Source organism: Tachyglossus aculeatus, chromosome 1 (assembly GCF_015852505.1).
Source record: "Tachyglossus aculeatus isolate mTacAcu1 chromosome 1, mTacAcu1.pri, whole genome shotgun sequence".
Classification (NCBI taxonomy): Eukaryota; Metazoa; Chordata; class Mammalia; order Monotremata; family Tachyglossidae; genus Tachyglossus; species Tachyglossus aculeatus.
In genome coordinates, this window is record NC_052066.1 from 148680340 (window position 1) to 148968697 (window position 288358).

The following is a 288358-nucleotide window of genomic DNA, read 5'->3' on the forward strand; positions in this document are numbered from 1 at the left end:
TGAGCCTCTTTCCAAGTTCCATATTTTTGTATGGTATTTGTTAAGCGCTTATTCTGTGCCAGGCACTGTTCCAAATGCTGGGATAAATACAAGCTAATCAGTTTAGACACAGTCCATGTCCCATGTGGGGCTTACAGTCTTCATCGCCATTTTGCAGATGAGGTAACAGGTACAGCAAAGTCAAGTGACTTGCTCAAGGTCACATAGCAGGTAAGTGGTGGAGCTGGGATTAGAACCCAGGTCCTTCTGATTCCCAGGCCTGTGTTGTAACCACTTAAAAAATTAATAATAATGATGGTATTTGTTAAGTACTTACTATGTGCCAGGCACTGTTCAAAGCGCTGGTGTAGATACAAGGTAATCAGGTTGGACAGTCCCTGTCCCACATGGGGCTCACAGTCTTAATCCCCATTTTACAGAAGAGGAAACTGAGGCTCAGAGAAGTGCAGTAATTTGCTCAAGGTCACACAGTGGACAAGTGGCAGAGTCAAGATTAGACCCAGGAGCTTCTGGCTCCCAGGCTCGTGCTCCATCCACCAATGCTGCTTCTCTGGGATCACTTCCTTCCTGATCGCCCACCCAGGGCCAGCTTTGGACAGCAAGCCAGGTAAGCCATTGCTTCAGGGCGGCATGAAACGGGGCAGTATGTGACTACCGACGCACAGGAGGGTCACTATTTGGGGGCACCCTAAGTGAGGGCTTACGAAGATGGCTGCCACACATGTGCAGAATCTTCACCCGTCCTCTAACACTGCACATGTGTGGCAGCCATATTTGTTTCCCTTTTTAGTCATCCTTCCCTCTGGCTGTCCCTGAAATTAAAATGTCACTGGCACAGCATTTGCTTTTAAAAAAAAATTTATTTAGGCACCACAAAGTTCAGGTTTGGACTATGCAGTGGGGTGGAGTTGTGGGGGCGGGAGAGGTACCGTGGCCCGAGAGGGGAACAAAGAGTTTTGGAGTTTGTGTAAACCCCTCCCCTGATCACCCCCTTCCTGCTGCAGATATTTTCGTGTGTTGTTGGCTTTCCTTGGTGAGCCCAGTCCTGGCCCCGGACACGGAGGGGGCGTGGGGAACGTGGTGTGGTGGGACAGGAGGGAGGACTGGAGAAGGGCCCGCAGGCTCCCCGGACCCTCGGTGAGTGGGCACAGAGGTGCAGTCAGGGGGCCCAGTTGGGTGGTCCCCTGCGGGGTGTTCTGGGACCAAAACATCAGGAGCCCCCTCCCTGCAGGGGGGGAGGGAAGAGAGGAGAGAGCTAACCCAGCACCCTCATGCCTCCCAGGGCCCAGCAGTATGCCTGGTGTTGCCCAGACCAGCTGGCAAGGGAGGGCCCAGAAAATGCTCCCTGCCTTGCTGCACGGACAGGGCATTTCAACACATAAGGTGGCATATACCATTGCAGTTTGTTGGGGGGACTTTTGGGGGGGTGAGGGAGCACCTGGGCTCTTGTCTCTCACTGCACATCACCCCAAAGCGGCCACTCCACCCTCCTCCCGCCAGCATGCTCCTCCTGCCTCCCCACGTTACGCTGCATCTTCATGGCTCTGTCCTAGGAAGATTCCCGCCCCGGGCAACCCTGTGACACTTCAGCCTTACTGCCAGAGCTGAATCTCTCCATCCCAGGCACATGTGGCAAGGACCGAGGGGAGAGCCGGGTGGAAAGTGGCCCCAACGCAGGCTTGGCGGTGGCCGGGCAGCGTGCCGAGGAGCTTGGAGCTGTGATAGTGGTAGACGAACACGGTGCCGTCGGAGCTTCCCGTCACGAGCAACGTGCCATCGGGAGAACATTCGCAGCCTACTGCATAGCCATCCACCTGGAACATCGGCAAAGAAATGGGGAGAGAGTGGAGGGGAGGGAGGGAAGGTCAACTACCACACTAGAACTGTGCATGAAATGGAGGCTTCCCAAAACACCCTTAAAAGCAGCTTTATAATAATAATTGTGGTATTTACTAAGCACTTAGCATGTGCCAGGCACTGTACTAAGCACTGGGGTGGATACAAGCAAATTGGGTTGGGTACAGTCCCTGTCCCAAGGGGGGCTCACAGTCTCAACCCCCATTTTACAGATGAGGTAATTGAGGCACAGAGGAGTGACTTGACCAAGGTCACGTAGCAGATGGAATCCACTGTTTTCTCTCCTTTTCCCAGGGTAATCTCAAACCAAGAAGCTTCCTATCAACTGGGGGATGAAACGGAAGGGTCTGGAGGGGTAACGAAGCCTGTGGTGCTGTGGACACAAACACCCCCACTATTCAAGTAGGTAGTAGTGCGAGCAGTAGTAATGATTTTTATGGAGTCCTCACAGGCTGAAATACACTGTTTTTTTTTTTCATGGTATTTAACAATAACTGTGCTAATTGCTAATCATGTACTGTGTGTCGGGCACTATTCTAAGTGCTGGGGTAGATAAAAGCTAGTTAGGTTGGACATGGTCCATGTCCCACATGGGCTCACGGTCTTAATCCCTACTTTACAGATGAGGCCAAGAGAAGTTAAGTGATTTGCCCAAGGTCAGCCAGCAGACGAGTGATGGAGCCGGATTAGAATCCAGACCCTCTGATTCCCAGGCCTGTGCTCTTTCCACTAGACCATGCTACTTCTCTGGCCTCTCTTCTAAGGGCTTGGGAAAGTACAACAAAAATCTGGGACTGAGACACATTCCCTGTGCACAAGGAGCTTATGGTCTAGTGGAGAAGATAGACTGTAAGGTGCTTACAGATAGGGTAATCAAAAGAAATAAATGACTACCTAAGTTATGAGGGAAGATGTAGTTAAGTTGGTAAATGAGAGAGGTGGCTGATGGATTTATATAATCTGTGATTTAGGAGTTAATCAGGGAAGGTTTGATGGATGGTTCTGAAGATGGAGAGAGCTGTGGTCTTTTGGACTCCGAGTCCGAGGGTGAAGGAGTTCAAGGTCAGTAGTAATAACAACAATTATAATAATGGGTAGTAATAACAATAATTATAATAATGGTATTTAATATGTGCCAAGCTCTGTACTAAGCACTGGTGTAGATTCAAAATAATCAGGTTAGACCCAGTCCCCATCCTGTATAGGTCTCACAGTCTAAGAACAGTGTGAACAGTTATTTTATCTCCACTTTACAGATGAGGAAACTGAGGGGCAGAGAAAGTAAGTGACTGGCCTAAGGTCACCCAGCAGGCAAGTGACAGAGCGGGGATTAGAAGCCAGGTCCTTTGGCCCCCAGACCTGTATTCTTTCTATTAGGCCACACTTCTCACGTGAGTGAGTCAGGAGTGAAGTATGGCTAGAAGATTGGTTTGGGAGGTGTGAATAATAATAATAATAATAATGGCATTTATTAAGTGCTTACTATGTGCAAAGCACTGGGGAGGTTACAAGGTGATCAGGTTGTCCCAAGGGGGGCTCACAGTCTTAATCCCCATTTTACAGATGAGGGAACTGAGGCCCAGAGAAGTTAAGTGACTTGTCCAAGGTCACACAGCTGACAATTGGCGGAGCTGGGATTTGAACCCATGATCTCTGACTCCAAAGCCCGGGCTCTTTCCACTGAGCCACGCTGTGAAGACAGCAGGTTGGCGGACAGGAATAAGGGGCTGCATCTTCATGGCTTTGTCCTACCAGATATACCCCCGGACAATGCCACGACAGTCCGACCTTAGCCAAAGCTGAATCTCTCGGTTCCAGGCCCACGTTGCAAGATTGAGGGGTTGGAGAAGAGGGCAGATAGGCTAAGTGAGAGCCGGATGGTGGAGAGCCTTGAAGCCACTACAGAGGAGTTTTCGTTTGAGGCAAGGGGAGCCAGTGGAGGGTTTTGAGGAGACAAGAAAAGTGAGTCGAGCATGAGCCAAGTAGCAGCATGGAGCACAGATTGGAGGGAGAAGAGGCCAGTGAGGAGGCCAGTGCTGGAGTCTAGTCATGGAAAAACCACAGCCTATACCAAAGTGGGTGCAGCATAGGTGGTGGGTGAGATAGGGGCAGATCCAGGGGATGTCGTGGAGCAAGAATTGGTTTATATTAATATCTGTCTCCCTCTTTAGACTGTTAGCTTGTTGTGGGCATGGAGTGTGTCCTTTTATTGTCTTACTGTACTCTCCCAGTACAGTGCTTTTCATATCATATCACTCTCCCCCTTTTAGACTGTGAACCCACTGTTGGGTAGGGACTGTCTCTATATGTTGCCAATTTGTGCTTCCCAAGCACTTAGTACAGTGCTCTGCACATAGTAAGCGCTCAATAAATACGATTGATGATGATGATGATGATCATAAGTGCTCAATAAATATGATAGAGAAGGAGCATGGCTTCGTAGATAGAGCACAGGCCTGGGAGCCGGAAGGACTTGGGTTCTAATGCTGGCTCTGCCACTTGTCTGCTGTGTGACCTTGAGCAAGTCTCTTAGCTTCTCTATGCCTCAGTTACCTCATCTGTAAAATGGGGATTAAGTGTGTGAGCTCCATGCAGGACAGGGACTGTGTCCAACCTGATTACCTTGCTTCTACCCCAGAGCTTAGAACAGGGCTTCGCCCACAGTAAGCGATTAACAAGTACCATAATTATTATTGTTCTGATTGAATGAGTGAACTGGCAGGATTTGGCAGTAGACTGTTTGTAGGTAGTGAAGAGCTGTGGAGGACACTAAGGTTGGATGCTTCTGGGATGGGAGGATGGTGGCTTTGCCTACTAAGGTCCATCAATGGTGTTTGAGCATTTGCTCTGTGAAGAGCACTGTGCCTAGCATTTGGGAGAGTCCAATAAAATTAGCAGACGTGATCCCTGCCCTCAAGTAGCTTGCAGTCTAGTGGGGGAAACAGAAGCAACAGAGTTTAAGGATATGTACTGAAGTACTGAAGGGGAGGAAATAGACTGGAGAGATTCATTCATTCTTATTTATTGAGCGCTTACTGTGTGCAGAGCACTGTACTAAGCGCTTGGGAAGTACAAGTTGGCAACATATAGAGACGGTCCCTACCCAACAGCGGGCTCACAGTCTAGAAGGGGGAGACAGACAACAAGACAAAGCATATTAACAAAATAAAATAAATAGAATAAATATGTACAAATAAAACAGAGTAATAAATACATACAAACATATACATATATACAGGTGCTGTGGGGAGGGGAAGGAGGTAAGGCGGTGGGGATGGGGAGGGGGAGGAGAGGGAGAGGAAGAAGGGGGCTCAGTCTGGGAAGGCCTCCTGGAGGAGGTGAGCTCTCAGTAGGGCCTTGAAGGGAGGAAGAGAGCTAGCTTGGCGGATCTGGGGAGGGAGGGCATTCCAGGCCAGGGGGATGACGTGGGCCGGGGGTTGAAGGTGGGACAGACGAGAACGAGGCACGGTGAGGAGATTAGTGGCAGAGGAGCGGAGGGTGTGGGCTGGGCTGGAGAAGGAGAGAAGGGAGGTGAGGTAGGAGAGGGCAAGGTGATGGAGTGCCTTGAAGCCGTGGGTGAAGAGTTTTTGCCTGATGCATAGGTTGATTGGTAGCCACTGGAGATTTTTGAGGAGGGGAGTAACATGCCCAGAGCGTTTCTGGACAAAGACGATCCAGGCAGCGGCGTGAAGTATGGATTAAAGTGGGGAGAGACAGAAGGATGGGAGATTGGAGAGGAGAGAGTAGTCAGGGTACGCCTCCTGGAGAAGAGGAGATCTTACCAGGGTTTTGATGATGGGGAGAGTAGTGGTGTGCACGATAAGAAGGGGAAGGAAGTTCCAGGCAGGAGAGAGAATGTGAGCTAGAGGCAATGACCAGAGTGATGAGAATGAGGCACAGTGAGTAGGTTGGCTTGAGAGGATCAAAGTGTGTGAGGAGCGAGAATAAATAGAGTGGAGAGAGCTGACTAGGTGTCTTAAACCCGGTGGTCAGGAGTTTCTGCTTGATGAGAGAAATGATCCATGAGGAGTTTGAGGAATTGGGAGATGTGCACAGAACAATGTTTTTTAGAAAAATAATCAGGGTAGCAGAATGAAATATGGACTGGCGAGAGGAGAAGATGAAGCCTATAGTCAAGTCAGGATATGACAGGTTTTTGGCTCAGCACAATGGGAGTTTGAATGCATCAACCGTGTTTACTGAGTGCTTGCTATCTGCAGAGCATTGCACTGCTTGGGAGAGTAATCCATCAATTGTATCTATTGAGCACTTATTATGTGCAGAGCACTGTACAAAGAGCTTGGGAGAGGACAATGCAGCAGAATTAGCAGATACATTCTCTGCCCAAACCGAACTTACAGTCTAAAGGGGGAGATAGACATTAAGGTGAATAAATAATTTATAATATATAATTTAAAGATATGTACATAAGTGCTGTGGGGTTGGGGCAAATGTGAGCCTTCAGTCTAGGGGGAAGAGAAAGGATAATATCAAGGTTGCAGCCTCGGTGAGATGGGGAAGTCGTTGTCAACAGTGATGGGAAAGTGAAAGGGAGGAGACTGTTGGGGAGGGAAGATGAGAAGATCAGCTTGGGCTATGTTGAGCTTGAGGGGTTGTCAGGATATCCCTATAGAGGTGACCTAAAGGTGATGTGAAATTGCAGAAAAGGAAAATGGTTACAGCTAGAGAAATACATTTGAGGGCTTATCTGCAAAGAGCTAGTAATTGGAGCTCTGGGGGAGGAAGTGCTCCCCAAGGAAGTGGGTGAAGAATAAGTTCCCAAAGGGAGTATAAATCGAAGGGAGAGGGAGTAGAGGAAATGAGGGCTTAACTGGGGAAGGATTTAATAAGGCTTCAAAGGTGGGGAAAGTGGTGGTAAGAGGTCAGGGCTGGAGAAGTAGAGGGGGTAGCTGAAGCCATGTGAGTAGATGAGCTCCCTTACAGAGTCATGAGGACAGCATGAAGAGTATGAGACCCAGAGCAGAGCCTGCAATTAGGGGCTGTGAGGAGGAAGAGGAGATAGTGAATCAGACTGAGAAGGAGAAGTGAGAGAGGTAGGAGGAAAATCAGGTTAACAACGGGGCCTTGCCTGCAAACTGAGGACTGACAGGGTTTCAGAGAGGAGGAAGTGAGCTGCAGTGTCAAAAGTGGCCAAAGCCCTTATAGAATTAGGACAGAGTGAAGCCCTTTGGATGCAGCCCTTTGGGAAGCAGCGTGGCTCAGTAGAAAGAGCACGGGCTTTGGAGTCAGAGGTCAGGGGTTCAAATCCCACCTCTGCCACTTGTCAGCTGTGTGACCTTGGGCAAGTCACTTAACTTCTCTGGGCCTCAGTTCCCTCAGCTGTAAAATGGGGATGAAGACTGTGAGCCCTACATGGGACAACCTGATTACCTTGTATCTACCCCAGCGCTTTGAACAGTGCTTGGCACATAGTATGCGCTTAACAGATGCCAACATTATTATTATTATTATTATTATTTAGCTAGAAGGAGGTCACTGGTAACCTTTAGCGCAGTTCAGCAGAACAAAGGGGTTCAATGCCTGATTAAAGCAGGTCAAAAAGAGTTGGGGGAAAGGTGCTTGGGTGTTCAGTCCATATCAAGAGATTGGAAAGGAATGAGAGCACAGAGATGGGGTGATAGCTGGAGGAAGCCCTGGGATTGAAAACAGGCTTTTCTAGTATGGAGGAGACTTGAGCGTGCAAGAAGGCATTGTGCCCTAGCAGGCCTAGGAGTCAGATGGACCTGGGTTCTAATTCTGGCTCTGCCACTTGTCTGCTGTGTGACTCTGAGTAAGCCATTTCACTTCTCTTGCCTCAGTTTCCTCATCTGTAAAATGGGGGCTCAATACCTGTCCTCTCTCCTGCTTAGATTGTGAATGAGCCCCATGTGGGACAGGGTCTGACTTGATTATCTGGTATCAACCCCAGCACTTAGTACAGTGCTTGACACAGAGTGAGCATTTAAATATACTATTATGATGATGATAATGATGAGAGGGAGGGGAGGAGAGTGAAAGAAGGGCAAAAGTGAAATCCATCTGAAACCTTTTCTCCAGATGGCGCATGAGGAAAACAATACCTTGTGGCCTTCGTAGCGTTTCTTTTTGTTGATGCGGTACGGTCTCTGAGTAGAAAACAGTGCCATGTAATTCCCGTTCGTCTGAGCGATAAAGAATGCCTCCTTTGGGTGCAGAGTGAGACTCGGGCAGGTAAACCTCTCCTAAAGCATAATTTAGGGTAAAAGAAAGGGGAATTACATTGTTTTGTCAGGCCATGCTAAAGGAGCTCTGGCATGTGTGAACATTTCATTATTCCAGTGATAACTTCATACACCAATATAAACCATTGAATGAGCAACATCTTGGATAGAAAAGCCCAAGCAGGGGGTCTAGATTTCTACAGGTAGGGGAAGGGCCAGGGGGTGACTTTTTCCAGGGGGCCTACTGCCAAAATAGGCTTCTCTTCTCCCTTTCCACTCCTCAGTGTGGCCTAGTAGAAAGAACACAGGCCTGGGAGTACAGCGTTAAGTCTTAAGCGTTAAGTACCGTGTTCTGCACCCAGTAAGCCCTCAATAAATACCACTGAGGGACTGATGGGGAGTTGAGAGGAACTGGGTTCTAGTCCCAGCTCTGCTGCCTGCTTGCTGTTTGACCTTGAGCAAGTCCTTAACTTCTCTGGGCCTCAGTTTTCTCATCTGTAAAATGGGAATGAAATACCTGCCCTCCCTCCCCCTTAAACTCTGAAACCTATGTAGAACAGGGACTGTATCTGACTTATCTTGTTTCTACCTAGCACTTAGTACAGTGTTTGGTGTATAATAAGTCCTTAACAATCGTTAATATTAGTATTGCAGTCATCAGGTCTCCTCTCAACTTTCTTCTCTCTGGACTGAATAGTCTTTCTATTCTAAAGAACCCAAACCTTTTCCATTTCTCCACAGAAGATCTACTCTTTAAAGATACTTTCCAATTAAGCTCAAGTAATAGCAGTAGTATTTGCGTTTATCAAGTACCCACTTGGTGCAAGTGCACTGTACTAAGTGCTTGGGAAGTACAAAACAAATAAGTATCGCAGTCCCTGCCCACAAAGAGCTAACACTTTAACAAGAAGGAGCATTAGTAGAGGTTATAAGTCTTACACATTGTGCCTTAAAGGGGGAATCTGAGGGAAAATTCTCAAACTTTACTTTTTTATGGCATTTGTTAAGCCGTTACTATGGGTGGCACATACACTGTATGTCGGGCACTGTACTGACCACTGGAATAAAGTTAATGAGGTCAGATGCCATCCCTGTCCACAGTCTTAACCCCCATTTTACAGATGAGGTAACTGAGGCACAGGGAAGCAAAGTGACTTGCCCAAAGTCAAAGAACAGACAAGTGGCAGAACTGGGATTAGAACTCAGGTCCTTCTGCCTCCCAGAGGTGGGCTCTATCCACTAGCCCATGCTGCTTCTCTTCTTTACATCTTAAAAGGGGGCGATCTAAGACAGTACACCTGCGTGTAGCTAACTGGGTCTTTGCATTTCTACCAGGCTGCTCCTACCTCTAAACCTTGGGATCCCAGCACAGGAAAGCATCATGGTTCAGGGTAGGCTCTTCTTTGGGTTCCATCTGAAAAACCCTAGGCACATGGCCTGCTTTAGTTTAGCTCCATTTTTTTTGTTAAAAAAAAGGCTGACTGGATTTTTTTGTGTTGTAAAAATTATAACAATTTAGAGCAGGTTAAACTAAGCTCCTTGTGGCGGAGATCATTTCTACCAACTCCACTGTATTGTGCTTGCCTAAGCGCTTAGTATACTGCTCTGCCTACAAGTGCTAAATAAATACCGCTGATTGATGGACTGATTGGACTAGCCTTTACAGGGCAAGTGGTCGGCATATGGAATTAGTTACCATTAGCTTGGAATTATCAACACAGGTTTAAAGTAGGCTTTAGATACATTACAGGTGAGTGGTTCTTAATGGGACACTAGAGAAAAAGTTAGGGATGCACCCATCCAACTCCCCTAACTTTTGTCTCTACATTCAATCAATCAATCAATCAATCATATTTATTGAGCACTTACTGTGTGCAGAGCACTGTACTAAGCACTTGGGAAGTACAAGTTGGCAACATATAGAGACAGTCCCTACCCAACAGTGGGCTCACAGTCTAAAAGGGGGAGACAGAGAACAAAACCAAACATACTAACAAAATAAAATAAATAGAATAGATATGTACAAGTAAAATAAATAAATAAATTATTCCTTACTACAAGCCATCACTCAGTTCCTGCAAGCATGACGGGGTCACGGCTGGAGAACAAGCCCTGGGCTGGATGGCCAGGGGTCTGACTCAGGAATGGCATTGCATAATTTGGGGTAACAGTCCCAAGTACCAACTCCATGTCGATACCCAGTGAGTTTTTTGGGCCAGGCAGCCAGCCACCGTGAGCCGTCCCTACCCCAGAAAGTGATCAAAATGTCCAGTCCACCTCTTGCCCCTGATGGGAGGAAAAGCAGAAGGATGGCACCGTCACTGCCACCACATTTCTAGTCCATGGCAGGGACCGTGGCTTGATCCAAGTGGATCCTCTCACTCCTGGCCTGGTAGCCCCAGCAGGAGCGGGCTGCCCACTGACCCCCTGCCCGAGCTGCCCAGTTGGCCTGGGGGATCCCCCGGGGATGGGGCAGGGAGGGTAGCCACTCAGTTGGAGCTGGGGAGGTGATCCTCACAGGGTCACATCCTCACAGCGCTGCTTTTGCCTCATCTCGTTGCTCTCCTGCTGCAGCCCAGCCCTCAAGCTTTGCTCCTGTAATGGCAACCTACTTTCTGTGCCTTGCTCACATCCTCTCTACTCCCTGGCATTCCTTTTCTCTTCACCACCAACAGACCACCACTCTCCCTCTCTTCAAAGCCCTACTAAAATCACATCTCTAGGAAGCCTTCCCCGACCAACCTCTCATCTCCCCACCCTATACACTGCATCACCTATGCCCTTTGAGTCCTCAGCCCCCTAAAATACTCACCCCACAGTGCCTATGTGCATAGTATCTTTAATTTCTGTTTCTTCCCTCTACCTGTACTTTATTTTAGGGTCTGTCTCCTGTCCTAGTTGTGAGTTTGTCGAGGGTGGCAATCATACTGACTCTATTGTGCTCTCCCAAGGGCTTCATACAGTGTTCTGCACAGTGTAAGTGCTCAACAAATTCGACTGATTGACATCCTGGGTCCAACCAATCAGTGGTATTTACTGAACACTTACTGTGTGCAAAGCACTGTAAGAAGCACTTGGGAGAGTACAATACGACAGAGTTGGTAGAAATGTTCCCTGCCCACAAGGAGCTTGTAGTCTAGATGGGGAGACAGATATTAAAATACATTCTGAATATGGACATAAGTGCCTTGGAGGAGGGGGGCTGAGGGTGGGGTGAATTTCAATTAAAGGGGTCAGTTCCAAAGATAAAGACGATGCAAAAAAGCTCATCCCCTTTTATGGCTTGAACTACCACCTCTATGCCTATAATGATGATAATAATAATAACTGTGGCATTTAACTGCTATGTGCCAGGCACTGTACTAAGCACTGGGGTGGATATAAGCAAATCGGGTTGGAAACGGTCTCTGTCTCAATTTTACAAATGAGGTAACTAAGGCACAGACAAATGAAGTGACTTTCCCAAGGCTACACAGCAGACAAGTGGAAGAGCCAGGGTTAGAGCCCAGGTTCTTCTGACTCCAGAGCCCATGCTCTAACCACTGGACCATGCTGCTTCTCTGACTCCTAAATCTATCTCACTAATCCCGAGCTCCCTCCCTCTTTTCAATCTCCCATCTCTTTATAGCTATCCTGCCGGCACCTCAAACTCAATGTGTCCAAAACTGAACTCATCAAATCCTCTCCTCCTACCTTTCCCATCATTGCTGCCAGTACCACCTTCCTCCCTGTCTCTCAAGCCCAAACCTTTGGCATGATCCTTGAGTCCTCTCTAGGTTGATCAGTGGTATTTTATTGAGTTCTTACCATGTGTTGTTGATTGACTGGGTAATCCAGGACCCACCAAGTGCCTGCTTTGTGACCATGCATGGGTATGTCACTTCTCTGTGCCTCCGTTTCCTCCATCTGTCAAATGGGGATAAAATTCCTGCTCTCCCTCTTAGACACTGAGCCTCAGATGTGACAGGGGTTGGGTGTGAACTGATTATTTGGTATCTCCCCCTGTGTTTATAAGAGTGCTTGGGCCACAGCAAGCAGCTGAGTAGCAGCATGACCTACTGGAAAAAGCATGGGCCTCAGGGTCAGAGCACCTATTCCAATTCCAGCTGGATTCCAATTCCAGCTCTGCAACTTGCCTGCTGTGTGACCTTGGGTAAGTCACTTAACTCTCTGAACCTCAGCTTCCTCATCTGTAAAACAGGGAGTCAATCTCACCTTTTAAGACTAGAGCACCACATAATAAGAATAATAATAACTGTGGTATTTGTTAAGCACTTACTATTTGCCAGGCACTTTATTACGTGCTGGGATAGATACAAGATAATTGGGTTGGGGACAGTCCCTGTCTCACATAGGGCTCACAGTTTTAATCCCCATTCTCCAGATAAGGTAACTGAGGCGCAGGGAAGTTAAGGGGCTTGTCCAAGGTCACACAGCTGACAAGTGGAGGAGCCAGGATTAGAACCCACAGGGACTGCATTCAACCTCTGCATTCAATGTTTGTTCTCAGTCTCCTTTGCAGGCTCCTCTTCTGCCTTCTACCCTCAAAGTTCAATTCTGGGTCCCCGTCTAATCTTCTGTCGTCACCCACTCACTTGGAGAACTCATTTGCTCCCATGGCTTCCACTACCACCTCTATGCAGCTAACATCCAAATCTACACCTCCAGCCCTGATCTCTCTCCCTCTCTCCAGTCTCGCATTTCCTCCTGCCTTCAAGACATCTCTACCTGGATGTTCTGCCGTCACCTCAAGCTTAACATGTCCAAAACAGAGCTCCTTATCTTCCCACCCAAACCCTGTCCTCCCCCTGACTTTCCCATCACCGTAGACGGCACCATTGTCATTCCTGTCTCACAAACCCGGAACCTTGGCATTATCCTTGACTCCTCTCTCTCATTCAGTCCACATATTCAATCTGTCACTAAATCCTGCCCATCCCACCTTCCCAACATAGCTAAAATCCGCCCTCTCCTCTCCATCCAAACTGCTACCACATTAATGCAATCAACTCATCCTATCTCACTTGGATTACTGCATCAGCATCCTTGCTGACCTCCCAGCCTCCTGTCTCTCCCCACTCCAGTCAATACTTGGCTTTGCTGCCTGGATCATTTTTCTACGGAAACATTCATGACTTGTCACCCACCTCCACAAAAAAATCTAGTGGTTGCCCATCCACCTTTACAGCAAACAAAAACTCCTCAGCATTGGCTTTAAAGGACTCCACTACCTTGTTCCCCTTCCAACCCATCTTGCCTATCTCACTGCCAACCCCTAGCCCATGTCCTGCATCTGGCCTGGAACTTCCTCCCTCCTCTAATCCAAGAGTCAACACATATTCCAACTGGAGATGGAAGAGCGGTCATCTTACGTGATAAATCTGATTGGAGATTTTGGCCGTGCTGCGGAAATCCCACGCAATGATGGTGCGGTCAGCTGAGTCCCGGCTCACCGAGTCCGTGCTGCTCAGAAACTCATTCCCATCCCGGAGGAAGAGGATGTCCAGGGTTTGCTGGGCAGCTGCTTTGTAGACTCTGACCACCTACCAGACGAGAGGACTCGGTGTGAACAATAAGTGCCTTAAACGCGAGCAGGCTGGTTAGACAGGACAGGCCTCCTGACACTGAAGAGAGTCTGCTTCTGGATGGGAGCCACCACCCCTGTCCAAATGAAATTCCACCAATTGCATTCCCGGTGTTTAGGGGATTTTAAAGGGGGCTAGCATGGCGCTCTTTAAAAAGGAGGTGCAGGTGTATTTTAAATTGCACAAACAACACTAATGTACCGTCTACCATTTTTCACTTAAAAATCAAAAAGCAGTACGAAAGCACACTTTTTTCCCTACTGCCCTGATAATAAAGCGTACATTTCTGTAATTTGGAGCATAAATTACACAAAATTTATAGGCTGAGAAGGAAAGCAAATACCCACCAGGCAAGCCTGGGAGCGAATGTGGAGATGATCATCAACCACCACAGACAATATTTTTAGTAAAATATTTGGTTATCCTACACATTCAGGGAAAGGGAAGTGCCGGTAATCTAAGAGCCAGCTAGGGCTGTCTAACGGGGGACTTTGCACTGTCATTCAGAGTGCCTGAATTGAATCCCTCGGGAAGCCCTAAAACAATCTGCAAGAAGCCAAATTTCACTGAACCCTGGCCAGATTTTCAGTGTTCCAGGTAAACTGTTTGCTGATTAGAGGGGAAGCACCCTCTATATCCACCACAATGCTTAGTACAGTGCCTGGCACACAGTAAGTGCTTAACAAATACTGCAATTATTATTATTACTATTATTATTAACCCAAACATTATACACTCCTCCTTACTCCACCGCTTATCTGCTGTGTGACCATGGGCAAGTCACTTGACTGTTTCTGTCTCAGTTCCTTCATTTGCAAAATGGGGATTCAATGCCTGGTCTCCTTTCTACTGAGACTGGAACCCCATGTGGGACCTGATGACCTTGTATCTCCCCCAGCGCTTGGCACATAGTAAGCAATTAACAAATACCACAATTACTACAAACTCAATCGGGCCAGACTGCCTCTGTATGGGACCACTCCACAGTGCTGCCTGACCTGTGCTAGACAGCAAGGCTTTCACTGTAATGGATGCCTACTGGCTGTGCCTCTCTTCCTTACAGAACAGAACCAGGACAGTTCCAAAAGTAAAGCATGGGGACAACGTCCTCAGTCAATCAATGATATTTACTGAGCAATCACTGTGTGCAGAGCACTGTACTAAGCACTTGGGAGAGTCCAATAAAACAGAGCTGGTAGACACGTTCCCCACCCACACCGAGTTTACAATCTACAGGACGGCCTTGAACGGGACTATAAAATTCACTCAAGCTTAAAACAAATCCACTCAACCTCTCTGTTTCTCTCCCAAGCACTTAGTGCGGTGCTTCGCACACAGTAAGATTAAGATTAAGACTGTAAGCCCCCCATGTGGCTTACCTGATTACCTTATTTTTACCCCAGCACTTACAACAGTGCTTGGCACATAGCGCTCAACAAATTCCACCATTATTATTATTATTATTATGTGCTCAATAAATACGATTGAATAAATGAATGAATGCTGTTTCCTGACTGAACAGGCCATATGCCAGACCACAATCCTCTCGAAACCACACAGCTGGACTGACTAGAGGCCTACCACTAAAGACATCCCCTTCACTCCTGGTCTCGGAAAACCCCACCTTCTCACTGGGGGCTCCCCGGTTCCTCCCCGACAAACCTCCTCCCTCCCCTCCGCTGCCTTCACTCCCCCACGAGCCTTTACTAAAGCTAGGTGTGGGCAGGGTTTGGGGTTACTTACCTTCATGAATTTGTAGGAAGGTTCCAGCACAGTGACAAAGAAGGCTCAAAGGGTAAAAAACCCAGCCTGTGAGGGGAGGATTAGTGATAATAATAATCATAATAATTGTGTCATTTGATTAGTGCTTGCTATCTGTCAGGCACTGTACTAAGCAATGGAATGGATACAAGCAAATTGGGTTGGAGGCGGTCTCTGCCCGCCATGGGGCTCACACTTTCAATCCCCATTTTACAGATGAGGGAACTGAGGCCCAGAGAAGTGAAGTGACTTGCTCAAGGTCACACAGCAGACAAGTGGCAGAGCCGGGATTAGAATCTATAACCTTCTGACTCCCAGGGCTGTGCTCAATCCACTGTGAACCCCATTCCACCAGGTGAAGCCTGGACTCTGATGAGACCTGGCCTGGATAGGAGTGGTATTATGCAAGAACTAAGCATGGCGCAGTGAAAAGAGCACGGGCCAGCGAGTCAGAGGACCTGGGTTCTAATCCCAGCTCTGCCGCTTGTCTGCTCTGTAAACACGGGCAAGTCATTTCCCTTCTTGCAACCTCAGTTTCCTCATCCCAGTGCTTAGAACAGTGCTTGGCACGTAGAAAGTGCTTAAATACCATTATCATTATTATTATTATAATCGGGATTAAATCCTATTCCTTCCCACCTACACTGTGAGTCCCATGCTGGACAGGGTCTGTGTCCAGCCTGATAACCTCGCATCTAGCCCAGTGCTTAGAACAGTGCTTGACACATAGCAAGTGCTCAACAGACACCATAGCAAAAACTAATAATAACACAAGACCTTCCTGACTGGAGCTGGCTGGGGTGGGTTCCTGGGCAAGGATGCTATATTATATATTACATATATGTTTTTGTTATAATTTTTTCTCCCAAGCACTCAGTACAGTGCAGTAAGCGCTCAATAAATATGGCAACTGAATGAAAGGATGTGGAACTGCAGGCATCTTTAAGAGCAAAGGAGGTGACCATCTCTCTGTGGAGCACAGGGTGATGGAGCAGAAATGGAAATCCCTTCATGTCATATTCTTCTATGACCCTCCAATGATACCAGGGAGGCGAACACAAGACCTCCTTCGGGGTGCTGAAACTGCCACTGATTAGGATCAAAAGATCCATGGGAATAAAAAAAGCAATTCCTCGTTTCACAGTAGATCCATGGGAGACAAATAAACTCCAAACCAGGCAGAGGGCCAAAGGGTTCATTTGCTTTGTTCTCTCGAGATAAAAACGTCTGACAGAGGCATCTGACAACAAGCTATTACATAACCCGTTCCATTTGTTAATTTAATTTGGCTATTAAAAACCTTCCTGACAATAAGAGCCCTGGCCATGCTCTGGTGCTTATGGCAAACGTTTCTGGAGGGTCCCGATGGAGAGCGGATGAGACTGAGCATCAGAGGCGGAGGAAACAGAAATTCGGAACCCAGGGAGCAGGCAGGGTGGGGGTGAGTGGGCCTGGCTTGGCTAATCAGGTGGGAATGATGATGATGATGATGGTATTTGTTAAGTGCTTGCTACGTGCGAAGCACTGTTCTAAGCACTGGGGAGATACAAGGTGAGCAGGTTGTCCCAAATGGGGCTCACAGTCTTCATCCCCATTTGACAGGTGAGGTAACTGAGGCCCAGAGAAGTTAAGTGACCTGCCCAAAGTCTCACAGCTGACAAGTGGCGGAGCCGGATTTTGAACCCACGACCTCTGACTCCTAAGCCCGGGCTCTTTCCACTGAGCCATGCTGCTTCAATGGCCATGAGCTTCTGTATAGAAAACCCAACCCAAGCTGGGTCAGGACCATGACCTTGGGTCAGTTCTCTGAAGCTCGTGCCCCTTTCCTTGCACATAGTAAGCGCTTAATAAATGCCATTATTAATATTATTATTATTATTCTCCCTGTCCTCCTTCCACCATGGCCCAGGCTGAAGCCATTCCAGGGGACCCTCCTTTGCCCGGTCACTGCTACCAGAAGCGAAACTTCACAACCACCAGAAAGGACCAGTGGACAGATGTCACGGTCCCTCCACTCTGCACTAAGAGCTGGAACCTAGGGTCTTAAGGTAATAGATAACTAAAATAATAACTGTGGTATTTGTTAAGTGCCAGGCACTGTACTAAGCACTGGGGTGGATAAGAGCAAATTGGGTTGAAGACAGTCCCTGTCCCACTTATTTTCAGATGAGGTAACAGGCACAGAGAAGCAGAGTGACTTGCCCAAGGCCACACAGCAGTCAAGTGGCAGAGCTGGAATTAGAATCCTTGACCTTCTGACGCTCAGGCCCGTGCTCTATCCACTATGCTATGCTGCTCATCATGTCCCCCGGAAACTCCCCACCCCAATCACCCCATGCCAGACTTTTTTCCCCATCACCAGCCCATGCCACCCTTCCCCAGCATCATAACCCAACAGTTCACTCCCATTCAACATCCCCCCTCCATCCTCTATTGCTCCCACAACCCCAGCCAACCGTACCCTGTGGGACTGCCGCTCCATCACAGGCAATCTCCCCTTCATCCTTGATCTGCTCCCGACCCTGTCACCGCTCCTCCTCGCCCTCACTGAAACATCTCATTCTTTCCCTGGCCCTTTCTCCCACTCCCCATACACTCTGGGAAAGAGAGAGGAGTTGGGTTACTTCCTTGCCTCCTGCCCCGCGATGTCGCACCAGCCCACCCCCTCCACCTTTCTCTCGCTCTACCTTTGAAGTGTGTGTCATCTTCTGTCACCATCTACTCCAATTAATAGACGCCATCAGATACCATCCCACAGGCCTCGCCTGCCATTTTTTGATCTTTCTTGATGCCTTTCTCACCTTCTCTTCCCGGTCCCTGCACTGATCCTTGGGGACTTCGGGAACCATGTGGATCACACTCCTGCCCACCCAACTGCCCACATCCTCTCTCTCTTCAACTCTGCTGATATTCCTCTCCATTCCCTCTCACCCGCTCACCAACTTGGACACACGCTGGATCTCATCATCTGTCATCATTGGTACAAATATCTAACCTCATCAACTCTGAAATCTCGTTCTCCGACCACCACCTGCTTTCTCTCCCTCAAAACCCCACCCTTCTTCTCTACATAACTGTCCTTTCCCCACAGAGAGCCCACGCATCTCATGACCCTCTCCGATTACCCCAGCTCATCCTACCCCTTTGAACTCTCTACCCAACCGTCCTTCTTGGTGCCCAAACCCACACCAATAACTCCACCCTGGCTCACTGTGGGTGGGGTTGTGTCCGTTTAGTGTTATATGGTGCTCTCCGAAGCGCTTAATACAGCGCTCTGCACATAGTAAGTGCTCAATAAATACAGCTTCAACTATCATCTCTACGCTGATGACACCCAGATCTACATCTCTGCCCCTGCTCTCTCTCCCTCCCTCCAGGCTCGCATCTCCTCCTGCCTTCAGGACATCTCCATCTGGATGTCTGCCCACCACCTAAAACTCAACATGTTCAAGACTGAACTCCTTGTCTTCCCTCCCAAACCCTGCCCTCTCCCTGACTTTCCCATCTCTGTTGACGGCACTACCATCCTTCCCGTCTCACAAGCCCGCAAACTTGGTGTCATCCTCGACTCCGCTCTCTCATTCACCCCTCACATCCAAGCCGTCACCAAAACCTGCCGGTCTCAGCTCCGCAACATTGCCAAGATCCACCCTTTCCTCTCCATCCAAACCGCTACCCTGCTCGTTCAAGTTCTCATCCTATCCCATCTGGACTACTGCATCAGCCTTCTCTCTGATCTCCCATCCTCGTTTCTCTCCCCACTTCAATCCATACTTCATGCTGCTGCCTGGATTGTCTTTGTCCAGAAACACTCTGGGCATGTTACTCCCCTCGTCAAAAATCTCCAGTGGCTACCAATCAATCTGCGCATCAGGCAGAAACTCCTCACCCTGGGCTTCAAGGCTCTCCATCACCTCGCCCCCTCCTACCTCACCTCCCTTCTCTCCTTCTCCAGCCCAGCCCGCAACCTCTGCTCCTCTGCCGCTAATCTCCTCACCGTACCTCGTTCTCGCCTGTCCCGCCATCGACTCCCGGCCCACGTCATCCCCCGGGCCTGGAATGCCCTCCCTCTGCCCATCCGCCAAGCTAGCTCTCTTCCTCCCTTCAAGGCCCTACTGAGCGCTCACCTCCTCCAGGAGGCCTTCCCAGACTAAGCCCCTTCCTTCCTCTCCCCTTCGTCCCCCTCTCCATCCCCCCCCATCTTACCTCCTTCCCTTCCCCACAGCACCTGTATATATGTATATATGTTTGTACATATTTATTACTCTATTTATTTATTTATTTTACTTGTACATATCTATTCTATTTATTTTGTTAGTATGTTTGGTTTTGTTCTCTGTCTCCCCCTTTTAGACTGTGAGCCCGCTGTTGGGTAGGGACCGTCTCTATATGTTGCCAACTTGTACTTCCCAAGCGCTTAGTACAGTGCTCTGCACACAGTAAGCGCTCAATAAATACGATTGATGATGATGATGATGACTTACTGACTGACTGACTCCGTCGACCGGGTATTACCAATCAGTGGTCCTGGACCTCTTCCGTATTTGCTTCCTCAGCTCATGTATTCATGCTACAGAGTAATGCTGAAGGGAATCCAGACACCAGGCCAACCTTGTCCAGCTCACCGGCTACACCTCTGCCCTCTCCTATGCCCAGCAACGTTACTTACTGACTCCTATGCCCACCACCCACATGACCCCTGACTTTTAACTCCCTCTTCAAGCCCCCAGCATCACCTCTCCCATCCCATCACTGAAGACTTGACCAACTACTTTGACAAAATTAAAAACCATCAGGCAAGAATTCCCAACAATCTGCCGCTCCCCCCTCCTACTTCCTCTTGCCCCTTTCCCCGCCTCGGCAATTCACTCTCTCATCCTTTCTGGCCACCTCTCAAGAGGAGATGGCCCACCAGCTGTGGAGATTTACCCCTTCTGTCTGGGCCTCTGACCCACATCCCATCACTCCTTAAAAAAACACTTGTGCCCCACCTTATTTCTTCCTTGAACACCATTTTCAAATGTTCATTCTCCAACAGATCCTTCCTCTCTGTTTTCCAACATGCTTATATGCCTCCTACGTGAAAAAAAACTCTCTCCACCTGACGGCACCATTCAGCTTACACACCATCACCCTCCTACTATGTCTGTCCAAACTCCTTGGATGGGTTGTTGATGCCTGTTGCTTTCACTGAATAATAATAATAATAATGATGACAATAATAATTAGAACGACATTTGTTAAGCAATTACTATGCCAGGCATTAACCAGGAAATACATGTGCCCAATCACTTGCTCTTCTGCTCTCTCCCCAGCTCTCTCAGTCTCTCTGCTGGAGTGTCTCTTTAGGTCTATCTCCCAGAGTGTCTCTCTCTCCCAGAGTGTGTGTCTGCTTGTATGTCTGTCTCTTTCTCCCTCTCTAATTTGCTCTCTCATCTCCCAACCTTTTCTTTCTTCCTTTCTCCCCACCCCACCCCCCAACCCCACCCCTACTCTTTTCTGTTCAACTTGTATGATGGGCTGTTTGCACACCAACTGTTCAAAGATTTCCTTTTGTTTGGCTCTTCTGCATGAAAAGGCTGCAGACCCTCGAGTGCATGACATAATGAAGGATTCCCGGGTGGCAATTAGGAGACAGCCAGCTTTCCTCAAGTAAAGACATTTGGGAGAGGTCGTGATTCCCGGAGGCATTTTTGAAAAGAATGGGCAGCTCTGCAAATAGCAAACCTAACAAAAATGACAAAGGAAGGTCTTTATGGGCGGCCACTACTGTGGAACTGGAGTGTCAATCACACACAGGTCATTTCACCCACAGCTGGGCACATGGATAATACTGCCACTGTCTTCGATCGGAAAGGTGCTCTTTGTTCCCCATGGCATTTTGCATTTCACCCTCACGACATTCCACTGCACTCTAAATAGGCAGGGGTCATTCTTCCCATTTTATAGATGAAGAAACTGAGGCCCTGAAAGGTAGAGTGATTTACCCAGACTGAGCCCCCTTTTTCCTCTCCTCCTCCCCATCATTCATTCATTCATTCAATCGCATTTATTGAGCGCTTACTGTGTGCAGAGCACTGTACTAAGCGCTTGGGAAGTACAAGTTGGCAACATATAGAGATGGTCCCTACCCAACAGCGGGCTCACAGTCTAGAAGGGGGAGACAGACAACAAGACAAAACATATTAACAAAATAAAATAAATAGAATAGTAAATATGTACAAGTAAAATAGAGTAATCCACCCTACCTCCTTCCCCTCCCCACAGCACCTGTATATATGTTTGTACAGATTTATTACTCTATTTTACTTGTACATATTTACTGTTCTATTTATTTTGTTAATGATGTGCATCTAGCTTTATTTCTATTTATTCTGATGACTTGACACCTCTCGACATGTTTTGTTTTGTTGTCTGTCTCCCCCTTCTAGACTGTGAGCCTGTTGTTGGGTAGGGACCGTCTCTATATGTTGCAAACTTATACTTCCCAAGCGCTTATTATAGTGCTCTGCACACAGTAAGCGCTCAATAAATACGATTGAATGAATTTACCTGAGGCCCTCAGCAGGGCAACGGGCCCAGTTGGGACAAAACACCCGTTTCCTAGTACTCAGTCCCTGGTCTTTCCATTACACCTGAGCAATACAACCTTTCCATCCTGAAAGCCTCTTCTCCCACAGTCTTTCCTCCCTTCTCCCCCTCCATCTCTATTCCCTTGCATATACTGAAAACTGCATCATTTTACGAGGGGAAGCAGTGTGGCCTAATGGATAGAGCACAGGCCCGGGAGTCAGAAGGACCGAGCCTCTAATCCCAGCTCCGTCTCATCTGCTGTGACCTTGGATAAGTCACTTAACTTGTCTGTGCTTCAGTTACCTCATCTGTAAAATTGGGATTAAAACTGTGAGTCCCATCTGAGATATGGGCTGTGTCCAACCTGATTATGTTGTATCTACCCCAGTGTTTAGAACAGTGCCTGGCCCACAGTAAGCGGTTAACAAATGCCATAAAAAGTACTGTACTACTGGATTGTAAAGTAATAAAAAAAATGTTCTACTCGATAAAGCTGCGTTCAAAACACTGGAAAGAATTCAAATGGCTCAGAGCATCTCCCAGCAGATAGCATCTATGCACGCCCACACATATGCAAGTTTGTAGGGTTTTGTTCATCCCTTTCCAAATATGCCAGATGGGTACCATCACCCAAGCAGGACAAGGAGCTAGAATAGGGCTCTGGAAAGCTTCGGGTCAGCTTGTGCTGCACAAAATTCCAGAGAAGGTCCACTTTTCAGATAAGAAAACCCCACTTGGTCCGTTTTCCCTGAAGACTGACAAACTGAGGGAAATGGACCCATCTGGGTCCTTTAAAGAGAATGGCTAAGAAATAAATAACATTATAACACCAAGCTTATGAGCTTATAAATCTGTCCCCCCTAAACACTCCCAATCTACATTTAAAGGCACAGTCTTCCCTTTTGACCTCCACAGGAACCCCAAAATGAAATTACTTATGTTTCCTTAAAGGATGGATGGTGTGACTGGTCAGACCGTGGCCAGGATAGCAAGTTTAGCACCTTCCAACCGGTGGGCCACGGCCAGGCTAGCACGCTTCGCTCTCTAATGCCAGAGGGGCTAGTGATGAGTGATAGAGGAAGCAGTGGGCTAAACGAACATCCCCTTCCCCCCATCCCCATCCCCAGGGTGCCAGTGACTCCAGAGGGCCAGGCCAACAATAACTACGATTAAATGGATAAATAAATGAGTAAATCCCAATGGGTCTGGTCATGAGATCCTTCCCCTCTCACCAAATATGGCCAAAGAAGGGAAGATGATGGGGAAGTAGCAGGGTATATCTGGGGAGGCTTCTCCGCAGATTCCTTGATAGTCAGTTGGAGCTCTGTCACACTGACATGGCGAGTTGCCTCTACCCAGAGTCGGGGATGCCCATTCTGCCAGATGCTTTGTGGTGTGCAGTGACTGGTCGGACCTCCTCGCTGGAACGAGGAGAAGGGAGTTTTCCCACAAAGGAACCGGACCCCAGGGTGCTTTGAAATACAGCCCCGGCCAAAAGGGTGATTTGAAAGGTGGCCAATGTAAAAGCAACCCCAGGGTGATAGGAAAGGTAGCCCTGGAGAAGAAGAAGGAATAGGGTGTCTCCTCCCCAGTTCCACCTGCGGTTAGAAGTTGGGGACCATGTCTGTTAATGTACTTGCTGGTTATTAATATAGGAATAGCTTTGCTTTGGGGTGGATTGCCTCGGGGGATCCTACGTCTTGTAAAGCTCAATAAACTTACTTCTAAATGGGAGTCCATTTCCATTTCTCCCCTCCAGAGGAACTCATGAGTTTCCCTGCAGCTGGTTCTGCCCTGTGACAGATGGGCAATTTTCACTACTTTAACAGAAGACAGTGCCAGGGACATCAAGTTCCCACAGAATTTATGCTGTCTTTCCCAAGAGAAGCAGCTTGGCCTAGTGGAAAAAGCACAGGCCTGGGAGTCGGAAGGACCTGGGTTCTAATCCCTCCTCTTCCACCTGTCTGTTGTTCAACCTCAAGCAAATCACTTCACTTCTCAGTTACTTAAACTGTAAAATGGGGATTAAGACTGTGAACAGGGATTGGGTCCAACTTGATTAGCTTGTATCTACCTCAGCGCTTAATACATAACATGGCACATAGTAAGCATTTAACGAATACCATAAAAAGTCACCCTGTGGGTAAGTAACTGCAGGGCAGCACCCAGAAGTTTTGAGGTCTGTTAGGGTGGGTGTGCTTTGCTGAGTTTCCTAAGCCTTATGGATAAGGCAAAGGGACAAAGGGCGGATTTTAGGGATGTTGTGAAGGTACAGCCAACAGGATTTGGTGACACTGAATATATGGATTGAATGAGAGAGATGAGTCGAGGATAATGCCAAGGTTATGGGTTTGTGAGACAGCGAGAATGGTGATGCTAACTACAGTAATAGGAAAGTCAGTGGGAGGATAGGATTTGGGTGGAAAGATGAGGAGTTCTGTTTTGGAAACGATAATAATGCAACAGAGGTGGTAGACATATTCCCTGCCTACATCAAGTTTACAGTCTAGAGAACATCTGAAACTTTGCATTACTTTATGAAGGCTCAGCTTGCTCCTATAGAAACCGGAGGAACATGCAACATCTCTCTGGATGCTTGCTGCCTTTCTTCAACCTTCCACAGTACCAAGAATGAATACACCAAAACTGTTCCCACAGCACACTTCTAAACTAGGTACCGCCCATTATAAAGGATGCCTGCTTAACTGTTTCCAAGGAAACAAAGACACTGGATTTTTGCAAGATAAATTCACTAGCTCTTTCTAATGGAGCTTAAAGATGGAGCATTTTAATAAACCAGATGCTGTAAAAGTGACCCTTCAGTACATGGTATTTAACAATAAACACTTTTTTGAACCAACCTCCAGAAACAAAACTATAATTTCTCAAGCTCTGCAAAAGAGCAACAGGGCCCCTGTTTCATTCCTGGCATTACCTGACCAAGTGTCATTATGGGTATTGAAATGCTGGTGCCAAATAAAATTAAACCTCTGGTACTTTGCCCCATCCTAAAAGTGTTTCTAGTTTCCAAGAGCCCACACATAAAAACCAACATCTACAATCCTTGGGCATGGGTGAGGAATTCTGACAGTAAACTCCCTGCAGGGAGAAACGGTGTCTACTGTGGTATTGCACTCCCCCAAGTGTTAAATCCAGTGTTCTGGACACGGTAAGCACTCATCAGTCAGTCGTATTTCAGCACTTACTGTGTGCAGAGCACTGTACTAAGTCCTTGGGAGAGGACAATAAGGAAGAGGGAAGCAGCATGGCATAGTAGGGAAGCAGCATGGCGTAATGGATAGAGCAGGGGCCCAGGAGTCAGAAGGTCATGGGTTTTAATCCCGGCTCTGCCACCTGTCTGCTGTGTGACCTTGGGCAAGTCACTTAAACATCTCTGGGCTTCAGTTCCCTCATCTGTAAAATGGGGATTAAGACTGTGAGCCCCATTTCAGGACAACCTGATTACCTTGTATCTATCCCAGTGCTTAGAACAGTGCTTGGCACATAGTAAGCACTTAACAACTACCATAATTATTATCATTACTATGATTATTATACAATGATATAACAGATTCACTCCTTGCCAACAGTGAGTTTACCGTCTAGACAGGGAGACAGACATTAATATAAAGAAATAAATTACAGATACGTACATAAGTGCTGCGGGGCTGACTGATTGATTCTGTGTCCAGAAAATGGGAGAGAAAGAAGCATGGCTAGACAGGTCTCTGGGTAGCCTACTTGACTATTGATCTGACTATTGATCTGACTGCAGAATACAGGCTTAAATTGTGCCACAAAGCATTTAAGCCTAACAGAAGGACAGATTTCTGGATTGAGACCTTGTTAAAGTAGAGGGACAGTTTCCTGGGGAGGCTAGGAAATCTCTTTCCCCAGAGATCTTGTCATATGGGCAGACATCTGCCTTGAATGGAGGGTGGGTGAGGTGTGGGCAAGCATCACAAAAGGAAGCAATGCATAAACAAGATGTCTCTTTAATATGCAAAGCTCGGCCTTGGGAGGAATTCATGGGAGAGGCATCCACAGACTGGGAGAGTTATCCCTGAGGAAGCTGCTATTTTGCAAAGCTTTGAGAAAAGCTTCAGGTTGAGAATAAAGAAAGAGAAGCCCTCTAAATTTCCAGTTTCCTCCCGATCCCTCCACCCCCACCAAATCATATTATCATTATTATTATTATTATTATTATCATAATCATCATCATCATCAAATGTTGTCATAATCATCATCATCATCAAATGTTGTCCAGTTGTTTCTGATTCACAGCGACTCTATGGATACATTTTCTCCAGAACGTTCTATCTTCTGACATAATTCATAACCTTGCTAATGGTTCTTCCGTTACCGTTGTTATGGATTCTATCCATCTAGCTGCTGGTCTGCCTGTTCTACGTTTTCCCTGGACTGTTCCTAGCATTAGTGTCTTCTCCAGAGAATTAGTCATCCTGATGACATGTCCAAAATATGCTAATCTAAGTCGTCATTTGACCACCAAATGTAGTAACAGAAAATAAACTAGGCAAGAAAGTCTCAATCCACTGGGAATCTCATTGTTTCTTCCCCTATTTAAGCCGCATTCATAAGTTTATACTTCAATCAATCAATGGTATTTATTGAGCATTTACTATGTGCAGAACACTCTACTACGCATTTGGGAGAGTACAATACAACAGAGTTGTGTAGGTACATTCCCTGCCCACAACAAGCATACAGTCTAGAGGAGGAGGCAGACATTAATCTGAATAAGTGATTCATAATATATAATTTAAAGATACGTACATAAGTACGTATGTCCTCAAACCCTGTCCTCTCCAGAATTTTCCTGTCTCTGTAGATGGCACAACCATCCTTCCCATCTCACAAGCCCACAATCTTGGTGTCATCCTTGACTCAGCTCTACCCTTCACCCAACATATCCAAGACGTCACCAAATCCTGCCAGTCTCACCTTCACGACATTGCCAAGATCCACCCCTTTCCTTTCCATCCAAACTGCTACCACATTAGTACACTCATCCTGTCCCGACTGGATTACTGCATCAGCCTCCTTTCTGACCTCCCAACCTCCTGCCTCTCCCCACTTTAGTCCATACTTCACTCCACTGCCCAGATTATCTTTCTACAGAAACACTGTGAGCATGGCACCCCCCTCTTCAAAAATCTCCAGTGATTGCCTATCAACCTCCATATCAAACAAAAACTTCTCACTATTGGCTTCAGGGCTCTCCCTCACCTTCCCCCTTCTTTCCTCACCTCCCTTCTCTCCTTCTACATCCCAGCCGGCACACTCTGCTCCTCTGGTGCTAACCTTCTCACTGTGCCTCAATCTTACCTGTCTCGCCACCCTCCCCTGACCCACGTCCTACCTCTGGCCTGGCACCTCTTCCCTCCTCAAAACCGCCAATCACTCTTCCCCTCTTCAAGCCCTACTGAAGGCACACCTCCTCCAAGAAGCCTTCCCAGACCAAGCCCCCTTTCCCTCAGCTCCCCCTCTCTTCTGCGTCACCTCCACTCATTCCCTCTGCTCTTCCCTCCTCCCCGCCCCACAGCATTTATGTATATATGTATATGTCTATAATTCTATTTATTTATATTGATGCCTATTTACTTGTTTTGATGTCTGTCTCCCCCATTCTAGAGTGTAAGCCTGTTTGGGGCACGGACTGTCTCTCTTTATTGCTGTATTGTACTTTCCATGCACCTACTACAGTGCTCTGAAAGCGCTCGATAACTATGAATGAATAAATGAAGTGCTGTGGGTTTGGGTGTGGGGTGAATGACAAATGTCCGATGGTCCAAGCCTACAGATGATCAGAAGGGAGAGTGAAATTGGGGAAGACGTAATCCTTCAAGGTAATTGGAAAAAGTCTTGGCCTCTGGAATGCCCGCACATAAAAAGTGTACACCCACCATCAACTATGGATGCAGGACAGTGAAGCACTCCCCTTATCACTGCAGGTGGGAGTGGCTGACGCTGAGAAATCCCCCTTTGACGGAAGCCTTCATGGACTGTATTAAGGATGACCCCTGGGAGTGGCTCCCCTAGCTTTGGACATGGTCTACAAATGGTCATTTAGGCAAAAATACCTTCGGGCAACACATTATACCCACTGGAGAAGCAATGAAGCTTAGTGGATAGAGCATTGACAGTGGTTTGCACATAGTAAGCGCTTAATAAATGCCATCATTATTATTACTATTGGCCTGGGAGTCAGAAGGATCTGGGTTCTGATTCTGGCTCTGCCACTTGTCTGCTGGGGGGCACATAGTAAGCGCTTAAATACCATTATTATTATGATGATGGTCATGAGAAGCAGCATGGTGTAATGAATACAGCCCGGACCTGGGAGTCAGAAGGACCTGGGTTCTAATCCTGGCTCCGCCACATGTCTGCTGTGTGATCTTGGGCAAGTCACTTCACTTCTCTGTGCCTCAGTTACCTCATCTGGAAAATGGGGATGAAGACTGTGAGCCCTACACAGGACAGGGACGGTGCCCAACCCGATTCGCTTGTACCCACCCCAGTGCTTAGTACAGTGCCTGGCACATAGTAAGCGCTTAGTAAATACCATCATTATTATTATTGTCTGCTGAGTGACCTTGGACAAGTCACTTCACATCTCTGTGCCTCAGTTACCTCATCTGTAAAATGGGGATTAAGATAGTGAGCCCTGTGTGGGACAGGAACTGTGTCCAACCCATTTATCTTATATCTACCTCAGCACTTAGTACAGCGCCTGGCATATAGTATGTGCTTAACAAATACCATAAAGAATGCATCATTCTGAGAAATGGCTACTGCAGTGGCATTTCTCCAGGTTCTTGAAAGAGAAAGTAAAGGAAACCAATGACCCTCACAACGAGACCATCACTTTCTCAAGTGCGATAACACGGGTCTGACCAACTGGAGCCCTGCTTCTCTTTGAATATACAAGTTTCTCAGTTAGACACCGGATCGCCGGGTATTTTTTCAAAGCATCAGATAGGTGACCAGGCCACCAGATCTGGAATGTTGGCTTTAGGCTTTAAGATGATGAGGGAGATAGGGCTGAGGGTCTAGGAAATATTATTGAGGAACTTGAAATCAGAAAAAATTACAACATGAGAAAAATTTTCCCCTTCTTCCCAATCTTCCACTACTTGAGAGATCAACAAATAAATCAGATACATTTAAAGTACTGATGCAAACCACTCAAAGCAGCACAAAGCTTGTAGAGCATACATACAAGGGGATGGCTGGGTAAATTTTAATGAGATGAAAAACAACTGAAATCTCATCAAGGCAGCTGTACAGGATCGCTCTCTCCCTCTCCTCTCCCCCTCACCCCGCAACCCAGAGCACAACAGTAGAGCTATCCAGCAGTAGAGAGGAGAGAGGGCAAGTCCCCCAGGAGAGAGGAAAGCAGCAAAAATCTGCTGTGTTTCCCAAACAAAAAAGTGCAAAGAAAACTGACAGATTGGGTCAAATTCTCCAACAATTCACCAGGCTGTTCTGGAGATCGGCTGCTGTTTTGCAACTCGGAACAGGCTTGATTTGCTTCCCAATTTTTCCAATTACATGATAGGAAGAACAACTTTGCATCCCTGAAGATTTAGACCTAGAGAGCATGAAGTGACAGACCTCAATGGGGTGCCAATCACAGATATGAAGGCTCAGGAGATGAACAAGAGAATTTAAAGATCTGAAATCTGGAAAAAGCCCAGTGCTGAATCACTCCTAGAGAAGGTGAGTGATACGTGTCCAACTGGCCAAGGGACAGTGGGACTTGTGGCTTCGTAATGCCATTGCCCCTCTCCTCCCCCAGGGCCCACTGGATGGCTCCAAGAGGGAAGGAGAGGGCAACATTCATTCATTCATTCAATCATATTTATTGAGTGCTTACTGTGTGCAGGGCACTGTACTAAGCGCTTAACAGAAGCCAGCCCTCAGGCTCTGGGGTAATCAATGCTGCCTTCCAGGCAAGCAGGGGTGGTCCGTGGGAGTGCTGGGAATGACTCTCCCTTCACCCTGGATGGAGCGTGTCTGATCTACCCTTCCTGGGCCCCACACAAGGGTCCCAAATTAGGTGCTGTCTTTCATCAGGAGAAATTTGTTCCCATAGGAAGCATGGCAGGTGAAAATATCAGCAGGCTCAAGAGGGGTTTTGAGAAATTCACCGATTATTGGTTCATGCTGGGTCACTGGAGGGAAAAGAGAAGCAGCATGGCCTACTGGAAAGAGCACAGGCCTAAGAGTCAGACGATTTGGGTTTTAATGCTGCCACATGTCTGCTGTGAGGTCTTGGGCAAGTCATTTCACTTCTCCATGCCTCAGTTCCCTCAAGCAGAGTGGCATAGTGGAAAGAGCCCGGGCTTGGGAGTCAGAGGTCATGGGTTCTAATCAGCTGTGTGACTTTGGACAAGTCACTTGACTTCTCTGTACCTCAGTTACCTCATCTGTAAAATGGGGAATAAGACTGTGAGCCCCATGTGGGACAACCTGATTACCTTGTATCTACTCCAGCGCTTAGAACAGTGCTCGGCACATAGTAAACGCTTAACAAATGCCATCAGTATTACTAGTTTTATGGGGATTAATACTGTGAGCCCACGGGGGACAGAGACTGCAACCAACCTGACTGTATTTACCCCATTGCTTAGTACAGTGCCTGGCATATAGTAAGCGCTTGACAAATACCATTAAAAAAAGCATAAGGGAGAGTAGAGACATGGAGGTGTTGGTTAGGTGGCCCATCCCTGACCACTAAGGTCACTGTCCAGGAGAGCAGTCAGCACACCCAGCTTCTCCAAGGGCTCTGGTGGTACAGATGGAGACGGAATGAGGTCTTAATGGGTCACTAATGGGTCACTGGGATGACCCAGAAATGGCAGTGCTGATGGTGGTCTAATGCTCGGAAATACTCGGTGGGATGATCTAAAAACCCACCGAGGGGCTGATGAAATAGCAGGCCCTAATTACCTTATTATCTCTATCGGGCACCCTGATAGAGATGACCGACAACTACTCCAATCACACATGCAAGATTGCTTTTCCGCATAACAGAAGGAAGCGGGTCCATTTTACCTTGCAATTCCTCATGTCCCACGCTTTAACTTCTGGACTGAAGCCTCCGCACAGGAAAATGTTGGGTTCATTGGGATGGAATTTCAGGGTGCCGACTTGGAATTCATTTTTGCTGCTGAATAACTGAGTGCCTGTGTCAGAGAGGACAACCAGGGAGAGTGAGCAGGATGTACTACCAACCCCAGTGAATTTTAAACCACGGAGAAAGAAATTTTCTCGGAAAAAAAATCCACTTTCCCATTGCAGAAAGTGCCCTGGTGGAGAGGGGGATGGGAGGTGGCCCAGAGGTGGCGGAGGAGGAGGAGGATGAAGGCTCAGCCAGATAATAATAATAATAATAATGGCATTTGTTAAGCGCTTACTCTGTGCACAGCACTGTTCTAAGCACTGAGGGGGAGTAAAAGGTGATCAAGTTGTCCCATGTGGGGCTCACAGTCTTAATCCCCATTTTACAGAGGAGGCTCAGAGAAGTTAAGTGTCTTACCCAAGGTCACACAGCAGACATGGGGTGGAGTCGGGATTCGAACCCATGACCTCTGACTCCAAAGCCCGTGCTCATTCCACTGAGCCACGCTGCTTCTCTATGGAGCAGAGGAGATGGCACTGATCCATCAATCATATTTATTGGGTGCTTACTATGTGCTAAGCACTCAACTAAGTGCTTGAAAGAGTACAATGTAAAAGAGTTGATTGCAACAAGCATACAGTCTAGAGGGGGAGACAGATGTTAATATAAATAAACGCATTATGGGTACATTATGGGTGGGGCCGAGGGGGGTGGTGAATAAAGGGAACAAATCAAGGTGACACAGAAGGGAGTGGGAGAAAAGGATAAGAGGGCAATTGATCAATGGTATTTATTGAGCACTTACTGTATGAAGAGCACTGTACTGAGTGCTTGGGAGAGTATAATGCAACAGAGTTGGTAGGAACACTCCCTGCCCACAACCAGCTTTTTTTTATGGTATTTGCTAAGCACTTACTATGTGCCAGGCTCTGCAGTAGGTGCTCGGGTAGATACAAGGTAATCTGATGGGACACAGCCCATGCCCTACATGGGGCTCTCAGTCTTAATTCCCATTTTACAGATGAGGGAACTGAGGCACAGAGAAGTGAAGTGACTTACCCAAGGTCACTCAGAAGATAAGTCCTCTCCTCCTCCCCATCACCCCCCCCGCCCTACCTCCTTCCCCTCCCCACAGCACTTGTATATATTTGTACAGATTTACTACTTGCACATATTTACTATTCTATCTATTTTGTTAATAATGTGCATATAGCTATAATTCTATTTGTTCTGACAATTTTGACACCTGTCTACATGTTTTGTTTTGTTGTCTGTCTCCCCTTTCTAGACTGTGAGCCCACTGTTGGGTAGGGACCCTCTCTATATGGTAACAAATACCAAAAAAAAAAAAAAAGCATAAGGGAGAGTAGAGACATGGAAGTGTTGGTTAGGTGGCCCATCCCTGACCACTAAGATCACTGTCCAGGACAGCATTCAGCACCCAGCTTCTCCAATTGTTGGGTAAGGACCGTCTCTAGATGTTGCCAACTTGTACTTCCCAAGCGCTTAGTACAGTGCTCTGAATTCATTCATTCATTCAATCGTATTTATTGAGTGCTTACTGTACGCAGAGCACTGTACTAAGCGCTTGGGAAGTGCAAGTCGGCAACATATAGAGACGGTCCCTACCCAACAACGGGCTCACAGTCTAGAAGGGGGAGACGGACAACAAAACAAAACATGTGGACAGGTGTCAAGTCACCAGAATAAATAGAAATAAAGCTAGATGCACATCATTAACAAAATAAATAGAACAGTAAATATGTACAAGTAAAATAGAGTAATAAATCTGTACAAACATATATACACTTACTGCACACAGTAAGCGCTCAATAAATACAACTGAATGAATGAATGAAGTGGCACAGCCAGGTTTAGAACACAGGTCCTTCAGACTCCCAGCCCTGCGCTCTATCCATTAGGTCAGGCTGCTTCAGTTTACACTGCTCTTACCACTACTGGCCTGACCCAGCCTCCCCACACGCCTTCCTTCTTTCTTCCTCACCGGAGGCAGTGAGGGGGGAAGGGGGAAGAGTCTATAGATCCACCAGTGGTATTTACTAAGTACTTACTGTGTGCAGAGCACTGTACTGAGTGTTTGGAAGAGTCCAATATAATAGGGTTGGTAGACCTGATCCCTGCCCACGAGGACCTTAGAAGTCTAGCTTACAGCTCCACAGTATCATCATCATCATCAATCGTATTTATTGAGCGCTTACTGTGTGCAGAGCACTGTACTAAGTGCTTGGGAAGTACAAATTGGCAACATATAGAGACAGTCCCTACCCAACAGTGGGCTCACAGTCTAAAAGTATCTATACGCAACCTACTGTTCAGCCTCTGGAAAGCCTCTCCTCCTCTCCTCCAATTCCTAGACCCACTTCTACATCTTCCTGACTGATGATGATGGTATCTGTTAAGCACTTACTATGTGCCAGCCACTGTATTAAGCTGCGGGGTGGCTTCAAGCCAATCGGGTTGGACACAGTCCCTGTCCCACACGGGCTCACAGTCTTCATCCCCATTTCATGGATAACTGGGGCCCAGAGAAGTGAAGTATCTTGCCCAAGGTCACACAGCAGACAAGTGATGGAGCCTGGATTAGAACACAGGTCCTTCTGACTCCCAGCCCTGCGCTCTATTCACCAGCAGCATGGATCTCAACAGTCAGTCAATCAATCAATCGTATTTATTGAGCACTTACTGTGTGCAAAGCACTGTACTAAGCGCTTGGGAAGTACAAGTTGGCAACATATAGAGACAGTCCCTACCCAACAGTGGGCTCACAGTCTAAAAGGGGGAGACCGAGAACAAAACCAAACATACTAACAAAATAAAATAGAATAGATATGTACAAGTAAAATAAATAGAGTAATAAATATGTACAAACATATATACATATACACAGGTGCTGTGGGGAAGGGAAGGAGGTAAGATGGGGGGGATGGAGAGGGGGATCCAACCAAACCCATTATCATCCTCATCTTCATATTCATCACCACCAACTGAATGGCTGATGTGAACAGGGCACTTGGCTCGACAGTTGGAGGGCACGAGACATGGTCTTGCCATCAAGGAACTTTAAGTCTAGTGGATGAGACCAGAGCATCAGTTGACAAATGCAGAAGAGTAAAACAAATACAAACAGCAAGTGCGAGGTAAGACGAGGGCTTCTAGTACAGACCCACACTATAAAATCTCTAATTGTACATACAGGAAATATAATACGATGTTACTATAATTGTGACATCCATTTATTGAACTATTACTTTGATGCTTTAATTTGTATTATTATTTCTAAGATGCTCTCAGTTTAATGAGCCAAAGCCCCAATGAGGAAATGGAAAGAAAATTCTTCCCTAATAATAAAAATAGTAATTATGGTACTTGATAAGTGCTTACTATGTGCCAAGCACTGTTCTAAGTGCTGCGGTAGATTCATTCATTCATATTTATTGAGCACTTACTGCGTGCACAGCACTGTACTAAGCACTTGGGAAGTACAAGTTGGCGACATATAGAGATGGTCCCTACCCAACAATGGGCTCACAGTCTAGAAGGGGGAGAGATACAAGCTTATCAGGTTGTACACAGTCCCTGTCCCACATGGGGCTCACATTCTTAATCCCCATTTTACAGATGAGGTAGCTGAGGCCCAGAGAAGGGAAGTGACTTGCCCAAGGTCACACAGCAGACAAGTATCAGAGCTGGGATTAGAACCCAAATCCTTCTGACTCTCAGGCCCATGGCTATCCACTAAGCCGTGCTGCTTCTCATACAGAGAAAATATAAGGTCCTGCCTCACCCGCTATCCAATCAATCAATCAATCAAGCAATCGTATTTATCGAGCGCTTACTGTGTGCAGAGCACTGTACTAAGCGCTTGGGAAGTACAAGTTGGCAACATATAGAGACAGTCCCCACCCAACAGTGGGCTCACAGTCTAGAACGGGGAGACAGAGAACAAAACCAAACATATTAACAAAATAAAATAAATAGAATAGGTATGTACAAGTAAAATAAATAAATAAATAAGTAATAAATATGTACAAACATATATACATATATATGTATACATATACATAGGAGGGAGAGCAAGTATCGAATCCCCATTTTACAGTTGAGGAAACAGACTCAGAGATGCTAAATGACTTGCTCAAGGTCACACAGCAAGCACTTGACAGAGCCAGGATTAGAACTCCAGGCGAAACCTGAAGAGAAATATGGATTTCACTTTACTTGAGTGGGCTTGTCCTCACTACCAAAACTCTCAACCATGAAGTAAGATCTTCTAGACTGTGAGCCCACTGCTGGTTAGGGACCGTCTCTATATGTTGCCAACTTGTACTTCCCAAGTGCTTAGTAGAGTGCTCTGCACACAGTAAGCGCTCAATAAATGCGATTGAATGAATGAATGAATTTGCACCCAATGGAAGTATGCCACCCCCCACATCCTTCAAAGCATTATTAAAATCACATCACTTCCTAGAGGACTTCCCTGACTTCCTTTGCTCCCTCCCTTTCTTTGTTGCCTATGCACTTGGACTTGTACCCTTTAAGCCATTATTCACTCCACCCTCAGCCCCACAGCACTTATCCCGCCTCTAGACTATAAGCTCACTGTAGGAAGGGAATGTGTTTGTTTCTTGTTATAGTGTACTCTTCCAAGCCCTTAGTACACACAGTAAGCAATCAATAAACACAACCGACTGAATGATTGATCAGTATGAAAGACAAGCATCCAGGTGTTGACAGCTGCCATCTTGTGTCAAGAGAAGCCGCGTAGCTGAGTGGAAAGAACACGGGCTTCGGAGCCAGAGGTCATGGGTTCTAATCCCAGCTCCACCACTTGTCAGCTGTGTGACTTTGGGCAAGTCGCTTCACTTCTCTGTGCCTCAGTTACCTCATCTGTAAAATGGGGATTAAGACTGTGAGCCCCACATGGGACAACCTGATCACCTTGTATCCCCCCCAAGTGCTTAGAACAGTGCTTCGCACATAGTAAGTGCTTAACAAATGGCATCATTATTATCTTTGAGGAATCCAGATACCGCCATTCCTGAATCAGCTGAAAGTGACTGTGCCCAGGTGCAGCCAACATGCCCATAGGCCAATGAAATGCCTCCATTTGGTTGGAATACTTCCTTAATCAATCAATCAATCGTATTTATTGAGCACTTACTGTGTGCAGAGCACTGTACTAAGCGCTTGGGAAGTACAAGTTGGCAACATATAGAGACAGTCCGTACCTAACGGTGGGCTCACAGTCTAAAAGCAGTGGGCTCACAGTCTAAAAGCCTTAATGGCTATAGCATCTAGTATAGGCCTCTTGGGCCTCTCCCTCCTTTGCTGAAGGTTGTGCTTCCATTACACCTGAGAAAAGCGGACATTCACTTAAAGATGGAGTAAAAGGAGGCCCAGCTGGTGAGAAATGTTTCCTTAAGTAAACACAGTGAATTACCAGAGAAAAGGGCACGGACTGCAAATGGGTTTTATCTAATGGCAATGTAAAGGAAATAAATGTACCTAGCTGGCATCATGCTATGGCACTAAAGCAGTTTACTACAGCCATAACATTTCCATCCCACTCTCCCTAAGGCCCCCTAACTAACGATGAATCACCTGTTGTTGGGTAGGGACTGTCTCTATATGTTGCCGACTTGTATTTCCCAAGCGCTTAATACAGTGCTCTGCACACAATAAGTGCTCGATAAATACAAATGAATGAATGAATTACAAGCAATTCTGCCCTGCGAGATGTTTTGGAGTGAATCCTAGCTACTCCCCACCCCTCCCACCAGTCATTCCCCTCAGCGGGTTGACTGCCAGGCGAGGCAATCAATCAATCAATCAATCGTATTTATTGAGCGCTTACTGTGTGCAGAGCACTGTACTAAGCTCTTGGGAAGTACAAGCTGGCAACATATAGAGACAGTCCCTACCCAACAGTGGGCTCACAGTCTAGAAGGGGGAGACAGAGAACAAAACCAAATGTACTAACAAAATAAAATAAATAGGATAGGCAATGATATGTCCAATGAGCCACTCTGCTCTGAACACCCTTTGGCCCCACAAAGCAGGAGGCCTTCCACCTCCCCGAGGGGAAAAGTCTGCCACCCGGCGAGCTCAACCATCTGGGCACAGGGCACAGGAACTTAAGTGGGCTTAAACAAAAAAATAGATTCTCATGGTGGGCAGGGAATGTGTCTGCTTATTGTATTGTACTCTCCCAAGTGCATAGTACAGTGCTCTGCACAAAGTAAGCGCTTAATAAATACGACAATGAACGACTGAGTCTGAAACCCTAGAAACCTCAGGCTGGATCTCACCAATCATCTTCAGCAATAGATTATGCTGATGTTTCATACTTCCACACCACTTAAAAATACTGGTTGTGCCCGACACTTAATTTTCTTTAATGGGAGGAATTGCATGCCACTTATTCAAGAACATTCAGGGGCCTACTGCTACATAATTCTTCACTGACTTCTAGCATTCAAAATACAAAAGTGAAATGGAGGGAGGCAAAGAAGCGGATAGGGAGGGAGGAAGAGAGAGAGGAAGCAAAAGAGGAAGGGAAGGAGTGAAGAAAGAAGTGATAAAGAAGAGAAGGAGATGAAGAGGGAAAGAAAAAAGGAAGAAAATTAAGAAAACTTGGAGCTTAGACTGAAGAAAAACACCCGCATGGAAAATCAGAAAAAATCTGTTGTACACTTCAAAAGTAAACAATTAAATGACTGGGAATTGGGGTGAATAAATTCCCTACCCAATAATAAAAATTTGCAGAATCTTCTGCCTACCCTTGCCCTCCAGAGAACTGGACAAGCATCTTTTCAGTGCATGAATCTGTTAAAGCTTCTCTCTGCATGGGCTTCTGACCTTTCTTCCTAGCTCTCTGGCTCTGCAATTTAGCATAATAAAAATCAATCATTTTTCTATGGAATTTGTTAAGCGCTTATGGGTCAGGCACTGTACTAAGTGCTGGAGTAGGCACAAGTTAATGAGGTTGGACACAGTCCATATCCCACATGGGGCTCACAATCCTAATCCTCATTTTACAGATGATGTAAATGAGGCCCAGAGAAGTTAAGTGACTCGACCAAAGTCACACAACAGACAAGTGGCAGAGCCAGGAATTCCAGGTCCTTCTAACTCCCAGGCCCACGCTCTATCCATTAGGCCGCATGGCTAGGCCTGTACTAAGCGCTTGGAAGAGTCCAGTATAACAGAGTTGGTAGACACATGCCCTGCTCATGTGTGCTCGACCCGCTAGGCCGCAATGCTACTCAGTGTGGCTTCCCCTCTTCATCTCTCATCTCCCCATCCTATATCTCCCCACACCTGCCACTTCGGCATTGTCACCTCTTCCAATCACTTGCCCTCTTGTCATTTACATACTTATTTTTCTACTCTATCTCACCCTCCTACCTGTAATTGATTATAGTGGCTGTCTCCCCCACTTGACTGTAAGCTCCTGGAGAGCTCCCATCGACCTCTCCGGTGGCAAGGCCAACTGGAGCAGCTCCCGCTCCCCTCCCTTCTCCCAGCTACATCCTCTTGTCATTCCAGTAGAGGAAATGTTTTACTTTCACACCAGCAAAACCACAGCACTTCCCAGATGAAAAGGAAGAAAAACTTCCCTGGCTAGTTCCTGCCACCCCCTGGCAAAGCTGAGAGAAGCAGTGTGGCCTACTGGGAAGATCCCAAGCCTGTGAGTCAGAAGGGCCTGGGTTCTAATCCCGGCTCTGCCACTTGTCTGCTGTGTGACCTTGGGCAAGTTGCTTCACTTCCCTGTGCCTCAGTTACCTTATCTGTAAAGTGGGGATTAAGATTGTGAGCCCCAAGAGGGACATGGACTGTGTCCAATCTGATTATCTTGTATAATAATAATAATAATAATAATAATAATAATAATGGCATCTGTTAAGTGCTTTCTATGTGCAAAGCACTGTTCTAAGTGCTGGGGAGGATACAAGGTGACCAGGTTGTCCCACGTGGGGCTCACAGTCTTAATCCCCATTTTACAGATGAGGCAACTGAGGCACAGAGAAGTTAAGACTAAGAAGTTAAGACTTCTAGACTGTGAGCCCACTGTTGGGTAGGGACCATCTCTATATGTTGCCAACTTGTACTTCCCAAGTGCTTAGTACAGTGCTCTGCACACAGTAAGCGCTCAATACGATTGACTGATTGATTGATTAAGTGACTTACCCAAAGTCATACAGCTGACAAATGGCAGAGGTGGGATTAGAACCCATGACCTCTGACTCCCAAGCCCGTACTCTTTCCATTGAGCAGTGCCTGGAACATAGTAAGGGCTTAACAGATTCCATCAAAAGAAAAAAAAAAGAGCTAGGCAGCAATACCAGTCCAGGGGGAACTGCTTTTTTTGTCCTTTCGCCAAGCTGCTCCAGACTCTCCTCTTACAGAAGTTCATTCCCAATAGAGCCAGGCCCATTCTGCCCTTCCATTTCGGTTCTCCCAGGCTTTCCCGGAGCCTGACAGAGAGAAGGTGTCACCAATGACACTGGAGCCAGACAGTGTCTTACTGACAATGACAATGTTTTACTGTCTTAAAAGGACAGAAGTGGTGAGCCACTGCCATGTCTGCACCATGTCATGAGACTGCTGTCAACAGGCCCAGGACGGGCCAGAGAAAGTCGGGCAAAACTTCACAGCTTAGTCAACAGAACCTTCTCCCTGGACTAGCTTTCACCTCAAACATCCCGGGGAGCTTTCACAACTTCTCTTTTGCTGATGAAAATTAAGAGTGGAAATGGCTTTTTTCTGGGGAAATAGCAGCACGTTATAATTCAATCGTATTTATCAAGAGTTTACCACGTGCAAAGCATTGTTAAGCACTTGGAAGAGTACAACAGGACTACACAAATAAATGAATAAATAAATTACAGCTATGTACCCAAGTGCTGTGGGGCTGGGAGGGAAGATGAACGGAATCAATCAATCAATCAATTGTATTTATTGAGCGCTTACTGTGTGCAGAGCACTGTACTAAGCGCTTGGGAAGTACAAGTTGGCAACATATAGAGACAGTCCCTACCCAACAGTGGGCTCACAGTCTAAAAGGAATGATGCACTGGGGTACATACAAGTTAATTAGATCAGACACAGTCCCTGTCCCACTTGGGGCTCACAGTCGAAAGGGGAGGGAGAACAGAGATTGAATCCCCATTTTACAATTGAGGAAACTGAGGCCCAGAGAAGTGAAGTGATTTGCCCAAAGTCACAGAGCAGGCAAACAGCAGAACTGGAATTGAATCCAGGTCATCTGACTCCCCAGCTCATGCTCTTTCCACTGGGGGTGGGAGGAGAAGGGTGTGTGTGTGTGTGTGTGTGTGTGTGTGTGTGTGTGTGTGTGTGTGTGTGTGTGTGTGTGTGTGTGTGTGTGTGTGTGTGTGTGTGTGTGTGTGTGTGTGTGTGTGTGAGTGAGTGAGAGAGAGAGAGAGAGAGAGAGAGAGAGAGAGAGAGAGAGAGAGAGAGAGACAGGATGACTTCTGCCTGCCTCTCTTACAGTCTTCCCGTTGGCTGTTTGCCCACTTTGTGACTTTGGGCAAGTCACTTCACTTCTCTGGGCCTCAGTTTCCTCAACTGTAAAATGGCGATTCAATCCCTGTTCTCCCTCCCCTTTCAATCAATCAATCAATCAATCGTATTTATTGAGCGCTTACTATGTGCAGAGCACTGTACTAAGCGCTTGGGAAGTACAAATTGGCATCACATAGAGACAGTCCCTACCCGATAGTGGGCTCACAGTCCAAAAGGGGGAGACAGAGAACAGAACCAAACATACCAACAAAATAAAATAAGTAGGATAGAAATGTACAAGTAAAATAAATAAATAAATAAATAAATAAACAGAGTAATAAATATGTACAACCATATATACATATATACAGGTGCTGTGGGGAGGGGAAGGCGGTAAGGCGGGGGGATGGAGAGGGGGACGCGGGGGAGAGGAAAGAAGGGGCTCAATCTGGGAAGGCCTCCTGGAGGAGGTGAGCTCTCAGCAGGGCCTTGAAGGGAGGAAGAGAGCTAGCTTGGCGGATGGGCAGAGGGAGGGCATTCCAGGCCCGGGGGATGACGTGGGCCGGGGGTCGATGGCGGGACAGGCGAGAGCGAGGTACAGTGAGGAGATTAGTGGTGGAGGAGCGGAGGGTGCGGGCTGGGCAGTAGAAGGAGAGAAGGGAGGTGAGGTAGGAGGGGGCGAGGTGATGGAGAGCCTTGAAGCCCAGGGTGAGGAGTTTCTGCCTGATGCGCAGATTGATCGGTAGCCATTGGAGGTTTTTGAGGAGGGGAGTGATATGTCCAGAGCGTTTCTGGACAAAGATAATCCGGGCAGCAGCATGAAGTATGGATTGAAGTGGAGAGAGACACGAGGATGGGAGATCAGAGAGAAGGCTAGTGCAGTAGTCCAGACGGGATAGGATGAGAGCTTGAATTAGCAGGGTAGCGGTTTGGATGGAGAGGAAAGAGCGGATCTTGGCAATGTTGCGGAGCTGAGACCGGCAGGTTTTGGTGACGGCTTGGATGTGAGGGGTGAATGAGAGAGCGGAGTCGAGGATGACACCAAGGTTGCGGGCTTGTGAGACGGGAAGGATGGTAGTGCCGTCAACAGAGATGGGAAAGTCAGGGAGAGGACAAGGTTTGGGAGGGAAGACAAGGAGCTCAGTCTTCGACATGTTGAGCTTTAGGTGGCGGGCGGACATCCAGATGGAGATGTCCTGAAGGCAGGAGGAGATGCGAGCCTGGAGGGAGGGGGAGAGAGCAGGGGCAGAGATGTAGATCTGGGTGTCATCAGCGTAGAGGTGATAGTTGAAGCCGTGGGAGCGAATGAGGTCACCAAGGGAGTGAGTGTAGATTGAGAACAGAAGGGGACCAAGCACTGAACCTTGGGGAACTCCCACAGTAAGAGGATGGGAGGGGGAGGAGGAGCCTGCAAAAGAGACTGAGAAAGAACGACCGGAGAGATAAGAGGAGAACCAGGAGAGGACGGAGTCTGTGAAGCCAAGGTCAGATAACGTGTTGAGGAGAAGGGGGTGGTCCACAGTGTCAAAGGCAGCTGAGAGGTCGAGGAGGATTAGGACAGAGTATGAGCCGTTGGATTTGGCAAGCAGGAGGTCATTGGTGACCTTTGAGAGCGCAGTTTCCGTGGAATGAAGGGGACGGAAGCCAGACTGGAGGGGGTCGAGGAGAGAGTTGTTGTTGAGGAATTCTAGGCAGCGCGTGTAGACAACTCGTTCAAGGAGTTTGGAAAGGAATGGTAGGAGGGATATGGGACGATAACTAGAAGGTGAGGTGGGGTCAAGAGAGGGTTTTTTTAGGATGGGAGAGACATGGGCATGTTTGAAGGGAGAGGGGAAGGAACCAGTGGAGAGTGAGCGGTTGAAGATGGAAGTTAAGGAGGGGAGAAGGGATGGAGCGAGAGATTTCATAAGATGAGAGGGAATGGGGTCAGAAGCACAGGTGGCCGGAGTAGCACTTGAGAGGAGGGAGGAGAGTTCCTCTGAGGATACCACTGGGAAGGATGGGAGAGTAGCAGAGAATGTTGAGAGCCGGGGGGTTGGAGAAAGGGGGGAAGAGACTTTGGGGAGGTCGGACCTGATGGATTTAATTTTGTTAATGAAGTAGGAGGCCAGATCGTTGGGGGTGAGGGAAGGAGGAGGGGGAGGAACCGGGGGCCTGAGAAGGGAGTTGAATGTACGGAAGAGCTGGCGGGGGTGATGGGCATGGGTGTCAATAAGGGAGGAGAAATAGTTTTGTCTGGCAGAAGAGAGGGCTGAGTTAAGGCAGGAAAGGATAAACTTGAAGTGAACGAGGTTGGCATGGTGTTTAGACTTTCGCCAGCAGCGTTCGGCAGCTCGAGCATAAGAGCGAAGGAGGCGGACAGTGGCAGTGATCCAGGGCTGTGGGTTAGTGGTGCGAGAGTGGTGCGAGAGAGTCCCCTTTCGACTATGAGCCCCAAGAGGGACAGGGATTGTGTCCGATCTGATTAACTTGTACCTACCCCAGTGCTTAGAACAGTGTTTGGCATACAGTAAGTGCTGAACAAATATCACAATTATTATAAACACATATACACACACACACACTGAGATGACTATTTCAGCATGGAGCAGTAGCACCAGAAATGGCATGGCCAATAGCAACCCCCTGACCACTGGCTGGCCGGACTCTTCCCCCAAGTCTGCTGCTTCAGGGGGCCGGGCTAGGATTCCCACTGAGATCACACTGAACACAGCCTGCAGGGTAAAGTAGAAGTGGAAAGCCAGGGAGCAGCCCTTTCAAAGTGGCAGCCAGGCCAGGGGTGTGGGACAGCAGCAGGCGAAGAAGCAATGGTCGCTGGGCTCCTGCTCTTCCTCCCTCTCAGGCCTGCCAATGGCCAAAATCAGAACTCCGTGGACTCCACCGGCCTGTTTTTCAGAGGGTGGGCAGGAGCCTGGAGGGGGAAGTCAAGTGGCAGGGCTGTCCTGCCTAATATGGGACAACTGGTCACCTTTGTTCTCCTCACCCTGGGCTTCAAGGCTGTCCATCACCTCGCCCCCTCCTACTTCACCTCCCTTCTCTCCTTCTCCAGCCCAGCCCGCACCCTCCGCTCCTCTGCCGCTAATCTCCTCACCGTGCCTCATTCTCGCCTGTCCCGCCGTCGACCCCCAGCCCACGTCATCCCCCTGGCCTGGAATGCCCTCCCTCTGCCCATCCACCAAGCTAGCTCTCTTCCTCCCTTCAAAGCCCTACTGAGAGCTCACCTCCTCCAGGAGGCCTTCCCAGACTGAGCCCCTTCCTTCCTCTCCCCCTCCTCCCCCTCCCCATCCCCCCTGCTTTACCTCCTTCCCCTCCCCACAGTACCTGTATATATGTATATATGTTTGTATGTATTTATTACTCTATTTATTTATTTTATTTGTACATATTTATTCTATTGATTTTGTTAATATGTTTTGTTTTGTTCTGTGTCTCCCTCTTCTAGACGGTGAGCCCACTGTTGGGTAGGGACCGTCTCTATATGTTGCCAACCTGTACTTCCCAAGCGCTTAGTACAGTGCTCTGCACACAGTAAGCGCTCAATAAATACGACTGAATGAATGAATGAATGAAATGGTGACTTTGAATAACTATATCTGTTTGGCAAACAAAGCTACATGGGTGGTAGGAAACTCTGATGGGCTCAATCAATTATATTTATTGAGCTCTTACTGTGTGCAGAAAACTGTACTACGCACTTGGGAGAGTACAATATAACAGACACATTCCCTGCCCACAGCGAGCTTACAGTCTAGAGGGGGAGACACGTATTAATAAGAATAAATTACAGATATGTACATAAGTGCTGTGGGGCTGGGAGAGGGGAAGAGCAAAGGGAACAAGTCAGGGTGATGCAGAAGGGAAGTGGGGGGATGAAGAAAGGTGAGGCTTAGTTTGGGAAGGCCTCTTGGAGGAGATGTGCCTTCAATAAGGCTTGAAGGGGGGAGAGTAATTGTCGGATTTGAGGAGGGAGCGCATTCCAGACCAGAGGCATGATGAGGGCTAGAGGCTGGTGGTGAGATAGGCAAAGTCTAGACACAGTGAGAGCTGTAGGATCCTAGTAATGATTAATTAGAGTCTGTCTCCCCCTTCTAGACTGTGAGCCCGTTGTTGGGTAGGGACCGTCTCCATATGTGGCCGACTTGTACTTCCCAAGCGCTTAGTACAGTGCTCTGCACACAGTAAGCGCTCAATAAATACTATTGAATGAATGAATGAATAATTGCAGTATTTGTTAGACACTTACTATGAACTGGTATCACAGTTCATCAGGTTGGACACAGTTCCTTATCCCACACAGGATTCCAAGCCTCCATTTTGAAACCTCCCTGACTTAATGTGACAAAACACTTGGCCGTCTCATACCAATGCAATGGTAATGCAGTGGCCTGGTAGGGTGGCGGTGGCTTGGTATGTGTGTGTGTGTGTGGGGGGGAGAGGATGATTCTGTGGCCCCCTGTTACTGCCTCTCATGGAAATGTGTTTGAGGTCCCTTGGTACTGTTTTGTTTCAAAGCATTGGAAGAGCATGGCTAACTGGCTGCATCTTTAGAAGCAATGTGGCTTAGTGAAAAGAGCTCAGGCTTGGGAGTCGGAGGTCACAGGTTCTAATCCTGGCTCCACCACTTGTCAGCTGTGTGACTCCGGGCAAGTCACTTAACTTCTCTGTACCTCAGTTACCTCATCTGTACAATGGAGAATAAGACTGTGAGCCCCACGTGGGGCAACCTGATAACCCTGTATCTACTCCAGCGTTTAGAACAGTGCTTGGCACATAGTAAGTGCTTAACAAATACCATCATCATCATTACTATCTTAAGAAATCCACCACATCCAGTTACAAGTTTACAAGCACAGGCAATACTAGCTAGAACTAAAAAGGGCCTATATTTAGCATCGTTAGCAGCCCCCCAGTAATCAGAAATGCCAGGAGGATTGACTCATCAGGCAAGCATAAAGAAGCTTGGAATTAGTGAAGAATCCACTGTAAATGCCCATGCCAAATACACCGGAGAAGGTCTGTTAGCAAAGGATACATGCACAGAGAAGAGGAAAATAATTACACCAGGAAATAATTATGTTGAAGTGTTGGTTTCTAGTCATTCCGAACACCAAGTGGCTAGTCGGAGCCTAATAATTAATGATGAAATGTTGGACGAGACTGCTGGAGCCACACGTCTTTGTGACTTGTGCAAGTTTGCTTTTGTTTTTTTTTACCACATTGATCTAGAACACCCAAATAAATGTAACTGGTGCCCAACTCCCATCGATGACACCGGCACTGGGTAAATAACTTCCTAAAGAGCTGCAGTGAACACTCTGGCTCTATTAGGTGCTGATAGGCTGTCGGGGCACCCTAATTGGCTGAAAATGAAATCAAACACTGAGGGGAACTAAACCAAAGACGGAGATCGGTCTCAGTCGAGAAAGAGGGTAAATCAACTGAGGTTCAAGGACCTGTGGGGAATACTAAAACTCCCTGCAAAGCTATAGAATGCCGAGGATGCAGGAGACCCGGAGATGAAAATTTGGGGCACAGTAATTATCATGCAAAATGAACATTTTCAAAGATGAGTCATGTACCTAGGCATGGCATAATAATATGCTTGCGGCGGGCGGGGAGAAGAATGATGGAGTCATCACCAATTTTTCCTGAAATAGAGGTGCTCTGAAAACGTGTCTTCAAAAGGCCACGCTCAAAATGGGTTGAACCAGCACAGCAGAATGGAGGAAAGGCATGGTAATGGTATTCTTTTTTTTTTTTAAGGGTTTATTATGTGCTAGGCACTGTACTAAGCGCTGGGGTGGATACAAGCAAACAGTAATAGAGCATGGGCCTGGGAGTCAGAAGGACCTGGGTTCTAATCCCAGCTCCACCACTTATAATAATAATAATAATGATGATATTTGTTAAGCACTTACTATGTTCAAAGCACTGTTCTAAGCGCTGGGGGATACAAGGTGATGAGACTGTCCCACGTGGGGCTCACGGTCTTAATCCCCATTTTACAGACGAGGTAACTGAGGCACAGAGAAGTAAAGTGACTTGCCCAATGTCACACAACTGACAAGTGGCGGAGCTGGAATTCAAACCCATGACCTCTGACTCCCAAGCCCGGGCTCTTTCCACTGAACCACGCTGCTTCTCCACTTACCAGCTGTGTGACCTTGGGCAGGTCACTTCACTTCTCCGGGCCTCAGTTACCTCGTCTGTAAAATGGGGATTAAGACTGTGAGCCCTGTGTGGGATGGGGACTGTGTCCAACCCAATTATCTTGTATCTACCCCAGCACTTAGAACAGTGCCTGGCACACAGTAAGTGCTTAACAAATATGATAATTATTATTATTACAATCCCTGACCCATGTGGGGCTCACAGTCTCAATCACCATTTTACAGATGAGGTGAATGAGGCCCAGAGGAGTGAAGTGACTTGTCTAAGGTCACACAGCAGACAAGTGGTGGAGCCAGGATTAGAACTCTTGTCCTTCTGACTCTCAGGCCTGTACTCTATCCACTATGCCACGCTGCTTCATTGCCTTTGCACTTGGAGTTGTACCCTTTAAGCACTTGATATTCACCCCTCCCACAGCTCTACAGCACTTATATGCATATTCATTATTTTATCTATATTGACATCTGTCTTGCTCTCTAGACCGTAAGCTCGTTGTGGGCAGGGAACGTGTCTACAGCTCTGTCGTACTGTTCTCTCCAAAGCACTTACTACAGTGCTCTGCACACAGTAAGCACCTAAATACTACTGACTGATGGATTGATCACAGAGCACTGTAGTAAGCCTTTGCATAGGTGACACAGAGCATAGGGCAGACCGGGGAAAATAGGGCTTAGTCAGGGAAGGCCTCTTGAAGGAGACGTGATTTTTAGGGGGGTTTGAAGGTGGGGAGATCAGTGAACTGCTGGACACAAAGGGCGAGTTCCAGACCTGAGGAAGGATGGGGAAAAAGGGGTCAGCAGCGGGACAGAAGAGACCAAGGTGCAGCGAGTAGGTTGGGTCATAGGAGAGCGAGGGAAGTAAGGTAAGAGGGACAGAGCTAATTGAGTGCCTTAAAGCTGATGGTATGGAGTTTTGGTTTGAGGCAGAGATGGTTGGGCAACCCTGAAGGTTCTTGAAAAGTGGAGAAACATGGAACGAATGCTTTTGTGGAAAAATGATCCGGGCGGCAAAATGAAGTATGGACTGGAGAAGGGAGAGGCTGGGAAACGGGGAGGTCAGCGAGGAGGCTGGTGCAGTAGTCCATCAATCAACCAGTGGTATTTATTGAGTGTTTACTGTATGCAGAGCAATCAGTGGCAGAGCACTGTCCTACGCCCTTGGGAGAGTACGCTACAACGGAGTCGGTAGACATGTTCCCTGTCCACCAGGAGTTTACAGTCTAGAGGGGGAGACGGACATTAAAATCAGTTACGGGTACAGTTCAAAGTGCATAAGTGACCCAGAAGGGAGAGGGAGGGGGGAGAGAAGATGAAGGCTTAACTGGGTAGCACCTCTTGGTTGAGGATGTGATTTTAAAAAGGCTTTGGAAGTAGGAAGAGTGGTGGTCTGTGTGGATGTACTAATAATCGGATTAATAATTGTGGTATCTGTTAAATGCTTCCCCACAGCACCTGTATATATGTATATATGTTTGTACATATTTATTACTCTATTTATTTGTTTATTTTACTTGTACATATCTATTCTATTTATTTTATTTTGTTAGTATGTTTGGTTTTGTTCTCTGTCTCCCCGTTTTAGACTGTGAGCCCACTGTTGGGTAGGGACTGTCTCTATATGTTGCCAACTTGTACTTCCCAAGCGCTTAGTACAGTGCTCTGCACACAGTAAGTGCTCAATAAATACGATTGATTGATTGATTAATTGACTGTACTGAGCACTTAAAGAGACCAATATAATACAGTTGGTAGACATGCTCCCTGCCCACAAGGAGTCAAGGCAGAGTATGAAAAGTGCTCAGACTAGAATGGTGGCAGTTGGACGGAGAGGAAAGAGTGGGGATTCTAGTGATGTTGTGAAGACAGAACCAACAGGATTTGAAGACAAACTTAATATGCAGATTGAAGGAGAGATGAGTAAAGGATAATGCCAAGGTTACAGGCTTGCAAGACAGAGAGGGTGGTGGTGTTGTCTACATTAGGGGGCAAATTGGGAATAATCCAGACTTGGGGGTTCATTAGGCTACTAACAGCATTCCCTCTGTCAGTCACTCGAAAAGTTGCCGTAAAGTGTCAACATATCCCTCAGAACTGATATATTACAAGACTTAACTCTGTTCATTCTCCTCCTAGGACCTATTACTTTTTTACATTTATTTTGGCCAGATTCCCAGAATATCCAAATACAGCTCTTGACTTCTTATCCAATGCCTCCATAGGACTTGAACAGCTACAAAGTCAGCTTGGAGAAATGTCTTTGCAATTTAGACCATTAAAATAGAACTGATTTGAAGAGGCTCCCTTTTAAACTGGAATTATTCTATATAGCCTTTCAAAAATATAAAGTTATGGAAATGCTGAGCTGATTCCAACAAAACTGCATGGGAATAAAGCTAAATATATTTTAGTATAACTTAAGTGTCAGAAATTTATTAAAAATCCCTCTCTTTATCAGGCCCTGAAGTAACATGGAGTGAAGAGACTGGGCTGTGACTAAACGCTTCAAATTTGTCCTTTTGACTGTTTCAAAAATCGGGTCATGGGCCTGATCTTATGTCAGTCCTGAGAGTGCAACTGGTAGTCATCTTGAAAGGAAGAAAGAAGGAAAAAATTGGAGCTCTAAATGTAGCCCAAAAAGACATCAAAGTGGAAACCTTGGTCAAATTCAACATTTCCATGAATCATAAGACTGTTCGGTGTTAGAACATTTGTTCATCCATATGGGAAATCTGTCATTAAAGTGGTTTGGGCTGAGATTTGGAATTAATTAGTGGTCATTGACTCTCTGTAGTTTAACCATTCAAGGGATTATCTGTGGCTGACTTTGAAAACTCATGTCACTCTAGCTTCTGTCATAAGGTCTCCCCGCCTCTATCGCCACACACACTGACTTCTGAGGCCTGGACCCACTACCAGCAGTTTGCTGCTGATTTTTAAAACTCATGCAGCTTCTGCCATTTATTCATTCATATAGTCTCTCTCTGTCTCCCTCTCTCACTCCCCACAGGTCAACTTCACTTGTAGCCACCCCAGCGCTTAGTACAGTGCCTGGCACATAGTAAGCACTTAACAAATACTATTATTATTATCATTATTATTATTATTCACCAGCCTGGACCCCCTCCCTCCCAGCAGTTTGTTCCAAAAGATCCCAGGTCCACCTTCCTCTGCTGCCCAGCTGGGCCCCTAGTTCCCACCTCCGGACCCCAGGCCCCAAATCACACTGGATTACCCAGGATACCCATCCTCTCGACTACTGCCCACACTCAAGAGTCAGTATCAGTGGGGATTCAAAACTACGGGTAATCGTGATGCTTTTAATCATACCCGTTTCAACGTCGGTTAAGTACAGCATGGAATCGAAGCCTCCACTGAGGATCTTCCTTCCGCAGAAGGTCCACTGACCGGCTCGGACAGCCCCACTGTGGCAGGTGTAGGTTTGCAAACAGTGGCCTGTGTCTATGGCATCCCAAACCTGCAAGGCAAGACCAGAGAGGACATTTTAAAGATATGCAGAGCTAAGAATCAGTTATCCAACATATTAAAAAACAGAAACAGAATCGACTAGCTCAAAAATAAAAAAAGAGGCACGGTGGCACGTGTGCTTTGGCCATAATGCATTTGGCATCTTACCCACCAACCTCGCGCCCACTCTTTCCTCTGGCCTAGAATGCCCTTCCACTTCATATTCAACAGACAATCACTCTCCCCACCTTCAAAGCCTTATTTAAAGCACATCACTTCTAAGCGGCCTTCCCCCAAAAGGCCCTTATTTCCATTTGTCCCTTCTGAGTTGTCCCTGCACTTGGCTTTGCAGTCTTTATTCACCTCAGCCCCACAGCACTTTTATCATATCCATAATTTATGTACTTGTATTAATACCTGTTTCCCCTTTTAAGCTGTAAGCTCAATGTGGGAAGGGAACATGTCTACCAACTGTTATACTGTACTTTCCCAAGGGCTTAGTACAGTGCTCTGCACATGTAAGCACTCAGTAAATCTGGTTGATCGACTGACTGATTTGACCCAAAATTGCCCAGTTCAGCCCACCACTCTAGTTCAGGAAGAGACATTTTTGGATTCTGGACAGGGCAACCTTTCTAAGGAACAAGCAGGTTTTCACGTGGAGTGAGGGGACTAAATCAGATGACCCCTGGGAGCTCTTTACAGCTCTATGATTCTAGGAAGGGAAGACACAGAAAGGAGGTCAGCAGTAACAGCAACACTCCTGGATTCAGTACAAGCTGTCAGGTCACCATTTTGAGGACATTACTGACCAAGAGGTGAGCTGGAGTGGACAATTTTTGGTCTTGGTCAGCTCAGATCCTAGTTCAAGGGGAAAAGATCCCAAACTCGTGTGGTCAAGACCTTTTTTCCTCAGGTGAAATTGTGTGACATCTACCCAAGATTTGCTCCCAGCACTTGACCGGTTTATCACGTGAAACTTCCCAGAGTGTAACAGTCCAGACTGACCCGGAGACAGCGGGCACAGAGTCGAGCACCAAGCCCTAGCCAGGGGTGGCCCAGGACTCGGCCCTCTCCCACTGGAGAGGGGTCCCCGGCTTCGCTTCCAGCTCAGAGGGGCCAAGGCGAACTGGGAAAAATGGCCCTGGCAGCTAACGTGAGTAATCCAAAAGGCAAGATGGAGGGGGAATTGCTCCTTCCTCTCTCTTCATCTCAATGACAAGGAAATTGATGTGGCATGACGTCGATTCTGAGTGAAGGGTAGCATATGCTGGGTGAAGGGAGTCCCTAGGGATGATACTGGATGAGAATATTTGGGAATCGGTTGTGCCGGGGTTGAGCTGAGGACCTGCCCTGGAAGAAGCAGAAACTGGCGCAGCCGCAGGAGGTGTGCTGTGTGTGAGTGTGTGAGGGGCTGGGGAGGAGAGGGGAGAGAAGGAAGGATGAGGAAAAAGAAGAAAATTCCTAGGTCCCAGTGGTTGGCTCTGAAAGCCACCATTCCCACTGATGAGAACTAAGAGCTCTACCCTAGAGCGGGGGTCAGCAACCCACAGCTCTCGAGCCACATCTGGCTCTTCTTGATGCCCTAGATCCCGATGCCACGGTCGAGAGGTTAACTGGGCAAAACTGGTTACTGTAACGATCATATGTGAGTTTCTCTTTACATTCTTGCACCATCTTTCAAGGTATCCTAAATTGTTTTTTCTTGCCCACATCTGTCCCATCGTTGTGCTTTAATAGGATCAGAGCAAATTCTCTAAACAATCAATTTCCCGAAGAAGAAAGAAGACTTGAAGTTCTTCAAGTATTTGGAACGGTATTGCAGCACAGTGGATAGAAGGTGACCAGCTGTTCTTCAAGCACTCTACGACGGAACAAAAAGAAACAGCTTCAAAAGCCGGTGGGACAGATTCAGGTCAGATACAAGGAAAAGGTTTCCGATGGTTACAAAGTCCTAGAATCAGTAATCAAGAGAACTGGGTGATCTTTATCTCTGGAGAATCTTAAAACAGGACAGTCTCCTCCTGCTGGATCAGCTTAGGGGATGGGGAAGTCAATCAATCAATCCTATTTATTGACCTCTTACTGTGTGCTGAGCACCATACTAAGCACTTGAGAGAGTACGATATAACAGAGTTGATAGATACATGCCCTGCCCACATCAAGCAGTCAGTAAATCATATTAATTGAGTGCTTACTGGGTGCAGAGCACTGTACTAAACACTTGGGAGAGTACAATATAACAATATAACAGATACATTCCCTGCCCACAGTGAGCTTACAGACTGGGGGCTGGGGGGCGGGGGAGAGGAGACAGACGTTAATATACATAAATAAAATGACAGATATGTACATAAGCATTCATTCATTCATTCAATCATATTCATTGTGCACTTACTGTGTGCAGAGCACTGTATTAAGCACTTGGGAAGTACAAGTTGGCAACATATAGGGATAGTCCCTACCTAACAACAGGCTCACAGTCTAGAAGGGGGAGACAGACAACAAAACAAAACATGTGGACAGGTGTCAAGTCATCAGAACAAACAGAATTAAAGCTAAATGCACATCATTAACAAAATTAATAGAATAGTAAATATGTACAAGTAAAATAGAGTAATAAATCTGTACAAACATATACAGATGCTGTGGGGAGGGGAAGGAGGAGAGGAAAAAGGGGGCTCAGTCTGGGAAGGCCTCTGGGAGGAGGTGAGCCCTCAGTAGGGCTTTGAAGGGAGGAAGAGAGCCAGCTTGGAGGATGTGGGGAGGGAGGGCATTCCAGGCCAGGGGGATGATGTGGGCCAGGGGTCGACAGCGGGACAGGCGAGAACAAGGTACAGTGAGGAGGTTAGCGGTGGCAGAGGAGTGGAGGGTGCGGGCTGGGCTGGAGAAGAAGAGAAGGGAGGTGAGGTGGGGGTGGTGATGGAGAGTATTGTGGGGATGGGAGAGGGGATGAATAAAGGGGGCAAGTCAGGGTGACACAGAAAGGAGTGGAAGAAAAGGAAAAGAGAGCTTAGCCAAGGAAGGCCTCTTGGAGGAGATGTGCCTTCAGTAAGGCTTTGAAGATGGGGAGAATAACTGTCTGTCAGATTTGAGGAGGGAAGGCATTCCAGACCAGAGGCAAACATGAGCGATGGGGTCGGCAGTGAGATAGACGAGACTGAGGAACAGTCAGAAGGTAAGCATTAACCCCTAACCCCCATATTCTGGGTAAATCCAGAAATTCGCCTCAAAGAGTGAAGGCATTGCCAAAGTTGCCATGGCAAGCTGGGGAAAAGAAGGGTGATCTGTTTGCAGGATCGCCTTACCGTAGGTAGGCGCTAACAAAAAACGGACTGAAGACAGTGCCTTAGATAGATTTAAGCTAGCCAATATGGGGCTGAGGGCAAGAAGGGTGGAGTTACGTGCAGCAGGCAATGAAGCCGATTTCAGGAGGCTCACCTCGGAGCTAAATTGCCATCTTTGATCACAATACAGATAGAAAATATTCTTTCCCTGGTTTAGCAAGGGAGCTTCAGATGACTGCTCTTCTGGACTCCAATTTAACTAGACTCATTCATTCATTACTGTGGGCAGAGCACTGTACTAAGCGCTTGGGAGAGTACAATATAACAATAAAGAAACACATCCCGATCCTGCCATGCTCCCAGGAACTATCACTCTGCCACCGATAAGAGAAGCAACATCAGACGCCGGTTGGAGCGAAGGGGAGGAAAATAGGCGTTAGATCGTTGTTCCAGCCCTGGATAGCCAGACATTCCCAAATGAAACTTTCCAGGCTCCCTCATGTTCATCTTTATTGTTATATATTGTTATATTGTACTCTCCCAAGTGCTTAGTACAATGGCTTGTGCACAGTAAGCACTCAGTAAATAAGATTGTCAATCTTTTTTTAATGAATCTTTTTTTAAGTTAGATTTCTCAACTGCCCAAAATGTCCAGTGCTCTCTTTCATAAATGTAACTTCACCTTTGAAGGATCAATCAATCAATGACATTTACTAAGCGCTTACTATGTGCACAGCCAGCACTGTTCTAAGCGCTTGGGAGAGTACAATACAACAGGATAAGCAGACAGAGTCCCTGCCCGATGCCTCCCCAATGATATTAATGCGCCAGACTGGGCCAGGAAGAAGGGAATTATTATTTCTCTAGGGATTGATACTACCAATATTTATCAAGTCCTTGCAATGAGCAGAGCAGTGAGCACTAGGCACAGACCTTGGGCCCACAAGGGACTCCCCAATCCACACTGGGCACGATGGACTCGCAGGAAAAAAGAATATCATGTAAACCCAGTGAAAACAAGCCAAAACTCCATATAAAAATATCAACAGTAAAGAATTGTCCTGGAGACCCAATTACCCAACCTGGAAAATCATTTGCCAAACAATTAAGCCTCAAACAAATCCATATGGCCGGCATGCTGTCCCCTGGCTCATCCTGTGTTTCAATCAGTCACACTTATTGAGGGCTTATTGTGTGCAGGGTAGTATACTAAGAGCTTGGGAGGGTACAAAATAATAGAGTTGGTAGACACATTCCCTGCCCACAAGCAGCTCAACAGTTTAGAGGGGGAGACAGACTTTAACATAAACAGATAAATTCCGGATACATACATAAGAGCAGTGGGGTTGAGTGTGAAATGATTTAAGGGAGCAAATCCAAATGCAAGGGTGAGCAAGGGTTTCCCAGTGCCATCTACTCTTTCTCTGGGTTAATCCCATCCTGGCCTGCCCTGGGAGAGAGAATAATAATAATGGTATTTGTTAAGTGCTTACTACACACCAAGCAGTGGGGTAGATACAAATTAATGAGGATGGACACTGTCCCTGTCCCACATGGAGCTCACATTCTTATCCCTATTTTACAGAGGAGATAACTGAGGACCAGAGAAGTGAAGTGACTTGGCAAGGTCACCTGGCCGACATGAGGTGGAGCAGTATCGGAACCCAGGTCCTTCTCGCACCCATTTTCATTCATTCATTCAATTGTATTTATTGAGTGCTTACTGTGTGCAGAGCACTGTACTAAGCACTCAATCGTATTTATTGAGCGCTTACTGTGTGCAGAGCACTGTACTAAGCACTTGGAAAGTACAAGTTGGCAACATATAGAGACGGTCCCTACCCAACAGTGGGCTCACAGTCTAGAAGGGGGAGACAGAGAACAAAACAAAACATATTAACAAAATAAAATACAATAAACATGCACAAATAAAATAAATAAATAATGCCCATGCCCATGCTCTTTCCACCAAACCATGCCACCTTGGTGAGGAGGAGTCCCATCTTGTTCTGCTGGAGTACAGCTGGGAAAATTGGAAGCAGCAACAGCCTCCCACTTTAAAAACACTTAAAACAGTGGAAGGCTGAAATGCAGGCTGACCAGAGTGGGGAGGAGCCAGCAAATTACCCCCTTGAGCCAAAATGAACATAGCTCATATTGTTCTTACTGCTCTCCTTTTATGTGATTTGGTCCTTCAATCAATCCATCAATCAATCGTATTAATTGAGCACTTACCCCTGCCTTGCCTTCCACTGCCAACCACTCCACCTTCCCTTCCCACCTTTCCCTCCTCCCCAAGAGTCAGGAGCAGTGTTTGAATTATCACCCTTGAGCCTGTCCCCTTCCTGCTTTATACAATCCTCTGCACACAACAGGCATTCAATAAACACCACTGGAGGAAGCAAATGAATAATATTGATAGTATTTGTTAAGCACTTACGAGGTGCCAAGCACTATTCCAAGCACTGGGGGAGAGACAAGGTATTCAGGTTGTCCCACATGGGGCTCACAGTCTTAATCCCCATTTTACTGATGAGGTAACTGAGGAACAGAGAAGTGAAGTGACTTGACAAGTGGCTGAGCCGGGATTAGAACCCAGGACCTCTGAATCCCAAGCCCGTGCTCTTTCCACTGAGCCACGCTGCTTCATTATGCACCTCTTATCCGTGAATTTATCCACACTCCTGAAATTCATTCATTCAATCAATCATATTTATTGAGTGCTTACTGTGTGCAGAGCACTGTACTGAGCGCTTGGGAGAGTACAATACAACAATAAACAGCCACATTCCCTGCCTATGTTCTGCCGGCTCAACTTTCTATGGGAATGAGTCTCACTTGCTTAATTTACTCTATTAGTATCCACTTTGGGAAATCCAGAGGGCAGCTACCTCTTAGTTTTCCTTTGGGGCCACGAAAGGCCTCTGGCTTTGGGTTACTGGGGAAAGAAGAAAGTGGAGGACCCACCTCCTTACCCCCTACATGATTTAATGGGAACCTCGGGGAAATAACATGGAAGGAAGTCGATTCCCCCCCCAACAAGTGACACCAGGAAGTGCCTGGAGCCAAAAATGGGGTGGATAACTAGGAATGCAACTGCCATGGTGAGCACTTTAATGGGATATTCCACTCAATCAGCTTGACCATGGGCAAGTCGCGACTTCTCTGTGCCTCAGTTATCACATCGGTAAAACAGGGATTAAGACCGTGAGCCCCATGTGGGACATGAATTAGACTCTAGACTCCAGACTGGAAGCTCACTGCGGGCAGGGAACATAGCTGTTATACTCTGTTATACTGTACTCTCCCAAGCGCTTAGTACTGTGCTCTGCACATGGTAAGTGCTCAATAAATACCATTGGTTGATGGGCTGTGTCCAACCTGATTAGCTTGTACCTACCCCAGAACTTAATACAGTGCGTGGCACAAAATAGTAACTTAACAGATCCATACCATTAGAAAGAACAAAACACAAGCAGCTAGAATGTCTTCTCCTTGGAAAGTAGGCTGGAGTACTTAGTTCAAATTATTCTGACTTATTCGCAATGCAAATTCCTGAAAGATCTAGACATCAGTGGATACAAACTGGAAGCAGCATGGCATAGTGGAAAGAGCTTGGGCCTAGGATTCAGAGGACCTGGGTTCTAATCCCAGCTCCACCAGTTATTTGCTGTGTGAACTTGGACAAGTCACTTCACTTTTCTGTGCCTCAGTTCCTTCATCTGCAAAATGGGGATTGAGCACCTGTTCTCCCTCCTACTTAGACTGTGAGTCCCAAGTGGGAGCTGGTGATCTTCATCTTCTTAGTACAGTGCTTGGCACGTAGTAAGCACTTTACCAAATACTATTATTATTGTTCTTATCATCATTACTGCTTGGAGATTGATTTCATGAGTTTTCGCAGGATAGATCCAGAGGATAAAAGGCCTGCAAATTATTCAACAGACCAGCCTCTCAGTGCTTAGAACAGTGCTTTGCCCATAGTAAGCACTTAATAAATGCCATTATTATTATTCTTATTATTCTTCTTCTTATTATTATTATTATTACTGAAGACTTCCACTGAAACTTATTACATTAAACTTATTACATTAAAAGTGACTTCCAGCCTGGCAGCCTTATTCCCTTCAAGGCCCTACTGAGAGCTCACCTCCTCCAGGAGGCCTTCCCAGACTGAGCCCCTTCCTTCCTCTCCCCCTCATTCCCCTCTCCATCCCCATCTTACCTCCTTCCCTTCCCCACAGCACCTGTATATATGTATATATGTTTGTACATATTTATTACTCTATTTATTTATTTATTTTACTTGTACATATCTATTCTATTTATTTTATTTTGTTAGTATGTTTGGTTTTGTTCTCTGTCTCCCTTTTTTAGATTGTGAGCCCACTGTTGGGTAGGGACTGTCTCTATATGTTGCCAACTTGTACTTCCCAAGCGCTTAGTACAGTGCTCTGCACACAGTAAGCGCTCAATAAATATGATTGATTGATTGATTGAAACAGGGTGGGGCTGGGGGGAGGGACGGGGACGGCTTTTGTCTCATCCCCAGCTGTTCTATTACAATTCACATGAATAAAACCAGAAATTTGTCTTTTCTTTCCATTTCTGATAGAAACTAAGACCTTAAAACCCTAAGCAAGATTAACTTTGTTCCAATGCTCCATCCAGTCCACTACTTAGTCTCCAGTGATTGCTGACTGATGCTTGGTAGGGAAGCAGCTTCTCTGTGCCTCAGTTACCTCACCTGTAAAATAGCATTAAGACTGTGCGCCCCACATGGGACAGGGGCTTGGTCTAATTTGATGATCTTGTATCTACCCCAGTGCTTAATACAGTGCCCAGCACAAAGTAATTGCTTAACAAACACCATTAACAAAACAACAATTGTGCAACAGCTGCCCTCCTGGACATTGGTCCGAATGTTAAAGGGACCATCCATCATTTCTAATATTTTTCTCTCTGCCCTTAACTTTTCCTCCTGGAGCTCATTAAGGTTACCTAATCTACTCATCTTTCCAATTCCCACTTGAACCTGCGCATAATAATAATAAATAATGATGGCTTTTATTAAGCGCTTACTATGTGCAAAGCACTATTCTAAGCGCTGGGGAGGTTACAAGGTGATCAGTTTGTCCCACGGGGGGCTCACAGTCTTAATCCCCATTTTCCAGATGAGGTAACTGAGGCCCAGAGAAGTGACTTGCCAAAAGTCACACAGCTGACAATTGGCAGAGGCGGCATTTGAACCCACGACCTCTGACTCCAAAGCCCGGGCTCTTTCCACTGAGCCGCACTGCTCCCCATCTTTCAGTGGGACTGGATTTCCTCTGCTTACCATCTGCTGGGTGAAGAACCGTTTCCTTACATTTAATTTGAATCACCCCTCTTCAAATCCAATAGATGCCCAATACCCAGGACCCTCAGAGATGGAGACCTATAGGACTTTTGGCCTCTCAAGGATTGAACTGAAGACTTGGGGGAGTACGACACAAATCAAAGACCTAGCCCCTGCCCTCCAAGAGCTTACAACCTAATATGTTCACCACTGAAGCCAAACACTGCTTTTGGGTGTTCGTCGTTTCCGTTAACTTGGTTGGACATGTGGAGGCAGTGAGGGATTGTAAAAATCAGGTTACTTCCTTAATCCAGACTCTCTCCTATTGATGATACAGTCTTTTGCCCTATGTGCTCCCATATCTCCTTCTGGCATAGTAACAACAAAAATAACAAACAACAATAATAATAATATTTGCTAAGTGCTTATTATGTGTTGAGCCCTGTATTAAGTGCTGGGATAGATAGTAGATAACCTAATCAGATGCAGCCGTTGTCCAACATGGGGGTCACAGTCTAAGTAGGAAGGGGGATAGGTGTTGAATTTTCATATTTCCAATGAAGAAACTGAAACCCAGAGAATTTAAGTGATTTGCCCAAGGTCACACAGTGGGCAAGTGGCACAACTAAGATTAAAACCAAGTTCCTCTGAATCCCAGGCCTGTGATCTATTCATTCATTCAATCGTATTTATTAAGAGCTTACTGTGTGCAGAGCACTGTACTAAACGCTGGGGAACTACAAGTTGGCAATATATATAGAGACAGTCCCTACCCAACAGCGGGCTCACAGTCTAGAAGGCGGAGACAGACAACAAAACATATTGACAAAGTAAAACAAATAGAATAAATATGTACAAGTAAAATAGAGTAATAAATCTGTACAAACATATATACATTATAATACTAATGGTATTTGTTAAGCGCTTACTATGTGCAAAGCACTGTTCTAAGCGCTAGGGAGGTTACAAGGTGATGAGGTTGTCCCACGGGGGGCTCACAGTTTTAATCCCCATTTTCCAGATGAGGTAACTGAGGCCCAGAGAAGTGAAGTGACTTGCTCAAAGTCACACAGCTGACAGTTGGCGGAGCCGGGATTTAAACCCATGACCTCTGACTCCAAAGCCCGGGCTCTTTCCACTGAGCCACGCCGCTTCTCCTGCTTCTGGATTAAATAAATACAGGTGCTGTGGGGAGAGGAAGGAGGGAGCCCCAAAGCCCCGCGGCCTCCCACGCCCAGGGGGAGGGACGGACCACACCTCTACAAATTAAATAAAAGAACATATTACATTATCAATACACTGGTTTAAACCAGCAAAGCAGTTTTAGTCATCAAATTTCAGAACTGTTAGGATTTTTTTCATGGTACTTGTTAAGCGCTTACTATGTGCCAGACATTGTTCTAAGGGCTAGGGCAGATAGAAGACAATTAGGTTGGACACAATCCATGTCAGTCAGTCAGTCGTATTTATTGAGCACTTATTATGTGCCAAACATTGTACTAAGCGCTTGTTCAATAATAAAACAATCTAACAGACATTCCCTGACAATAATGAGTTTACAGTCTAGAGGGGGAGGCAGACATCAATATAAACGAATAAATTACAGATACGTGCATAAGTGCTCGGGCTGTCAGGGAGGTGAATAAAGACAGCAAGTCAGGGTGACACAGACATGGGGCGCACAGTCTTAATCTCCATTTTACAGATGAGGCAACTGAGGCACCGAAGTTAAGTGACTTGCCCAAGGTCGCACAAGTGGAGGAGCTGGGAATAGAATTATTAGATAATTAGGAGTCCAATGTAAATCAATGTTTTGCTTTTTGAAAAGTAAAGTTCAGGAAAGCGAGGACATTTCTTGTTGACAGTTCTGGGGCTGCTGCCCATGGCTTTTGAGAAACCATCCAAAGCCTCGGATAATGCCCAGAGAGGTTAATCTGTTTTTTAATTAAGAACACGCCACAAAAAGTGAGGTAGAACCATCATAGAAACAAACGTGGTTGGGCTGCCTCAGAGCTGGTACACAGCCAGAGAAAAGGGCTCGGCTTCAAAAGCAGCATTTGATGGCTTTTCTGTGGGTGAGCCAGTGCCTGGCTGTTATTTTAAACATCTGTTCATGAGTGAATTTCCATTTTTGTCAGCAAAATGGGAAGAGAAAGTGGATGGGATGAAACTTTCTTTTTTTTTTTAAAAAAGTGAGCATTTTTTCCTCTATACATCATAAAAAAACCATGCATTATAATAAACATAATAATTTGGGCATTAGCAAGTCAAATAACTAAAAATGGAAACTAGCTGCGCCTGTTTTTCCAAATGAGATAATTTCATTAGATGATTTCCTCTCTTTAATTTATTAGTGTTTTCCCAAATTCAACTGAGCACGTCACATCCCAATTCTCTGGCTTCCACTATCAATATTAATTGCAAACATGACTTTGGTTTATACTTGTGCGATGCACAGAATTTTCTGCAGCATTTCCAAGTTCCAAAAGAGTATCGGGTTGGGAGGGATTAGGCATGTTTCTTCGCGAGAAAGAAGCCAAACTGCTTGGTTTACACAGATACTCGATATTTAGACTGTGAGCTCCGTGTGAGACAGGGACTGTGTCCAACCTGATAAACTTCTATCAACCCCCAGTGTTTAGAACAGTGCTTCACATATAGTAAGAGCTTAATAAATGCCATAAAATTAAAAAAAGAAGTGTAACAAGGATGAATTTTGCATCCACTTTTGCTGAGTGGCGATCCTGGCCCAGCTACTAACATCAGCCTAGGCACAAGGTCTCAGAGAAATCAGGCTGAGCATAAAAGGAAAGAGGCTGCAAATTTAGCGGAAATCAATCAGTCAACGGTTTTTATTGTGTGCTTACTGTGTGCAGAGCATTGTACAAAGTGTGTGGGAGAGTACAATGCAACAGAATAAGAAATGTAACAGACCACCTCTCCTTTTCTCTTCAGGTCAGTCGGTTGTATTTATTGAGCTTCTACTGTAAGCAGAGCACTGTACTAAGCACTGGAGAGATTACAATATAGAGAAGCAGCATGACCTAGTGGCTAGAGCACAGGCCCAGGAGTCAGAAAGTGATGGGTTCTAATCCCAGCTCTGCCACTTGTCTGCTGTGTGACCCTGGGCAAGTCACTTCACCTCTCTGGGCTTCAGTTCCCTCATCTGTAAAACAGGGATCAAGACTGCGAGCCCCACGTGGGATCAGGGACTGTGTCCAACTTGATTTGCTTGTATCCACCCCAGCGCTTAATACTGTGCCTGGCACATAGTAAGCGCTTAAAAGTACCATTATTATTATCATTCCCCACCGATGAGCTTGCAGTCTAGAGGGGGAATAAATAATAGTAAGTACAATTGACTGGCTTCAGGTAAGGGAGACTGTGGGAATTGGTGGTGGAAAAATCACATGAATGTGTTTGGCTAAAGTGGGTGGAAACAACCAAGACGTTGAGGGCTTGGGAAAATGACTGCGTGTTTTTGACTCCAACTCCAAAATGTGCCTCAATAATAATAATAATAATAATAATAATAATAATAATAATAATAATGATAGCATTTATTAAGCGCTTACTATGTGCAAAGCACTGTTCTAAGCGCTGGGGAGGTTACAAGGTGATCAGGTTGTCCCACTGGGGGCTCACAGTCTTAATCCCCATTTTATAGATGAGGGAACTGAGGCGCAGAGAAGTTAAGTGACTTGCCCGAAGTCACACAGCTGACAGTTGGCGGAGCTGGGATTTGAACCCATGACCTCTGACTCCAAAGCCCGGGCTCTTTCCAGTGAGCCACTCTGCTTCTCCTATAATATTATAATAATGGCATTTATTAAGTGCTTACTATGTGCAAAGCACTGTTCTAAGCGCTGGGGAGGTTACAAGGTGATCAGGTTGCCCCACGGCGGGGGGGGGTGGGGGGGCTCACAGTCTTCATCCCCATTTTACAGATGGGGTAACTGAGGCACAGAGAAGTGAGGTGACTTGCCCAAAGTCACACAGCTAATTGGCGGAGGCAGGATTTGAACCCATGACCTCTGACTCCAAAGCCCAGGCTCCTTCCCACTGAGCCACGCTGCTTAAAATCCATTCTGGTTTACTGTTCCTGCAGAACAGGCTGGTAGCTCTGTTGGGTCCCCACTGTTGCCTCGGTCAGTGGAATCTTGGATCTGCCCCAGGAGGGCGTATCTGATGGTCATCCAGACTCTGTCTGACAGGACATCAGTGATTAGGACTGAGATCAACCCAGTCGGTGGGTTCTTATTAGCCAAGAAATAGAGGAAAGCTGCTAGTATTCATTCATTCATTCATTCAATCGTATTTATTGAGCGCTTACTGTGTGCAGGGCACTGTACGAAGCGCTTGGGAAGTACAAGTTGGCAACATATAGAGACGGTCCCTACCCAACAGCGGGCTCACAGTCTAGAAGGGGGAGACAGAGAAAAAAACATATTAACAAAATAAAATAAGCAGAATAAAAATGTACAAGTAAAATAGAGTAATAAATCCGTACAAACATATATACAGGTGCTGTGGGGAAGGGAAGGAGGTAAGGCGGGGGGGATGGAGAGGGGGAGGAGGGGGAGAATGTATGAATCTGTTTCCATCAATCAATGGTATTTATTGAGCGCTTACTGTGTACAGAATACTGTGCTAAGCACTTGGGAGAGTACAGTATAACAAAGTCAACAGACATGTTCCTTGCACACGGTTATCTGCACACAGTAAGCACTCAATAAATACGATTGATGATGATGATGATGAGCTTACAGTCTAGAGGACGGTTTAACTGCTTTATAAATGGCCAGCAGTCTCAATAGGAATTCAGACAAGGTGGGCACAAGTAGTTGGCTGAATCAGTCAGCGGCATTTATTGAGCGGCTGCAGTGTGCAGAGCACTGCTGTGCAGACCGCTGTACTGGACCTACTGTGTGCACACACCACTTTTTTTGGTTTGTTGTTCTTTGTTTGTACTTCCCTAGCGCTTAGTACAGTGCTCTGCACACAGTAAGCGCTCAATAAATACGATTGAATGATTAATTGATTGATTGGTACTTGTTAACTGCTTGTTAGAAGCAGAATGGCACGGTGGATAGAACATGGTCCTGGGAGTCAGAAGATCAAGGGTTCTAATCCTGACTCCACCACTTGTCTGCTGTGTGACCTTGGGTAAGCCACTTCACTTCTCTGGGCCTCAGCTACCTCATCTGTTAATGGGGATTGAGACTGTGAGCCCCACATGGGACAGGGACTGTGTCCAACTTGATTTGCTTGTATCCACCCCAGTGTTTAGTATGGTGCCTGGCACCTAGTTAGTACGTAACAATAATAATAATAATAATAATGGCATTTATTAAGCGCTTACTATGTGCAAAGCACTGTTCTAAGTGCTGGGGAGGTTACAAGGTGATCAGGTTGTCCCAAGGGGGGCTCACAGTCTTAATCCCCATTTTACAGATGAGGTAACTGAGGCACAGAGAATCAATCAATCGTATTTATTGAGTGCTTACTGTGTGCAGAGCACTGTACTAAGCACTTGGGAAGTACAAGTTGAAGCACTTGGGAAGTACAAGTTGAAGTGAAGTGACTTGCCCAAAGGCACACAGCTGACAATTGGTGGAGCCCGGATTTGAAGCCATGACCTCTGACTCCAAAGCCCGGGCTCTTTCCATTGAGCCATGCTGCTTAACAAATACCATCATTATTCTTATGTGTCAATGACATTCTAAGCACTGGAAAAGATACAAGTTAATCAGGTTGGGCATAGGCCCTGTCCCACATGGGGCTCACAGTCTAAGTTCATTCATTCATTCATTCAATCATATTTATTGAGTGCTTGCTGTGTGCAGAGCACTGTACTAAGCGCTTAGGAAGTACAAGTTGGCAACATATAGAGACGGTCCCTACCCAACAGCGGGCTCACAGTCTAGAAGGGGGAGACAGACAACAAAACCTGAGGATTTAATCTTCATTTTACAAAAGTTAAGTGACTTGCCCAAGGTCACGCAGCTTACAAGTGGCAGAGGCAGAATTAGGTTCCAGGTCCTCTGACTTCCAAGCCTGTACTGCTTCCATTAGGCCACACTGCTTCTCAGTGACACATACTGAATGGCCAAGACGCAAAGGGTCCAGGGGTCCCACACTGGCTACTGGCCCCAACCTGAAGAGCTCTGCCCATTGGGCTGGGAGAAGGAGGGCCCTATGAAATTCAGGGCACAGGGCCACTGCCTCAAATCGGGCTACTGGCTGGGAGAGCAAGGATGACTGAACGGTCATGCCTTGAGGAGGAGGAGGAGATGAGGAGGAGGAGGAGAAGAGGGAGAGGAAGAGAAGAGAGGGACGGGGAGGAGAGGAGGATGGGGGAGAGCTAAAGAGGGGAAAGGGGAGGAGGAGAAGAAGAGGAGGAGGAGGAGGAGGAGAGGGGGAGCATGAGGAGAAGAGGAGGACCAGGGGAGAAGAAGGAAGAGGAGAGGAGGAGGAAAAGGAGAAGGGGAGAGAAGGAGGAGAAGGAAGGAGGAAAAGGAGAATGAGAAGGAAGAAGAGGCTCTGCAGAAAGGCCTGGAGAGCAAGGCCCAGATCTGAAACAGGGTCAAGAGCCAGGAGTCCCCTGGGGTTGACACAGACTGAAGGGTAAAGGACCCATCCCGCCATCTGGCTGGCACAAAGGGGCCCCTTTCCCATAAGGCAGTGAGGGCCTTTCCTTGAATCAGGCATCACCAGGAACTCTTGCCAAAGAAGACAGCTGGCTCCTTGGAGGTTTGGAGGCCCTGGATCAAGTCAGGCCATTTCCAATAATAGATTTATTTCTCCCTTGGAAATGTCTCAAGTTGGAATGATATTTGGGGGCCCAAATGTCTTGTGTCTCGCTCTCAAGATGGACACTGGGTGACTGGAGGTAATAACTGTGATATTTGTTAAGCGCTGACAATGTGGCCAATACTGGACTAAGAGGTACAAGATCATCAGGTTAGATGCAGTCCCAGACCCACTTGGGGCTTACAGTCTAAGTGGGAGGGAGAATAAGTATTTAATCCCCAACCTCCCAGCCCCCCACCTTTTTGGCTGTGAGCCCCGTGGGGGCTAGGGACTGAGTCTGGTTCATTCCTTATTCATTCATTCAATCGGATTTATTGAGCACTTGCTGTGTGCAGAGCACTGTACTAAGCGCTTGGGAAGTACAAGTCGGCAACATATAGAGATGGTCCCTACCCAACAACGGGCTCACAGTCTAGAAGGGGGACACAGACAACAAAACAAAACATGTAGACAGATGGGGGAAAGGAGGGAGAGGGAAAGGGAGACTGCCTAGTACAGTGCTTTGCCCCTGGGAAGTGCTCAACCAATTCCCCTGGATGACGACAACAAGAGAGATACAACTGGGATAAGGAGAGAGACACAAAATAGATAGGGGAATAACACTATGGATGAACGGGGAGAATAGGCAGACTGAGATAGGTGTTAAAGATGGCCAACTGCCCATAGATGCTAAGGGGGACAACGGGTCGGCATGATTTGGAGTGGTGGAATTCAACTGGGGAACGCTTCCTGGAGGAGGTGCGAATCCCAGGAAAGAACGATAACCCTAATGAGGCTGAGCAAAAAGACAGCGCTCATCAGCTGCACATCCATTTTGGTTCAAGGATGACACAACTGATGGTGAGCTGGACTTAGGTGTGCCACCAAACAGGTTGCTCCAAGCCCCACAAGGCTGTCTGCTGGTCTGGTGTGCTTGGCCTTTGGACTACTTGGCACGGTGTTGGGGCTTTACCGCGGTCTCCCGGTCCTCTCAAGCTGCTGTTGCCGGCTGGAAATCAGCGGCGACAGGGAGGGGTGGAGGAGGGAGCGATGCGGGCTGAGGCGATCAACTGGGAGAGAAGGGGCAGGGTAAGGGGCTGCAATATGGGTGGTAGGAGAGATGGAGGGCTCCAGAGGGGTGTGGGGCTACAGACAGAATAGGAAAGGAAATGCCAGGCCCCATCTGTCTGTCTGTCTGCCACCATCTGCCTGCCTGTTTCCCTCCCTCCCTCCCCCATTAGTTTGTAAACTTTTAGACTGTGAGCCCTTTTAGATTGTGAGCCCACTATTGGGTAGGGACTGTCTCTATATGTTGCCAACTTGCACTTCCCAAGCGCTTAGTACAGTGCTCTGCACACAGGAAGTGCTCAATAAATATGATTGATTGATTGTAAACTTGCTGGACAACTCCCGCAGCACAGGGCACTTGCTGGATAATCCTGCAATGTCAGGATGAGACATGGCATCGTGGATAGAGCATGAGCCTGGCAGTCAGAGGTCCTGGGTTCCAAATCCTGCTCTGCCACTTGTCTGCTGTATGACCTTGGGCAAGTCACCTCACTTCTCTGGGCCTCAGTCACCTCTTCTGTAAAATGGGGATTGAGACTGTGAGCCCCAGTGTGGGACAGGGACTGTGTCCAACCTGATTTGCTGTATCCACCCCAGTGCTTAGTACAGTGCCTGGCACATGGTAAGTGTTTAAATACCACAATTATTATTGTTATTATTATTATTATTATTATTATTATGGGGTCACCAAGGCGTCTCCCCTGCAGTCGGGACCCTCTTTGGCCATCAACTCAGAAGATAAAGGAATTGAGAGCCTCCCGAACCCAAAAAATTGCCTGGGTGATACCCATTTTAAGACGATTCATTCAGAAAAACACCAGTATTGGCGTAACTGCCATTAACGTGGACTAGTGGAAAGAGCATGGGCCCTGGGAGTCAGAGAACTTGGGTTCTAGTCTCATTCTGTCACTTGCCTGCTGGATGACCTTGGGCAAGTCATTTACCTTCTCTGTGCCTCAGTTTCCTCATCTGTAAAATAGGGATTAAATCCTACCCCCTCCTATCTAGACTTTGAGCCCCATGTGGGACAAGAACTGTATCCTGTGTCTACCCCAGGCTTAGAACATGCTTGGAAGAGAGCAAGCACTTAACTGATATTATTATTATTACAATGATGCATTTAAAAACAACAGAGGGGCGGGTTTGAATCCAAAGAAAGCTTTGCTTTGAACTCCAGTGGCACTTCAAACAGCTTCAATACTGTTCAGATTCTGCTGAATTTAATTTCTTCAATCTTTATCTCCGAGGATTAGAAGAAAGACTTGAAAGCAAAACTTCCTTCTTTTCCAAATAAAGCATGGTGTCTGACAGCTTCAATTAGTTAAAATGTTAATGATGCAAGGTTTCCCTTTTAACCCAAAATAAAAGAGGTCCAGAAAATAAATGAAGAGATTCTTCCATTTCACGCAAAAAAATTCAGAGATTATTGAAAGTATGGTTATTCTGTCCATATAATATGGTTGGAATTGTTTTGAAATACAAATAAGCCACACCTCCATCTGTGCCCAAAGCCAAAGTTTTTATGAGTGTAAAACTTGGGTCTCCTATACTGAGACCCAAAAAGAACAGCCAGCATTGTACTTCCACCTTTAAAGAGTCTATATGTTACTAGTTAACTGGTGCTTTTTTGAAAGACTAAGAAAAATCCTGTGCAACTTCGATTTAAAAGTCCTGGGCAAAGACACAGGAAAAATAAAATGATATGAAATTAGCTTTGCCTTGACTTTAAGTATGTCACCTTTCTAGCCTTAATCGATAGTTGATTTTGAGGAATGGGTTCGTGCCATCACCTAAATAAAAGCTCTGGAAACTGTGAAGGATGGGGAAACAATTCATCGAGGAGAGAAACACTGTATAATCAATCAATCAATCAATCGTATTTATTGAGCGCTTACTGTGTGCACAGCACTGTACTAAGCGCTTGGGAAGCACAAGTTGGCAACACATAGAGACAGTCCCTACCCAACACCACAGGAACCTTCTGGCTTGAAATTAAATATAATAATAATAATAATGATGGCATTCGTTAAGCGCTTACTATGTGCAAAGCACTGTTCTAAGCGCTGGGGGGATACAAGGTGATCAGGTTGTCCCACGTGGGGCTCACAGTCTTAATCCCCATTTTACAGATGAGGTAAATGAGGCTCAGAAAAGTTAAGTGACTTGCCCAGGGTCACACAGCAGACACGTGGTGGAGCCGGGATTCAAACCCCTGACCTCTAACTCCAAAGCCCGTGCTCTTTCCACTGAGCCACGCTGCTTCAATGAACTTGCTTCCTTGAAAACGAAATCTGCCTCAAAAGATTAACTATTGAGAAAATATCATTCATCTACTCTTATGATTTCCCCCCCAAGCCAATGATTAACTTATGCCTTTATTTTTGAATTCCATTCAATGCCATCTAGGCTCTATTCAAGATTTGTTTGTTTTAAAACCCCCAGACAGTATCCTTTCCAGGCCCTTCTAGGGGCAAATTCACTCCAGGATGCAAAAGATAAAAACTTCTCATTGCATTTACTTTGGTCCGCGTTCACAATCCAGTCTTAATTAGCATTCCTTAGTATGCTTTAACTGTGGATGGCCATCTGCTTTATGAAATGCAAATTCATCATGAACTCAGTAGTTGAAAAACAAATTTGTGCATAACCAGGGAAACGTCAGATTCCAAAATCAACTGGAAAACCATTCAAAACCCCAAATGAGACGGAAGAAGCTGTGTAGCCTAATGGAAAGAGCATAGGCCTGGGAGTCAGAAGGACCTGGGTTCTAATCCTGCCTCTGCCAATTTCATTCATTTGTTCAATCATATTTACTAAGCGCTTACTGTTTGCAGAGCACTGTACTAAGCGCTTGGGAGAGAATAATACAACAATAATCAGACATATTCCCTGCCCACAATGAGCTTACAGTCTGGAGTTGGGGAGATGCAGACATCAACTTGCCCTGCTGGGGTGACCTTGGGCAAATCACTTCACTTCCCTGTGTCTCAGTCACCTCATCTGTAAAATGGGGATTAAGACTGTGAGCCTCTTGTGGGACATGGACTATGTCCAACCTGATTGACTTTTGTCTACCCTAGAGCTTAGAACATTTCCTGGCACATAGTAAGAGCTTAACAAATGCCTTTTTTTAAAAAAAAAAAAAGTCCATGCGTTTTACACCTACTAAAATACACTTTTCTTTTCTATTTTGATATTAAAAATACCTTCTAAATATTGTAAAGGCAAACTTTCTCTTCAGGGAAAACGATACCCTAGATGGCCAACAGCTCAATGCACAGTGAATTTATACAATATCTTCCAAAGGCAATACTGAAACAAAGAATTCAGAACAGAGAAAATGATTTTGCTGCCTTAACTCTATTTGTACAGCATCTGCAAATTAAGCTTCATTAGAGTATATTGAAAATTAGACATCAGTAGCAAAATGAATGTACCCTAACAATCATAAATATTTATGTAATATTCAGTCAGAGTAATGGCCCTTTCCTCTACAAACAAACCTACTTTGCTCATTCTCATTTATTCCAGTTTGGTGCTGGTAGATGTGTGTGAATGCCACGACCTTGTGCTTTCCGCTCCATCCATTAATTTTCCTTGTTTGATAAGGACTGGATTTCATCAATAGAGGGGGAGAGTGTGAAGAAGGCGGCATAATACATCATCTCCCTAAGGGCCTTGTTAGATCCATACAGCACAAAACTGCTAATCTGGTGAAGCGCTGAACAGCTTGGTAGACATATGTATTTGTTCTAGCTTCTTTCTTTTTCTCACACTCCCCCCCGCCCTCGGCCCATTCCACTCTGAGGGACTCTGCTGACATGTTGAAATCGGGTACTGTCTTTTTACCGTAAGCCGTTGTTATTTCGCCTAGGGAGAGGTGCCAGGGCTTTAAATCCTGGCACTTCTCCCACTGTCAGCGCCTCAAGCAGGGACTTTTTTGTGAGGTGGGGGAGACGGGAGGGTTTGAAGCTCCAAAGGAACTGGATGGCGGAAGTCAATCCAGCCTCTCAAACTCAGCATTACTAAAACAGAACTATCCGCCTCACCCCAATCCTCCCCTTGACTCTCCCCCCAGCTCAGCCACAAATCCACATCTCCAGCACTGATAAGTTTGTTATGGGCAGGGAATGTGCCTGATAATTCTGTTGTAGTATACTCTCCCAAGTGCTTAGCACAGTGCTCTGCACATGCATGGCCTAGTGGCTAGAGGACGTGCCAGGGGGTCAGATGGACTTGGGTTCTAATCCCAGCTCCTCCACTTGCCTGCTGTGGGACCTTGGGCAAGTCGCTTAACGTCTCTGTGCTTCAGTTACCTCAACTGTAAAATGGGGATTAAGACTGTAGGCCCCAATGTGGGACACAGACTGGTCCAACCTGATTAAAACAGTGCTGGAACATAAGTACTTGATAAATACCATAAAAAAGTCATTGATTGATATTTCTCCTTCTCTGCAGTCTCATATTTCCTCATTCATTCATTCAATTGTATTTATTGAGTGCTTATGGAGTGCAAAGCACTGCACTAAGCATTTGGGGGAGTAGAAAATAACAGTAAGCAGACCCATTCCCTGACAATGAGCTTATTTCCTCCTGCTTTCTGGACATCTCTACCTGGATGTTCAGCAGACACTTCAAATTTTAACATGTCCAAAACAGAACTCCTCCTCTTCCCCCCGAAACCCTGTCCTCCCGCTGATACTCCCATCACTGTAGACAGCATCCCCATCCTCCCTGCCTCACAAGCCCGTAATCTTGGCGTTATTGACTCATCTCTCTTATTCAACCCACATATTCAATCTTTCACTAAATCCTGTCAGTTCAACCTTCACATCGGCTAAAATCTGCCCTTCTTTCACCATCCAAACTGCTACCATGCTAATCCAAGCACGTATCTTATCCCACCTTGATTACTGTATCAGCCTCCTTGCTGACCTCTCCACTCCAGCCCAGATGACTTTTTCTACACAATCGCACAGTTTGTGTTTCCCAACTTAGGAGCTCCCAGCGCTTGCCCGAACACAGCTGCATCAAACAAGAACTCCTTACCATCAGCTTTAAAGCACTCAGTCACCTACCTTGCCCCGTCCTACCTCACCTCACCTCCCTGATCCCTGAGAAGCAGCATGGCTCAGTGGAAAGAGCATGGGTTCAGAGGTCATGGGTTTAAATCCCAGCTCTGCCAATTGTCTGCTGTGTGACTTTGGGCAAGTCACTTAACTTCTCTGTGCCTCAGTTACCTCATCTGTAAAATGGGAATTGACTGTGAGCCCCATGTGGGACAACCTGATCACCTTGTATCCTCCTCAGCGTTTAGAACAGTGCTTTGCACATAGTAAGTGCTTAACAAATGCCATCATTATTATTATCATTATCATTATTATTACTACCCAGCCTGCTCTCTTTGCTCCTCTAATGCCAACCAACTCACTGTACTTCGACATCATTCTATCTCACTGCAGACCCCTTGCCTACATCCTGCCTCTGGCCTGGAATTCCCTTCTGCTTCATAGAAAAGAGACCCTCACTCTCCCAATCTCCAAAGCCTTATTAAACTCACATCTCCTTCAAGAAGCCTTGCCCAACTAAGCTCCCTTCTTTGTTGCCCTTGAACTTGGATTTACACCTCCCATTCACCCCACCCTCAGCCCCACAGCACTTGTGTCTGTATCTGCAATTCATTTACTTATGTTAATGTCTGTCTTCCCCTCTAGACCGTAAGCTCCTTAATAATAATAATAATAATAATAATGGTATTTGTTAAGTGCTTACTATGTGCCAGGTATTGTACTAAGCACTGGGGTGGCTCAAGCAAATCGGGTTGGACTCAGTCCCTGTCCCACATGGGGCTTATAGTCTCCATCTTCATTTTATAGATGAGGGAACTGAGGCCCAGGGAAGAGAAGTGACCTTTCCCAAAGTCACACAGCAGACAAATGGCAGAGCTAAGATTAGAACTCGTGACTTTTGGACTCTCAGGCCTGTGCTCTATCCACTACACCATGCTGCTTTTCCTTCCCCCACCTCCCAGGAGAGCGGGGAATTCCCTGTACCTATCATTGAAATCCTTAGATAGAGGGATGAAAAGGTGCTTCTGCTTTCTACTCTAGACTGAAAGCTCACTGTGGGCAGGGAACAAGAATAGCAGCTCTGTTGGATGTACTCTCTCCAGATGGGAGAGGACCAAACTCTGGTTTGGTCCCCCACTACCTCCCACCAGGTGGATCCGAAAATCCACTACGGGCCCCTGGCCGTGGGATCCAGATGTAGTTTGCCTGCACAGCTCAGCACCGAGGCCCCGGGTAGCTGGGGGAGCTGCAGCTACGTCCGGGGGGGGGGGGGGGGGGGGGCCCGAATCTACACGCTGCCCGCTCGCTTCTGGAGGCCCGTTCATTCTTCGCCCTGAGGGCCCTGGCTGTCCCCCCGAAATTGCCAATACCCAGATAAGCGAATCAGCTCAAGGGGATGGGAGCTAAGTATTTTCCCGGACGGGAGCTTAGTCGACGATTCATTGATAAACGGACTCTTCCATTCTGCTCCGGAACGGAGTTATCCGGGGCAAAACTGCTGTTCTGCTGATCCACCGAGGCGCTATTAAGATGCCATTAAAACCCCATTAAAATGTAGGCTGGCAAGGAAAGATTACTTCATTGCAAATTATATCACCGTAAAGTAAACAAAGGAAACAGAAACCCCAAAGCCATTAGATCAGCACGGACTTGGGACTGTTTTGCAAAGCCAAGGGGAACGTGAGCCAAGCCCTGCGAACTTCTTGGCTCCATCAGATGCCCCCTACTCACACAGGCAGCAGGACAAATGCACATCCTTAAGGTGCTAGCTGTAACTCAATAAAAGACACAGTGATATTGGGATCGGGGCTGCTTGTCACTCGTACCTCTCCCAGGAGGTGAACGGCCATGTAGCCACTTTCCTTCTTTGCTGCTCTATCTGAACTCATGTCTCCAAGTCATTTTTCCTATCTGCATCACCACCCTGCGTTCAAGAACCCTGCGGCCGATTTACACTGATTAACCTATTTTGCACCCTACTTGTCGATAACACATATTGATGCCTATTGATTGTATACATATTGTCTGTTTACTTGTTTTGATGTCTGCCACCCCCCTTCTAGACTGTAAGCCAAGTGAGGGCAGGGATTGTCTCTCTTTATTACTGAATTGTACTTTCCAAGTGCTCTATACGTTGCCAACTTGTACTTCCCAAGCACTTAGTACAGTGCTCTGCACACAGTAAGTGCTCAGTAAATATGATTGAATGAATAAATGAATGAATGCTAGCAGAACCAGCTTTGGTATCCCCAAAGATCAACAGATGGAATGTAGATTCTTGGTGTAGGAGCAGGAAGACCAATCTGAGGCAGGGCTGGCCAGTTAAATACCATTCCCCCGGCCCACTCAGAATGCCTCACTCTCCCCCTGTCCTCCTGTCAGACAGAAGGGTTGATTTTAGCTCATCTGTTATCAGGCACCGAGCAAGGTCACTAAGATCCTTGAGAGCAGGGATTGTGTCTACCAACACCATTGTGTTGTACTCTCCCAAGCAATTAGTACAGTGTTCTGTACACAGTAAGTACTCAGTCACTAATGAGAATACGACAGTGATTAGGTTGCCTTCAGAGGAGTGAGGCAAGTTGAGTTGGGTAGAGTTGGAAAGAAGTGAGGATAAGTAACAACAATAATAATAATAGTATTCATTCATTCATTCAATCGTATTTATTGAGCGCTTACTGTGTGCAGAGCACTCTACGAAGCGCTTGGGAAGTACAAGTTGGCAACATATAGAGACGGTCTCTACCCAACAGTGGGATCACAGTCTAGAAGTAATAGTAATAGTAATAATAATTGTACTTGGACTAATAATAGTAATAATAATTGTACTTGTTCAACGCTTACTATGTGCCAAGCACTATTCTTAGCACACAGGGAGATACAGGTTAATGAGGTTGGACACAGTCCCTGTCCCATAAGAGGCTCACAGTCTAATTAGGAGGGAATAGGCTTGAATCCCCATTTTACAGATTAGGTAACAGAGGGCCAGAAAAGTTAAGTGACTTTTCCGAGGTCACACAGCAGACATGTGGAAGCGCTGAGATCAGAACCCAGGTACTCTGACGCCCAGGCCCATGCTCTTTCCATTAGGCCTCACTGTCACTGCTTCTCCATTGATTAATAAGGACTGGTGGGAAAACCCCTCTCCCGGGCCAACTGGCATCAGAATCCGGTGGCACTTCCAGATACTGGGATATTGGGCCTTTGATGGGAGACTGTGCCCTATCCTTCAGTAGCCCACAACCCGACTGGCCTCGAGCAATGAGAAACAGAAGCTCCTCTTCTCCCCGCCACCCCTCACCAGGAAGGACGTGATCCTTCTGTCACTACATTTATTACCTGAGTGCTTCCTGTAGAAGAAGGAAACCATTGATGGGTTGGGAGGGCTCAGGTGCTCGCTGTTTTTGCAAAATTCACCTGGTATATTCGCCTTTCTCAACAATCCCGTCCAATGGTAAAAAGCTTCCAATAAAATAACACAAAGGGATTGGCTTTTGACAATCAAAACTGCTTTTAGAGCCTCACACTTTCTTTGTGGGAATGGGTAAAAAGGAACACAACTTATTGAGCAACTACTGAGTGAAAAGCACTGTACTCAGTGCTTGGGAAAGAACAACCAAGGTACAAGACCCATGCCATGTCCATAAGGAGCTTACATTCTGACAGAGCTCCACCACCAAATGTGTGGGGTGGACTCTGGGAATACCTAAAGCAGCCACCCTCTTCACAAAGGGCAATGAAAAATTTACACCTTTCTGTTTTCCCATTTCAGCCCCTCTACAGTGTGTTCCCAATAAAAGCCAGGGATGTCCAAGACTGTCCACTGTCATCCTCGACTCTGCTCTCTTGTTCACCCCTCACATCCAATCCGTCACCAAAACCTGCCGGTCTCACCTCCGCAACATTGCCAAGATCCGCCCTTTCCTCTCCATCCAAACCACTACTCTGCTCGTTCAATCTCTCATCCTATCCCGACTGGATTACTGCGTCAGCCTTCTCTCTGATCTCCCATCCTCCTGTCTCTCCCCACTTCAATCCATACTTCACGCCGCTGCCCGGATCGTCTTTGTGCAGAAACGCTCTGAGCATGTTACTCCCCTCCTCAAAAATCTCCAGTGGCTACCAATCGACCTAAGCATCAGGCAAAAACTCCTCACCCTCGGCTTCAAGGCTGTCCATCAACTTGCCCCCTCCTACCTCACCTCCCTTCTCTCCTTCTACATCCCACCCCGCACCCTCCGCTCCTCTGCCGCTAAGCTCCTCACCATACCTCGTTCTCGCCTGTCCCATCGACCCCCGGCCCACGTCATCCCCCGGGCCTGGAATGCCCTCCCTCTGTCAATCCTCCAATCTAGCTCTCTTCCTCCCTTCAAAGCCCTACTGAGAGCTCACCTCCTCCAGGAGGCCTTCCCAGACTGAGCCCCCTCCTTCCTCTCCCCCTTCCCAACCCGCCGCCTTACCTCCTTCCCCTCCCCACAGCACCTGTACATATGTTTGTACGTATTTATTACTCTATTTATTTATTTTATTTGTACATATTTATTCTATTTATTTTATTTTGTTGATATGGTTTGTTTTGTTGTCTGTCTCCCCTTTTTAGACTGTGAGCCCGCTGTTGGGTAAACCGTCTCTATATGTTGCCAACTTGTACTTCCTAAGTGCTTAGTACAGTGCTCTGCACACAGTAAGCACTCAATAAATACGACTGAATGAATGAATGAATGAATGAATGTCACAGAACATTGGAACATTTTCGCCCTTGCGGGGAAAGCCACAAGAAAGGGGAGCAGTGTGGTCTAGTGGATAGAGCCCGGGTCTAGGAGTCAAAGGACCAGGGTTCTAATCCTGGATCTGCCACTTGTCTGCTGTGTGACCTTGGGCAAGTCACTTCACTGGGCTTCAGTTCCAGCACCTGTAAAATAGGCCTTCCCAGACTGAGCCCCCTCCCCATTCCCCCTGCCGTACCTCCTTCCCCTCCCCACAGCACCTGTATATATGTTTGTACGTATTTATTACTCTATTTTCCTCATATATATTTACTATTCTATTTATTTTATTTTGTTAATATGTTTTGTTTTGTTGTCTGTCTCCCCCTTCCAGACTGTGAGCCTGCTGTTGGGTAGGGACCATCTCTGTTGCCAACTTGCACTTCCCAAGCACTTAGTACGGTGCTCTGCACACAGTAAGCGCTCAATAAATACGACTGAATGAATGAATAATAATTATGGTAGTTGTTAAGCACTTACTGTGTGCCAAGCATTGTTCTAGTGCTGGGGTAGATACAAGTCAATCAGGTTGGACACAGTCCCTGTCCCACATGGGGCTCACAGTCTTAATCCCCATGTTACAGATGAGGTAACTGAGGCACACAGAAGTTAAGTGACTTGCTCAAGGTCACACAACAGAAATGTGGCAGAGCCGGGATAAGAACCCAGGTCCTTCGGACTCCCAGGCCCGTGCTCATTCATTTATTCAATCGTATTTATTGAGCGCTTACTGTGTGCAGGGCACTGTACTAAGCGCTTGGGAAGTACAAGTTGGTTCTACTCACTAAGACATGCTGCTTCTCAATGAGACCCTTGTGGGACAGAAACTGTGTCCAACATGATTAACTTGAATCTACCCCAGTGCTTAGCACAGTGTTTGGTGCACAGTAACTGCTTAAATACCAAAAAAAAGGGTAATGCATCGTTATCTTTAAATTAGCCAAAGAAATATTGACCAATGAAAATCATCTCTTTCCCCCAAATGCTGTAATCCCACCCACGCTTCAGACTCAGGACTCATTCAAGCTCTGAAGGAACTTTTTCTAATTCATCAACTCAAACAGGCGCTTTAATAAATAACCCCGCAACTGCTTTACCAAAGCCGGTATGATTTTTCATTTGTTTTAGGGAAAACTAAATTGAAAACCAATTGCATTATACTTTACTGGCGAGATTGAAGTACTTTACCTGTCATGCTGGAGTTACATTATCCTCTAAAAAGCTCTGGAAAAATAATTAGACCTGAGTGTTCTAAAATAGCCCATTTTACCTTAAAACCTTTCTAATAAATGAAGCTTCAGTTTCTGAAACCACTTCATGTCGGTATTTGCACAAGCCAGATGTTATTTAATAAAGAACTCTGAAATAGACTGTGTGAAATGGGGTGGGGAGGTCAAGTTAGATAATGTTCGTGGTTGAGCTAAGAAGACTCGGATCTTCTTAGCGAGAAAGAATACAGCCCTCTTGGGCTCATGAGAAGCAGTGTGGCCTAGTGGATAGAGCAAGGTCCTGGGAGTCAGAAGGACCTGGGTTCTAATCCTGCCTCTGCCACTTATCCGCTGTGTGACTTTGAGCAGGTCAGTTTACGTCTCTCAGTTCCCTCATCTGCAAAATGGGGATTCAATAATGTTATCCCTTCTACATAGTACTAATAATAATAATGATGGCATTTGCATTTCCTCAAAAATCTCCAGTGGCTACCAATCAATCTGCGCATCAGGCAGAAACTCCTCACCCTGGGCTTCAAGGCTCTCCATCCCCTCGCCCCCTCCTACCTCACCTCCCTTCTCTCCTTCTCCAGCCCAGCCCGCACCCTCCGCTCCTCCGCCGCTAATCTCCTCACCGTACCTCGTTCTTGCCTGTCCCGCCATCGACCCCCGGCCCACGTCATCCCCCGGGCCTGGAATGCCCTCCCTCTGCCAATCCACCAAGCTAGCTCTCTTCCTCCCTTCAAGGCCCTGCTGAGAGCTCACCTCCTCCAGGAGGCCTTCCCAGACTGAGCCCCTTCCTTGCTTTCCCCCTCATCCCCCTCTCCATCCCCCCATTTTACCTCCTTCCCTTCCCCACAGCACCTGTATATATGTATATATGTTTGTACATATTTATTACTCTATTTATTTATTTATTTTACTTGTACATATCTATCCTATTTATTTTATTTTGTTAGTATGTTTGGTTTTGTTCTCTGTCTCCCCCTTTTAGACTGTGAGCCCACTGTTGGGTAGGGACTGTCTCTATATGTTGCCAATTTGTACTTCCCAAGCGCTTAGTACAGTGCTCTGCACATAGTAAGCGCTCAATAAATACGATTGATGATGATTTGTTAAGCGCTTAATATGTGCGAAGCACTTTTCTAAGCGCTGGGGCGGATACAAAGTGATCAGTTTGTCCCACGTGGGGCTCACAGTCTTAATCCCCATTTTACAGATGAGGGAACTGAGGCTCAGAGAAGTGAAGTGACTTGCCCAAGGTCACACAGCAGACATGTGGCAGAGCTGGGATTAGAACCCATGACCTCTGGTTCCCAAGCCCAGGCTCTTTCTTCTGAGCCACGCTGCTTCTCTAATAGACCTCTCTAAATATTGTACTTAATATTAAGTCTAATAGACTTAATGACTGATTGACTGATTAATAAGCTATTTCCCACCATGCACAGGACATAGAGAAGCAGTAAAAAAGCATCATCATAATCAATCGTATTTATTGAGCGCTTACTATGTGCAGAGCACTGTACTAAGCGCTTGGGAAGTACAAATTGGCAACATATAGAGACAGTCCCTACCCAACAGTGGGCTCACAGTCTAAAAGGGGGAGACAGAGAACAAAACCAAACATACTAACAAAATAAAATAAATAGAATATATATGTACAAATAAATAAACAAATAGAGTAAAAAATATGTACAAACATATATACATATATACAGGTGCTGTGGGGAAGAGAAGGAGGTAAGATGGGGGGATGGAGAGGGGGATGAGGGGGAGAGGAAGGAAGGGGCTCAGTCTGGGAAGGCCTCCTGGAGGAGGTGAGCTCTCAGCGGGGCCTTGAAGGGAGGAAGAGAGCTAGCTTGGCGGATGGGCAGAGGGAGGGCATTCCAGGCCCGGGGGATGACGTGGGCCGGGGGTCGATGGCGGGACAGGCGAGAGCGAGGTACGGTGAGGAGATCAGCAGTGGAGGAGCGGAGGGTGCGGGCTGGGCTGGAGAAGGAGAGAAGGGAGGTGAGGTAGGAGGGGGCGAGGTGATGGACAGCCTTGAAGCCCAGGGTGAGGAGTTTCTGCCTGATGCGCAGAGTGATTGGTAGCCACTGGAGATTTTTGAGGAGGGGAGTGATATGCCCAGAGCGTTTCTGGACAAAGATAATCCGGGTAGCAGCATGAAGAATGGAGCAGCATGATCTCTACCTCCAAGGAACTTAGTCTAATACAGGGACAGTAGGCATTTATTGATTCAATCATATTTATTGAGCACTTACTGAGCACTTACTTGAGAATTAGCTGCTTCATGAGAAGCAGTGTGGCTCAGTGGAAAGAGCACGGGCTTTGGAGTCAGAGGTCATGGGTTCAAGTCCCGACTCTGCCACATGTCTGCTGTGTGACCTTGGGCAAGTCACTTAACTTCTCTGAGTCTCAGTTACCTCATCTGTGAAATGGGGATTAAGACTGTGAGCCCCACGTGGGACAACTTGATCACCTTGTATCCCCCCCAGCGCTTAGAACAGTGCTTTGCACATAGTAAGCACACAATAAATGCCATCATTATTATTACTATTATCATTAGACTTCTCTAATATTTTCTACATAGACTGTGAGCCCCACTTGGGACCTGATTATCTTGTACTTATCCCAGTACTTAGTATTGTGTTTGGCACATAGTAAGTGCTTAACAAATAACACAATAATTATTGGCTTGTGTTGATCATATACAGCTAGTCTCCCTCGTCTGCATATCCATCGATGAAGTGCTTCGTGCAAGTGCTTAGTACAGTGCTTTGCACACAGGAAATGCTCAATAAATATGATTGAATCAATGAATGCCTACTGTCCCTGTATTAGACTAAGTTCCTTGGAGGTAGAGATCATGCTTTTTTTACTGCTTTTCTATGTCCTGTGCATTGTAGGAAATAGCTTACTAATCAGTCAATCAAAGCTATTTATTGGGCACTTACTGTGTGCAGAGCACTTTACTGAGCATTTGGGAGAGTATAATACACTTGGCAGACACAATCCCTGCCCTTAAAGGGAAAACAGATTAGTGGGGTCTAGGGAGATGCACATGACAATGAGTTACAAATAAGGGAATGGTTACTATGTGCAGAGCACTGTATTAAGTGCTTGGGAGAGTACAATACAACAGAATTAGCAGACACATTCCCTGCCCACAATGAGCTAACAGTCTACAGGACAAGCTTACAATCACTGGTATTTACTGAGCGCTTACTATGTGCAGAGCACCCTCTCAGGATCACACCTGGAGAGTTTCTAATAGTCTACAGCGTGAGAAGAAGCGTGGCTCAGTGGAAAGAGCACGGGCTTTGGAGTCAGAGGTCATGGGTTCAAATCCCGGCTCCGCCAACTGTCAGCTGTGTGACTTTGGGTAAGTCACTTAACTTCTCTGTGCCTGTTACCTCATCTGTAAAATGGGGATTAAAACTGTGAGCTTCCCGTGGGACAACGTGATCACCTTGTAACCTTCCCAGTGCTTAGAACAGTGCTTTGCACATAGTAAGCGCTTAATAAATACCATTTTATATATATATATATATATATATATATATATATATATACCAGTCTCGGCTACAGGAGGGAGAGTCAAGCAGAGGCAGCGTGGATCAGTGGAAAGAGCCTGGGCTTCCAAGTCAGAGGTCGTGGGTTCTAATCCCGACTCCACCACTTGTCAGCTGTGTGACCTTGGGCAAGTCACTTAACTTCTTTGTGCCTCAGTTACCTCCTCTGGAAAATGGGGATTAAGACTGCGAGCCCCCTGTGGGACAACCTGATTACCCCAGCGCTTAGAACAGTACTTGGCACATAGTAAGTGCTTAACAAATACCAACATTATTATTATTATTCCATTCCTAGCTTGCCATTGGCTAGCAAGTGGAAGGCAATCTGCTACAAGTCAAAATTCACCTGTCCTGCGCAGCAGCGGCATAGGAGAGAATCGACGGCAGAGACTCAGGTTTACTGCGTGGAAGGAGGCAATGGTAAACCATTTCCGTATTTTTGCCAAGAAAACTCTATGAATATACTACCAGAACGATTGCAGATGGAGGTGGGGCATTCTGGGAGAGGTGTCATGGAGTCGCTATGGATCGGAGACGACTCGACAGCATACAACAAGACAATGCGCAGAGCACTGTACTAAGTGCTTTGGAGAGAACAATGTAACAATAAACAGACACATTCCCTGCCCACAATGAGCTTACAGTCTAGAAGGGGAAACACACCTAAAAATAATGATATAAATGAATAATTTACACTATATACTTTATAGATATGTACATAAGTGTTGTGGGGCTGAGGGTGGGGTGAATATCAAATGCCCAAAGGTCACAGATCCAAGTACACAGAGGACACAGAAGGCAAATACTAAGCATTTGGGAGAGTACAATATAAAAGAGTTGGTAGAGATGTTCCCGGCCCACAGCGAGCTTACAGACTAACGGGGGAGACAGACATTAATATAAATAAATCAATCACAGAGATGGGGGCTGAGGGTGGGGTGAATAAAGCATAGAAATCCAAGTGCAAAGGTGATGCAGAAGGGAGAGGGAGTAGGGGAAATGATGGATTCGTTGATGAAGGCCTCTCGAAGAAGAGATTATTTTAATAAAGGTTTGAAGATGGGGAGAATGATTGTCTGTCAGATATGAAGAGTGAGGGAGTTCCAGGCCAGGGGCAGGATGTGGATGAGGGGTGGGTGGTGAGCTCACCTCCTCCAGGAGGCCTTCCCAGACTGAGCCCCTTCCTTCCTCTCCCCCTCGTCCCCCTCTCCATCCCCCTCATCTTACCTCCTTCCCTTCCCCACGGCACCTGTATATATGCATATATGTTTGTACATATTTATTACTCTATTTATTTATTTATTTTACTTGTACATATCTATTCTATTTATTTTATTTTGTTAGTATGTTTGGTTTTGTTCTCTGTCTCCCCCTTTTAGACTGTGAGCCCACTGTTGGGTAGGGACTGTCTCTATATGTTGCCAACTTGTACTTCCCAAGCACGTAGTACAGTGCTCTGCACACAGTAAGCACTCAATAAATACAATTGATTGATTGATTGATTGATTGAGATAGATGAGCTTGATGTACAGTGAGTAGGTTGGTGCTACAGGAGAAAAGTAAATGGGCTTGACTATAGTAGAAAATCAGGAAGGTAAGATAGGAGGGGGCAAGATGATTGAGTACTTTAGAGCCGATGGTAAGGAGATTCTGCTTGGTGCGGAGGTGGATGGGCAACCACTGGAAGTTCTTGGGGAGTGGGGAAACATGGACTGAATGGTTTTGTAGACAAATGATCCAGGCAGTAGAGTGAAGTATGGACTGGGGTGAGGAGAGACAGGAGACCGGGAGGGCAGCGAGGAGGCAGATGCAGTAGACAAGGCGGGATAGGATAAGTGCTTGGATAAATGGTAGCAGTTTGGATGGAGAGGAAAGGGTGGATTTTAGTAATGCTGTGAAGGTACAATCAACAGGATTTGGTGACAGACTATGTGAGTTGAATGAGAGAGATGGGGCTGTGAGAGAGGATAGCGATGCTGACTAAAGTGACAGGGAAATCAGAGGGAGGACAGGGTTTGGGCGGGTAGATGAGAAATTCTGTTTCGGACGTATTGATTCTGATGAGTTGGCAGCACATACAAGTAGAGATATCCTGAAGGTAGGAGGAAATGGGAGACTATAGAGAAGGAGAGAGGTCAGGACTGGAGATGTAGAATTGGAAATCACCCACAGAGAGATGGTAGTTAAAGTCATGTAGAGAATGAGTTCTCCAAGGGAGTGATGGAGAAAAGAAGGGGATCCAGAACTGAAGGGAATTAAACAACTGAGACAACTAGAGAGGCCAATGGCTTTGGGAGTCAATAACCCAACCGTGACTTACCAGCCACAAGACCCCCTGAAGGAGAAGCTGAACTCCCGTCCACATTCTGGACCATCCTGGGCTTGGTTCGCCCAGGCCAGGGACCCAAAGGTGCCCAGGGGTGGAGGGAAGACCAATCCAGCCCAAGCTGCAGCTCTCAGTAATGTGTGACTTTTCTAAACAGGCAGCATGACCGGCACCTGTGAGAAGATGTCCAGCAATAAATAATAATAGTAATTGTGGTACTTGTTAGGCACTTACTACGTGCCAAGCACTGTTCTAAGAACTGTGGTAGATACAAGTTAATCAGGTTGGACACAGTCCCTGTCCCACATGGGGCTCACACTCCTATCCCCATTTTACAGATGAGCTGAGGTACGGAGAACTTAAGCAACTTGCCCGAGGTCACACAGCAGACATGTGGCATAGCCGGAATTAGAACCCAGGTCCTTCTGACTCCAGGCCCATGCTCTATCCACTAAGCCAGGAAACAGGACTTCCTCAATCGCTGTCACTCCCCCTCCAAGATGGAGAGTCACTATGGATCAGTGTTAAATTTCCGCTGCACTGCTGTGCGGATTCGTCCTGGATTTCAATTCAATCCATCAATCAATGATATTTATTGGGTGCCTACTGCATGTAGAGCACTGTGCAAAGTGGTTGGTAGGCACGCTCCCTGCCCACAGTGTTACAGCCTAGCAGGGAAGAAAGACATTAATATAAATAAATAAATTAAGGTTATGTACATAAGCGCTGTGGGGCTGAGGGAGGGGTGAATAAAGGATGCAAATCCAAGTACAAGGATGATGCAGAAGGGAGTGGGAGGAGAGTAGGGCTTAGTTAGGGAAAGCCTCTTGGAGATTTGTCTTCAGTAAGGCTTTGAAGGTGGAGACAGTGATCTTCTTGGATGTGGAGAGGGAGGGTGTTCCAGGCCAGAAGCAGGATGTGGGCAAGGGGTCAATGGTGAGATAGACGAGATTAAGGTTCAGTGAAAGGGTTGGCATTAGAGGAGCGAAGTGTGCAGGTTGGGTTTAGTAAGAAATCAGGGAGGTAAGGTAGGAGGGGGAAGGTGATTGCTTTAAATCCAATCAATCAATCAGTGGTATTTATTGAGCACTTACTATATACACAGCACCATACTAAGCACTTGGGAGAGTACACTACAAAAGAATTAGCAGGCATGGTCCCTGCCCATAAGGAGCTTACAATCTAGAGACGAGTTTACAGCTGGCGGTGAGGAGTTTCTCTTTGACGCGGAGGTGGATGGGCAACCCTGGAGGTGTTGGAGGAGTGAGGAAACATGGCCTGAATGTTTTTATATAAAAACAATCTGAGCAACAGAGTGAAGTACGGACTGAAGCGGGGAGAAACAGAAGGCAGGGAGGTCAGCAAGGAAGCTGCTGCTAGGTGGGATCAAATAAGTGCTTGGATTGACACGGTAGCGTGCTCACCTCTTGCTTCCCTTCTGAACTGAACGCGTGAGAGTCGAAAGTGACCTGCTCTTGCTCAAAAGGAAGAAATGTCCTTGATTGAGATTTTAGAGGGGAGATCAGAACCCAGCCCTGGCCGGAGAGAAATTTGGTTCCCGGCCCAGTGACGCATGTTGTTAAACAGGTGAAACCTTGAAGGTGGGTTGAGAGGGAATCAAAGACCAAAGGAAAAGCATCAAAGATGCTGAAAAAAAAAAGACAGCTATTCATCTCGCTACACTGGAATCAACCTCTCCAGCAGCGGCTAATGAGACCCAGAATCGCAGGCTTGTCGCCATTTCTCGGACAGATCTTCACCGATGACCTTGGCTCCATGGCCCAGCTTTCCGAGCTGTCTACCTCATCCTGACATACCTTGTTAAAATAAAGTCCACAGCCAGTGCTGGCAGCTTCTTATTCATGACGCCCCTTAAGTAACTAAGAAAAAAACACCACAATCCAGCCCTCAAGCTTCGCTCCTCTAATACCGATCTTCCACGGCGCCTCAAGGTCTCTTTCTTTTTTATGGTATTTAAGCGCTCACTATGTGCCAAACAACTGTACCAATAAACACTAGGGTAGCTACAAGATAATTGATTTGGACATAGTCCCTATCCCATATAGGGCTCCCAGTCATAATCCCCATTTTACAGATGAGGTAACAGGCACAGAGAAGTGAAGTGACTTGCCCAAAATCACACAGCAGACAAGTGGAGGAGCAGGAATTAGAACTCAGGTCCTCTGACGCACAGGTCTGTGCTCTTTCCACCAGGGCACCAGTGACCCCTAGTTCACGACCCTTCCTCCTGCCTGGAACTTCTTCCGCGCTGATACCAGTTAGACCACATTAGGCTCCCCATCTTCAGAACCCTTCTAAAATCACGTTTCATCCAGGAGGCCTTCCCTGACCGAACTCTCACCTCCTCACCCTATTCTACTACTACCATTTCGACACGTTCTATGAAGCACTTGGGTGCTCCATCTCCTTTCCTCCCGCCACCTCACTTATGGTTGAAAATGCTTTAAAACATTTTGTTTCCCCCAACTAATCTATTTTAATGTCTGTCTCCCCTGCTGAACTGTAAAGTCTTTGAGGGCCGGGATCATTCCTACTAACTGTGTTGTGCCCTCCCCAAACACTTAGTACATAAAGTTCCCTACGTAGAGTATGCACTCGATAAGTACAACTGATTGATTCCTTGATGGGCCCTGCATGGAGACTGCTTTTAGAGGAAGGGGATTTCTAGATCGATCAGTGGGATTTATTGGGTGTTTACTGTGTACAGAGCACTGTACTAAGCACTTGGGATAGTAATAATAATAATGATGATGGCATTTATTAAGCACTTACTGTGTGCAAAGCACTGTTCTAAGCACTGGGGAGGTTACAAGGTGATCAGGTTGTCCCCGGGGGGGGGCTCACAGTTTTAATCCCCATTTTACAGATGAGGTAACTGAGGCACAGAGAAGTTAAGTGACTTGCCCAAAGTCACACAGCTCACAATTGGCACAGCCAGGATTTGAACCCCTGACCTCTGACTCCAAAGCCTGGGCTCTTTCCACTGAGCCATGCTGTGTCCCTACAATACAGCAGAGTTGGTAGATGTGTTCCCTGCCCACCATGAGCTTACAGTCTAGAGAGAGAGGGAGATAGCCATTAGAAAATGAATATTCTGGAAAATGAGGGATTTGCCTTATTATACAGCATCACTGGGTTAGGATTGGAAGGCAGCCTCAAAGCTTTTTTTTTTTTAAAGTACTTGTTAAGCACTTTGTGCCAGGCACTGTACTAAGCACTGGGGTAGATACAACCTAATCAGGTTAGACACACTCCCTGTCCCTGTCCCACTGAGTTTACAGTTTCAATCCCCATTTTACAGCTGAGATAACTGAGGCACAAAAAGGCTAAGTGTTTTGCCCAAGGTCACCTGCAGACAAGGGATGGAGCCGGGATTAGAACCCAGGCCCTCTGACTCCCAGGCCTGAGTTCTTTCTACTAGGCAACACTGTTTTCCTTTAAATGTGCCCAGAATTCTTCTGATCTTAAGTTTCCTGATTATGTAAATCAATGATATTTTATTGAGCACTTACTGTGTGAAAATCATTGGACCGAATGCTAGGGAAAGTACAATACAACAGATCTGCACACAGTAAGCGCTCAATAAATACGACAGAATGAAATTGGATGACATGCTCCCTGCTCACAAGGAGTTTACAGTCTAGAGTGGGAGTCAGATGTAAAAATAGATCACAGATATGTATATAAGTGCTGTGGGGCTGAGGGTGAGAAGAATGTGAAGTGCTTAAAGAGTTCAGCACCAACTAAGGGCTTAGGTGACACAGAAGGGAGAAGGAACTTTGGAAATGAGGGCTTAGTGAGGAAAGGCCTCTAAGAGGAGATGTGATTTTAATGAGGCCTTGAAAATAGGGAGAGTGGTGGTCTGTCATATAAGGAGGGAGAGGGAGTTCCCCTAGAACTGTGCTTGGCACAAAATAAGCAATTAACGACTATTATTATTATTATTATTATTATTATAAAGAGTTCATATTTGGTGCAATGAGCACTAATCAATCTCTTGGAGGAGATGTGCCTTCAATAAGACTTTGAAATGTCTTATTGAATCAACTCCTTCCCTTCCCCCCAGCACCTGTATATATATGTTTGTACATATTTATTTATTTATTTTACTTGTACATATCTATTCTATTTATTTTATTTTGTTAGTATGTTTGGTTTTGTTCTCTGTCTCCCCCTTTTAGACTGTGAGCCCACTGTTGGGTAGGGACTGTCTCCATATGTTGTCAACTTGTACTTCCCAAGCACTTAGTACAGTGCTCTGCCACAGTAAGCGCTCAATAAATACGATTGATTGATTAATTGAAATGGGGAGAGCAATTGTGTGTCTCAATAAATACGATTGATTGATTGATTGATTGATTGATTGATTGAAATGGGGAGAGCAATTGTGTGTTGGATATGAAGAGGGAGGGCATTCCAGGCCAGAAGCAGGATTTGGCTGAGTTGTCGGTGGGGAGATAGACAAGAGAGAAATACAGTGAGAAGGTTGGCATTAGAGAAGCAAAGTATACGTGCTGGGTTGTAGTACGAGAGTAGCAAGGTGAGGCATGAGGGGGCCAGGTGATGGAGTGCTTTGAAGCCCCACTTCCCAGGGATGCTGTGAGGAGAATGACAGAGTGGTATCCTATTGGGTGGACAATTTCCCGCCACATGAGCTTAGAGGGGGAGACAGAAAGTCATATAAATGCTTTATATTAGGTAACTTACAGATATGTACATAAGTGCTGTGTGGAAAATATCATATGCCCAGTGGTCACAGATCCAAGTGCCTAGACAACACAGAAATACCAGTGATTGATTAATTATCATGGAATTGTAAAATCTATCAAACAGTACTAATCAAGACAGGGCATGCACGCGTCGGCAATGATATAAACACAAGGCTACAGAAAATAGGTTACAAAGAAACCCTCAATTATTTTGGAGATAGTGTACCATGGTGGGGAGAATAGGAAACTGAAAACACCTTCAAATAGAGGAACAAAATCTTGGTGTCACCTTGGGCATTAGATTTGCACTCCTAATACAGAATCGTGAGAGAAACAAGGGCTCATTTCGGTTCCGGTCTAAAAATAGAGCTCAGCCCCCCCCCCCACACACACCGCACCTCCACCTTCCAAATTCCCCATTCTTGGACCCAGAATTCCCAGGAGGCCATTGGTTTTCCTTTTTTCCTTCCACAGCAATGGCTCTCGACCTTCCCCTCCTGGAGTTCAGCAAAAACGGCCTCCCACTGAAGAGTAAGGCTTTGCTACCGAAGCACATGCTCCAAGGGGAAAGATCGTGGTTCACTCGGCTGAGGCGAAAGCCCACCTTAAATACTACTTTCCTTATAAAAAATATTTCAGCTTTATAAAAAGGGGGCTGTGGGACTGGGGAAGGTGTCATCTCTTAGGAGGCCATTCATTCATTCATTCAATCGCATTTATTGAGCGTTTACTGTGTGCAGAGCAGAGTACTAAGCGCTTGGGAAGTATAAGTCGGCAATATATACAGTCCCTACCCAACAACGGGCTCACAGTCTAGAAGATCGGTTAGGTCTAGAGGATAGGTTGGGGTGCAGTGAAAAATGTGGTTTGCTGATACCTGGGCCAGGGAGAAGGACGGTCATGGGTGGAAGGAGTGTGTGGAAAAATGACATGGCTTTTTAAAGCTCAAATAGTGGGGCTCAGTGCCCCCCGGAAGCCATGATTTGTGTTACCATGACAGGGTTCAGTTGAGAGGTATGTCATAAAACTGTGCTTTGTCAGACTGTCTTTCCAGCGGAGAATCAATCCATCAATGGTATTTTTTGAGCAGTTACTCTGTACAGAGCACTATAGTAAGCGCTTGGGAGAGAACGGTACAACAGAATTAGCAGACACAGAAGCCAGTAAGCGTCAGCTTGAGTCAGAAGCTGATTTTCTGAAAATATCAGAAATGACTGATGGTTGGATGAACTTCAGTTCACCATATTGTTTTAGACCCACATGTTCTTACTCTCTGGGTTCTATTTCGGCCTTAGAAATTAATGGAACTAAAAAACCATCTGTTTGGTTAAAGAACCAAAAAAACTTTCAATTCTCATTTAATTTGAAAACATGTTAAACCATGAAATCGCAACCATTTAACTATTTGAAATATATGTTCAGAACACCATAAACCCTCTAGTATCTTTCCAACACAATTTTTTTGGTAAATTTCTAAGAGTCTCACAGTAAACTTTAATTTATATCTCTACCTTTGCAAGCTATTGAACTGGGAACATATTAATTCCGAGCATTGACTTATAAAGGAAAACAAAGCAAACATCTATTAAATGAAAATACATACCCAATGAGGAGCAGTCTAAGGCATATTAACAGTGACTCTATGCTTTAGTGCTTTCTGCAAATACAATTTTTTGTTTAGTAATGTCAAGAGAGACACTTTGAAGATATTGACTCAAGGCACAGAATATCCCTTAGCTCACATATTTGGCTTTTCGATTTCCCCTGGTGTTCTTTTCCTACGCATATTTGCATTCCACCAAAATGAAATTATTTTCATGATTTCACATCTTCCTCCTATTCAACCAGCAGGATCTGATGAACAACAGACTGTAAGCTCATCCTCTAGACTGTAAGTTCATTGTGGGCAGGGAGTGTATCTGTTATATTGTTACACTGTACTCTCCTAAGTCCTTCATATTCATTCATTCATTCATTCAATCGTATTTATTGAGCGCTTACTGTTTGCAGAGCACTGTACTAAGTGATTGGGAAGTACAAGTTGGCAACATATAGAGACGGTCCCTACCCAACAGCGGGTTCACAGTCTAGAAGGGGGAGACAGACAACAAAACAAAACATATTAACAAAATAAAATAAATAGAATAAATATGTACAAGTAAAATTAGTAATAAATACATACAAACATATATACATATATACAGGTGCTGCGGGGAGGGGAAGGAGGTAAGGTGGGGGGGTGGGGGGGGAGAGGAAGGAGGGGGCTCAGTCTGGTCATATGGTGCTGTGCACACGGTAAGTGTGCAATAAATGCGATTGAACGATAAAGAGTACACAAATCTGTGTCAACGGACATCACTTTCCTCATGCTGTCGTTTACACAAGAAAGGAAAACATTTTTATTCTGCCCTACCCAACCCAGTATTCTATCCCAGAAAGTGGCAACCGAATTCTCAGGGGAATAGGGTGAAGCTGTCCTTTTAGAAATACCCTTTTACAGTTATGGATAGACCCGCTAATATCCCTAACGCTTCCCCTATTGACTCATAGTGGCTTCCTAGCTCATAGATTTCTCTTAAAGCCCCTCAATCAATCAATCAATCATATTTGTTGAGCGCATACTGTGTGCACAGCACTGTGCTAAGCACTTGGGAAAGTACAATATAACCGAGTTGGTAGACATGTTCCCTGCCCGCAATGAGCTTACAGTTAACCGAATGATATTTTTGGCCTGGATCGTTTCCTGTGATAACACATTCCATAACCACCCCCGGTCCTTTTGTTTGTTTAGACTCAAGCAACTACAAGGTCAGGGGGAATTCACTGCTATGTTGTTGCAGGATTTGCAAACAGCAATTTGCTAACTTGGGTAGCACATGTACTAAAATTGGAACGATACAGAGAAGGGTAGCACGGTACCTGCGCAAGTATGACACACAAATTCGTGAAGCAGTCCACATCAATCTATGGAAAGCCAGTGTGGCCTAGTGGAAAGACCACGGGCCTGAGAGTCAGAGGACCTGGGTTCTAATCCTGGCTCCGCTACTTGTCTGCTGTGTGACCTGGACAACTCAACTTCTCTGGGCCTTAGTTACTCATCTGTAAAACGGGGATTAGGACTTTTAGACTGTGAGCCCACTGTTGGGTAGGGACTGTCTCTATATGTTCCCAACTTGTACTTCCCAAGCGCTTAGTACAGTGCTCTGCACAAAGTAAGTGCTCAATAAATACGATTGATTGATTGATTGACTGTGAGCCCCATGTGGGCCACAGATGGTCTCCAACCTTGTATCTTACCCAGCGCTTAGTATAGTGCCTGGCACATAGTAAGCGCTTAACAATTATCATTGTTTTAAAAAAAGTAATCATAGTAGTAATAAGTCTCTGCTAGTGGCCTAAGGAAAGAGCACGTATGCCACTGGGAGTCAGGGCACCTGGGTTCTAGTCTCCCTCTGTCACTTGCTTGCTGTGTGCCCTTGGATAAATCACCCAATTCCCCAGAAGCCTGGAGTTGCCACCCTCTTCCCATTCATTCATTCATTCATTCAATCAATCAATCGTATTTATTAAGCACTTACTGTGTGCAGAGCACTGTACTAAGTGCTTGGGAAAGTAAAATACAACAATAAACAGACACATTCCCTGTCCACAATGAGCTTACAGTCTAGCGGGGGGAGACGGACATAAATACAAATACATACATTACAGATATATACATAAGTGCTTTGGGACTGGGAAGGGGGAAGAACAAAGGGAGCAAGTCAAGGCAGCGCAGAAGGGAGTGGGAGAAGAGGAAGGGGGGTGCCTAGTCTGGGAAGACCTTCAAATAAGGGTTACAAGAGAGGGAGAGTAATTGTCTGGCAGATTTGAGGAGGGAGGGTGTTCCAGGCCACAGGCAGGACGTGGGCCAGGGGTCGGCCGCGAGATAGGCAAAAGCGAGGCACAGCGAGAAGGTTAACACTAGAGGAGTGAAGTGTGCAGCCTGGGATGTAGAAGGAGAGTAGTGAGGTGAGGTAGGAGGGGACAAGGTGGTGGGGTGCTTTAAAGTCAACGGTGAGGAGTTTTTGTTTGATGTGGAGGTGGATGGGCTACCACTGGAGTTTTTTGAGGAGCGGGGCGACATCAATCAATCAATCAATCGTATTTATTGAGCGCTTACTGTGTGCAGAGCACTGTACTAAGTGCTTGAGAAGTACAAGTTGGCAACATATAGAGACGGTCCCTACCCAACAGTGGGCTCACAGTCTAAAACAGGGAGACGGAGAACATGTTCTGAATGCTTTTGTAGAAAAATGATCCAGATAGAGTGAAGTATGGACTGAAATGGGAAGAGACAGGAGGCTGGGAGGTCTGGGATAGGATGAGTGATTGTATTAACATGGTAGCAGTTTTGGATGGAGAAGAAAGGGTGGACTTTAGTGAATGCCAGCATTCTTTTATTTTACTTTTATTTTATAAATGGTATTTATTTATTATGTGCCAGGCACTATGTGAAGCACGGGGTAGATACAAGCTAATCAGGTTGGACACAGTCTGAGTCCCACAAGGGACTCACAGTCTTAATCTCCATTTTACAGATGAGGTAACTGAGGCACAGAGAAGTTAAGTGACTTGCCCCAGGTCACACAGCACACAAGTGGCAGAGGCAGGATTCTCTGATTCTCAGGCTTGTATTCTTTTCCCTAGGCCATGCTGCTTCTCATTCAGAGTGAAATTCACAGTGAATCAATCAGGCTACTTATTAAGGGCTCACTCTGTGCAGAGCAGTTAATCAGCCAGTCAACAGTATTTATTGAGCGCTGTGTGCAGAGCACTGTACTAAGCGCTTGGAGAAAGTAACAGGCCTTCTCCGCCCACAACGTCCTTACAGTCTAGAGCTAAGTGCTCCCAGGAGCACCATAATTAGCTCTTGGGAGAGTTCGACAAAAAGCTCTTTGTGGGCAGGGAACGTGTCTACCAACTGTGTTACACTGTACTCTCCCGAGCGCTTAGTACCATGCTCTGTATGCAGTAAGCTTCTGTAACAGAAGCAGCATGGCTCAGTGGAAAGAGCCCGGGCTTTGGAGTCAGAGGTCATGGGTTTAAACCCCGGCTCCGCCAACTGTCAGCTGTGTGACTTTGGGCAAGTTACTTAACTTCTCTGTGCCTCAGTTCTCTCATCTGGAAAATGGGGATGAAAACTGTGAGCCCCTCGTGAGACAACCTGATCTCCTTGTAACCTCCCGAGTGCTTAGAACAGTGCTTTCCACATAGTAAGCATTTAATAAATGCCATTATTATTATTATTATTCTTATTACTCAACAGATACTATTGATTGAACTGGTCGATACAATTCTTGCCCTCAAGGAGCTTAAAATCTAGTAGAGCTTCCAGTCCTCTTGAGAACCAGAGATTGGAAAGCTATGGTCCTTGAGGTTCCAGACGTCACCATCATCAATCATCAATCGTATTTATTGAGCGCTTACTGTGTGCAGAGCACTGTACCTCCCCACCCATTCTCTCTACTCGTAAATCCCTATCCTCCACTCTCACCAATTCCCTAAACTCTCCGCCTGCAGCTCTGCACACACTCAGTTTTCTCCCCTCCAATACCGCTCCATCCCTCCTGCTGGCCCCTCCCCAGTCCCCCATCCCATGACACCAACAAGATGCAGCCTGTGGGGCTCCCGCTCCATCATGGGCAAAAACTTCCCTTCGCTCTCAACTTCTGGGAAGCAGCATGATCTAGTGGAAAGAGCATGGATATGGGAGTCAGAGGATCAATCAATCAATCGTATTTATTGAGCGCTTACTGTGTGCAGAGCACTGTACTAAGCGCTTGGGAAGTACAAGTTGGCAACATATAGAGACAGTCCCTACCCAACAGTGGGCTCACAGTCTAGAAGGGGGAGACAGAGAACAAAACCAAACATACTAACAAAATAAAATAAATGGAATAGATATGTACAAGTAAAATAAATAAATAAATAAATAGAGTAATAAATATGTACAAACATATATACATATATACAGGTGCTGTGGGGAAGGGAAGGAGGTAAGATGGGGGGATGGAGAGGGGGATGAGGGGGAGAGGAAGGAAGGGGCTCAGTCTGGGAAGGCCTCCTGGAGGAGGTGAGCTCTCAGTAGGGCCTTGAAGGAAGGAAGAGGCCTTGAAGGGAGGAAGACTATGAGGTCCATGTGTGGGACAGGGACTGTGTCCAAGCTGACTCCAGTGCTTTGTACAGTGCTCGGCACACAGTAACTGCTTAATAAAAGCCATAATTATTATTTTTCCTGAAAATAATAATAATGATGATATTTCTTAAGAGCTTACTATGTGCCAGGCACTATACTAAGCGCCAGGGTGGAGACAAACAAATAGGGTTGGATGCAGCCCCTGTCCCATGTGGGGCTCACAGTCTCAATCCCCATTTTCCAGATGAGGTAACTGAGGCCCAAAGAAGTGAAGTGACTTGCCCAAGGTCACACAGCAGACGAATGACAGAGCCAGGATTAGAACCTATGACCCTTTGACTCCCAGGGCCACGCTGTATCCACTAGGCCATGCCACTTCTCTAAACCAGCCACTGTTCCTCCTCACCTTTACCAATATCTGGCTATTCGAGACCCACACTGTCTCTTCTGCTGCTGTCTCTCAAGGGAGGCCTCACCTTCTCCCACTCCCCCCTGACTCACTGGAACCAGGAGAGATGGGCCAGATTACAAAAGGACACCAACATATCCTCTGCCTGCTGAGCAAAAGTGGGGCCACCTAAAGAAAAACAGAGAGACTCTTCAAAGCACCTGGGTTCTACTCCCAGCTATGTCCCTTGCTTGCTGTGTGATCTTGGGCAAGTCACTTCACTTCTCTGTGCCTGAGGTTCCTCATCTGCAAAATGGGGATTCGACACCTGTTCTCCCTCCTAATCCAACAAGCAATTGTACTTAACGAGTGCTTACCGTGTGCAGAGCACTGTAGTAAGCACTTTTTTTAATGGCATTTATTAAGCGCTTACTATGTGCAAAGCACTGTTCTAAGTGCTGGGGTAGTTACAAGGTGATCAAGTTGTCCCTCATGGGGCTCACAGTCTTCATCCCCATTTTACAGATGAGGGAACTGAGGCCCAGAGAAGTTAAGTGACTTGCCCAAAGTCACACAGCTGACAAGTGGTTGAGCTGAGATTTGAACCCATGACCTCTGACTCCAAAGCCCGGGCTCTTTCCACTGCACCACACTGCTTCCCAAAGCACTTGGAAGAGTACAATTTAACAGAGGTGGTAGACACGTTCCTTGCCCACAGTGAGCTTACAGTCTAGAGGGGGAGAAGTAGCGTGGCTCAGTGGAAAGAGCCCGGGCTTTGGAATCAGGCGTCATGGGTTCAAATCCCAGCTCTGCCAATTGTCAGCTGTGTGACTTTGGGCAAGTCACTTAACTTCTCCGTGCCTCAGTTCCCTCGTCTGTAAAATGGGGATTAAGACTGTGAGCCGCCCATGGGACAACCTGATCTCCCTGTAACCTCCCCAGTGCTTAGAACAGTGCTTGGCACATAGTAAGCACTTAATAAATGCCATTTTTATTATTACATTAATATAATTTCATAAACTACAGATATGTACATAATTGCAGTAGGGTTGAGGGAAGGGTGAATAAAGGGTGCAAATCCAAGTGCAAAGGCGATGCAGAAGGGAGTGGGAGAAGAGAAAATGAGGGCAGGCCTTTTGGAGGAGATGTGCTTTCAATAAGGCTTTGAAGGTGGGGAGAGTGATCGTCTGTCACATACAGAGAGGGAGGGTAATGCAGGCCAGAAGTAGGACGTGGAAGAGAGTTTGGTGGCGAGACAGAAAAGATAGAGGCACAGTAATAATAATAATAATAATGGCATTCATTCATTCATTCAATCGTATTTATTGAACGCTTACTGTGTGCAGAGCACTGTACTAAGCTCTTGGGAAGTACAAGTTGGCAACATACAGAGACGGTCCCTACCCAACAACAGGCTCACAGTCTAGAAGGGGGAGACAGACAACAAAACAAAACATGTAGACAGGTGTCAAGTCATCAGAACAAATAGCATTAAAGCTAAATGCACATCATTAACAAAATAAATAGAATAGAATAGTAAATATGTACAAGTAAAATAAATAGAGTGATAAATCTGTACACACTTACTATGTGCAGAGCACTGTTCTAAGTGCTGGGGTAGATATATGGTCATCAGGGTGTCCCACGTGGGGTTCACAGTCTCAATCCCCACTTTACAGATGAGGGAACTGAGGCCCAGAGAAGGGAAGTGGCTCGCCCCAGGTCACACAGCTGACAAGTGGCAGAGATGGGATTAGAACTCATGACCTCTGACTCCCAAGCCCGGGCTCTTGCCACGGAGCCCGGGTTGGCATTAGAGGAACAGAGTGTGAGGGCTGAGTTGTAGAAGGAAATCAGGGAGGTAATGTAAGAGGTTGCAAGGTATTTTAAAGATAATGGCAAGGCTTAGACTGTGAGCCCCAAATAGGACCAGATGATCTTCGCCTAGTACAGTGCTTGGCACATAGTAAACACTCAACAAAAACTACAATTATTATTACTACTGAGAAGCAGCATGGCTCCGTGGAAAGAACCTGGGCTTTGGAGTCAGAGGTCATGGGTTCAAATCCCGGCTCCACCAACTGTTAGCTGTGTGACTTTGGGCAAGTCACTTCACTTCTCTGGGCCTCAGTCACTTCACCTGTAAAATGGGGATTAAAACTGTGAGCCCCCCAGGGGACAACCTGATCACCTTGTAACCTCCCCAGTGCTTAGAACAGTGCTTTGCATGTAGTAAGCGCTTAACAAATACCATCATTATTATTAATAAATCAATAGAAATCAGTGCTGACAGCTGAAAAGCAATGTCCTCTCCATCAGTACCCCATCCGTGCCATCCCTCACCTCCTGCCAACTGCCTCAACCCCCCCCCACTACAATTACTCCTGCCCCCTGGCTCCCACTTTGAATTTTTGGAATGAACGTGATGCCTTTCTCATCTTCATATTCTCTTTCTCCCCTCAGGGATTTCAACAACCATGTGGCCGTTTCTAATGACCTCCAGTGCCTGCTTCCTCTCACTTAATTCCACCAGCCTCCTGCCCCACCCCACCTCACCCGGTCACCCAGTCTGACCAATTCTGGTCCTCACCATTGCAGTCATGGAACATGTTTAAACATTAAACATCCTTAACGTTTAGTTTGAGAACAGGCTTTAGACACAAGATGTGATTGTTTCTAATCACATCAACTTTGACTGTGAGCACTGTGTGGGACAGAAACTGAGTCTGATTTGATTATCTTGCATCTACCCCAGTACTCAGCACAGTGCTTGGCACCTAGTCTATCTCACCGCTTCCCAAGTACAGTGTACACTGCAGTGTACAGTACACTGTACTGTACAGTACAGTACACTGTACTTCCCAAGTACAGTGCTCTGCACACAGTAAGTGCTCAATAAATACGATTGATTGATTGATTGATCCACCCTCTGGCCTGGAACTCCCTCCCTCTCTTTTTTTTTAATAGTATTTGTTAAGCGCTTACTCTGTTCCAGGCACTGAACTAAGCATTGGGGTGGATACAAGGAAATTGGGTTGGACCCAGGCCCTGTCCCACATGGGGCTCACAGTCTCAATCCCCATTTTCCAGATGAGGTAACTGAGGTGAAGAGAGTAATAAAAATAATAATAATAATAATAATAATAATAATAGTAATGGCATTTGTTAAGCACTTACTTTGTGCAAAGCACCGTTCTAATCAGGTTGATCAGGTTGTCCCCTGGGGGGCTCACAGTCTTAATCCCCATTTTCCAGATGAGGTAACTGAGGCACAGAGAAGTTAAGTGACTTGCCCAAAGTCACACAGCTGACAACTGGCGGAGCAGGGATTTGAACCCATGACCTCTGACTCCCAAGCCCAGGCTCTTTCCATTGAGCCACGCTGCTTCTTTGAGAAGTGGAGTGACTTGCCCGAAGTCACACAGCAGACAAGTGGCAGAGCTGGGATTAGAACCCAGGACCTTCTGACTCTCAGGCCCGTGCCCTATCCACCATGCCATGCTGCTGAAAGCCTTGTTAAAACTGTATCTCCTCCATGAAGCCCTCCCTGATTAAGCCCTATTTTCCCCTATTTTCTCTCTCTTCCATGTCACTTATAGATTTGGATCGGTAACCTCTATCTGGATCAGCACCTCATATCTGTCATTTATTTAATTTCTATTTCTTTTCTTATACTTATGCCCATCTCCCATTTTAGACTGCAAGCTCCCTAAGAACTGGGAATGTCTGTACCAATCCTGTTGCACTGTACTCTCCCAAGAGCTTAATACAGTGCCCCGCACATAGAAAGTGCTCGATAAATCCTACTGATTGATCGTTTGACGGGTCAGTCATTACCTGACTTCTGCCCTGGTGCTCTGTGGAGGGTCGATGAGGCTACTGAGTCAGGGAGGAAGGTTTGCTGCCGTTGCCTCGAAACAGGCCCAAACCGACAGGGACAAAATGCAGCAAACAAACTTGGGCCCAAGTTTCTGCTCTGAGCAGGAAAAGGGCCTGGGAAAGCTGGATTCTGGACTGAGGGAGCACTGGGAAGTGGACAGGGCGAGAGGGTGCTGTGGGGCCTGGGTGGTCCCTGCTGGTCTGGGGGCTGGGCACGGCAGGATTTGGCCATTGGCAATTGGGGGGGCAGCTCTGATGTCTCCCGGTCTTCAGGTTGGGGGAGTCTGTCAGTTACTTCAGTCAGTTAAGTCGTCCCCAGTAAGATGTTTAATAGCAAGGAAAAGCTAAGAATGTTTAGATGGTAGGTCCTTAACTAAATTGCACTGTGATAATAATAATGACAGTTTTTGTTAAGCGCTTACTTTGTGCCGAGAACTGTCTAAGTGCTGGGTTAGATATAAGGTTATCAGATTGCCCCACGTGGGGCTCATAGTCTTAATCCCCATTTTATAGACAAGGAAACTGAGGCACAGAGAAGAAAATAAATTCTATTTATTTTGTTAATGATGTGCATATAGCTATAATTCTATTTGTTCTGACAATTTTGACACCTGTCTACATGTTTTGTTTTGCTGTCTCCCCCTTCTAGACTGTGAGCCAGTTGTTGGTTAGGGACCGTCTCTATATGTTGCCAACTTGTACTTCCCAAGCGCTTAGTACAGTGCTCTGCACACAGTAAGCACTCAATAAATATGATTGAATGAATGAATGAACTAAAGAGACCATTTGGCTGTAAAGTTCTTGAGGCTTGGGAATCATATCTTTTAACTTCCACTGTACACTCCCAAACTATGAGGACAGCACAGTGTACACAGTAGGAACTCAATAAACAGTCCTCTAGATGTTAAGATTTTTGTGGGCAGGGAATGTGCCTATTATATTGTATTTTCCCAAGTGCTTAATACAGTACCCTACACACAGTAAGCGCTCAATACGATTGAATGAATGAATAAATGACTAAGTACTTGGCTGTCTAAGGTGGGTGTCTGGGATAGCTGCTACCACCCTGTCCCTCAAAGCATCTTTTGGAGGTCTCTGATGAAGGCAGATTATTGGCCAGTGAATCCTTGCCAGGATGGCCTTACTTAAGATCTTAATATCTTAAGATCGTACGCTTACAGAAGCAACGTGGCTTGGTGGAAAGAGCACAGGTTTGGGAGTAGAGGTCATGGGTTCTAATCCGGCTCCACCACCTGTCAGCTGTGTGAGCTCGGGCAAGTCAATTCACTTCTCTGTGCCTCAGTTACCTCATCTGTAAAATGGGGATTGAGACTGTGAGCCCACATAGGACAACCTGATTACTTTGTACCTACCCCAACAATCAATCAATCAATTGTATTTATTGAGCGCTTATTGTGTGTAGAGAACTGTACTAAGCGCTTGGGAAGTACAAGTTGGCAACATATAGAGACAACACAGAATAGTGCTTGGCACATAGTAAGCGCTTAACAAATACCACCATTATTATTATTATTATTATTATTATTATTATTATTATTATGTTTTCATATATTCAAGATGGCAAGGACTGCAGGTCATTCACTAGTGCTTTCTGCCAGGATCAGAGACCCACTGACAGTGTCATCTCCCAACCTGAATACTGTGGCACATCAAATCAATTTATTTAGTAATAATGGTATTTGTTAAGTGCTTACTATGTACTGGACACTGTACTAAGCACTGGAGAGGACACAAGCAAATCGAGTCGGACACAGTCCCTGTCCCACGTGGGGCTCACAGTCTCAATCCCCATTTTACAGATGAGGTAACAGGCACAGAGAAGTGAAGTGACTTGCCCACGGTCACCCAGCAGACAAGTGACAGAGCCAGAATTAGAACCCATGACCTTCTGATTCCTGGGCCTGTGCTCCATCCATTACACCGTGCTATTTCAACTGAATAATCCAAATAGACCGGGTGACCTGCTCCAAAGTGAATCGTCTTCCACCCCCAAAACACACTCACACATACACACACACACACTCCCACTCTCTCACAGCATAAATGATAGATATGAGTGACATTTTAAGTGAATGTTCTCTTCCTGGCCAAACTGGGACAACAACCAGCCAATCGATTCTAAAAACCGGGGTAGCTATTTCTTTTTAAAATGACCTAAAAAAATTCACTTCTCTAGGACGATTCAAACAGTCAGTCCCTCTTGGCGGCCGCGTAGCACTGCTGATTACCTCCCTTTCACCCTTGCAGGACACCGGGAGACGTTTATTATCCAGCTTCCTGAAATCTGAAGCAAATCAATCAACCCCCCGCTTCCTATTTTGATAGCAGCCCCATGGGTGATGTTTGAAAAGGTCAGTTAATCATGTTAAGGAGGAGAAGGAGGAGTCCCAAAGAGCTTTCCAGCTTCCCAAAGGGCAAGCAAATGCTGAGGAATGTGTGCTGTGACCCCTCCTCCCTACCCCCCCCCCCAAAAAAAAACCCTAAAATTATCTTAGATTGTCTTCAAATAGTTACTCTTCGGAAGATTGGGTCAGTAGATGTGATTCCTAAAATCCAAATGGAGCCTCCTGTTTTCTTTTCCAGGACAGTAGTAGCTTCAATGACAAAGCAGGGATTTGGATGTATCTCAATTATTTAGGAAAGCAGGGAAGACAGTGCTCTTTCATGTCCACATGCAGGCAGTTCAAACTGAATTACATTAAATTAAAAAGTAGTCTGATTTTACACACTGGAAAACGTTTGGAAATGCACCACAGAATATGTTTCCAGATTATTATGCTTCCAGCTTTTAAGAAAACCCTGTTCTTTTTTATATCATTGTCATTATAATTGGTAATAATAATAATAATTTTGATTCTTTGTAGCTTTGAAGTGAGAAACCCAAAAGGATGCTAATTATGTAGCTGTCTCTTCAAAAGTAGCTTTATTTGTGTGGTGGCACAGGAGAGGGTGATACAAATCTGCCCAGCTGACAACTTCATCATCTAGTAGACCACAAGAACTGTTACCTAGGCAAGACTTCCTGTTCCCATTGTTCTGACAAATTGTACCAAGAATTTAATGAAAAACGGAGAAATGGAATGAAAAAGCAGTTGGAAAAAAAACCCTCTCTAAAAAGGGGGTGAAGGTACAAACGATTTTACATCAGGACACAATTACTTCCCATGAAAAAGAAATGCGGTATGTGCTTCATGAAATGTTATTTGTTATTGTCTTTTTTGTAAATCCATCATCTCTGGGGAGGAAATTTAAATGAACAACCACAAACATAGAGCAATACTGCCCTGTCCTGTTTCTAAATTGAGGTCGGAGGCCTAAAACGAGGACTTTTCTCTGCTTAAATTAGGTGGGGCAGACGTCAGTGGAAAAGGGAACCAACTGGCCGGACGAGAGGTTAGCCAGATTCCTCCTCTCCACTCTGCTTGTTCATTCCCACCACCTGCCTAAAGCGGTAGGAAACCCACGTGGCCTAGTGGAAAGACCCTGGGCCTGGGAGCCTGAGATCCTGGGTTCTAATCCTGGCTCCATCTTTGGCCTGCTGTATGACCTTGGGTAAGTCACTTCACTTCTCTGGGCCTCCGTTTCCTTATTCGTAAACTGGGAATTCAATTCCTGGTCTCCCACCTACTTAGACTGGGAACCCAATACAGCACGGGGACTGCGTCCAACTTAATTATCTTGTATCTACTCCAGGGCCTGGTACAGTGACTGCCGCAGAGTGAGCGCTTTACAAATACAATTATGCTTATTTATTATTTTATTCAGGAAGCAGAGGAAGGGCCAGCAAAAGAGATAGAGAAGGATCAGCCAGTGAGATAAGAACAGGACGAGGAGAGGACAGTGTCAGTAAAACCGACATTAGATAGTGTTTCTGGGAGAAGGGAATGTCGAAGACAGCCGAAAGGTCAAGGAAGATTGAGATAGGGTAGATTCTGTGAGATATTACAGGAGAAGGTCAAGGGTGACCTTGGAGAGAGAGATTTCAGTGATGTGAAGAAGATGGAACTGGACTGAAGGAGGACAAAAAGGGTGCTCTCTGTGGCCAGGGAACACGTCTACTAACTCTTTTATATTGTACTCTCCCAAGTTTAGTACAGTACTCTGTACACAGTAAGTGCTCAATAAATACCACTGATTAAGTTGGAGAGGAAGTGAAGGCGGCATCGAGGATTATGGCCAGGAGCAGGAGCATTAATGCCGCCAGTCTAATAATTCCCCTCACCTGAGTCTCCGGGGACCAAACAGCTGAGGGCCAAGGAGTGAAAAATTCCTCTATCTGTCTTTGTGTTAGGAAAAACCACTCCAGGCCTAGTAGGATGTTCTGCTGCATGTCTGGAAGACCTGGACCAAAAGTCATATTTGGTTTCTTGAGAAATTTCATCAGCAGCGCCTGAAAGCTGCACTCACCATCAAATGGCAAAACAGGATAACAGCAAAAGCCCCACAGAGTACATGGAGGAACCATGTACTGGTTGTCCTCCTGGACATCCAACCTCTAGACTGTATACTTGTTATGGGCAGGGAACATGTCTGCTTATTCTGTTGAACTGTACTCTCCCAAGTGCTTAGAACAGTGCTCTGCACAGACTAAGTGCTCAATAAATACCACTGATTAATCCAACCTAATGGCTAGGGCTGGACCAGCTCAGCTCCCAACCTTTCCTTCTAGTGACTCGCCCTGGGCTGTTCACCCATGAATTGGTCCAGGACCCCTCTTGCCACTGCTGCTATTTCAACCTCCGCAATTCCCTGGGGGTGACAAAATTGACACGTTTACCACCCCTGGGTGAAGAAGTGTTTCCAGTTGTGTGATTTAACGCTACCATCCTCAAACTTGGTGGGTGTCCCCTCGAAGGAGTACCCGCAATGAGGCAAGCGCTTAGTACAGTGCTCTGCACACAGTAAGCGCTCAATAAATATGATTGATGATGATGATGATGAGGCTCCCTAAACCTCTTTCGGTTCTCGAGCCGGGAAGCAATGCTCAACATGGCCCAGCTTCAGTGGGTGGGGCATGGGAGGAGAATGGGGATCAGTGGTGTACTCGAGCTGCTGCTGAAAGGTGAACTCAGACGGGGTATATGCAAGGCAGAGCCGAAGAACATCCCACAGACAGAATGAAGCACAGATTACAACAACATGGTCTTGTGGAGGGAGCAGAAGGCAGATTAGCCTGGCATATAGCGATCAGAAGAAAGGTTGCTCTTGTTGAGCAGAGACTTCGAGAAATTTGGGACAATAAGAAGCAGATCAGAAAACAGCTACACACAAGGGGAAAATGCCTCAGAACCACAAAGGACGACTGTCTCAATGTCTCAAGGGAAAAGTGCCTCAGAGCTACAAGGGGCAAATGTCTCAGTGCCACAAGGGGCAAAAGCCTCAGAGCCACAAGGGGCAAATGCTTGAATGACACAAAGAATAATCTTCAATGACACAAAGAATAATCTTCACTTAATGACAGTATAAAAATGGATTTTCTGCCCCTCCAGGGTATTTTCAACATTATCTGCATACATGAACAAGATTTACCAAGTTTGCTTATCTTGCCGTGTGTGTGTGTTTCCCAGCACAAGGTTAGCTCACATTAAACTCATGACCTGAAAATTTCATAGACTGTGAGCCCCTCGAGGGATAGAGTGCATGTTTCATTCCCACGAGGGATAGGGTCCATGTTTGATTACTAACCTGGCTTCATAAATATTACTACTACATCCACTTGGGCACCTAAAGCTGAAAAATAGGACACCCCAGAAGAGAAGTATCTAGTCCCCTCTCCATTCCACAAGAATACCGCAGATCCAAAGGCACTGTTCTATTTGGGTCATTGGAGTAATTTAATTATTGGCAGATAATTACAAAACACAAAAAGCTTTAAATGACTGATATGCAGGAAGTGTCAATATTTCATTATGGTGTCACCGACACAGAGTAAGACTTCAAGCCGGGAAGTGGGAGCAAGCGGGAGTAAAAATAGCGGTCAGCCTTAAGGGAGAAATGGCCGAAGAAATGGCCCTCGTGGTCAGGGAAGGGTGGCCAGAAGATGGTGGGAGATGGGAGGCTTTGGGACGAGTTGGGGTGAGGAGAGAGGCAGGGGAATGAAAGATCTGGCAGGGGGCAGGGACGAGGAGCGCCTTTGAAGGTACGAGGAACCCATGGGGAAGGTACAGGAAAGAAGCAGGAGATAGAGGCTCACTAGAGTCGGTCCAACTGAGGAGGTGTTCCAAGAAGGGATGACAGGGTCTGGGTAGCACAGAGGCTGGGAGGAATTAAGGGGAGCACCAGAACTTCGCTTGGCCTTTGGGGACAGGGGCCTGGCTTCGGGCCCTGAAGCCCCCTCCTCTCTCTCTCTCTGCCTCTCTCTCTCTGTTTCTCTGTCTCTGCTTCCCTGTTTGTCTCTGTTTCTCTTTCTGTCTCTGCCTGTTTGTCTCTCTCTCTATGTCTCTGTCTGTTTCTCTGCCCTCTCTCTCTCTCTCTCTCTCTCTCTCTCTCTCCATTTCTCTATTTCTTCCTCTCTTTCTCTGTCTGTTTCTCTGCCCCCTCTCTGTTTCTCCCTCTCTCTCTCCATTTCTCTATTTCTTCCTCTCTCTCTGTCTCTCTCTTTCTCTGTCTCCATTTCTATTTATTTTATTTTGTTAATATGTTTGGTTTTGTTCTCTGTCTCCTCCTTCTAGACTGTAAGCCCACTGTTGGGTAGGGACCGTCTCTATATGTTGCCAACTTGTACTTCCCAAGCACTTAGTACAGTGCTCTGCACACAGTAAGCGCTCAATAAATACGATTGATTGATTGGGAAACTTACACACCTATTGGGGGCCCGGATCTGCTCTCGAGACTCCCTGAAACAGCTTGGCTGGAACTGCTGGAGCTTGAGAAGGAAAAGGTGGTGGAAGGGGCTCTGGCTTTCTTTCGCCCACTCAGCCGCTCGCTCTGGCTGGTCGTATGACCCTGCCCGTCCCGCTCCTACCTGGCATTGGCCCAACAGGCTGTTTGAGGAAGAAAATACCAAGGAGCAACTTCATTTGACGTCATGGACCGAACACCCTGGACTCTTTAGGAAAGCAAGATTTTCACTGACTCTAATGTGAATTTAGCCTGAGTGCAGAAAGATCCTCTACACTTACAAAAAAAAACAAACAAAAAAACAAAAAAGGAACCACCTCAGGAGAGGGGAACCATCATCTTTTATATGGCTTGCACTTCAACTTAGTCATAATGTGAACTTCTTTAATATAAAACAAATGGAGGCAGAATTGTCATCAATTGCTTAAAATTACAATCAATTTCATTATTATCAAGAACAACAATAATAACAATGATAATGCTTGTTATGGGCTTACTATATTCCAAGCACTGGACGAAGTGCTGGAGCAAATACCCAGTAATCAGGTCAGACTCAGTCCCTGTCCCATATGTGCCTCTCAGCCTAAGCAGGAGGGAGAACAGGAATTGACTCCTCATTTTACACATGAGGAAACTATGGCACAGAGAACTAAAGTGACTTGCCCAAAGTCACACAGCAGACAAGTAGGATTAGAACCCAGGTCCTTAGACTCCCAGGGCCGTGCTCATTTCACTAGGCCACTCTGCTTCTCAATTAATTATTAATCCATAATACGTAATAGAAAAGACTGTATTCCCAATTACAATTGCCGGAATTTCAGCTACTTTAACAGTAACTAAATTGTTAATGTATTAAATTATATACGTAATGTCACCATGGAATAATCTTTTTTTTCCATTTTAACAAGAAAAGATACTAGATCTTAATGAATATATTTTGAAGCCAAGTACTACTTTCTAATCAAAATTGTGCCAGATTTCCCCATGCAAGTCAACACTATTTGCTAGTACGCCTTTCAACCTCTTTTAAAACAACTACTTTTAAGTAAATTCTTGAAGAATGCAGTGATCATCTAAAGTGACCATCCTCTTTACCGAGGTGAACACATGCCTTTCTTCATTTTATTTAATTTTGTTTTAGTCTATTCCCACCATCCCAGAGCATAACAACGTCAGTGATGTCATTATTAGAACTCAGAAGTCCTTGCTCATACCATTACTGAATAAATGATAATAATTACTATTATTATGAATAATATTGGTATTTGTTATGTCCCTACTATGTGTCAGGAACTGTACTAAGCTTTGGGGTGGATACAGGCAAATCAGTTTAGGCATAGTCCCTGTTCCTCGTGGGGCTCACAATCTCAACCCCCATTTTACAATTGAGGTAACTGAGGTACACAGAAGTAAAGTGATTTGCCCAAGGTCACATGACAGACAAGTGGCCGAGCCGGGATTAGAACCCATGACTTCTGACTCTCAGGCCCGTGCTCTAACCATTATGCCACACTCCCTCATCTAATAATAATAATAATAATAATAATAATGGCATTTATTAAGCGCGTACTACATGCAAAGCACTGTTCTAAGCACTGGGAAGGTTACAAGGTGATCAGGTTGTCCCACGGGGGGCTCACAGTCTTAATCCCCATTTGACAGATGAGGTAACTGAGGCACAGAGAAGTTAAGCGACTTGCCCAAAGTCACACAGCTGACAAGTGGCGGAGCCGGGATTTGAACCCATGACCTCTGACTCCAAAACCCGTGCTCTTTTCCACTGCCTCCAGCTATAATTCTCACAGCATGAACCCATACATCTGGGTCCGCAAGTCTACTGTCTTTAACCCACTGCCCCCATTTTTTCCCCTCACATCCTCCCTTCTCTCCTACCACCCTCAGTTCTGCCAAACCATGTCCCTCTCTTCCTTCCGAGCTTTTTTAATGAGCCTCCAAGGGGCCTTCGACGACTCATACATACCTACACCTTCCCGGTAAGCTTCCCCTTCAACCTCCTTAGCACTCCAGGAGTGATTTGCCTACTGAATTTGGTTGTTTATTTAGCTGCCCACTTTGATTTTTATCCCTCCCGTCTTTGCTCTTACCCGCCTACCCACTGCGGGCAATTTTTGTCGCTCTGGGTACTTATCAAACAGTCACTTTTACGGAGTGATTACTTTGTACAGAGCTCTGTACTAAGCGCTTGGAAGGGCACAATGTAACAGAGTTAGTAGACAGGTTCCCTGTGCACATCACTATATAAGCCAAGCACTGTACTAAGCGCTAGGGTAGATACAAGATAATCAGGTCCCATATGGGGCTCACAGCCTAAGTGGGAAGGGGAACAGGGACTGAACCCCCATTTTGCAGTTGAGGGAACTGAGGCAGAGAAGGTAAATGACTTGCCCAAGGTTCCTCAGCAGACAATGACCGAGCTGGGGTTAGAACCCAGGTCCCCCGACTCCCAGCCCTGTGTTATTTCCACCAGGCCACGCTGCTTTATGTCCCCCAGCAGATCAAAAGCACCTTGAGTAATAATAATAATAATGTTGGTATTTGTTAAGTGCTTACTATGTACCAAGCACTGTTCTAAGCACTGGGGTAGATACAAGGTGATCAGGTTGTCCCATGTGGGGCTCACAGTCTTAATCCCCATTTTACAGATGGGTAACTGAGGCACAGAGAAGTTAAGCGACTTGCCCAAAGTCACACAGCTGACAATTGGCAGAGCCGGGGTTTGAACCCATGACCTCTGACTCGTGTTCTTTCCACTGAGCCACGCTGCTTCTCAGGAACTGCCTCTTTCGTACCTATACTGTATGTTTCCAACTGCCTGCCGGAGTGCTCTGCACATAGTAGATGTTCAATAAATGCAGCTCAGGATTGTCTGCCTGGCCTCCATCCAGCCCCACCCGCTTCACAGTTCAAAGCCACGTTTTAAGTGAGTCAGATTTCTTCCCAGGGATGTGGCCCTCTTAACTACGCTTTTGACCTTGAGTACGCAGAGCCTGAAAATGAAATCAAAACTTAAACATCTTATTGGGGGAATTTGAAAATCTTCTAGCCTCCTGCCTGTTCACTTGAAAACACCTGAAAACTTACAAGCGGTTAAAACTGAGCCTTAGCATGGGCTTTATATTGGGGTGAACAGCAAGCAAAGAGTGAGGAAAAAAAGGCAAAATCTTTCCAGGTGTTGCCCAGGTTTGAGACAGGGGAAGCAGTGTGGCCAAGGGGCAGAGCACCAGTCTAGAAGCCGGAGGACCCGACTTTAAGTCCCAGTTGGGCTGTTAACCTGCCGTGTGACCGTGGGCGAGTCACTTAACTTCCCTGTACTTCTGCTTCCCAATCTGTAAAACGGGGATACCACCTCTCATCTCTCCCTACCCCACAGGGTTGTTGTGAGGGTTGAAATGAACTAATTAATGTGCGAGTGCTTAGGTAGTAAAAGAACTATAGAATACCAAGGTCTTTCCCTCGAGACTGTAAGCCCATTGTGGGCAGGGAATGTGTCTGTTTATTGTTGTATTGTACTCTCCCAAGTGATTAGTACAGTGCTCTGCATACAGTAAGCGCTCAATAAGTACAACTGAAAGAATGAATGAAAGATGAACCCTTTGAGAGGACCCCGGAGCTGCGCCAAGCCCCCTGGATATGTGGTATTTGTTAAGTGCTTAATAGGTGCCAAGCACTGTACTGAGCATAGGGTAGATACAGGATAACTGGGCCCCAAAAAGGGCTCACAGTCTAAATAGGAGGGAGAACAGGTAATGAATTCCCATTCTGCAGATGAGAGAACCGAGTCCCAGAGAAGTTGGGACATGCCCAGGATCACACAGCATGCAGAGTTTGGATTAGAACCCAGGTCCTCTGACTCGCAGGCCCTCCACTGACTGAAATTACTGAATCATTCTTTTGTGGCTTGGAAAAGTCAAGTCCTTTCAGACAATTACTTCCCCATTGGGAAAGTACATTTGCTTCAGGGTCCAACATGGTTTGGTTCTTCATCTCATATCTTCAAGTTCAAATTCAAGAGTTAACTGCCCTAAGGTCCCTTCAAAATCTGCTCCACATTCTGATCAATGTGACACAAGAAATGTTTCCTCGGTTTAATTTCGTTCCATTATTCACGCCCTGCCCACCCCTGGATCGCCCTAAGCAATTTCTATTTCTCGGTACTAATACGGTTATCATGTCTCTTTTACTTCTTGTTTTTATCAAACTACATTAATTTAGTCCTTCTGATATTCTCAATTGTGGTTCTTAATCGCCTTGGTCACACATGGCATTGTGAAACTAACAGTAGTAATAAAATTCTGGTTAATGATAAGTACTATTAGTCTGTTCGCATTTTAAAATGCAGTGCATGGAAAATAGCATTTGCTCAAGGAAAACATTTTTAATAAGACTCCAATAGCAAACAGTCAGGCAGGTAACACAAAGCCCCGAGGCTGAAAGACAGTCAGCTTATATGTGCTACATTTCCATTATAATTTCCTGTCCTGTCGGAACAGTCGTAATTCAGGCCCTTCAGTATATATACAATAGCATGTGGGCTTCGAAAAGGTTTATCCGGCCACTACAAGTATTTCTGTCACTTTGACATTTGACTGACTCCTTTCAGCTTATGTGGGAAATATTCCTACTTCAAGATTCTTGCTCAGGACCAAGTATCTAAACAAGTCTCTAAGAAGTATCTGAGAAGCAGCATGGCCTAGTGGATAGAGTATGGGCCTGAGAGTCAGAAGGACCTGGGTTCTAATTCTGGCTTGGCTATTTGTTTGCTGTGGGATCTGGGGCATGTCGCTTCACTTCTCTGTACCTCAGTAATCCTATCTGTCAAAACAGGGATAAAGACTGCGAGACCCTTGTGGGACATGGATTGGGTCCAACATGATTAGCTTAGATCTAACCTAGTGCTTAGTACCTGGAATATAGTCAGAGCTTAACCAATACCATAAAAAGATTTTATAAAAAAGAAAAGTCAAAGAAAACGTTCTGGGAACCGATGGACTTGGCAAACACCTCCCAAACATTCAACAGGGCCATCTTAAACCTAAAGTAACTATATTCAAACTCTTGTTTTTATTCCCAAACCACTTCCCAATTAACAGTAGTGTTGTAATTAATCAATGGTATTTATTGAGCACTTACTCTGCGCAGATCACTGTACTACACATGAGAGAATTCAAAAGCACATCTCCTTCAAGAGGCCTTCCCTAACTAAGCCCTCATTTCCTCTTCTCCCACTCCCTTCTGTGTCACCCTTGCACTGGGATTTTCACCCCTTATTCACCCCCACCCTCAGCTCCCAGACTCTTATGTATATATCCATAATTTTTTATTGATATCAATGTCTGTCTCCCCCTCCAGATTGTGGTGGGCAGGGAATGTGTCTACCAACTCTTAAGTAGTGTACTCCCCCAAGCACTTTGGACAGTGCTCTGCACACAGTAAGCGCTCAAAAAACACAATTGATTAGTGATTCGATACAATAGAGTTGGTAAACACAATCCCTGTCCTTCAAGGAGCATAACATGGTCATTTTACTTATCTCCTCTTGAATGAATTTCCACCCTGTTGCTTGGAAAGAAAGGGTAGTTACTCTTACTAACCAAGCAATCAATAGTATTAATCGCATATTACCGGGTAGGGACGTTGGCCACTCCCATCACAAGCAGGGGTATACCTCAGTCTAATCACAAAGACTTGAGAAGCAAGAGCCTATGTGAAGGATTTCTTTTTTTAATGGTATCTGTTAAGCGCTTACTATGTGCCAGGCACGGTTGTAAGCGATGGGGTAGATACAAAGTAATCTGGTGGGACATGGTCTCTGTCCTACATGAGGTTCACAGCCTTAAACCCCATTTTACAGATGAGTTAACTGAGGCACAGAGAAGTGAAGTGATTTACCCAAGGTCACACAGCTGGCAAGTGGCAGAGCTGGGATTAGAACCCAAGTTCTTCTGACTCCTAGACTACTAGGCTCAGGGTGACTGGCAAGCTGGGGTTCAGAGTCCAATGAGCAAGTAGGCAGGGAGGATCACACTTGCTTCCACATTGACTTAAATGCCATGAATAGGGTTTTATCTGAGTAGACTTGCTCCCCACCAACGGGGCTGGATGACCTATGGCTTAGTCCGATTAATTCAAAACATTTTCCTTCACTTTTTTTCCCCCTTTGGATTGCTTTTCATCAGGACAACATGCTCAATGGAAATCCTCCAATGAGGAGGGATTATTATCATTATTACTGCATTCATTAAGCGCTTACTATGTGTCAAGCACCATTCGAAATGCTGGGGGAGATACAAGTTTATCAGGACACAATACCTGTCCCACTGGAGCTCACAGTCTAAGCAGGAGTAATACTGATCTACCCATATTCTCCCATCAGCACAATGGGGAAGGAGGTTATAAGAAGCAGCGTGGCCTAGGCGAAAGAGCCCGGGCTTGGGAGTCAGAGGACCTGGATTCTGATCCCGGCTCTGCCACTTGCCTGCTGCTTGTCCTTGGGCAAGCCATTGAACTTCTTTGTGCCTCAATTATCTCATCTGTAAAATGGAGATTAAGACCATGAGCCTCACGTGGGACAGAGACTGTGTCCTGCTCAATTATCTTATATCTACACCAGCACTTAGTACAATACCTGGCACACAGTAAGCACTTAAATACCCAAAAAACCCAAAAAACAATTATCTAGCATCATAAGTACTGTGCCTGGCATATAGTAAGCACTTCAATATCAAAAAAACCCAAAACAACCCCCCAAAATCCCCTGCTTATTGTGACGATTAATTTAGCAAGAATTCATTGGGAAAAGGGAGAAGGAGGCTGGGAAGGAGACTGGAAAAAATGCTGGCGTCCTTTCTTTACGTAGAGCCTCCTAAATGGGCTTGCCCTGGCTCATAAACAGGGTGGGTAGAGGCAGGGAGGAGGAGGAGGAGAGGGTGACCAACATGTCTTGATAAGTTGCTCACAGAGGACAGAGTTACAAATAGAGCAGGTTCCCTTTGCTATACAAGTCTTCTAACAACTGGTCATGACTCCACGAGCTTTGTTTACCTTCATAAAAACATAAGCCTCAGTATGCTGAGTGAGTTCCCATGGTTCAGCTAACCCAGTCTCCTGTCTTTGAGGTACCATCAAATCCATCAATCCATAGGATTCATTGAGCACTGTAGAGCACTCTACTAAGTGCTTAGGAGTGTGCAATGCTATAGAGATAGTAGCCACAATCCCTGAACACAGGAGGTAACAGTCTAGAGGGCAGGCAGACATTTTAATAAATTACAGATATGTACATAGTCTAGTCCCTTAGAGAACTTATTCACTCCCATGGCTTCGGCTTCCATCTCTATGCAGATGGTTCTCAAATCGATCTTTCCAGCCCCGATCTCTTTCCTCCTCTGTGATCTTGCATTTCTTCCCGACTTTAGGACATCTCTTCTTGGATGTCCCACCAACATCTAAACGTGTCCAAAGTAAGCATGTCCAAAACAGAACTCATCTTCCCACACAAACCCTATCCTTGCCCTGACTTTCCCATCACTGTAGACGGCCCATCCTCCCTGTCTCACAATGGCATTATCCTCGATTCATTTCTCTCATTCAACCCACATATTCAATCTGTCGCCAAATCCTGTCAGTTCTACCTTCTACATCGCAAAAATCCAAGCCCTTTCCTCTTCGGACAAACTGCTACCACATAGATCCAAGCACTTATCCTATCCATCTACCAATTCTGTTATATTGTACTCTCTCAGGCTCTTAGTACAGTGCTCTGTTCAGAGTGAGCACTCAATAACTACCATTGATGGATTGACTCATTACAAAATCCATGTGGGGCTGAGGGTGGGGTGAATAAGAAGTGTTGAAAGGGCACAGATCAAAGTGGAGAAGGAAGAGTGAGGAAGTCGAGGACTTGGGCGCGAGGTCAGCGATGAGACTGACAAGACAGATGAGTGTGGCCTAGTGCAAGATTGGTTATCAGTGAGAAGGTTGGCATATATATTTTGTAAGGATGGACAGTATAATTTTAGGAGGACTTGGGAGGCAGCAGCAAGTCTTATCAATAGATCGATTAAGCAATTGTATTCAATTGAGATCTCCCCAAATGGCCCAAAGTAATATCACTAGGGGGTAAATTGTACTGGCAACCCTACAAGCAATAATTAATTACTACTTCACTTTGAATTACTGAGACAGGCTTGTACGCATTCAGTAATGGTTTATTCATTAGCAAAAGTCTTTTCTGGAAGTTTTAAAAGTGTGAATATTCTCTTATTAATAAAGAGGACCCTCAAGGAAATTTATTATGCTAATTCCAAACCCTTTATTCTTCACAAAAGGAAAAAAAAAACCTCACATCATGCCATCTTAGTTACTTCAGTATGTGGTCCATTACTGCCTTTAATCAGAGATATTGCAGAGTCACATTGAGGGAATTGTCCAAATTACCCGGAGAGTGACCTTCCATAAAAAATAGCTACAGAAACAGTTTCATTTAAACCTACGGGCTACCTAGACTGATACTGCCCGTTCTTTAACCAAGTAAGAGAAACCCTTGATTTAAGAGAATTTGAGTCAAGATGACCGGCCCTTACAGCTTAAAACACATTGATAAAGACTTCACCACACTGGCCTCTCTTAGGAGATTAGCTCTGGGAGCGTAGACATTGGGAAGAAGTGCCAAAGTTGCGATGTGGGGAGTGGAAATGGGGACAAGAAGCGGGGAAAGAACAGTGAAAGAAGGAGAGGGGGGAGGGTGTGGTAATTACAAGTCAGGAAAAGCAACAGAATTTAAAGATAGGTACCCGAGAAGCAGCTTAACTGAGCGGTAAGAACACAGGCCTGGGAATCGGAGGGCCTGGGTTCCAATCCCAGCTCCAACACATGCCTCCTACGTGACCTGGGGCAAGCCTGGAATGAGGTGTGGGTGTGTGTATGTGTGTGTTTTGAGAGGTGGGGTGGAGGTGCAGGAAGGAAGAGAGGAGAATTCTAACCAATGCCAAAGAAGTTCCCGGGAAAAACTTCATGCAGGCCGGGGATGTCTATGTTCTTCTGTACACATCTAAAATTATATATTATAAATTATTTATTTCTGTTAATATCTGTCTCTCCCCCTAGACTGTAAACTTGTAAATTGCCCTTGTGGGCAGGGAATGAGTCTACCAACTCTGCTGGATTGTATTCTCCCAAGTGCTTACTACAGTGCTCTGCACACGGTACATGTTCAATAAATGCCAATTAATTGCCTGGAGTGACTGCCCCAATCAATAGGAAGTTGCCTCCCTTTGAAAGCCCATCCCGCCTCCCCAACTTCTCTGAAACCCTCTCCAGGTTCATCCCATTTCAGGAGGGGGATGGGGGTTGGGTGGTGCGAGGGAGGAGGGTGGCACAGAGCCAGTAAAAGAAAGCAATCAGACAGCCAATCAGCCCTGTCCCAGGATCTCAAACAACTCTCCAGGAAATAAAGAAAAAATATTCAGTTACAAAACTGGTGGCAAATCTCCTTTTTCTCTAATAGAAAATGAGGCCACTTTGATATGCAGAATTATGAAACATTTGAGTTCATGATTTTTTGTTTCCAAATCAGGGCTATTTTTGCTTTTTCTTTCTCTCCCGCTCGCTCTCTCTCTCTCTCTCTCTTCATTACTTTGATCTATGCAGATGAAGAAATACAGAGTTTCTATTTTAGTTTCTTCCCAACTAAGCACTGGGAAGAGTACACTATAACAGAGTAGGTAGACATGTTACCTGCCCACGACGAGCTTACAGTCTAGAGGGATGTCCTAACATTCTACACTTTCTCCCTCAACATCCCTAATTTTCCCTCAGGTGACCTATTAGGGGACACAACTACTACTTTACCCAAACGCTGTGATGTTACCAGACTGGGGGAGTGAATTCCCTATATTTACCATGCCCACTGTTCACAGAAGCATTTCGCTTTCTTTTAAATCAACCACCTTCAAACGTCAGAGGTAGGGCACCTGATCCCTGCATCAAGGGAACTGGTGAACAACTCTGGGAAGCAGTGTGGCCTGCTGGAGAGAACACTGGCCTGGGACTCAGAAGGTCATGGGTTCTAATCCCAACTTCACCACTTGTCTGCCGTGTGACCTTGGCAAGTCACTTAGCTTCTCTGTGCCTCAGTTACCTCATCTGTAAAATGAGGATTAAAGCAGCGAGCTCCATGTGGGACATGGGTTGTGTCCAACCTGATTAGCTTGTACCTACCCCAACATTTAGAATGGTGTTAGACACATAGAAAGCGTTTAACAAATACCAACACCTTCTGACTTCACTTTCACACAATGGTAAGCCTGAATCATGCCCCAACTCAGCCCATGACTTTCCAGCCTGAAGAGTCCTAATCTTTTCAGTAGCTCTCAAACCCAAGCCAACCCATCCCCTGAGCTGCTTGGTGGTCTTCTGCACTTTCTCCCACTAGATCCATCCACTCAACTTAAATCACTGCACTGCTTTTTGTTCATTTTCCCCATCATTAATGTTTTGGACTATTTTTCAACATTCTTCAGGTTGGTCGGCCTCTGGTGCCATAGGAAAGATTTTTCATCACACTTCCTTTGGTGACAAATCCAGAGTGGTCACTAATAATTGACTGTTCGATGCTATAAATAATTAAAAAATCCCTTCTGAAAGAGGCACACCAAGCACTTTGGAAAGAAGAGAAACTAGGATCCAGTATTACACAAGTAATCTCCTGCCAGAGCATCTGAAAAGTAGAGCAAAGCTTTTGATAGGTTTCTGTTTCCTTGGCAACCACTCAATAGCCTGTGGAATGGAAGGGAAGGGAAGAAGGGAAGGAGAGACTGAGGAAGAGAATCAGAGAAGGGAAATGGAAGAGAGAGATAGAGACAGGTAAGAGGGCTGGGTGGGGAGGAAGGAAAGTCACACATGGTAAAAGTAACAAAGGCAGAAATAGATGATAAGGGAACGGTAGGAAAGGAGAACATAAGGGAAGGAGGAAGAAAGGATGGGAGGAGGAAAAAAAAGATTTATTTATAAGGACAACACCTGCTTTCAGCAGAGGTGTCCATTAATATTCAAGGATGATTATTTTGCTATTTTTTACATAGAATTCCAAAACAGTTGAATCATTTGTCCTTAAGGCACATTAGCATTAATTACCCAAATCTGCTAAAGTCATTTCTAAAAGGTTATGATCATAAAATGTCTCAGTGCAAAAAACTTCTACACAGATTACTGGCTTGCACAGACAAGACTGAAAAGTTGAGTCGTGCATCTCAATTAGAAAAGGGAGAGAGTTGGCTAGGGAAACTTTTGGGATCTCACTGCCCTTCACTGTTGGACAGATCCTAGCCAGAGACTTCCCACACCAGCTAGTGAAAACTATTAATAATAATAATAATAATAATAATAATAATAATAATAATAATAATAATAATAATATTTCTGAAGTGCTTACTGTGTGCCCAGTACTCTACTGAGAACTGAGGTAAATAATAATAATAATAACTATAGTATTTGTTAAGCGCTTACTATGTGCCAAGCACTGTTCTAAGCGCTGGGGTAGATACAGGGTAATCAGGTTGTCCCAGGTTGTCTTAATCTCCATTTTACAGACGAGGTAACTGAGGCATAGAGAAGTTAAGTAACTTGCCCAAGGTCACACAACAGACAAGTGGCAGAGCTGGTAATAGAACCCATGTCCTCTAACTCCCAAGCCCTTGTTCTTTCCACTAAGCCACGCTGCTAAATCCAGGTCCCACATTTATTCATTCAATTGTATTTACTGAGTGCTTACTATGTGCAAAGCACTGTACTAAGCATTTGGGAGAGTACAATACAACAATAAACAAACACATGGGGGCTCACTGTCTTAATCTTCATTTTACAGATTATCTAACAGGCACAAAGAAGTGAAGCGATTTGCCCAAGGTCATACCCCAGACAAGTGGCAGGGCTGAAATTGGAACTCAAGTCCTTCTGACTCCCAGGCTCATCTTCTTTCCACTAGGCTTAACCAGGCAGCAATCAATCACTGGCATTTACTGCACGCTTACTGTGTGCAGGGCACTGTATTAAGCACTTTGGAAAGTACAATACGCTAATACGATCCCCAACTGCAAAAAGCGCAATCAACATTTCCTTTGTTGTGATCATGCATCAGAGAAGTACAATTAAGTACAACCCTTCAGGGCGTTTGAAGACTTTACAAAAGCATTTTATTCTATGAGTAATCTCAGGTTCCTAGTAAGTCCTGAACAAGTCTGGTGACCACGAAAACTTATCAAGCTTCAAAGATAACCCCATGATGAAAGAGCTGATAAGTCAGAATTCCAGGGACCTAGTCTGATCATTGCTCCCTCATCCCTGGAGCAAATTAGGGCTGTTTGTTAGATCTAGATTTGGTACAACTTATTCTATGCGGTTATGCTTGAGATTGCAACGAGGAATCCGGAAGCTAGTGTCAAAATAGAACACCAGTCCTCCGGGAAATTCTCCAACTCAGCAGGCTTAGAGCATCATTGAATGTCCTCGGATGACTTGTAAAGAAGATCCTATAGGCCCATGACAGAGTCACAGATGCACACTTAAAAACACAGGCAGCTGATTATGAGCCACATTTCAAAATCTGATAAAGACTAGCCTATTAAGCAAGGCATTCCATGATAACATTGATTGATCGATTGACTGACTGACTCCTCTTCCATACAAGCAACCAAGGACCTTCATCGGTGATTCCGATTTCTGTCACCGAGTTCGACTCCTTAGGCAGTCCTTCATCAAGTGACAAAGTTACACGAAGTAAAAGAAAACAAAATTGAGAAGAGCCAGGGGTCTTTTTGGCAAATGACTGAAGAAGACGACAACTGGCAATAGATTTCAGACCACGCTGTAGATGAATAACTCTACAGAATAACTCTAAGAGAAGCAGCGTGGTTCAGTGGAAAGAGCATGGGCTTGAGAGTCAGAGGTCATGGGTTCTAATCCTGGCTGTGCCACGTATCAGCTGTGTGACTTTGCGCAAGTCACTTAATTTCTCTGCTCAGTTACCTCATCTGGAAAGTGGAGATTAAGACTGTGAGCCCCATCTGTTTACCTTGTACTTACCCAGCGCTTAGAACTGTGTAAGTGCTTAATACCAAAATTATTATTATTATTGTTACAGAAGTTTGAGTGTTCAGTACAGTTCTGAGCATAGCCCAGTGGATAGAGCCCTGGTCTGGGAATCAGAAGGTCACGGGGTCTTATCCCAGCTCCACCACTTGTCTGCTGTGTTGATGGTGGGCAAGTCACTTAACATCTCTGTGCCTCAGTTCCCTCATCTGTAAAATGAGGATTAAGACTATAAACTCTATGTGGGGCAGGGACTGTGTCCAACCCAATTACCTTGTATTTACCACAGCACATAGAACAGTGCCTGCCACATAGTAAGTGCTTAACAAGTACCATAATTATTATTACCTGATCTTAATACAAATGCTACCTCCAAGTCACGGCGCGATACCCTTAGCCTCGAAAGGCAATTCAGAAACTCCCACAATAAGGTCCCGGAATATGGACGGCCCATCCACATTAAAGGCAGGCTTCGCCTGGCAAAACATGGGTGGAGAATAGATGGCTGCTTTTCAGCAAGCTGAAGTCTGGTTAAGTGGGAAAGGGGAAGAGCAGGGCGAAAGAGGGAGGATTGAAGAAATGGCTTAAAGAAGAGCAGGGTGAAGGAGGGAGGATTGAAGAAACGGCTTAAAGATTCAGTGAACCTGAACCTAGGAGAGGCCCAGCAATTAGAAAGTGGGTGTAAAGCTGATAAAAGGCGCAGTGACCCTCCAGCCAGAATTTTCAAGAACACAATATGAAGATGCAGAATTAAAAACTGCACCAGGCCCTTGAAGGTAGTCCGGGCCTGGGAGTCAGAAGGTCATGGGTTCTAATTCCGACTCTACCGCTTGTCTGTGGTGTGAGCTTGGGCAAGTCACTTCACTTATCTGTGCTTTAATTACCTCATCTGTAAAACAGGGATTGAGACTGTGAGCACCACGTGGGACAGGGCCTGTGTCCACCCCAATTTTCTCGTATTCACCCCAGCATTCAGTACAGTTCCTGACACATGGAAAGCGCTCAACAAATACCATTATTATTATTACTATTATTATTATTATTAAATGCACTATTATTATCATTATGATGGTATTTGTTAAGCACTTACTCTGTGTCAAACACTGTTCTAGAGCACTGGGGCAGATACACGTTCATGAGGTTGGATATAGTCCCTACCCAACATGGGGCTCACAGTCTAAGTGAGCAATAATGCAACAAGGGACAATCTCACTTGTACACGAAGTGAAAGTGGTTGTAGGTTCCATATACCCACACTCACAACTGTTAAGAAAATATCACCAAAGCCGTTCGATCTTCAAACATCAAGCGATAGCAATAGAACGTTCTGGGCCTGGGTCCTGAAGATCAACACATGGGATATTTTTAGGATGCGAAAAGAAAGGAAATTCCAAGACAAAGTTCCTCCCCAGTCAATCCCCATCTCCAGATTTTTGGGGTTTGTTTGTTATTTTGTGTCTTTTTTTTATGGTAGTTGTTAAGCGCTTACTATGTGTCAAGCATTGTTCTAAGTGCTGGGGGAGATACAAATTAATCAGGTTGGACACAGTCCCTGTCCCACTTGGGGCTCACAGTGCAAGTTCCTTCAAACTGGAAAACTGGGAATCCTTCAGCAAAATTACTGTATGTGATGGATGGTGCAGCTGAGGAAGGAGATACTCTGAATTATCATCCTCATAATTATGCTCCTTATTAAACACTTACAATGGGCTAAGCACTGCACTAAGCCCTGGGATAGATAAAAGATAATCAGGACAGGGTATGGTCCCTATCTCACAAGGGGAAGTGGCAGAAAGAGAAGGTATTTTTACAGATGAGGAAATCGGACAGAAGAGAGAAGTGGCTTGCCCAAGGTCACAAGGCAGACAAATGGCGGGACCGGGATTGGCACCCAGGTCCTCTGACTCCTACTGGACCTAGAAATTGTCTTGGATTCATTCGTTCACCAACAAACCAACATATTAATTAACAACGTATTTTTCGAAATGATATCCTTTACACCTTTCTGTTTCACAATGTGGTGTTTATATGAAACGATAAACATCCTTTCAATTAGATTGTTTTGTTTACTAATAACAACGCATTCACAGAATTATTATGAAGCCTCACAATGAATATGCCACATTCTCCAGTGAAGATGAATTTCCAATAAAATCATTGTACCCATCCACATTCCATCGCTTGAGGAGAGTGTATAAAGATATGACAGTCTACTCTGTGCCTGGGAGATTTATATACAAATACATACAGCCATATACTATATCACAGAAATATGTTTGCCCTATAAACAAATAAAACAGATTTAGAATATTTATATATATACAAATCTATGTAAAGAGGTGCATAACTGATACATAAAATATGCTTCTCCTTTGAATAGTCAAGGGATTTTTGCTCCCTCTTTGCCAAAAAAATTATTTTTACCTTCCTAATAATTCTTCTTCAGGCTGCCTCTACACCTAGTGCTAGACTTCCAGACTGTGAGCCCACTCTTGGGTAGGGATTGTCTCTATTTGTTGCCAAATTGTACTTTCCAAGTGCTTAGTGCAGTGCTCTGCACACAGTAAGTGCTCAATAACTACGATTGAATGAATGAATGAACCTCAGACAATCCTTAAAGAACAAATCAAGACTTCATCTTGGTCTAAAAAGTTAAGCCAGCTTCTCTTTAATAACCAGGCAAAAAAGTAATTCCTCTGAAAGAAGATTTTTAAGGAAGAATGATGTGTCAATTTCCACTGCCAAGATAAACTACTTCTCACATACTCTCTTCCAACCAGGAAATCTGAGCTGGAAGCAGGCTTATCAAAGATTTTGGTTTCCTTGACAACAGCACTGCCTGATTCAAGCAGGGAAATAATTAAAAAGTAAATCTTCATTGTTTACCAAGTCTGTAAATGTCTAAGCACTAACAGAACTACAAGGTTACACTAGGCATCGGCAACTCTAAGAGAACGGAGCGGAACTCAGAGAAACTGCAAAATGAGAAATCAGGGGTCATGCTCCCAAAGGGCAGCTCTGAGGTGCCGTGAACAAACTCCTCAATAAAGTACCTGGTCTACATTTTTGTAAAAAGTACTTATGAAATTTCAACCTGAATCGGCCACTTGGAAAACCAGAATCTGATCGACATACTATACACAGTAAGTAATACAGAAAATCTTGTTCTGGTCTTTTACTGAACAGTAAAACCTGGGAAGCAGTGTGGCCCAGTGGGTAGAGCACCAGCCTGGGAGCCAGAAGGACCTGAATTCTAAACCCGGCTCTGCCCCTTGTCTGCTGTGTGACCTTGGGCAAGTCACTTCATTTCTCTCTCCATCAGTTAAATCATTCGGAAAGTGGAGATTAAGACTGCGAGCCCTGAGTAGGACATGACGGTGTCCAACCTGATGAGTCTGTACCTACCCCAGCGCTTAGTACAGTGCCTGGCACATAGTAAGTGCTTAACAAATACCATAAAAAAAACTTATAGATGACAAAAACTGCAACCCAATTGCAGTTGCACCCGGATCTTTTAAAAATTGTGCCAGCTAACGCTGAAAGTTACCTCTTCCACACCTACCAACTGAGGGTGTATTTCAGTCATAAATGGCTCATATTTTTAATCCCCACGTGGGATGGGGACTGTGTCCAAGCTGATTAACTTGTATCAACCCCAGTGCTTAGCACATTACTTGGCACATAGGAAGCGCTTAACAAGTACTATAATTATTATTATTATTATTGAGGCTGGATTGGCAGGAAAGAGATTTGGATGACTGTGCAACAGGGCCGGGGCCTTCTTCAGATGAAGAGTACAACCAAGGAGAGGGATGATCAGAGCACTCTTATACGGCAGTTGCCTTGTCAAGGCATAAGGATTACAGATGAATTAAATTTCCTGCAGTCGCCAAGCCCGAAGAAGAATCCGGGTGTAGGGAGACCGTTCTTCAGAAGAGACTTAGGGAGAGCTTTTACTCCATATTTAGGGAGTTTGTATATTAAAATGATTCTTTAATTATCAGTATGGTATTTGTTAAGCACTTAACTATCAATCAATTAATCAACCTTATTTGATGAACACACTGTTTGCAGTGTACTGTTCTAAGTGCACGGGAGAGTACAATTTAACAGAGTTGATAGACATGTTCCTTGCCCTTTAGTTTACTTGCCCACTGATTAGTTTACTTGCCATTAGTTTAGTCTAGAGGACAAGCTTACTGTCTAGAAGGTGAGCTTAATTTAGAGGATGAGCTAATTCAAGACTGTAAGCTCGTTGTGGGCAGGGAATGTATCCATCAGTTCTTGCATTGTACTCTTCCAAGCTCTTCTTACAGTGCTGTGCACACAGGAAGTGCTCAATAAATAACTGATTATGTACCAGGCACTGTACTAAGCGCTGGGGTAGATACAAGCCAATTAGGTTGGACACATATCCTGCCCCGAAAGAAGTTCACAGTCTTAATCGCCATTTTACAGATAAGGTAACTGGGGCTCAGAGACGTCAAGTGATTTGCCCAAGACCACATGGCAGACAGGTGGCTAGAACAGTGCTTGGCACATAGTAAGCGCTTAATACCATAAAAAGTGGCAGTACCAGGATTAATAATAATAATAATAATGATGCATCAGCCTCCTCTCTGATCTCCTATCCTCCTGTCTCTCCCCACTTCAGTCTATACGTCACTCTGCTACCCAGATTATCTCTGTACAAAAACGCTCTGGGCATGTCACTCCCCTCCTCAAAAATCTCCATTCATTCAATGGTATTTATTGAGTGCTTACTGTGTGCAAAGCACTGTACTAAGCGCTTGGGAAGTACAAGTTGGCAACATATAGAGACGGTCCCTACCCAACCGTGGGTTCACAGTCTAGATGGGGGAGACAGAAAACAAAACAAAACAATCATTTTCATTATTACTAAGTGCTGGACTAGTACAAGGTAACTGGGTTGGAAACAGTCCCTGTCCTACAGTGAGCTCACAGTCTTAACCCCCATTTACAGATGAGGAAAGTGAGGCCCAGAGAAGTGAAGTGGCTTGTCCAAGTCACACAGCAGTCAAGAGGTGGAGCCTGGATTAGAACTCAGGTCCTTCTGACTCTAGCCACTAAGTCACGCTGCTTCCCACCTGCTTCTTCCAACCTGAATAGCTTATACTATTATACTTATATGTAATATAGAAATATATATTATACATATATTATACCTATACTAAGAGAAGCAGCATGGCTTAGCGGAAAGGGCCCGGGCTTTGGAGTCAGAGGTCATGGGTTCAAATCCCAGCTCCGCCTATTGTCAACCGTGTGACTTTGGGCAAGTCACAACTTCTCTGTGCCTCAGTTACGGCATCTGTAAAATGGAGCCCCCCGTGGGACAACCTGATTACCTTGTAACCTCCCCAGAGCTTAAAACAGTGCTTTGCACATAGTAACTGCTTAAGAAATGCCATCGTTATTATTAGTACGGCACTCGGCAAATCTGAAGCACGTAAAGAATACCATCATCATAAGAAGCACGAATGCATATCTTTATTTATCTGTACCACCGTTTCTATATTTATTCAACAGACCAACGCTCTCCCCATTATCTTCAAAGCCCTTCTGAAATCACAGTTCATCCAAGTTGTTACTCAGACTATTCTCATCTGTCCTATTTCCTTCCCAAACGAGAAGCAGCATGGCCCAGTGGGCAGAGCCCAGGTCTGGGAGGAAGAAGGTCATGGGTTCTAATCCCGCTTCCACCACTTGCCTGCCGTGTGACCTTGAGCAAGTCACTTCACTTCTCTGGGCCTCAGTCACCTCATCTAGAAAATGGGGGTGAAGACTGTGAGCCCCACGTGGGACAGGGGCTGTGACCTGATAACCTTGCATCTACCCCGGGGCTTATCACAGTACCTGGCACATAGTAAGCGCTTAATCAATCAATCAATCGTATTTATTGAGCGCTTACTGTGTGCAGAGCACTGTACTAAGCGCTTGGGAAGTACAAGTTGGCAACATATAGAGATGGTCCCTACCCAACAGTGGGCTCACAGTCTAGAAGGGGGAGACAGAGAACAAAACCAAACATATAGTGGTTGCCTGTCAACCTATGAATCAAGCAAAAACTCCTCACTCTCGGCTTCAAAGCTGTCCATCACCTCGCCCCCTCCTACCTCACCTCCCTTTTCTCCTTCTCCTTCTCCTGCCCAGCCCGCACCCTCCACTCCTCTGCCACTAACCTCCTCACTGTACCTCGTTCTCGCCTGTCCCGAGGTCGACCCCCGTCCCACGTCCTACCCCTGGCCCAGAATGCCCTCCCTCCACACATCTGCCAAGCTAGCTCTCTTCCTCCCTTCAAAGCCCTACTGAGAGCTCACCTCCTCCAGGAGGCCTTCCCAGACTGAGCCCCTTTTTTCCTCTCCTCCTCCCCATCCCCCCTCTGCCCTACCTCCTTCCCCTCCCCACAGCACCTGTATATATCTGTACAGATTTATTACTCTATTTTACTTGTACATATTTACTATTCTATTTATTTTGTTAATGATGTGCATATAGCTATAATTCTATTTGCTCTGACGATTTTGACACCTGTCTACATGTTTTGTTTTGTTGTGTGTCTCCCCCTTCTAGACTGTGAGTCCATTGATGGGTAGGGACCATCTCTATATGTTGCCGACTTGTACTTCCCAAGCGCTTAGTACAGTGCTCTGCACACAGTAAGCGCTCAATAAATATGATTGAATAAATGAATGGGACCAATCTCCTCCCCTCTATTCAGGAACCCTTTATTATTAAGTGCCGTCGAGTCGTTTCTGATTCATAGCGACTCCATGGATATACCAGAACGTCATATCCTCTACCATAATCTGCAACCTTTCTAATGGTTCTTCCATTATCAGGATCCCTTACCTCGCAATAAAGTTGTCTTATTACCTCACAATAAACTTTGCTGTCTCTGGACAGAAGTGATTAGAAAAACAGGTTTACCACTCAAAGAGCCCAGAGAATGTATTTTATCTACCTTAGTAGAGGGGAGGCCTCTCAGGGTTGCACCTGAAGAGTTTCCAGTATTCTACCAGTCTCGACTACAGGAGGGAGAGTCAAGCAGAGGCATACCCATTCCATTCCTGGCTTGGGCAGTGGCTAGCAATCTGCTACAAGTCAAAACTCCCCTGTGCTGGGCAGCAGCAGTGTGGGAGTCGAGGACAGAGACTCATTTACGGCACGGAAGGAGGCAATGGTAAACCACTTCCATATTTTTATGAAGAAAACTCTATGGATACATTGACAGAATGATTGCAGATGAAAGTGGGGCATTCTGAGAGAGATGTGTCCATGGCATCGTTATGGATCAGACACGACTCGAAAGCTTAAGACAACAAGACAGTGCAGGGGAAGGGGCCAGGGGTACTGTTGAGGAGTCTGTCTCTCTAATCCCACCTGTAATTAGCCAGCCCAAAGGAAGAATTGAGAGCAGACATTCAACCAACCAAATCCAAGATATAATCGAACACCGGCAGAGGCAGAGTACTGGGTTAATTTGGGTTGGTGTCTAAATAACATTTGCTGAACTCTGTGTGTTAACCTTCGCAAACTATAAACTGACAAAATAACAAAGCAAAGAACCACTTATTTTTGCCTTTCTGTATTTCAAAAAAGTACTATAAAGAAGTGTTTACAATAAACTGCAATTCTTTTCAACAATGTCAGTATTATGAATTGTTTAGCCAAGTTTATCTTAACTTTAATATCCCTAGTCCCTACAAATTATAGTGACCTGGAAAATCTCTAGCAATCACTTTTTATACATCAGGATTGGAGGCCCTGATTGCTCTTACAGGACTAATTACAGTGATTACAGATGTGTTTTAATGGGAACCAGGACACAGAGTCTTTAACCAGCTGGTTTTCAAGAAGTCTTGGGTTTTTTCTAATCCTGACCTCATTTAGCGCAATTAAGTTATGAAATCAATGCTGGGGCTTCCTGGGACCAGATTAGTAGTAATTCTATTCTCCATCTACACCCAGTCTCTTGGAGGGCTTATTTCCTCCCAAGGCTTCAACTACCACCTCTAGGGAGGATGATTCCCAAACTTACCTATCCAGCCCTGATCGCTCTCCTTCTCCGCAGTCTCACATTTCCTCCTGCCTTCACGACATCTCTACTCGGATGTCCTACGGGCACCTCGAGCTTAACACGTCCAAAACTGAACTCTTTACCTTCCCACCCAAACCCTGTCCTCCCCTTGACTTTCCCAATACTGTAGGCAGCACCACCGTCCCCGGTCTCACAAGCACATAATCATGGCATTTTCCGTGACTCATCTCTCACTCATCCCACAAATTCACACTGACACCAAATCCCGTCAGTTTTACCTTCATGATATTGCTGAAATCCTCCCTTTCCGCTCCAAACTGCTACCACGTGGATCCAAGCACTTATCCTATCCTACCTTGATCTCTGTATCAGCCTCCTTGCTGACCTCCCTACCTCCTATGTCTTCCCACTCCAGTGCAAACCCACTTCACTCTCCTGCCTGGATCATATTTTTCTGAAAAGAAATTCAGTCTTTATTTCCCCACACATCAAGAACCCTTAGTGGTAACAGTGCAAATTTGATTCTTGGGCTGGGGGCCGGCAGAACCTACGTGAAGGAGATGTTATGGGAGTGGGTATCCCAGACCATGAGAAACAGGGATTCCCAGAACAAAAATCCTTTCAGACTCTCCAGTGGATGAGTCTCCTGAGGGAATAATGCAGTAGTTCAAGGAGGTCTAAGATGCCGTTACTTGGATTCCAGTTCTAAACGCTGGGGTAGACACAGATTAATCAGGTCGGACACAGCCTCTGTTCCACACAAGGCTCGCAGTCTAAGTAGAAGGGAGAACAGGCATTGAATTCCCATTTTGTAGCTGAGGAAACTGAGAAACAGAAACGGCTTGCCCAGAATCACAGAGCGGGCAATTGTCAGAGCCGGGATTACAACCCAGGTCCTCTGACTCCTAGGTTCATGTTATTTCTACTAGGTCACTAGATCCACTGTTTCTCTTCCAAGGTCCCCTAAGGAGAAATATCCTCTTACTTAAACAATCAATAGCATTTATCGAGTGCTTACTGTGTGCTGAGCATTATACTAAGCTCTTGGGAAAGCACAATCGAGTGGAGTTGGTAGATGCAAGCCCTGCCCACAAGGTGATTAAAGTCTACATCATTTATTTCATGATGAATCAGCCAATTGTTTTGGATCCATCTTCTGATACCAATGGGACTTACTGAGTTTTGAAAAAATCCAGGTATCCTTGAAGGAGAAATCTCTCACGGTAGACAGAGTAAACTCTGAGCAGGCTGCAGCCCCGACTCCTTACAGACCAGCCTCTAGCCTCTCCACCATCACTTCTGGGACCACAAGATTCAAAGCTGTTCCAAATCTGCCAAACCAAATGTTTCAGTGGACCAAAACTTTGTCACAAAAATGGGCGAATGGGCAAAGAAGTCAAAAAAGTCAAGGCCAGAAAACCAGCATCTCTTGGGGAAGGATAATTGTAGTAATCCACAAAGTAAATCAAGATTTTCAACAGAACTTAATGGAGCTGGGTCGCTTAATAGTAAATGAAATTGCAAGGCGAACAAGCTTTTCCATTCAAATGCAACCCTGAAGGCTGAGAGAGTTGGGGGGAGGGGGTGCGGATGGAGACTAGAACACAATTCCTAGCCATTTTTTTTCCCCAAAAGGAAGGAAAATAAAAAAAAGCAACTTAGCCTCTCTTCTCAAACCAGAGGTTACCAATGGGTTTGAATTCATCTTCCTGTACATTACAAAACAACATTTTCAAGAGAAAGCCCCGCCTCCCGCCCCATTTTGTCCTCTTCCACTCCGAGCTGAGTCAACACTTCGGTCGGTGGGTAGTTCAAAATCACCACTTGTCAAGACTTTAACATCGGTACGTAAGAGATTGGGAAGGCTGCCACACTGCGCTATGACTTGTCCTGGAACCAATTCTGCAGTCGTGTCTGAGGAATTATGGCACGCATTTATTTAGTGATGGGTCGTTTGGGTCACAGAATTTTTAAAAGGGAAAACTCTAGGCGAGCTCTGGAAGTTCCTTCTCTCATTCAAGAATTCTAGAGGTGGAAACTGTTCTCTTTCTGGAAGGGATATTTAAACTCTCAATCGAATTCCTAGATCAGGCTGATCAAAATCACCTCAAACCCCACCAAAAAATGGACATTTTTATTCACTCCTGATCCACAGGTCATGGCCAGTATTTTAGAATCCACGTGTTTCCCCTGAGCTTTTTGGACAGAATGAGAGACATCCTTCGGCAATGCACATCTGCTTAGGCATAATGTAATTTGGCAGATAATAATAATAATGGTATTTGTTAAGCGCTATGTGCAAAGCACTGTTCTAAGCGCTGGGGGGATACAAGGTGATCAGGTTGTCCCATATGGGGCTCACAGTCTTAATCCCCATTTTCCAGATGAGGGAACTGAGGCCCAGAGAAGTTAAGTAACTTGCCCAAAGTCACACAGCTGACATTGGTGACTCCAAAGCCCGGGCCCTTTCCACTGAGCCATGCTGCAGATGACAAAGGTGTGCACTTGCATATAATAATGATGGTATTTGTTAAGTGCTTACTATGCGCCAAGCACTGTTCTAAGCGCTGGGGCAGATGCAAAGTAATCAGGTTGCCCCACATGGGGCTCGCCATCTCAATCCCCATTTTACAGTTGAGGTAACTGAGACACAGAAAAGTCAAGTGACGCGCCTAAGGTCACACAGCAGACATGTGGAGGAGCCAGGATTAGAACCCATGACTTGACTCCAAGGCCTGTGCTCTATACACTCTGCCCTGCTGCTTCTCATTAATCGCCCCACAGCTGAGTAAAGCGCTTAGCACATCGTTGGAGCTTTATGAAAGCTGCCGGTCCTTGCTTTTTTCTTAGGGCAAATAATGCAATTTATGGTTTCTACATGCCCCGAGCATCTTCTCCACCGTCTCTCCCTTCCTGGCTCGGCCAGACCTCTGCCCTCCAGCTCCGCTAGGCTGTTGGCAGGGGAAGGGAAAGGAGATGAGCTGCCAGTCGATGCCAGTGTGGTTGAGGGTGGCTGGCTGGGAAGGAACCCACACCTACTGACTAAAGCAGAGTAGGGTGACCAATCACCTGTCTTGACTGTGTGACCTTAGGTAAGTCACTGAGGCCTTCCCAGACTGAGCCCCCTCCTTCCTCTCCCCCTCCGCCTTACCTCCTTCCCTTCCCCACAGCACCTGTATGTTTGTTCGTATTTATTACTCTATTTATTTATTTATTCTACTTGTACATACCTATTCCATTTATTTTATTAATATGTTTTGTTTTCTGTCTCTCCCTTCTAGGCTGTGAGCCCACTGTTGGGTAGGGACCGTCTCTATATGTTGCCAACTTGGACTTCCCAAGTGCTTAGTACAGTGCTCTGCACACAGTAAGCGCTCAATAAATACGATTGATTGATAGAGAAGCAGCGTGCCTCAGTGGAAAGAGCCAGGGCTTTGGAGTCAGAGGTCATGGGTTCAAATCCCGGCTCCGCCACTTGTCTGCTGTGTGACCATGGGCAAGTCACTTGGCTTCTCTAGGCTTCAGTTCCCTCATCTGTAAAATGGGGATGAAGACTGTGAGCCCCACGTGGGACAACTTGATCACCTTGTATCCCCCCCAGCGCTTAGAACAGGGCTTTGCACATAGTAAGTGCTTAACAAATGCCATCATTGGGCCTCAGTTTTTTACAACTGTAAAATGAGGATTCAGTACCTGCTCTCCCTCCCACTTAAAGTGTGAGCCCTATGTGGGACAGGGACTGTGTCCAACCTAATTAAATGGTGTCTACACCACGGTTTAAAACGGTGCTGGACACACAGCATGCACTTAAATACCATATTGTTATTACCCCACAGCACTTAGGTATAGATAGGTAATTTGATTTACTTTATTTTTAATTATTTTTAATGTGACTCTGCCCTCTGGTGGCTGGAAAAACGAATGTTCGCGTCCTTGCGTTTGGTTTTCATCATGGGGTATTTATTGAGCACTTAATTATAATAATAAGAAGAAAGGTATTTGCTAAACCCTTCCTATGTGCCAAGCATGTTCTAAGCGCTGGGGTAGATACAAGGTAATCGGGTTGTCCCACGAGGGGCTCACCAGTCTTAATCCCCACTTTGCGGATGAGGTCACTGAGGCCCAGAGAAGTTAAGTGACTTGCCCAAAGTCACACAGCTGACAAGTGGCAGAGGCGGGATTAGAACCCACGAACTCTGAGTCCCAAGCCCGTGGTCTTTCCACTAAGCCACGCTGCTTACCGTGTGCAGAGCCCTGTCCTAAGCGCTTGGGAAAGTCCGATAGGACAATAAAACAGTCACATTCCCTGCCCACAACAAGCTTACAGCCCAGAGGAATATACGGGCTATTCGGTCAGGGCCGTGGTTTTACTGTAGGAAAATTTCAGCTGAGGCTGGGTCCTTTTAAAGTCTTGGGAAAGTGAACATTCCTTCAAGACCTACGTGGGCTATTCCTGCTGGAAAGTGAGAGCTTGGCTTCTTTTCTCAATAGATGAGAAAGATGAGATTCTATTTATTTTATTGTGTTAGTATGTTTGGTTTTGTTCTCTGTCTCCCCCTTTTAGACTGTGAGCCCACTGCGGGGTAGGGACTGTCTCTATATGTTGCCAACTTGTACTTCCCAAGCGCTTAGTACAGTGCTCTGCACACAGTAAGCACTCAATAAATACGATTGATTGATTGATGAATCAGGACAGTCTAGTGGTTAGAGCACAGGCGTGGGAGTCAGAAGGACTTGGGTTCTATTTCTGACTCCACCATTTGTCTGCTGCACTACCCTGGGCAGGTCACTTCACTTCTCAGTGTCTCAGTTACCTCACCCGTAAAACAGGGATTAAGACTCTGAGCCCAATGTGGGACAGGGACTGCCCACCCTAATTAGCTTGTACTACCCAAGCGCTTAGTACAGTGCCTGGCGCAGCATGCGCTCCTAAAAAACACCACTTGAGAAGAAAAAAAATTAAAAATGGATGCCTATTCAGCCATGCCCAGAGATGTACTCATTAACTCTCAATCAGCCAACCAATCAATGGTAGTGCTTTGCACAGATTGCGTGCTCAATAAATGATTATTTACTGCGTACCTACCATGTGCAGAGCACTGTACTAGGTGGTTGGGAGAGTAAGAAGCAGTGTGGCTTAGTGGAAAGAGCCCGGGCTTGGGAGTCAGAGGTCGTGGGTTCTTTCTCAAAACTGTGGGTGTGATGTGAACCCTCATTTTGAGGGTTCTGTTTTCCCGTAGACTTAAGTGCAGTTGGTTTGTTTCCTGTTCCCGGCATGGTGAACCGAACTTAATGGGCAATTGAAAGGTACACTGTAGATATTCCCCTGCCGTCCCTGCTCCCCTCAAGCCTTTCCCTCCGTTATTCTGACTCCTGAGCACCCCAGTTTCTTCCCCAGCCCTTCTCACCTCACTTTATTACTGGGGGGTCCTAGCCCTAAACTCTGTCGGGCCCACCTGGCTTGCTCCTCTGTCTGCTCCAATCTCTGCAGCTGTGCCCTCCGGTCCTTGCCTGGCCCCCACCTGCTCCCCGTATACCTAGCTGCACCAGTCACCCAGTGCAAGTGGCAACATCCTCTCCCCTCGCTCTGACCTCCCCTCCCGCATCTCCTGTTTCTAGGCCCGTTCCCTACTGCTCCAGACTGGCAGGGACTGGGAATAGAGAAGCACTCATTCATTCAATCATTTATTGAGTGCTTACTGTGTGCACAGCACTGTACTAAGCGCTTTGAAAGTACAATTCAGCAACAGAGACAAGCTAGCGTGGCCTACTGGATGGACCATGGACTTGGAAGTCGGAGAACCTGGGTTCTAATTCCAGCTCCGTCACTTGTCTGCTGCGCAACCTTGGGCAAGTCACTTATCTTTTCTGTGCCTCAGTTACCTCATCTTTAAAATGGGCATTAAGACTGTGGGCCTTATGTGGGACAGGGACTGGGTCCAACACGGTTATTTTGCTTTTACCCTAGTACTTAGTTCAGGGCTTTTGACATATATTAAGCACTTCCCAAATACCTTAAAAAATCCCTGAGGTGAGTTTATCTGCGTGTGTTGAGTAAAGCACAATGTCATGTTTTTTGTTTTTGTTTTAAAGGGAGTGGAGGGAGACAGGAGGAAAACTGCACGGAGCAGGAACTGAACGAGAGGGATGGAGGAGAAGGAAGTTTGTTTGTTTTTCAATTTAAACCAATCAATGTTTGAGTGCTGTGTGCAAAGTCTTTGGGAAAATACAATGTGATAGAGTTGGCAGACATGATCTCTGGCCACAAGGAGTTTACATTGTAGATGGGGAGAAAGACATTGAAATTACTGATTAGGGAATTGGCAGAGTATAAGGATATGTACATGAGAAGCAGTGTGCTCACTGGAACGATCACTGGCCTGTGAGAGGACCTGGGTCCTAATCCTGGCTCTGCCACTTGTCTGCTGAATGACCTTGGACAAGTCACTTAACTTCTCTGTGCCTCCAGTTACCTCATCTGTAAAATGGAGATTGACTGAGCCCTATGCGGGACAGGTACTGTGGCCAACCTGATCATCTTGAAAATACCCTATTGCTCAGTACAGTGCCTGGCAAATAGTAAGCGCTTAACAAATGCCATTTGAAAAATTGTGGTGTGCGGCAGGGGATGGGTGAATACAAGCGCTTCTGGGGTAAAGATTCAAGTGCATGAGTGATGCAGAGGGGAGGGCATTGAGGGCTTATGGAAGGCCTCTTGAAGATGAGATTTTTAGGGGTGCTTTTAAGGTGGGTAGAGTGGTGGGCCGACAGATATAAAGGGAGAGGTGAGTTTCAGACCAGAGGGAGGAAGTGGGCAAGGTGTTGGTGACAAGATGAGATCGAGGTACAGGGAATATGTTGGTGTTAGAGTAATGTGGAGATTGGGTTGTAGTAGATCAGCTAGATAAGGTAGGAGGGAGAGAGCTGATGGAGGACGATCACTTCCAGATCGGAGGAGGTAATTCCCTTCAGGAGTTCTCAACTTTTTGTTTGTGTAGTGGTTACGGATAGTAGAGTCAGTTTCATACCTTCCAGACTCCATTTTGGAAAATCAGAAGGTGTCATGGGTAGACCTAAATTGTGCTGTGCCAGATGAACACCCGAAGGGATTAAACAACGGCAGTAAAATATGTTGCTACCCGAGACCTGGGTTCTACAACAGGGCGTTTAAATTGGCATGTCAGCAGCCTTTTAAGTAACATTGAAGACCTGGTCTGAAAGGTAATCAATCCTGTTTCCCCGGACAGGTGCCCATTAGAGCTGTAGCCCCGGTGGGTGGATGGTGGATCTCTTGGAGCCTTAGGCAGTTGTGAGCCTCCTCCTTCCTCTCCCCCTCCTCCCCCTCCCCCAGCCTTACCTCCTTCCCCTCCCCACAGCACCTGCATATATGTTTGTATGTATTTATTACTCTATTTATACATATTTATTCTATTTATTTTATTTTTATATGTTAATATGTTTTGTTGTCTGTCTCCCCCTTCTAGACTGTGAGCCCGCTGTTGGATAGGGACCATCTCTATATGTTGCCAACTTGTACTTCCCAAGCGCTTAGTACAGTGCTCTGCACACAGTAAGCACTCAATAAATACAACTGAATGAATGAATGAATAATCCCAGCTCCACCACTTGTCAACTGTGTGACTTTGGGCAAGTCACTTCACTTTCATTCATTCATTCATTCAATCGTATTTATTGAGCGCTTACTGTGTGCAGAGCACTGTACTAAGCACTTGGGAAGTACAAGTTGGCAACATATAGAGATGGTCCCTACCCAACAACAGGCTCACAGTCTAGAAGGGGGAGACAGACAGCAAAACAAAACATGTAGACAGGTGTCAAAATTGTAGGAACAAATAGAATTATAGCTATACGCACATCATTAACAAAATAAATAGAATTTATTTTCTTCTCTATGCCTCAGTTCCCTTGTCTATAAAATGGGGATTAAGACTGTGAGCCCCACGTGGGACAATCTGATAACCTTATACCTAACCCAGCACTTAGAACAGTTCTCGGCACAAAGTAAGCGCTTAACAAAAACCGTCATTATTATTATCACAATGCAATAGAGTTGGTAGATATGATCCCTGACCACAAGGAGTTTACAGTCTAGACTCTCAATCATATCAGATGGGGAGAGCACCTGGTACATGTTGAAAACTTCATTTTGGTATGCTGAGAGAAGTATTGCCCCCTCCAGACTGTAAGCTCGTGGGCAGGGAATCTGTCAGTTTGCTATATTGTAATCAATCAATCAATCGTATTTATTGAGCGCTTACTGTGTGCAGAGCACTGTACAAGTTGGCAACATTGTACTCTCTCAAGTGCTTAGTACAGGGCTCTGCACACAATAAGAGCTCAATAAATATGACAATGACAGAATGAATGACTAGCCCTCAGACTGCAAGCCACTGTGTCCAATCAGAATATCTTGTTTCCACCCCAAGGCTTATCACAGTGCCAACGCAGTACGTCTTTAATTACCTTCAACCTTCAAACATCGCTAAAGTCTGCCCTTTCCTCTCCCTCCAAACTAATATCACATTAATCCAACCCCACCTATCCTATCCCACCTAGATAACTGCATCAACCTCCTTGCTGACCTCCCTGCCTCCTGTCTCTCCCCACTCCAGTCCATACATCACTCTGCTTCCCAGATCATTTATTCTACAAAAACATCCAGTTCGCGTTTCCCCATTCCTCAAGACCCTCCAGTATTGCCCAGTTACCTCTGCATCAAACAGAAACTCCGCACCATGGGCTTTAAAGCAGGCAATCACCTTGCCCCGTCCTACCTCACGTCGCTGCTCTCCTACTACAGCCCAGCCCCACACACTTCACACTCCTCTAACGCTAACCTACTCGCTGTACCTCAATCTCATCCATTTTACTGCTGATCTCTTGCCCACATCCTGCCTCTGGCCTGGAATGCTCTCTCCCTTCACTCTCCCTCCACTTTCAAAGCCTTATTAAGAGCACATCTCCTCCAAGAGGCTTTCCCCGACTAAATCCTCTTCTCCTCTTCTCCCGCTCCCTTTCGCGTCACCCTCGCACTTAAATTTGTTCCCTTTATTCACCGCTCCCTCAGCCCCACAGAACGTATATACACAGCTTTAATGTATTGATGTCTGTCTCCCCCTCTAGACTGTAGGCTCATTAGGGGCAGGGAACACATCCACCAACTCTGCTATATTGTATTCTCAATCAATCAATCAATCAATCGTATTTATTGAGCGCTTGCTGTGTGCAGAGCACTGTACTAAGCGCTTGGGAAGTACAAGTTGGCAACATATAGAGACAGTCCCTACCCAACAGTGGGCTCACAGTCTAAAAGGAATAGCCTGTCTCCCAAATGCTTAGTACAGGGCTTTGCACCCAGTAAGTGCTCACTAAGTACAACTGGTTGGTTGATACTAAATACTACCATTCTTATTTTGGGATAACATGAGTAATATTTGTGGTCTTAACATTGGTAATATTTAATTAGCACATATTCTGTGCTAAGTGCTGGGATGGACAAAGGATAATCAGATCAGAAATCAGATTGGACAAAGTTATTAATCAATCGTGAGTTTTCAGCATCTACGAGAGCTGACTGAGAAGCATCATGACCTTGTGGATAAAGCACAGGCCTGCAAGTCAGAAGGTCACGGGTTCTAATCCTGGCTCCGCCACTTGTCTGCTGTGTGACCTTGGGCAAATCCCTTCACTTCTCTGTGCCTCAGTTACCTCATCTGTAAAATGGGGATTGAGACCGTGAGCCCCACGTGGGACAGTGGGCTGTGTCCAACCCGACTTGCTTGTATCCACCCCAGCGCTTAGTACAGTGCCTGGCATATAGTAAGTACTTAAATACCACAATTATTATTATTATTATTATTATTATTACAGAGCCTAGCACATAGTAAGCACTTACTAAATTCCATTTTTATTATTATCATTATGCTGTTACGCCACAGAGGTTTTCCTCGGCAGTTTCATGATTAGTACAAGTACTCTGCACACGGAAAGCACTTCAATACTATAACTACTATTACTCCTACTTTTCAGAATCAGGTCAGCCCTGAACCAGATACGTTCATTCATTCATTCAATTGTATTTATTGAGCGCTTACTGTGTGCAGAGCACTGTACTAAGTGCTTGGGAAGTACAAGTTGGCAACATATAGAGATGGTCCCCACCCAACAACGGACTCACATTCTGGAAGGGGGAGACAGACAACAAAACAAAACATGTAGACAGGTGTCAAAATTGTCAGAACAAACAGAATTAAGGCTATATGCACATCATTAACAAAATAAATAGAATAGTAAATATGTACAAGTAAAATAAATAGAATAATAAATCTGTACAAATATATATACACAAGTGCTGTCGGGAGGGAAAGGAGGTAGGGCAGGGGGGATGGGAAGAAGGAGAGGAAAAAGGGGGCTCAGACTGGGAAGGCCTCCTAGAGGAGGTGAGCCCTCAGTAGGGCTTTGGAGGAAGAGAGCTAGCTTGGCAGATCAATCAATCAAGCAATCCTATTTATTGAGCGCTTACTGTGTGCAAAGCACTGTACTAAGCACTTGGAAAATCCAAGTTGGCAACATCTAGAGACAGTCCCTACCCAACAGTGGGCTCACAGTCTAAAAGGGGGAGACAGAGAACAAAACCAAACATACTAACAAAATAAAATAAATAGAATAGATATGTACCAGTAAAATAAATAAATAAATAGAGTAATAAATATGTACAAACATATATACATATATACAGGTGCTGTGAGGAACGGAAGGAGGTAAGATGGGGGGGATGGAGAGGGGGATGAGGGGGAGAGGAGGGCAGATGTGTGGAGGGAGGGCATTTCAGGCCAGGGGAAGGATGTGGGCCAGGAGTCGATGGCGGGACAGGAGAGTTTTCAGATCCCAGTAATAATATTAATAATCATGATAATTATGGTATTTGCTAAGCACTTACTATGTGCCAGGGACTCTTCTAAGCGCTGGGGTAGATACAAGATAATTGGGTTGCACGCAGTTCCCATCTCACTAGGTCTCACAGTCTTAATTACCATTTTACAGATGAGGGAACTGAGGTACAGAAAAGTCAAGTGACTTGCCCAAGGTCACACAGCAGAGAAGTGGCAGAGCCAGGATTAGAACTTATGACCTTCTGACTCTCAGGCCCGTGCTCTATCCAGTAAACCATGTTGCTTCTCCCAATGAGATCTTTTAATGAATTTCTGCTGCCCAACCACATTAATGCTGAAGAATGTTAAGAGCACAGGCCTGGGAGTAGGCGGATCTGGGTTCTGATTCCGACTCCACCACTTACCTGCTTCATGACCTGATCCCTTGACTCTTCTGTGCCTCAGTTCCCTCATCTGCAAAATGGGGATTCAGTACCTGTTCTCCCTCCTACTTAGACGGTGAGCCCTGTGTGAGCCCCTTCGTTAACACGTGAGTTTGAAAACTCAGACGGGCCAAACTAATTTGGACTTACAAACTCCAATTTTCCAAACCTCTTGAGTGCGGGTTATTTTCCAGAGACACGCTGTGCAGAGTGCCTTGCCCTGTACTTTCCTGTTGTTCTGGCTCCAGAGGAAAACTTGAACTGCTTTTCAATGACTAGGAGACTCTTAAAGAGAGAGACAAAGTCCAAAATCGGCCCTTCCAAAATCACATCGAAGGGCTAACTAATCAGTCAGTCATATTTGCTGAGCACTTACTGTGTGCAGAGCACTGTGCTCAGTGGTTGGGAGAGTACGATATAACAATAATCAGACACATTCCCTGCATCTTAAAGGCTGTTGCGAGCTTAAAGGCTGTTGCTAGGTGGCCCGGGATTTGGGGAAGGGTCCAGGCCAGGGGACGGTGGTACTCCCAGCCTCCAAATGGGGGAGGGATGCAGCAGGTTAATTCCTAAAATGGTTGTCCACCCCCCAAATAAATCAGACACCCCTCCTACTTAGACTGTAGTACCTACTCCAGGGCCTAGTACGGCTTGTTATGAGCAGGGAATGTGTCTGCTGATTCTGTGAGCACTGCACACAGTCAGTGCTCAATAAATGATTGATTGATATAGGTGCTTAAATATAATGATGATGATGATGGTAATGATGATAATGATAATGATGATGATGATAAAAATCATTCATTAATTCAATCGTATTTATTGAGCGCTTGCTGTGTGCAGAACACTGTACTAAGCACTTGGGAAGTACAAGTTGGCAACCTATAGAGATGGTCCCTACCCAACAATGGGCTCACAGTCTAGAAGGGGGAGGCAGACAACAAAACAAAGCACGTGGTCAGGTGTCAAGTCATCAGAATAAATAGAAGTAAAGCTAGATGCACATCATTGACAAACTAAATAGAATAGTAAATATGTACAAGTAAAATAAAGAGTAAAAAAAATCTGTAAAAACATATATACAGGTGCTGTGGGGAGGGGAAGGAGGTAGGGCAGGGGGGAGGGGGAGAGGAAAAAGGGGGCTCAGTCTGGGAAGGCCTCCTGGAGGAGGTGAGCTCTCAGTAGGTCTTTGAAGGGAGGAAGAGAGCTAGCTTGGCGGATGTGCGGAGGGAGGGCATTAATAACCACCACTGGTCTAAAAAGGCCAATCTGGATTCAAGATCCAGAGGCCCAGCCATTCCCACAGGGGGGCCATGGGGGAAAGAAGGGCCAGAGTGTAGGGCCTGGGGCCACTGGCTCAACTGGCCACACCCGAAGCTGGGCTCAGCCCATTGGCCCTAACCCTTCCAGGACCTATAAGGTTACTGAACCAAGGCTACTTTCCCAAAGAGATCAGCAAGGCAATTTCCACCTTACAATCCCTACCTACCTATACCCACCCACCCACCCACCCCCCCCCCACACACACACACTCTCTCTCTCTCTCTCTCTCTCTCTCTCTTCCACCCACTGGACGGAAATCACTCCCTGATAAGACAAGATTCACGCCCCTGAACTTAACATAATGCAGCAATCACCAATTAACACTTCTGCATTTACCCACAACCTCAGCACTTCTGCATATGTTTGTATGTATTTATTACTCTATTTATTTTACTTGTACATGTTCTATTTATTTTATTAATATGTTTTGTTTTGTTCTCTGTCTTCCCCTTCTAGACTGTGAGCCCACTGTTGGGTAGGGACCGTCCCTATATATTGCCAACTTGTACTTCCCAAGCGCTTAGTCCAGTGCTCTGCACACAGTAAGTGCTCAATAAATACGATTGAATGAATATGTGTCTGTCCGATTAAGCATTCCATTTCCTCAACTATTCCATCCTAACACCACCACCAGGGCAGAGAAGGAAGATGTAGGTGGTGTTAGGATGGAATGATCCTCCTTCTCTGCCCTGCTTCCACTATTTGTGAAGAATCCTTTCCTGTGTACCCCACTGGACTTTAAGCTCCTTCAGGGCAGGAACATTGGGCTATGCTAATGTTGTGTATTCTCTCAAGTACATAGCAGAGTGCTCTTGGAGCCAGTGGAGGCTCAGTAAATACCCCTAATTGATGACTGATTCTCCTCAGTAGGAAGGGAAGTATTCTGCCTTTAGAAAATCTCGCACAAAATCCAATCATATTATTTATTGACTACTCCAAATCCAGAAGGCAAAGTTCTCTCGCCATGCAACTCTGGAAGCTTTCTCTCAGACATTTACCTTGGGAGGGACAATTTCCTGCCTGCTTTGAAGAAGCAATGAAACTGCCCATTCGACCAAGCGGAATCTCGCTCCAGAGCTAAAAGACTTTTTATAAGAATGAAGCCTTTTGAGAAAACCAAAAAACATCTTGAGGAGTGTGGAATTACAGCCTAATACTCTAAGGTCTGGCTTCACACCAGTTAAATGTATTTCCAAAAATGACAGGGGAGGAAAAGCCACAGGCCCACAGTTTTGAACCACACGACCTGCTAAAACCAATCATACAAATATTTCAGAAGGTTTCTGGAATTGGAGACCATCTTTCTTAGCTTGCATGTCACCCCTCTCTGCTCTGCCTCTGGCAACAGGCCCTACATTAAGCTTTCCTCACTATTAAAAATCTATTTCGACCTTTCAGGTTGGGCAAGTCGAAAACTTTCCTTTAAACGAGAAAGAAACATGCTTGGCCACAGTAAATTGATGGCTATGCTCTCTAAGAAAAACCTTCCATCCACTCTATTATCTACTGGGCAAAGGAGTGGAACCGTTTTTCTCATTTCTAACTAACTGCAGGAAGTGGTGCAGCCTAATAGATAAAGCATGGGCCTCAGAGCTAGAGGACCTGGGTTCTAAAACCGGCTCCACCGCTAGCCTGCTTTGCTTAACCTTGGGCAAGGCACTTAACTTCTCTGTGACTCAGTTTCTCAACAGCAAAATGGGGATCATATATATATATATATATATATATAAAATGATATTTGTTAAGCGCTATATGCCAAGCACTGTTCTAAGCGCTGGGGTAAATACAAGGTAATCAGCTTGTCCCACATGAGGCTCACAGTCTTAATCCCCATTTGACAGATGAGGTAACTGAGGCACAGAGAAGTTAAGCGACTTGCCCAAAGTCACATAGTTGAAAATTGGCGGAGCCGGGATTAGAATCCATGACCTCTGACTCCCAAGCCCGGGCTCTTTCCACTGAGCCACACTGCTTCTCAATACCTGTTCTCTCTCCTACTTATGCTGTGAGCCCCATGTTGGGACAGTAACTGTATCCAGCTTAATTAGCTTATATCTACCCCAGCGCTTAAAACAGTGCTTGACGCATGGAAAATGCTTAACGAATGCCATAAAACCCCCAAAACTGAAGCATGTGGCAACCATCTCACCACCTCCCTAGGCAAACAGCTCGTCATGGGCAGGGAATGTGTCTGTTATACTGTACCCTCCCGAGTGCTTAGTACAGTGCTCTGCACATAGTAAGCGCTCAATAAATACGACTGAACAACTGAACTAAAAATTACCATCGGTCATGCCTTTACTGGCTCAGTTCCATAATCCATCTGGCTCAGGGATTGGTCTCCAACAGGGGCATCGGGACACTTGGAGGATAATGATAATCGTGGCAGCGGTTAAGCACTTCCTCTATGCCAAGCACTGTACGCGGGCTGGGGAAGACACAGCATAGCCAGTTCGGACACAGTAGCCACCCTACGAGGCTCACAGTCTAAGACCGTAACAGCTCAATAATTACCACTGATTGACTGAGGAGAATAAGGAGTCATGGGTTCATCGTGGGCAGGGAACGTGTCTACCAATTCTGTTTATATTGTGCTCTTCCAAGTGCTTACTACAATGCTCTGCATGCAGTAAGTCCGAAATAAATACCACTGCTTTATTGGCTGCCCTCCCAGTCACCCTCTGGTACGGTGGGCGATAGTCCCGCCGATGTTGCTGCTGGGCCCTGATTGGAACCCAGGTCCTTCTGACTCTCAGGCCCGTGCTCTCCCCACTAAGCCGTGCTGCTTCTCTAGTCGCAAGAGGTCATTCTAAAAAAATGGCATTTGTTCACCCTCTGCCAGAGCTCGTTTCTAAGAAAAGCAGTTCTGCAGTCGAGGGGATCTGGTTTTACGGGACACTACTACTAGCTGACAGTCCTTCCACCTCTGTATTTATTACGTCCTGTAAGTCTTGGAAGTTTAAGCCTTGGAAGTCTTCCCATAATTCTAGACTTCAAAACAGGACTTTCAATCACCTTTTTTTTACATGATTAGAACCAAGGCTCTGACTTTTACAAAGGGTGATCACAGAAAATCACATTCCTAGCAGAGCCTCTGAAATTGCCAACGGCAAGGTAAAGAGGGCATCATCATCAATAGTATTTATTGAGCGCTTACTGTGTGCAGAGCACTGTAAGAGCACTGTAAGGGCAGGAGGCGGGGGCGAAAGAGTGCAGAGGCTGGGGGGAGGGGGGTCTTCCCGAGGCCGATTCCTAGTCGGGGAAACGCGGCCCAGTAGCTCTCCACCTGCGGCCACCCTTACCTTGAAAGTCGAATCCATGGAAACCGAGAGAAGGAGGTGACTGTGCTGCAGAACCGGACACCACTGGATGCCGTTGACCGGACTTCGATGCTCGGACATCAAAAACAGCCGCCGCTTTGGGATCTCTGTGCGTCCGGACTTGGCCCCTAAATAAGGCCGGATGAACTCCGACACTCTGGTGAATTCTCGTGCGCCTTCCCTGGCGCCCGGCCCAGCAAGGGCTTGTTCTGGTCCCTCAGATTCTCTCCCCACGTGACTCTCGGCTTTGGGAGAGCACCCTTGTCTTAGTCTCTTGGGAATATATGGCTTAAGGCCTTCCGGAGCCAAAGCGGGGTCTTCCCAGGTTCTTTTTAGAAAGGGGCTGCCATTCGTAGCTGCCAGGGCTGGCTTGGGGAAAGCAGTGGCGGGGCGAGGGGCTGGTGGAGCCCAGCCACCACAGTATCCCCTTCCGCCACTGTGGGCTTGCCCCCAGGCGGGGCTAGGCCACGAGAAGGCCTCGGATGGCTGAAGAGGGCAGGGCACGGCCTCGACTGACTCTCGGGGCCACAGGGGGCCGGGCCCCCAGCCGCTTCTCCCCGCCCACGGCCTCGCTTCGCCCTCCGCCCCAGGGTCGGCGCTTGAAACGGCGTGATTAACGCTCCTGCCGGGCCGGGCTTGGCTCTGCAGACTCACAGTCGATCGGCAAGGGGAAGAGGGGAAACCGAGGCTTCCCTTTTTTGCGGCGTCTGCTGCCCGTCCAGAAGTCCACGCTGCTTCAGCTTCCTCCTCAGAGTCTGAGTCATCGTAGCCAACCAACGACGACATCACAGATCTCTCAGGTGGTACACTTTCATTCCCTGAAATTAAAAGTGGCCTCGTGTCAGATCATACAAGGCAGTAGGCAGAATGCCCGACTTACCACGATTAATAAGGATGATGGCATTTGTGTCAGGCACTATTCTAAGCACTGGGTATTAATTATGGTACTTGCTAAGTACTTACTATGTGTCAAGCAGTGTTCTACATGCTGGGGGAGATAAACACTAATCAGGGTGGACACAGTCCCTGCCCCACTTGGGGCTCACGGTCTTAATCCCCATTTTACAGATGAGGGAACTGAGGCAAAGAGAAGTGAATTGACTTGCCCGAAGTCACACAGCAGACAAGTGGTGGAGTCGGATTTAGAACCCAGGTCCATCTGACCCAAGCCCAGGGAGCACCCCCGCCCGCTCAGGTATAGACAACCCCTTGGGGGGTTCATTTAACCTTGATATAGTGGAGGTGAGGGGCTTAGGGGAAGAGAACTTCCACAATCCATCACGGTCTCCAACACAAGATGCTTCCTCCGAGTGGCTCCCAATTTGTCCCCGAATATCAATCATATTTATTGAGCACGTGCTGTGTGCAGAGCACTGTACTAAGGTATTGGGACAGTACAGTCTGACAGAATCGGTAGAAATGTTCCCTGCCCACAGCGAGCTTGCAATCTAGAGGGAAAGGAAGTGGCCCATATGGGGTTCGAACCCATAACCTCGGCATTATTAGCACCACAGTCGAAACAACCTATAACATTAATAATAATAATAATAATAATAATAATAATAATGGCATTTATTAAGCACTTACTATGTGCAAAGCACTGTTCTAAGCGCTGGGGAGGTTACAAGGTGATCAGGTTGGCCCACGGGGGGCTCACAGTCTTAATCCCCATTTTACAGATGAGGTAACTGAGGCCCAGAGAAGTGAAGTGACTTGCCCAAAGTCACACAGCTGACAATTGGCAGAGCCGGTATTTGAACCCATGACCTCTGACTCCAAAGCCCGGGCTCTTTTCCACTGAGCCACGCTGCTTCTCTAACCACCTAACCTATCTAACCATCTAACCTATCTAACCAGCCTGTGCTCAATCCATCCCCAGATATACAGTTCACTTCATCCCTTATTTAGAGCACAAGCTCATCATGGGCAGGACATATGTCTTGAGGTTCTGTAGGGCTCGCCTATGCCTACGGGACATTGCACCCTGTGAGCACTCAATTAATGATTACCCCTCCTCTTCCCAAAAAGAGAACCTCAAAATGGAATCAAGAGCCCATCCCTGAGCCCTCACAACTTTGCTTTCCCACTGACCGCCCCCGCCCCCCCACCCCCCAAACTGTTCTCCATCCAGGAGAGCCACGACCCCCAGTGACCAGCTGGCCCTCTCCCTAGTCCGATATAGGACCCAGAACGCCACCAACAAGCTGGCCTCCAACCATTATTATTAGTAATAATAATAATGGCATTTATTAAGCACTTACTATGTGAAAAGCACTGTTCTAAGTGTGCTTGCCAGGGAATGGCCCTAAGCTATCCTAGGGCAGCTCTGGAATTCCCGAGGTGCTTTCATGCTGGCTTTCCTCAACTTGGGAGATTCCAGGCACTTGCCCCCACCTGTCATGGGATCAGTTGTGCCCCACTGTCTCAGCGGTCTCCTCAGTAAGGTCAAACCCCCTGCTCACCATGAGGTCTATCTGCCCAAGATGGTGAAAGTTATACTACCTTGTTTACACCCTCCTTAGCACTCACGCATATACGTGTGCTCACTAATTTATTTCGACCCCTCTAAAACCCAGCTCTTAAAACCGTTTTTAAGGGTTAACTGGAATAGGATTAGGCTGAGGAAACTTAGAAGCCTGGGATAAGCGGGGCCTGGCTTGTCATGCTGTAGAGTCGCCTCCAACCCATAGCGACGCCATGGACGCATCTCTCCCAGAACGCCCCGCTTCCATCTGCAATCGTTCTCTGCACGAAAGAGAGCGCTTTAATTGCTGAGACCACAAATTAAATGTATGGCATGTGTAAAACGGAAAAGTTTATAAAAAGTAAAACAAATGCATGAAATTACCAAGTAATCACAGGGAGCCTCGTGACCCACTTGGAGCGACTCCAGCCGCTAACCTACAAGGACTGGGCAGGAGGTCACCTTCCTAGGAGTGCTGTGGCAAGGAGGCTGCCCTGGATACCTTTAAGGATCTCCTTTATCTCCCAGAATTGAGGGCCCACAGACACATAACAGAGTCTAGCACCCTGGCTCGCCCTTTAACTGCTGAGTGGCCCTGGGGAAGGCAGGAGGAGGAAAACTTTAGCTCTCTGAGAGAGGAAGTGGGAGCATTTCAGTCCCTGGCACTGGTCCACCCCCCTCAACCCTTCTCGCTCCGAGCCACAGCGGATGACTGTTAGGCCCACTGGAGATTGTGGTAGAGATGAGCCTCCTCGCCCTAAGGTACAGCAGGATGCCCAGTCTAACTACTCCCTGTTTGAAAAGTCGCTCCTCTCGGCTCACGTGTTCCCACGTGATCCCAAGGCTTTGACGGCGGGAAGTCCAGTTAAATTTAGGATCCTTCTCCCGATCCTAAAGCCTTTTACTGAGTGATGAGCCCCTCATCTCAGGGAATAGTCTATCATAAGACCATACAGCACCGAGTCTACTCCTCCACCACCGAGTGGAGGACGGTAGACTGTGAGCCCGCTCTTCTAGACTGCGAGCCCATTGTTGGGTAGGGACCATCTCTATATGCTGCCAACTTGTACTTCCCAAGCGCTTAGTACAGTGCTTTGCACACAGTGAGCGCTTAATAAATACAATTGAATGAATGAATGACGGTAGTCCACCCTCGGCCGACAAGTTGACCGAGGAGATAGAACGGCTAGGTCTCTGGGCGACTGCACAACTTGCTTAGATGAGACCCCCTCCTTTCTTTTAGTTCCTTTTTTATGGTATTTGCTAAGCACTTACTAGTTGCCGGGCGCTGTACTAAGCGCTGGGATAGATACAAGTTAGTCAGGTTAGACCTGATCCATGTCCCCCATGGGGCTCACAGTCTTAATCCCCACTTTAGAGATGAGGTAACTGAGGAACAAAGTGAAGGGATTTGCCCATACTCACGCAGCAGACAAGTGATTAGAACCCAGGTCCTTGTGTCTTCCAGGCCCGTGCTCTACCCACTAAGCCATGCTGTTTCCTCGATCTCTGTCAGAGCCTACTTATCCATGTCATTCAAGTTCCAAGACGTGATTGAGACTCGCACTGTGACCAGCCCGACTTAGAACAGGGAGCTGAGAAGTTCTGTGTAATCAGCTTGCCCCGTGTGCCACAGCCTCTCTTAAGTAGTAGCTATAAAGTAACTTAATTGAAGCACCTGTCTGATTGTCTAACTCTATTGACTATCAGCTGCAACTAATGATCACCTATCCATTGTGCCACCTGGGGTCTCTGGTACATTCTTTTATTTTTGACGCTGAGCCCAAAATGAACTCACTCTTCCCCTTCGAGGTCGGTCGTGACAGACCCCTGCCATGACTCTTCCTCAACAGCTGAAACACGGAGGAAATGTCTAAAATGCCACCATTTAGGCCCATCTTCAGAGAAGTGATGAGAATAATAATAATAATGGTGGTATTTGTTATGCACTTACTACGTGCCATCATCATCATCATCAATCGTATTTATTGAGCGCTTACTGTGTGCAGAGCACTGTACTAAGCTCTTGGGAAGTACAAGTTGGCAACATATAGAGACAGTCCCTACCCAACAGTGGGCTCACAGTCTAAAAGGGCACTGTCCTAAGTGCTGGGGTGGATACAAGCAAATTATTATTATTGTAGTATTTGTTTGTATGTGCCAAGCACCGTTCTAAGCACTGGGGTAGATACAAGGTCATCAGGTTGTCCCACGTGGGGCTCACAGTCTTAATCCTCATTTTACAGATGAGGTCACTGAGGCGCAGAAAAGTGAAGCGACTTGCCCAAGGTCACACAGCAGACAAGTGGCGGAAGTGGGATTAGAACCCATGTTCCCTGACTCCCAAGCCCGTGCTCTTTCCGCTAAGTCACGCTGCTGGACACGGTCCCTGTCCCCTGAGGGGCTCACAGTTTCAATACCCATTTTAAAGATTAGGTAACTAAGGCACAGAGAAATAATAATAATAATGACATTTCTTAAGCGCTTACTATGGGTCAAGCACTGTTCTAAGCGCTAGGGTAGATACAAGGTAATCAGGATGTCCCACTAGGGGCTCACGGTCTTCATCCCCATTTTACAGATGAGGTAACTGAGGCCCAGAGAAGTTAAGTAACTTGCCCAAAGTCACACAGCTGACAAGTGGCAGAGGCAGGATTAGAACCCACGACCCTGACTCCCAAGCCCGTGCTCTTTCCACTAAGCCGCGCTTCTTGCCCAAGGTCACACAGCAGACAAGCGGCAGAGCTGGGATTAGAACCTAGGACCTTCTGATTCCCGGGCCCATGCTCTTATAAATAATAATGGCATTTGTTAAGCGCTTACTATGTGCAGAGCACTGTTCTAAGCGCTGGGGGGATACATGGTGATCAGGTTGTCCCACGTGGGGCTCACAGTCTTAATCCCCATTTTACAGATGAGGTCACTGAGGCTCAGAGAAGTGAAGTGACTTGCCCAAGGTCACACAGCAGACATGTGGCAGAGTCAGGATTCGAACCCATGACCTCTGACTCCAAAGCCTGGGCTCTTTCCACCAAGCCATGCTGCTTCTCACCACCTCACCTCACCATGCCGCAAACTGCCCACAGAAATGCCTGCGGAATCTTACTGTTCTCCACCATTGGCAAGACCCTGGTGGCTCAGTGGAAAGAGCCCGGGCTTTGGAGTCAGAGGTCATGGGTTCAAATCCCAGCTCCGCCAACTGTCAGCTGTGCGACTTTGGGCAAGTCACTTAACTTCTCTGGGCCTCAGTTACCTCATCTGTAAAATGGGGATTAAAACTGTGAGCCCCCCCCCACCCCAAGATAACCTGATCACCTTGTAACCTCCCCAGCGCTTAGAACAGTGCTTTGCACATAGTAAGCACTTAACAAATACCATTATTATGAAGGAGGGACGCCAGGGGAATTTAAGTCCCGACGCTTCAGGACCGAGAAGCCGCACGGTGGAACGGCCAGTGGTTTGCGCAGCGCCACTCGCACCGTGTCCTCCTCTCTCAGTCACACCCCCGTAGCGGCCCACAGTGACAACAGGGAGTCAGTCGGTCGTATTTATTGAGTGTTTTCTGTGTTCTGTACGAAGCACTTGGGAAAATATAATATAACAGACGCATTCCCTGCCCATAGTGAGCTAACAGTCTGGACAGGGGGGACAGACATTAATATAAATTACAGATACATACATAAGTTCTGTGGGGCTGGGAGGGGGAGATGAATAAAGAAATTAATATAAATTACAGATATGTACATAAATTCTGTGGGGCTGGGGAGATGAATAAAGGGAGCAAATCAGGGCGACGCAGGAGTGGGAGATGAGGAAAAGAGGGCTTAATCAGAGAAGGCCTCTTGGGGGAGAGGGGCCTTCAGTAAGGCTTTGAAGGCGGGGAGAGTCATTGTCTGTCGGACATAAGGAGGCAGGGCGTTCAAGCCAGAGGCAGGAGGGGTTGGTGGCGAGATAAGTGAGATGGAGGTGCAGTGAGAACCTTGGAGGCAGGGTGATGCAGCATCCTGCAAAGGTCACAGGTGGTCTTCACCTCCTCCTTGGCTGACTACAGAACCCAGTCCACCCACTCTCCAGAGCGGCCTTCCTTTCACAGGAAAACCAGCAGGACTTAGCCAGTCTTGAATCGCACACTGGCCAAAGAGCAACGTAGCTTCAGACCACAGGAGGGCCCCGCCAACAAGATCTTCCAGCCCAGCAGATGTAATAATAATACTACTAATAATAATAATAATAGCATTTATTAAGCACTTACTACGTGCAAAGCACTGTTCTAAGCGCTGGATACACAGGCTATCCACAATATCAATCAATTGTATTTACTGAATGCTTACAGCATGCAAAGTACTGTACTATATGTATATATGTTTGTACATATTTATTACTCTATCTATTTATTTATTTATTTATTTTACTTGTACATATCTATTCTATTTATTTTATTTTGTTAGTATGTTTGGTTTTGTTCTCTGTCTCCCCCTTTTAGACTGTGAGCCCACTGTTGGGTAGGGACTGTCTCTAGATGTTGCCAATTTGTACTTCCCAAGCGCTTAGTACAGTGCTCTGCACATAGTAAGCGCTCAATAAATACGATTGATGATGATGATACTAAGCGATCGGGAGATTTGTAGGATCCACCCAGTGTTCATAAACTTAAGACTGTGAGCCCCGCATGGGACAACCTGATCACTTTGTAACCTCCCCAGCACTTAGAACAGTGCTTTGCACTTCATAAGGGCTTAATAAATGCCATTATTATTATTATTATTATTATTATTATAAACCTTACAAAATCATCAACACTCTCAGATGACCAAGCGGCACGGCGCAGTAGATACAGCACAGGCCCGGGAGTCAGAAGGACATGGGTTCTAATCCCAGCTCCGCCGCCTGTCTGTTGTGTGACGTTGGGCAAGTCGCTTCGCTTCTCTGCGCCTCAGTTCCCTCATCTGTAAAATAGGGATTGAGACCGTGAGCCCCATGTGGGACAGGGACCGTGTCCAACCTGGTTTGCTTGTAACCACCCCAGCGCTTACTACAGTGCCTGGCACATAGAAAGTGCGTAACAAATGCCATTATTATTATAAGAATCTGATCATTTCAAATCAAAAGCTTATCAAAATTTACTCCATGATACACTGTCAGAGCAGAAAGTAAAAACAGCACCAAGCACTGCAAGCAACATTCATTCAACTGTTATTTATTGAGCGCTTACTGTGTGCAGAGCACTGTACTAATCGCTTGGGATAGTACAATATAACAACAAACAGACACATTCCCTGACCACGAAGATGATAGCACAACAAAGGAAAACCAATGTGGTGGATCCCACATTGCCCTTTTCAGTCTCACTTACGAACCCACAGACGAATGTCACTGTTCGTGATATACAATCCTATACCCCAAAGAAGTCTGTCCCTCGTCCTCCCTCCCTCCTCTGTGGTTCAAAGACACCATTCATGCCTCTAGGAAAATTCCAGGCTGGGGACTTTCTCGGGAGCGCCGAGGATGAGTCAAAACTAGACTCGATATAATGACAAACAGAAACATTGGCTTTAAAGCTCTCCATCACCTCGCCCCTTCCTACATCACCTCGCTAGTCTCCTATTACAACCCAGTCCACGCAATTTTCTCCTCTAATGCTGACCTTCTCGCTGTGCCTCGATGGCGCCTGTCTCGCCTACCCCTAGCTCACATCCTGGCTCTGGCCTGGAAAGCCCTCCCTCCTCAAATCCTCCAGACAATTACTCTCCCCTCTTCAAAGCCTTACTGAAGGCCCATCTCCTCCAAGAGGCCTTCCTTGACTAAGCCCTCTTTTCTTCTTCTCCCACTCCCTTCTGCGTCTCCCTGACTTTCTCCCTTTATTCATCCCCGACCCCAGCCCCACAGCACTTATGTACATATCTGTAATTTATTTATATTAATGTCTGTCTCAATCAATCTTATTTATTGAGCGCTTACTGTGTGCAGAGCACTGTACTAAGCGCTTGGGAAGTACAAGTTGGCAACATATAGAGACAGTCCCTACCCAACAGTGGGCTCACAGTCTAAAATGGGGGGGACAGAGAACAAGACCAAACATACTAACAAAATAAAATAGAATAGATATGTACAAGTAAAATAGAGTAATAAATATGTACAAACATATATACATATATACAGGTGCTGTGGGGAAGGGAGGGAGGTAAGACGGGGGGATGGAGAGGGAGATGAGGGGGAGAGGAAGAAGGGGGCTCAGTCTGGGAAGGCCTTCTGAAGGAGGTGAGCTCTCAGAAAGAAGAAAAGAAAGAGGGAGGGAAAGGGAGACAGCCAATGGAATAATAATAATTATGGTATTTGTCCAACTTGTACTTCCGAAGCACTTAGTACAGTGCTCTGCACACAGTAAGTGCTCAATAAATACGATTGAATGAATGAATGTTAAGTGCTTTACTCTGTGCCAAGCAGTGATCTAAGCACTAGCATAGACATCTTGTATGAAGACTGTGAGCCCCCCATGGGACAACCTAATCACCTTGTATCCTCCCCCAGCGCTTAGAACAGTGCTTTGCACATAGTAAGTGCTTAACAAATCCCGTTATTATTATTATTATTACCTGAGTCTGAGTTCCCTCATCTGTAAAATGGGGATGAAGACTATGAGCCCCCCCGTGGGACAACCTGATCACCTTGTATCCTCCCCCAGCGCTTAGAACAGTGTGTGGCACATAGTAAGCACTTAACAAATACCACCATTATCATTATTATCTGTGCCTCAATGACCTCATCTGTAAAATGGGGATGAAGACTGTGAGCCCCCCGTGGGACAAACTGATGACCTTGTATCCCCCCCGGCACTTAGAAGAGTGCTTTGCACATAGTAAGCGCTTAACAAATACCATCATCATTATTATGATCTGTGCCTCAACAAATCCCATCATTATTATCTGTGCCTCAGTGACCTCATCTGTAAAATGGGGATGAAGACTGAGAGCCCCCAGTGGGACAACCTGATCACCTTGTATTCTCCCCCAGCACTTAGAACAGTGTATGGCACATAGTAAGCGCTTAACAAATCCTATCATTATTATTATGATCTGTGCCTCAGTGACCTCACCTGTAAAATGGGGATGAAGACTGTGAGACACCCCCGTGGGGCAAACCTGATCACCTTGTATCCTCTCCCAGTGCTTAGAACAGTGCTTTGCACATAGTAAGCGCTTAACAAATACGATCATCATTATGATCTATGCCCCAGTGACTTCATCTGTAAAATGGGGATGAAGACTGTGAGCCCCCCGTGAGACAAACCTGATGACCTTGTATCCTCCCCAGCGCTTAGAAGAGTGCTTTGCACATAGTAAGCACTTATTCATTCAATCGTATTTATTGAGCGCTTACTGCATGCAGAGCACTGTACTAAGCGCTTGGGAAGTATAAGTTGGCAACATATAGAGATGGTTCCTACCCAACGGCAGGCTCACAGTCTAGAAGGGGGAGACAGACAACAAAACAAAACATATTAACAAAATAAAATAAATAGAATAAATATGTACAAGTAAAATAAATACAGTAATAATATGAACAAACATATATACAAATATACAGGTGCTGTGGGGAGGGGAAGGAGGTAAGGCGGGGGGGATGGGGAGGGGGAGAGGAAGGAGGGGGCTCAGTCTGGGAAGGCCTCCTGGAGGAGGTGAGCTCTCAGTAGGGCTTTGAAGAGAGGAAGAGATGGTATTAACAAATCCCATCATTATTATTATGATCTGTGCCTCAGTGACCTCATCTGTAAAATGGGGATGAAGACTGTGAGCCCCCCATGGGACAAACCTAATCACCTTGTATCCTCCCCCAGCGCTTAGAACAGTGCATAGCACATAGTAAGCGCCTAACAAAAACCATCATCATTATTATTATGATCTGTGCCTCAGTGAACTCATCTGTAAAATGGGGATGAAGACTGTAAGCCCCCTGTGGGACAACCTGATCACCTTGGATCCTCCCCCAGCACTTAGAACAGTGTGTGGCACATAGTAAGCCCTTAACAAATACCATCATCATTATTATGATCTGTGCCTCAACAAATCCCATCATTATTATCTGTGCCTCAGTGACCTCATCTGTAAAATGGGGATGAAGACTGTGAGCCCCCAGTAGGACAACCTGATCACCTTGGATCCTCCCCCAGCACTTAGAACAGTGCGTGGCACATAGTAAGCCCTTAGCAAATCCCATCATTATTATTATGACTTGTGCCTCTGTTCCCTCATCTGTAAAATGGGGATGAAGACTGTGAGCCCCCCGTGGGACAACCTGATCACCTTGTATCCCCCCCCTCAGTGCTTAGAAAAGTGTGTGGCACATAGTAAGCGCTTAACAAATGCCATCATTATTATCTGTGCCTCAGTGACCTCATCTGTAAAATGGGGATGAAGATTGAGCCCCCCGTGGGACAACCTGATCGCCTTGGATCCTCCCCTCGGCGCTTAGAACAGTGCGTGGCACATAGTAAGCGCCTAACAAAAACCATCATTATTATTATGACTTGTGCCTCAGTTCCCTCATCTGTAAAACGGGAATGAAGACTGTGAGCCCCCCGTGGGACAACCTGATGGCCTTGGATCCTCCCCCGGCGCTTAGAACAGTGCGTGGCACATAGTAAGCGCCTAACAAAAACCATCATTATTATTATGACTTGTGCCTCAGTTCCCTCATCTGCAAAATGGGAATGAAGACTGTGAGCCCCCCGTGGGACAACCTGATGGCCTTGGATCCTCCCTCGGCGCTTAGAACAGTGCGTGGCACCTAGTAAGCGCCTAACAAAAACCATCATTATGATCCATGCCTCAGTTCCCTCATCTGTCAAATGGGGATGAAGACTGTGAGCCCCCCGTGGGACAACCTGATGGCCTTGGATCCTCCCCCGGCGCTTAGAACAGTGTGTGGCACCTAGTAAGCGCCTAACAAAAACCATCATTATTCTCTGTGCCTCAGTGACCTCATCTGTAAAGTGGGGATGAAGACTGTGAGCCCCCGTGGGACAACCTGATGGCCTTGGATCCTCCCCCGGCGCTTAGAACAGTGCGTGGCACATAGTAAGCGCTTAACAAATCCCATCATTATGATCCATGCCTCAGTGACCTCATCTGTCAAATGGGGATGAAGACTGTGAGCCCCCCCTGTGGGACAACCTGATGACCTTGGATCCTCCCCCGGCGCCCAGTACAGTGCGTGGCACTTAGTAAGCGCTTAACAAATACCTTCATTATTATTATGACTTGTGCCTCAGTTCCCTCATCTGTAAAATGGGGATGAAGACTGTGAGCCCCCCGTGGGACAAACCTGATGGCCTTGAATCCTCCCCCCGGCGCTTAGAACAGTGCGTGGCACATAGTAAGCACTTAACAAATACCATCATCATTATTATGATCTGTGCCTCAACAAATCCCATCATTACTATCTGTGCCTCAGTGACCTCATCTGTAAAACGGGGATGAAGACTGTGTGCCCCCGGTGGGACAACCTGATCAGCTTGGATCCTCCCCCGGCGCTTAGAACAGTGCGTGGCACATAGTAAGCGCCTAACAAAAACCATCATTATTATTATGACTTGTGCCTCAGTTCCCTCATCTGTAAAACGGGAATGAAGACTGTGAGCCCCCGTGGGACAAACTGATGGCCTTGGATCCTCCCCCGGCACTTAGAACACTGCGTGGCACCTAGTAAGCGCTTAACAAATCCCGTCATTATGATCCATGCCTCAGTTCCCTCATCTGTCAAATGGGGATGAAGACTGTGAGCCCCCCGTGGGACAACCTGATGGCCTTGGATCCTCCCCCGGCGCTCAGAACAGTGCGTGGCACATAGTAAGCGCTTAACAAATGTCATTATTACTATTACGATTGTGATTCGTAATAGGAGAAGCAGCGTGGCTCATTGGAAAGAGCCCGGGCTTTGGAGCCAGAGGTCATGGGCTGGAATCCCGGCTCCGCCACCTGTCTGCTGTGTGACCTTGGGCAAGTCACTTCACTTCTCTGAGCCTCAGTTCCCTCATCTGTCAAATGGGGATTAAGACTGTGAGCTCCACGTGGGACAACTTGATCACCTTGTATCCCCCCCCCCCCACCAGGCTTAGAACAGTGCGTGGCACATAGTAAGCGCTTAACAAATGTCATCATTACTATTACGATTGTGATTCTAATCGGTACTGAGCCCAGGAGCTGAGAGCTCACCTCCTCCAGGAGGCCTTCCCAGACTGAGCCCCTTCCTTCCTCTCCCCCCTCGTCCCCCTCTCCATCCCCCCATCTTACCTCCTTCCCTTCCCCACAGCACCTGTATATATGGTTGTACATATTTATTACTCTATTTATTTATTTTACTTGTACATTTCCATCCTATTTATTTTATTTTGTTGGTATGTTTGATTCTGTTCTCTGTCTCCCCCTTTTAGACTGTGAGCCCACTGTTGGGTAGGGACTGTCTCTATGTGTTGCCAATTTGTACTTCCCAAGCGCTTAGTACAGTGCTCTGCACATAGTAAGCGCTCAATAAATACGATTGATTGATTGATTGGGAAGGAAGGAGGGGAGGGCAAAAAGGAGGGAAATTTTCCCCGCGCAGGGGCCGCCTCTCCCTCTCTCCCTCTCTCCGTCCCTCCCTCCCTCCCCCCGAACGGACGGCGCCAGGCCCTCGGCTCTCACCCTCCGCACCCGAAGGGCCGCGAGCCTCCGCGGTCGCGCGTGCTCCCGGCCCGCGCGTGCTCCCGGTCGGCGGCCCGCCCCCTTTTCCCTCTTCCGTCCCGGTCCCCGGCCAATGGGCGCCCCGCGCGCCCGCCCGACACGCCGGAACTGCGTCCGCGCCGCCCCTATTTAGGCCGCCCTCCGCTCACCCCCCCGCACTCGGACGGCTGAGGACCCGACGGGAGCCGGCGGCGGTGAGGACAGGACGGGGGGAGGGAGAGAGGGAGCATCCCATCCCCATCCCAATCCCATCCATAAGCTTGGCACCTAGTAAGCGCTTAGCAAATACCATTATCATCCCCTATCCCCTCCCCATCATCCCATCTCCTCCATAAGCTTGGCACATAGTAAGCGCTTAACAAATGCCATCATCATCGTCCCATCCCCTCCATACGCTTGGCACCTAGTAAGCGCTTAGCAAATGCCATCATCATCCCCTCCCCTTCCCATCCCCTCCATAAGCTTGGCACATAGTAAGCACTTAACAAATGCCATCATCATCCCCTCCCCATCATCCCATCCCCTCCATAAGTTTGGCACATAGTAAGCGCTTAGCGAATGGCATCGTCATCCCCTCCCCTTCCCATCCCCTCCATAAGCTTGGCACATAGTAAGCGCTTAACAAATGCCATCGTCATCCCCTCCCCATCATCCCATCCCATCCATAAGCTTGGCACATAGTAAGAACTTAACAAATGCCATCATTCATTCATTCATTCAGTCATATTTATTGGGCACTTACATCATCATCATCCCCCATCCCCTCACCATCATCCCTTCCCATCCTATCCATAAGCTTGGCACATAGTAAGCGCTTAACAAATGCCATCATCATCCCCTATCCCCTCCCCATCATCCCATCCCCTTCCCATCCCCTCCATAAGCTTGGCGCATAGTAAGCGCTTAACAAATGCCATCATCATCCCCTCCCCATCATCCCATCCCCTTCCCATCCCCTCCATAAGCTTGGCACATAGTAAGCGCTTAACAAATGCCATCATCATCCCCTCCCCATCATCCCATCCCCTCTATAAGCTTGGCACCTAGTAAGCGCTTAACAAATGCCATCATCATCCCCTCCCCATCATCCCATCCCCTCCATAAGCTTGGCACATAGTAAGCGCTTGACAAATACCATTATTATCATCATCCCTTATCCCCATCCCCTTCCCATCCCATCTATAAGCTTGGCACATAGTAAGCGCTTAACAAATGCCATCATTCATTCATTCATTCAGTCGTATTTATTGGGCACTTACAACATCATCGTCATCATCATCCCCCATCCCCTCACCATCATCCCTCACCACCCATCCTCAGTCATCCTCGCTTCTCTTTCTCTTTTCCCTCTCCTGGCTGGGTCATCCCGTCCTTGCCTATTCCTCTTCCTGCCCCCTCTTCCTTCTCCTCCTCCTGCCCTCCTTGCCCTCCCCTCCTGCCCCCTTCTCCTCCTCCTGCCCCCTTCTTCCTCCTCCTGTCCCCCCTTCCTTGTCCTCCTCCTGCCCCCTTCCTCCTCCTCCTGTCCCCCCTTCCTTGTCCTCCTCCTGCCCCCCTCGTCCCCCTCCTCCATTTCCTGCTGCTCAGTCCTTGCCCTTGGTTTTGTTCCCTTTATTCACCGTTCTCTCAGCCCCATAGCACTTAAATATATATCCGGTATTTAATGCTTACCTCCCCCTCCACACTCTAAACTCATGATCGGGAAATGTGTCTCAAGTCTGTTGGGTTGTACTCTTTGAAGAACTTAGTACAGTGCTCCGCACACGGGAAGTGTTCAATAAATACAATTGATTGAAGAGGGGCCCTCATCAGATGTACTTGGCGAGGTTTCTGCTCTACTGCCAATCGCCCCGTGGTGCAGTGTGCTGTCCTAAGTGCTTGACTGGTACAGGAGGAGACAGGCAATGTTTTTAAACAGTCAGTCATATTTATTAAGCACTTACTGTGTGGGCAGAGCACTGTACTAAGCGCTTTGAGTACAATATAACAATAGTCACATTCCCTGCCTACAGTGAGCTTACAGACAAGAGGGAGGACAGTCTAAAGAGAGGACCATTGGACATGCTGTTGGGTAAATGTATATACGTAATGCATTGTGTCTGCCAATACTGTTATACTCTCTGTAGGGCTTAGTACAATGTTATGTACAGAGTAAGTGCCCAGTAAATACCATTGATTGGTAACTCCTAAGGATGGATATAAACAAGCATGAAAGTTCTAGAACTGGTTGGGTTTAAATGAGGTGAGATGCCGGGAGTTCATTGTGGGGCAAGTTTGTTGGAGGTAGAGTTTCGGGAGGGCTTAAAGGGGAGAGTTGTAGTGTCACATTTGAGGGGGAGAGTTTCAAGTTGGGGTAGGGGAAACAACTTGAGTACCCTGGAGCAGAGTGAAGTACAGTTAGCTGGGGTGCTTAGGAGAACAAAGAGCAACACGGGGAGTAGCAGGTGAAGAGAGCAGATATGGAAAGTGGGGTGAGTAGATGGAGAGCACCAATGCGGGAGACTTTGATTTTTGAGAAGGGAGCTGATGTGTTTCTAATGGCATTTTTTATTTTTTGTAATAGTGGTATTTGTTGAGCACTTCCTATATGCCAAACCCTGTTCTAACTGCTGGGGAGGATACAAGATAATCAGCTTGGTTACAGTCCTTGTCCCATGTAGGGATTACGGTCTGCGCCTCAGTTTCTTCTACTGTAAAACAGGAATTCAATACCTGTTCTCCCTCCAACTTAGACTGTGAGCCCCACGTGGGACAGGAACAGGGACTGTGTCCAACCTAATTAACTTGTATGTATCTATCGCAGGACTTAGAATGGTGTCCAACACGTAGTAAGTGCTGAACGAATACCACTGAAAAAAGATACTGGATCTCTGTTCTACAGCTGAGGAAAGTGAGGCCCAGAGCAGTTAAGCGACGACAGGCAGGCCGCAGTGCCGGAATTAGAACCCAGGTCTTCCGACTCCCAAACCTGTGCTGTTCCTGCTAGACCATGTTGCTTTCTTAGGATTTTAAGTTAGACTGAATCTGTCAACAATATCTGAGCCCCTACTGTGGCCTGAACGCTGTACAGAGTGCTTGGGACAGAAGTAAAAGACGTGATCCCTGCCCTCAAGGAGCATACAGGCACGTGGAAGAGGCAGACACAAACTAATTTATAGGTAAAAGAGAAAGAAATGGGTAGGAACATAAACAGGTGTTTGGAAAAACTCCTCGAAGGTAGGGACCATGTCAACTGACTCTATTGTGCTCACCCAAGCGCTTAGTTTAGCTCTCTACACAGAGTAACCACTCATTAGAGTGTGTAATTTCCTATGCACACAAGTGCATAAATGCATAATCGGCACAAGTGCTGGGTTGGATGGGAGAAAAATTCATCGGGAAAGGGCCTGTGGAGGAGACTCGTGGTTTCAGAAGGGCTCTGCAGATGGGGAGAGCTGTGTTCTGGCAAAGGTGATGAAGGAGGAAGCGTGTGAGTGGGTGGTTGGGGTGGAGGAGTTGAGAACAAGGCACAGTGAGAGAGAAACAGAAACAAGGGTTTACGAGAAACAGAAAGTGCAAGCTGGAGTAGAAGGGGAGAGAGGAGATAGATGCGTAGCAGGAAGAGAACTGATGGAGTCCCATAAAGCCAGAGGTCGGGAGTTTCTGCTTGAGCAACGGGCCACTGTCGACAATTTTTATTTGAATGGAGAGATGTATGCAGGATGCCTTTACAGAAAGTCGAACTGAGTGAAAGAGTGAAATATGGCGCAGGGAAGAACTGGAGGCAGGACAATCAGGGAGGAGGCTCAATATTAAAGCTGCCGAAGGATTAAGTGCACGAAGCATGGTAATGGCTGTTTGGGTGGAGAACAGTGACGATGGGGAGATACTTGAAGGCCAAGAGCCCAGGATGCTGCTGTGACAGTAATCCAGCCAAAGGATGGTGATTCCTCAGAGTAGACCCTTTCTGGGTGCAGTATTGGAGCATTTCACTTACAATTGAAAAAGAGCAGCAACCCCGGTATTATTCAGTAAAAAAGTATTCCGCTCAGGCTAGCCACCCGTGAACAAGAAGCAGCCTTCCCCATCCCTTGGCCCCAAAGAAAATGCAGTACAAGCTACAGGCCCAATTAGCTTCCTGCCCACCGTTCAGACTCTTCATGCCAGAGAGGCTGCCAGGGTTGAACAGCTGTCGTCTCCCACCACAGGGCATAATAATAATAATAATAATAATAATAATAATGGCATTTATTAAGCGCTTACTATGTGCAAAGCACTGTTCTAAGCGCTGGGGGGGATACAAGGTGATCAGTTTGTCCCACGGGGGGCTCACAGTTTTTAATCCCCATTTTACAGATGAGGTAACTTAGGCACAGTGAAGTGACTTGCCCAAAGTCACACAGTTGACAATTGGTGGAGCTGGGATTTGAACCCACAACCTCTGACTCCAAAGCCCGGGCTCTTTCCACTGAGCCACGCTGCTTCCTGAGTTAGTCAGGGCATACCCGAAGGGCTTAGCTGTTTTATAAACACGGTAGGATCTGTGAAGCAGTGTGGCTTAGTGGATAGAGCATGGGCCTGGAAATCAGAAGGACCTGGATTCTAATTCTGGCTCGGCCACTTGTCTGCTGGGGGACCTTGGGCAAGTCCCTTCCCTTCTCTGTGCCTGTTACCTCATCCATAAAATGGGGATACGAATGTGGTCCCATGTGGGACAGGGACGGCGTCCAACTTGATTACCTTGTCTCCACTCCAACACTTAGAACAGTGCTTGGCACAAAGTAAGCGCTTATTACCAAGTACCATTATTATCATCACTATGACTGCACATAGCTCACCTCTTATAAAGGTCAACCACAACCCTCAGAGGTTAAAAAGATCTCTTAAGTACGTCTTTACTCCGGAAAAGGTATACAAAATCAGAATATTCAGGACAGAAAGGAAACCCAGAAAAGAAAAGCCGAACAGAGTACGTTGTCCATTTCTGAGGCCCAAGGCAACTCCATTTCCCACTATCCATCCTGGTCCCTTTGGCCAGTTACACCTGGCTAATCTGAGAGTTCAGTTGATTTAAGATATCTGGCTCAGCTAACTTCTTCTCCCTTACCTTGACTGCCTTGGGAAGCCATTGCAGGGGAATTCTGCCAAAAGAAGTCCAGAAGGGCCAAGTCATTTAGAAAGTTCCCCAGTTAAGAAGTTAATGACCTCAGAGTACAAGATCAAGAAAGCTAAACACAGGAGTTTAGCCGGCATAAGATGACGTGTTTTTATAAGTGGCTAATTATTTCAAGTTTAGGAGGTTATGTCCCTGTTTATTAAAAGCAGGAAAGGGCGGGGGGCTGGGAAGTTGGGGAGGTTAGCGTGTGTGGTCCCTGTTCTGGGAACATTGCAGCTGGTGTGCAGAGGGGTGAGGGATGTGGCCCATCCAGACTTCTCTTACCACTGCTCCCCTGGTCCATCTCCCCCCTGCCGCCTCAATCAGAAAGCAGGAAGGAAAAGAATGATCTTTTGGAGGGGAGACACCCCCAGTTTAACCATTGGTGTTCTATCTGTATATAACATCTGTGGTTTGCTGAACTGAGTACTTTTTATTATGGTATTTAAGCACTTACTGTGTGTCAGGCACTAGACTTAAGTACCGAGGTAAGAATCGAGGTATTTGTTAAGCGCTTACTATGTGCCAAGCACTGGGGTAAATGCTGGGGTAGATGCAAGATAATCAGGTCCCATGTGGGGCTCACAGTCTAAGTAGGAGGGAGAACAGGTACTACATCCCCATTTTGCAGATGAGGTAACTGAGATGCAGAGAAGTTCATTCATTCAGTGGTATTTATTGAGCACTTACTGTGTGCAGAGCACTGTACTGAGCGCTTGGGAAGTACAAATCGGCAACATATAGAGACGGTTCCTACCCAACAACGGGATCACAGTCTAGAAGACGGGCTCACAGTCTGGATTTGCCCAAGTTCATACGGCAGACGTGGCAAAACCGGGATTAGAACCTGGGTCCTTCCGTCTGCCGAGTCCATGCCCTATCCACTAGGCCATGCTGTTTCGTGTTATGAGTAGCAGAAAGCACATCAGCACAGAATGCATTTGGCTGGGGAAAAAAATAAAAGACAAAAGGGGTGGAAGCAGTTAACCTCTGGGAAGAGGTTGCTAAACCACTCATCTCTTTCCCACTCCCAAACATCGCCTCGCGGGTAATATTGTATATGCGTGCTTTTTGCCCCCTGTGGGAATTCCGGTCAGTTTTGATAAGCAGGGTGGAAGTCTGCATTGCAGCGAATGAATAACTCACGATGACTTTTCATCCTTCCAACAGTCCCTCCGCCTCCATCCACGGTTCCAGCCACTGGGAAGGTTGTCAGAAGAGCCGTTGCGCTTCTGCTAGCCGAGGCTAGGATCTGCCCTCCGGGAAAATGGCCCAGGTTCAGAACGGTGGACTCTCATCGCCCCAGGAACTGTTTGAAGGCATCACGGCGCAAGGGGAAGTGGTCAGATCGCTGAAGGGAGGAAAAGCCCCCAAGGTATTTCAGTCTTCGAACTTTAGACCTGTCGTTCAGCTTAACACCTCACAATACATGGATCGCTAAGATGCTTTATCCCGATCAGCAATTAAAGTAGAATTGAACCTGGAGATAAAGTAGGGGTACATTGCTCACCTTTCGATTTTTCTGTCAAGTGTTCATCAACTCCTTCAGGTGTCTGCAGTCTGATATTGCCCTGGAAAAGATGATGTACCAGTGATGTATTGCACCCTCCCAAGTGCTTAGTACAGCGCTCTGCACCACATAAGTGCTCAATAAATACTGTTGAGAAGCAGAGTAGACTATTGGAAAGAACAGGGGCCTGGGAGTCAGAGGACCTGGGTTCTAATCCTGGCTCTGCCACTTACCTGCTGTGTGATTTTGGGCAAGTCACTTCACTTCTCTGGGCCACAGTTCCCCTCATCTGTCAAGCGGGGCTTCGATACCTGTTCTTCTTCCCACTTAAACTGTGAGCCCCATACGGAAAATATTTCCCTTTTAGACTGTGAGCCCACTATTGGGTAGGGACTGTCTCTATATGTTGCCAACTTGTACTTCCCAAGCGCTTAGTACAGTGCTCTGCACACAGTAAGCGCTCAATAAATACGATTGATGATGATACGGGACCTGATTTATCTCTTATCTACCCCAGCGCTTAGTACAATGCTTTACACATAATAAGCGCTTAACAAATTCTTTTATTACTATGATGATGATGATCGATTTAATCAGCCAGTCATTTATCCCATGTTTGAGGGACATGACTTTGTACTGAATTTAACTGAGCAAACTTCCCAGAACTTTTTTTTCTTCATTTTATGAGGTTCCCTTCTGCTCGTCAGTGTCCCCTCACTATCAAAGTGTCTTCACATCTGCAGATCCATCCAGGCCACCGCAACTCCAAATAATCGCCTTCCCCTGCTTTCTTCAAAGACCAAGGTCTCCTCTTTGGCTTCCTCCCCCAGAAAGCAGTTCAGTCTCTGCTCTACCCCCAGTGAAGTGTTGTGGCCTGAAGCCCAATCCGGTTGTGTGGCTAGGGAGGAAATCATTCCCTAAAAGACTTAGGAAAAACTGAGGAATTTGCTCCAGGAGGAATTTTATGCTCAGTATTCTTCATCCCTTTTTTCAGGTTAAAAATGCAAATAGGTGTTTTCAGATCTACCAATATAAATTCCAGTTCAGCCTAGGGAATTACGGCGCTCAGTCATAAAAGCTCGTTAGGAGTTTCGTCAGGAGGCAGGAGTTTTAGAAATCTTTGCACATCTTTAGCTTGCTGCTTTACGACTGAAATTGTGCTGCTCCTACCATAAACATCTTTCCAGGATTTAAGGTAGCCATGTTCAACTGGCAGAGTTCGTTAGGAGTTTTTCCGTCATCCTGGGACAAATCAGTCGGACCCCGAAAGTTATAAAGAACGAGGCAGAAACCGAGTAATGAGCATCCCACACTATGTAAAACCCAGGGATAAGTCCCCCTCCATCTGTTTACTGATTTACTCCAGTATACTACTACAGTGCTGACCCCAATGGTACATGCAGTGCCGAAGGTAAGATGACTCCCTCCTTGCTCTCCCTGCCGCCTGCCTCGCATACTCCTTTGGAGGGATGTACTTATCTAGTAAAGGGTTTTGGTTCTTTCTTTCTCTTTTAATTTTCACCTTAGAAGCCGCCACCACCTCCCCATAGCTTTAGCAAAGGTGAGGAAGCCCAGCTCTGAGTCAGCCAGTAGGAGGGAACTAGGAGGGTGGGGCGGGGGTGGTGTGTACTAAGTGCCTGTATAGACTGTGAGCCCACTGTTGGGTAGGGACTGTCTCTATATGTTGCCAACTTGTACTTCCCAAGCGCTTAGTACAGTGCTCTGCACACAGTAAGCACTCAATAAATATGATTGATTGATTGCCAGGCACTGAACTAAGCGCTGGGGTAGATACAAGCTAATCGAGTTGGACACAGTCCCTGTCCCACATAGGGCTCAGTCTTAATCCGCATTTTACAGGTGACGTAACTGAGTCACAAAGAAGTTAAGTGACTTGCCCATGGTCATACAGTAGACAAGCTGCAGAACTGGAATTAGAACCCAGGTCCTTCTGACTCCCATACTTGCGCTCTAGTGACTAGATGACACTGCTTCTCTCTGTAGTGTCCAGCAAAGACTCATCAGCCTAACTCCAACACCTCGTTTAGTTAATGTTCTGGTTTTGTCCTTCGGATTACATTAATAGAGATTAAACAGGTGTCTGGTGACATTTCACCTAGAATGTGGAGCTCGAGGGATTTTTATGTGGTTTTTCCAGAGGTTCTGGAGCAGACCCTGACTTATAACATACTAGTCTGGCACAGCGTATCCCATGGTACAGCCATTTGAAATGCAGCCACATTTTCTAGAAGCCTACCCCTGCCAATGTAATCCTTGCATTCCCATCAATTCTGTTGTATTGTGCCCTCCCAAGCGCTAAGTACAGAGCTCTGCACAAAGTAAGCATTCTATAGATACCATTGATTGACTCCCAAGCACTTCTCTTATCCTGCCTTGATTACTGCATCAGCCTCCTTGCTGACCTCCCTGCCTCCTGCCTCTCCCAACTTCAGTCCATACTTTATTCTGCTGCCCAGGTCATTTCTCTGCAAACCATTCAGATCGTGTTTCCCCAGTCCTCAAGATCCTCCATTGTTTGCCCATCCACCTCCACATCAAACAGAAACTCCTTACCACTGGGTTTGAAGCCCTCAATCACCTTTTTATAATAATAATAATTCATTCATTCAATCGTATTTATTGAGCACTTACTGTGTGCAGAGCACTGTACTAAGCACTTGGGAAGTACAAGTTGGCAACATATAGAGACGGTCCCTACCCAACAGCGGGCTCACAGTCTAGAAGGGGGTGGCAGACAACAAAACAAAACATATTAACAAAATAAAATAAATAGAATAAATATGTACAAGTAAAATAGAGTAATAAATATGTAAAAACATATATACAGGTGCTGTGGGGAGGGGAAGGAGGTAAGGCAGGGGGGATGGGGAGGGAGTGGAGGGGGAGAGGAAGGAGGGGGCTCAATCTGGGAAGGCCTCCTGGAGGAGGTAAGCTCTCAGTAGGGCTTTAAAGGGAGGAAGAGAGCTAGCTTGGCAACAATGTTGGTTTTGTTAAGGGCTTACTATGTGCCAAGCACTGTTCTAAGCACTGAGGTAGATACAAGGTAATCAGGTTGCCCCATGTGGGGCTCATAGTCTTCATCCCCACTTTACAGATGTGGTAGCTGAGGCACAGGGAAGTTAAGTGACTTGCCCAAGATAACACAGCTGACAAGAGGTGGAGCCATGATTAGAACCCAGGACCTCTGACTCCCAAGCCTGGGCTCTTTCCACTAACCCAGACTTTCCCCCCACTATCTTACCTCTCTGATCTGCTACTACAACCCAGCTCACACACTCTACTCCCCTAATTCCAGCCTACTCAAAGTACCTCGATCTCGTCTGTCTCGCCACCGACCCCTTGCCCATGTTATGCTTCTGGCCTGGAACTCTCTCCCCCGTCATATCCAACAGACCATCACTCTTCCTCACCTTCAAAGCCTTATTAAAAATCATATCTCCAAGAGGCTTTCCCCGACATCCCCTTCTGTGTTGCCCTTGCACTTGAATTTGTACCCTTTATTCACCCCTACTCCCCACCTCCAGCTCTTACATATATAACTGTAATTTATTTTATATCATCTCCCCTTCTAGACCACGAGCCCCTTGTGGGCAGGAAACTTGTCTACCAATTCGGCTATATTGTAGCCTTCCAAGCGCTTAGTACAGTGCTCTTCACACAGTAAGCACTTGATAAATGCATTTAATTGACTTTAAAGGGCGCCTCCAAAGATCGAATTGCCCGTGACTTTACTAATTCATTGCAAATCCTCACATCAGAGGCTGAGGCCAAGAGGCACCCAAGAACACATTCATATGAAAACCCTTTCCTTTCTGCTTCGCTTCCTTCATTCAGGATGAAATTGACTCCGCCGTCAAACTGTTACTGGCGTTAAAAACCAAATACAAAGCAGCCACTGGCCAGGAGTACAAGGCCGACTCCCCTCCTGCGAATTCTACCCCTGCGAGCGTGGACAGCTCTCAGGCCGCAGAAGGTGAAGAGGATTTTGTGGACCCGTGGACTGTGCAGACGAGCAACGCGAAAGGTGTCGACTATGACAAACTGATAGGTACGCCCCTCTCCCCTTCCCCAAATGACCAGCTTGCAGATGCCCTGCTGCCCCAAAAGCTCGGTGGCCTTATATTTTTGACAGAAGTTAGTGTCCCGGCTCACTTTGGCTGAGAGCAAGTCAGGATGTGTTGGGTGCTTAGAGGAATGGGGCCTAGTGGAAAGAGCAAGGCCTGGGAGTTGGGGAACCTGGGTTCTAATCCCAGCTCCGCCACATACCTGCTGTGTGACCTCAGGCAAGTCATTTCACTTCGCTGGGCCTCTGTTTACTCAACTGTAAAATGGGGATTTGGTACCCATTTTCCCTCCTGATTAAGCGGTGTGGCTTAGTGGAAAGATCAAGGGCTTGGGGATCAGAGGCTGTGGGTTCTAATCCCGACTCCGCTGTCAACTATGTGAATTCGGGCACGTCACTTAACTTCTCTGTGCCTGTTACCTCATCTGTAGGGCTGCCGTCTCCTACGTTCCACCGAAACTGCCCCCTCAAAGGTCACCAATGACCTCCTGCTTGCCAAATTCAACAGCTCCTACTCTATCCTAATCCTCCTCGACCTCTCAGCTGCCTTCGACTCTGTGGCCCACCCCCTTCTCCTCAACACGCTATCCAACCTTGGCTTCACAGACTCCGTCCTCTCCTGGTTCTCCTCTTATCTCTCCGGCCGTTCATTCTCAGTCTCCTTTGCGGGCTCCCCCTCCCATCCCCGTACTGTAGGGGTTCCTCAAGGGTCAGTTCTTGGTCCCCTTCTGTTCTCTATCTACACTCACTCCCTCGGTGAACTCATTCGCTCCCACGGCTTCAACTATCATCCCTACGCTGATGACACCCAAATCTACATCTCTGCCCCTGCTGTCTCTCCCTCCCTCCAGGCTCGTGTCTCCTGCCTTCAAGACATCTCCATCTGGATGTCTGCCCGCCATCTAAAACTCAATATGTCCAAGACTTATCCTTATCTTCCCTCCCAAACCCTGCCTTCTCCCTGACTTTCCCATCACTGTAGATGGCACTACCATCCTTCCCGTCTCATAAGCCCGCAACCTTGTTCTCATCCTCGACTCTGCTCTCTCTTTCACCCCTCACATCCAATCCGTCACCAAAACCTGCCTGTCTCACCTCCGCAACATCGCCACGATCCGCCCTTTCCTCTCCATCCAAATCACTACCCTGCTGGTTCAATCTCTCATCTTATCCCGACTGGATTACTGCATCAGCCTCCTCTCAGATCTCCCATCCTCCTGTCTCTCCCCACTTCAATCTATACTTCACGCTGCTGCCTGGATCATCTTTGTGCAGAAACGCTCTGGGCATGTTACTCAAAAATCTCCAGTGGCTACCAGTCAACCTACGCATCAGGCAAAAACTCCTCGCTCTCGGCTTCAAGGCTCTCCATCACCTCGCCCCCTCCTACCTCACCTCCCTTCTTTCCTTCTACAGCCCAGCCCGCATCCTCCGCTGCTCTGCCGCTAACCTCCTCACTGTGCCTCGTTCTCGCCTGTCCCGCCGTCGACCCCTGGCCTAAGTCCTCCCCCTGGCCTGGAATGCCCTCCCTCTGCCCATCCGCCAACCTAGCTCTCTTCCTCCCTTCAAAGCCCTACTGAGAGCTCACCTCCTCCAGGAGGCCTTCCCAGACTGAGCCCCCTCCTTCCTCTCCCCCTCCCCTGCCCCCCTGGCCCTACCTCCTTCCCCACAGCACCTGTATATATGTTTGTACAGATTTATTACTCTATTTTACTTGTACATATTTACTATTCTATTTTATTTTGTTGATATGTTTTGTTGTCTGTCTCTCCCTTCTAGACTGTGAGCCCGTTGTTGGGTAGGGACTGTCTCTATATGTTGCCAACTTGTACTTCCCAAGTGCTTAGTACAGTGCTGTGCACACAGTAAGTGCTCAATAAATATGATTGAATGAATGAATCTGTAAAATGGGACTTAAGACTGTGAGCCCCAAGTGGGACAACTTGATTACCTTGTATCTCCCCCAGCACTTACAACAGTGCTTGCCACATAGTAAGTGCTTAACAAATACTTATTATTATTGTTATTATTATTAAATGCCATTATTATTAGTAATAGCTTAAGGAAAACCAGAGAGGTCCACCTTCCTTCCCAGAAAACACAGTGTTTCCCATCCCTTGTGATTTCTCTGGGTTCATTCAGGGTGTTTCCTGTCAAGATAAACTCTTTCCTGTAAAGATAAGCTGTTTCCCATCAAGATAAACTCAGAGTGTACAGTGGAAACCTATTGTTTCAGAATGGGTTGGGACCTAGCCCTTCTGGCTTGAAAGGGGCTTTCCAGAAAAGTGGAATTCATGTTGACTGACCTCGGGAGCAGCTAAGAGGCCTGGGTCAGGGGCTGAATCCATCTCTCCAGCAGCAGCAGCTCCAATGGCTACATATTACACCAGCGGGAACGAGCGATGCTCAGAAGCTGCTTTCTGGAAAGATAGTTAGAGGGTGGGAAGATGGATTGTAATGGTCCCAAAGAACAAAGTTCACCAACCATGCCCAGAGTTTAGCCAAACCTGCCGACCCTGGGGGCCGCAGAGGTCTCCTCTGAAGTCCAAAGGCTGAAAGGCAGTGGGGCCGGGAGAGTGGTCACTGGAGCGGTGACTTGCAGTAGCCCTCTCTTCAGATGAATGGGCTACTCTTCCTTCCTCCCTCCCACTGACCTCTGGTCAAGTTCCTGGCTTTTATTCCCCAGCCTCCTGGCGAGGCTCGGGGGTAGAATGAGCTATGGAGGGGGACCTGAGAACGGCACAGTGGGAAGTGTCAGGTGGCCGATAGAGCTTCAAAGTCTGGGTTCTCTGGGAGGGGTGCTTTGACTTCCACTCTTTTCCTTCCTCCTCTCTCTCCACACCCGTCCTTCATCATCATCATTATCATCATCATCAATCGTATTTATTGAGCGCTTACTATGTGCAGAGCACTGTACTAAGTGCTTGGGAAGTACAAATTGGCAACATATAGAGACAGTCCCTACCCAACAGGGCGCTCACAGTCTAAAAGGGGGAGACAGAGAACAAAACCAAACGTACTAACAAAATAAAATAAATAGGATAGATATGTACAAGTAAAATAAATAGAGTAATAAATATGTGCAAACATATATACATATGAATACATATATTCATTCGGTTATATTCAGCGCTTACTGTGTGCAGAGTACTGTACTAAGCACTTGGGTGAGTACAAGACAATCAATCAATCGTATTTCAATCATAAATCAATCGTATTTACACAACTGTGCAAACTCAGACTCCGCAAGCTCAGAGTAACATTGCGAGGGGACCAACCTTAGCATGAGTTTGTTTCCTTCAGAAAAGCAGTTATGGCACCGTGGAGAATCTGAAAACAGAGTTTCAGAACTGTGTGACTTCGGTGACTGTCTCGTGCATATAGAGAAGCAGCGTGGCCTAGTGGTAAGAGCCCAGGCTTGGGAGTCAGAGGACCTGGGTTCTAATTCCACCTCTGCCCCTGGCCTGCTCTGGGACCGTGGCCAAGTCACTTCCCTTCTGGGCTTCAGTTTTCCCATCTGGAAAATGAGATTCATAGTCTCTCTGTCTCTCTCTCTCTCCGTCTGTCTGTGTCTCTGTCTGTGAGCCCCATGAGGGGCAGAGACTATATTTTACCTGATAATCTGGGAACTACCCTAGTGTTAGTACAGTGCTTGGCACATAAGAAGCTCTGAACAAATACCATTATCATCAGGAACTCCAAACTGCTTTTGACCATAGGGTCTCCCTTTTCTGTTTCTCTCCAGCAGCTGTTGCCTGTAATCTGTCTCACTTCCACTCCTCAGCCAGGCAGTCCAAGCCCTGGTGTAGTCTGCCTCCCTGCCCTCTGGCCCTGGAACCAAAGATGGCCATTTGGCCTGTGGCTTCAGAGATTCACCAGCTTCTCTGACCACCTGTGCCTTGGGCCAGCAGAGGCACCCCAGACCCTGGGGGTGGCAAACTGGGGAAGAAGAGCCCAGAGCCCAGGAGCAGCTGCAAGATGAGGCTTCCCGGCAGGACTCTTACATATTGTCCCTTTCACCTGGCCTAAGCCCTTGTCTGAAAGACGCATGGAGGTGTGCAGGGGGACAGGGAAGGCAGGCAGCCCCAGGGGATGGCCCTTCAGGGAGAGGACTTGTGCTATCACATGAGGTCCTGGGGCTGCCTAACAGTTTTCCCAGCATCCATTGCCCCAGAGAGGAAGGTCATGATCTTATGCTGTCCCTCTAAATATTCCTTTTTCTTCCAGTTCGGTTTGGAAGCAGTAAAATTGACAAGGAGCTGATAGACCGACTAGAGAGAGTCACCGGGCATAAACCACACCACTTCCTACGCCGAGGCATCTTTTTCTCTCACAGGTGAGTTTACCTTCATCAGTTTTGGTTTCCCTTCTCTTTCTGCCCCACAAAGCACAGACGTACAGCAGCAGGACTGTTCTGTCTGAGCCACGGGCCCTGAATGTTCATCAACAGAGCCTAATCCTGAAAATTATGCACGTGAACACGTTTCCGCACGACTCTCCTTTGACAATTTATACATTTTTTGTCATTAATTATGTATGTATATTAACATGTATTACCCCCCACTAGACTGTAAGTACACTGTGGGCAGGAAACGTGTCTACCAACTGTAGTATCGTGCTCTCCCAAGCACTAAGTACAATGCTCTGCCCACATTAAGTGCTCAGCAAAGGCCATCCATTGATTGACAATGACTTCTTCCAGAGAGCCGAGCGAGTTGAGTGGACAGCTGAATTAGGGTTAATATGTATTGATCACTTTCTAGCCTCCCAGGCTACCAGAGATCACTGAAGATTTCATTCCTCTAAAGTCAGTTTGAAAGTTTGTTGCCGTAAGTCACCAATGGAGATCTGTGATCTGTTCAGTCATGGGACTGCTTGACTTAGCCACCTTAGGTGGTGATGGTGTTACGTCTTCTAAAAAGCATTTTAAAAAGGAATTGGAGGTGCGGGATCCCATCCCTTTTGGTTTTTATTGAGCACTTACTGGGTCCAGAGCACTGTACTAAGAGCTTGGGGAAAGTATAATGCAACAAAGTTGGTAGAAATGTTCCCTGCCCACCACGAGCTTACGGTCTAGAGATTTATCTCTTGATTTCTGTTTTTTGACTGTTGTAAGCTTCTTGTGGACAGGGATTGTGTCCACCAACTCTGTCGAATGATATTGTACTCTCCCAAGCGCTTAATTCAATGCTCTGCTACAGTAAGCATTCTGTAAATTGACGGATGAATGGGCTGCAGGGTCAGATTCCCCGGAGGCCGTGTTCCAGTTTCTGTGGCATTTTGGGGATTTTTTTCCCCCACCCGGCCGCTGCAGGCATTCATCCTGGAGTGAAGGCCCTCCTCCCAAAACTTCACACTTCAGTCACATCTTGAAATACCATTGTTTCAGCACTCACAACCCCTGGCTTAGGTCGAGCAGCCACTTGCCTCTTTAAGAGAGTCACCCTGTGACTGTGAGTAAGGACTCTCCTTTTGAGCTCCTGGGGGATCGCTCTATTGCCGTATCGCCTCCCTTCTCCCCTGGCCCGGAACCAAAGCTATGGATGGGGTTTGAACCTCTTCAAGGTGATGCAAGTCAGTCGTTGCCCATGTGTTTGCCAAGTGTTTTCAGTCCCCAGTTCTTCTCTTCCCCTGGCCTCTCCGTGCCTCCCCGCACTGGAGGCTGAGTTTAAGGCTTGTCACTTCTCTAAGCTTCCTTTTGAAAACTGAAACTGTTAATGCACACAAAGGCAGTTTGGTCAACAGGAAGTAAGCAGGACAAACACTAGCCAGTGGGAGTAGGCTCTAGCAGGCAGCTGAAATGCCACGATGCTCTTGAGTATCCAAATATGGATACACACTCCCCCTGGCTTTTCTTTCTCTCTCCCTCTCCCTCTCCCTCTCCCTCTCCCTCCCTTTCCCCCCCACTTCTCCTCCCCTTTCCCCTACCTCCATCTGGCTTGGGCTATTGACATTCTTTTGTTCGAAAACTTGCCTTCCTAAAGAATGACATGTTTTAACAACAATGAAGATGAACGATTTTATTCAGGGGCTGCGGTTCATTTTGTGAAGACGCCAGTTAGACGTTGGATCTGTGCATTGCAGCACTGTACTTGAAAGATTTTAATTTCAAAATGGAAGTACGTTAAACTATTTCTTTGATGATACCTTCCAGTGAAAAAGATCCTCTTTCTCTGTTCCTTTCTTCGTTAGAGACATGAACCAAGTTCTCGACGCCTATGAAAATAAGAAACCGTTTTATCTCTACACGGGTAGGGGGCCCTCTTCTGAAGCGATGCATTTAGGCCATCTCATCCCGTTCATTTTTACAAAGTAAGTGGTACTAGCTTCACGTTAACATCCTTCACTATTTTGCTGACTGCTGAAAGGTTTGGTTATTTCAGGATGCATTGTTCTGTGTTACACTTGTTCGGGACCCACTCAGACCCATTGTGACCTCAGTCCTGCCATTTTATGGAAGGTCCAGAATTAAATCGAATAAAATGTGATGCCTGCATCTTAATTCATGGTTCAAAGCCAAAAAGGCAGAGGTATACCATTATGCCTTCCACAGGGTTCACGTTTGATGTGGTTAAAGGAAAAAAGACCTATCCAAAAAATCTTAACTAGAGGGCCCCCGGGGCAGACGGAGAGAAAAGAAGGGATTTTTGGAAAGCCGGTTATTTGAGCCAAGATGGGACAGTAGCTTGGCCTGGGGGCCAGGAAGAGGGTTTGATGTCCATCCAAAGCCCAGCTGCCTCGGCTGACCAACCCACCAAGAGCCCGGAAGGTTAAAACAGGTCGGTCCCACAAAGTCCTGGCTTCTTGATGTTGGGGAACCTGGCTGTAAACTGGGCAGAGCAGTTCCTCTTTGGAAGCATAGTGGCCAGACAGGTTATCCATTCAGTGCTCATTACCACATAAGCTCCTCAAGTGCAGGGATTCTATCGAACATAAGTGCTCAGTATATACCACTGAGGGATTAATACTGCACATGTCCAATAATAATAATTGGGGTATTTCTTAAGTACTTACTATGGGCGAGGCACTGTACTAAGCACTGAGGTAGATACAAGATAATTAGGGTGGACACAATCCGGGTCTCTCGTGGTACACACACAAGGCTCACAGTCTTAATCCCCATTTTACAGATGAGGGAACCAAGGCACCGAGAAGTGAAGCGACTTGCCCGAGGCCCCAAACAGTACTCGATAAATAGTTTTACTTCTCAGTTGACTTGAGATGGTCCCTCAAGAATGACCCCATGCAGATAAACACCCCGCAGAGGCATATCCCAAGGAGCTGTGCAAAGCCTTGTGAAACTGTTTCACCTAATGCCCCTGCACCAGGGCAGCCCAAAATCTATATCAATAAAACAGAGCTAAAGGCTGGCATTAATACGCTGATCGACGAGGCAGTGACAAAGTAGAAAACAGAGTGGCGGCGGCCAGCACATCCCTTGGGAGACTGTCAAATCGTAGGGCCACAGGGTGGTAGTAGGCTATAGATATAAAACTGCTTCACCCAATCCCCCTGCCCCAGGGGAGCCCTACATCTGACCAAAAACCTATATTTTGTTAAGTGCTTTCTATGTGCCAAGCACAGTTCTAAGTGCTGGGGTAGATACAAGTTAAGTAGTTGGACACAGTCCCTGTCCCTCATGGGGCTCACACTCTTAGTCCCCATTTTGCAGGTGAGGGAACTGAAGCCCAGAGAAGTGAAGTGACTTGCCCAAGCTCATACAGCAAACAGGTGGCGGAGCCAGGATTAGAACTCACATCCTTCTGGCTCCTAGGCCCGTGCCCTATCCACTAAGCCACGCTGCTTCTATTAGAAACACAGAGCTAAAGGCTATCATTAGGCAGCACACCGACAGGTGAGACAACGAAGGACAAAGTAGAAAATGGAATGAAGGAGACCCTGAGAGGCTGTCAAACAGTAGGGCCACAGGGTGCTATTAGGTGCTAGACGAGACTCAAGACGTTCACACCGACGTGCAGCCCCACTTTCCCTATTGCTAGGAGACCTGGACCCTGCTCACCCCTTCCCAGACACCCCACCACATCTTTCTGAGCAGTTCCGTCACCGTCACGTAAGAGCCATAACCCAGGTCATAGGGTGAGGCAGGATCGGAATGAAATTCCTGAGTGAAGCCAAGTCTCCCAGCACCGAAGCTCTGCTCCCCGCTACACAGCTGCAGTGTGTGGGACAAGTGAGGAGAATGGATACCCAAATAGCTGCTGGATGGTGAACGGAAATTGAGAAACTGAAAGCAAGGCGGGCAGAGGAAACATTTTAAGGATATGGTAAAAGAAAGCCTCGGGCAGTGCTATGTCCCAGCTGAAAGGTAGTAGTAGGGGGGGGGCCACAGATTGAGCGGCCTGGCACACTACAATCCAGAAAGGAGCAGCTTTTTTTTTGAGTAGTTGCTTCATAAGGATCATGAGACAAGCTAACTACCTAGCTTTCTACTCTGTGCTCTGAATCCCGGTCCTAATTCATTCATTCATTCAGTCGTATTGAGCGCTTACTCTGTGCAGAGCACTGTACTAAGCGCTTGGGAAGTCCAAGTTGACAACATATAGAGACGGTCCCTACCCAACAACGGGCTCACAGTCTAGAAGGGGGAGACAGACAACAAAAGAAAACACGTGGACAGGTGTCAAGTCGTCTGAACAAATAGAATTAAAGCTAAATGCACATCGTTAACAAAATAGAATAGTAAATATGTACAAGTAAAATAGATTAATAAATCTGCACAAACATATATACAGGTGCTGTGGGGAGGGGAAGGAGGTAAGACTGTGAGCCCCCCATGGGACAACCTGATCACCTTGTAACCTCCACAGCGCTTAGAACAGTGCTTTGCACATAGTAAGCGCTTAATAAATGCCATCATTATTATTATTATTATTATTAGGGCCGGGGCCGGGGGCGGGGGGGGATGGGGAGGAGGAGAGGAAAAAGGGGGCTCAGTCTGGGAAGGCCTCTTGGAGGAGGTGAGCTCAGTAACTATTCCATACATAGTGTTCAAAGACGACACTGTTGGAAGCAGCATGGCATAGTGGATAGAGCACGGTCCTGGCAGTCAGAAGGTCATGAGTTGTAATCTCAGCTCTGCTACTTGTCTGCTGTATGACCTTGGGCAAGTCACTTCACTTCTCTGGGCCTCAGTTCCCTCATCTGTAAAACGAGGATTGAGACTGTGAGCCCCACATGGGACAGGGACTGTGTCCAACCCGATCTGCTTGTATCCACCACAGCGCTTAGTACGGTGCCTGACACATAGTGAGTGCTTAAAGAATGCCATAAAAACAAAAACAGCAGCAGACATTGCCAATACAAACATGACAGCATCACAAATGAGTCTGGGTGTGTGCACAGTGCAGTGAGACTATGAGTATCACACTCATCTTTTCTTACACACACAAACACACACGCTTATGCACCCCCAAAAATGAATTTCACTGTCAATAGTGTCTTCTTTGAGCATTAAGTATGGAATATTTAGTGATTAGGACTAGGATTCAGAGCAGACAGTAGTACCCAAGGTAGTTAGTCCATTGATTCACTTTCTAATAAACACTTTGTGCCTTCAAATTAGGATCAATATAAGCCTGCCAATTTTATTTTAGATTGTTAGGTGGGGAATACCAAGAACTGAAAAGCAGAGTGGTCTAGTGGATAGAGCATGGACTTGAGAGTCCGAAGGACCTGGGTTCTAATCTAGGGTCCGCCACTTGTCTGCTGTGTGACCTTGAACATGTCACTTAACTTCTCTGTGCATCAGTTACCTCATCTGTAAAATTGCGATTAAAGCTGAGCCCCATGTCAGACATGAACTGTAACTTGTACTTCCCAAGTGCTTAGTACAGTGCTCTGCACACAGTAAGCGCTCAATAAATACAATTGATTGATTGATTGATTGATTAGCTTGTGTGTACCCCAGCACTTAGTATTAGTGCCCAACACGTAGCAAGCACTTAGCAAATACCATAAAAAGAAAACTGTCATTCCAAAGTATTTCTAAATTGGTCATTTAGTATTTCTGATGGGCTTCAGTTTGAAGATAACCTAAAAGAAGGGAAGATTCCATAAGAAACCTTGTCACCTAAGAAAAGTGGGATCTTAGTACTAGCTGTTTAAACTTTATGTTTCTGTGACTGTTTCAGGGGAAAGTTGATGATTGTGTAATTGTGGGGTATTATTGGTGGTAGGTGGCTACAGGACGTATTCAATGTCCCCCTGGTTATCCAGATGACGGATGATGAGAAATACCTCTGGAAAGATCTGACGCTTGAGCAAGCATATGGCTATGCTGTTGAAAATGCCAAGGATATCATAGCCTGTGGTTTTGACATCAAGAAAACATTCATCTTTTCTGACCTAGACTATATGGGGTAAGGCTACCACTTTTCTCAACTTGCATAGATGACATACTTATTGACACCTGGAGAAATGCTATTAAGGATTTGAAAGCGTTGGAAAGCAAGGTACCAAATTTAGACCTCTGTTTGTATTTCCATCCATGGGTTACAGTGTAATCATCTGGTTATCTGATGTTTTTGCCTGGTATACCTGTCCACGTTGGAAGAAGGAGAGGGAGAAGGAGGGAGAGGTGTGGGTATGCAAAGGCATAAATGACTGTTTTATATTGTCCACTGGCCTTGTTTGCCCAAATGGTTACAGTATTCTGAAATGGAATTTAGAGAACCTTCGCACGTCTGATCAGTGGGGCACTGTGATGTTCACAGGAAACCTTTAGTCCTGGGCCTTTGGGCTTTGTAAAAGGACCCAGGGTATGGCCTCCCAGCTTGGCAGTGAGCCCTGGGGCCAAGCCAAATTCCTCAGGCATCTAAACTCTATGTGGGCAGGGGTCATGTCTACTAACTCCAGTATATTGGGTTCTTCCAAGTGCTTAGTTCCGTGCTGTGCACACAGTAAACGCTCAATAAATAGCATCCAGAGGGGGAGAAGAAATTAGTATAAATAAATAAAATTACAGAGCACTGTACTAAGCGCTTGGGAGAGAACAATATAACAGACACAATCCCCACCCACAAAGAGCTTGCCATCCAGAGCGGGAGAAGAAATTAGTATAAATAAATAAAATTACAGAAATGAACAGGAGTGTTGCGGGGCTGAGAGAGGGGACATAAGTAAGTCAGGGTGACGCAGACGGGAGTGAAAGTGCTTGGGAGAACACGAGAGGTGTAGGAAAGCCAATCTCCACCCACAAAGACCTTACAGTGGGGAAGAACCTCATTCCCTGCTATTCTCACGGGAATACAGAGAAGTCCCGTTGAAGCCAAGATTTCTAAAACTTCCAGTCCAGTCATCTTTCCCAGTGCGTTCTTTGCTCGAAAAAAGCACGTTGGGCCCCAGCCCCCTCACCTTTGTTCAAGAACAGTCGTAGTAGTATCCCTCAAGGGCTCACAATCTATGAGTGTAGGTCGAGGGGTTGGGAGAAAAGGACTGGAGACGGACACAGCGGGAGCAATGAAACATGCATATACCCCTGGGTTTAGAACGGGTGCTTGACACTTACCAATCACTTAACTAATAATTACTATTAAATAATAATAACTTAAATAATAATCAAGTAATAAATAATAACTAGACTGTAAGCTCATTGTGGGCAGGGAATGTGCCTGCTGTAGCTGTACTCTCCCAAGCACTTTGTACAGTGCTCTGCACACAGTAAGTGTTCAGTAAATGAGATCGACCGACAATAATAATAATGAAAATCGAAACAGCGTAAGGAACAAGAATACAATTCACAAAAAGGAAACGAAAGTCAGGTGGGAGCTGTGGCTAGAGGAGCAAAATTTCTCCCTGGGATTCAGCAAGGGCTACCACAACCACTAGTTTTCCTGAGACCATTCCTCTGGAGCCAGCCAACGTCCCGGGTGAAACAGAGCTGCCTCGAGGACATTCCGGCCATCTCCCTTCTGGGAGCCTGCTTCCGGCCCTACAGAGCGGGACTCCCGTCTGGCCCGGTAACTGTCTCGTTCCAGCGGGTTTCACGCTCCTGGCCGGCTTGGTCCACTTCACCGAGCCGGCAGGGCAGCCGGTTGACGGGTCCCGGCTGCTGACGATGGGTTCCCCGCGTTCCCGACTGTAGAATTTCAGTGGCTCTGGTCTACCCCAGAGGAGAGAACTTCCTCATCTCCTCTCCCCAGCCCAGCGGCCTGCATCCAGGGAATGACACCGATACCTGGGTGGGCCCAGCCGAAGGGAACAAGGAGGTTGGATTTCCGATTGAAGACCTCCTGCCGAGCAGTGTCAGCCCCATCGACCCGTCTCTCCATCAGGGGCACCGGGATCCCAGGAAGAATCCGTGGTCCAGTTCCCGTCTGGGACATCCATCCTGGCGGCCTGTTGGCAAGAGCATGGGACTGCAAGTTCCAGCTCCACCGCTGTCCTGTTGCATGACCTTGGACAAGTCACTTAACCACTCTGGGCCTCAGTTGCTTCCTCTGTAAAATGAGGATAAGGACGATTGCGATCCTCGTGGGCGACAGGGACTTTGTCCCATCGCATATCAACCCCGAGGTTTAGCATATAAGAGCTTAACAAATGCCATAATACCGATTATCCTCCTGGTTGCCCTTCTCGGGATCTCCTCCAGCTCCATGGAGACAGTTCAAACAGAGGCCTTCCTCATTTTGGGCCTTAATTTCCCTTCTAGGCTGTTTCCATGGCGCTAATCAGCCAGATAAAGGCTCCTTCCCGGCCCCGTCCAGTGTAACGGACCCCCTCTTCCCTCCCACTCCCCCTAGAAGATGCAAACCCAGCCAGGCCAGCCCCGCTCCGCCTCATCATCGCCTGCAAGCATCCCTGACAACTGTTTCCATGGAAACAGAGCACCACGCAAGGCCTTCCCTGCTTCAGGAGGGAAAGAAGTGGCTGCCATTTTTTCCAGTGTGCAGCCAAGCTCTTGACCTCTGAGGTGCACTGGCTGGATAGGGCAAATGCAGCATTTCCCTATGGCATTTTCTCTCCTCCTGCCCACTTCTTTGCCAGCCTAGCCTTATCAGCCAAAAACCAAGTAGTTTCCTTATGGGGAGAACTCTTAAAATGTTTCCGACTCTCCCGGGATTTAAGACACAGTATCAGCTCCCTGGGCCCCTAGGCTGGTCAGTAGATACATATATATATTTTAATATATATATATATATATATGTATATATATATATATATACACATATATATATATTTTTTTTTTTTTAATGTTTTTTGTTAAGCACTTACTACATGCCAGGCACTGAACTAAGCATGGGGGTAGATCCACGGTTGGACACAGTCCATACCCCATATGGGGCTCACAGTCTTAATCCCCATTTTACAAATGAGCTAACCGAGGCCCAGAGCAGCAAAGCGACTTGCCCCAGGTCACACAGCAGACATGGTGGAGCCGGGATGAGAACCCAGGACCATGCTAAAGCCATTAGGCCATGCTGCTTCTCATCTGTGTTCCTCAGAGCATGCTGGGATCAAGAGTGTTGCTTCTGTACCCTGCAAATAGGCACTGTTGTTTGGGGATCTGGGAGGTGTGGGGGGCCGGCTGGCCAAAGGGAAACCACGCACTTCCTTTGTCTTGTTGTCTTTCCCTTGCAGAATGAGCCCAGGTTTCTACAAGAATGTGGTGAAGATCCAGAAGCATGTCACGTTCAACCAGGTGAAGGGGATCTTTGGCTTCACTGACAGTGACTGCATCGGTGAGAGCCCTGGGTGGGGTTCTGGAGTCCCCAAAGGGAAGGGTCACCTTTTCCTGTCAACCAGCCCTGCTGCTCTCTGTGTTTGAGACTGAAGACATGTACTGGGAAAGCAGCTTAAAGAGCCTTAGAGAGGGGAGCCCAGGGGAATGAGTGCCCACGCAAGGGAGTGTGAGCAGTTTCTGAGACGGTCGCATTCTCGGTTTAGCTCGTGAAAGATTTAGCAAGTCTGGGAATAGGGTTTGGGCAGAGTGCAAAGCAGGTGATGTAATGCTGTCAGCTAAAGCTATTTATGTTCCAAGGAACGAGGCTTCTTTCCGGATGCCGGTCGGTCCACCTGGCCAGAAAGAAACGAAGGAGAACCACTGTGGATTCTCTCTGTGTGACCCACGGGGCCGAAAGCTGGCCAGAAGTGATGAGAGGCATCTAGCCCAGTCGCAGCCCTGCCGTGAGCCACGGGCTATTCTGTGGCTGTGCTCGGATGGCTTGCCCAGCTCCGGGTCCCGGTCTTTATGAGGGGTGCTCTGCCTGGCTTCTCACAGGCTTGTGATGGAATCCAGCTAAGGAGACTTTTGGACTATCAATCAATCGTATTTATTGAGCGCTTACTGTGTGCAGAGCACTGTACTAAGCACTTGGGAAGTACAAGTTGGCAACATATAGAGACGGTCCCTACCCAACAGTGGGCTCACAGTCTAGAAGGGGGAGACAGAGAACAAAACAAAGCATATTAACAAAATAAAATAAATAGAATAGATATGTACAAGTAAAATAAATAAATAAATACATAAATAAATAGAGTAATAAATATGTACCAACATATATACATATATACAGGTGCTGTGGGGAAGGGAAGGAGGTAAGGTGGGGGGGATGGAGGTGGGGAGGAGGGACTAGTCCCCCAGAACCCCAGGGAGGCCCAAAAGCTCTGTTTTAAGCTCTGGGCCTGACAGTGTTTCTTCCAGGGCACTGAGAAGGAGGCACCCCAATGGCCTAAATTGGCCATCCCATCCACTCCTCTGCACCGGAGGCAGTCCTACGGAACTGAGGCCCGTTGTTTAGACTGATTGCACACTGTGGGCAGCCTGCATCACCAAGTCACCTGCTGTTTCCCATCAATTAGTTAATTTTGTCTTTGAGGGGTGGGAAGAAGTGGGGATCAATCTCCTACAGAATAGGAAACTGAGGCTCAGAGATGTTGACAACTTCCCTGCAATCACACAGCATGCCCTCTGTTCTTGCCATCGGCAGCAATGCTGCCTGGGGACCGGGGCATATACTCCCTGTTTTTCCTGAGAGATTCCCTTCCTTCCAGCTGGGGGGCGGCGGGTATCTTGTAGGACGTTAGTTCAGTGGGGTAGGGATTGCTCAGAGAAGCAGGCAGCGGAAAAGATGTTCGGGAGCTATGGAAACCAGGTGCCACCCTGGAAAAAACAGGAGAAAGCAGAGACAAAGAACATCCAGCGCTTAGTACAGTGCCTGGCACATAGTAAGTGCTTAATAAATACCATAATTATTATTTCCTAGGAGGAATGGCTTTATGGTATTCGTTAAGCACTCTTTGTGTGAGTGGTACTGTACTAAGCACTGAGGTAGATTCAAGGTTGGACACAGTCCGTGTCCACATGGAGCTCACAGTCTGTGCCCCATTTTACCAATCATTGGTATTTATTGAGCGCTTACTATGTGCAGAGCACTATACTAAGTGCTTGGGAGAGTACACTACAATAGAACTAACCGACAAATTCCCTGCTCGTAGCGAGCTTATATTCTAGAGGGTGAGGCGGGTGACGTAACACGCCCAGGGAAGGGAGATGACTTGCCCAAGGTCACACAGCTGACAAGTGGCAGAGACAGGATTAAAACTCAGGTCCTTCTCACCCCCAAGCCTGTGCTCTTTCCACTAGGCCACGCTGCTTCTGATGAACCCTCCCTGCAGCCTTCTTTCCTCAGCAGTTGTTGAGTTTAGAAGAGGCATGGCCTAGTGGATAGAGCACAGGCTTGGGAGTCAGAAGATCATGGGTTCTAATCCCAGCCCCACCACTTGTTGCTGTGTGACCTTTGGCAAGTCACTTCACTTCTCTGGGCCTCAGTTACCTCATCTGTAAAATGGGGGTTGTGATTGTCCCATGGGGAACAGGGACTGTGTCCAACCCGATTTGCTTGTATCCACCCCAGCGCCTAGAACAGTGCCTGGCACATAGTAAGCGCTTCACAAATACCATAATTATTATTATGGTTATTATAACCATGGGGAGCAGCATAACCTAGTAGAAAGAGCATGGACCTAAGAGTCAGAGGGCCAGGTTCTAATCCCAGCTCTGCCACTTACCTGCTATGTGACTTTGGGCAAATCACTTAACTTCTCGGGGTCTCAGTTTTCTCAGTGGCAAAATGGGGATTAAATCCTACTCCTTCCTACTTAAACTGTGAGTCCCATGTGGGACAGGGACTGTGTCCAACCTAATTAGCTTAATACAGTACTTGGCACATAGTAAGCACTTAATAAATTCCGTGATGACTAAGAAGTATTTTTGCATACTGTGTGACTTTGGGCAAATCACTTCACTTCTCTGTATCTACCCTAGCACTTAGTAGAGTGCATGCTTAACAAATAGCACGGTTTTTTTTTCTCAGCGTCTGCTCTATTTTACATCATTTTAATTCAACTGACTTCCTCTCTTTCTGAATCCAAGAGAGCACTGAAGACATAAATTGCTGAACGCTGTACACGTACACCTGCTCTGAACAAAATCAACCTCCCGCCTTGTGAGCCAGAGAGGGGCGGACACCACGTGATTTTTTTTTTTCTTTTCCTTCTCCAGGAAAGATCAGTTTTCCCGCCATCCAAGCTGCCCCATCCTTCAGCAACTCGTTTCCACAGATATTCAAAGATAAGAAGGATGTCCAGTGTCTCATCCCTTGTGCCATCGATCAGGTTAGAAAGCGCCGCCTCCCCCTAAAAGGTGGTAATTGGGTTTCTCTGGGTTCGCTCATCAAGGTGAGGTCAGGACTGACAGACCAGTCTAGGGAGGGAACCGTTCAGCAAACACCAGAGGGTTGGAAGTGAAGGAGGGGACAACCTCATCTCCTTGTATTCCCCCCAGTGCTTAGAACAGTGCTTCGCATATAGTGAGCGCTTAACAAATACCAACATTATTATTATTATTATGGGAAGAGCTGCTCACGGCTTGCCCACCAGGTAGGCCCCACTCCCAGAAGAACCAAGCCCCCTTCTCCTCCTCTCCGCAGGATCCGTATTTCAGAATGACGCGAGACGTGGCCCCGAGGATTGGTTATCCCAAACCCGCCCTGCTCCATTCCACATTCTTCCCCGCTCTCCAAGGGGCTCAGACCAAAATGAGTGCCAGCGACCCCAACTCTTCCATCTTCCTTACGGATTCAGCCAAGCAGATCAAGAACAAGGTAAGGACCCTCCCCATCTTTCCCCGAATCGGAAAGCATCTCTGGCACTGAACTGAAGAAATGCAGGTTTTCCAAGGGAGGAAAACTCTGAATTTTGGGGAGGGGCGGCGGGGTTGCGGTTTTCTATGGTATTTGTTAAGTGCTTACTATGCGTCAACCACTGTTCTAAACACTGGGGTAGATACAAATTAATCAGGTCAGACCTAGCCACTGCCCCATGTGGGGCTCACAGTCTAGGTAGGAAGGAGAACAGATATTGAATCCCCATTGTACTGTTGAGGAAGCTGAGGCAGAGAAGTGAAGTGGTTTGCCCTAGATCCTGATTAACTTGTATCGACCCCAGCATTTAGTACAATGCCTGGCACATAGTAAGCACTTAATTAAGTACCATTTTTTTTTAAAAAAAAGGGGGAGCTGAGAGAAAGCCATTCTTACTGACCCAAAAAAGGAAAAAGACAAAGCACAGGCAGGCTCACTGCCAGCATTTAATCCCTATTTTACAGATGAGGTAACTGAGACACAGAGAAGTGAAGTGGCTTGCCAAAGGTCACGCAGCAGACAAGTCGTGGAGCCAGGATTAGAACCTACGTCCTCTGACTCCCAAGCCCATGCTCTTGCAATTGGTTTGCCCTAGCTATTTTCTCTTAGTTGCTTGAGAGCGATTTGGGGTTTTTTCTTCGCTTATCTTTGACCCACCCCTCCGGAAATGGGTTCCTGTATTTGCAAAGGCATCACCTTCCCATCTAGCCAGTGCTCCGATGGTTTTGCTTGTGACTCTCATCTTTAAGATTGCCATCTGGTGCCAGATGGTTCTTTGCCTTATAGTGACTTCTTCTCCATGGTTCGGGGAGGGAGGAAGGGAGGGGAGGAAGGAAGGAAGGAAGAGTTCCCAGCCATTGCAACTGCCTCGGGTCCTTGTTGATTTTCTACTTGAAGAGACCTACCATACTCCCAGTTTACATTCCTAGACCGGTCGTTAAGAAGTAGGGCAGTGCAACCCAGCTGCTGAAAGCCCAATCAGCAGGATCTAATGGAGGTTTTGGGCGAAGAATGACTCCCTATGGGGCGGCCCTCAGCGCCCCTCCTCCCAACTCCAAAGTGGTTCAGGTTTCCTCAGCCCCCCTTGGTCTAGGTTTCTGTTTGTTCAAGACTCGGGGTTGGCGTGTTTGCCATCCCTCGCTCTTAAACAGAGCTCTTGGCCTTTGCTTACAGGACGAAAGATCACGGAGGAGGCAGTGGAAAGTTTGTTGGTGGCTCTTGTCCATCTGAGTAGCTGCCAGCATGCTCGACCATTCTGGAAAATCCCAGGCTGGTCTAGCCAATAGAGATGAATTTCTCAACAGAATAATGGCTTCCTTCCGAATTAAGGCTGGGCCAGAGTCAGTAGCCAAGAGCTAGATTTTGAGGACTGGGAGCCACTGGCCTGTTCCATTATTTCCGCCCTATGGCGTGAGAAGTTGGAATTGGGATTTGGGAACGTGACACAGTGGAGAGATGGATAGATTGAGAGCCAGAAACCCTCGTGGTGAAGATTGGTTCTGATGGCTGTAAAGCCACCGCCTGTCCCGTTAGAAGCAGCGTGGCTTAGTGGAAAGAGCCCGGGCTTGGGAGTCGGGTCATGGGTTCTAATCCCGCTCCACCTATCAGCTGTGGAACTTTAGGCAAGTCACTTCACTTCTCTGTGCCTCAGTTACCTCATCTGTAAAGTGGGGATTAAGACTGTGAGCCCCACATGGGACAACCTTGTATCTACCCCGGCGCTTAGAACAATGCTTGGTACATAATAAGTGCTTAACAAATACTCACATCATCATCCCGTGGCTCTGAGCTGCTCTTCAGTGAAGCCGCACTCGTTTAATGGTTTAGCCACTGGGAGCAAGTAGTCAGGGCAGATCTTTGGTCCAGAAGGGCGATGGGGAAAATGTACCCTGTGCCATGTGTGTCCTGGTTTGAGTCTGGGCTTATTCGCCAGTGTGTTCACGTGGAAGAGCCAGCTTGGGCCTCTAGGAATCCATTCCTCTAAACTGTAAGCTCTTTGGGAGCAGGGATCATGTCTACCAACTCTTTTGTTTTGTACTCTCCCTATCGCTTAGTACAGTGCTCGGCACACAGTACTCTGCACACAGTAAGCGCTCAGTAAATACTATTGATCGATCAATTGGTCTTCCAGATGGACCAGAGTTGGTAGACACCTTCACTGCCCATGATGAGAAGCAGCATGGCATGGTGGATGGAGCATGGGCCTGGCTGTCAGAAAGTCACGGCTCCCTTTGCTTTACCCCCCTCTCCCTGCCCCACAGCACTTATATATCTATGTACACATCTATAATTCTATTTACTTATATTGATGCCTGTTTACTTGTTTTGATGTCTGTCTCCCCCTTCTAGACTGTAAGCCCGGTGTGGGCAGGGATTGTCTGTCTCTATTGCCAAATTGTACTTTCCAAGCGCTTAGTACAGTGCTCTGCACACAGTAAGCGCTCAATAAATACGACTGAATGAATGAATGAATAATCTCAGCTCCGCCACTTGTCTGCTGTGTGACCTTGGGCAAGTCACTTCACTTTTCTGGGCCTCAGTTCCCTCATCTGTAAAATGGGGGTTGAGACTATGAGCTGTAGGTGGGACAGGGACTGTGTCCAACCCGATTTGCTTGTATCCACCCCAGCGCTTAGAACATTGTCTGGCACATAGTAAGCGCTTAACAAATACCATAATTACTATTAATGAGCTTACAGTCTGGCTTCACTGGGAGGCTGGATCTTTCCCTCTGTGACTGCTCCAGAAAAGGAGTTTTGCCTTCACCTTCTGTGAACATCTGCCGGCACATAGCCTGCTGCCCATCTCTCTAAACGAGGCAAACCCTCACGGTGTCTGTTGGGTAGGAATTATAGATACTTCCAAATGCATTCCCTGTTTTCCCCTCTTTTCCCTCTCCTCCTCCCCATCACTATTTTTTCCGTCGATTAAAAAAACGTAAACATGTTGTTTCAGGTGAACAAGCACGCGTTCTCTGGAGGGAAGGATACCGTAGAGGAACACAGGCAGTTTGGGGGCAACTGTGATGTGGATGTGTCTTTCATGTACCTCACCTTCTTCTTGGAAGATGACGACAAACTCGAGCAGATCAAGCAGGTAAAGCAGTCTCTTCTTCCCCGGGCCAAAGGCCAAGATTGTCCCAAAGGAACCTGTGAGCTGGACACCCCTCACCCCCCATAACTTGCCTAAAACCACAGCCCAGACAAGGCCGTCCACCGTCCCAGGTGCAGGATGATCCATCGTCCCCCACCCCTACTCCATCTGACCTCAGTTTGCAGCCCAGACAAGGCCGTCCACCACTCGGGGAGTAGGCCAGAAGCCCTCCCCCCGACCCAAGCACCATCATGGCCAGCCTCAATCCGTGGATCAGACAAGGCCACCCTCTGCCAAGGGAGTAGGCTGGGAGTTTCCTCACTGGGGTTTGCCCATAACTGGATAGCACTAGGATCTTGGGATGAGATGGTAGACGTTGCCTTCAGTGGCCCTTGGCATGAAACAGAAGAGCACACGCCATTTTCATCCCTGCCTTCTGTCAAAGGGGAATTTCCGGAAGGCAGGTGGGCAGAAGGAAACACAAGACATTTTTCTTTCCGTTCAGCAGATCTGTAGTAGCGTCTGCCACTATGGAGCCCAGGGAAGAGACCTGCTTTTGCATTAGATGATTCTCATGTTGATGATGATAATAATAATGACATTGGTTAAGTGCCTACTGCATGCCAAGCACTGTACTGAGTGCAGGGGTTGATACATTGTAAGGACATTGGACCGTCCCTAAGAGGGAGGAGGAATGGGCCCCCCACTTTACAGATGAGGTAACCGAGGCACAGAGAAGTAAAGGAATTTGCCTGAGGTTAAACATCAGACAAGTGGCTGAGCTGGGATTAGAGTCCGGGGCTCTTGACACCCAAGTCTGTGTGCCTTCCACCAGACCACACTGCTTCTCGGGGAAAAAGCCCTATTCTGGGCCTTACACTGACCCTGCCTTGATAAGAGAAGAGACCACGAGTCTCATCCAAAGGTAACAACTCCCTTGAGAGCCCCTGAGTTTCAGGGTCTTTTCCATCATCCTTAACCAGAATTTCGTGGCCCAGTCAATCAGGGGAAGTAGACTGCATCTCAAAGAGACCTGGCTGGGATCTGTGCTCAGGTCTGGTCTGTCCTGGGTCTGAGCACTCTGTGATCTAGGCGACACACACCCCTAAAACGGGGATCTTCTCAACTCCTTGGGACACTTGAGGGGGGGCAACTGGAGGTGAAGTACGGTGAGCCCCTCCAAGAAAGGCCCACGCTTAAACTGGTTGTCAGCAGGGAACGTTTCTACCAATTCTGTAGTATCATACTATCCCGAGAGCTTAGTACAATTCTCTGAAAACAGTAGGTGCTTAATAAATACCGTTGATTGATTGATGGATTGATAAATCCAGGGCCTGAGAAGTAGCCGCTAATTTTCATTCTGGCCTTCTCCCGATAGGATTATACAAGTGGAGCCCTACTCACTGGAGACCTCAAGAAGACACTGATTGAAATTCTGCAACCCCTGGTAGCAGATCACCAGCAAAGGCGCAAAGAGGTTACAGATGACATAGTCAAAGAGTTTATGACGCCAAGGAAACTCACATTTGACTTCCAGTAATGTCTCTTTTATATACCTATAGACAGATATATATGTGGTGTACCGTTTATCAATAAATATAATCCAGCCTGACTTGCTGTGTACCCCCGGTCTTCTGTTGTATGTTAGTTGTTTTCTGTAATTATGCAAAGGCAATAAGAGGAGTTTTGTCACCATTTCTCACTGTGTCTAAGGCGAGCAGAGGAAGGACATGAGTGCTTGGAGCAATAGGGGAAGATCCCGTCGCTGTTTAATAGGGCCTTGGGAAAACAGAATCCTAGTGACTTGTGCTTCCCACAATGTAATGGGGCCCCGAGGCTTTAGTGGATGACTTACATTAGGTCCCATCAAGCGGCTGGAACGACAGCAGTTGTGGGCTAGGAGAGGGAGCTGTGGCAGACGAGGTGGTCGGAGAGAGTCCCGGAACTGAGAGGACTAAGTGCACATATAACACAGTGTATCACTGCGACGCCAACAACCCTTGCTCCTGCCCCAAGCTGTGCTCACAGCCTCCCCACCGGTCTCCCTGCCTCCAGCCTCTCCCCTCACCAGTCCGGGCTGCACTCTGCAGCTCGGATCATCATCCAAAAACATCGTTCTGCCCCATCTCCCAACTCTTCAAACACCTCCAGTGGCTCTCTGTTCTTCTGCATCAAGTAGAAACTCCCGACCCTTGGTTTAAGGCACTTCCCATTAGCTCGCTGTCCTGCCTGCTTATCCACCCTTCTCACACTACATTCCTCCCCGCTCTCTTCGTTTCTCGTGCTCACCTTTCTCTTTGCCTTGTTCTCAACTTCCCTGCCTCTGACCCCTTGCTGACACCTTCTCTTCTACCTGGAATCCCCTTCCCCTTCAAACCCATCAGACCACAACACTCCCCATTTTCAAGGCCCCTCTGAAATTCCGGTTCCCCAGTTAACTTTTCTTCTCCCGTCATATCCTTTCAACTACTTCCTCAAACGTGCAGCAGCCCCTCCAGCCTTACGCATATACTCTACTTCCATTCATCCACATACCTATTTTTCCATTCTCTTTTTCCTCCTATAATCATTCTGCTCGTTGTGGACAGAGAATGTGTCTGTTTGTTGTTATATTGTACTCTTCCAAACGCTCAGGACAGTGCTCTGCATACAGTTAAGTACTCAAATACAATTGAATGAATGAATGATGTGCTTGTCTGCCCTGCTAGATTGTATCAATCAATCGTATTTATTGAGCGCTTACGTGTGCAGAGCACTGTACTAAGTGCTTGGGAAGTACAAGTTGGCAACATATAGAGACAGTCCCTACCCAACAGTGGGCTCACAGTCTGTATCCTCCGTGAAGGCAGGGATTGGCACTTCTAACACTGCTGCAGTCCCCCAAGCGCTTAGTACTGAATTCCACACACAGTAGGCGTTCAGAAAATGCTATTGATGGATTGGATGATGCCACCAGGGTTTCCAGAGACCAGAATGAAGCCATAATGAGCATTCGGGGAACAGCGTTTCAGAGCTTTCCGCCATCCGAGTCAGTGGTGTCCTCTTGAGGGTGGAGAGAAGGTGAGAGGTTGAGGAAACATTAGCAACTCGAAAAACTATTCCCTCCCCATTTGGCCCAGAGAAGGGAGGGTCAGTGGGCACGTCAGTGGCCTAGGGCCTCAAGTCTCAAAATTCCCCCATCACTGGGGCACTGACGAGCCCAGCCAGCCAATTAGCCGGCCAGTCAGTCAGACAGTCGGCCGCCTGGCTCAGCTCCCTGCCAGGGTGGTGGTGGTGGTGGTGGCAGCTGGGAGCGTTGTCAGTCCCAGCCAGAAACCCCGTTGCCAAGGGAAAAGCTCCAGAATAGGATGAAATGTTCCCAAGAATCCCCTGGCAGCAGGCAGGAAAGCAAGCTGGCCTCCTGCATGCCAACTTCTCCTTTGGATGACCAAACATGCTCGGCGGGGGCTGGGGTGTGTTCATTCAATATATACAAATATATCTGTGAGAAGCAGCATGGTAATTGCTTAGTACAGTGCTCTGCATCATCATCATCAATCGTATTTATTGAGCGCTTACTGTGTGCAGAGCACTGTACTAAGCGTTTGGGAAGTAAAAGTTGGCAACATATAGAGACAGTCCCTACCCAATAGTGGGCTCACAGTAAGCGCTCAATAAATACGATTGATTGATTGATTGATTGAAAGAGCACGGGCTTGGGAATCAGAGGTCATGGGTTCTAATCCTGGCTCCACCGCTTGTCAGCTGTGTGACTTTGGGCAGCTCACTTAACTTCTTTGTGCCTCAGTTACCTCATCTGTAAAATGGGAATTTAGACTGTGAGCCCCACGTGGGATAACCCGATTACCTTGTATCTATCCCAGCACTTAGAACAGGGCTCGGCACTTAGTGAGTGCTTAACAAATACCGTCATTATCAATATTATCACCCCAGTGCTTAGAACAGTGCTTGGCACATAGTAAGCACTTAACAAATGCCATTATTATCATTATTATTATTATATGTAAAAAATACATATATATATTTGGTATTTAGACTGTAAGCCCACTGTTGGGTAGGGACTGTCTCTATATGTTGCCAACTTGTACTTCCCAAGTGCTTAGTACAGTGCTATGCACACAGTAAGTGCTCAATAAATACAACTGATTGATTGACTGACTGATTAATATTTGTTAAGCACTTACTGTGTGCCAGGCACTGTAATAATAAAATGGTATTTGTTAAGCGCTTACTATGTGGCAGACACTGAATTAAACGCTGGGATAGATAAAAGCTAATTAGGTTGGACACGGTCAATGTCCCATATGGGGCTCACGGTTCATTGGTTCAATCATATTTATTGAGCGCTTACTGTGTGCAGGGCACTGTTCTAAGCACTTGGGAGAGTACCATACAACAATAAGCAGACCCACCCCCTGTCCACAACGAGCTTACAGTCTAGAGGGAGTTCAGTCTTCATTTCCATTTTACAGATGAAGTGACTGAGGCCCAGAGAAGTGAAGTGACTTGCCCAAGGTCACACAGCAGACAAGTGGCACAGCCAGGATTAGGACCCAGGTCCTTCTAACTCCCAGGCCCGTGGTCTATTCTCTAGGCCATGCTGGGGAATCATAACTTCCCCAAATACTGCCAATCGGGACCAAGGACACTGACTGAGCTTGTCTCTCCCAAGAAGGAGATGCTTGAAATTCAGCAGTTGCCAGGAAGAAGTTCTCTGTGTGGAGTGCATTTGTGGAAGAACCAGGATGCCTCCAACTTAAGGTAATAATGATAATTACGATATTTGTTCAGCACTAATGCGGCAAGCACCGTATCAAAGCCCAAGTGCTTAGTACAGTGTTCTGCACACAGTAAGCGCTCAATAAATACGATGGAATAAATGAATGAAAGCCCTGGGGGTAAGAAACAAGGTAATCAGGTCAGATGCAGTCCCTTTCCCATATGGGGCTCCCAATCTAAGGGGGAGGAATTGATCAATCAATCAGTAATTATTGAGTGCTTACTGTGTGTTGAGCACTCTACTAAGGGCTTGGGAGAGTACAATATAACGGAGTTGGTGGACATGATCCCTGCCAACACTGGGCTTACAATCTAGCGGGATCAGATCCATGGCCCTTCCTCCCACCAATCAGTGGTATGTACTGCAAACCTACTCTGTGCAGAGCACCATACCAAGGCCCTGGGAGAGAGCAGGAGAGTTAGCCCTGAGGGATCTTATAGTCTAGCATCCAGGCTGGTATTGTGCTCCTAACAATGGCACTGAGGACATGTGGAGAAGCCATGTGATGGTCAGACATGTCTTCCAGTCCCCTGCCTCACCTGCCTGCATGAGAGAGAGCCTGATAGAAACCCTTTGGCAATGTTTGGAATCGAGAAATCGATATTTATTGAGCACTTACTTTGCGCAGAGCACCGGACTACACGTTAGGGACAGTACACTACAGTTGGTAGACATGATCCCTGCCCACAAGGAGTTTACAGTCTAGAGGGGTAGACAGGTGTTAAAATAAACATCTTGGCCATCCAGGCAGGAAAGAAAGATATTCCGACTTTGTCAGAATACATCTCTATCTTTGGATCTTGGCCAGATCTGATTCACTTCCAGGGAAATGGAGATGGACTCAAATGAAAGACTGTCTCCACTGGGAGTCTTACTCTTCATCAGCTATTTCATTCTGAGTCCGTTGCTCTGAGATTATCCTTCCTCCTCTCTAAGGAGGCCAAGTTCCAGAGACCTGACAATGGTGAGACCTTCTGTCCTACATAGAACCTGCAACTGAGAAGCGGCGTGACCTAGGGGGTAAGGCAAAGGCCTGGGACTTAGAGAACCTGGGTTCTAATCCCAGCTCAGCCAACTGCCTGCTGGGCAAGTCACAACTTCTCTGGGCCTCAGTTTTCTCAACTGTAAAACGGAGTTTAAATATCTATTCTCCCATCTACATGGACTGTGATCCCTATGCAAGACAGGGACTGTGTCCAACAATTAACTTGTACCTACCTAGAGAAGCAGCGTGGCCGGACTCCAGAGCCCGGGCTTTGGAGTCAGAGGTCATGGGTTCAAATCCTGCCTCCACCACTTGTCAGCTGTGTGACTTTGGGTAAGTCACTTAACTTCCCTGGGCCTCAGTTACCTCATCTGTAAAATGGGGATTAAGACTCTGAGCCCCCCATGGGACAACCTGATCACCTTGTAACCTCCCCAGCGCTTAGAACAGTGCTTTGCACACAGTAAGCATTTAATAAATGCCGTTATTATTGTTATTATTACCTCGGCACTTAGAGCAATGTTTGGCAGATAGTGTTAATACATATCATTAAAAAAGAATTGGAAACAGCAAGATATGCTCCCGTCCAACCTTTGGCCTAAGATCAAGGTGGTCTGTGTGCCTTGGATTCCCTGTGGCCTTCACCACCTTCCTGACTTTGGAGGGTGGAATCACATTAAGGATAATAATAATAACCATAATGATAATAATAGTACTTGTTAAGCGCTTACTATGTGTCAAGCACTGTTCTAAGCACTGGGGTAGATACGAGTTTATGAGGTTTGTCATAGGTGCAAGTTAATCAGGTCAGACACAATCCCTGTCCCACATGGGCCCCACCATCTTAGAAGGGAGTAGAATTGAATCCCCATTTTACGGAGGAGGTAACTGAAGCACAGAAAAGTGAAGTGTCTCACCTAAGGTCATACAGCAGACACGTGGCAGAGCTGGGATTAGAAGCCAGGTCCTCTGATTCCCAGGCCTGTGCTCCATCCATTAGGCCAATGCTGCTTCTCAAGATGCCACAATTCTACCAGCCGAAAGCAGAAACTTCAAAACTGAACACAAAGCCAAAGGAAGGGAGGGTGTAAGGTCATTTGCCAGCAGAACCTGGTTAGAAAGGTCCCTCTTGAACACCACTCCTTTGATAGCATCGCGTCCAATCCGTTCCCTGAGCACGAATCAAGGCAAAAGAGCTGGGGCATATTTTTCTTCTCTAGCCGACGCTTAGCAATAGCCCCATTCATCGTCGTCATGCTGAAATGGTTCTCCTGTCATCTAATCTGCTCCGACTGGCTGTGATCTGGCTGTGCCAGCTGTCCTGTGCCCGCCACCTGGGTGGAGAGGTTGAAGTCACCTCCAAGGAACAAGGAGCCAGTGTCAAGACCAAAAGAAAAAGGGCTCTCTCAAGCTCGAGGCGTTGCTGCCTGAAGGATAATCACGCCTGAGAACCGGATCGTGGGGAAAACCGCATTTCCTCTCCAAATCGATTTTACAATCAGAACAGTGAAGGCAGTGTCCTGCTCGAGAGTGACCTTTGGATGTCTTTACCCAGATGAAATGGGGCTCGGCTAATTGGGCGGCGTCTGTTGGCCTGGAGCAAAAACCTCCCAGAAATAATAATAACAATAATAATAATAATAATGGCATTTGTTAAGCGCTTACTGTGTGCAAAGCACTGTTCTAAGTGCTGGGGGAGATACAATGTGATCAAGGTGTCCCACGTAGGGCTCACAGTCTTAATCCCCATTTTTACATATGAGGTAACTGAGGCTCAGAGAAGTTAAGTGACTTGCCCAAGGTCACACAGCAGACTTGTGGCGGAGCCGGGATTCGAACCCACAACGTCTGACTCCAAAGCCCGGGCTCTTTCCACTGGGCCATGCTGCTTCCCCAAATAAGAGTCTCTTCTCTCCCTCCAATCCACCCAAAGTGGCCCAGTTTTCAGGCCCCGACAGCACCAGCTCGAGGGTGGCGGGGTGGGAGGGCTGCCGTTTGTATTTCTTTAAAACTCTGATGGGAGTGGAAGAAGTGGGATAGGAGAGTGGGTGGAGAGGAGCGTGGCTAAATCACAGCACTGGAAGGACTACAGGAGGTCATCCAGTCCAGCCCCCTGCTTGGAGGGAGGTGACTAGCTCACCAGAATGGATGGGGGCACCAGGGATTGGCGAACAGCCAGCAGAAAGTGACCACCAGGGGCCTGGACCTGCTCCGAACACTCTTTCGAGCGTTGGTGTTCCCCATCTTTTCAAATCTCCTTGGCGAGGCAAAGATGAAAATGGAAGATTTTTATTATTGTTATCATTATTTGCAAGCAGTTGAGACTTGAATAAGGTTCAGTCACACGTTTAACACAGAATCTGGGGCGCTGAGGCAGCGAGGTGTGGGGAAACGGTGATTGGCAGGGTAAGATCAGAGCCTGCCCGGGAGGGACTCCTGGAGGAGAGCTGGGCAAGGGGGAAGGGAGAGAAGGAAGTGGTGATGAATTGTCTTCCACCCTCTGACAGTGGGGGGGTCCCTCATAGCTCAGTTCTGGGTCCGCTTCTCTTCTCCATCTACCCCCACACCCTTCAAGAACTCATTCATTCCCACGGCTTCAACAACCATCTCTACGTGGATGATCCCCAAATCTTCATCTCCAGGCCTGACCTCTCTCCAGTCTCACATTAAAATCCTCCTGCCTTCAGGACATCTCTACCTGGATGTCCCACCAACACCCCAAACTAAACAAATCCAAAGCAGAGCTCCTTAACCTCTCATCCAAACCCCATTCGCCCCATCTTCCCCATACTATAGACAACACCACCATCCTCCCTATCTCGCAAGCCCGTAACCTTGGCGTTGTGCTCAAACTCATCTCTTTCATTCAACCCACGTATTCAATAGCGCCGAATTCTGTCGGTTCTACCTTCACAACATCACTAAAATCCACCCTTCCCTCTCCACCCAAACTGCTACCGTGCTGATCCAAACACTTATCCTATCCTGCCTTGACTACTGTATCTGCCTCCTTGTTGACCTTAGTACATGCCTGCCACATAGTAAGCGCTTAACAAATACCATAATTATTATTAGTATTACCTCCCTACCTCCTTTCTCTCCCCACTCCAGTCCATACTTCACTCCACTGCATGGATCACTTTTCTTAAAAATTATTTAGTTCATGTTTCCCCAGACCTCAGGACCCTCCAGGGGTTGCCCATCCATCACCCCATAAAACAGAAACTCCTTACCATAGGCTTTAAAGCACTCCATCAGCTCACCCCCTCCTACCCAGTGCTTAGAACAGTGCTTTGCACATAGTAAGTGCTTAATAAATGCCATCATCATTATTATTACCTTTTCTCACTGATCTCCTACTAGAGTCCAGTCCGCACACTTCGGTCCCCTAGGACCGGCTTACTCACTGTGTCTTGATCTCGTCCATCTCGCTGTCGACCCCTTTCCCGTTATTTTCCCTCTGGTCTGGAACTCCCTCCCGGCCATATACACCAAACCACCACTCTCCCCTCTTTCAAAGCCTTATTAAGGTCGCATCTCCTCCAAGAGACCTTCCCCAGTGAAGCCTTCTTTTCCCCAATTCCCTCTCCTTTCTGCATCGTCTATGCACTTGGATCTGTCCCTTCAGGGCATTTGGTATTCAGCCACACAGCACTTATGGATATATCTATAAATTATTTATATTAATGTCTACCTCCCTCTGTAGACCGCAAACTGCCTGTCGGCAGGGAACACGTCTACCAACTCCGTGATCATGGCTTAGTGGATAGAGCACGGGCCTGGGTGTTAAAAGATCATGGGTTCTATTCCGGGCTCCGCCACTTGTCTGCTGTGTGACTTCAGGCAAGTCATGTCACTTCTCTGGGCCTCAGATCCCTCATCTGTAAAATGGGGATTGAGACTGGGAGCCCCATGTAGGGCCAGGGACTGTGTCCAAACCAATTTGTTTGTATCCACCCCAGCGCTTAGTACAGGGCCTGGCACACAGTAAGCGCTTAACAGATACCATAATTTATTATTTTTTTAAAATGTTACTCTCCCGAGTGCTTTTAGTCCAGTACTTCTGCACATAGTAAGTGTTCCATAAATGCCACTGATTGGGAGAGGGCAGACTGGGGATGAAGAAAGGGCACGGTCAAGGGGTGGGGGGAAGGGGATAAATCCCGTTAGGGGGTAGGGACCTCTCTGTTGCCGACTTGTACTTCCCAAGCGCTTAGTACAGTGCTCTGCACACAGTAAGCACTCAATAAATATGATTGAATGAATGAATGCAGCGGAGCTGGGCCAGAAGTCAGAGTGCCACCTGCTATCACTGTGTGGGCAGCTCTCCCATCACCAGACTGGGCCAATTCACACCTCCATGGCATAGCCCACGGGCAGAAACAACCAACACACTGGGATGTGGAAGCAGCGTGGAGCAGTAAATACAGCTCGGGCCTGGGAGTCAGAAGGTCATGGGTGCCAATCCCGGCCCCGCCACTTGTCTGCTGTGTGATCTTGGGCAATTCACTTCCCTTCTCTGGGCCTCAGTTACCTCATCTGCCAAATAATAATGATGATGATGGTATTTGTTAAGCGCTTACTATGTGCAAAGCACTATTCTATTAGAAGCGGCATGGCTCAGTGGAAACAGCATGGGCTTTGGAGTCGGAGGTCAGGGGTTCAAATTCCGGTTCCACCACTTGTCAGCTGTGTGACCTTGGGCAAGTCACTTAACTTCTCTGTGCCTCAGTTACCTCATCTGTAAAATGGGGATTAAGACTGTGAGCCCCTTGGGACTACTTGATCACCTTGTAACCTCCCCAGCGCTTAGAACAGTGCTTTGCACATAGTAAGCGGTTAATAAATGCCATTATTATTATTATTCTAAGTGCTGGGGCGGTTACAAGATGATCAGCTTGTCCCATGGGGGCTCACAGTTTTAATCCCCCATTTTACAGATCAGGTAACTGAGGCACAGAGAAGTTAAGTGACTTGCCCAAATGAGGATTGAGACTGTGAGCCTCACGTGGGACAGGGACTGTGTCCAACCTGATTTGCTTATATCCACCCCAGCACTTAGAACAGTGCCTGGCACAGAGTAAGCGCTTCACAAATACCATAATTATTATCTAAGCACTAAACACACATACACCACAAATACACCCTTTTAGCCACACACCCACTACAAGCCAAACAGCAGAATGCACTCTTCTGTGCCTCTCTGCCCCGCCTAGGGCAAACATAAAGTAGGCCGCAGGCCCTAGCTGCAACCATGGCACCGGGTGCCATCGTGAGGTCAATCAATCAATTGTATTTATTGATTGATTGAGGGCAGTGGGGTGAAGATGGGCGGCAGGGGTGAGACGGGCTCAATAGGGTGACTGGTCAGCCAGCCCGGATCCGAGCTCTTGCCAGCCCCGCTCAGAAGCCCACGGGTCAAGTTGGGGACCCAGGGAGGGAGTCCAACCCCGATAGCTGGAAGGCTGGGGAAACCCGGCCTCCGCTTCCCCGATGGAGTTGGCACCTCGGCCCCTCGGCTCTCCTGCAAGCAGACAGACTGAAGCAAGAGGCGTTGCCCAGATCTGGCCGGGGAGGGGGCTGCAATTCCGGCCCAACACGGCTGTGCAAGGGGGGAAAAGGCTCATTTTATGTGAACACATGTCGGCGAGATGCTCCAGGGCCGCAGGGAAGCCGGGACCGTCTCCCCGTTCCGGTGGCCATCTTTCCTTCGGTCTCTGGGTACCCCCAGAGCCCACTTGGGAACATCCAGGAAGGCCCCTTGGGGAGCGAAGCAGGCGCTGACATCGGCCCACCCTCCCGTTAGGTCGTAAGACCCCAGGTGAGTTTCAGCACGGCTTCGTAGGTGACAAAGACCACCATGTTCACGGGGAAGGCCCGGCAGCAGTTTAAGGCAAGGCCCTTGAACAGAACGCCGATGCCCTCCTCCCGCACGCTGGCCACCACGCAGTGGACCAGGCCCCGGTACTTCTGCTGCCCCAGGCCGTCCACTTGCAGGCGAGATTTAATGACGTCCATGGGGGTGGCCACTGCCCAAGCCAGCACCCCGGCACAGCCGCCAGAAACCAGGACACCCAGGATGTCTGCAGAGGAGAAGCCAAGAGCTCAGCGGGGAGGGGAGGAGGGGGATGCACCCAGGCCCGCCTCAGAAAGCCACCTCTACCAGGAGCCTTCCCCAAATGCTCCCCCACCTCCACCCTTCCAGAAGGTCACACCTTTCAGTCGGCCCCCTCAGAACACACGGACTTGTCTGTTTAGCTGTCATGGCCTTGCTCATTTTGGCTCGGTTTTCCATCTCCCTCTTCACCGGGAATAATCATCTCCCCAGATCAACGGACATTCTACTGGGAGCCCCTCAAGGGCACAGACCGAATCTTTTTCCAGTGTTGCCTGGCCCCAGGTGCCTAGAATCAATCAGTCATATTTACTGAGTGCTTATTGTATGTGGAGTACTGAACTAAGCACTGGGGAGAGGACAACAGAACAGAGTTGGTAAATGTGTTCTCTGCCCACATGGAGCTTGCAGTCTAGAGGGGGAGAGTGCTCAGCATGAGGCAGGCACTTATAATAATAATAATAATGACATTTATTGAGCGCTTACTATATGCAAGGCACTATTCTAAGCACTGGGGAGGTTACAAGGTGATCAGGTTGTCCCACGGGGGGCTCACAGTCTTAATCCCCATTTTACAGATGAAGTGACTGAGGCACAGAGAAGTTAAGTGACTTGCCCAGAGTCACACAGCTGACAATTGGCGGAGCCGGGATTTGAACCCATGACCTCTGACTCCAAAGCCCATGCTCTTTCCACTGGGCCACGCTGCTTCTCAGGGAATCTTGCCTTAGGGAATCTTGATCCAGTTTCACTAATCAATTAGTGGTATTTACTGAGTGGTTACTGGGTGCAGAGCACTGTACTAAGCACTTGGGAGAGTGCAGTACAACAGAACTGGATGAATTGTTCCCCGCCCACACACTCCACTCCTCCAATACCAAACTCCTGTGGTGTACCTTGTTATTGTTATTATTATCATTAATCAATTATCAATGATAATAATAATAAATCTGTCTCTCTACCAACCTCCAACCAGAACCTACTCTAGGGGCTGGAACTCCCTCCTGCTTCAAATATGACCATTCACATGCTCCCGAGTCTCAGAGCCCTTCTAAAATCACATCTCCTCCAAAAGGCCTTCCCTGATAAAGCTCTCATTTCTGATCTAACTGATCTCTCCTGTGTCACCTTGGCACTTGTCCATGTACCCCTTAAGCGCTTTGATACTCTCAATTCCACAGCACTTATGTACATATCCTTGTACTCTATTTCCCCTATCTGTAATTTATTTTAATGTCTGTCTCCCCTCTAGACAGACATCATTGCACCCTCCCAAGAGCTTAGAACAGTATTCCCCCTCTTCCCCCTACCCAACCCCCCCACCTTACCTCCTTCCCCTCCCCACAGCACCTGTACATATATATATATATATATGTTTGTATGTATTTATTACTCTATTTATTTATTTTATTTCTACCCGTTTATTCTATTTATTTTATTTTGTTAATATGTTTTGTTTTGTTCTCTGTCTCCCCCTTCTAGACTGTGAGCCCACTGTTGGGTAGGGACCGACTCTATATGTTGCCAACTTGTACTTCCCAAGCGCTTAGTACAGTGCTCTGCACACAGTAAGCGCTCAACAAATATGATTGAATGAATGCTCTGCACACAGTAAGCCCTCGATAATTTGATTGACTGACTCTAGATGGCCCTTTGGCCAGGGAAAGTGTCTCTCAATTCTACTGTACTGTACTCTCCCAAGTGCTTAGTACAGTGCTCTCCCACAGTAAGCCCTCAATAATTTGATTGACTGACCCTAGATGGCCCTTTGGCCAGGGAAAGTGTCTCTCAATTCTGCTGTACTGTACTCTCCCAAGTGCTTAGTACAGTGCTCTGTACATGATAAGTGCTCAACAAATACAAAGTCTAAGGGTTGAGAAAGCTAGTCTGGGAGAAACTGGATCCTTGGAACCCTGTTTTTGCTTTCTGCCCACAGGGAAGTTTTGCTGGGAGGCACAGAGGAAAGCAGAGGCTCCTGCGGCCTACAGAATCCATAATTCAGACCATTAGGGGTTGGGGTGGGTGGGGGGCTTGCAGGAGACTTGGTACAGTGCTATGCACACAGTAAGCGCTCTATAAATATGATTAAACGAACACAACCGCCCTCATCCACGCAGCATTCAAAGTGATCGGAACACAGGGACAGAAGCCTCTGGATTCAGGTCTGGATTCACTAAGCCCCACAGCATGGCCCCCTAAGGGGCTGGGCCCAAGAAAAGTCCCGGGTTTTGGGGGTGGGGGAGGGGTCTTGAGCTTCGCCTCATGATCCCAGCCCCCCTTCCCAGATCCCAGCAGCCAGTGAGCCCCAGAGGGTCCGCTAGCTCAGCCTCTCCCGCCTCTGGAGACCAGCTCTGCTCTGCGGGCTCCCAGGTCCCTGGCGTGGCTAGATGCGGCTTTGGGCTGACGTAGCAAGCCCAGGTCACCGCTGCTGCCAGTCAAAATAGTTTCTCCCCGTGCTTTGGGCTGGGATCAGCCTGTTTGCTTTGGCCAGACTCCCAAACCCTACCTCTGGCATATGGCTCAGTCCTCCACCCAGCAGGGGAGGCAGGGAGGGGGAGAGAAGAGGGGCCAAGGGAGGAAACGTTCCTCCCTCGGTGCTCCTTTCCCATCCCGCCGCTGACTCCCGTCAGGCTACACTTCGTGTGAGCACAGCCCTTCCCTGCCCCCGACTCTGCACTGTCTCTGACTTTGTGCTGGGACTACGGAAAGAGACGAGCATGGGGACTGGGGGTGGTGGGGGAGTTTATGGTATTTGTGAAGTACTTTCTATGTGCCAAACACTGTTCTACGTACTGGGGTAGGTAATAACAACAATAAAGATGGTATGTGTTAAGCGCTTACTACGTGCAAAGCACTGTTCTAAGCACTGGTTGTCCCACGTGTGGCTCACAGACATGTTACTTAGATCAGACACAGTCCCTGCCCCGCATGGAGTTCACAGTCTAAGCTGGAGGGAGAGCAGGAATTTAATCCCCATCTTAAAGTTGAGGAAACTGAGGCACATAGAGGATAAGTGACTTGCTCAAGGTCACGCAGCAATCAATTGGCGGGGCTGGGATTGGAACCCAGTTCCTCTGACTCCCAGATCCGTTTGGCCATGCTGGTTCTCGTGGTTGACTTTGGAGCGGGACGGAGGAGCACCAAGACCTGAACTTTGATCCTGGGTGTCTGGCCCTCCGGTCTAATCCCCACCAGTACTCCAGTCAGCCCCTCGAGGCTCTTCCGCCGGCCACTGAAGCAGCTCACTGCTCTTCCCTACTGCCCGGGAGCGCCCTTCCAAGGGCAACAGGGAGACTCCCCACCAGCCCCATTCCCACCCAGCTCTCAGAGGGGTCCACACACGATGGGAGGGGGCGCGGGACGGTTCTCTCCCTCACCTGGTCTGCTCTGGCCCTTGGGGGTGAGCCACTCGCACAGCATGGAGTAGGACAGGAAGTAGGTGGCGAAGGAGTGGCAGTCCCGGAACAGCAAGGCCGAGCTCCCTTTGTAGAGGCCGGCCAGGCCCTCCTCCCGGGCCACGGTGGCCAGGCAGTGCAGCGGGCCCCGATACTTGGGCTGGGCCGCGATGCTGGCGGAGGCGGTCGCCGGGGGCAGCTTCTGCGTCTGGAGCCGGATTTTGGCCACCTCGGTGGGGGCCGTTAGGGCCACCTGGGAGCAGAGGGAAAGCAGAGGGTGAGGGAAGGGTTCGTGAGTAGGGAGCACGTTGGCCTCTCTCGGGTGGTGGAACAATCCACGTGTAGCTAAACCCCGGCTATCCGGGCAGGAGGGTGCAGCGGTGGGCATTCCCTCTTCATTTCGGGATGTCCCCGGTGCCCATGCTCTGGGAACGCTCAGTGCCCTGGAAGCCCAACTATGTAGGACTCCTTAGAGCTGTCTTTTAGCCAAGAGCTTTGCTTCACCCAATAACAATACTAATAGTAATACTTTTAGACTGTGAGCCCACTGTTGGGTAGGGACTGTCTCTGTATGTTGCCAACTTGTACTTCCCAAGCGCTTAGTACAGTGCTCTGCACACAGTAAGCGCTCAATAAATATGATTGATTGATTGATTGATAATAATGATAGCACTTATTAAGCGCTTACTATGTGCAAAGCACTGTTCTAAGCGCTGGGGAGGTGACAGGCACAGACCCGGGCTCTGATGGCAGCACCATGTGGTGACACTGGACTTCCTGGCCACCCAAACATTGCCCAGACAACGTGTCAATCAGCACCGTGATGCCCGGGGTTGTTCAGCGTAGTGCTTGTGTTTTTTCTCTCTCTCTCCCCATTTGTCTATGAGTGTAAAGATAGATAGGTAGATAGATGATAGATAGATAGAGATATATCTAGAGAAAGAGAGAGAGAAAGAGAAAGGTTCTCAATCTAGGGGTAGCACTAGTAGTAGTGGTATGTAGTCTAGTGGATAGAGCATGAGCGTGGGAGTCAGAGGTCGTGAGTTCTAATCCTGGCTCCGCCACTTGTCTGCTGTGTGACCTTGGGCAAATCATTTAACTTACCTGTGCCTCAGTTACCTCATCTGCAAAATGGGGATTAAGACTGTGAGCCCCATGTGAGACAATGTGATTACTTTGTATCTAACCCAGCACTTAGAACAGTGCTTGGCACATAGTAAGTGCTTAACAAATACCATAATTATTACTATTATTATTATGATTAGAGGGTCTGCCACTTGTCTGCTATGTGGCCTGGGGAAAATCATTTAACTTCTCTGGGCCTCAGTTACCTCATCTGCAAAATGGGGATTAAGACTGTGAGCCCCAAGTGGGACAACGTGATTAATCCAGCACTTACAACAGTGCTTGACACATAGTAAGCGCTTAACAAATACCATAATTATTATTACTATTATTATTATGATTAGAGGGTCTGCCACTTGTCTGCTATGTGGCCTTGGGAAAATCATTTAACTTCTCTGGGCCTCAGTTACCTCATCTGCAAAATGGGGATTAAGACTGTGAGCCCCAAGTGGGACAACGTGATTATTTTGTATCTAACCCAGCACTTACAACAGTGCTTGGCACATAGTAAGCGCTTAACAAATACCATAATTATTATTACTATTATTATTATGATTAGAGGGTCTGCCACTTGTCTGCTATGTGGCCTTGGGCAAATCATTTAACTTCTCTGGGCCTCAGTTATGTCATCTGTAAAATGGGGATTAAGATTGTGAGCCCCATGTGGGACAGGGACTGTGTCCAACCTGATTAACTCATATCTACCTCAGCACTTAGAACAGTGCTTGACACACAGTAAGTGCTTAACAAGTACCAAAATTATCATTATTATTATTATTATTAATAAGCATCACTGGGCAGTGCACTGTACTAGAGAAGCAGCAAAACGTGGTGGCTAGAGCACGGACCTGGGAGTCAGAAGGTCATGGATTCTAATCCTGGCTCCCCTACTTGTCTGCTGTGTGACGTTGGGCAAGTAACTTCACTTCTCTGGGCCTCAGTTACCTCATCTGTAAAACAGGGATTGAGAATGTAAGCCCCATGTGGGATAGAGACTGTGTCCAACCTGATTTGCTTGGATTCATTCCAGCACTTAGAACAGTGCCTAAGAAGTGCTTAACAAATTACTATTGTTATTATTATTATTATTATTATTATTATTAATCTGACTAAGCCCTCATTTTCCCGCTGTCTTGGATGTGTACCCCTCAAGCATTTCGATACCCTTCCCACAGAACTTATGTCCAAATCCTTATACTGTATATTTCCCTTATCTGTAATTTATTTTAATGTTTGTCTCCCCCTGCAGTCTTTATGCTTTTGTGAACCAGAATTAGATCTACCCTCTCTATTAAACCAGAGGTCGTGGATTCTAATCCCAGTTCCACCATTTGTCAGCTCTGTGACTTTGGGCAAGTCACTAAACATCTCTGTACCTCAGTTACCTCATCTGTCAAATGGGGATGAAGACTGTGAGCCCCACGGGGGACAACCTGATTACCTTGTATCTACCCCAGTGCTTAGAACAGTGCTTGGTACATAGTAAGCGCTTAACAAATACCATTATTATTATTTTTTTTTTAAATCACACTTACCCAAGCACTTGGCATAGTGTTCTGCACATAGTAAGCACTCAATAAATACCATTATTATTATTTTTTTTAAATCACACTTACCCAAGCACTTGGCATAGTGTTCTGCACATAGTAAGCACTCAATATATACTACTGATTGATTAATTGATAGGTGCTTCGGAGGATGAGAATAAAGAAGCGACATGTTCCCTGCTCATAAGGAGCTTACACTCTAATGAGGTCTGCCCTTCTGCTGTGAAATCGTGGGCCCTTTGGGGTGAGGGATTCCATCGGGATGGATTTTCTGGATTTTCCCCAGTGCTACCCCAGGTCAATGCTTACTTTGTAACTGTCAGTAATCCCAATAATGAAAGAGAGTGTGTGTGCTTCCATAGCCATACTAAATCTCCTTCAAGCTCACTAGCAGGGTTGACTGACCAAAAGGGAGGGCAAGTGTAGTAAAGTTTCCACCTTGACCACCTGGGTCAAGGCCATCCAAGCTGGACCAGAACCCAGGGACTGGTTATTCCAAGGGTAGCGTGAGAAAAGAGGATCTTGAAGAAGCTGTTGATTCTTCTCTGTTGATCTCTCTCTCTCTCTCTCACTGTCTCTGTCTCTCTCCCTTCCCCCCTCCCCCCAATCTCTCTCTCTCATCTCCCCCTTTCTACTGCATCTCTGACTTCCTTGGGTCTAATTCAAATCTCTGCCCTAGTTCTATCTAGCACATTCATTCATTCATTCAATCGTATTTATTGAGCGCTTACTGTGTGCAGAGCACTGTACTAAGCTCCGGGGAAGTACAAGTTGGCAACATATAGAGATGGTCCCTACCCAACAGCAGGCTCACAGTCTAGAACAGGGACACAGACAACAAAACAAAACATATTAACAAAATAAAATAAATAGAATAGTAAATATGTACAAGTAAAATAAATAGAGGAATAAATCTGTACAAACACATATACAGGTGCTGTGGGGAGGGGAAGGAGGTAGGGCGGGGGGATGGGGAGGGGGAGCAGGGGGAGAGGAAGGAGGGGGCTCAGTCTGGGAAGGCCTCTGAGCTCTCAGTAGGGCTTTGAAGGGAGGAAGAGAGCTAGCTTGGCGGATGTGCGGAGGGAGGGCATTCCAGGCCAGGGGAAGGTCGTGGGCCGGGGGTCGATGGCGGGACAGGCGAGAACGAGGCACAGTGAGGAGCGGAGGGTGTGGGCTGGGCTGTAGAAGGAAAGAAGGGAGGTGAAGTAGGAGGGGGCGAGGTGATGGAGTGCCTTGAAGCCAAGAGTGAGGAATTTTTGCCTGATGCGTAGGTTGATTGGTAGCACATCATTTCATTCCCTCAGGCTCTGAAATCCACAAATACCCCACATTCCAGTAATCTCCACACAGACCCCCAACCCTATCTCCTCCACCCCTGTCTCTCCAGCTCCTTTCTGTTTCCCATGCCCTTTTCTCTCCCACCCCTCTCTGTCCACCCCCTCTCTCCCCCTCTCTCTCCTGGGCAGGGCAGGGCAGGGCAGGGCAGGGCAGGATCTGGCCGGTCACACTGGGAAACCCTGGAATCCCTGCAGCAGAAAGGTTGATCGAGGGCTTCCGGGACTTCCAGAGGTCACTGATTTGACCCCTGCTATCTGCAGGCCCACCCTTCCAGGGTGAATGCTGAATACCCTCCCCTCCACCCCCTGCTCTGCCCCCCAGCCAGCTCTGAGCCTTCTGCCCCACAGGACTGTGCCAGGTGTCCTTGCTGGGGAAAGTTTAAGCCTAAAGCCACCAGAGGAAACTGGGAATGCCCTCCTGCTCACCCGCTCCATTCTTCTGGCCCTGCTCATCAGCGTCCACCCCTGGGCCTGTGGCTGCCCGCACCAGCCCACCCACTCACCCCCACGTGAACGAGGAAGGAAGGAGAGGGGTTGCTCCCCTATAGTACAGCCTACCTGCCCAACCTCTGCCCGCCCCTTCCCTCCCAAAGGGTCATTAGCAATTTCCCACAATTTCCTAAGAAGACATGTGGCCAAGGGGAGAGAGCACAGGGCTGGGCATCAGAGGACCCGGGTTCTAATCCCAGCTCCTCCGCTTGCCTATTTCGTGACCTTAAGCAAATTGCTTGACTTCTCTGTGCCTTAGTTTTCTCATCTGTAGAATGGCAATTAAGCACCTGTTCTCTCTCCCTTAGACAGTGAGTCCCATGTGAGACAGAGATTGTGTCCAAACTAATTATCCTGTATCTCCCCCAGTGCTTAGCACATCATAGGCACTTAACAAATACCACAATTACTAGGGTAGTGGCAGCTAAAGTTAATGGAGTGGTCCCACTGCCCCGGTCTCTTCTCAGCTTCCTCCACCTCCTCCTCTCTGTCTCCCCTACCAGCCTGTCTCTCTGATTCAGTTTCTGCCCCTGGCGGTGTCTGTCTCTGCTTAATCCCTTCAATCCAAAGCTATGAAACAGAGCTCATCAAGAGACAGAAACCTTTGGAAGAGGAAGGATTCGTTGGGGGGTTTCTCCCTCGTCCCCATTTGTTCTGCGGCTCCAATCGTGCGGCCCCATCTGCGTGAAGCAGAAGCTCTGATTCCCTGTGGGACGAGGGCTTGAGCAGGAGGCGTGGGCTGGGCCCCTCTGAACAGAGAGGTGGGCCTGGCCCTACAACACAGCTCAGCGAGCCCTTCTGGGAAAGATCTGCCAGGGGTGTGTGGACGTGGGGAGGGTGGCCGGCCGGCTGAGCAAGTCCAGGCCAGAGACCGAGGTAGCCAGTCCTTGAGGGAAAGAGCCCCCCCATCCACTGGGCCTGCCCAGCTCTGAACCCGGACCTGCAGGCTTTTCTAAGGGACCGAGGAAAGGAGCTGGAACAATCCCTTCTAGATTGTCAGCTCTCAGAGCATAGGGACCATGCCTACTCAATTCTATTGGACTCTTTCAACTGCTTTATAGTAATAATTGTTGTTGTGTATCTGTTAAGTGCTTACAATGTGCCAAGCACTGTACTAAACACAAGGGTAGATACAAGATCATCAGGCCCCACATGGGGCTCACAGTCCCCCACTAGACTGTGAGCTCGCTGTGGGCAGGAATGTGTCTGTTATTAAAGTGTACTCTCCCAAGCACTTAGTACAGTGGTTTGCACACAGTGAGCACTCAATAAATACGGTTGAATGAAAGTAGGAGGGAGAATGGGGCTTGAATCCCTATTTTGCAGATGAGGGATCTGAGAGGCGCTTAGTCCAGTGCTCTGCACACAGTAAGCGCTCAATAAATACGATTGAATGAATGAATGAATGAGAAAAGTGAAGAGACTGGCCCTCTTGTCAGCTCTCAGAGCATAGGGACCATGCCTACTCAATTCTGTTGGACTCTTTCAACTGCTTTATACTAATAATTGTTGTTGTGTATCTGTCAAGTGCTTACAATGTGCCAAGCACTGTACTAAACACAAGGGTAGATACAAGATCATCAGGCCCCACATGGGGCTCACAGTCCCCCACTAGACTGTGAGCTCGCTGTGGTTAGGAATGTCTCTGTTATTAAAGTGTACTCTCCCAAGCACTTAGTACAGTGCTTTGCACACAGTGAGCACTCAATAAATATGATTGAATGAAAGTAGGAGGGAGAATGGGGCTTGAATCCCCATTTTGCAGATGAGGGATCTGAGAGGCGCTTAGTCCAGTGCTCTGTACACAGTAAGCGCTCAATAAATACGATTGAATGAATGAATGAATGAATGAATGAATGAATGAATGAATGAATGAATGAGAGAAGTGAAGAGACTGGCCCTCTGTTCTCCCTCAAGCCGGCAGTCCCCGGAGCAGGGGGATGGTCTTACCCGGACAATGCCGGCCGCACAGCCCGAGAGTGAGACGTCCACTTTGGCCGGCTTCACGTCCGCGGTGCCGTATTTCAGCCTGCACAGGTTGGACAGGCAGTTCCTGTATGTTCCGAATGACACGGAGGAGACGAGGGACACCGTGCACACCGGCAGGGACAGCCCACGGTAGAACCCGGACACCTGATTCCGGGAACAAGATGGAGAGGAGTCGGCCGGTCTATTCCCACCCCAAGACCCCCCAAGCCACCCTGAGCCACCCTGTCCCTCCCTGCAACCCCGAGGCAATCCTTCCCCTCAAGCTGCCCCTTTTCCGAGTCACCCCTTCCCCTCAAGTTGCCCCCAAGGATAAGCAGTGAGGCCTAGTGAATAGAGCACGGGCCTGAGAGTCAGAAGGATCAAGGTTCTAATCCCGATTCCACCTCTAGTCTGGTGTGTGACTTCCGTCAAGTCACTTGAAGCAGCGTGGCTCAGTGGAAAGAGCACGGGCTTGGGAGTCAGAGGTCATGGGTGCAAATCCCGGCTCTGCCACTTGTCAGCTGCATGACTTTGGGCAAGTCACTTAACTTCTCTGAGCCTCAGTTACTTCATCTGTAAAATGGGGATTAAGACTGTGAGCCCCACGTGGGACAACCTGATCACCTTGTAACCCCCCTGGAACTTAGAACAGTGTTTCGCACATAGTAAGTGCTTAACAAATACCATCATTATTATTATTATTACTTAACTTCTCTGGGCCTCATTTACCTCATCTGTAAAATGGGGAATAAGACTGTGAGCCCCATGTGGGACAGGGACTGTGTCCATCCCTATTTGCTTGCAACCACCCCAGCGTTTAGTACAGTGCCTGCTACATAGTAAGTGCTTAACCAATAACATAAAAAAATACTGCAGGTCAACCTCCGGGCTTCCCCTTCCCACCCACCACCAAACCGCCCCTTCCCCCAAGATGGTCCTTCCCCTCCCCCCTGCTGCCCCTTGCCCCCGTCCCACAAACCGCCAGACCACTGCTCCCCAAATCTTCAAAGACCTTCTGAAAATCCACCTCCTCTGGGAAACTTTCCCTGATTAATCTCCTCCCATTTTCTCCCCTTTTCTTGAGCTATGACAATCCAACAACCACCTTAAACCATCTGTTTATCTCAGCAGGTTTACAGTAATAATAGCAGTATTTGTTAACTCCTTACTATGTTCCAACCACTATACTAAGCACTGGCGTACATACAGGATACACAGTCCCTGTACCACATGGGGCTCAGGGTCTAAGTAGGAGGGAGAACAGGTGTTGAATCCCCGTTATACAGATGAGGAAACTGAAGCACAGGGAAGTGAAGTGACTTATTCCAGGACCCACAGCAGGCAAGGCCTGGAGTTGGAATTAGAATCCAGGTCCTCTGATTCTCAGGCCTGTGCTCTTTCTTTTAGACCATTCGGCTTCTCCTCATGCACTCATTTTTCTCTTTCTCCTGACAAACTCCTGCTATTGCCAGTTGCAGCACTGTCCTTTCTCCTGCTTCACAAAGCTGTATGATTTTCTGTCCCCTAGACAGTAAGCTCACTGTGGACAAGGAATGTGTCTACCAACTCTGTTGTATCATACTCTCCCAAGTGCTTAGTGCAGTTCTTTGCATATTTAAGTGCTCAATAAATACCACTGACTGATTGATTGCCCCCCTGCCCTGGTCAGATTGTAAACTTCTTTGAAGGCAGGAAGACTGTCTTCTATTTCTGTTGTTCTCTCCCAAGCGCTTAATTCAGTGCTCTGCACACAAAAGGTGTTCATTCGTTCATTCATTCAATCGTATTTATTAAGCGCTTACTGTGTGCAGAGCACTGTACTAAGTGCTTGGGAAGTACAAGTTGGTAACATATAGAGACGGTCCCTACCCAACAACGGGCTCACAGTCTAGAAGGGGGAGAGAATGACTGCCCCGGACAGATGGCCTGGGGACCGATCGGACAGCCTGATTCCTCCAATCAGGGGACTGACTGACCTTCTCGGCTCTGTATGTTTCTCGAACGCAGTGCCAGATTCCACAGTATTTCTTCTCCGTCTGAATCCTCACCTGGGAAGGCAGAGAATATTTGGAAGTTGGACGGCCTTTGGGAGAGTGATAATCGAGATGAACAGAACCCCGCTTCACCCCCAAGAGACCAAGAGAAATCTCTTTTGCAATTAGGGAACAGGGTCGGCCCAACACAAGGGTGGATTCCCCAGCCCCCTGGGCAGGGAAATCAAACCCAACAGGGTTAAGCCGGAATTGAGCATTCACTCAGAGCCAGGTCAGTAGAGAAAAGCTGCTTATCCCAGGAGAGTCAAACAGACTTGCTTAGAAATACCTTCACGGTGTCCAAGGGATAGCCTACAGCCACGCCACAGCCACCTGAAACAAACAAAGTAGACCAGTAACACACTAAACACCACGACTTCTCAGACCGATTTTTCTGGAATGACTCGGAAAGTGTGAAATTGGACTCGGGACTACTTTGGGGCTTGGTTTCTTTTAACAAAACCAGGAAATGCCTGTGTCCCAGGACCGTGCTCTATCCACTGAGCCATGGAAGCAGCATGGCTTAGTGGTTGGAACACGGGCATAGGAGTCAGAAGAACGTGAGTTCTAATCCCAGCTCCAACTCATGTCTGCTCTGTGACCTTGGGGAAGTCATTTCACCTCTCTGGGCCTCAGTTATCTCATCTGTAAAATGGGAATAGGACTGTGAGCCCCACATGGGACAGGGACTGTGTCCAACCTAATTAACTTGCATCTACCCCAGCACTTAGAACAGTGCTTGGCACACAGTAAGCACTTAACTTAAGTACAATTATTATTGTTATTAAATGTCCACAGAGAACCCATAGGGTACCTGAGTGTCAAAATATCAATCAATCATTCAGTCAGTGGTATTTATTGAGCATTTACTATGTGCAGGACACTGTACTAGGCACTTGGGAGACTACAACAGAATTAGCAGACACCTTCCCAGCGCATTACAAGTTTACCATCTAGAGGGAGGATGATAGGCTAAAGCGATCAATTGTACATTCTAGTGCCAAAAGTATGAACAAACCCATTTTACAGCTAGGGCAAATTAAGTCAACTCAGGAGCCAAAAAGCAGAGCTGGAAGCAGACCCCTTCTCCCACAAAACCACAGGTCCTGTTCCTAATCCTGCTCCCTGCTCTAATTCAGTTTGGGATGGGCAGGGAACATGTCTGCTAATTCTGTGCTATTGTATTCTCCAAAGCTCTTAGTACAGTGCTCTGCACATAGTAAGTGCTCAATAAATACCACTGATTGATTGATTTGCTTTTTCTTGGATGCCCTCTAAGGACTTCTGAATTCTATCTCCAGCTCCAAAACTGTTCGGTGGGGTGGGTGATCTTGGGGAAATCAACTAACCTCTCTGAACCTCAGTTTCCCTAGCTGTAAAATATGAATAATACAGTCCACCCTTCTCCTTCTGTCAGGGATATTGATTAGGATGCAAGAAGCATCCTGGGCATATGAACACATTGAACTCTCTAGATGGAAGGTGCCATGTAAATCAATCAGTATTATTTCACCAGTAACTACTCTGTGTTTTTGTTTTGTTGTTTATGGTATTTGTTAAGTACTTACTACGTGCCAGACCTGTACTAAGCACTGGGGAAGATACACGCTAAATGGGTTGGACCCAGTCCATGTCAATCAATCAATGGTATTTATTGAGCCCTTACTATGTGCAGAGTACTGTACTAAGCACTTGAGAGAGTACAATATAACAGAATTAGCAATTTCCCTGCCCATAATAAGTTTACAGTCTGGGCTCACAGTCTTAATCCCCATTTTACAGATGAGGTAACTGAGGCACAGAGACATTTGCCCAAGGGTCACACAGCAGATAAGTGGCAGAGCTGAGATTAGAACCCAGGTCCTTTTGTCTCCCAGGCCTATGTTCTATTCACTAGGTCACGCTGCTTCTCTGTGCAGAGCACTGTACTAATAAACACTTGGGAGAGGACAAGAGAGTTAACCGACACATTCCTTGACTTCTGGGAGCTTATAATCCACGTTCACTTTAGACTCTCCATTACTCCGCTAAAAAGAAGGCCCAGGGGCATTCTGCCTGTCAAGACCCAGACTGCAATGCTGGAGCTTCTAGGTGGACAGAGGTATTTTTCCTCATGGCTAACTGCCCCCAGGCATAGAGGCATTTCAAATAGTGGGCGGGGAGCTGTCAGAAATCTCAGGGAAGACTTCAGAGAAGACATCAGGGAAGATCTCAGGGAAGACCACGAAAAGACTTCAGGAAAAGCCTCAGGGAAGACGTCAGGGAAGACCACAGAGAAGACTTCAGGAAAAGCCTCAGGGAAGACCTCAGGGAAGAAGACCTCAGTGCAGCTGGGCTTCTGGAGGGGCAGAGGGCCCGGGCGCGCTCCCCCAGCAATGGATGAAGGTGCACTGGCAAGGAAGGGAAGAGGCCTGGGAAGGGAGCCAGGCAGGCTACGGTGATGTCCTGCCTCCACCTCCAGAGCACCAGGCATGAGTCTCTTGTACCGGTGAGGTGGGATGGGCCGATCCCCTCCAGAGCTGACCCCTTGGGCTGGTTCGCCAGCCTGGGCCAGGCCCTGGATTTTTGGCCCAGGGAGTCCTCCCAAGCCCTGGGCTGTTCTCGAGGCCCAAGGCTTGAAATATTCCCACTGGCAGCCGGCTCTCTTCTGGGCAAAACCGGGGCTTCCAGAGACCTCAGGACTCAGAGCCAGCTGGAGTAAGTCTGGGCTCCTGGCAGGTTGAGGTGCCTGCCTGCCAGCTCGCCTGCTGCCTGAGTGGCCTAGAGGAAAGAGCCACAGAATCAGGAGACCCAGGTTCTACTCTCAGCTCCATCATTTGTTTGATGGGTGACCTTGGGCAAGTCACTTCAGTTCTCCTTGTCTGTAAAGTGGAGATGAAATGCCTGCTCTCCTTCCCCCTTAGACAGTGAGCCCTCTGCGGGACAGGTACTGTGTCTGACCTGATCATCCCGTATCTAATCCAGTCCATAGCACGGTGCTTGGCATAGAGTGCGTAACTGATACCACACAATAATTACTGTTACTCCTCTTAATAATGATGGTATTTGTTAAGCGCTTACTATGTTCAAAGCACTGTTCTAAGTAATGGGGAGGTTACAAGTTGATCAGGTTGTCCCACAGGGGGCTCACAGTCTTAATTCCCATTTTACATATGAGGTAACTGAGGCACAGAGAAGTTAAGTGACTTGCCCGAAGCCACACAGCTGACAGTTGGCGGAGCCAGGATTTGAACCCATGACCTCTGACTCCAAAGCCCATGCTCTTTCCACTGAGCCACTCTGCTTCTCCTTTTCCAGGAAGGAATGCCCACCAAGCAGAGTAGGGGGTCGGAAGCTCCCTCACTCAGGCAGGGCCCTCAGGTGACACAAGGACAAATTATTGCGATCCGCCGGTCACCACCAACGTCTCCTCCTGACCACCCCTCAAGGATAGGGCCGGGACGGGTCCCAGGAGGGAAAGTTAGGGTTGATAAAGGAGCTGTCCCTGCCCGTGACGGCGGGTGGAAGGAAACCAGCACTGGCCATCTCTCCGGGCATTTGCGAGAAAGGAGGTAAGGAGCCCGAAGAGGCGACACAACCATCAAACATGACCATACAATGAGGGACGGCCTTTCTGTGTGCTCGGCGTGGCCGGGACTGAGGGTCCCACACTGGCCCCTTCAGCCACACATACCCCCAGGAAGGTGAACTCGACATCAGTGGTGTCTTCCCCGAATACAAAGGACCACCAATCAATCGTATTTATTGAGCGCTTACTGTGTGCAGAGCACTGTACTAAGCGCTTGGGAAGTACAAGTTGGCAACATATAGAGACAGTCCCTACCCAACAGTGAGCTCACAGTCTAGATTGTGCAAGCCTCCTGGTGGCCCTGGGAGACACAGAGGGCTGTGTTGAATGGGTGGGGGGCTGACCCAGAGCTGGGGAGAGGGGGACTGAGAAAGAGCTCAATAAATACCACAGACCAATTGACTGATTGATGGGTAGTGCTCATGATGCTATGACTGCTGGACCTTTTAATAAGGAAGGGCACATGTCTGCTGACAAAGTAATAATAATAATAATAATGGCATTTATTAAGCACTTACTATGTGCAAAGCACTGTTCTAAGCACTGGGGAGTTACAAGATGATAAGGTTGTCCCTCGGGGGGCTCACAGTCTTCATCCCCATTTTACAGATGAGGTAACTGAGGCACAGAGAAGTTAAGTGACTTGCCCAAAGTCACACAGCTGACAATTGGCGGAGCTGGGATTTGAACCTGTGACCTCTGACTCCAAAGCCTGGGCTCTTTCCCCTGAGCCACGCTGCTTCTCTTAAGTAGGCCAATGGTCCCTCCCCTACTGAAATTTAAGTTAGCCTAATGATCCCCTTGGCAATAGGTCAGTCAATCATATTTATTGAATGCTTACTGGGTGCAAAGCAATGTACTGAGCACTTGGGAGAGCACAGTATAACAATAAACAGACACATCCCCTGACCACAACAAGCTTACAGTCTAGACGGGGACACAGACGTCAACATAATGATTGGGTTTGTCCAGTTTTGTGGGTTTTTTAATGGTACTTGTTAAGCACTTACTATGTGCCAGACACCATACTAAACACTGGGATATATTCAAGCTAATCAAGTTGGACAGAGTCCATGTCCCACATGGAGCTCCCAGGCTTAATCTCCATTTTACAGATGAGGTAATTAAGACACAGAGCGACTTGCCCACATTCACACAACAGACAAGTGGTGGAGCTGGAACTGGAACTCAGGCCCATGCTCCTTCCACTTGGCCTTGCCGCTTCTCATAAAGAGTGAACAGATTTGTGAAGAAGACAATTTTGACATTATTATTCCCAAAGGATTTGGTTCCCGCTTTCATGCTTCTCCTCCAGATTGTGTGGAGGGCCTTGTACCCATGATAAACACCCCCATTCCAATTTAACATCCTAATACAATCTGACACGGCAGTAGAGCTTTTCGACCACCCCGTTTTCCACTCTTAAAAACCTGTCACTTCCAGATGCAGCCCCATATCTTCTCGTTCAATCATTTCATCTGAGCTTGACAAACCACACTGCAGCACAGGGCAAGGCAGGTATTATTCTCCCCATTTTACAGGTGAGAAAACTGAGGCCCAGAGAGGTGAAGCAGCATGGCCTACTGGCAAGAGCATGGGCTGGGGAGTCAGAGGACCTGGGTTCTAATCCCTGCTCCTCCACCTCCCCCTCTGGACTGTGAACTCATAGTGGACAGGGAATGTGTCTAACAACTTTGTTGCATTGTAATCTCCCAGGGGTTTAGTACAGCGCTCTGCACAAAGTGCTCAATAAATTCCATCGATCGATTTTCTGCTGTATGACCTTGGGCAAGTCACTTCACTTCTCAGTGCCTCAGTTAACCCATCTGTAAAATGGGGATTAGGACTCTGAGCCCCAGCTCTCTTCCTCCCTTCAAGGCCCTACTGAGAGCTCACCTCCTCCAGAAGGCCTTCCCAGACTGAGCCCCTTCCTTCCTCTCCCCCTCATCCCCCTCTCCATCCCCCCATCTTACCTCCTTCCCTTCCCCACAGCACCTGTATATATGTATATGTTTGTACATATTTATTACTCTATTTATTTATTTATTTATTTTACTTGTACATATCTATTCTATTTATTTTATTTTGTTAGTATGTTTGGTTTTGTTCTCTGTCTCCCCCTTTTAGACTGTGAGCCCACTGTTGGGTAGGGACTGTCTCTATATGTTGCCAACTTGTACTTCCCAAGCGCCTAGTACAGTGCTCTGCACAGAGTAAGCGCTCAATAAATACGATTGATTGATGATATGGGACATGGACTGTGTAGAAAAGCAACATACCAAAGTGGATAGAGCATGGGCCCGGGAGTCATAAAGTCACTGGTTCTAATCCTGGCTCTGCCACTTTTTTTTTAATGGCATTTATTAAGTGCTTACTATGTGCAATGCACACTTCTAAGCCCCGGGGGGGTTACAAAGTGATCAGGTTGTCCCATGGGGGGCTCACAGTCTTAATCCCCATTTGACAGATGAGGTAACTGAGGCACAGAGAAGTTAAGTGACTTGCCCAATGTCGCACAGCTGACAATTGGCAGAGCCAGGATTTGAACCCATGACCTCTGACTCCAAAGCCCGTGCTCTTTCCACTGAGCCACGCTGCTTCTCACTGAGCCGCTGTCTGCCGTGTGACCCCAGGCAAGTCACTTTACTTCTCTGTGCCTCAGTTCCCACACCTGTAAAATGCGAGTTGAGACTGTGAATCCCACGTGGGACAGGGACTGGGTCTAACCCAATTTGCTTGTATCCACCCCAGTGCTTAGTACAGTGCCTGGTACATAGTAAGTGCTTAACAGATACCATAATTAATATTACTATTATTGTCTACCCCAGAGCTTAGTACAGTGCCTGGCATGTAGTAAGTGCTTAGCAAATGCCATAAAAATAAAAAAGTGACCAGTCAGAAGTCACCCAGCAGGCCAGTGGCCCAGCTGGGACCTTACAACCAGGGATTCCTGCCTTCCACCCCCATGCTCTTTCTCCTGGACCTCGCTGCCTCCCAGATGGTCAGAGGGTAAGTAGTCCTCAGCCCCACGGGCCACCCCTGGTAGGGACTGCCTCCCTGCCCCCGGAGTAAGTGGGGGACACGGCTGCTGCAGCTTGGGTTTGGTTAGTGGGGGCGGTGAGCAGAACCGGTGGAGGATAAGCCCAAACGGAGCCAGCTCCACATCCACCATGTCCACGGCGTGCCGTCCCCTCCGGGACGTTTGGTTCAATTTTCCCGCCCCTCCTGGCCTCCCCCTTAGATCGAGGGCTATCTCCTGGACCCTTTGCCCTCCCTCTTCCCCTCAGATTGAGGATCAGCACCTGGGCTCCTCAACCTTCCCTACTTTGTCCCCTCAGATCAAGGGTCAGCACCTGACCCTCTCAACCTCCCCTACTTTGTCCCCTCTCCAGCCTCCCCTTCAGATGGAGGCCCTTCAACCTCCCACACTCTGAAGGTGCCTGGGCCCTTCAACCTCCTGCACTCTGTCCCCTCGCTGGCCTCTCCTTAGATTGAGGGTCAAGACCCAGGCCCTTCCCCTCTGGCTCTCCATCTGTCTCCTCTCTGGCCACCCCTTAGATAGAAGGCTAGCACCCAGGGGCACTCTGCACTCTGTCTGTCCCCTCCCCTGGAGCCTTTACCGGGCTCTGTACAAGCCCTGGGAGGGGTGCTGATGACTGATGATCATGAAAGAAGGAGTCATCTTACACTAGACTGCGTTTACTGGCTTCGGGGCACAGGCCTTAGCTGGGGAAACTGGTTATTCTCCCCAAGCTTTGAAAACTTCCTCTCCCTGCCTGCCCGTTCTCTTCCCCCACTACACCTAATCGGTCGGTGGGTCGGTCGGTGGTGCCGGCAGTGTAAGAAACACCATACTAAGCATTGAGGAGAGTCCACCGGGAACAAAAGATGTTGTCTCTGCCCCTTTCTCTCCTCAGGCACTACCCTCCTAATTGTACCTTGCTCATGACTCCCCTGTCACAGTCGATCTGTCAATCGGTGGTGCTTATTGAGCACTTATTGTGTGCGGGGCCCTGTACTGAGCGCTTGGGACAGTGCAATACAAAAAAGAATACGCCTTTCCCCCTACCTGTAGCTCTTTCAAATCTGCCAGACCACATTCTTCCCCACCTTTAAAGCTAGCCTCAAAGTCCCCCTCCTCCAGGAAGCTTTCCCTGACCAAGTCTCTTCCCACCTACAACTCCATCAGCCACCTTAACTCTCCTGTATAGATCAATATATTTGTTTCTGATCCATCTGTTTCTTGGGTTTTTACCATTTTCAGCTGCGCTCTTACTCCTTTTTGTTTGGCAATTTGGGCCTGCTTGCTCCCAGACTATAAGCTCCTTGTGGGCAGGAAGCGTGTCTATCAGCCCTGTGTATTGTACTCACCCAAGTGCTTAGTACGATACTCTGCATAAGAGAAGCAGCGTGGCTCAGTGGTGAGAGCATGGGCTTGGGAATCAGAGGTCACGGGTTCTAATCCCAGCCCTGCCACTTGTCAGCTGTGTGGGCAAGTCACTTAACTTCTCTGTGCCTCAGTTACCTCATCTGTAAAATGGGGATTAAGACTGCGAGCCCCACATGGGACAACCTGATTACCTTGTGTCCCCACCCCAGCGCTTAGAACAGTGCATTGCACATAGTAAGCACTTAACAAATGCCATCATTATTATTATTATTATTATTATTAAGCACTCTATAAATACTGTTGATGATGACGATACTGGATTATAAACTCTTTGGGGGCAGGGCAGTGTCTTTCGATTTCTGCTGTAGCAATCAATCAGTTTGCTGTCAGGGGAGGGATCATGCCAAGCCAGCCGGCTTCTCCTCCCCTTCCCTCCCTCTCTCAGGAGTCTACTGGTGGCTTCTGCATGCTGAAATGCAGCTAATCAATCAATCAATCGTATTTATTGAGCGCTTACTGTGTGCAGAGCACTGTACTAATCACCTAGAAAACCTCTCTCTGGGTCTCCTTCCCAGCATCCTCGGCTCTGGGTGCCTCCCTGGGGAAGGAACCTGGGGCGGGCTTGACTGGCGAAATCACTTCAAGACCAAGCTTCCAGTTGTACTGTACTCTGCCAAGTGCTTAGTACAGTGCTCTGAGCACAGTAAGTGCTCAATAAATATGACTAACTACAATGCAATCGAGTTGGCAGACACGTTCCCTGCCTGCAATGAATTTATAATATATGCTGTACGTTCCTAGAACCTCAATACAGTGATTGATCAGTGCTGGTGTTAAACTGCTTGGGACCAGCCCAGACCCCTCCAGCCCAGGTCTTCCCAAGGATTTTCCCATGGGCCGGCAGGTCTGGACATCCTAGGAAATGGGCAGGAGGGGCCAGGCCCATGTCTGCATGGAAACTTCTCTAGCTAGCACAGCTAAGTCCCACCCTCGGCCAATTTCTGCGATAGCAGCTCCCCGGCCCCTGGAATCTTGGTCCTGAGGTGATTTCCCCAGTCAAGCACGTTCCCGGTTCCCTCCCCAGGGAGACACCCAGAGCTGAGGGTGCCGGGAAGGAGACCCAGAGGCCTCTTGGATGATTGGCCAGGTTCCAGCACAAAGCAGCCACCAGTGGATTGCTGAGGGAGGGAGGGAAAGGGGAAGGGGAGGAGAAGCTGGCCGGCTTGTCTAGATCCCTTCCCTGACAGCAACCTCAAGTGGTCGGCTCTTCACCCCTTTCCCTGTTTGTGGGGTGGTTTGCCCCAAAGCTCCCTCCGCTTGTCCTGAAATACTCCTGGGAACTGCCCCCGGCCTTTTAGCAAGTCAAATATTGACCTGAAACAGCCACATGGCTGTGGCTCAAAATAGCATTTTGAGGTCAGGGGAAGGGAGGCTCTTTGGCCACCTGGTGCAGGGAGTGAATTTGGTCCCAGATTCCCTGTGCCCCAACTGCTTGCCGCTCTGCCACCATTTTGCCAGGTGGCGAGAGAGCTAAACGTTTTCCCTGCACAAGCCAAGATAGAGCAGAGTGGTCTAGTGGAAAGAGTGGTCTTAATCCCCATTTTACAGATGAGGTAACTGAGGCACAGAGAATTTAAGTGACTTGCCCAAGGTCACACAGCTGACAAGCGGCAGAGCCGGGATTAGAACCCATGACCTCTGACTCCCAAGCCCTGGGCTCTTTCCACTGAGCCACACTGCTTCTCAATAGCTTACATCTACCCCAGGGCTGAGTACAGTGCCTGATACATTGTAAAATACTATAAAAAAAAAATCACTATACTGGCCTATCAGGAGCAATCAGTGCCAGGAGAGACACAATTCCTCTTCTCAAGGAGATTTCAACAGACTCAAATTGCCGTCAGTGTGGACTCCCTTGAAAATGAGGCAGTGTGGTCTAGTGAAAAGGTCAGAAGACTCAGGTTCTAGATCCAGTCTGCCACGAACCTACTGTGTGACTTTGGGTAGGTCATTTAACCTCTCCGTGCCTCAGCTGCCTCACCTATAAAATGGGGTTAATAATACCTGCCTTAAAAGAATTTAAGAGGATAAAAATGTGATAATTTATGGGTCGGCATTTTGAAAAAAATTAAAAGCATTATACAGATGGAAGGAATTGTTGTTCTTATTGATGCTATTATTAACAACTTATTCTTCTTATGGTTTTAGTACAGTGCTCTGCATATAGTAAATACCACTGATTGAGTGACTACTGAGGAAAAGAGGGAAAGTACAGATGCAAAGGATAAAAATAACGATTAAGCAGTGAAATCAATAAACAATGAATAAACCAACAGACCCACGTGTCACAGTGGGAGATAAAGGGTTCTGAGTAGGCATGTGAGAACTAGTCAGGGGATTAGAGAAGCAGCATGACTGGTCTGAGAGTCAGAAAGACCTGGGATTCTATTCCTGGCTCTGCCACTTAATAATAATAATAATAATGATGGCATTTATTAAGCGCTTACTATATGCAAAGCACTGTTCTAAGCGCTGGGGAGGTTACAAGGTGATCAGGTTGTCCCACGGGGGGATCACAGTCTTCATCCCCATTTTCCAGATGAGGTAACTGAGGCCCAGAGAAGTTAAGTGACGTGCCTAAAGTCACACAGCTGAAAAGTGGTGGAGTGGGGATTTGAACCCATGACCTCTGACTCCCACGCCCGTGCTCTTTCCACTGAGCCATGCTGCCACTTAATAATAATAACAATAATAATAATAATAATCATGGTATTTGTTAAGCGCTTACTATGTGCAAAGCACTGTTCTAAGCGCTGGGGGATACAAGGTGATCAGGTTGTACCACATGGGGCTCACAGTCTTAATTCCCATTTTACAGATGAGGTAACTGAGGCATAGAGAAGTTAAGTGACTTGCCTGTTGTGTGACCTAGGGCAAGTCACTTCACTTCTCCATGCCTTAGTTACCTCACCTGTAAAATGGGGATGAAGATTGTGAGCCCCATGTGGGACAGGGACTGCGTCCAAACCAATTAGCTTTTATCCACCCCAGCACTTAGAACAGTACCTGGCACACAGTAAGCATTTAACAAATGTCATTAAAAAAAAATGTCTCTGGGAACTCTGTGGCCCCCACAGGGGAACAGTGAAAGATCCTTTTTTCCCAGAATTTCCTCCAAGGCTATGGGAGAATCGGAGGTGTGGGGCGGGGGGGGTGAGTTTCTGGCTGTGCTGTTTGAATCCAGGCCACTATGCAGGCGGCAGGAACTGGGGGTTCTGTCAGAGGGACTTGGGGAACAGGGAAGAGGGAGCTGCCTTCATCACCATCATCATCAATCGCATTTATTGAGCGCTTACTGTGTGCAGAGCACTGTACTAAGCGCTTGGGAAATACAAGTTGGCAACATATAGAGACAGTCCCTACCCAACAGTGGGCTCACAGTCTAAAAGGGGGAGACAGAGAACAAAACCAAACATACTAACAAAATAAAATAAATAGAATAGATATGTACAAGTAAAATAAATAAATAAATAAGAGTAACAAATATGTACAAACATATGTACATATATACAGGTGCTGTGGGGAAGGGAAGGAGGAAAGATGGGGGGATGGAGAGGGGGACGAGGGGGAGAGGAAGGAAGGGGCTCAGTCTGGGAAGGCCTCCTGGAGGAGGTGAGCTCTCAGCAGGGCCTTGAAGGGAGGAAGAGAGCTAGCTTGGCGGATGGGCAGAGGGAGGGCGTTCCAGGCCCGGGGGATGAAGTGGGCCGGGGGTCGATGGCGGGACAGGCGAGAACGAGGTACGGTGAGGAGATTAGCAGCGGAGGAGCGGAGGGTGCTGGGTGGGCTGTAGAAGGAGAGAAGGGAGGTGAGGTAGGAGGGGGCGAGGTGATGGACAGCCTTGAAGCCCAGGGTGAGGAGTTTCTGCCTGATGCGCAGATTGATTGGTAGCCACTGGAGATTTTTGAGGAGGGGAGTAACATGCCCAGAGCGTTTCTGGACAAAGACAATCCGGGCCTTCCCCCAAGAATCCAGGGCCCCTTGGCTCATCTCTCTCCAACCACCACATTTTGCTTTTACCTCCAATGGCCCCGGCAATGAAATCCATCTGGAGTCCAACTTGCTGCCTTCGAGGGCTCGGCAGTGAGCAGCCAGAGACCTTAGTCCTTCTAGAATGGCAGCGGGGAGCCCTTCTGGGGACAGAGGAAGAGCTGCTGCTGCTCGGAAAGGGGTGGAAGTCTCTGAGTTTTCCCCCTTTCCCACCTGAGTTTTATACGCTGAGGGCATCGGAGCCCTCGTGGTGAGCCAAAGAGGGGGGCAGGTGGGCAGGTGGGCAGGCGGAGGAGGTAAACAGGAGAAACAGAAACAGTACCAGGAATATGGTCAATCAATAATCCCCCATAATCCCCCCCACCAGTCAACTCCGGCCTACTGCCCTTTGCTCGGTCAGTCGCTGTGGTTGAGGGCTCAGGAAAGAATGGGAAAGGTCAGGTAGCGGGGAATTAATTCACCCTGAGGAATAGCCTCCAGACCATACCTCAGATAGCTGGTCACCATGAGGACAGAGACTTGACGTCAGTTAATCAATCCATCAATGGTATGTATGGAGAGTCCCGTACTAAGCGGTTGGGAAAGTACAACAATACAACAGAATTGGTAGACACGATCCCTGCCTACAAGGAGATTGCAGTGTAGAGCTTAGAGTCAATTACTCAATTGATGGTATTTATTGAGCACTTCCTATATCCGCAGCCCTGTACTACGTATTTGGGACAGAGCAATACTACAACAGAGTTCGTGGACACAATCCCAGCCTATAAGGAGTTTACAATCTAGAGTTTAGAATCAATTTATCAATAAGTGGTATTTATTATTTGCTCTATGCAGAGCACTGTACTAAGCACAGTACAATACAATAGAGTTGGCAGACACGATCTCTGCCCACAGAGTGCTAGAGCTTAGAGTCCTGCTGGAAGATGTGCTTTCATTCCACCATTTGGATACAACCTGGTGGAAGAATCAGGAGACAGTCTCCCCACCCCACGTGATTGCCCCGAGAAAAATGCGAGCCACAAACTGGTGCAAGTGAAAAATCAATCAATCAATCAGTGGCATTTGTGGGTAGGGAATATGTCTATTGTTATATATTGTACTCTCCCAAGAGCTTAGTACAGTGCTCTGCACATAGTAAGTGCTCAATAAATATGATTGAATGAATTTATTGAGCACTTACTATGTACAGAACACTGTACTAAGCGCTTGGGAAAGCCCAATGTAACTGAGTTGGTAAACACAATCCCTGCCCTCAAGAAGCTTACAGTCTCCGTGGAGAGACAGACATTAAAATAAATTACAGGTAGGGGAAATAGTACCATATAGCATATGTTCGTAAGGACAATAGGGATGGGGTGAATATTAAGTGATTATGGGGTACAAAGCCAAGTACATAGGCAACTCAGAGGTGGGAGTGGGTAGGGGAAACGAGGGCTTAGTTAGGAGGGGCTTCTGGGAAGAGATGTGATTTTAGGAGGGTTTGGAAGGTGGGGAGAGAGGTGGTCTGTTGGAAGTGATGGAGGAGGAAACTCCAAAGCCAGAGAGAGGATGTGGGCAAGGGGTTGGGCAAGATATGTGACCTTTGGGCATTGGATATTCACTTCACCCTCAATCTGACAGCATATTATTTATTATATGAATGACTGTCTTCTCCTCTAGACTGTAAGCTCATTGTGGGCAGGAAACGGGTCTACCAATTCTGTGGTATTGTATTCTCCCAAAAGCATAGTACAGTTCTCTGCACACAGTAAGTGCTCAATACAGTGCCTGGCATATAGTAAGCACATAACAAATATCATAATTAATTATTATTATGAAGTAATAATAATAATGGCATTTGTTAAGCACTTACTCTGTGCCAAGCCCTGTTCTAAGCACCGGGGGTGATACAAGGTGATCAGGTTGACCCACGTGGGGCTCACAGTCTTAATCCCCATTTTACAGATGAGGTAACTGAGGCACAGAGAAGTTAAGTGACTTGACCAAAGTCACACAGCTGACAAGCGGTGAGGCCGGGATCAGAACCCGTGACCTCTGACTCCCAAGCCCAGGCTCTTTCCACTGAGCCACGCTGCTTCTCTACCATGGATGATGATGATTAATGATGAGATAGATGCAAATGAGCGGCAATGAGTAGGCTGGGAAGAAGCAGCAGAGTGTCTGCATGCCGTGATGCTGTGGTAGTTCCCGGCTTCTACCTCAGCCTTGTGGGGCTGGGCCGTGTGGAACTTTGTGATTGTGTTTCATTTGATGTGGCAAGACTACAAGGAGTACCAAGATTTGCAGAAGCACAGTAGTCTAGGCCTTGCATTAGTCCCTTCTCACCCAACCTTTCTCACTCTCTGAGCTGTTTTTGTTTCTAGGCCTGTTTGACTGTCTCCTAAACCACCTTGTTTAAGTGAACAAGAGTAACTCTGGTGACTAGAGTTCATTCATTCATTCATTCAATCGTATTTATTGAGTGCATACTGTGTGCGGAGCACTGTACTAAGCGCTTGGGAAGTACAAGTTGGAAACATATAGAGACGGTCCCTACCCAACAACGAGCTCACGGTCTAGAGGGGGAGACAGACATTAATACAAATAGATAAAACAATCAATTACAGATAGATACAGATAGATACATATGTGCTGTGGGGAGTCATTCATTCAGTCGTATTTATTGAGCACTTACTGTGTGCGGAGCACTGTACTAAGTGCTTGGGAAGTACAAGTTGGCAACATATAGAGACGGTCCCTACCCAACAACGAGCTCACGGTCTAGAAGGGGAGACAGACATGAATACAAATAGATAAGGTGATCAGGTTGTTCCCACAGGGGGCTCACAGTCTTAATCCCCATTTTACAAATGAGGTGAGGCCCAGAGTCACCCAGCTGACAATTGGCAGAGCCAGAATTTGAACCCATGACATCTGACTCCAAAGCCCGGGCTCATTCCCCTGAGCCACGCCGTTCACCCTCTTACTTTGACGGTGAGCTCCGTGTGGGACAGAGACAGTGTCCAACCTGATGATCTTGTATCTACCCCAGCGCTTAATACGGTGCTTGGCCCAGAGTAAACATTTAACAGACATCACAATTATTACTGTGGTATTACAGTCCTCTAGACTGTAAGCTCGTTGTGGGCAGGGAATGGGTTTATTGTCAAATTTTTTAATAATTCTATGTATTAAGTGCCTAGGAGTGGTGGAATTACCAAGAGATGGAACGGGTGGGACCTTTACGCCTGGACTCCATTTTGTCTGCCCAACCCTCCATTTACTCTAAGCAGACACTTCACTATCTCCTTTCTTCTGTCCTATCTAGGTTTCTATCTATCTGTTTATCAGGAAGTTGGGTTTGTTAAGGTGTTGACACAGGAAGAAGCCAGGTCAGGATTTCTAATCTGCTTATCAATAGTGTTTGCCATAAGATCCTTATAATAGAGAGAACTAGGCAGGGCCTATAATTACCCCAAGTAGAATTTACTGCTGTTTGTATTAAAGTACATACAATGATTTGTGCTCTTCGATCATGCGTGAAGCTAGGATGCTGAAAGAACTCTACATCTCCAGCCTTAATCTCTCTCCCTCTCTGCAGTCTCACATTTTCTCCTGCCTTCAAGAAATCTCTACTTGGATGTCCTCCTGTCACCTCAAGCTTAACATGTCCAGAACAGAACTCCCTTATCTTCCCACCCAAACCCTGTCCTCCCCGGCCTGATCTTCCCATCACTGCAGATGGCCCCATCATCCTTCCTGTCTCACAAGCCCATAACCTCCGTGTCATCCTAGACTCTGCTCTCTCATCAATGCATCACTAAATCCCGTTGGTTCAGCCTTCACAACACCGATAAAATCCGCCCTTTCTGCTCCATCGAAACTGCTACCACATTAATCCAAGCACTTATCCTATCCAGCCTTGATTACTGTATCAGCCTCCTTGCTGACCGCCCAGTCTCCTGTCTCTCCCCACTTCGGTCCAAACTTCACTCTGCTTCCCGGATCATTTTTCTACAAAAACATTCAGCCAAGTTTCTCCACTCCTCAAGAACCTCCAGTGGTTGCTCATCCACCTCCACATCAAACAGAAACCCCTTACCATCGGCATTAAAGCAGTCAATCCCTTGTCCCTTCCTACCTCAACCTCGCTACTCTGTTACTGCAACCCAGCCCTCACCCTTCTCTCCTCTAATGCTAACCTTCTCACTGTACCTCCATCTCATCTTTCTCATCGCTGACCTCTCTCCCACATCCTGCCTTTAACCTGGAACACCCTCCCTCCTCATATCCAACAGACCATTACTGTCCTCTGCTTCAAAGCCTCATTGAAGGCGCATCTCCTCTAAAAGGCCTTCCCCGACTAAGTCCTTTTCTTCAACCCTCTTCTGTGTCACCCTAACTTGCTCCCTTTACTCTTCCCCCTGACAGCCACATGGCACTTATGTACATAACTGTACATTTCTTTATTTGTATTAATGTCTGTCTGCCCCTCTAGACTGTACACTCACACATTCATTCAAACGTATTTACTGAGCGCTTACTGTGCAGAGCATTGTACTAAGCGATTGGAAAGTACAATTTGGCAACAGAGACATTCCCTACCCAACAATGGGCTCACAGTCTAGAAGGGGGAGACAGACAACAAAACAAAACAGGTAGATAGGCATCACTAGCATCAAAATAGCATTCACTGTGGGCAGGAAATGTGTCTTATATTGTTATATAGTACTCTCCCAAGTGCCCATTCTCCCAAGTACACACTCTCCCAAGCACAGTGCTCTGCACATGGTAACCACTCAATAAATACAACAGACTGACTGACGTTGGGTAAGTCACTTCACTTCTCTATGCCTACGTTTCCTCTGGGGATTCAATACCTATTGAATTGACTCTCCTAAATCTCCCCGCTGCTTAGACTGTGAAAGGAACTGCCTGACCTGATTAACCTGTATCTACCCCAGTGCTTAGAACAGTACTTGACACAGAGTAAGCACTTAACAAATACTATAATAGATAACAAGTAGCATAGCCTAGAGGACAGACCACACACAGGCCTGGGAGTCAGAAGGACATGGATTCTAATCCCGGCTTCTCTGCTGAGTGGCCTTGGGCACGTCACTTCACTTCACTTCTCTGACCCTCAGTTATCTCATCTGTAAAATAGGGAGGAAAACCGTGAGCCCCTTGTGGGACATGGACTGTGCCCAACCTATCTTCTATTTACCCCAGCACTTAGTACAGTGCCTGGCGCGTAGTAAGTGTATAACAAATACAATAAAAAATAAATAAATACATAATAAATCCACCTGAAGAACACCAGTGCTGTGTTTGTCCGGTTTACACCCTCCCTGGCCCTGTAAGCTCCCAACCTGTGCCCTCTCAGCCGGTGCCTTCCAGACTGCAGAAAGAGAGCCCCCGGCCCTCTTGGGCTACAGACTCTGGCCCATGTTTACCAAGAACCCCAAACTCCAACTGGTTGTGTCTGAGGACTCCAAGCATCCTACTAAAAAGCTATGGTGCCCTGGGTTGCGGCGGGGATGGGCACAAGGGAGCCCCCTGCCCAAATGCCAGCCCCCCTCAATAGTGAGGACAGAAATCACAGCAGGATTCTGCTCACCCCTTACACCCCACCCTACGGGTCTTTGGGAACTTTTGGCACTAGGGCCCTGTTTCGGGAGGTTGAATGTCTCCACTTACTCTCTGAGGAGGGCTCCCTCATGCCAGTTGGGGCCTTCACAGGGTCAGAGGCTCCTGGAAAAAGTCTGATAAACTGCGAGGCCGGAGAACTGAGGGTCCAAAGGCCACGAGCTGGGAGTCGGTGCCCTCCGAATGTGCAGGAGGAGGGCAGGGCCTCAGAGGGCATCCACCCCGAGGAACGGCGCTGAGAAACCCTTCTGCCGGCCCTGGCTGCAGCCGGCCACCACCCGCTAACACCTAAGAGAAATCTGCGGCCTTGGGCAGCCTCTCTGGGAAGGGGGTTGCTCTTCAAACCGGGCCAACAGGAGACATGGCGGGGAGATACCGGGGACCCTGTCGGCCCCAGCCGGGCCCAGGGCCATGGGAGAGAGATGGCCTCGGATGAAAAGTGGCCAACTCTCCTGGCTGGCTGAAGCTGACCTGTGGCTTTCTTTTGCTCACATCCTCTCTCCTGCCTCGAACGCTCCCCTACTTCATTCATTCATTCAGTTGTATTTATTGAGCGCTTACTGTGCGCAGAGCACTGTACTAAGCGCTTGGGAAGTACAAGTTGGCAACATATAGAGATGGTCCCTACCCAATAGCAGGCTCACAGTCTAGAAGGGGGAGACAGACAACAAAACAAAACATATTAACAAAATAAAATAAAATCTCAACTCCAGCAGACCACTGCTCTCCCCATCTTCAAATCCCTATTAAAATCACATCTCAATCCACCAATTGTATTTATTCAGCAATTTCTGTGTGCAGAGCACTGTGCTAAACAGGAGAATACAATACTACCACTGGAAGATATGTTCCCTGCCATAACAAGCTTACAGTTTAGAGGACTTCTAGAGGACTTATTTGTTTGTTTGTAATGATATTTGCTAAGCATTTCCTGTATGCCATGCACTGTTCTAAGGACTGAGATAGACACAAGATACTCACATTGGACATAGTCCCCATCCCACATGGGGCTCACAACCTTAATCACCATTTTACAGATGAGGGAACTGAGGCCCAGAGAATTGAAGCAACTTGCCCGAGGTCATACAGCAGCCAAGTGCAGGAGCCAGGCCTAATAATAATAATAATGATGGTATTTATTAAGTGCTTACTATGTGCAAAGCACTGTTCTAAGCGCTGGGAAGGTTACAAGGTGATCAGGGTGTCCCACATGGGGCTCACAGTCTTCATCCCCATTTTCCAGATGAGGTAACTGAGGCCCAGAGAAGTGAAGTGACTTGCCCAAAGTCACACAGCTGACAAGTGGCAGAGCCGGGATTTGAACCCATGCCCTCTGACTCCAAAGCCCGTGCTCTTTCCACTGAGCCACGCTGCCCCAGTTCCTTTTGGCTCCCAGGCCTATGCTCTAGTCACTTGTCCGTGTTGCTTCTGCCTTCTCCTCCAGGAAGGCTTCCCTGTTTAATCTCTCATCCTTATGCCAATTTCCCACCCTGAGCAACATCCATCACCCATTCACTTGCATCTTCATCCCTTAAGCTTTTAGACTGTGAGCCCACTGTTGGGTAGGGACTGTCTCTATATATTGCCAACTTGTACTTCCCAAGCACTTAGTACAGTGCTCTGCACACAGTAAGCGCTCAATAAATACAACTGATTGATTAAGTGCTTGGATGCTCACCTCATTCCCCATCCCCATCAGCACTTATGTACAGACCTTTACACTCTGTTGCTTCCCCCTACTGTAATTTATTTTAGGATCTCTTACGGGAACACGGGCCTGGGAGTCAGAAGGTCATGAGTTCTAATCCCGGCTCCAGCACTGTCTGCTGTTTGGCCTTGGGCAAGTCACTTCACTTCTCTGTGTGCCTCAGTTACCTCATCTGTAAAATGAGGCTCATCTGTGAGCCCTGTGCTGGACAGGGACTGTGTTCAACCCAATTTACTTGTATCCACCCCGGCTCTTAGTACAGTGCAGTGCCTGGCACATAGTAAGCACTTAACAAAAACCACAATTATTATCATCATTATTATTATTCCCCTCCCTCTAGATTATAAACTCCCTGAAGGCATGGACCATATCTGCTAACACTACTGAACTCTTCCAAGTATCTAGTACAGTGCTCCACATACAGTGGTCCTCAATAAATAGCACTGATTGTTTGATTGATTGACTGGTTTGGAAGGGAGGCAGGGTTAGCTCCGACAAGAGGGCAGGGCACGGGCAGGCTGAGAAACAGTGGGGGAGGGTGGGAGGAGGTCCGACAGAAGGAAGTGGGAAAGGGTTTCGGTCAGTGGTCAATCAATCAATTAATCAATTGTATTTATTGAGTGCTTACTGTGTGCAGAACCCTGTTCTAAACACTTGGGAGAGTACAATATAACAGAGTTGGTAGGCACGTTCCCTGCCCATAATGAGCTTACAGTCTAGAGGGGAAGATAGATATTTATATGAATAAATAAATTACGGCTATGTACCTAAGTGTTGTGGGAATTAAGGGTGCAGAGGGTTCTTTGGCCCGGGCGCACAGTTCAGTGGACGCCCACCACCTCAGGCCAGAGTGTGATTCTTGGGCAGCCTGCCTCAACTACCCTCCCAGGCTGAGACCCGGGCCAGGCTCACCACTCCCGCCCTCTCCGACATCCCGCATACGCCCTCTGCGTGATACAGAGTTCTCGGGGGCCAGAGGGGAAACATCAGCTCAGGCCAAGGAGAAGGAAGGACCCCCTCGCTCTTCCTTTAGAACCCCCGTTTTCCCCAGACAGCTTGGTTGTTTGGGGCGGGATTTCATTTCAGATGCGTCACGCAGGTAAGGTTGGTGTTTCGTTATGCAACCTAAAAGTGAATTGGAAAGGAATGCCCAGTGTTGGGAAAAACAAATCACCACAAAGATGGGGAAAGAGTCTGACCTGAAAATAAAAAAGGCATCCACTGGGTCTGGACCTGAGCCTACTCAGACCTTTCCATTTGATATTGATGAGGGCAGCCCTTGTGTCTGCCCGGCCAATCAGGAGGCTGGCCCCAGGGCTAATCAGAGGGTAGGATCCTGGGCCAATGAAAAGTCTGGCTCCCAGGCCACCCACCCGATCAATAGCAAAGTAGCCAAGGTTCACATGACGTGGCTTATACTTCACACTCTAGACACCAGGTTTATGGGTTTGGATGATCCAACGCTTGTTCATGGACGGGTCGAAGACGAGAAGCTAAACCAAACAGAGGTTTCCGGGAAAACACAATGATTGACTAAAAATACCCAAATACCCTACCACCCCCACTTCTCTTTCCCTCTCGGCTTCCGATTGAGCCTTCACTGCCGGGGACTCTGGGGGGGATCCTGCACAGGTGGCCTCCGGCTTTCCACCTGGGGTCCCTCTGGCCCTGCCCCTTGGGCAGCCCTGGAATGACTGTGAGCCCACCTTTTAGACTGTGAGCCCACCTTTTAGACTGTGAGCCCACTCTTTTAGACTGTGAGCCCACTGTTGGGTAGGGACTGTCTCTATATGTTGCCAATTTGTACTTCCCAAGCGCTCAGTACAGTGCTCTGCACACAGTAAGCGCTCAATAAATATGATTGATGATGACCACTTTGCCAAGCAAGGATAAGGACAACCTGCTGGAGCCCTTTACCTAAAGGAAAGGAATTGCTTACGATAAAGGTTGCCATGCCCCTGGAAACAGCTGTCTCACTTCTCCCTCCTAGGCTAGTCAACCATTTCCCTCTATGGTTGGCACAGGGAGGGAGTCAAGGTTGCCTGAGAAGAACTTTAAGAACAAAATGGGACTGGCTGGGACTGTGAGCCCACTGTTGGGTAGGGACTGTCTCTATATGTTGCCAATTTGTACTTCCCAAGCGCTTAGTACAGTGCTCTGCACATAGTAAGCGCTCAATAAATACGATTGATGATGATGATGATGAAGATGGGAACTTAGTCTAAAGAAGTGGCTTAGAGAAGCGGCGAGACCAGTAGCCGTGGCAAAAGAGAAGCAGGGAGGTCTGGGAAGGGTGGAGAAGGTCAGAGCAGGAATTCCACTTCCAGACGGATTGTTTGGGTGTACCAGGGCACCAAAGGGGATGTGGACTCGTACATCAACAACAGGGAAGCTACGTTGGGAGTTCCTAGTGGGCATGATGGCTTGGGATTGGTTAGGGAGAGGGAGAGGAGGTGTCTAGAGATTGGAAGGCTCTGTGGAGGCACAGAAGAGTTTTGTCAGGAGAGAGCAGTGTGGGTAGGAAGGATGGTGGTCAGAGGGTGACAGTGGTTAAATCAATCAATCAGCAATCACATTTAATGAGCACTTACTATGTGCAGAGCACTGTACTTAGCGCTTGGAAGATCATCATCACCATCATCAATCGTATTTATTGAGCGCTTACTGTGTGCAGAGCACTGTACTAAGCACTTGGGAAGTACAAGTTGGCAACACATAGAGACAGTCCCTACCCAACAGTGGGCTCACAGTCTAAAAAGTGTGCAATGCAATGCAAGAAAATTAGCAGATATGTTCTCTGCCCATACTGAGCTTAAACACCTTAAAATGATTAGAGGTGGTGAGATTCAAGGGGTTGCGTGGCTGGTGAGCAGGTGAGATAGGATGGAGCAGGCGATCAGCGGAGTTGAGGAGTGAGAGGGAGCCGGCGGGTGGGGGCGGTCATCAGGGATAATAATAATAATAATAATAATAATAATAATAATAATAATAATAATGATGGCATTTATTAAGCACTTACTATGTGCAAAGCACTGTTCTAAGCACTGGGGAGGTTACAAAGTGATCAGGTTGTCCCACAGGAGGCTCACAGTCTTAATCCCCATTTTCCAGATGAGGTTAACTGAGGCCCGGAGAAGTGAAGTGACTTACCCAAAGTCACACAGCTGACAATTGGCAGAGCTGGGATTTGAACCCATGACCTCTGACTCCAAAGCCCAGGCTCTTTCCATTGAGCCATGCTGCTTCTCAGTTCTCAAAGATTGGTGTAAGTGAGGAGAAGGAGGAAAGGAGATAGTGAGGACGGCTTAGGGCAAGCTATCGCCACTGGAAGCACATTGAAGTGCACATCCTTCTTAGTACAGTGCTCTGCACACAATAAGCACTCAATAAATATGACTGATTGAATGAATGAATATCCTTCCCTCTCTCTCCATCCCCACAAACCCTAGAAGCAGAGTGGCCTAGTGGAAGGAGCATGGGCCTAGGAGTCAGAGGACTGGGGTTCTAATCCCTGCTTTGCCACGTGTCTGCTGTGTGACCTTAGACAAGTCACTTCACTTCTCTGTGCCTCAGTTTCCTCACCTATAAAATGGAGATTAAGACTGTGAGCCCCATGTGGGACAGGGACTGTGTCTTATCTGATTAGCTTGTATCTAGCCCTGCGCTTAGTACAGTGCATGTGGCACAGTAAGTGCCTAATAAATATAAAAAAACTCCTAAACTAAAGCCCAAGGTCAGGTACTGAAGAAATGGCAATGCCTTTTGGCAACTCCTGGGGGTCTGAGCAGCCCTATTTGGGGACACAGAGTAATAATGATAATAATAACTGTGGTATTTGTTATGCGCTTACTCTGTGCCAAGCACTGTACTGAGCACTGGGATGGATCCGAGCAAATCAGGTCCCATGGAGCTCACAGTTCCCATCCCAATCCCCATTTTACAGAGGAGGTAATTGAGGCACAGAGAAGTTAAGTGACTTGCGCAAGGTCACACTGAAGACAAGTGGTGGAGCCGGGATTAGTACCCAGGTCCTTCTGAGTCCCAGGCCCTTGCTCTATCCACCAAGCCACGCTGCTTCTACTACAGTGATGACAATTACAGTTTTTGCTAAGTGCTTACCATGTGCTAGACACTATAGTAAATGCCAGGAAAATAATAATAATACAGCAGCATTTGTTAAGTGCTTACTATGTGCCAGGCACTGTACTAAGCACTGGGGTGGATACACGCAAATAGGGTGGACACAGTCCCTGTCCCACGTGGGGCTCACAGTCTCAATCCCCATTTTACAGATGAGGGAACTGAGGCCCAGGGAAGTGAAATGACTTGCCCAAGATCACACAGCAGACAAGTGGCAGAACCAGGATTAGAACTCATGACCTTTTGACCCCCAGACCCATGGTCCATCCACTACGCCACGCTGCTTAAACATTTTTTGTCCCACATGGGGCTCACAGTCTAAGGGGGAGGGAGAACAGGGATTTCTTCCCCATTTTATAGATGAGGAACTGAGGCCCAGAGAAATTAAGTGACAGGCAAGTGGTGGAACTGGTATTACAACTCAGGTCCGCTCAATAAATACGATTGATTGATTGATTGATAGACTTCCAGGCCTGGGCTGTTTCCATAGACCAAAGAACTGTACTAAGAGCTTGGGAGAGTACAATAGTTAGGAGATCCAATTGACCCCTACTCTCAAGAATCTTATGTCCAGAAACAGAAACTAAATGATTTACAGAAAGGAAAAGTAGATGAGTAGATGCGTAAGAGCTTAAATAGTAAGTCGATCGATCAATCAGTGAATTAATGGCATTTACTGAGTGCTTACTGTGGGCAGAGCACTGTACTAAGCGCTTGGGAAAGGGCAACAAATAAGTAAACATGATCCCTGCTGTCAAGGAACTTCCAGTCTGGTGGAGTCGACGTGTACAGAAGTGCTATGGGAGAATAAGTGCGTAGTTGGTGCAGGGATGCTGAGGTGACAGAAGGTGGATATGGTCAGGGGAGGGGAAAAATTGATCAGAGAAGGCTTCATTCATTCAGTCATTCAATCATATTTATTGAGTGCTTACTGTGTGCAGAGCACTGTACTAAGTGCTTGGGAAGTACAAGTTGGCAACATATAGAGACAGTCCCGACCCAACAACGAGCTCACAGTCTAGAAGAGGAGATGTAATGTCAGAAGGGCTTTGATGATTCATTCATTCATTCAATCGTATTTATTGAGCACTTACTGTGTGCAGGGCACTGTACTAAGTGCTTGGGAAGTACAAGTCAGCAACATATAGAGACGGTCCCTACCCAAAAACGGGCTCACAGTCTAGAAGGGGGAGACAGACAACAAAACAAAACATGTGAACAGTTGTGGGAAGAGCTGTGGACTGGCAGATCTGAAGGAAGAGGGAGTTCCAGGTAGGAGGGGGGGCTTGAAAAGGGGTGGACGGTAAAGATGATATTGAGGCACACTCACTCCCTTGGTGTCCTCATTCGCTCCCACGGCTTCAACTATCATCTCTACGCTGATGACACCCAGATCTACATCTCTGCCCCTGCTCTCTTCCCCACTCTCCAGGCTCACATCTCCTCCTGCCTTCAGGACATCTCCATCTGGATGTCTGCCCGCCACCTAAAACTCAACATGTCCAAGACTGAACTCCTTGTCTTCCCTCCCAAACCCTGCCCTCTCCCTGCTTTCCCATCTCTGTTGACGGCACTACCATCCTTCCCGTCTCACAAGCCCGCAACCTTGGTGTCATCCTCGACTCCGCTCTCTCATTCACCTCTCACATCCAAGCCGTCACCAAAACCTGTCGGTCTCAGCTCTGCAACGTTGCCAAGATCCGCCCTTTCCTCTCCATCCAAACCACTACCCCGCTCGTTCAAGCTCTCATCTTATCCCGTCTGGACTACACTGTGGACCACCCCCTTCTCCTCAACACGCTATCTGACCTTGGCTTCACAGACTCCGTCCTCTCCTGGTTCTCCTCTTATCTCTCCGGTCGTTCTTTCTCAGTCTCTTTTGCAGGCTCCTCCTCCCCCTCCCATCCTCTTACTGTGGGAGTTCCCCAAGGTTCAGTGCTTGGTCCCCTTCTGTTCTCAATCTACACGCACTCCCTTGGTGACCTCATTCGCTCCCACGGCTTCAACTATCATCTCTACGCTGATGACACCCAGATCTACATCTCTGCCCCTGCTCTCTCCCCCTCTCTCCAGGCTCGCATCTCCTCCTGCCTTCAGGACATCTCCATCTGGATGTCTGCCCGCCACCTAAAGCTCAACATGTCGAAGACTGAGCTCCTTGTCTTCCCTCCCAAACCTTGTCCTCTCCCTGACTTTCCCATCTTTGTTGACGGCACTACCATCCTTCCCGTCTCACAAGCCCGCAACCTTGGTGACATCCTCGACTCCGCTCTCTCATTCACCCCTCACATCCAAGCCGTCACCAAAACCTGCCAGTCTCAGCTCCGCAACATTGCCAAGATCCGCCCTTTCCTCTCCATCCAAACTGCTACCCTGCTCATTCAAGCTCTCATTCTATCCCGTCTGGACTACTGCACCAGCCTTCTCTCTGATCTCCCATCCTCGTGTCTCTCTCCACTTCAATCCATACTTCATGCTGCTGCCCAGATTATCTTTGTCCAGAAACGCTCTGGGCATATTACTCCCCTCCTCAAAAATCTCCAGTGGCTCCCAATCAATCTGCGCATCAGGCAGAAACTCCTCACCCTCGGCTTCAAGGCTGTCCATCACCTCGCCCCCTCCTACCTCACCTCCCTTCTCTCCTTCTACTGCCCAGCCTGCACCCTCCGCTCCTCCGCCGCTGATCTCCTCACCGTACCTCGTTCTCGCCTGTCCCGTCATCGACCCCCGGCCCACGTCATCCCCCGGGCCTGGAATGCCCTCCCTCTGCCCATCCGCCAAGCTAGCTCTCTTCCTCCATTCAAGGCCCTGCTGAGAGCTCACCTCCTCCAGGAGGCCTTCCCAGACTGAGCCCCTTCCTTCCTCTCCCCCTCATCCCCCTCTCCATCCCCTCATCTTACCTCCTTCCCTTCCCCACAGCACCTGTATATATGTATATATGGTTGTACATATTTATTACTCTATTTATTTATTTATTTTACTTGTACATATCTATCCTATTTATTTTATTTTGTTGGTATGTTTGGTTCTGTTCTCTGTCTCCCCATTTTAGACTGTGAGCCCACTGTTGGGTAGGGACTGTCTCTATGTGTTGCCAGTTTGTACTTCCCAAGCACTTAGTACAATGCTCTGCACATAGTAAGCGCTCAATAAATACGATTGATGATGATGATGATGATGATGATGACTACTGTATCAGCCTTCTCTCTGATCTCCCATCCTCGTGTCTCTCTCTACTTCAATCCATACTTCATGCTGCTGCCCGGATTGTCTTTGTCCAGAAACACTCTGGGCATGTTACTCCCCTCCTCAAAAATCTCCAGTGGCTACCAATCAATCTGCACATCAGGCAGAAACTCCTCACCCTGGGCTTCAAGGCTGTCCATCACCTCGCCCCCTCCTACCTCACCTCCCTTCTCTCCTTCTCCAGCCCAGCCTGCACCCTCCGCTCCTCTGCCGCTAGTCTCCTCACCGTGCCTCGTTCTCACCTGTCCCGTCATCAACCCCCGGCCCACGTCATCCCCTGGGCCTCAATAAATACAATAAACAACAAACAAAATAAAACTTTCCCTCTTCCCCCCCACACCCCGAGTTCTGGATGGGACCCAAATGAAGGTTTATTTATTGCTAATGATCCCCCCCATCTTACCTCCTTCCCTTCCCCACAGCACCTGTATATATGTATATATGTTTGTACATATTTATTATGTATTATTATTTATTTTATTTTGTTAGTATGTTTGGTTTTGTTCTCTGTCTCCCTCTTTTAGACTGTGAGCCCACTGTTGGGTAGGGACTGTCTCTATATGTTGCCAATTTGTACTTCCCAAGCGCTTAGTACAGTGCTCTGCACATAGTAAGCGCTCAATAAATACGATTGATGATGATGATGATGGAATGCCCTCCCTCTGCCCATCTGCCAAGCTAGCTCTCTTCCTCCCTTCAAGGCCCTACTGAGAGCTCACCTCCTCCAGGAGGCCTTCCCAGATTGAGCCCCTTCCTTCCTCTCCCCCTCGTTTCCCTCTCCATCCCCCCAACTTACCTCCATCCCTTCCCCACAGCACCTGTATATATGTATATATGTTTGTACATATTTATTACTCTATTTATTTATTTATTTATTTTACTTGTACATATCTATTCTATTTTATTTTGTTAGTATGTTTGGTTTTGTTCTCTGTCTCCCCCTTTTAGACTGTGAGCCCACTGTTGGGTAGGGACTGTCTCTATATGTTGTCAACTTGTACTTCCCAAGCGCTTAGTACAGTGCTCTGCACACAGTAAGTGTTCAATAAATATGATTGATTGATTGATTGAGGCACAGTGAGTAGGTTGGCAGAAGAGGAGCGAAGTGGGCAGGCCAGGTTGCAGTGGGAGAAGGTTAGGTAGGAGGGGGAGAGTTGGTTGAAGGAATAAAAGTCAATGATGACGAGTTTCTACTTCATAGAGATGGAGAAGGATGGGCAACCACTGTAGGCTTTTGAGGACTGGGGAGATGCGAGCAGAATGATTGTTTAGAAAAATGATCTGGGAAGCAGAGTGAAATATGGATTGGAGAGGAGAGATTGGAGACAGGGAGATCAGCAAAGGAGGCGGACAGGACAAATGCTTGGACCAGTGTGGTGGCAGTTTATATGGAGAGGAAGGGGCAGATTCTGGAGGTGCTGTGAAAATAGACAAAACCAGCAGTCTGTCTCCCCTGTCTAGACTGTGAGCCCATTGTGGGCAGGGATTGTCTCTTTTCATTGCTGTTTTGTACTTTCCAAGTGCTTAGTACAGTGCTCTGTACACAGTAAGCGTTCAATAAATATGACTGAATGAACACCGAATATGCAGGTTGAAGGCAAGAGATGAGTCAATCAATCAATCAATCGTATTTACTGAGTGCTTACTGTGTGCAGAGCACTGTACTAAGTGCTTGAGAAGTACAAGTTGGCAACATATAGAGACAGTCCCTAACCAACGGGCTCACAGTCTAGAAGTCAAGGGTGATGCCAAGTTTCAAGCATGGCTTTGGAGTCGGAGGTCATGGGTTCAAATTCCAGCTCCGCCAATTCATCATCATCGTATTTATTGAGCATTTACTATGTGCAGAGCACTGTACTAAGCGCTTGGGAAGTACAAATTGGCAACACATAGAGACAGTCCCTACCCAACAATTGTCAGCTGAGTGACTTTGGGCAAGTCACTTCACTTCTCTGGGCCTCAGTTACCTCATCTGTAAAATGGGGATTAAGATTGTGAGCCCCATGTGGGACAACCTGATCACCTTGTATCCCCCCAGCGCTTAGAACAGTGCTTTGCACATAGTAAGCACGTAACAAATGCCATTATTATTATTATTATTGTTTGTGTGTTTGTGAGGCAGGGATGATGGTTCTCTAATGAATATGTCAGAAGCCCTGAAGTTTCCAGGCAATTACTCTAGGAATGAAATCTCTGGAGTATGAGAAGCAGTGTCCCTAGTGGTTAAAGCACAGGCCAGAGAGTCAGAAGGACCTGGGTTCTAATTCCGGCTCCGCCACTTGTCTGCTGTGTGACCTTGGGCAAGTCACTTCACTTCTCTGGGTCTCAGTTACCTCATCTGTAAAAAACGGGGATTAAGAGTGTGAGCTCAATGTGGGACAGGGACTGTGTCCAAGCTGATTAACTTGTATCTATCGAGTGCTTAGAACAGGGCTTGGCACATAATAATCACTTAATAAGTACCACAATTATTATTATTATTATGTTTTTCTGGTGGTGGGTTTTGGGGGTGGGTGTGGTTTTATGTAAGCCATCATGGAAAGCTACAGTTTACATACCTCTCCCTGTCACACCTGGTGCAGACTGATAAGGTGAGAACTAGCTCAATACCTGAATGGAAGACTGAATGGAGGCATTAGAATGCCTGATCCCAGGAGGGAAAGGAATGAGACAGTATGAAAATCAATACTAAAAGCCATGCCAGTAATTTATCGATTGCTACCAGTTGGACTCTATGGAGGTTTTTTTGTAATTAAACCTGCATTACCAGAGAAAATTGGATTTTTCTGAGAACCATATTGATTCTCCTGGGGTTGAAATTGTATTTCCAACTGAGATAATGGCGGTCTAACATATTTATCTGAAGCCGAATTTGGCCCGAAGGCAATTTCTTGCGGTCAGTCATTCATTCAATCATATTTATTGAGCGCCTACTGTGTGCACAGCACTGTAGTGCCTGTATATACAGGACGAGCACTGCCCAGGGCACCCAAGGTTCCTTCCAAATCCTACAGAGGCACAGCACCACGGGCCATCCCTAGCTCTGGCACAGAGTCATCAAGCGGAGTGGGGCGTGGTTGGCCTTTCCCCACTCTCCCTTCCGCACCTACAGAGAAGCAGCGTGGCCGGAGAGAAGTAACATAGGGAAGCAGTATGGCCTAGTGGTTAGAGCATGGGCCTCAGAGTCAGAAGGTCAGGGGTTCTTATTCCACTCGGCCACTGTCCACTGTGTGACCTTAGGCAAGTCACATCTCTGTGCCTCAGCTACCTCATCTGTAAAATGGGGAATGAGACTGTGAGCCCTATGTGGGACTGGGACTGTATCCAAACCGATTCGCTTGTATCCGCCCCAGCGCTTAGTAATAATAATAATAATAATGGCATTTATTAAGCACTTACTATGTGTAAAGCACTGTTCTAAGCGCTGGGGAGGTTACAAGGTGATCAGGTTGTCCCACGGGGATCTCACAGTCTTAATCCCCATTTTACAGATGAGGTAACTGAGGCACAGAGAAGTGAAGCGACTTGCCCAAAGTCACACAGAGGACAATTGGCGGAGCCGGGATTTGAACCCATGACCTCTGACTCCAAAGCCCGTGCTCTTTCCACTGAGCCATGCTGCCTGGCACGTAGTAAGCGATTAACAAATACCATAATAATAATTATGGAATAATAATTTATATAATTATGAATAATTAGTGATATATGAATAATAATTTCAGGCACATAATAAGCGCTTAACAAATACCATACACAAAAAATAGCTACAGGCTTGGGAATACTTGGTTGTGTCTGCCCTTCGTAAATCCTGGACTCTCGAGAGGACTCACAAAGAAGCAGCATGGCTCAGTGGAAAGAGCACGGGCTTTGGAGTCAGAGGTCATGGGTTCAAATCCCTGCTCCGCCGCTTGTCAGCTGTGTGACTCTGGGCAAGTCACTTAACTTCTCTGTGCCTCAGTTACCTCATCTGTAAAATAGGGATTAAAACTGTGAGCCCCTCGTGGGACAACCTGATCAATTTGTATCCTCCCCAGTGCTTAGAACAGTGCTTTGCACATAGTAAGCGCTTAATAAATGCTATTATTATTATTATTATTAAAGAGTGTGGACAGGGCAAATCCAGAATTGCCATTCACTAAGTTCCCCAGCACCAGAGTGAGGGGGTTCCTGCTGGAGCTGGAAGGGGGCAAGATTAAAACAAATCAAAGGAAATGCTTCTTCACCCAACAAATGGTAAATGCATGGATCCATTCCCACAGGAACCTGTGCAGCTGAAAATGGCAGCGTGTTCAAAACTGGTTTGGAGAAATTTATGAACAAGCAGTGTGGCCTAATGGAAAGAGCACGGGCCTGGGAGTCAGAGGACCTGGGTTCTAATTCTGACACTGCTACTTTGCTGTGAGACTTTAAATTCTCCATGCCTCAGTTCCCTCACCTACAAAATGGGGATTCAATCCCTGTTCTTCCTCCTACTCAGTCTGTGAGCCCTATGTAGGACCTGATTATCTTGCTTCTACCCCAGTGCTTAGTACAGTGAAGAGAAGCAGCGTGGCTCAGTGGAAAGAGCACGGGCTTTGGAGTCAGAGGTCATGGGTTCAAATCCCGGCTCCGCCAATTGTCAGCTGTGTGACTTTGGGCAAGTCACTTCACTTCTCTGTGCCTCAGTTACCTCATCTGTAAAATGGGGATTAAGATTGTGAGCCCCCCGTGGGACAACCTGATCACCTTGTATGCCCCCAGCGCTTAGAACAGTGCTTTGCACATAGTAAGTGCTTAACAAATACCATTATTATTATTATTATTATTACAGTTCTTGGCTCATTAGAAGTGCTTAACAAATACAATTGTGATTATTACTGCTTTATTATTAACAAGTGATCCAGTATGGACCACTAGAAGCAAAGTTAGGGGTCTAGAAGGTAGGTATCCAGGACAACAAACAGCACATGGTTCCCCTCAAGACTTTAAGCTCCTGGTGCTCAGGGAGCAAGCCCTCTGTTCTACTGTACTCTCCCAAGCACTTAGTACAGTGCTCTGCACACAGTAACTACTCAAAAAATACCACTGATCCACTAAGGGTCCTGGTGCCTCTGTTGGAGACAGAGATCTGGAGACAGGATCATGGGGAGGGTCCGATCCAACTTGCCAGGCTTAGATTCCTAAAATTATTTCTCCAAAGCCCTTTCACATCCCATCTTGGACTCTATGCTCGCAATATTGCTACGGGCTAAGGAGACGGAGGAGTTCTTCTCCCCGTTTTTCAGATGAGGAAACTAAGGTCCAGAGAAGATAAGCGATGTCCCTGCAGTCACACAGGAGTCTCTCCTGACTCTCAGGCCCCTGTTTGTTTCTCTAGATGACCCAGTGACCACTCCGCTGCCTGCAGTGGGGCAGCTCTTCTGAGATGGGACCAGATGGGCTGAGGCGGGGCCACCAAAAGCAATAGTAGATGTGCCCCATTGGAGAAATCCACGGAGGCCTGGGTCCTGGACCTGCCACTGGCGGGAGGCCTAGTTCAAATAGAAACAGGTCAAACACCCTCATGGCTCCCTGATCGGAAAACATATGCAACCAGAAGAACCACCTGCCTGACTCAGTGTGCATCCTTCCACAGAAGAAATCATCAGTTCTGTTGTTCCTGCTGTCTCCTGGCTCAGCATCACTCCGCTATCAAAGAGGATGCCCAGCACCATGGTACAATCCAAGACAAGTCTGGTGCACTGTACTCAATCAATCAATCAATCAATCATACTTATTGAGCGCTTACTGTGTGCAGAGCACTGTACTAAGTGCTTGGGAAGTACAAGTTGGCAACATATAGAGACGGTCCCTACCCAACAGTGAGATCACAGTCTAGGAGGGGGAGACAGAGAACAAAACAAAACATATTAACAAAATAAAATAAATAGAATAGATATGTACAAGTAAACTAAATAAATAGAGTAATTAATACGTACAAACATATATACAGGTGCTGTGGGGAAGGGAAGGAGGTAAGACAGTGGGGATGGAGAGGGGGGACGAGGGGGAGAGGAAGGAGGGGGCTCAGTCGGGGAAGGCCTCCTGGAGGAGGTGAGCTCTCAGTAGGGCCTTGAAGGGAGGAAGAGAGCTAGCTTGGCGGATGTGGGGAGGGAGGGCATTCCAGGCCCGGGGGATGACGTGGGCTGGGGGTCGATGGTGGGACAGGCGAGAGCGAGGTACGGTGAGGAGATTAGCGGCGGAGGAGCGGAGGGTGCAGGCTGGGCTGTAGAAGGAGAGAAGGGAGGTGAGGTAGGAGGGGGCGAGGTGATGGACAGCCTTGAAGCCCAGGGTGAGGAGTTTCTGCCTGATGCGCAGATTGATTGGTAGCCACTGGAGATTTTTGAGGAGGGGAGTAACATGCCCAGAGTGTTTCTGGACAAAGACAATCCGGGCAGCCGCGTGAAGTATGGATTGAAGTGGGGAGAGACAGGAGGATGGGAGATCAGAGAGGAGGCTGGTGCAGTAGTCCAGACAGGATAGGATGAGAGCTTGATTGAGCAGACTAGCGGTTTGGATGGAGAGGAAAGGGCGGATCTTGGCAATGTTACTCGACAAGAAAGACAGAGAACCGTAGAGTGACTACCGGCCCCTGGAGTTTCTGGCCTAGTGGTGATCCTGGGAGTAAGAAGGACCTGGGTTCTAATCCCAGATCTACCACGTGTCTGCTGTGTGAACCTGGGCAAGTCATTTCATTTCTCTGGGACTCAGTTACCTCCTCTGTAAGTGCTTAACAAATAATAATAATAATAACAATAATACTGATGGCATTTATTAAGCGCTTACTATGTGCAAAGTACTGTTCTAGGCGCTGGGAAGGTTACAAGGTGATCAGGTTGTCCCACGGGGGACACACAGTCTTAATCCCCATTTTACAGATGAGGTAACTGAGGCACAGAGAAGTTAAGTGACTTGCCCAAAGTCACACAGCTGACAATTGGCGAAGCTGGGATCTGAACCCATGACCTCTGACTCCAAAGCCCGTGCTCTTTCCAATGACCCACGGTGCTGCTCTAATCTCATTAATAATACCATTATTATTCATTCATTCAATCGTATTTATTGCGCACTTACTGTGTGCAAAGCACTGTACTAAGCACTTGACACTGTACTAAGTGCTTGGCACTGTATTAAGTGCTTGGCACTGTACTAAGCACTTGTATCTGCCCCAGCACTTAGTACAGTGCCTGGTGTGTAGTAAGTGCTTAACAAATAGCACAGTTTGTAATTCTATTTATTTATATTGATGCTATTGATGCCTGTTTACTAGTTTTGGTGTCTGTCTCCCTCCTTCTAGACTGTGAGTCCATTGTGGGGAGGGATTGTCTCTCTATTATCATTATTATTATTATTACTTAAATACTAGTCTTCTCCACTACATTGCAAACAAATGGGAAGCAGCGTGGCCTAGTGGAAGGAGAACAGGTCTGGGAGTCGGAAAGACCTGGCTCTGCAACTTTTCTGTTGTGTGACTTTGGGCAAGTCACTGTATTTCTCAGCGCCTCAGTTACCTTATCTGTAAAATGGGGATTAAGCCTGAGCCTAATAGGGGACAGGGACTGTGTCCAACCTGATTAGCTTGTATCTATTCCAGCGCTTAGTACAGATAATAATTTATCTAAGTGTCTGTCCTCTCACCCCACCCCCTCCAGATTGTAAATTCCTTGGGGTAGAGACTGTGACTACTTATTCCATTGTTCTCCCCCAATCCTTGGGGGACAGGACTGTGGCTGATCTATCTTGCACCTACCTAGCCTAGCTGGAAAATACCATCATTATTGATTGATGGCTTGATTGAGTGAGTGAATGAACAGTCCCAGTTCCTACAGCTTCTCGAGGAGGGGCCCTACTATCCTCTCCCCTCCCTCCCTTTCCACACCCCCTACAGGGTGGGAAGGAAGGGGTAGAGTGGAGGAGAGGGGCTGTGTTGGGCAGACTTTGCCTCAAGGAAGGTCCTTTCTCTTATAATAATAATTCATTTCAATCATATTTATTGAGCACTTACTGTGTGCAAAGCACTGTACTAAGCGCTTAGAAAGTGCAATTCAGCAACAAAGAGAGACAATCCCTGCCCACAATGGACTCAGAGTCTAGAAGGAGGGAGACAGACACCCAAACAAGTAAACAGACATCAATAGCATCAATATATATAGAATTACAAACTGTGCTATTTGTTAAGCACTTACTACACAGCAGGCACTGTACTAAGTGCAGGGTCAGATACAAGCAAATTGGGTTGGTCAAGGCCCCTCTCCCACCTGGGGCTCACAGCCTCAATCCCCACTTTACAGATGAGGGCACTAAGGCACAGAGAAGTGAAGTGACTTGTCTAAAGTCACACACACAGGTTGCAGAGCCAGGATTAGAACCCAGATTCTTCTGACTCCCAGGCCCGTCAGTCAGCGAGTCAGTCGTTCATTCATTCATTCATTCAATCATATTTATTGAGCGCTTACTGTGTGCAGAGTACTGTACTAAGCACTTGGGAAGTACAAGTTGGCAACATATACAGACGGTCCCTACCCAACAACGGGCTCACAGTCTAGAAGCAGCGTGGCTCAGTGGAAAGAGCACGGGCTTTGGAGTCAAAGGTCATGGGTTTGAATCCCAGCTCCGCCACATGTCCACTGTGTGATCTTGGGCAAGTCACTTAACTTCTCTGAGCCTCAGTTACCTCATCTGTAAAATGGGGATTAAGACTGTGAGCCCCACGTGGAACAACCTGATCACCTTGTATCCCCCCAGCGCTTAGAACAGTGCTTTGCACATAGTAAGCGCTTAACAAATGCCAACATTATTATTATTATTATTAGAAGGGGGAGACAGACAATAAAACAAAACATGTGGACAGGCGTCAAGTCATCAGAACAAACAGAAATAAAGCTAGATGCACCACATTAACAAAATAAATAGAATAGTAAATATGTACAAGCAAAATAAATAGTCATATTTATTGAGTCGTATTTAATAAGTCGTATTTATTGAGGGCTTACTGTGTGCAGAGCACTGTACTAAGGGCTTGGAATAATAATAATAATAATAATAATAGCATTTATTAAGCGCTTACTATGTGCAAAGCACTGTTCTAAGCGCCGGGGGGATACAAGGTGATCAGGTTGTCCCACGGGGGGCTCACAGTCTTAATCCCCATTTTACAGATGAGATAACTGAGGCCCAGAGAAGTTAAGTGACTTGCCCAAAGTCACACAGCTGACAAGTGGTGGAGCGGGGATTTGAACCCATGACCTCCGACTCCAAAGCCCGTGCTCTTTCCACTGAGCCACGCTGATTCCCTGCCCACAGTGAGCTTATGGTCTAAACAGGGAGACAGATATTAATATAAATAAATTCATAAATTATAGATAGGTACATAAATGCTGTGGGATTGGGAGGGGGGATGAATAAAGGGAGCAAGTCAGACTTGTGCTCTAGCCACTAAACCACCCTGCTTCATGCCTGCAGGTGGGACTGGGCCAGAGGTGGGCTCTCAGCCCAAGACTGGAATCTTGTCACAGTGGGAGAGGGCATCTCAAGGGCATCGAGAAGCAGCATGGTTAGTGGATAGAGCACAAGCCTGGGAGTCAGAAGGACCTGGGTTCAAATCCCGGCTCCACCACTTGTCTGCTGTGTGACCTTGGGCAAGTCACTTCGCTTTTCTGAGCCCCAGTTACCTCATTGGTAAAATGGGGTTAAGATTCTATTCTATTTATTTTATTTTGTTAGTATGTTTGGTTTTGTTCTCTGTCTCCCCCTTTTAGACTGTGAGTCCACTGTTGGGTAGGGACTGTCTCTATATGTTGCCAATTTGTGCTTCCCAAGCGCTTAGTACAGTGCTCTGCACATAGTAAGCGCTCAATAAATACAATTGATTGATTGATTGATTGATTGATTGTGAGCTCCATGTGGGACAGGGATGGAGTCCAACCTGATAACCATCTATCTACTCCAGCGCCAAGAACAGTGCTTGGCACATAGTAAGCGCTTAATAAACACCCTCTGGAGACCAGAGACTGGAGATTGGACCCACGCTCGGCCCTGAGCGCCCATGGCCCGGGGGCTCCGGCTGCCTCTGCCTCCACCAGGGAGGTGAAACTCAGGAGACTCTGTATGTCTAAAGTGAAGGTCAGAACCCAGACACCAAATAGAGAAGCAGCGTGGCCTAGTGGATAGACAGGACGGGCCCGAGAATCAGAAGGACCTGGGTTCTAATCCCAGCTCTGCTGCCCATTTGCTGTGTGTGACTTGGGCAAATCACTTCACTTCTCTGTGCCTCAGTTACCTCATCTATAAAATGAGAATTAAGACTGAGCCTCACATGGGGCACAGACTGCGTCCAACTTTGTATCCACTCAGGGCTTAGTACAGTGCCTGGCACATAGCAAATGCTTAACAAATACTATTAAAAAAAAATAACCACAGGACTCAAGTCACAGCAGGCATGCAGCGGTGGCTGGGTTGGGGAAGGAGGGGGGTTGGGGGAGAGGGCAGGAGGCACATATGCAGCAGGTACAAAGCCCCTGAGGAAGAGAATCACAATTTCACACAAAGGATATAAATAGGAGCCCTCAAACACTTTTCTAAAAACTGAGAATTCCCTTCAGTCCCTCCCCAAAATCTGTCCCTGTGGGCGGGGAAAGGGATGGAGCTTGGAAGAAGAGATGGAGTACTTGGGGGCTTCATTTCTGGGCAGTTTTAGCTGCAGCAGGGAAACCCCCTGAATGAGGAACGTAAAAGGCCTGGGGGTGGAGGGAGTTGGCCTTTTTGCTAATTTGTCAGTCAATTAACCAATCAATTAATCGGATTTTTTGAGCAACTTCTGTGCTTCCCCCAGGGACCTACTACTAAGCCTTTGGGAGGTAACAATCAAGTAAGAAACTTGGCTTTGGGTCTTGGGGAGTAGCAGAAATGTTATGTATTTCAGCAGCAGCATCTTTTTCGATGGTATTTATTGAGCAACTACTGTGTACCTAGTGCTTGGGAAGAGTCTAGCAGAAGCAAGGCATGATCACTGTCCTCCAGGAACTTCATATCTAATGGGGGTGCAGTCAGAAAAAATGATTTACAAAGGGTGAGGGCAGAAGGAAAAACAACAATATAACAGAAGGTAGCATAAATGTGTCAGGACAAGACAGCTAAATAAATAACTGAATGTACAAATAAATACACTTATCCAACCTCAGCTTTTTTAAAAAATGGCATTTATTAAGCGCTTACTATGTGCAAAGCACTGTTCACTGACATGGTTTTTTCCTGGCTCTCCTATCTCTCTGGCTGCTCAGTCTCAGTCTCTTTCGCAGGCTTCTCCTCTGCCTCCCTAACTGTGGGGGCACGTCGAGGCTCAGTTCTGGGTCCCCTTCTATCCTCCATCTACACCCACTCCCTTGAAGAACTCATTTGCTCCCATGGCTTTAATTACCACCTCTGTGCGGATGATTCCCAAACCTACATCTCCAGCCCTGATCTCTCTCCCTCTCTGTAGTCTCACATGTCTAAAGTGAAGGCCAGAAACCATATACCAAATAATTCCAGGACTCGAGCAGTGACACTTCCAGGGCTGTCATTTCATTCATTCATTCAATCAATCATATTTATTGAGCACTTACTGTGTGCAGACAGCACTGTATTAAGCACTTGGGAGAGTACAGTATAACAATAAAGAGATACATTCCCTGACCTCAGTGAACTTATAGTTTAACAACGAGCTTACAGTTCAAACCTAACATGTCCAAAACAGAACTCCTTAACTTCCCACCCAAACCCTGTCCTTCCCTGATTTTCCCCATCACTGTAGATAACACCACCATCCTTCCTGTCTCACAAGTTCATAACCTTGACATTATCCTTGACTCCTCTCTCTCATTCAACCCACATATTTAATCTATCACTAAATCCTGTCAGTTTAACCTTCACGACATCGCTAAAATCTGCCCTTTCATCTCCATCCAAATTGCTACAGTATTAATCTAAGCACTTATCCTATCCCCACGTGCTGACCTGCCTGCCCCCTGCCTTTTCCTACTCCAGTCCATACTTCACTCTCTGCTGCCCAGATCATTTTTTCTCAGTCAATCACATTTATTGAGTGCCTATTATAAGCAGAGCATCATCATCATCAATCGTATTTATTGAGCACTTACTATGTGCAGAGCACTGTACTAAGCGCTTGGGAAGTACAAATTGGCAACATATAGAGACAGTCCCTACCCAACAGTGGGCTCACAGTCTAAAAGGGGGAGACAGAGAACAAAACCAAACATACTAACAAAATAAAATAAATAGAATAGATATGTACAAGTAAAATAAATAAATAAATACACAGAGTAATAAATGTGTACAACCATATATACATATATACAGGTGCTGTGGGGAAGGGAAGGAGGTAAGACGGGGGGGATGGAGAGGGGGACGAGGGGGAGAGGAAGGAAGGGGCTCAGTCTGGGAAGGCCTCCTGGAGGAGGTGAGCTCTCAGCAGGGCCTTGAAGGGAGGAAGAGAGCTAGCTTGGCGGATGGGCAGAGGGAGGGCATTCCAGGCCCGGGGGATGACGTGGGCCGGGGGTCGATGGCGGGACAGGCGAGAACGAGGCACGGTGAGGAGATTAGCGGCGGAGGAGCGGAGGGTGCGGGCTGGGCAGTAGAAGGAGAGAAGGGAGGTGAGGTAGGAGGGGGCGAGGTGATGGACAGCCTTGAAGTCCAGGGTGAGGAGTTTCTGCCTGATGCGCAGATTGATTGGTAGCCATTGGAGGTTTTTGAGGAGGGGAGTAATATGCCCAGAGCGTTTCTGGACAAAGATAATCCGGGCAGCAGCATGAAGTATGGATTGAAGTGGAGAGAGACACGAGGATGGGAGATCAGAGAGAAGGCTGGTGCAGTAGTCCAGACGGGATAGGATGAGAGCTTGAATGAGCAGGGTAGCAGTTTGGGAGAATACAACAATATAACAGACACATTCCCTGCCGACAAGGAGCTTACAGTATCTCCCAAGCACTTGGTACAGGGCTCTGCACATAGTAAGCTCTCAATAAATACCATTGATTTACTGCTTTCCTGATTAACAGGGGCACCAGATTGCTTGGAGGAATCGTGATTGCCTTCCTGGGCACCCACCCTCATGGATAGGGAGGGGTCTTCCAACACTCCTCACTTGGTCCACAGCATCACTCCCACCCCCAAACTTTACTGAATACCCCTCCCCTCTGGCCCCCGCCACCAACCCCAGAGGTGAGGGGTGTGTTTGACTTGTTAAAACCCACTATTCTATTCACATATCCCTCACTGTCCTACCTCTGCCTATTCCCCTGGGATAGAAGAAGCTAAGGTGCAGAAACTAGAGGGAGTAGGAAGAGGAGGTGAAAGTAGGGGAGGAAGAAGTGGAGGAGGAAAAGGAAGAGGACAAGGAGGAGAAAGAGGAAGGGGAAGAGGAGAAAGAGGCAGGAGTGGAGGTAAAAGGAAAGAGAAGAGGAGGAGAAAGAGGGAGGAGAGGAGGAGGAGAAAAGGAAAGGGAGAAGAGGGAGAAAGGAAGAGAAAGGGGGAAAAGGAAGAGGAGAAGGGAGAGAAAGAGGAAAGCGAAAAGAAAGAGGAAGGGGAGGAGAAGGGAGAGTAGGAGGAGAAAGAGGAAGCAGAGGAACAGGAGTGCAAGGCGAGTGGGTCCCTAGGCAGTAAACACATTTCCAGTCTGGCCTAGCAGGTCAGCACTACACCAAGGCCTGGGTAGATGAGGAAGTGACCATAACGACTGACTTTACATGGAAGAGGAGGAGGAGGAGGAGGGGGAGAGAGTCCCTGGCATCTTCAGCTTTCCTAGCTGTGTCCAGCCTTTGCCAAGAACCTGGAGGGGCTGTGGGTCAACACAAGGAAGAAACTGGGCAATGACCCTTCTAAAGAATGTGAAAGTCACTCTTCTGGCCAGGCCTATTGGTAGTTAAAAGAAAAGGAAGTATGGGCCAACTTGGTCATGTGAGAGTAGAGTTTTAAAACTCATTCCCATTCTCCATGGACATGACCAACTGAGTGTCCCCAGGAAGAGTCAACAATCCCCCCTTCAACACCCCGTCCCTCTTCACCCCTTCCCTACTCTCCTTTTCCAGAGGAAGGAGTAGGGAACACCCTCAGAGCTACAATCAATGGTATTTATTGTTTACTATGTACTGAGCACTGTACTAAGTGCTTTGGAGAGTACAGTATAGCAGAGGTGGGAGACACATTCTCTGCCCACAAGGAGCTCACGGTCTAGAGCTGAAGACAGGAAAGCCCAGGTTAATCAGTTTGAGCTGACAATCTTTAAAGAGACCAAGCTGAAATCTTATTAGGACTAGAAAACTCTTCTCTGATGTAGATGTCTTTCTTCAAACTTGTTGCGGTCTGTTGCTATCAGAGCACCAGTAAAGTGCCACACCTATAGTCAACAAATCAATCAGTATATTTATTGAACATTACCCTGTGCAGAGCACTGCACTAAGTGTGTGGAAAACTGATGATCCCTGCCCAGGAGAGGCTCACAACCTAGTGGGGAAGACTCATATTAAAATGAATTTTACAGGCAGGGGGAAGCAGGAGCTTAAAGAGAAGTACAGAAGTGCTCTGTGGAGGGAGGTGGTCCTCCTTAACTACATATTGATGGAGGAGATAATTTTAACCCTAAAATCCAGATAAAAGTTGGGAGGGCAGAAGGAAAACTTGCCCCCAAATTGTTTTGGAAACAATGACCCTCTGAAACCTCCCCCAACCACAGAGGAACGTGCAAAGAAATGTCTTTCTTGCTTGCGGGTAATATTTTGCTGTAGCAAGTGGTCAGGGGCAAATTTAAGCTCCATGACCTCCCAGGACCTGGGGGTGCCCGGAGAGTCGTTCGACCTGCAAATCCTCATTACCGGAGTGAACAGAAATGAGCTGAACCCCCAGGGATGGTGGTGAATTTCGCCTCATGAAAGCAGGTCTGCCCTTCCCCTCTGCCCTCGCTCCTCCAGAGGCACAGGGATCCAAGACAGCTGATGTCCTGGAGAACTACTTCCCGTTCCGAGCTCTGGCCTGCTGCCGCAGCCGGTCACTGCTTTGTCTTCACGTGGCATTATTTTCTAAACGCAAAGGTCAGTCAGTGTCGCCAGGAATGCACACACCCAATTCTGGAATAAGGACGAAATCTGAGAAATCACCTGGTTGCCCCTATCCATGTCCCTTTACAGCAGAACTTGCCTGCTGTTTTCCATTGTTTTTACACCCGATAGTAATAATAATAATAATAACAATGATGGCATTTATTAAGCACTTACTATGTGCAAAGCACTAAGTGCTGGGGAGGTTACGAGGTGATCAGGTTGTCCCACAGGGGGCTCACAGTCTTAATCCCCATTTTACAGATGAGGTAACTGAGACTCAGAGAAGTTAAGTGACTTGCCCAAAGTCACACAGCAGACAAGTGGCAGAGCTGGGATTTGAATCCACGACCTCCGACTCCAAAGCCCGTGCTCTTTCCACTGAGCCACACCCGATGTATTCCCTCTTCTGGTTCCACCTCAGGGGCAAGGGTGGGGTTGGGAAACTTTCTATTATCATTAATAACAACATGAATAATAATAGCAACAATAATAATAATAATAGTATTTGTTAAGCACTCACTATGTGCCCAGTACTGTTCTAAGTGCTGGGGTAGATAAAAGCTAAACAGGTTGGATACCTTCCATGACCCTCACAGGGCTTACAGTCTTAATCCCCATTTTATAGATCAATCAATCAATCGTATTTAGTGAGCACTTACTAAGTGCAGAGGACTGTACTAAGCATTTGGGAGAGTGCAAGACAACAGAATTAGCAGGTACGTTCCCTGCCCATAATGAGTTTACTGATGAAGTAACTGAGGCACGGAAAAGTCAAATGACTTTCCCAAGGTCACACAGCAGACATGTGGCAGACAATTATTTGCAAGTTCTTATTAAATAGAAGCTCCGCTCCAGAGGAATTCCTCTGATGGATGACTTCACTTCAGATGCCTCTGAGCAGAGAGCAGGTTAGAAGTGGGACTCGCTTAGCAGGAAGGTTTGCTGAAGGGAAACCCCACAGGTGCTAGACTGCAGATAATAATAATAATAATAATAATAATAATAATAATAATAATAACATTTCTTGAGCGCTTACAATGTACCAGGCACGCTTCTACGTGCTGGGATGATACAAAATAATCTGGTTGGACACAGTCCCTGTCCCAAATGGGGCCCACAGCCTTAATCCCCATTTTACAGATGAGGGAACCAAAGCACAGAAAAGTGAAGTGACTTGCCCATGGTCACACAGTAGACAAGTGGTGGAACCGGAATTAGAACCCATGACCTTCTGACTACTAGGCCCATGCTCTAGCCACTAGCCTACACTGCTGTTTATCAACAGCATGCACTAATAACAATAATAGTGGGACTTGTTAAGCGCTGACTCTGTGCCAAGCACTGTTCTAAGCACTGAAGTAGATACAAATCAATCAGCTCATTGTGGGTGGGGAATGTGTCTGTTTATTGTTGTATTGAGAAGCAGCATGGCTCAGTGGAAAGAGCCCGGGCTTTGGAGTCAGAGGTCATGGGTTCAAATCCCGGCTCCACCACATTTCTGCTGTGTGACCTTTGGCAAGTCACTTAACTTCTCTGAGCCTGTTACCTCAACTGTAAAATGGGGATTAAGACTGTGAGCCCCACGTGGAACAACTTGATCACCTTGTATCCCCCCCAGCACTTAGAACAGTGCTTTGCACATAGTAAGCACTTAACAAATGCCATTATTATTATTATTGTACTCTCCCAAGAGCTTAGTACAGTGCTCTGCACACAGTAAGTGCTCAATAAATATGATGGAATGAATGAATTAGGCTGGACACAGTCCCTGTCCCACATGAAGGTAACTGAGGCCCAGAAAAGTGAAGGGACTGGTCCAAGGCCACACAACATTCATTCATTCAATCGCATTTATTGAGCGCTTACTGTGTGCAGAGCACTGTACTAAGTGCTTGGGAAATACAAGTTGGCAACATATAGAGCCGGTCCCTACCCAACAGCGGGCTCACAGTCTGGAAGAGGGTTACAGACAGCAAAACAAAACATATTAACAAAATAAAATAAATATAATACATATGTACAAGTACAATGAATTAATAGAGTAATAAATACGTAAATGAGCCCCTTCCTTCCTCTCCCCCTCTCCATCCCCCCATCTTACCTCCCTCCCTTCCCCACAGCACCTGTATATTTGTATATATGTTTGTACATCTTTTTTGACTCTATTTATTTATTTATTTATTTATTTTATTTGTACATATCTATTCTATTTATTTTAGTTTGTTAGTATGTTTGGTCTCTGTCTCCCCCTTTTAGACTGTGAGCCCACTGTTGGGTAGGGACTGTCTCTATATGTTGCCAATTTGTACTTCCCAAGCGCTTAGTACAGTGCTCTGCACATAGTAAGTGCTCAATAAATACGATTGATGATGATGATGATGATGATGATGATGATGATATGCAGGTGCTGTGGGGAAGGGAAGGACGTAAAGTGGGGGGATGGGGAGGTGGAGGAGGGGGGACATATTCATTCATTCAATCATATTTATTGAGCGCTTACTGTGTGCAGAGCACTATACTAAGCGCTTGGGAAGTACAAATTGGCAACATATAGAGCCGGTCCCTACCTAACAGCGGGCTCACAGTCTAAAAGGGGAGGACAGATGACAAAACATATTAACAAAATAAATAGAATAAATACGTACAAGTAAAATAAATATAGTAATAAATACGTACAAACATATATACATATACGCACAACAGACATGTGGTGGGTTGGAATTAGAACCCAGGTCCTTCTGATTCCCAGATCCGTGCTCTCTCCACTCAGCCACCTTGCTTCTACTACTGCACCTCCTTGATGTTTTCCATTCTCTGTTTCCAAGTAAGCTCAGCTTGGGGTCGGGATGCCACGGGGGTCAGGGTTCTGGGGGAGGATCCCGCCTGCGGGAGTGGGAGGGAAGGGGAGTCTCACCTGGGGCTGGGCTGGAGGCTTAGTCCAGTGCTCTGCACACAGTAAGCGCTCAATAAATACGATTGAATGAATGAATGCTGCAGGCCCCCCGACTCTCCCCAACAACATGAATAATAATAGCAACAATAATAATAATTATAGTATTTGTTAAGCACTCACTATGTGCCCAGTACTGTTCTAAGTGCTGGGGTAAATACAAGCTAAACAGGTTGGATACCTTCCATGACCCTCACAGGGCTTACAGTCTTAATCCCCATTTTATAGATCAATCATCATCATCATCATCATCAATCAATCAATTGTATTTAGTGGGCACTTACTGAGTGCAGAGGCAATATCAGTGGCCGGCTCCCCGAGCCGAGGCGAGAGGCTGGGCCCACCGGGTCGGGCCCAGGACACCAGAGTCCACACTGCCGTCCGGCGACAGGAGGGGCATCATCTCGGGCCACATGGCCTACAGAAACGTTTCGGAAATCCTTCCTTCTCTTTTCATTCATTCAATCGTATTTATTGAGCGCTTACTGTGTGCAGAGCACTGTACTAAGTGCTTGGGAAGTACAAGTTGGCAACCTATAGAGACGGTCCCTACCCAACAGCGGGCTCACAGTCTAGAAGGGGGAGACAGACAACAAAACAAAACATCATCATCATCAATCGTATTTATTGAGCGCTTACTATGTGCAGAGCACTGTACTAAGCGTTTGGGAAGTACAAATTGGCAACATATAGAGACAGTCCCTGCCCAACAGTGGGCTCACAGTCTAAAATATATTAGCAAAATAAAATAAATAGAATAAATATGTACAAATAAAATAGAGTAATAAATACGTACAAACATACATATATACAGGTACTGTGGGGAGGGGAAGGAGATAAGGCAGGGGGATGGGGAGGGGGAGAAGGGGGAGAGGAAGGAGGGGGCTCAGTCTGGGAAGGCCTCCTGGAGGAGGCGAGCTCTCAGCAGGGCCTTGAAGGGAGAAAGAGACCTAAATTGGCGGATGTGCGGAGGGAGGGCATTCCAGGCCAGGGGGTCGACGGCGGGACAGGGGAGAAGGAGGCACAGTGAGGAGATTAGTCCTCCTCTCCCTCTTCCCTGGGCAGCCAAGTCTCCTGGGGCCAAATGAGATAATTCCATTTACGACCCCCATTTGACCAGCCAGCTGCTGGGAAAAACTGGGCCTGAACGCTTTAGCATTCAATTCATTCATTCAATCATATTTATTAAGCACTTACTGCGTGCAGAGCCCTGTACTAAACACTTGGGAAAATACAACACAATAAAGAGTGACAATCCCTGCCCACAACAGGCTCAAAGGCTAGAGGGGGGGAGACAGACATCAATACAAATTCATTCATTCATTCAATCGTATTTATTGAGCGCTTACTGTGTGCAGAGCACTGGACTAAGCGCTTGGGAGGTACAAGTTGGCATCATATAGAGACGGTCCCTACCCACCAGTGGGCTCACAGTCTAGAAGGGGGAGACAGAGAACAAAACAAAACATATTAACAAAACAAGTAGAATAAATATGTACAAGTAAAATAAATAAATAAATCAGAGGCAAAGTGAAATGTTACGCCGACAAATTAAAATGATGTAGGAAGACCATCTTCTAAGGTGAAAATGAGGGTTTTGCAGCACAGCAACACTGCCAAATACGATGCTTTACTGAACCTCTAATTATCCAGCATTACATGTGGAAGAATAAAACACTGATTTATGCTGAGAAGGCAGAAGAATTTGCAAAATAAACAGACATCAATACAAATTGTCTCTCTTTATTGCTGCATTGTACTTCCCAAGCGTTTAGTACAGTGCTCTGCACACGGTAAGCGCTCAATAAATGCGATTGAATGAATGAATGAAATAAAATGACAAATTTGTACATAAGTGTTTCGGGGCTAGGAGAGAGGGGAAGAGCAAAGGGAGCAAGTCAGGACTAGTTCTGCAAGTACAGCAAGTTAGGCCTGACTAGAAACTTCTGAACCCGGGTGCGCGACCCCGGGGACAAAAAGTGGGAGGCTTTTGGGATTTACGTGATGCCCCCAATCAATCAATCAATCAATTGTATTTACTGAGCGCTTACTGTGTGCAGAGCACTGTACTAAGCGCTTGGGAAGTACAAGCTGGCAACATACAGAGACGGTCCCTACCCAACAGTGGGCTCACAGTCACCCCACCTTTCCAGGAAGGACGGGGAGAGGAGATTATTCCCAACACCATAGTTTTTTATGCTTGAGTTCCAGTCCCTTGCCTATTCTTTTAAACCCTCATTTCCTCCTTTCCCACTCCCTTCCGAGTCGCGGTGACTTCCTAGCCGCTGTGACTTCCTAGCATCACAATCCACTCGGAGGAGGAAGAAGAAGAAGGGGAAGAAGAGGACTAAGAGGAAGAAGCAAAAGGAGGAGGAGAAAGAAGAGGAATAAGAAGAATAGAAAGGAGGACGAGAAAGAAGAGGAAGAAGGAGAAAGAAGGAGGAGGAGGAATCAATCAATCAATTGTATTTATTGAGCACTTACTGTGTGCAGAGCACTGTACTAAGTGCTTGGGAAGTACAAGGTGGCAACATATACAGACATCATCATCATCAATCGCATTTATTGAGCGCTAACTGTGTGCAGAGCACTGTACTAAGCGCTTGGGAAGTACAAGTTGGCAACATATAGAGACGGTCCCTACCCAACAGTGGGCTCACAGTCTAAAAGGGGGAGACAGAGAACAAAACCAAACATACTAACAAAATAAAATAAATAGAATAGATATGTACAGGTAAAATAGAGTAATAAATATGTACAAACATATATACCTATATACAGGTGCTGTGGGGAAGGGAAGGAGGTAAGATGGGGGGGATGGAGAGGGGGACGAGGGGGAGAGGAAGGAAGGGGCTCAGTCTGGGAAGGCCTCCTGGAGGAGGTGAGCTCTCAGTAGGGCCTTGAAGGAGGAAGAAGAAGGAGGAAGAAGAGGAGGAGGAGACCTGTTACAGCTTCAATGTTTTCCCCCTCACTCTCTTCTCCCCCCTCCCCAATCTCTGTTCCTGTGCACACCTCCCACTTGCCTTTGATTCTGACACTATGGTTGGGGCTTGGTTTATGGCCCTTGCCCATTCTTTTAAAACCTCATTTCCTCTTTTCCCACTCCCTTCCGACTGGCTGTGACTTCCTCTTTTTATTCACCACCCCAGCCCCCAGCCCCACAGCACTTAAGGACACATCCGTAATTTATTTGTTTATATTAACGTCTGTCTTCCTGCCCCTTAGATTGTAAAACCATTGTGAACAGGGACTATGTCTATTAGACTGTAGTTGGTACTCTCCCAGGCACTTAATACAGTGACCTGCACACGGTAAATGCAAAATAAATATGATTGATCAATTCCACTTCAGGCCTGCCTGGTGGGGAGGAGAGAAGCAGGGGACTCTGTGGAAAGAACAAGGGCTTTAGATGTTTGCTCTAATCCTGACTTTGCTCCCAAGCACTTAATACAGTGACCTGCACACGGTAAATGCAAAAATAAATACGATTGATCAATTCTACTTCAGGCCTGTGGAAAGAAGAAGGGCTTTAGATGTTTGCTCTAATCCTGACTTGTCTGCTGTGTGACCCTGGGCAAGTCACTTAATCAATCAATCATATTTATTGAGCGCTTACTGCGTGCAGAGCACTGGACTAAGCGCCTGGGAAGTACAAGCTGGCAACACATAGAGACGGTCCCTACCCAACAGTGGGCTCACAGTCTAGAAGGGGGAGACAGAGAACAAAACAAAACATATTAACAAAATAAAATAAATAGAATAGATATGTACAAGTAAAATAAATCAATAAATATACCTCGGTTATCTCATCAGAAGCAGCGTGAGTTAGTGGAAAGAACCAGGGCTTGGGAGTCAGAGGTCGTGGGCTCGAATCCTGACCGCCACTTGTCAGCTGTGTGACTTTGGGCAAGTCACAACTTCTCTGTGCCTCTGCCTCGTCCGTAAAATGGAGGCTAGGATTGTGGGCCCCACGTGGGACAACCTGATAACGTTGTATCTACCCCAGCCTTTAGAACAGTACTTAGCACATAGTAGGCGCTTAACAAATACCATCATTGTTATCTGTAAAATGGGGATTAAGACTGTGAGCCCCACATGAGACAAACTGATTACTTTATATCTACCCCAGCGTTTAGAACATTCATTCATTCAGTTGTATTTATTGAGCGCCTACTGTGTGCAGAGCACTGTACTAAGCGCTTGGGAAGTACAAGTCGGCAACATATAGGGACGGTCCCTACCCAACAACGGGATCACACTCTAGAAGACGGGCTCACACATAGTAAGCGCTTAACCAATACCCTCATTGTTATATCTGTGAGCCCACTGTTGGGTAGGGACTGTCTCTATGTGTTGCCAACTTGTACTTCCCAAGCGCTTAGTACAGTGCTCTGCACACAGTAAGCTTTCAATAAATACGATTGATGATGATGATTGATGATATCTGTAAAATGAGGATTAAGACTGTGAGCCCCACGTGGGACAACCTGGTAACGCTGTATGTACCCCAACACTTAGAACAGTGCTTGGCACATAGTGAGCGCTTATCAAATGCCATCATTATTATTATTATTCGAGAGTCCAACTACGGCTCTCCCCTCCAGACTTACCCTTGGGATTTCGGCTTTCGCGCACAACTGCAGCATCGGCAAGCCCGGGTTTGGGAGTCAGAGGTCTTGGGTTCTAATCCGCTTCGGCCCCTTGTCAGCTGTGTGACTTTGGGCAAGTCGCTTAACTTCTCTGGGCCTCAATTCCCACATCTGTAAAATAGAGGCCAAGTCTGTGAGGCCCACATGGGACAAACTGATCACCTTGTAACCTCCCCAGCGCTCAGAACAGTGCTTTGCACATAGTAAGCGCTTAACAAATGCCATTATTATTATTATTATTATTACCCCAGCGCTTAGAAGCAGCATGGGTCAGTGGAAAGAGCCTGGGCTTCGGAGTCAGAGGTCATGGGTTTAAATCCCAGCTCCACCACTTCATTTATTCAATCGAATTTATTGAGCGCCTACTGTGTGCGGAGCACCGTACTAAGCGCTTGGGAAGTAGAAGTCGGCACTTAGCCATGTGACTTTGGGCAAGTCTCTGTGCCTCAGTTCCCTCATCTGTAAAATGGGGGTGAAGTCAGTGAGCCCCCTGTGGGACCGCCTGGTCACCTTGTAACCTCCCCAGCGCTTAGGACGGTGTTTTGCACATAGTAAGCGCTTAATAAATGCCATTTAAAAAACAGTACTTGGCATTCATTCATTCAATCGTATTTATTGAGCGCTTACTGTGTGCAGAGCACTGTACTAAGCGCTTGGGAAGTACAAGCTGGTAACATATAGAGACGGTCCCTAATCAATCAATCGTATTTATTGAGCGCTTACTGTGTGCAGAGCACTGGACTAAGCGCTTGGGAGGTACAAGTTGGCAACATCTAGAGATGATCCCTAATCAATCAATCAATCGCATTTATCGAGCGCTTACTGTGTGCAGAGCACTGTACTAAGCGCTTGGGAAGTACAAGTTGGCAACATCTAGAGACGGTCCCTAATCAATCAATCAATGAATCGTATTTATGGAGCGCTTACTGTGTGCAGAGCACTGTACTAAGCGCTTGGGGAGTACAAGTTGGCAACATCTAGAGACGGTCCCTAATCAATCAATCAATCAATCGTATTTATCGAGCGCTTACTGTGTGCAGAGCACTGTACTAAGCGCTTGGGAGGTACAACTTGGCAACATCTAGAGACGGTCCCTAATCAATCAATCAATCAATCGTATTTATCGAGCGCTTACTGCGTGCAGGGCATTGTACTAAGCGCTTGGGGAGTACAAGTTGGCTACATATAGAGACAGTCCCTAATCAATCAATCGTATTTATCGAGTGCTTACTGTGTGCAGAGCACTGGACTAAGCGCTTGGGAGGTACAAGTTGGCAACATCTAGAGACGGTCCCTACCCCCCAGTGGGCACATAGTAAGCGCTTACCAAATACCATCATCATCAGCAGCAGCAGGGACATATTGTGTTTGTCGCCGTGGTGATGCTTGTGTCCGGGGTGGGAGGGGTCTAAAGGCGTGGGCCACCAGGTGCACAAAAGGCGTCCACGCCAACCACCAGGGGGAGTCGTCGAGCGCCTCGGGGCCCGAGCGCCCAGTTAAGGCCCGGGACGGATTCCGATTCGGATCCGGCTCCGGCTCCGGAACCCGATCCGGCTCCGGGCCTTCCTCCGTCCCGGCAGCCGCCCGGGAGCCTTTGTCCGCCGGCTCGGCCTCCCGCTCGTCCCGCCGGGCCCCGCCCCCTCCCCGCCGGCCAATCGGCTCCCGAGGCTCCGGCGGCCGGCCGGGGCGTTGTCCGGAGCTGGCCCTCTGATTGGACGCGGCGCTCCCCTCCCCTCCCCTCCCCGCCCGCGGCCCTGCCGTCCGTCCCCCCCGCGGTCCGCCCGGGCGTCCTCCCTCCGGTCCGCCCGCCCGCCCGCCCGCCCCTCCGCCCGCACCCCGCGCCGGGCACCCCGGAGCCGAGAGGAGCGCCGAGGGGAGCGCCGAGCGGCCCCGCCGGGTACCGACTCTTCCTTGTTCCTTCATTTGCCTAAAAAAAGAAAGAAACCCCAGCAAAACCCAGCGAAACCCCACGAGGCGGCGGAGAGGCCCGGGGCGGAGGAGGGAGGGAGGGAGGGAGGGAGAGAGGGAGAGAGAGAGAGGGCCGGACCGACGGGCAGACCGCCCGCCCGCCGCGGGGAGGGAAGGAAGGAAGGAAGGAAGGAAGGAAAGGAAGAAGGAAGGAAGGAAGGCCGGCCAGCCACGTCTGGGCGCTCGGGCCGCCCCGGGGCCGGTGGAGGACCACGAGGACGAGGAGGAGGAAGAAGAGACTGGCCATGGCGCTCGACTTTCTGGCGGGATGCGTCGGGGGTAAGGAACCGGGGCCTGGGGGGGGGGGGGGGGGGGGGAGAGAAATTGGGTGGAGGGGAGGGGGAGGCGGAGAAATCGGGCGGAGGGGAGGGGGAGGCAGAAATTGGATGGAGGGAGGCGGAGAAAGTGGGCGGAGGTGAGGGGGAGACAGAGAAATTGGGTGGGGGGAGGCAGAGAGAGTGGGCGGAGGTGGGGGAGACAAATTGGGTAGGGAGAGGCAGAGAAAGTGGGCGGAGGTGAGGGGGAGACAGAGAAATTGGGTGGGGGGAGGCAGAGAGAGTGGGCGGAGGTGAGGGGACACAGGAATTGGGTGGGGGGAGGCAGAGAAAGTGGGCGGAGGTGAGGGGGAGACAGAAGTTGGGTGCGGGGAGGCAGAGAGAGTGGGCGGAGGTGAGGGGGAGACAGAAGTTGGGTGGGGGGAGGCAGAGAAAGTGGGCGGAGGTGAGGGGACACAGGAATTGGGTGGGGGGAGGCAGAGAAAGTGGGACGGGGGAGGCAGAAAGTGGGCGGAGGTGAGGGGGAGACAAATTGGGCGGAGGTGGGAGGCAGTGAAATTGGGGGGGGCAGAGAAAGTGGGCGGAGGTGAGGGGGAGACAGAAATTGGGGCGGGGGGAGGCAGAGAGTGGGCGGAGGTGAGGGGGAGACAAATTGGGTAGGGGGAGGCAGAGAAATTGGGCGGAGGTGAGGGGGAGACGGAAATCGGGTGGGGGGAGGCAGAGAGTGGATGGAGGTGAGGGGGAGACAAATTGGGTAGGGGGAGGCAGAGAAATTGGGCGGAGGTGAGGGGGAGACGGAAATTGGGTGGGGGAAGGCAGAGAAAGTGGGCGGAGGTGAGGGGGAGACAGAGATTTGGGTGGGGGGAGGCAAAGTGGACGGAGGTGAGGGGGAGACAGAAATTGGGACGGGGGGAGGCAGAGAGTGGGCGGAGGTGAGGGGGAGACAGAAATTGGGACGGGGGAGACGGAAATTTGGGTGGGGGGAGACAGAAATTGGGTGGGGGGAGGCGGAGAAAGTGAGCGGAGGTGGAAGCGAGACAGAAATTGGGCGGCGGTGGGGGGGACAGAGAAATTGGGCGGCGGTGGGGGGGACAGAGAAATTGGGCGGCGATGGGGGGGACAGAACTTGGTCGGGGGAGGGGGAAGACAGAGAAATCGGGCGGGGGTGGGTAGGGGGGAGGCTCCGGGATGGAAACCGGCTGTCGAAGAGAGGGGAGGAGGAGATTGGAGACGGAGTCCTCGGACGGGAGGAATGTAAGGGGCGAGTAGAGAGTCGGGGGAGGAAATCGGGCGGCGCGGGAGGGGAGCCACTCTGTAAGGAAGCGGCCCCCCAGCCGGGGGGGGGCGGGGGGGGGGGTCTTCCCGGGGGGCAGGGGCCGGGGGAGGGGCCCGGCTAGCGGAGCCTCGGCTCGGGTTTCCTCCAGCCCGCGGCCCCCAAGGGGGAGCCCGGCCTGGCCGGGACCGTAACAATAGAGCCGGAGAGGGTCGGAGCCCGTTGGTGGCTAGGGACCGTTTCTATCTGTTGCCGAATTGTACTTCCCAAGCGCTTAGTACAGTGCTCTGCACCCAGTAAGCGCTCCATCAGTACGATTGAAGGAATGAATGCCCCTGCCCCAGGTTGAGCTTCAGCCTCTGCCCCTCCCTTAGTGAAGGAACCCACCGCCTCCCCCAGGGATGCTTAGAATTCCCACCCCAGACCCCGCTTGGAAAGGCAGAGCTGGGGATTCTGCCTCAGGCAGTTTGTGAAGGGGCAGGTTGGGAGCAGAATGTCCAACATCCTGAAAAACACAGATGGAAACGTCTTTCCTTGTAAGCTGGAACACCCCGCTCCACCCCCAACTTTTTTTCCTCACCTGATCTCTAGCTGGGTACAATCTCTCTCTCTCTCTCTCTCTCTCTCTCTCTCTCTCTCTCTCTCTCTCTCTCTCTCTCTCTCTCTCCCCCTCCCTCTCTCTCCCACCCACCCACCCACCCTTCCTTTTCCTCAACCTTCCCCTTTTCCTCTCCCACTGGAGGCAGGGAACAAGGTGGGTTTTGGGAGGCAGAGAGTGAGAAAAGATGGGCTCTCCCTCCCTGTCTAGGGAGCAGAAACACAGCACCTAAGGGAGCTACTGGTTAACCCCACCCCAACCCCCCAAACCATGCTCTCTGTGCATCGTGCAGCCTGCTGCAGTTTGAGGGCCCGTTGCATGATTGCAAACTGGCCGTGAGCCTGAGAAGACAGTCCAGAGGGGGAAATGAGGGTGCAGTGGGTCTTGGGAGTCTTCCCCTCCCCTCCAGGCCCAGACCTAGGTGTACTGTCTGGCACTACCTGAGGGACCGCTCTGTCCTCCAGTATGGGATATTCCGGGGAAAACTGGTGAGGCCCGGGGCCTGGCCCCACCATACCCGAAAGGGGAGAGAACAAAATGGGTGGAGGGAGAGGGAGTGGCTTATCATGATCCGGGAAACCATTAATAACCCTGGAGATGAATCTCCTTCCTGGTCCTCCCTCCCCTGGCCCAGCTAGGCAGGTGGGACGGCCGGGGCGGGCCCGTTCTGTGAACCCAGCATGGGCTGGTCTGTGTAGGGTGTGATCTCAACATCATCTCCGGCGCCTCCTTCACATCATCTAGGAGCTGTTTAAAGCACCGGCATCTCCTTCCCTCCCCATCCTGTGCTGCAGCTCAGGTCGCCCCTGTCCGTTTTTCCTTCCCTCCCCATCCTGTGCTGCAGCTCAGGTCACCCCTATCCATTTTTCCTTCCCCACCAAAGAAGCTAAAAACACAAGGCAAACCCACTTGGCTTCCTCACTGGGAGGGGAAGCCCCTCCCTTCTCTCTCCCATCAATCAATCAATCTATCGGTGGTATTTATTGAGCACTTACAATGTGCAGAGCACTGTACTGATTGCTCGGGAGAGTATAATGCAACAGAATTAGCAAATACGTCCCCTGCCCTTAACGAGCTTACGGTCTGCATAATGCTCTTTACAGGAGCATTCCTTCCATACAAAACAGGGTTTCCAATCTGCGGTCCTAGAGGCGAACACGAAAGCTTGGACGGGCGTGTGGGCTGAGGGATCATAAGGGGATGAAGTTTGGGCTTTGAGGAGCCCCACGCCCTCCTCTGCTCCAGGCTTCTGACTGTGACCTTATTCTGTCTTTTCCCTCGAGCGTCACCCACGTATTTATTTAGGCACTGCTGGCCCGTGATCCGCTCCCCGGGCTTGGCAAGCCCTCCAAGGAGTGATTCAGCGCTGAGCCGGCCCTGGAGGCCATGGTTCTGCCAAGACCTTCTCACTGGGGTTTTTGTACAACCTCCTTTCACCTCCCATCTCTCCTTTCCGCAGCCGCCACCGAGAAACGGCCACCATTCATTCATTCAATCATATTTATTGAGTGCTTGCTGTGTGCAAAGCACTGTACTAAGCACTTGGGGAGTACAGTATAACAACAAACAGACACATTCGCTGCCCACACTGTCACCCCTCCCCATGCCATCTGTTGCCCTGGAGCTGGGGGGAGTCCTGGGATCCGGGTGGGGCAGGGCTGAGAGCCTGTTAATCTGCGCCTGGGGTCTTCCGAGCCCCTGAGGGGACACTCAGCTGCCAGTCACGGTGGTCCCTGGTTTTCTGTAAGCTTGTGGGCAGGGAACGTATCACCGACTCTGTTGTATTTTACTCTCCCAAGTGCCTAGAACAGTGCTCTTTACGCAGTAAATGTTCAATAAATACCATTGATTGATGATTGATTGAAATGGCATAGGGGTGGGGGGGCACGGAGGGAAGATGTGATTAGCTGACCCGGGATCTGGAATCTGTCCCCTGTGGGTTCCATCTCTGTTCCTCACTGCTTAAGCAGCATAGCCTAGAGGAAAGAACCCAGGCCTGTCAAACTTCTCTGTGCCTCAGTTCCCTTTTCCGCAAAATGAGGATTCAATACCTGTTTGTTCTCCCTTCCACTCACCGAGAGTCGCATGTGGGCCGTGATTATTTTGTATTTACCCCAGTGCTTAGTACATAGGAAGCCCTTAACTAATACCACAATTATCATTCTTATCATTACACCTTGCTGGTAGGTTTTGTGTATCTCTCCCTGCGGCTCTGAGTTGAGACTTCTCCCTGTGGTTTCTCAGCAGAGGAAGATCAGTTCTCATCCAGACAGGGGGCTAGTACAGATCTTACCTAGCCTCCCGGCCTGCGTTCCTGGTCAAGTCTGGGATCCCCAGGGGTCCGAGCGGGCGAGTGAAGGCTTTTAGACTGTGAGCCCACTCTTTTAGACTGTGAGCCCACTGTTGGGTAGGGACTGTCTCTATATGTTGCCAACTTGTACTTCCCAAGAGCTTAGTACAGTGCTCTGCACACAGTAAGCGCTCAATAAATACGATTGATTGATTGATTGAAGGGAGCAGGATGCCTAGGGCCCCTTCTCAGCTTGGCTGACCTTCTCCACCCGGACCAGGCAAGTGGAGATCTCTCCATAGAGGAGGCTGTGGTCCAGACCAGAGGGGCTTGGATCGAGGAAGAAGTGTCCTCTTCTCCAAGCCTCACACATGTTTCTGTTTCCCCAGGTGCCGCAGGTGTGCTCGTGGGACATCCATTTGACACCGTTAAGGTGGGTTTCATAGCTGGACCCTCAGCCAGTGCTGATCTAAAAGGGGCGAGTGGAGAGTCGGTCTTGGTTTCGAATCATCGCTTGGGTGGGGCGCCGGGGGATGGGCTTTGAAATCAGAGTACTCGCTTTTCAAACTGTCGTCAGTGCACCGTGCTTCCTGAGGTCTTTTCTGAGCCCTCTGAAGGGGAATGGCAAAATAACAAGTGTCCACATGCATTCGGTGGACTCGGCCCAGTCAGAAGTCCATTGGCGAGGGGCCTCCTGGGACCACTCAGACACCTCGGATTGACCATCTGTATGACCATTTGTACGTTTAAAGTCCCCGTCCCTCCACTGGTTGGGTATCCCAAAGCTTAACATTGCCCGTCATTTTCCTCAAGCCTGCTGGAACTGGGAATGCCGATTTGATGAGAATCAAAGATCTTTCACGCTCTTAAGCGCTTTAGGGGAATTAGATACAACGTGGCAAATGAAGATCATCTCAGACCTTTCATCTCTACCTCTGTAAGCCAGAACACGCTGAGTTTTAAGTCCCAAGGAGTGCTATATATGCTTTGAGGTTTCCAGTCTATTTCTTCGAGGATTACAGTGATTTTCTTTTTTTCTTTAACCGGCCCCAACAAGGCACCTGCAGAGGACGTCTCGCTAATAAGGGACGCTTAAAAAATGTCCCGATCCGCGGGGTTTTGTATCTACAGCGCCCCGCCCCTCACCCTTTGAAATTTGAGTGAAGCCAAGTGCCCTTCGGGGGTGGGAGAAGAATGCTGTGCTTGCTTAATAATCCGAGAGCTTCCGCTCTCTTGTTTCTCACACAACTAACGTGAACAGCTCCCAGACGCCGCCAAAACCACTCGGCGCTGCCTAGCTTCTCCTAATGCTGCTGCCTCCTCAGAACCGCCCCTCCCACCCCCCACAGCCTCACCGACTAGCCGGGCGACGGACGGGGCGGGTTGGCCTCTGGAAACCAAATCACGGTGGCCTGTCAGTCAGCCAGTCGAAGGTATTTATGGAGCCCTTACTGTGTGCAGAGCACTGTACTGAGCATTTGGGAGAATGCAGTATAGAGCAGCGGAGCTCCGGGGTGAGTGAGGAAGAAAGCGGTTCAGGGATCGGCACATCTGACCTGCTTCGGTGCAGTTGGTGAGGTGACAAGGGGAGAGCCTCCTCTAAACTGCTCTGGGTCCTCTTCTGGCTGTAACTGTAGTGAAATGTAGGCTACGCTAGAACAACCGAATCCAGCTCCTTGGTAGATAGGACAGGGAGCCCATCGCACAGCAAAGAAAGGTGACCCAGTTTTCCAGAGAGCTAGCTAGGACCGAAAGGCAGAGCTAGGAGAATCAGTCATTCCTGTTTATGAAGAGCCGACCAGCGGGCAGAGCACCGTACCGGGTGCCTGGAGTGTGTAGGGCATCTTTGGGTGAGCGTGGCAGAGGTGAAGGACCCAAGGCCCGCCCTCAGGATGCTTACCATCTAGCCAAGTGATTCCAGTCGAGGGTTTCATAATCGGCAGGTGAAATCGGAGCAGTTCCACGTTGCGTGATTTGGCGAGGGGAGTTCCCGACGGAAGTGAAGTGCGCCCGGCCGGGCAGGGTGGATTTCTTTTTGTCCCATCTTCCCGCTGTCCTGAACAGGAGGGGCGCTTTCTCATTCTAGTGGTTTCTTGTGCAGCCCAACTTGGAAATGAGTTCGTGACTTGCTGAAGCGGAAAGGGCAGTTCGCTCAAGACGAGGAATGTTTCCTTGCCCCCCTCCTCCTCTTCCCCACACACCCCGAAAGGTCTGTCAGGGACCTCGCTCGGTTGGATGCTCCAGCCGAGACCGGGAGGAATGGGATGGGGGCTCCAGGGGACGTGGGAGAAGAAGACAGGGGCTGAGGACAACTGGAAGGAGAGTGTTTCAGTAGCAGAGAGGAATGACGTTCTCCTCTCCTGCCCTGAGAGGGCTGCCACCCCTCCCCGCCCTCTCCCCCCTCCCCCAGTCTTGTTTTGATGTGATGTTGAAAATTTGCTTTGTTGCTTTTAACTGCCTTTACTTTCTGAGCCAGGGGCTGTCTTCATTAACAGCAAAAGTGTTACTTTGTTGTAGATGACAGACAAAGCCTCATCACGGAGAGTTACCTAGTAAGTATAGACCAGGTGAACCCTTCTGTTTCTCTCAGTCTCGATTTGCCCCAAAATGTGTGATTCGTCCCAGTACAAAGCGATGGAACCACGCACAGTCCAGCCTCTGCCCTTTGTCCGCCTCACCCCCCACCTCCCCATCACTCCCCAACAGCCTTCTGCCACACGATCGATTAGCCTTCGGGCTCTCTCGCAGGGGGAGGATTCTCTGCGGAAGGGGTGGGGTCGGAAATGCGGCTTTCTCCTCCGGCATGTCGGTCGCCAGAGGCCCTTCCCGACCGCCAGCTGGGTCGCCAACATGCCCCCTGCCCCCCGCCCACCCCCACCTCGACATCACCGAGCTGCCGGCCTGGGACGGGATTGACTGGCCCGTGGCAGCAACGAGTCTCCCTCCAAATTCCAGCCCCTCCCCGGATAGTCCATTGGCTGTCCCGCTGCCCGTCCGTCCCCATGGCCTCCCAGACGAGCAGAGATCGCCGTCACGTGGGTAGGAATGGGCTGGGGGATGAGGGGGAGGGTCCCGGGGGCGGTGAGCTGACAGGAAAGCGAGCATGAGGGCTTCTGATCGGGGGCTCCGCCTTACAGCTGTTGAATAAGGTGTCCGATCGGGAAATCGGGGTAGGGGGAGAGGGGTGGGTCACCATCACTGTCCGGGAAATTGGCACATTAATTACAGTTTGACTCATCGAGGTGGTCTTAATCGAAATACCAAGTACCCGGATCCCGAGAGGCCTGTCCTCCGTGGGTCTGAGCTGCGTGTGCGTCAGATGAGGGCGGTGCCAGCTTCCCCGTGGCGGGGCCTTGCTTTGGTTTAATTCTAGCAGCTTTGCCGCGGTCTGTTTCATAAATCCCAGTCACACGTCCCCCCCGCCTTCCCACCTCCCGCTCGAGAGCTCGCCACCCGTGAGCGGCGACTCCCGGCCGGCTTCCTTCTTTTTAAGACTTCGGAGGGCTGGCTTGCACGTGGCCGTCGGCGGGGGATCGGATGGCTCCGGTTCCACTTGCACCCGGTCCCCGGGTTCATGCGTGCTGGCATGAACTCGGCGTGTGCTCACATGGTATCTCCATTGCATTTCCCTGTGGAAGAGGGCGTTCAGGGTGAAGTCCCCCAGATTGGCCTAAATAGATCCACAGTTAGGGGCGAAATAGCCCCGGCAATGGCAGCTGGGGATGAGGCTTTGACGGCTGGGTTAGTGAAACCACATGCCGGGAGCCCGGTTTTCTTGCCCTGGGCTTTGGTGCCCCGAGGACTGGCAGAGCCACCCTCCCTGGGGCCCGTTTAATGATCTCGTTTCATAATTGAGAAGCAGCGTGGCTCAGTGGAAAGAGCACGGGCTTTGGAGTCAGAGGTCATGGGTTCAAATCCCGACTCCACCGTCGGCTGTGTGACTTTGGGCAAGTCACTTAACTTCTCTGTGCCTCAGTTACCTCGTCTGCAAAATGGGGATTAAAACTGTGAGCCCCCATGGGACAACCTGATCACCTTGTAACCACCCCAGCGCTTAGAACAGTGCTTTGCACGTAGTAAGCGCTTAACAAATACCATTATTATTGTTATTATTATTTGGGGCGGGAGGGGGGAGAGACTGTATTTAATACCTTGTTTTTGTAGAGTGTTTTTATTGTCCCAAAACACTTCACATCTATCATCTCGTATATTCCTCCCAACATCCCTGTGCGGTGGGGAGAGGCAGAGGCAAGTGGTACCCTCCCCAGTTTTACAGATGGGTAGAACGAAAGCAGGGAGCGGCTAAGGGACTTGCCCGAGGTCACCCAAGCAGGGTTGAGGCAGAGCTGGGACTCAAACCCTGCTGTCCCTCGTGTACCACTTCCCACCTGTAGTGTAGTGTATGTACGGGGCTTAAGGCCCTCAGCATCTCTCCAGTAAAAGGAGAGAGGACCGGCCCCTACCGGAAATGGAGTTATAAGGAGGAAGCTTCTGCTGCTTCGTGGGGAAGGCCCGGCCCTTGCCTTAGCCGGCAGTTACAGGGCTAACCACTCTGCCTTACCCATTAGGCACCGCAAGCCCCCTTCCCTCCTGAAGCGAAGGCGGAAAGCCAAGCCGCCGGTCCCCTACAACTCCTTCTGTCTCCCCACACCCCTTCCGGAATGCCTCCGGCGTCCCTGGGTGCCAAGCATCCCGTCGCCGCCCGATGCAAGGTTGGAGTGGGCGGGTGGGAGGGGACAGGGAGGGAGAGCTCAGAGATGCCCCTCTCCACCGCAGATCTAGCCTTCAGCCTGCTCCCCCGCCACCCCCCTCCGCCCACCCGGGCACATGCCCCAGGCTCACACTGTGCCCTGCCTGCACTCTGAGCGGCCGCCCGCGCAACACACTCCACCCTCCGCCGCTGCCCTCGGGGGGTCTGGTCACCCGTGCAGAGGACGGGGGAGTCAGGAGAGCTGGTGCCCCAGCGCCATTCTGCCCCTCTTCACCGTAGGCTCTTGTTCTAGGTCCGCTTGCAAGTCCAGAATGTAGAGAGGCCTCTCTATCGAGGGACCTTCCACTGCTTCCAGTCGATTGTCAAGCAGGAGAGCGTAAGTACCTCGTCGGGGGCAGGTGGGGCCGTGGTTCTCTCGGAGACAGAAAGAGCTTTTTAACTTCCTGACGCGATTAACTTTAAAGTATCTGCGAGCTGATTTTTCTGGGGCAGGTAGAACTTTTTCATTTGGCTGTCCCAGCTGTCAATTCTATAGCAACCCCCCTCTTCTCCCCTCAAGAGCACCCCCAGTTTCTCCCTGCTTCTGGGGCTCAGGAAGCTTCTCTAGCCACATGCTAGCCTGTCAGCCCCTTTTTTGTCTTATGATATTTGTTAAGCACTTACTACGTGCCAGGCTCTGGGGTAGATGCAAGCTAATCAGGTTGGACACAGTCCATGTCCCACATGTCACTGGGCCATGTCGGGCTCCCCATTTTATAAATTAGGATACTGAGGCCCGGAGGAGTGAAGTGATTAGCCCAAGTCACACAGCAGACAGGTGGCAGAGGCAGGATTTAGAAGCCAGGTATTTCTGACTCTTGGGCCCGTGCGCTATCCGCTAGGCCACACTGTATCTCATCTCTTTCCACAATTAGCGTGGATAACGGAGAGCTGAGTTTCCTGCCTCGTTCGTAGTCCCCTGGGTACCGAGGGGGGGACTTGGGTCCTGGGAGCAGAGGCCAGTGGGTATGGTGGAGGGAGGGAGGAAAAAAGGGGCAAAAGCAGACACTGTAGCTGTTGGAGTGAGTATAACGGAGTCTCCATTTTTAGGTTCTCCCCTCTCCCCAACCCATCAGGCCTTGTTTCCTCTAGGAAGAACCAAGGAGAGAGGCTAGCAGGAGATGGGGAATCAATAGGATTGAGCACTTTCTCTATACAGAACGCCGTACTAAGCTTCTGGATAGAATAATAGTCAGTAGCCACGATGGCTGCCTTCTTAATGGAGCTTGCAGTCAACTGGGGGAGACACACTAAAATAAGTTACAGGTAGGAGGAAACAGTAGAGGAGAAGGATGAAAGGAAGAAAAGTGGTACAGAAAGAGGTGATTGCCCGGGTCTGTCAGGGATGTGGAAGTGCTGAAGTGATAGCCGGGGGTGGTGGCTAAGATAGAGGGGGAAGATGAAGGCTGATCAGGGGAGGCCTCCTGGAGGAGATATGATTTCATCAGTGCCTTAGAAGCCGGGGTAGGGAAGTGGTCTGCTGCATCTTAACAGGCAAATAGTTCTAGGCATAAGGCGGGGATGTGAGCAGGAGTTTGGCAGTGAGAGCGAGACCCAATGAATAGATTGGTTTGAGAAGAGCTGCTTCAGTGCTCATGCAACTCCCCACCCCTTCCCAATTCGTTGAAGGAGCTGGGGAAGGCACCTGGCCTGGAGTGGTCCCCACTAGGCACCAGAGTAGAGTAAATGGCTTTGCATGAGCAATCAACCAGTAGTATTTATGGAGTACTTATTGTGCAGAGCACTATACTAAGCACTTTCGAGAATCCAGTCGGGTCCCGTGAGAGGACACCCTCTAGGGCTGCGGAGGCATGGGGTCTCTGCCCCTGTTGGACAAACCCTGCTGCCGCCGGGTTGGGGTGGCCGGATCCCTACTGCGCTTCCTCACTCACTCCTGGGGGCCGGATGGAAGAGGTCTGGTGTTCCCAGGAAAATGTCAATTTCCCCCCTGGCGCCACAGACCCGCCTGTCCTTCTTCCAAGGAAGGGCCAAGCCACCTAGCGTGAGGGAGAGCAGCTCCTGGCTCAAGCCACCCCAGCTCCATGGTTGCGTGGCTCCAAGTTGGTGGCAAAGACTCCCAGCATCTTGGGTACACGCAGTGCCACCCTGGCCCAGCTCCACCCCCCATTCAGCCTTACGGACGACATTATGTTTGTCAGAGCAGCAAGATTGCGGGCTCGTGAGCAACCAGCCTGATGGGTAGAGATGTTGGCTGCCGAGGCAGCTGGAGCTTTGAGAATGGTACTCTGCCATCCTGACACATCCATTTCCTTTCCACCCCCACCAACATGTGTGCACACACACACACACATCCCACCATTAATTCGATTGTATTAAGCACTTACTGTGTGCAGAGCACTGTACTAAGTGCTTGGGAAAGTGCTAATACAACAATAAACCGTGATATTCCTTGCCCACAATGAGCTTGCGCTTCCCCCACATACCCAAGAGGAGTTATGCATCAGAGCTGAGCCATCCTGAAAGCTACAGCAAGCAGCATCAGGGACGGGTGACGAGAGAAGACAGTTTCAATCATATTTATTGAGCACTTACTGTGTGCAGAGCATGGTACTAAGTGCTTGGGGGAGTACAATATAGCTATCAACGGACACATTCCCCGTCCACGACTAGCGTAGAGACTGGAGGGAGTTTCCTTTCCTTCTGTGATGGTGGTGGTGTTTCCTATGGTTTTTCCCTCACTCTCCTGGCCTCCCAGCTCCGGTGGCCCTGCGCTGATGGGACCCGGACCATATCAACACCTCTTTTCCCCCCGCCATCCCCCACCAGGTGTTCGGCCTGTACAAGGGCATAGGCTCCCCAATGATGGGGCTGACCTTCATCAACGCGCTGGTGTTCGGCGTCCAGGGGAACGCCATCCGGGCCCTGGGGAAGGACACGCCGCTGAACCAGTTCCTGGCGGGCTCGGCCGCGGGCGCCATCCAGTGTGTCATCTGCTGCCCCATGGAGCTGGCCAAGACGCGCCTGCAGCTGCAGGGCACCGGCGAGTACAAGCTCAAGGCCAAGACGTACAAGAACTCCTTGGACTGCCTGGTGAAGATCTACCGGCAGGAGGGACTGCGGGGCATCAACACGGGCATGCTGTCCACCCTGATCCGCGAGACGCCCAGCTTCGGCTTTTACTTCCTGACCTACGACTGCCTGACGCGCGCCCTGGGCTGCGAGCTCGAGGACGGCTTTGTGGTGCCCAAGCTGCTGCTGGCCGGCGGCATGTCCGGCATCGTCTCGTGGCTGTCCACCTACCCCGTGGACGTCATCAAGTCCCGCCTGCAGGCCGACGGCGTGAGGGGGGCCAAGCAGTACAGCGGCATCCTGGACTGCGTGCGTAAGAGCTACCGGGCCGAGGGCTGGCGCGTGTTCACGCGGGGCCTGACCTCCACGCTCCTGCGGGCCTTCCCCGTCAACGCAGCCACCTTTGCCACCGTCACCGTGTTCCTCATGTACATGAGGGCGGAGGGGGAGGACCTGGGCGAGTGCGAGCGGGGGCCGGCCCTGCAGCAGCCTTCGGGTCTGTAGAGTCCGGCGGGGGGGCGGCCTGGGGTGGGGCGGGGCCCCGGGCCGTATTTTTATAAGACACCTGACCCCCGGGAACCGTGTAAATAAACCTGTGTCGGAAACCGTCGACGTGTTCTGTCCTTTAAGGAGCTCGCTGGGTCGCTTCTACGGCCGCCCCAGCCCGGCTACCAGCGTGTCAGCCTTACATGCCCGCTCGCTTTCTGCGGGGTCCAAGGTGGGAACGGGACAGGTAAGAGGGGTAGCTCTCTCCTTGACCACGCTGACCAGGTCTAGGGGACACCCTGGGAGACTCCTTGACCGGGTCTAGGGGATTCCTTGGAGAGGGGAAGGATTTGCATCTTCAGTACAAACTGAAACATTAGGAGGGGCCGGCAAACGGGGACGTAGTCTGAGCAAGTGTCCCTTCCCCACCCCTCACCACATCTCTTTTCTTTGGGGGAGACTTAGCAGAGGGGTTCGCAAATGGTTTGGTCTCTTGGTGCGTACAACTGTTGGCACTGGGCACCGGTAGTACTGGGCGCTGGCCCGCTCCACAAGGCTGTGTCTGCCCGCAATCTAGCTCGCCCGAAGGCCTCTGCCCGTGGGCTGTCGCCTGCAGGGACAGTGTGAACACACCTCCCCCGAGGTTGAGGGCGGGAGCGGGGTGTGCATGGGTGAGCGGCATAGCCTCCCAGGAGGACAAAGTGTGTAAAATTTGCATTATTAGCAAAGGTGCCAGCACAACCTGTTGGACTGGTTCTATCCCTCTATACTTTGGAGGGATGGAAGATGTCCAGGTAACGCTAAGCTCTCAGGTTGTCTGACTGGGGAAGGACTGCTCGGCTCACCACAGACGGTGACACCATGGTCACCCCCTTCACTAATTGTACATCTAAATTCAGCCGAACTACAGGGGTTGGGTTTACACCTGGAGTTTCTTCTAACAGGCCCTTGTAGAAATTCCCCTTCCAATAATAATTAATAGCTTGCGCTGCACCGAACAGAGTAGTGGGCGCTGGGGGAGATATGAGACAAGTCAAAACCAGGCCTTGTCCCACCTGGGGCTCCCATTTTAAGTAGGAGGGAGAACAGGTATTTAACCTCCATTTCACAGATGAGGAAACAGGCACAAAAAGTTTAAGTCATTTGCCCAAGTTCACACAGTAGGCAAGTGGCAGAGCTGGGATTAGAACGTAGGTCTTCTGACTCCCATGCTCTTTTCACTAATAATAATAATAATGGCATTTATTAAGCACTTTGTGCAGGGCACTGTTCTAAGTGCTGGGGTGGTTACAAGGTGATCAGGCTGTCCCATGTGGGGCTCACAGTCTTCATCCCCATTTTACAGATGAGGGAACTGAGGCCCGGAGAAGTGAAGTGACCGGCCCAAAGTCACACAGCTGACAAGTGGCAAAGCTGGGATTTGAACCCATGACCACCGACTCCAAAGCCTGGGCTCTTTCCACTGAGCCACGCTGCTTCTCGAGAGAAGCAGCGTGGCTTAGTGGACAGAGCCCTAGCCTGGGAGGCAGAAGGACCTGGGTTCTAATTCCAACTGTCTGTTGTGTGACCTTGGGCAAGTCCCTTCACTTCTCTGCCTGAGTTACCTCATCTGTGAAATGTGAATTAAGTCTGTGAGCCCCATGTGGGGCAACACACTACATCCAACCTGATTAGCTTGTATCTCTCCCAGCGTGAGAAGCAGCGTGGCTCAGTGGAAAGAACACGGGCTTTGGAGTCAGAGGTCGTGGGTTCAAATCCCAGTTCCGCCAGTTGTCAGCTGTGTGACTTTGGGCTGAACTCCTTGTCTTCCCTCCCAAACCCTGCCCTCTCCCTGACTTTCCCATCTCTGTTGACGGCACTACCATCCTTCCCGTCTCACAAGCCCGCAACCTTGGTGTCATCCTCGACTCCGCTCTCTCGTTCACCCCTCACATCCAAGCCATCACCAAAACCTGCCGGTCTCAGCTCCGCAACATTGCCAAGATCCGCCCTTTCCTCTCCATCCAAACCGCTACCCTGCTCGTTCAAGCTCTCATCCTATCCCGTCTGGACTACTGTATCAACCTCCTCTCCGATCTCCCATCCTCGTGTCTCTCCCCACTTCAATCCATACTTCACGCCGCTGCCTGGATTGTCTTTGTCCAGAAACGCTTTGGGCATGTTGCTCCCCTCCTCAAAAATCTCCAGTGGCTACCAATCAACCTACACATCAGACAAAAACTCCTCATCCTCGGCTTCAAGGCTGTCCATCACTTCGCCTCCTCCTACCTCACCTCCCTTCTCTTCTTCTCCAGCCCAGCCTGCACCCTCCGCTCCTTTGCTGCCAATCTCACCACGCCTCGTTCTCGCCTGTCCCGCCATCGACCCCCAGCCCCACCGTCGACCCCCAGCCCCGCCGTCGACCCCCAGCCCACGTCATCCCCCTGGCCTGGAATGCCCTCCCTCCGCACATCCGCCAAGCTAGCTCTCTTCCTCCCTTCAAGGCCCTACTGAGAGCTCACCTCCTCCGGGAGGCCTTACCAGACTGAGCCCCATCCTTCCTCTCCCCCTCCTCCCCCTCTCCATCCCCCCGCCTTACCTCCTTCCCTTCCCCACAGCACCTGTATATATGTATATATGTTTGTACGTATTTATTACTCTATTTATTTTACTTGTACATATCTATTCTATTTATTTTATTTTGTTTATGTTTTGTTTTGTTCTCTGTCTCCCCCTTCTAGACTGTGAGCCCACTGTTGGGTAGGGACCGTCTCTATATGTTGCCAACTTGTACTTCCCAAGCGCTTAGTACAGTGCTCTGCACACAGTAATCGCTCAATAAATACGATTGAATGAATGAAGTCACAACTTCTCTGGGCCTCAGTTCCTCATCTGTAAAATGGGGATTAAACACTGTGAGCCCCCAGTGGGACAACCTGATCACCTTGTAACCTCCCCAGTGCTTAGAACACTGCTTTGCACATAGTAAGCGCTTAATAAATGCCATCATTATTGTTATTATTATTTAGTACAGTGACTGGCCCATAGTAATAATAATAATGACAATTATGGTATTTGTTAAGCACTTACTATGTGCCAAGCACTGTAAGCACTTAACCAATATAATAATAATAATGATGATGGTATTTTTAAGCACTTACTATGTGCCAAGCACTGTTCTAAGCCCTTAGTCTCTCTCCATCTGTAAAATAGGCAAAAGGTAGTACATCTCATTTTCAGCACGCTTTAAAATATCCCTTCCTGTCTCACAAGCCTGCAACCTTGGTGTCATCCTCGACTCTGCTCTCTCATTCACCCCTCACATCCAATCTGTCACCAAAGCCTGCCGGTCTCACCTCCGCAACATTGCCAAGATCCGCCCTTTCCTCTCCATCCAAACCGCTACGTTGCTGGTTCAATCTCTCATCCTATCCCGACTGGATTACTGCATCGGCCTCCTTTTTGATCTCCCATCCTCCTGTCTCTCCCCACTTCAATCCATACTTCACACCGAGGCCCGGCTCATCTTTGTGCAGAAACGCTCTGGGCATGTTACTCCCCTCTTCAAAAATCTCCGGTGGCTACCAATCAATGTGCGCATCAGGCAGAAACTCCTCACCCTGGGCTTCAAGGCTGTCCATCCCCTCGCCCCCTCCTACCTCACCTCCCTTCTCTCCTTCTCCAGCCCAGCCCACACCCTCCGCTCCTCTGCCGCTAATCTCCTCACCGTTAGGCCTCGTCCTCGCCTGTCCCGCCATCGACCCCCGGCCCACGTCATCCCCCGGGCCTGGAATGCCCTCCCTCTGCCCATCCACCAAGCTAGCTCTCTTCCTCCCTTCAAGGCCCTACTGAGAGCTCACCTCCTCCAGGAGGCCTTCCCAGACTGAGCCCCCTCCTTCCTCTCCCCCTCTTCCCTCTCTCCATCCCCGCCGCCTTACCTCCTTCCCTTCCCCACAGCACCTGTATATATGTATATATGTTCGTACATATTTACTCTATTTTACTTGTACATATTTATTCTATTTATTTTTGTTAATATGTTTTGTTTTGTTGTCTGTCTCCCCCTTCTAGACTGTGAGCCCAATGTTGGGTAGGAACCGTCTCTATATGTTGCCAACTTGTACTTCCCAAGCGCTTAGTACAGTGATATGCACACAGTAAGCGCTCAATAAATACGATTGAATGAATGAATGAAAATATTCAATCAGTTTTTACTGAGCATTTGCTACATGTCCAGAGCACTGTCCTAAGTACTTTGGAAGAATACAATACAATAGAGTTGGTAGACATGGTCCCTGCCCTCAAGGCATATTCCTTTATCATTTGACTGAAACCTGGAACACTTCTTGGAACAGTGCTAAGCACAGAGTAAATTTATGCTCCATACATACTATTCATTCATTGATGGGCCTAATATGTAGCGCTATCCACTGTCTACAGGGTGAGTTACTTCAGAGTGTTTCTCACCTTTCCCTTGCCTGCCAAACAGACCCTTCAAAGAGGAGGCAGGGAAGGGGTTGTGATGAGGGAGAAATTGGTGAATTCCATGCCTTTAACAGACCCACAAGAATGGCAACCAGCACCTATCTCAGTGGTACCTTTGGTAAACCTGCAGTTGCTAATAATAGGTATTCAGACGCATTGCCACTGCCACGCACTCTGGCTTCGAGATAACTAAGGCAGGTTTTGGGGCAGCATCAGAAATGGGGAAAGGGAGCCTCTTGGCTGCTCCACTTTGTCTCAGCCATGAAAAGCATGAATTGGAACTACGTCGCCGCAGTTCTACTGTCCTAGCCCAAGTTGTACCTCAGTAATCAATCAATCAATCGTATTTATTGAGCGCTTACTGTGTGCAGAGCACTGTACTAAGCGCTTGGGAAGTACAAGTTGGCAACATATAGAGACAGTCCCTACCCAACAGTGGGCTCTCAGTAGGGGCGAGAGAAGCAGCATGGCTTAATGGATAGATGGAGCCCGAGCCTGGGAGTCAAAAAGCCATGGGTTCTAGTCCCGGTTCCGCCACTTGTCTGCTTGGGTAAGTCACTTCACGTCTCTGGGTCTCAGTTCCCTCATCTGTAAAATGGGGATCGAGACCGGGAGCCCCTCGTGGGACAGGAACTGTTTCCAACCCGATTTGCTCTTATCCTAGTGCTTAATACAGTGCCTGGCACATAGTAAGCGCTTAACCAATACCTCGATTATTAAGGTTGGCCTAAAGCCAAATTCGGGCGCTCAGACTTAAGATGCTGGAGCCCCCGTGTACTGAGCCCTAAGGGGCTAGAAACCAGGGCTCCTATCATCATCAGTATCATCAATTGTATTTATTGAGCACTTACTGTGTGCAGAGCACTGTACTAAGCGCTTGGGAAGTACAATTTGGTAACATATAGCTGCACGGAAATCCTCCAGGTCCCCAAATGACCCCTGGGGCTTGTAAATCCTAACAGGAGCCATTACTGCAGGCAGGAAGGGGTTATTAGCAGAATCTGCTTTCTTCTTCCCCAGCGAGGCCTGGGCACAAAGCACATCGGAATTGCAGTAATACAAGCAGCCTATGCCAACACTCCTTGCTTATTGTAATGAATAATAGATTCTTCTCGCTCCCCCCCTCCCCCCAGGCCCTGCCTCCTCAGCATTAAATTTCCAGCCGGCGCGACCAATAGCGACGGTCCCGCCTCTCCGGCCTGTAGATTCTTTATCAAATAAGCAAGCACCACGCAGAGGAAACGGCTGGCGCTGGGCTGGTCTCGGCCCAGAGCCCCACAGACCTTCTAGAAAACTGGCAACCGGGAGAGGAACGGGCTCTGCCTGCCACCGCTCCGAGGAAATTCTCGGAGAGAAAAGGGAGCCGGGGCTCCATCTGCCGTGGAAGGAGGAAGCCAGCGAGCGGAGCTCCTCACCTACGGAGTTGGAGGTTTGAGCAGCGATTAAACCATTAAGCTTCTACCTGCTCCCACGAGCCTACTGGCTCCTGAGTTCCAGAATGGGTGGGCCGACTTATAGGGTTCATGGCTGGCGACCTCACTTTACAGTCAGCTACGCTGTAATGGGTTTCCGTGAAGACGGCGAGGCTGTTGAAATGTCAGAGAACGGTCTGCCCACACGAGTCCGTGGTGGGTGCAACACGATTCGTGCGGCTGCCAACCTTCGGGGTGGGAAGAAACGGTGGTGCGCACGCAGCAGGGCCGGGGGAAGGCTGGAGTTAAAGAATGGAATTTTCCCCTTATAAGGGATTCCTCAAGAACACAGGTACCACCTTACGGCACTCCTCTTTGGGGGGAGAAGTGCTCAGGAGAGAAGCAGGCTAACGAGGTGGTCTTGATGGTCCACCCAGCCCTCCCAAACCCCCTACCCCCCTTTCTCTGTCCCTCAAACCCTCCTCTCATCCCCTGATGGCAGAAGGTGGGTCGGGGAAGGGGAAGAGACAGGAAAGACGAAAGGGGATGGAAGGAACGGTACTTCTGGGCCGAGCGACAGCGTTTACTCAGGCCCATGGCAACGTCCGTTGCACACAGCCAGGCATAATTTGAGGTTTGGGCTGGAAGTCGTGGCCATTAAAAATAAACCCTTATTTTGGGAAGTTGTAATTCCCGGTGGCATTTCCTAACCTAGTTGTTAGAGGAGGCAGTCTCACTGAAGAGTGTCATTTACGAGGCAGGCAGCAGCCAGCTTCCAGTCCCTCTGAAACACGCCGGCACACAGCACGCTAATTCCGAGCCTTTCTTCCCTCCGATAGCATGGCAGCAGCCGGGGATGGTTCCCTCACCTCTCAGAATGCAAAGGGCCCTGCCCTCCTCAGTGTCTCTTCCATCCGAGAGATACACAATCCACGCTTCAGTCTCGCCCTTTACGGTGTCAAAGAATGTCAGGACCTTCCCCTCATCAAGCTTTGGTCGGGAATTATGGGATGGAGAAACAAGGGAACAACATCAAAACCATTTGGAAATTGGGCTGAAGTAGGGACACACATAAGCTATGTTTCCCTCATGGGATTTGAGACCTCAGTCCTACTCCTTCGATTAGATCTCCAGCAACTGGAGTAAAAACTTACAAAAAAAGACCTTCAGAGGCTGATGGAGACAAGGCAAATTGGCACTTTCCACAGATAATCATTAAAGGATCTACTGGAAAACCCACTGCCAGGGTCTACAGGGTCACATTCAAGTAGATGAAAGACACAGGCAAGGCAAAGGGGCCGAGTGCATTGGCATCAAGTCTCCATATAATTTGCACATCATCTAGACTGGGCAGTGAAGATTTGCTTCCTGCCAACTGTCTCCTTTCCTATGCTCTTTGACCACCATTTGAAATCCCTCTTCCCAGAAAACATGACAGGTTGGGGAGAAGCAAGGTCACCGATAGCTGTGGCTTATGGGCCCTTGGGGCTATCAGGTAGGCCAATCTAGCTAACGGAAGACGGAATTGTTCAAAATCCTGGTTACCTCTGCCCACCTTGCAATGGCATTGTTTTGCATGGAGTTAAGTGCATGAGAAATAAAATGGCACCAGTTTTCTTGGGCTATGGAAACTCAGCTCTAGTTGAGTGGATGACACGATGTGATTTTTTGTTTATTTTTTCAAGAAATGCCCCACCCAAGGAACTACCTAAGGGGACCTTTAGGGCATTTGATATCTGCCCCATCCCCAACCCCACATCAATTATGTGCATATCTTTAATGTCTGCATCCCTCCTCTAGGGAATGTCTGCCAACTCAGTTGTATTCTCACAAGTGCTTAATTCAATCAATCGTATTATTGAGTGCTTACTGTGTGCAGAGCACTGTACTAAGCGCTTGGGAAGTCCAAGTTGGCAACATATAGAGACAGTCCCTACCCAACAGTGGGCTCACAGTCTAAAAAGGGGAGACAGAGAACAAAACCAAACATACTAACAAAATAAAATAGAATAGATATGTACAAGTAAAATAGAGTAATAAATATGTACAAACATATTTACATATATACAGTGCTCTGCACATAGTAAGTGCTCAATAAATACCGCTGATTGATAGTGTGTCCTTGAAGATGACCTCTCACCCCACTTTGAGTCCAGAGAGCATCAAAAGCTCATTACTTTCAGGTACCAGCATTTGCCCAGGGAACAGTAAGTCTGGATGGTTTCATACTGAGTCTTAGGGGGCGGTGGTTGTGCCTTAAAACATTAACAAGCTCCACTGCCACCTGACACGCTTTTTCCCATACCAACTGAAGCCTGATCTCTGCCACCCTCAAGTCTTTTCCTCCTTGAAAATGTCACTGGTCATCTGTTTCCAGGCATGCTGGCCCCGAGCCAGCCCCCAGCCTTCCAGGTGTTAGGGATTTACCCTGCTGAGGCTGGTTTGAAATAGCTGGGCTGTCAATGTTGGGATTTACAAACCATATGGGTTTTACCCAGATTTCGTTACGGTGGAAGTGGGAGAGCAGGGACTGTGTCTTCTAGCTTCTCTCCCCATCCCGCGGTCTCTGCCCGCTCAGGACTCCCCCCCAGATATCAGGGGCCTGGACCTAAATTCCACCCCAAGACCTCATTTCCATTTCCATGTGAGGAGAGCCAATTTCAAGGGGGCAGAATATTGGAAGGGACATGGGACAAAAATCCCTAAAATTCCCTTTCCTCTTCATCCAAAATGCTTGCACACTCATCCGAGCACTTAGCCTATCCCCACCTCACCTACTGCATCAGGTTCCTCGCTGACCTTCCTGCTTCCTGTCCCTCCACAGTCCCTCTGGTCCTTACTCTACACAGTCCATATGTCCTCACTCCAGAACCTCTATCAGTTGCCCATCCATCTGTGCATCAGAGACTCCTTACCATCAGCTTGGAGGCACTCAACCAGCTCTCCCTTTCCCACCTTACCTTGCTGATCTCCCACTAAAACCCAGCCTGCGTGTTCTGTCTGCTACGGCCAACTTTCTCCCTGCACCTCAATCTCTATCTTGGTGTCACCACCCCCTTGCCCATGTCCTCCCTCTGGCCTGGAATTGCTTCCCCTTTCACATCCAACAGACCACCCCACACCCCACCTTGAGAGCCCTCCTAAAATCACTTCTCCTGCAGGATGCCTTCCCTAACATATCCCCTACCTGCCTAGCCCTCTGAGTTACCCATGCATTTGGGTCTGTACCCTGTAAGCAGTTTGATATTCGAACGTGACACTTTTTTAAAAAACGGTATTTGTTGAGAATGTACTGTGTCAATTTCTAAGTGCTGGGGCACATACAAATTAACTAGGTTGGACGCAGCCCCCTGACCCACATGGGGCTCACAGTCTTACATAGAGGGAGACGAGGTATTGAATCCCATTTTACAGATGGGGGAACTGAGGCACAGGTGACTTGTACAAGGTCACACAGACAAGTTGTGGAGCTGGAATTAGAACCCAGGTCCTCTCACTCCCAGGCTTGTACTCCTTCCACTAGACCATGCTGCTTCTCATGTACATACCATGTACATCCCAGCTCCGCCAATTGTCAGTTGTGTGACTTTGGGCAAATCACTTAACTTCTCTGTGCCTCAGTTACCTCATCTGTAAAATGGGGATGAAGACTGTGAGCCTCACGTGGGACAACCTAATCACCTTGTAACCTCCCCAGCGCTTAGAACAGTGCTTTGCACATAGTAAGCGCTTAATAAATGCCATCATTATTATTACATACAGGAAACCTGTCTACCAACTGTTATATCGTACTCTCCTGAGCCCCATGTGGGACAACCTCATTACCTTATATCCACCCCAGTGTTTGGAACATAGCAAGCGCTTAACAAATACCGTTTATTATTACAGAGCTCTGCACAAAGCAAACATTCAATATGATTGATTACGTATCATTATAACCTGCCAATTCCCTTGGCAATTTAGTTTAAATGTCTGTCTCCCCCATCTAGATTGTAAGCTTCTTGCGGTCAAGGTTCATCTCTTCCGACTATTGTGTTGTACTCTCCCAAGTGCCTAGCCTGCACACACAAGTGCTCAATACAATTTATTACTGAGCAATCCATCTTTCTCTGGACAACCCCTCAGCCACACAGACCCCATTGTAACCCAGATCACAGCCCCATTTAGCAAAACCCAACCACCACCATAAACCACCCCAGGACTCAAAGCGCCACTTACTCGTTCGGTCCTCTGCCCCAGCTGCCCTGAACTTTTGACGATTACCGTCTCCATCGAGGCTCGTGGCACCAAACAGCTTCGTTGTCACTTGGCAGTGATGGCATCCCTGCCGCCATCTGCGAATGCCCGGAACCTCCTTCTGCTTCGTTACAAATCCTACTCGAGGTGGGAGACGAGGCCCGAACCAGGTTGCTGCAGCTGCTACCGCCAGGTGACAAAATCAAGAAGGAAGAACATCTCAGGGTTGGTCTGACTAGGGAAATGGCCGTTCCCTCCGTTACGTTGATCCGTGGGACCAAAAACAAAACATCTCTGGGGCAGTTTGCCTTGGTGGAGCAGAAGGGTGTGTAGCTTTGTTAAACGACACTTTTAATTGATTTGGGTCAGTAATGATATGGCTGGAGATTTTTCCCAACAAGGATGAATTCATAATTAGCAAATATGGAGAAGCAGCGTGGGGTCCTGGAAAGCACACAGGACTGGGAGACAAAGAACCTGGGTTCTAATCCTGGCTTGTCCACTTGCCTATTGTATTTGACTTTGGGCAAGTCACAACTTCTCTGCAGATCCGATTCCTCCAATGTCAAATGGGGATTCAATACTTCTCTCTCCACAGACTGAGAGCCCCTCATGGGAACAGGGTCTGCTCCTGACATTGCATGGCATCCACCCCAGCAATTTGCACAGTGCTTGGCACATAGTTAAGAGTTCAACTGCAATTACTATTATAGAAAGGGTTGGCAGCGGGGGGTCTGGTAGGGATGTTTGTAATGTGCATGGAGAACCTCCTTGAGGTTCTACTTGCCCTCAAATGGGGGAAGACAGGACACATGCTGGTAAAGTCTACACACGCTAATCCCAGAAAACCAGCTCCAACAGTCTACAACCACTGACACAGAGACTCTGGAAGGAGAGTGCTCCTGGATTGGCTGGGATATAAAAGACCCTAGGGAAAAACGATGAGCAGGGTTTTACAAAAGAGCAATGGCTTAGCTTGGCAGAGTACAAAGACGGCAGGCAGGATGGGGAGAATGTTAGGGGGTAGCCTGAATTTGTTATGGGCAAGTTGAACCATTTGTGCCAATCAATGGGTCAAATCGACCTGCTCTTAGCCATCATCATCATCATCAATCGTATTTATTGAGCGCTTACTATGTGCAGAGCACTGTACTAAGCACTTGGGAAGTACAAATTGGCAACGTATAGAGACAGTCCCTACCCAACAGTGGGCTCACAGTCTAAAAGGGGGAGACAGAGAACAAAACCAAACATACTAACAAAATAAAATAGAATAGATATGTAGAAATAAATTAAATAAATAAATAGAGTAAAAAAATATGTACAAACATATATACATATATACAGGTGCTGTGGGGAAGGGAGGGAGGTAAGAAGGGGGGGTGGAGAGGGGGACGAGGGGGAGAGGAAGGAGGGGGCTCAGCCTGGGAAGACCTACTGGAGGAGGTGAGCTCTCAGTAGGGCCTTGAAGGGAGGAAGAGAGCGAGCTTGGCGGATGGGCAGAGGGAGGGCATTCCAGGCCCGGGGGATGACGTGGGCTGGGGGTCGATGGCGGGACAGGCGAGAATGAGGCACGGTGAGAAGATTAGTGGCAGAGGAGCGGAGGGTGTGGGCTGTGCTGTAGGAGGAGAGAAGGGAGGTGAGGTAGGAGGGGGCGAGGTGATGGAGAGCCTTGAAGCCCAGGGTGAGGAGTTTCTGCCTGATGCGCAGATTGATTGGTAGCCACTGGAGATTTTTGAGGAGGGGAGTGATATGCCCAGAGCGTTTCTGGACAAAGATAATCCGGGCAGCAGCATGAAGTATGGATTGAAGTGGAGAGAGACACGAGGATGGGAGATCAGAGAGAAGGTGATGCAGTAGTCCAGACGGGATAGGATGAGAGCTTGAATGAGCAGGGTAGTGGTTGGGATGGAGAGGAAAGAGCGGATCTTGGCAAAGTTGTGGAGCTGAGACCGGCAGGTTTTGGTGACGTCTTGAATGTGAGGGGTGAATGAGAGAGCGGAGTCGAGGATGACACCAAGGTTGCGGGCTTGTGAGACGGGACGGATGGTAGTGCCGTCAACAGAGATGGGAAAGTCAGGGAGAGGGCAAGGTTTGGGAGGGAAGACAAGGAGTTCAGTCTTGGACATGTTGAGCTTTAGGTGGCGGGCAGACATCCAAATGGAGATGTCCTGAAGGCAGGAGGAGATGCGAGCCTGGGGAGAGAGCAGGGGCAGAGATGTAGATCTGGGTGTCATCAGCGTAGAGATGATAGTTGAAGCCGTGGGAGCGAATGAGGTCACCAAGGGAGTGCGTGTAGATCAAGAACAGAAGGGGACCAAGCACTGAACCTTGGGGAACCCCCACAGTGAGAGGATGGGAGGGGGAGGAGGAGCCTGCAAAAGAGACTGAGAAAGAACGACCGGAGAGGTAAGAGGAGAACCAGGAGAGGACGGAGTCTGTGAAGCCAAGGTCAGATAGCGTGTTGAGAAGAAGGGGGTGGTCCACAGTGTCAAAGGCAGCTGAGAGGTCGAGGCCAGCGTCACTAATGGTGATGGTGGGGGTAGCATCATTAACTTTGGTAGCAGGAAAAGCATCCTGTCCCAACCCTTGGAGGCCAGGAGCTAAAATGGCAGCTGTATTCTCTCTGCCAGCAGAATGCAGCCCCTGATCTGGTCACCTGCTCTCGCCCTCTGCCCCGGCTCCTGAGGGGAGAGCCATCTCCCTCCTCGTTCCCCCAACCATGCGGCCACCCTTGAAAATCTACAGGGGTGTCTAGTTTGGGCCAGCTAAGCCAGGTAGGAGGGCACTGAAGTGGGCAGAGGTGGGGGAGGAAGGTGCAGTCCTGTGATAGAGGCCGCGTGCAATGACTGTTAAGCATCAGCCAGGAGGGGGTTCAGATGGCAGTAACAGGGAGCAGTCAGGGTAACTTCACTCTTTCGATATCTATGCCTCCTGCGTACTGAGCGCTGAACTAGACACCCAAGAGAGGCACAGTGACGATGGAGTCTTCTACCGAAAAACAGAACAAAAGCTGAGCCCCAGAACCGTAGATGTCAAGACCGAGAGGATGAGCACCATCAACCCCAGGTTTGCCCCCCACACCCAAAACGAGAAGTGGGCCCCCTTGCCTCACTTGGAGAATCACTAAAACATCTCTACTGGACTTCTGACTGCAGGCTAATATACCGGACACTATTGCGCGTAGCCAGCTGGTTCAAAAGATGAACTTTGACAACCTTTTGGGCAGTATACTTTTCACTGGATTTCCAAATGGTGTTGAGTGGGCATCTTCTGATGGACCTTAGTGG

At 47.7% G+C, this 288358-nt stretch overlaps 4 protein-coding genes and 1 non-coding gene across 9 annotated transcripts; 3 read left to right on the plus strand and 2 right to left on the minus strand.

Moving 5' to 3' along the window:
• Positions 1–852: 852 nt before the first annotated feature.
• WDR25 (WD repeat domain 25) lies at positions 853–156061 on the minus strand. Its single transcript, XM_038743830.1, has 7 exons — positions 156055–156061; positions 142894–143729; positions 50168–50315; positions 31058–31188; positions 13430–13600; positions 7938–8078; positions 853–1814 (listed from the first exon to the last, which is right to left on the minus strand). The coding sequence occupies exons 2-7, from the start codon at positions 143695–143697 to the stop codon at positions 1593–1595; spliced, it is 1617 nt and encodes a 538-aa protein (XP_038599758.1). The 5' UTR covers positions 143698–143729; positions 156055–156061; the 3' UTR covers positions 853–1592.
• Positions 91322–91428, plus strand: LOC119933752. The gene has a single exon (XR_005452630.1). It is a non-coding gene; the product is annotated as a U6 spliceosomal RNA (small nuclear RNA).
• Positions 156062–162390: 6329 nt separating the features above from the next.
• On the plus strand, positions 162391–188685 carry WARS1 (tryptophanyl-tRNA synthetase 1). The gene is made up of 10 exons (XM_038748049.1): positions 162391–162599; positions 166590–166803; positions 171046–171154; positions 173011–173130; positions 177015–177197; positions 180418–180518; positions 183341–183453; positions 183768–183941; positions 186936–187076; positions 188452–188685. Exons 1-10 carry the CDS (start codon positions 162492–162494, stop codon positions 188611–188613), a joined length of 1425 nt encoding a protein of 474 aa, XP_038603977.1. The 5' UTR covers positions 162391–162491; the 3' UTR covers positions 188614–188685.
• A 9190-nt stretch (positions 188686–197875) lies between these two features.
• On the minus strand, positions 197876–228571 carry SLC25A47 (solute carrier family 25 member 47). Of its 2 annotated transcripts, none has more exons than XM_038749311.1 (6): positions 228535–228571; positions 211137–211180; positions 210791–210862; positions 208797–208979; positions 202331–202601; positions 197876–198921 (listed from the first exon to the last, which is right to left on the minus strand). In XM_038749311.1, exons 1-6 carry the CDS (start codon positions 228554–228556, stop codon positions 198641–198643), a joined length of 873 nt encoding a protein of 290 aa, XP_038605239.1. In that variant the 5' UTR covers positions 228557–228571; the 3' UTR covers positions 197876–198640. The 2 variants fall into 2 exon arrangements, with proteins under 2 accessions (XP_038605239.1, XP_038605230.1); XM_038749302.1 differs by lacking the exon at positions 228535–228571 and adding an exon at positions 222883–223021.
• A 33762-nt stretch (positions 228572–262333) lies between these two features.
• On the plus strand, positions 262334–274980 carry SLC25A29 (solute carrier family 25 member 29). 4 transcript variants are annotated; one of them, XM_038766488.1, is made up of 7 exons: positions 262335–262533; positions 267080–267123; positions 269208–269242; positions 269646–269729; positions 270184–270300; positions 271694–271777; positions 274228–274980. In XM_038766488.1, the coding sequence occupies exons 5-7, from the start codon at positions 270265–270267 to the stop codon at positions 274972–274974; spliced, it is 867 nt and encodes a 288-aa protein (XP_038622416.1). In that variant the 5' UTR covers positions 262335–262533; positions 267080–267123; positions 269208–269242; positions 269646–269729; positions 270184–270264; the 3' UTR covers positions 274975–274980. The 4 variants fall into 4 exon arrangements, with proteins under 4 accessions (XP_038622337.1, XP_038622416.1, XP_038622497.1 ...); XM_038766569.1 differs by having other exon boundaries at positions 269208–269729; XM_038766409.1 differs by lacking the exons at positions 269208–269242; positions 269646–269729; positions 270184–270300 and having other exon boundaries at positions 262334–262533.
• The last annotated feature ends 13378 nt before the right edge of the window (positions 274981–288358 follow it).

What these genes read in the sequence shown, in the direction of transcription:
- WARS1 (XM_038748049.1), top strand. Translation starts at nt 162,492, where the DNA reads ATGGCCCAGGTTCAGAACGGTGGACTCTCATCGCCCCAGGAACTGTTT. An exon ending in CACTGACAGTGACTGCATCG is followed by an intron (nt 180,519 to 183,340) that starts GTGAGAGCCCTG and finishes TTCCTTCTCCAG; the next exon opens with GAAAGATCAGTTTTCCCGCC. An exon ending in AACTCGAGCAGATCAAGCAG is followed by an intron (nt 187,077 to 188,451) that starts GTAAAGCAGTCT and finishes TTCTCCCGATAG; the next exon opens with GATTATACAAGTGGAGCCCT.
- SLC25A29 (XM_038766409.1), top strand. Translation starts at nt 262,500, where the DNA reads ATGGCGCTCGACTTTCTGGCGGGATGCGTCGGGG. An exon ending in TCTGGCGGGATGCGTCGGGG is followed by an intron (nt 262,534 to 267,079) that starts GTAAGGAACCGG and finishes CTGTTTCCCCAG; the next exon opens with GTGCCGCAGGTGTGCTCGTG. An exon ending in CGATTGTCAAGCAGGAGAGC is followed by an intron (nt 271,778 to 274,227) that starts GTAAGTACCTCG and finishes ATCCCCCACCAG; the next exon opens with GTGTTCGGCCTGTACAAGGG.
- WDR25 (XM_038743830.1), bottom strand. Translation starts at nt 143,697, where the DNA reads ATGTCGTCGTTGGTTGGCTACGATGACTCAGACTCTGAGGAGGAAGCT. An exon ending in CTTAACCGACGTTGAAACGG is followed by an intron (nt 31,189 to 50,167) that starts GTATGATTAAAA and finishes TCTCTGACACAG; the next exon opens with GCACTCAGTTATTCAGCAGC. An exon ending in TCTCCAATCAGATTTATCAC is followed by an intron (nt 8,079 to 13,429) that starts GTAAGATGACCG and finishes ATTATGCTTTAG; the next exon opens with GAGAGGTTTACCTGCCCGAG.
- SLC25A47 (XM_038749302.1), bottom strand. Translation starts at nt 222,910, where the DNA reads ATGGATTTCATTGCCGGGGCCATTGGAG. An exon ending in ATCCCTTGGACACCGTGAAG is followed by an intron (nt 210,863 to 211,136) that starts GTATTTCTAAGC and finishes CTGCCTTCCCAG; the next exon opens with GTGAGGATTCAGACGGAGAA. An exon ending in GTGCGGCCGGCATTGTCCGG is followed by an intron (nt 202,602 to 208,796) that starts GTAAGACCATCC and finishes CTCTGCTCCCAG; the next exon opens with GTGGCCCTAACGGCCCCCAC.